Here is a 288,358-nt window from a genome sequence, read left to right as displayed (position 1 = left end):
CATCTTCGCTGGTTTCTGGCTCTGTGGACTTCTTTTGTGAGCGTCAAGGCGATCTGTGAAATGTTTCTTTTCGGAGTACCCAGAAAGGGAGCTAAAGTTTTTCTTTTTTTTTTTTTTTTGTGTGGATTTATTTCCTGCAAAGGTTCAGGTGATGTCTGAACTACCTAAGGTCCCTCCTATCCCTGTCCAGGGAATTGATTTACCTAGGTCTGATTTTTAATTCTGACCAGCATGGTCCTTCCTATGGACAAATTTCATGAACCTCAGGCCATGATTCACCGGCTGCTGTCACACACAGTTCTCTCTCCCGATTTGCATACAGGTTCTGAGTCCACCTTCAAGACAGTTCTGTTTGCACAGTCATACATGCAGCTCCTTTTTTAGCAGGTTTGGCTCCACAGGAGGATACTGAAGTTCGTGACGAGGTCACGGGATCCTCTGACAGACTCCGCAGGCATCCAAGGGCCACGGTAAGGAATCAAGAGCGAGGATCTTCCAATCATCCCGGTGGCCGTAAACGTCCCTTGGGGGCTTCCTCTCAGAGAAGACCAGTTGTCCCAAGGGCTAATCTACCATCCTGCTTTACAGTCACTGGTTTTAATGGCTTGGCTATTGAAAGCCAGGTACTGAGGGATAGGGGTTTGTCTGGATCAGGGATCCCTACTATGGTGAAGTCGTCTTCCAGCAAGATATACAATTGGACGTGGAAAGCGTACATTTCTTGGTGTGAGTCAGTTGGCACTCATATTCGATTCTTTTCTGTGGCTCGAACCTTAACCTTTCTTCAATTGATCAAAAGTTTACCTTGAGTACCATCAAGGGCCAGGTGTCGGGAGCTACATAACTCCTGGTCTAAGACCAAAATCCTGTGTCCTGTAATGTATTTCAAGATGAGGATTTTACAGGTAAGGCCCCATGCACACTGGGCATTTAGCCTGGTGCATGAGTCTCCAGTGTTAATATTCAGCCCAGACTCTGTAGCTCTGGAGGGGGTCATATGTGCTTCTTGATATTTCAGATGGGTGTTACTGAAGTACAAGATCCTCAGGATTGTTTTGTTTTTTTCTGCCAGCCTAGAATATGAGCTTCATACCTCGTTCACACCATGTACAGAAATGTCAGTTTTACTGCATGTGTTCTATAAGGGCACAAAAAAAAAAACAGTTCTCTGTGCCCTGTTCATACCACAACACTGGTATCCTATGCAGATTTTTTTTCTGCCCAGGAATCTGCAACATGTATGCAGTTTTCTGCGCGTAAAAAAGACTGATGCGACAAACACTGTGGTGTGAACCCCTAAATTAACTGATGTCAGCGTGTATAAAAATTCACTGAAACACGCATGAAAACTGATGTCTCTGCAAGTGAAATCTGTGCGGTTTTCCCATCCGTTTTCATGCACGTATGGTGTGAATGAACCCTAAAAGTTTGACTGGGATTGTTGCTAAAGTAATTCTCTTGTGTCCTGAGAGTTGGTTTGTTTATAGAACTCTATATGGGCAAACTTGTTCTGGAAGTGTCATAAACCATTTAACATTGTAATGCTTTTGCATTTTTGGTACATCATATTCATTTCTAATATACAGTATTTGATCTTTAGCTCCAAACACTTTCCAGTATCCTTAGAGAAGTTAATCGGCTTTAATAAGATTAATTATGGTCTTGTTCTGTCTGTTGGGTAATCTGGCTTTCAGGACCTGGCCTCTTCCTTTCCTGCAGTGAAACAGACATCATCCCGGTACATAAGTCTAATCTACAGTAGCCATTACATATATTGTAGCTAGAGGTGCACCGAATAGAAATTTTGGTGCCGAAACTGAAAATGCAGGATGCACTTGGCCGAAAATGACAGGTTTAAAAAAAAAAAAAAAAAATTTATATTTTTTTTTATATAGAATATAAAATATAGATATATATATATATATATATATATATATATATATATATATATATATATATATATATATATATATATTTCAACTTTTTAAATAATGTGAACTTAAATGAATATTCATTTTATTGTCGGCCATTAAGCGCAAGAAAAATGCATCCCTTTCAATTCTATGTATGTCTTCACACTGGTCTGTTGCATTCCGTTGTGGTGTTAAAAATCCTGCTTGCTGCATTTTTAATTTCAGTTTAAAAAAAAAAACACACCAAACACACCTCCCCGTTGAAATGCATTGAAAACGCAGGAAGAATGCATCAATAACGTACCTGTTAAGTTTTTGATGCGATTTTTAAATCAAATTACCTATTTAAAAAAAAAAAAAAAAACCCCACAAGAGCACAGTAAAATCTTGTGCGTTTTCAGCACCATTATCGGCAACTTTTTTGGCCAATAGGTTTCTTCTGCTGAAACTTCAGTGCATCGCTAATTGTAGCAAATTCTGCTTATTATACGCATGGTGGGACTTAGTAACCCATTGTAAGTCTCTTCCTGTAAACCCAAGTTGTATTTGTATTGTGTGAATGGAGTGTGTTTTATTCCTTTGAATTCTATTATGCCTGATAATTCTCACATCAGCACATTGCTCCCCATAGACAAGTGTCAGAAGTGCTGTGCTAGATTTATATGAAAGACTGTCCAATTAAGGCCTGTGCTTTAGAAGCAATTAAAAAGGCCTGTGAACACATGAAGGACTGAAGATAATCTTCATCAGTATTTATAATGAAATATATTTTGTACAGTATACTACAGTGCAGCTGTTGATCTGTAAGCTTCCATGACCTCTTTATTTTAAGCTGGAATCGCACTTCTGCATTTTCCAGCTATTTAAACTATGAAAGGCATCCGTTGGAGGATGTCTTTCTCTGCAGTGTGTGCATAACAACTTTAGGACGTCAGTGTGTGTACTGTGACACACTGTAGGGGGTTGACATGATCTAAATAGCTCTATTGTCATACTGTGTCCTAAAATAAATGCACACATAGGTGTGATGTGACCATGTCACCACCACATTAAAGCTGAATTCCAGGAATGTGACACAAACTCTTAGGCCGGCCATAGACCGTTCAGCAGGAACTGGCCGAGATTCAAGCAGTGTGTGGGCAGGCTGAATGTATCAAGTTGATCAATCAGCTGGGGTACAACCAGCCTGCCAGATCCAGTTGCAATTATTGCTAGCAATAGCTATGTCCCATAGCACTAATCCCTGTCTTCTCCCGATGGGGGCGCCTTTGCCCACTCACCCTAGCTTTGAGCAGACAATTGCTCAGCAGGAGGGATTGATGGGGGAACTGTGCAAATTTCCATGGGTTGCAGGAAAGAAATTTGCACCATCTATGGCCTGCCTTAGTAGGCTTCACCTGCATTGCAAGGGTTAAATGCTAATTTAGTCTAGTGGTACACAGACAAGAAAAAAAAAAAAACTCATTGAGTGTTTGTTTTTTTTTGTGTTTTTTTTTTTTCCCATTTAACCATGGATCCTGTGGATGAAGGAATCCTCCCTGCTGACATCAGGGAGACTTCCTTGCCATCAAAATACACTGATCAGCACTGCCAGCTACAGTCTGCAGCACCGATCGAGCGGGAAAAATCCACCAGGGCAGTTTTACAGAAGTTGATTGGTAGAATGACTTCTCCACAACCTCCCTGCCCACACAGGGATTGAAATGTGGCTGACCCCCCCCCCCCCCCCCCCACTGAACTGTCTGGATTTTGATCCATGTATGGCCAGCTTTACTCCTTTAAGGAGTACCTTATTTACATGCTCCCCTCCACCACCGCTGGGTTAATATTCCTGCACTACGCATAATGACCCAGAAGCCCCATACCATACAGTAATGATGCCTGTTCAGACTCCCTAGACTAAGGCAGTCCATAAATGAATAATTTCTCGGTTAACCAGCTGGTTGAAGGACAAAAATTGACTCGATCTCCCACCGTTTACAAATTCAATGTGAGTGGGGAATCCTCCTGTATCCTTCCTGCCATCAGAATACAGCGATCAGCACTGCCAGCTATAGCTGGTGGCACTGATTAAGTGGAAATTTTCCCACTGAACAGAAGGGGGGGGGGGCAGGGACAGCCACTGCAAGGGTTGCTTTTTCAACATTCCTGGGGTTCAGTGAGCAAAAATAAATAGATTTTGGCTTGGAGTTGGGATTTCTGAACAAAACTAGTAAATGTACACAGACAAGTCATCCTAATATCGCTCCCCTGTTGTCCATACACTATATTTTGAGGTAATAATTGTAAAAGCAATCTATTTCTTTTGAATTGAGTATGGAGAAGATACAGGTTATATTTTTCCCTTCTCAGTCCTGCTGGTGAGACTACTTTCATTTTTCTATCCTGGAGATGCAAAGTTAAGTGGGGGGGGGGGGAGAAGGAAGGTCTCAAGTTGTAGGAAACTCCAGGCTTGATTGCCTCCAGAATGTTTACCATTAGGCCCCTTTCACACTTGTGCGACTTGTCATGCGATTTGGGACTGCAAAATCGCATGACAAGTCGTTCTCCATTATATCCAATGAGTACCATTCATATCAGTGCGACTTGAAGTCGCACCAACTTCAAAGTAGTCCCTGCACTACTTTGGCACGATTTTGAGGCCAAAGACATTCAAGCCCAGTCAAAATCGCGTGACTTTGAAGTCACACAAGTGTGAAAGGGGCCTTACCCTTTTTGTTCTAATAACCTTTCTGAAATCTAGGAATACCCCTAACTGTCTGTCTCAATGACAATGGTCAACCGGAACCATTAGAAGTTGAGCAGACCTCAAAAAACATGGCCTAGGGTAGACTTTATTGGCCTCTGACACTTTTGGGATTGTCAGATGCTTTGCATGCTAGAGTGCTGAAGCCACCTGACCCTGACATCAATCTAAGTCCTGGCAGTAGCCCAGATATCCTTGACCGAATTTAAAGCTGATCTCCAGGATTTCCTCCCTACAACAGATGCATGTAGTGTATGTAAACTGAATCCCAGCTACACGGTCAGTTTGTGTGTAACTTGCCTCCTTTTAGCTTCATACAACTAGCTGCTGTCTGATGTTACCACTCCTCCCGACTGAACTTCTAAGTGATCTGATTTCCTTTGCCAGTCCTGATACATCTCCCATGACCACTTGATTCTTTGCAGTTTCAGGATGGACTATGGGAGTCCCTGGTACCGGTTCTGTGAGTTGGTGTGGGTGGGTCTTGGGGTTATTGTGGTAATTTCCAGGCATTCATGTGGGTAGTGAAAGAGGAGTAAATGGAAATCTGTTATCACTGCCCACACTCCATTCACTACTCTGTGCTTTTCGCCAGATATGAAACAATAAGAGCTGCAACCTTACAAATGTATCATCGCAGTGCACACAAATAGGACGGCTCATTTGATCATGTGTTTTTTTTTTTTTTTTTTTTCCTGGTCTGATTTTTGTCTATTTATTTATTTTAACAGCAGAACAGCAAATTGTTTTATTTTTTTTTAATTCTTGAAGGCATGATTTGTAATGTGTGCCTCTGTACATTGCTGTTCAGTCTCCTTTTTTTATTTTAGCTGTGGAGTTCCCATTTTTATTAATATCAGACTCTAATGCTGGTTGAGTGGCATGATTATTAAAGGGGAACTCCCCACATATATATATATATATATATATATATATATATATATATATATATATATATTTTTAAAAGCAGTTCCAGAGTCCAGCATTTAGTGGGTTAAAACAGAGGCAGTTTGAGGGGGGGGGGTGATGCAACTCCTTTTCACTGCCTGTCGAATACTGTCTGAGCAAGCCACATGCGTAAAGATCTTCAGAGAGCATAAATGAAGCATCCTTTAGTATGCCTGTACTAGGGATGTTTACACCCTGTACAGGTGTTCTGAGCATTCCCATGCAGGTGTTTCTGTTCATGTCAGTTGGGATGCAGCGGCTGCACAGACATGGCTCCTGTGTCCCAATATGACCTTTTATGTCGGGTGAAGGTCCCCAGATGTGTCTGTGGAACCATATGCAATGCAGAGGATTGCAGCACATCCTCACCACCTGTGAAATGCTCTCTGAAAAGTCTTCTGAATGCAGATCACTCTAAAGAAAGCAAAGCTAGTGCGGGTGGCCCAAAAAAGAACGAACGCATACATAATGTGTGCCATACCAGTCTTGCAGCATGCTAAGGGGGTTTTGGCATGCTGCAAGAATACACAATCGGAGCTCAGGAATGTCTTCAATGAAGGGGTTTCTTTCATAGAGTGCAGGGCTCTGTGGGGCTGGACATTTTGGGGGGTGGGACTCAGGATGGCCTGGCTATGCATCTAGGAGTGAGTGGGCGGCATTGATGGATTTAATCCTGTCCAGGGTCTGTGCTGATTACGATCTGTAGAGTCGTACTATAAGTGGGAGTGTACTGACTGTGGCTCAGCCGGAAGTCGCTATATGAGGAATAGTCGCAGCAGAAATTTAAGCTGTTCCACAGGAATGGAAGCCAGACTAAAGAGGGGATATCAAGGAATCTGCAGACATGTCGGCAACCTTGCTATAAAGGTACTGCCCATGCTTGCATTTATAATTTGCATTCCATTTTATGTGCATTCAAAATTGGAATTTAGCTTTAATAGAGAATTCTGAAACTTTTGCCAGTTGTGGTATCAATGACCAGTATTCCAAAGCTACATTTGTTCTGCCGATCATGTCCCCTCCTTTCTTGTTGATGTCATTGTGTATTGTTGATGTCATTGTGTACAGGGCAGAACCAACAGCCACAGCTTGTATTGTAAAGTTGGTTTGATAAAACGGATTCATCCAAATGTTTTTTTTTTTTTTGTAGCTTTGAGCTGAATCCAGGGCTATGTTCTTATTTCATCTATGCTCCAGTTTAGTGTGTGTGTGTGAGATAGAGAGATAGATAGGTGTGTGTGTGTGTGTGTATGTATATATATATATATATATATGTATGTATGTATGTATATATATATGTATATGATATACAGTATTTCACAAAAGTGAGTACACCCCTCACATTTTTGTAAATATTTTATTGTCACATGAAAAGATATAACACTGAAGAAATGACACTTTGCTACAATGTAGTAGTGAGTGTACAGCTTGTATAACAGTGTAAATTTGCTGTCCCCTCAAAATTACCCCATACACAGCCATTTCATGTTTAAACCACTGGCAACAAAAGTAAGTACACCCCTAAGGTAAAATGTCCAAATTGGGCCCAATTAGCCATTTTCCCTCCCCGGTGTCTATGTAAAGATGGCATAGGCTATAAGAAGATTGCCAAGACCCTGAAACTGAGCTACGATTTAACAGGACCGGTTCCACTCAGAACAGGCCTTGCCATGGTCGACCAAAGAAGTTGCGTGCACATGCTCAGCATCATATCCTGAGGTTGTCCTTGGGAAATAGACGTATGGGTGCTGCCAGCATTGCTGCAAAGGTTGAAGGGGTGAGGGGTCAGCCTGTCAGTGCCCAGACCATATGCTGCACACTGCATCATATTGGTCTGCATGGCTGTTGTCACAGAAGGAAGCCACTTCTAAAGCTGATGCATAAGAAAGGCCGCAAACAGTTTGCTGAAGACAAGCAGACTAAGGACATGAATTACTGGAACCATCTCCTGTGGTCTGATGAGATCAAGATAAACTTATTTGGTTCAGATGGTTTTAAGGGTGTGTGGCGGCAAACAGGTGAGGAGTACAAAGACAAGTGTAATTTGCCCACTGTCAAGCATGGTGGTGGGAGTGTCATGGTCTGGGGCTGCATAAGTGCTGCTGGCACTGAGCTACAGTTCATTGAAGGAACCATGAATGCCAACATATACTGTGACATACTGAAGCAGAGCATGATCCCCTCCCTTCGGAGACTGGGCCGCAGGACAGTATTCCAACATAACGACCCCAAACACACCCCCAAGACAGCCACTGCCTTGCTAAAGAAGCTGTGGGTAAAGGTGATGGACGGGCCAAGCATGTCTCCAGACCTAAACCCTATTTAGCATCTGTGGGGCGTCCTCAAATGGAGGGTGGAGGAGCGAAAGGTCTCGAACATCCACAGCTCCGTGATGTCCTCATGGAGGAGTGGAAGAGGACTCCAGTGGCAACCTGTGAAGCTCTGGTGAACTCCATGCCCAAGAGGGTTTAGGCAGTACTGGAAAATAATGGTGGCCGCACAAAATATTGACACTTTGGGCCCAATTTGGACATTTTAACCACTTGCCGACCGCCGCACGACTATCTACGTCGGCGGTCAGCCCCTCACAGGCAAACTAACGTAGGGCTACGTTGCTTGCTTGTGAGGGTCTAGGGAGCGAGCGCGCGCCCCCCGGGGCGCGCTCCCGCGTGGTCACGGACCCCCCCGCGCGTGTGACCAGCGGACCCGATGTCCGCCGGTCACTCGGCGATCGGCGGGGGAGAGGGAGAATGTCAGGCAGCTTGTGTAAACAAACTGCCTGTCATTCTCTTCGCTGCAAAGACACTGATAAAACGGATCTGGTATGTAGATCCGTTGATCAGTGTCTTTACAGCTAGAGCCACAGCCAATCACAGTAGAAACCACGCCCCTAGGGACACACACAGCCCCTCCCTTCCAAATAAAGTTAACCCCTTCACTACCAGTGTATTTTTACAGTAACAGTGCATATATATAGCACTGATTACTGTAGAAATGTCACTGGTAACCCCAAAAGTGTCAAAAATGTCAGTCAAGGGTCCGATCTGTCCGCCGCAATGTCGCAGTACCGCAAAAAAAATCGCAGATCGCCGCCATTACGCGTTAAAAAAAAAAACAACAAAAATGACAAAAATCTTTCCCTTTGTTAGTAAACGCGATAACTTTTGCGCAAACCAATCAAAATACGCTTTTTGCGATTTTTTTTTTACCAAACATAGGTAGCATAAAATAAATTGGCCGAAAATTTTAAAAAATTTTGATTTTTACATTTTTTTTGGGGGGAATTTCATATAAAAAAATGTGAAAAATATTGCTATTTTTGCAAAATTGACGCTCTTTTTTTGTTTATAGCGCGTGATCAAAAAATCGCACAGGTGATCAAATACCACCAAAAGAAAGCTCTGTTTGTGGGAAAAAAAGGACGTCAAATTCGTTTAGGTACAGCGTCGCACGACCGCGCAATTGTGCGTTAAATTCACGCAGTGCCGAATCGCAAAATACCCCCTGGTCGGAATGGGGGTAAAATCTTCCGGGGCTTAAGTGGTTATCTTAGGGGTGTACTCATTTTTGTTGCCAGCGGTTTAGACATTAATGGCTGTGTTGAGTTATTTTGAGGGGACAGCAAATTTACACTGTTATACAAGCTGTACACTCACTACTTTTACATTGTAGCAAAGTGTCATTTCTTCAGTGTTGTCACATGAAGATATAATATATTTACAAAAATGTGAGGGGTGTACTCACTTTTGTGAGATACTGTGTGTATGTGTGTGTGTGTGTATGTATGTGTATATGTGTGTGTGTGTGTGTATATATATATATATATATATATATATATATATATATATATATATATATATATATATATATATATATATATATATATATATATATATGTATATGTATATGTATATGTATATGTGTGTTTGTTTGTTTGTTTGTTTGTTTGTTTTTTTTTCCCTCATTATCATCAGTGCGAATACATCAAAACATATGCTAACACAAGTTGCTATGCACTTGACATTGCACGTCGGTGGGTATTGCGTAAATGTGGCTCATGACAGTCATAGTAGGATTTCCGTTAAAGATCCACTTGGTAAACTTAGAAAGGCACCTGTATGTACCTGGCATCTCCCCTGTCTCTTCTGACTGTCCATATCACTGCATATTCATGTTCTTAGAGGGCACTTCAGATTCTACCTATTCTCTCCCACACTTTCTGCAAATTGTGTCTACCTAGTTTTAGACCAAATACATATGAATGTTTGTGCTCCTGTCTTTTATTAGTGGTTTTGGAAATTTTATTTACCAAAAGCCCCTTAAAAAATATTGTGCTAAAACCTGTCCTTTTTCATTCAAATTTTGAGTTGTGCAAGTCAGTACTTGTCTTGTTAGCCTTCTGTGTTTTCTGCTTGTTCAAATTGATATGAAGGTCTTGTATAACAGCCATTCTTTTTTTATTCTGTTGTTTCTATACACAGACAGTATGTGTACTTCTGTAGCCTGGCTCATCGGGCACATCTGGAAAGTTTCACCAGCAGAATAGCCTCTTTCAGACGCATCAGGTTTCTGTTTAATTTTGGCACTTTAGAGCACAGGCCTTCTAGTCTTCTGCGCCTCTGGAAAATAAAGATCTTTGTGTGTGAAGTGAGCCAGTCACTACTGAAATGGCCATATCCCTGACATTATCACTTGTTACTGCTATTTAGACTGCATTTATTTATTGGGCACAACCGTGCTAAGTGCTTAGCCCTCTTGCAGATTTGAGTGCCATGTTCATATCTTACTAGGGACCCAGGCCGCATGGAGTCTATAGATTCTCCCTAAGTGGGTGGGTTTTTTTTTACATGTATCGCGTTCCTCCTACAATCCAAACATACTTGGCAACATCCTTAACGGCTACATATTGTATTTTTTGTTAACTATATTGACCCATTTTTCGTTATTTACCACAACTACATTTTACCACTTTTGTATTTACATGCATGTTCATCTGTAATTTAAATACATTCCCATTACCATTGGGTGTGTTTGTCACAGCCAAGAAAATTTGGGCTTCAGTGCACAGGGTGTGTAGCACATCCTGTACTTCTCCCTCACTAAACCCCCAGCCCCCCCCCCCCCCCCCATGCCATATTTTTCATCAATTCCCATTTAAATACAGAAGCTATTGCAACAACTGCTGTCAATGCCCTTTCTGACAGTGTTTATAAGCACTGTTCGTCCCCATTCACACTAGCGCGACTTGTCAGGCGACTTGGTCACCTGACAAGTCGCAGTGGGTCACCTGCCATTGATTAGCACAGGACCCGTTCTAATAGGAGTGACACAAGTCGCTCCGACTTAGAAAAAGGGTCCTGTACTACTTTGGGGCGACCTGGAAGCGACCTGCATTGACTTCAATGATATGAAGTCCGTGCATGTCGCGCCGAGGTCGCGGTGTGCACCGCGACTTCACAGGTCGCCCCAGCAAGTAGCGTCGCCCCTGTGTGAACGGGGTCTTCAGATGGGAGGCAGAGAGTTACAAAGTAACATTATTATTTTTGTATTCTGTTTATTTCACCTGCAGATCAAAGGGATGAGCTTCAATCTACATATGTCGAGCTCACAGGTTAAAAATGAATAAAAGTTCCCAATTAACTCCTTTATTAACCCTTTGGGCCCATTCACAATTAAGTACTTTGCTGTGGCGCATTAACACACATGAATTGAATTTGTATCACATTAAAGTGGAACTTTAGGCTAGGACTAGAAATTGACACAGGCAGATTTTTTAAATAACGTACTTGGCTGCTCTGTGTAATGGTTTTGCACAGAGCAGCCCCAATCCTCAGATCTTCTCAGATCCCCTGCCGACACTCCTGGCTTCTCCCCCCCTGCCGAGTGCCCACAGCAGAAGCAGCTTGCTGTGGGGGCACCCAAGCAGGCTCACTCCCAAACTGCTGCTCTGCATGTCTATTCACACAGTGCCATGGCTTGGCTCCACCCCCTCTCTCCTCATTGGCTCACTGGCTGCAATTACCAGCCCCGCTGCTGCCTCTAACAGTGAGGAAGGAGAGTCGAGGTTCTCGTACACATCGCTGGATCCCGATGGGGCTCAGATAAGTATTAGGGGGACTGCTGCAGATTGAAGGTTTTCTACCTTCATGCATAGAATGCATGAAGGTAACAATTCTTCAGCCTTTACAACCACTTAAATGCAGAAGACATGCTTTGTGTCTTCTGCAATAAAGCTACTTCCCTGCCTGCCCGCTTACTGCACCAATTCGGTAATGTCGAATCTGCCGGAACTACCGTACATGCGTGGGAGTGACATCTCTGTCCGACCAATGACTGCAGTTGGGACATGAAACCTACCGCCCGAAGATGTCACTAGCCGGTGGGGAGTTCCAGGGATGATGCATTTCTGTATTCAAGGTGAGTACAGTTCCGCTTTAAGGCAGCCCATTCATTATCAGTTAATGGCACTGTAACATGCCACACATAGTGCAGGTGCATCACCATGTGTTGTGGAAACGCAAGTGTTTAGTGCACATTGCCATAACACAACACGTGTTTAGCGCACATTGCCATAACACAACACAAGTGTTTATTAGTGCACATTGCCATAACACAACACAAGTGTTTAGTGCACATTGCCATAACACAACACAAGTGTTTATTAGTGCACATTGCCATAACACAACACAAGCGTTTGTGCACATTGCCATAACGCAACACAAGCGTTTGTGCACATTGCCATAACGCAACACAAGCGTTTGTGCACATTGCCATAACGCAATACAAGCGTTTGTGCACATAACGCAACACAAGCGTTAATCAGCCCGACGTTTATGAAATCAGCCCTAAATAACTCCTACCTTTCCCGCTTAGCTATTTTCCTGCTGATTTTTTTTTTTTTTTGTCTTCTTACCATTAAAAGGTGTAATCATTTTTAAATCCGTTTTAAATCAGACCCAATATAATATAATATTTATAAAAATTAACACTTTTTTTTGTTTACAGTAACACTAAAAAAAAAACCCCTAAAAAAAAAAACCCCTAAGGGCTCTTTCAGACGGCCGCTCCGTGTGAAAGCTCCGCTGCGGGACTTTTTTTTTTTTTTTTTTTTTTTTCACGGAGCGGATGACATTTCTGTCATCCGCTCCGTGTGTCCGCATATCATCCCATCCGTTTGCGGATGATATGCGGACAGAATGTAAGTCTATGGACATTGCGGATGTCAGCGGATGACACCGCTGACATCCGATTTTCCTTCCTTTCCGTTTTTTACACGGATGAAAAAATGGGGTTCTGTTCCGTTCCAAAAAACGGAACAGAACTGAAAGGAGGAAAATCGGATGTCAGCGGATGGTCATCCGCTGACATCCGCAATGCCATAGACTTACATTATGTCCGCAAATCATCCGCAAAAAAATAGGATGATTTGCGGACAAGCGGAGCGGCCGTGTGAAAGAGCCCTACACCGTTTTTTTGGCTATCATTGCATTAAAGTAACTATTATTTTGTTAGGTAATTACAAAGTTGTTGTCGAAATAAACTGACAAATATCAGAAATATAAGAATTGTTCTGGTCCAGAGAGGGTGTACACCTTCCTGTGAAAAGTTCCCTGTGTCTTAGCTGAAGCTTTTTCCTGCATGGCAGGTAATATAAATTCATGTTGACTGTCTTCATCCTGACAAGTGTATTGCCCATCCTTCATAAGTTGGTATGAAAAGGATTAACCCCAGCTATAGAGTATATCTTTGCATAAATGTGGTAGAGACATTGGCTTCTTTGGGGCAGGTATCAATTTGAATCGTTCTCTGATATCTATAAAGTGCTGTATAATGTATCCAGGTAACAAATGAATCCCTGTTCTTTAATTTACTTTGAGCGATGTTTAATATAGACCTCTATTTTATTAGCTATACTATAGGACTCAAGGCTTTTTGTCAAAGATAGTAGGATAGAGGATGATGTAAGAATAGGTTATACTCTTCTGGAAGCAGAATGTGAAAAGATTGTGCAGTGCCCTGCTATAACTGGCTGACTCTGGAAAAGTGGAATAGATAAAGGCTTGGTGATGTGTAATGAAGCTTGGGTCTGGTAAACAGAAGGGGATTTCCATCTCCTATTGTGTTTTGTAAATCATTTAGTCCTGGTTCACACACATGCGATGCAGGAGCCCTGCAAATCCACTGTGGGTTCCTGCATCGCACTCAACTCGCAGGCAGTTCACACTGCCATATGCGAATCGTTGGGGGTGTCAATACAAAGTTAACGACACCCCCAGATCAGTTTGTATATCGCAGTGCGAACTGTCAGTTTAGACATTAATTGGATCGTATAGGTGTGAACACCCATGGGATCAGATTCTGGTGCGGACCCAAAAAAGTGTCCTGTGCGACTTTGGTCTGAATGCGATGCAAATTCAGCCATACAATCTGTATGGCTGAATTCGCATCGCACAGACATTGCTGGTGATTTTCAGAGCAGTGTGCATGTGATGTCATTGTGAACCGGCTCTTAAGTGCCAAGCATCTTCTTTCTAATGTAAAACCAGGTCTTTTTCTGTTACTTTTTGTTTACAAGTCAAAATCTGTTTTTTATGCTAGAAAATTACTTAGAACCTCCAAACATTTATATATATATATATATATATATATATATATATATATATATATATATATATATATATATATATATATATATATATATATATATAATATAATATAATTTTTTTTTTTTAAAGCAGAATAAAATGGTGGGTGTTGCAAATTTTTTATGTCGAACTGTATTTGGGCAGCAGCTTTTCGAATGCAAAAATTTACATATGCTTGCGGGACCAACACGTGTGAGCATGGGGGGACGGGGTCGCTTTAAAAAAAAAAAAAAAAAAAATTTAATGTTTGTTTTTCATAATTTTTTTTTTATTTTTTACACTTTTTTTTTTTTTTTTTTTTCCCCCTTCTATTACTTTTATTGCTGTCTCAACAATGTAAACATACTTTGTGACAGCAATGGGCAGTAGTGGAAGCAGGTACTCTTTATGGAGAGATCTGTAGTCTATTAGATCCCAGATGTTTTATCTGCCCTTTAAATGCATCTGATCACTCCAAGATTGGTGTGATCAGATACTTTCCAAATTTTAAAATGGAGCTATTTAAATCTGGGAAACCAGAAGTGATGAAAATGCTCATTGCTTCTAATTTCCTATGCCTTAAAGCTCATAGGAAACTCTCCTCTCCTCAACTAGCTCTGTGGTAAGCCGGGGTTCATTCCAGGCTCCCAGGTGAGACTGTAGAGGCCCGGAGTGGCAGTGTGGGGGGGGCGACTCCTCCCACTGCCTGTAAAAGCCACCCAGCAGGTAATTGGCAACTAGGATGGCTTTTATATAAGTCAGTAGCCAGCTGTAAAAAAAAAAAAAAAAATACCGGGATGATGCCTGTTGCTGCAGGCACCACTTGAAGTCAAATGACGTACATGTACCTGATTTGGTGGCAAGATTTTGAAAGTCAGGCTCTTAAAATATTTAACAGGTTATTGGCAACAGTTTTCAATCTATCTGTTTTTCCCTTTAAAGAATAGTGGTTGTTGGGGCTGGTTGTAGAAAAGCAGAAGATGCACTGTAATTAGGCTTCCTACTTAAAGCCGAGTTGTGGCCGAAAATCCCTTTTTTAATTAACAATACCCCTTTAATAATAATACATAGTGATGTACATGACCACTATTTTCATATCTATAACTAGTACAGTGTTATGGTATACAAATTCTTACTTTTAAAAACATTAGCAGAGCGCGGCCATCTACGTTGTGGGCATCTGAAGCTGCTGTGGAAGCCGCTGTGTCCTTCTTCCTGATTCCAGTGCAAGCTGGCTACCCAGAATGCACCTGGCAATCTTGCGCATGCACTGTAGATTGCTATCGTCAATAGAGAGGAGCAGCCGGCGATGCCCATTGCTTCCTGGGATTGATGACAAACCTCTCCCAGGACGCAATGCAAAGCTGGAAGTGACGTCCGGGGCCGCGGCCGCAGAAGGAGGAAGTATTACCATCTATACTCAAAAATAAGGGAAGGGACCCCCCAAAAAAAAGAAAAAAATCTTCTTGCCCAATTCTTATTTAACATACCTATCACTGCTGGAATAACAAGTTCAAAATTAGGGTGGGACTTCGCTTTAAAGTGTTACCCTAAAAAAAAAAAAAAAAAAAAAAGCAGCTCCTGTTCCTTTTTAAGCATGTTATACAGCCCAGTGCTTGTGCTGTGTAATTTGGCCCTTTATATCACATGAAATACCTGGCTGATCCTTACTGGTTCTGCCCTCCCCCCTGTAAACTGACCAGTTTATAATGGCTGCTGAGCCCTGACACCGTGGTCAGTTTATGTGCCTCCGTCATCCGCAGCTCTCCTCTGACCTCCATTTTTTACAGTGGCTTGCCTCATTTAAATTCCCACGACCAGTGCTATTTTATTTGTATATACAGTAAGGGATGGAGGCATGCTGCAGTCTGTGCTTCAGGTCACATTCTTTTTCTTATAAAATAAATATTAATAAAGCACAGTGCACCTATCATTCTCAAACAGAGAGGATTGAATGAAGAGATCACAGTGGTTTGATAACCACTTTAACTCCAGGAACTGAAACCTATAAATTTTGATACCTTTTATAGAATACTATTTTCCTCTTGCCATTTCTCTACTCCTGGTCAGAAAATGAAAACAAACCCCTGATTGGCAAATCTTGCTTTAGGTTGTCCACCTATTTTGCTGAAGAAACCTAAACTTCACGACTTATGTGTAATAACATTTCTTACAAATCTATTGACAATCTCTATACCAAAAGCCTCTGCTTAGTCTATCCATGTATCTTGCCATACTTGTGGGATTCCAAGGGTTGGTAGGCCACTAAGAATTTAGTTTTCCCTACTGCTGTTGTCCAAAACAAATGTTACCTGAAAACTAGCAATAGTCTGGGAGAAAATCTATTGCAGCTTACCAGTCATTAGATGGTTTTCTTTCCGTTTTTCCTCGGTTTTCACGCCTCCTGTATTAGTCTTCATGCGCACTGGGCATTAAAAACCCACATTTAAGGGGCATTTGACCGGCCCCAACCCCCCCTTGCATTGATGTTAGACAAATCATTCATTGAGTGATCATTCATTTCAAGGGACCTAATTAAATTATTATTCTAGCCATTGAAATTAACGAACACCTAAGACCTTGATGCACCTAAATGCGTTTAAAAAAAACCCACGGCTTTAGGCGCTTGTCACCGCTTTTCTCCTTCCAGGAGAAAGGTGTTTAGAAAAGCTGTCCATGAGGCCTTAGAGTGCCTGCACTCTGAAAGAAAGTGCACAAGGGCACCTGTGGACAGCAGTATTTGTATTCCTGAGGGAGAGAAATGTCAGATGTACTAGCAAATTGAAGCCAAATTCCAGCTAACACCATAAAAGCATTTTTAGCAACAGTTTTTTTTTTTTTTCCCCCTTCTGGGATAAAGGTTTTACATAAATGAATAATAGCTGGAAATTGTAACCATTCCTGTCAATAGTTTGTCCCAACCCTGATACTGGTATATCTGCAGCACAGCTTGTTCTTATGAAAAACCAGGCTTACTGGCTCGAGAGCCTAAAAAAGAAAACAAATGCAGCTTTTAAAGCACTTGTTTAAAAGTAAACACGCGCACAAACACACACATCTAAGTCCACTGGGACGTGATCCTTGTCTGCCCCTCTTCTGGGAGTTGAGACTGGTGATTCAGCACTAAAATCTGAATCCCCCCCCCCCCCCCATACCTCCTTAAGTGACCACACCAATGCACAGTTAGTAGGGATCAGTAGGAAGTGTACACACATTTATTTCAGGTACTTCTATAGTGCTGTCAATTTACGCAGCGCTTTGCATATACATTACACTTTCACATCAGTCCCTGCCCTCAAGGAGCTTACAATCTAAGGTCCCTAACTCACATTCATACATACATAGTAGGGCCAATTTTATACAGGATCCAATTAACCTACCAACATGTCTTTGGAGTGTGGGAGGAAACAGGAGTACCCGGAGGAAACCCACGCAGGCACAGAGAGAACATGCAAACTCCAGGCAGGTAGTGTCATGGTTGGGATTCGAACCAGCGACCCTCTTGCTGCTAGATAGTGACGTGGGCACTTGAAAAAAGGATCCCTTCCACTTTGCAGTCCAGAAAAGAGATGACTCGTGCCCAGTGTGTTATGTCACTGCAAATTTAGGTAAGTAAAAGGTTGTGCTTTTAGATTGTGAGTTTTTAAACCAGTACAGAAATTAGTGTGGGATTAGTTCCCTGAGATCCTTTTTAAATGATAAAGCAAGTATGTGGATGGCACAAGAGTATTCAGTTATGTAATCCATGAGAAAACACAAATCTCCTTGTACTGAAGCATTATCTTTTGTCTTTCTGTGTGCAGTGACTTTATTAATTCGGTTTGCATACTGCAATGACACAGTGAATTTCTTTCTTTCTAGGCTGGCAGTGATGGGGAGAGCATTGGAAACTGCCCATTCTCCCAGAGACTTTTTATGATCTTGTGGCTGAAGGGAGTGGTGTTCAATGTAACAACTGTTGACTTAAAGAGGTAAGAGAGAAGGTAAAATTCAAAGTTAATGTGCTGACAGTATCTTGTGGTGATCCTTTGTTGTAGTGACTTTAGGAACAGAGTTTTTGTAAATTGTTAGCTTTTTAGTCATCTGAAAACTGATAGCGGTCAATGGCCCAGTAAAATGACAAAGCACTTACCCCTAAGAAAGTTATTGATCCTTCAATTTACCTCAGACATAAGAATTTGGAGTAAAGGCTGAAGGTTTTTGCCTGTGTGCTGCTGCCCCCTCTCGAACCAGCGATGAGCAATGGAGCCTCGGCTGTCCTGGGTCTCTCTCTCTTTAGCTGAGACACAGCAGCAGAATTCATTGACTCCCACTGCTGTCAATCGCAGCCCATGAGCAAATGAGGAGAGGGTGGGGCCAAGTTGGGCTCCTTCTCTTATGGACGCATAGAGTGGGGCTCAGAAGCAAGCACACATCCGTGCCCCCATAGCAAGCTGGGACTAGGGAAGATCCTTTGGCCATAGCAGGTATAACCTGTTTTTTGTGTTTGTTTTTGTTTTTTTTTTTAATGCTAATTTAGCCTTTTAACAGCTTCAAGGACAGGCAGATGTCTGTTTTATTTAGGTTTCTCCCTTGTCCTAAAGTTCCACCTTCATTTTATGCCTTATGGTTATCTACCACTGTTTTTTCTAACCCCCAGAACTTGCACTATTCTTAGATTTTGAGGAGAGGTTTGGAAAACAGTGGATTACTGAAACGCATAGAAAAAGGGCAACCAGTGCAGAAAAAACTGGCAACAGTGAAAGTTGCTGTTAATACCCAGAATCTCTCTAACAATATACTGTTTTGTGTGTGTGTATACTGTATGTATCCATAAGGCACATTCATTTCCACACTTTCTTTGGAAAACCGCGTTAAAGTCTTCATAACACTTACATCTCTGTTAAATAAAAGCTAAATATAGTCAAGTAAAAACAGGAAAGCTTGATAAGTGTTTAACTGAATCTATGAACTGGAACAGAGAGTGCATTAATACAGTTCATACAAATCCATAATAAATGCATGTGTTAGAGTCAACTCACACATAAGCACTTGTTTTATACAACTCACCACACAACGGTTTCTTGGAAACTCTTACTGGTATTCAGTTATCTATGCTGAATTACATTTAGGGGTTGATTTACTAAAACTGGAGGGTGCAAAATCTGGTGCAGCGATGCATGGTAGCACGTTCTGGCTTCTTAGGCCCCCCTCGTCTCGAACGGTGCACGCCATGGAGAACAAGCCTGCCAGCCAGCCACTCAGCCACAGCCCCTGTGCCAGCCACCTGCAGCAGCAGGGTGCCAGCTGCCCGCAGCAGGATGCCAGACAGCCGCCTGCAGCAAGTAAACTCTCTTTAAAATTGCGATGGAGATGAATGCAGACAGAAAAAGTTTGTGTGGTCTGGGACTATTTCTCATCTCAACCATCCCCAGGAAAAGCAGCAGTGTACAATACACATGCACAAACAATGTGAGCATGGAATCCGAAACTGCACAAAACAAATACGTCAAATCTTTGGGCCCATCTAAGAGTTCATTATGTTGAATTACTATATAATACAGCACAGAAAAAACAAACTGGATCACAAAGTGAAAAATAAAGGGACACATTGAAGAGTGAAAAGTATTATAGAACCGAAATGCTGGGAAAGATTCACCAAAAGGTAGTTGAGAAAGTAAAGACTATGTTGTAACCAGAGAATGCTGGCAACTCCCTCTCATTCACGACTGACTGCTGGTCAGGACAAACAGTCACTGAGTCTTACATACCACTGCATTGACAGCAGATGAACAAAAAGCCAATTGGTGTTTAAATGCAAAAGTGATGCAAGGATCCAACACTGGGGAGTATATTAGAGAAATGTTTCTAGGCATGCTTGAAGACTGGGGAATAAACAAAGACCGTGTGATCATCTTCGAGACAGCGGAGCAAACATGGTGAAAGGAATGAGGCTTCAGTGTCAGACCTCAGTTGCATGGCACACACCCTGCAACTTGTGGTAAATGATGGTCTGTCAACCAAGAGAGCTTTGATTGATCTAATTGGCATGCTGAAGAGGTGCGCAGGCCATTTCCACCATTCAATTCTTGGCAAGCAGCGACTGAGGTGCATTCAGGAAGACCTTTGGCTTATCCAAAAACAACCAAATTCAGGCTGTTCCAACACTATGGAACTCAACACTTCACATGCTGCAAAGAATGCTGGAACAGAAGTGAGCTCTTACTATCTATTTTGGTGAATATGGAGGATGTTCTTGTCCTACTGCTGATCAGTGGGACATTGTAAATGTTATTGAGACCCTCCTCCTCATTGAGGAAGTGTTACTAGAGGCAAGTCATTATGACTCATCTATCATCCTATGTGTGAGAGTCCTGAAGATGCTTCTTCAAGAGAATGAAGGACCCAACACACGTGGCATTTAAAACATGCAGACAGGTCATGAGAAACAGCCTTGCCAAACGTTTTGAGAAGCATGAAGAGAATAAAAATGTTGTGCTGGCATGTCTTTTGGATCCTTGATACAAGAATCATGCTTTCTCTTACGTCCTCCGACAGTCGCCGCCATCTTCATATTCGTCACAATGGGGTATTAGACTTTTCTCCGTAGGAGTAGCTAGGCAACAGAATATGTCAATATTAAAGCTTTTAACATATCCCCACCCCAGGGGGTGGTCCCCTCAGTCTATACCCTCCTGCTTCCTGTTTCCTGCTTCAGTTTCAATGTCTAGCTTGTCAGGAGTAGCTGGATCTCTCTATGCTGGGGCATTTTGTCTCAGCCTTTATCTTCTTTTTTGATTTTTGTTTGAGTTTTTTCTCTCTCTTTACTTAGCCGTTCTTTTTGTCAGCATTAGTTAGTTCTTCTGATGAAGAGGATTCATGCGGGCTGGGTCTCGGGCTGATCCCCCTGGTCGCAGGTTGTGGGTCAGTGGCTTCCCAGCCTGCCATCGAGCGTTCAGCCAGGTAACGCTCCTGGCACAGTGAACGACCCATCCCTGTTCGGTGCAGGGATGATTGGTGAGGTGGCTACCTCACTGGACGCTGTGCGGTTTCTTAACCCCGATTTTTTGCGTCCTGGATGCGACTCTCCCTGCCTCATGCGCAGCGGCTTGTTCGCCTGTGCGGGTTCCCCACGCCATTAGGAGGTAAGTGTATCTATGTGGGGACCTGTCTGTTGGGGGGGGGTGTCAGTCTGGGACTGTTACCCTGCCTGTGTTTCACACTATTGAAATCCCTGTCTCTCTGGCTGCATGCTGTGGGCTGCAAGGAGGGGTTGCTGTGCTGCACTGTCTGTGTCAGTTTGTGTATGTGTGAACGGCTGTGTGCTGTGGGGCATGATTATTATCATGTTTGGGGCACTTTCAGCGGTCCGCCATGTTTTTACATGCTATGCTGTGTTTAGTCCACCTCGCTGAGGTGGAGGAGCGGCGGTTTCGGTGCCAAACGGCGCCATTTTGGCAGCGCTCGCTCCGGCCGCATGGTATCACTGCGGGCGGCCATTTTCTTGTAGCCTTCCATAGGCTTTCATGGAGCGCCCTGTGTTGCATCGCTTCCTCTCCCTGGGTGCACCGATCGAGGCAGCAGCAGCGATGGTCTCTACAGGTTTTTACCTCCCTATCCCTTTATCCTTGCCTGTGTTGAGCCTTTTTCTCCCGGTGGGGGTAAAAATTGTGCCAGTGTGTGTGTGCGGTGGGCAGCGCTCGCCACGCTTGTTTAAGGGGCAGTTAACAGTTTACTTTCCGGCTTATCATTGGGGCAATGGATTCTCAGGGAAGCGGATTTCCTACCACTTGGTGGGTGACCAAGGGCTGTTTTCCCCCCCAAGGGGGGATTTGGCTGCGGTTGTGTCTAATCTTGCTGCTCGGGTGCTAATGCTTGTGGCTGCTCAATCCACACAACAAACCAGAGTTTTCAATCTCCTCTGATCAGAGGGTGCTGGTGATGGGGCTGCTATAGCTGGGGTCTCCTTATCGGGGTCCCGTTCCTCCCTGGGTCTTGTGGGGTCCGGGGTGGAGTCTGAGGTAGAAGGGGTGGATAATTCTCCCCCTGGCTCGCCTGAAGAGCTTGCACTCATGGATGAATTGGTTGCTTCTATCAAGCAAACACTGCGTTTACGGGTTGAACCATGTCCTCCTGCTGCCCTGGCAGCTTATGGGACGCAGAAAGACGCAAGACATCGCAGGTCTTTCCCTGCACTGATGATTTTCAGCGCACTGTTAAGAAACAATGGTGCAATATACGCAAGCCTTTTGCTGTACCAAGTAGGTTCAAGCTGCGTTGTCCTGTCACGCCCGCTTCTGATGAGCGCGGTGTGTGCCACCTCAGGTGGATCACGCGGTGGCGGTTTTGTATAGGTCCACTGCGATTCCTGCAGAGGATACCCCGGTGTTCCGGGATGCTACGGGCAGGAGGCTGGAGTCTCTTGCCCGTCATTCTTACTCTATTACGGGTTCTATGCTAAAGGCTCTATTTGCTTCGCTTATGGCAGCCCAGGCTGTTGCGAATTGGACGCATGTACTCAGGCCCTTCCTGGTGGCTGATTCAGCCTCACCGGCGACATTGGATTTGGTGGATCAAATCCATCAGGGTGTCATGTATTTGTGTGATGCGGACCTGGATATAGTACCGTTGGCTGCACGTGTACACAGTGTGGCGGTATTGTCTCGCCGCCTGGTTTGGTTGAAGTGTTGGTCTGTGGACCAATCTTCGCGCAAGACCTTAGCCAATCTGCCCTATGATGGCTCTCGCCTTTTTGGCGAATCCTTGGATGCACTGATAAAGGGGGTCACGGGTGGTGAGAGCACGCTCCTGCCCCAATCTCACCAGGCTAAGGCTGCTCATGGTATGAAGCATGCTTTTTTTTTCGGCCCTCTCAGGGGTCCTTTCGTGCCTTTCGGTCGCCCTATAGGGGCAAACCATTCATAGGCCAAGGCTCCCAAAAGAAGCCGTGGTCAGGTAAGCATAAGTCCGGCCAGTCCGGATCCGCTGCCCATAACAATGCGGCCTGAAGGGGCACCCTCACCCAGTTCTGGGGTGGGGGGACGCTTGCTCGTTTTTTCTTCAACCCTGGTTGGCCCGTGTTCGGGACAGGTGGGTTCAGGAAATCGTTCGTTCTGGTTACAAGATCGAGTTTTCTCTCCCGGCCGGAGAGCAGATTTTTTCCCTCAGGTGGTTCCGGGGGCCTCATCGGGACAGATTTCGGGGGTTCTCTTCCAATCTGTTCACTGTGCCCAAGGAGAAGGGCAGGGTACGTCCAATTCCGGACTTACAGGCTCTGAACCGCTTGTGCGGGTTCGCAAGTTCCGCATGGAATCCCTACGGTCGGTGGAGGCTGCCCTGGTTCCGGGGGAATTCATGGCTTCCATCGACTTGAAGGATGCGTGCCTTCACATCCCGTTTTTCGAGGGTCACCAGAGGTGACTTCGATTTGCCATTGCGGAGGATCATTGCCAATTCGTGGCGTTACCTTTTGGTCTCGCTTCGGCTCCACGGGTTTTTTCGCCAAGGTGCTTGCACCGGTTTCTGGCTTTGTTGAGAGCCCAGGGCATCTCTGTCCTGGGGTATCTGGAAGTTATTCTGGTTCGGTCTGTGACCAGCCAGGGTCTGGAGGAGGACCTGTCCTTCACGATGCTGACTCTCAGGAGTTTGATTGGGCGATTGATTTTCCATAGTTGACGCTGTGTCCGTTGATTCGTCTTCCCTACCTGGGAATGATTCTGGACTCGGTCCAGGCGAAGGTCTTCCTACCGGATGACAAACTCAGGATTCTTCAGGAGAAGTCAGGTCCCTCAGGGACGTTCCGTGCTCGTCACTCCGGAACTCTGGACTTGATTAGGAAAGCCACACACCTGTCTATACAAGACCTTCCAGATCACAATGCATGTCAGAGCAAATGAGAAAACCAGGCACTGCTCATCACCTGTCCAATACAGTCCCAACAGTGAAGCATGGTGGTGGCAGCATCATGCTGTGGGGGTGTTTTTCAGCTGCAGGGACAGGACGACTGGTTGCAATCGAGGGAAAGATGAATGCGGCCAAGTACAGGGATATCCTGGACAAAAACCTTCTCCAGAGTGCTCTGGACCTCAGACTGGGCCGAAGGTTTACCTTCCAACAAGACAATGACCCTAAGCACACAGCTAAAATAACGAAGGAGTGGCTTCACAACAACTCCGTGACTGTTCTTGATTGGCCCAGCCAGAGCCCTGACTTAAACCCAATTGAGCATCTCTGGAGAGACCTAAAAATGGCTGTCCACCAACGTTTACCATCCAACCTGACAGAACTGGAGAGGATCTGCAAGGAGGAATGGCAGAGGATCCCCAAATCCAGGTGTGAAAGACTTGTTGCATCTTTCCCAAAAAGACTCCTGGCTGTATTAGATCAAAAGGGGGCTTCTACTAAATACTGAGCAAAGGGTCTGAATACTTAGGACCGTGTGATATTTCAGTTTTTCTTTTTTAATAAATCTGCAACAATGTCAACAATTCTGTGTTTTTCTGTCAGTATGGGGTGCTATGTGTACATTCATGAGGAAGAAGAATGAACTTAAATGATTTTAGCAAATGGCTGCAATATAACAAAGAGTGAAAAATTTAAGGGGGTCTGAATACTTTCCGTACCCACTGTACCTCTCTACTCCTCTTCCCTCTGTACTGAGCGAGTGTGTAGTGAAGTAGCAGCGATACATGAAAAAAACAGAAGCCGTTTAACAGGTGAACATGCTGAAATGTTATGCTTTCTGCATTAGAATATTGTTCTACTTAACTGGGAGTATTAAGTTAGTGTAGTTTCCACTGTCTAGCTTTTGCACTGCAGTAGTGATTTAAATGTAATCATTACAGTGAGTGCACTACTACAGCAGTTTATGCCATTTTTATATGTTTTGGGAAGCCTTTAGTTGTTGTTTTTCAAGCACTTAATTTTTCACAATTGTCTTGTTTTAGGCCTCGTTCTTTCAGTCACACCATGGTATAGACATAGACCTCAGTTTTGCTGCACACGTTCTGTAAGTGCACAAAAAAAACACAATGGTTCCCCTTACTCAATGTGCCCTGTTCACACCACTATGTGCAGATTTTTTTTTCTGTGCAGGAATGTGCAATGTGTTGTCGTTGTCTCCATGTCGTGTATGCAGTTTTCTGCATAGGAAAAAAAAATTACATCGGAGTGACGATAGGGCACATAACTTGCATGCATTGGAAAACTGATGTCATGTCAATGTGCATGAAAACTGTGTGAAACTGATGGCTTTGCAAGTCAAAGCTGTGCGGTTTTCATGCAGGTAAGGTGTGAAGAACGAGTCCTTTTTAATGTTAAAAATTAAACATGAACATGTTCAGTACCAGATTTGTGTCGACAATTGTGTTGATTTTTCAAAATTTTAAATAGCAGGTGTTGATATTCTGTATATCGGCCTGAAGGGTAATCTGAAAATGGCAATATCAGTCGATCCCTTTTAATATGAAAAGTGCAGATTATTACATTGAAATGAACTTGAGAAGATTGGGTTTTGCAGGGCATAGTATAGCTGGTCAGATGGATAAGAGCGACTTCAATGCAGTTATTTGGGGGAGTTTTAAGCACCACTTAAAAGTTAAAATATAATTTTAAATTTAACCCATTGCCTGCCAGCCAGTCTTAAAGTTCGGATGTTGGTATACAGTAATGTGACCTCCAGTGTACCAGCAGTGTGGTAGGGATGTTCTGCAAATACATGATTATAAAAGTACCCAGTGTTTAAAAATATATAAAATCAGTTTGTACCTTTTTTTTAAAAAAAAAAAAAAAAATTTGAAAAGCAATTGTAGTTCCTCTTAACGCGGGGAAAAAAAATTAAGTTAGCGGCTGACTTTTAATATATAGACCCTTACCTGTCCAGGGAGCCCACGATGTCGGCACCCCAGCCGATTTTCGAATCCGCTGTAAGGTACTGCTGCCGCCGCCAGTTGTCATAAAAGAAACCGGCAGTTAAGCCTTTCGGCTTCACAGCCAGTTCCCTACTGTGCATGCCCAGCAGTGGAGGACGGGGGGGCCAACTTTCAAATGGCGGCCCAGTGGTGTTGTCTCCCAGAAGTGGGGAAGGGTACCTCCCCCTGAAAGGTGCCAAATATGTCACTGGAGGGGAGGAGGGGAAGCAGATCAGCGGAATTTCCACTTTTGGGTGGAACTCCTCTTTAAGTTGATTCTAAGCTTTTTTTGTCATAGCTTTTATTCTGGCTTAAACTTTTACTGAATCATATCAAAAATGTATGCAGAAAAAACATATATATTTAGTTTTTGTTTGGGTATTTCCCATACCAGCACACATTCAGTCCTTAAGATTCTGGATGTTCTAAATAGCCTAATTATGAAACCTTGCTTAGAATTATTTGCATACACCAACCACATAGAATAAACCCTGTACTGTTTTAGAGAATAGAGAAAAAATGTGTTTTATGGTGGTTTCATCATGTCCTTGGCAGATTAAAAAAAACTGAAATACCCCTGTTTACCTTTTTATAATTCCTAAATGTGCAAATATAAACATATAAACTGTGCTGCCGCCAGAATCTAAGTGTACCAAACACTTTAAAAAATACTAGAAAACAACAGATTGATTCAAATCCGCACCATAAGTGACGATCTACTGTGAAATTCCAATGTAAAGTCCAATAATGAGACTAAAACCTAAATATAAACTAAAATTACGGTAAGTAAGAGTCCATGTGTTGCCATTCAGTGAGAATCTTCAACATCTTAGTGTCTGTGTCTCAGAAGATTTTTCCAGGAGATCCCAAAAATGTCAGACTAAGGCCCCTTTCACACAGGCGGACCGACCGTTCAGATCCGCCTGTCAGTTTTTTGGGTGGATCTGAACGGGGTCCCCCCCCCATGCATTCCTACGGGGCATCGGATGTCAGCGGAGATATGTCTGCTGACATCTGATCTGATCCGATCCGTCAAATCTGGACGGATGGAAACCCTACCGTTCCCATCCGATTTCCCCCATAGAGATGCATGGGGAACTGACAGCTGTGTCTCCGCACACAGCGCGGAGACACAGCTGTCATCCTCCTTCTTAGCGGGGAATCGGCGGATCGATCCCCCGCTGAAAAAAACTGACTCTGTCCAACAGACGGACAGTGTGAAAGGAGCCTTAGGCTTAGGAAGGCCATAAGTATACCACATCGAATGACAAATGTCTCTTTTCTTTCTTTCAGTTATTATTTAGGTTTTATTATCATTATTGGACTTTACATTGGAATTTCACAGTAGATCGTCACTTATAGCTCATCGCTAAATTACTCTGTTTTCATGATCTTAGCAGTCATTCTATATATGGAAAACTTCAAAACTCTTAGAACTTGTGTAACCACACTTCCCTATCAGCATGCTTAAAGTAGTAAATGCACATTTTTGCTGGTAAAAAAAAAGAGCATTTATTATTTATTTTTTTATTTTATTTTATTGTTTTTACTAGGAGCCTGTAAAGCATTGCCCTCGTAATCCGCATATCATGGGTTCAATGCAGGACTCCTGCAGACTCTCAGTGTAAGCTGTCTCCTCATACAGGCAGGCAGTTGCACACTGATAGGAAGCACCAATGCACTACGTAGAGCGCTCAACATCACCCTGGTAGTTCATTGAAAACTACAAATACTGAGAGCCTTTTCGGCTGTTGACTTGTAGCTCTCAATGAACCACCAGGGCCCCCCCTCCTGTGAATGAATTTCGTGGCCAGGTGCGCCTTTTTTATTTTTTTTTTTAAATTGTGACAGAGTTCCGAGAGATCCCCAGCTCACGATCACTGGAGGCGGCGGGTCGAGGAGAGGCTGCAGCAGTGGAAACATGTTACATGTTCCCAAATGTCAACTTATCCTTTAACAAATGACCAGAAAAGCTCTGCTTCTAGAACCAAGAGTTTATTCCCCTTCAAACTTCAGTCCTGTTGAAGCAGTGCTGTGGGGTAGGCAGAGGTTCAACCTGTTTTCCACTAATTCCTAGTACTTTTAAGGTAACATGGGGAAAGACACAACACCTATACTTGGTGTCTAGCAAGAAGACCAGCAGTTTTGTGCATTAAAATTTTGCAGCTTTAGACTCAAAAAAAAAAAATTAAACTTTTTTCAGAATGCTGTTTTTTCTTTCTTTAACCTAAAGCGGAACCTTATCTATAATTTGATGGAAAAAAAATAAGGAACATACGTATATTCCACATTAATAATTATGCTACTAAAATTAGTGTGTACAGTAAATTGCCTCCAGCATCGTTCCTGTTTCTTCTTGCTGGAGGCTGCCATTTTGTTGAAGCCCAGAGCACCTGAACAGCAGTAAATCAAAAAGCTGAATTAGACCCTATCGATTTGCGGTTTCAAAAAAGTTACATTCCTGGAATGCCAGGATTGCAAACTGTCCCTTTTTTGCTTGTGTCCTCAACCAAACTGTCAGACCATCAAATGTCTGGTGTCATAACGGATCACATGTGCAGCAATATGGCAGTTGTAGATCAAACAGAAGCAGCTTCCTTGGCTGTAAAGGATAGGACTGTTTAACCACTTTCATACAGGGCACTTTCACCCCCTTCCTGCCCAGACGAGTTTTCAGCTTTCAGCGCTCTCACACTTTGAATAATTACTCAGTCATGCAAAGCTGTACCCAATCAAATTTTTATCTTCTTTTTTTTTTTTTTTTTTTCACACAAATAGAGCTTTCTTTTGGTAGTATTTAATCACAACTGGGTTTTTTTTTTTTTTTGCGATTAGAAGTCCAAAAAGAGCGAAAAGTTAAGAAAATATATTTTTTTTTCTAAAAGTTTTCATTATAAAATTTATATAAAATAAGTTAATTTTTTCATAAATTTTGTGTCAAAATTTATACTGCTACATATCTTTGATAAAAAATAACCCAAATTAGTGGATATTATTTAGTCTGTGTGAAAATTAGTCTACAAGCTATGGTGCCAATCATTGAAAATTGGTTGCAGCTGATGTACCGACGGTCTATCACTTCTTGAGGCCCTGAAATGTAGGGACAGTACAAATACCCCCCAAATTACCCATTTTTGGAAAGTAGACAGTCCAGGGTATTTAACCACTTTAAGACTGGAAGGATTTGCCCCCTTAATGACCAGGCCCTATTTTGCGATTCGGCACTGCGTTACGCAACTGGCAATTGCGCGGTCGTGCGACGCTATACCAAAATAAAATGGACTTCCTTTTTTTCCCCCAAATAGAGCTTTCTTTTGGGGTTATTTGATCAACGGTGCAATTTTTTTTTTTTTTTGCGCTATTAACAAAAAAAGAGCGACAATTTTGAAAAATAAAACAGTATTTTTCACATTCTGCTATGACATTCGCAAAAAAAAAAAAATAACATTTAAAAATTTAAATTTTTTTTTTTAACATTTTAGGCCAATTTTTTTCTGCTACATATTTTTGGTAAAAAAAAAATCGCAATAACTGTATTTTGATTGGTTTGAGCAAAAGTTATCGCGTCTACTAACTACGGGAAAGATTTGTCATTTATAATTTTTTTTTTTTTTATAGTTTTCTAATGACCTATCTCACTTTTGAAGGCCCTGGGTCACCAGGACAATGGAATTACCCACAAAATGACCCCTTTTTGGAACTCGAACACCCCAATGTATATTCTATAAGCACGGCAGCCATCAGAAATTTTGGGGCCCCTTACACAGCTTTAGGCCTGGACCCCCCCCCCCCCCCCCCGGGTGGCACCACCAACTTTCTCTAGGGCATGCCCACTGTTCCCCCGAATCTGCTCACTGACCATCCCAATGATTCCACCTCCTTCTTCCCATGTCCTTTTTCTCTTTCAGTCCCATCTCCCTATCTCATGTCCTCCCCTTACATTCTCATCTACCCCATCCCATGTTATCCTCCTCCTTCCCATGTCCTCTTACTTCAGTCCCATCTCCCCCTTCCCTTGGCCTCCTCTTCCTCCTCCAGTCCCATCTCCTCCATCCCATATACTCCTCCTCCTTCAGTCCCATCTCCCCATCTTATGTCCTCCTCCTCCATCCCATGTCCTTGTCCTCCAGTTCTATGCCATGTCCTTGTCCTCCTCCAGTTCCATCTCCACCATCCCATGTCCTCCTCCAGTTCCATCTCCACCATCCCATGTCCTCCTCCTCCTCCATCCCATGTCCTCGTCCAGTCCCATCTCCTCCATCCCATGTCCCCATTCTCCTCCAGTCCCTTCTCTTCCATCCCATGTTCTACTCCTCCTCCATCCCATGTCCTCGTCGTCGTCCAGTCATATCTCCTGCATCCAATGTCCTCCTCCTTCTCTATCCCACGTCCTCTTCCTCCTCCAGTCCCATCTCCTCCATCCCATATACTCCTCCTTCAGTCCCATCTCCCTATCCCATGTCCTCCTCTATTCCATGTCCCCCTCATCCCTCCAATGTTCCCCTCTTCCTCCATCCCATGTTCTCCTCCCCCTCCTCTATCCCATGTCAGTAGAGCAGTGAACGGTGTCAGTAGTCATTTTATTAATATTTTTTGGGCCCAGGCAGCAGCGATAGAAGTGATAAATTATCAGAAAGTTATAGTAGCAAAAGCTGATATCCAGAGTGACATAGATTGCTGAATTTTACCAATTTTCTATACAATTGTAAGAGCCACAGTCCCTCCACTAGACATGAGGCAATCAGTGATGTCATCCATACTTGATATTAGGGATTCTGTATCCTTAATGGAATATTTGTGCAGCACTCTGTAGTGGCCAAAAGACTGAAAAATGCTTACATAGATTAATAAGTATAGCAGCAAGCATAGTGAAGGGAGATTACAGTAGATGGGAGCATGAAGACAACAGACACAAAGCAATGACTGGACAGATTTTATAATTAGCAGACCCATGTGTAAAGTTACTTGGGGGGAGAGACATTGATTGTGAGATATCAAAGATATCCAGCCACTACCTGTAACATAAAATTCCACTTAGTACATGTGCCTAAACACAGTCGCTCACCAGCAACTGCAGGGGGAGGATCCAGGGCATCCATGCAGAAAAGAGGTAGAAGGGAGCCCTGTAATTGCATGCTGATGACTGGAGGGGTATGTCAGGGAGAGCTCTTGCGGCCAATCACCTCTGATCACTCCCCAGCACACCGCTCCGCGCTCCCCACTTCCTCCTTTTGGCTCCCGGGATGAGCTGCGTGATATGTGGTTGGTGACCACGCTGCTATCTCATATCCACTCCATGCACCTGAGAGGTCCACTTCTCCCATTGACCAGCTGACCACACCCCCTGCCCGAGTGCTGCCCAATTAGATGATTAGTAACTATCCTTGCAGCAGCAGGCTCCGCCTCAGCAGGAAATGAAGTGGAGCGAGCCCGGGGGGGGTCGGGGGGTTAGTGTGCGATCTAGTGAAAGGAATCGTGGATCATCTCTTTTTACCAGCAAACCATCCCCCCCCCCGCCTCACGCGACGGGGGGCATGCTGCTGGTGAAATGAATAACAGCGGGTCAGTACTGAAATTTTCAAATTCTGTAGGGGGTGCAGGCCGGGCCCCTTTAGAAGATCGGGCCCCTTACAGGTGTACTGCCTGTACCCCCCTGATAGCAGCCCGGTCTATGAGGCATAATGAGTCTTCTGAACATGTAATTTTCTTTTCCTCAAGTTTTGGAAAATGTGGAAAGCAAATGAAAACTTATTTTTTTTTTTTTTTAGATATTTCTAACACAGAGCATGTACATAGCAAAAGTTACACCCCAAAATACATTCTGCTACTCGTCCTGAGTCTGGCGATACCACATGTGTAAGACTTTTTCACAGCGTGGCCACCTACAGAGGCCCAACATGCAAGGAGCACCGTCAGGTGCTCTAGGCGCATAAATTACATATAATTTACGAACTACCTATCACACTTTTGAAGGTCCTGGAGCACCTGGACAATCGAATTACCCACAAAATGACCCCATTTTAGAAAGCAAACACCCCAACACATCTATGAGACATGGGCTGCAGATAGGTACTCAGGTACTTTGATGAGCTGCAGATAGGTACTCAGGTTCTCTGATGGGCTGCAGACAGGTACTTTAGTTACACTGATCTGCTTCAGAAAAGTACTCTGATGGGCTTCAGAGAGTTACTTAGGTACTCTAATGGGCGACATGTACAGGTACTCGGGTAATCTGATGGGCTGCAGGTAGGTACTCTTGCACAATGGGCTGCAGATAGGTACTCGGGCACTCTGGGCTGAAGACGGGCACTCTGGGCTGAAGACGGGCACTCTGGGCTAGAGACAGGTACTCTGGGCTGGAGACAGGTACTCTGGGCTGCAGATAGATACTATGATGGGCTACAGAGAGGTTCTCTGGTACTACAATGGGCTGCAGATTGGTATTCGGGTACTCTGATGGGCAGGAGACAGGTACTCTGGTACTCTGATGGGCAGGAGACAGATACTTGGGTACTCTGATGGGCAGGAGACAGATACTCGGGTACTCTGATGGGCAGGAGACAGGTACTCGGGTACTCTGATGGGCTGGTGACAGGTACTTGGGGATGCTGATGACATGTATTTGGGTACTCTGATGGGCTGCAGAGAGGTACTTGGGTATTCTGATGAGCTGGAGACGGGCACTCTGGGCTGGAGTCGGGTACTCGAGTACCCGAGTACCCATCACCAGCCCATTAGAGTACCCGAGTACCCATCACCAGCCCATTAGAGTACCCGAGTACCTGTCATTGGAGTACCTGATGGGCTGGTCACAGGTACTGGGATGGGTTAGTGACAGGTACTCTTTATTGGGAGGGGCAGCAATCGGTGTGTTTTAGCGTGGATTGTAATTGGTAACTAGCTGTTACTGCAATCTCCTCCTGATACAGGATTGGTGTGAGCAGGAGAACACGGTAACAGCTAGTTAACGTGGTTTTGTTGACATTCTGTGACTGGCAGTGATTGGACACAGCCGTTCACGTGTTAAAGAGCCAATTTCATTGGCTCTTTACCCTGATCGGGGATGGACTGTGTCAGAGTGACACTCTCCATCCCCGACCGCCGTTCTGCGCCCCCCTGGGGGCACGCACAAGCGGCGTGCACAAGGACAGTGCATGTGGCCGGCTGTGATTGGACACAGCTGGTCACATGGTGAAGAGACATTTTTTTTAATTTAATTTAATTACACAGATCAGGGATGGGCTGTGTCCCGAGGGACACGTCATGCTGCGCGCCCCTGGGGGGCACAGGAGAGTGGCGTGAACGGGCAGACGTCATATAATGTCCTCCCAGAGGTAGGAAGCATCCCTGTCGGCTTAATTTTACAATGCGTCGGTAGGGAAGTGGTTAATTCCACTTGTGCCTAAAAATAGAGAGCAACAGAGCACGTGCCAAAGAGGGGGAGACAGTGGATTGCTAGATTTTAAACAGTACAGGCACTTATTTATGTTTTACATAGCTATACCTGCACAATGGGCCAGCCTGAAGGGATCTAGCAGGACCTCATTTTCTGACTAAAGTTTCTCTTTAAAGTACCCTATTAACTCCTACCACTTAAAGAGGAAGTTAACTCTTCCTTTTTCTTTCCTGCAAATTAAATGCATAATGTGCTAGTATCGCATACTGTATTATTATGTGACACTTGCCTCCAAACAAAGCCCTCGTCGTCCCCACTGGCGGCCACATCCATTTTCTGCCATCTTCCTTCGTGGTCTGCGGACTCTGGCTTTACGACTGGCCGGGAGCCGACTGGCGTCACTCCTGCGCATGCACGCAGGAGCCACCAGTCACGGCAACAGGGCTCTGAAGATACGGCGAGGGCGACCGTTTCTTCAGAGCGCATGCGCCGATGACGTCATCAGCTGCATGAAATTTAAATATCGCCTAAACGGTGCTATGTAAATATATATATATGTGCGTGTATGTATGTATATGTGTGTATGTATGTATGTATGTATATATATATATATATATATATATATATATATATATATATATATATATATATATATATATATATATATATATATATATATATATATATATATATATATATATATATATATATATATATATATATATATATATATATATATATATGTGTGTGTGTGTGTATATGTGTGTATATATATATATATATATATATATATATCTCTTACGTCCTCCGACAGCCGCCGCCCACTCATACAGTCTTCACCAATGGGGTATTGACTTCCTCTCCATAGGAGTAGCTAGGCATAAGACTTGTTAAAACAAAAGCATTTACATAGACACACCCATGGGGGCTGTCCCACTGGTCCAATACCCCCCTGCAATTAGCCATCCCAGCTCAGTTTGTCTTCTGCCTAGTCAAGGAGTAGATAGGCTTCCCTGTGCTGGGGCTACAGTCGCAGCCTTCTTCTATTTTATTATCTATTTTCTGCAAATTACATTTTTTATTTGCATTACTAGCTGTTTATTTTGTCAGTGTTAGTTGCATCTTCGGATGAAGACGGCTTTTGCGGAGCTGGGAATCGGACTGATCGTCCTGTTTCTCCAGGACAGAGGGTCAGATGGAATCCCAGCCCGCCATCGAGCGTTTAGCATAGCAGGCTATGTGTTCGCCCTAGCCTCGCAAACGACCCATCCCTGTCCTCAGGGATGCAGCCTGTGAGGTGGCTACCTCACCGGACACATCCACGGTTCGTCCGTGCACTACTGGTGTCCTGAGTTTTTGGCTGACGGCACTCCCCTGCCATCTTAGGGTGGGCGGTTTCACGTTTGATATGAGGCACCCCACGCCATTGGGTACAGGTATGTACACTCTGTGTGGGGCATCTGTCTGGGGCTGGCAGTCCTGTGTGTCCCCTATGTCTGTGCGTTTTGGGCTCCCTGATCCCGGTCCCTGGGGTTTTTTTTTTTCTCTCACAGCCAGCGCTGTGTGGGGCTTTGGGGGATCCCTCTCCTGTGTCACTTTAGGGTGCATGGAGGTACAGACACATGCGGCGACCACTGCAGGGTTAAAAACCGCCGCTCTGCCATTTTAGGTGTGGGCAGCATGTCTGGCTTCACTATGGGCGCTTATACAGCATTGTATATAGTGTATTTTGGCACCTTACGTCGCCATCTTGTGTGTGGCAAACTATCGTTACGAGCACATGTTGGCAGCCATTTTACCGAAGCCTCCCATTACTCTCTATATGCAACCATTTTTCCTTAGCCTGCAGCCTCAGTTCAGTCTCTGGCGGTGACATCACTTCCTTCCTTCACTCAGGAGCGACCGACTGCGGTGGTAACACACTTGTGGGGCTCTGTTCTGCTGTCCTTCTTTTCCTCCCTTGTGCAATCTTCCTGGCTTTCAGTTTGTCCCTGCGGGGGGTCTGTGTTCCACAGGCATTGTAGCGGTGTGCTGCGGGGGTCCACGGCGCGCTTAAAGGGCCAGTACCTTACAAAAAAAGAAAGAAAAAGCTTTTTTTGCAATGGAATCCCAGGACAGCAAATTCCCTCCAGCTTTGCTGGGGGATTCAAGTTCCTCTGAATCCTCTGCCCTGACAAATTTGGCTGCTGTAGTGGCGACTTTGGTGTCCAAAATTGATGTGCTGATGACTGAACGTGCTGCTAGAAAAAGGCCTAGGATTTCTTTTTCTTCTGATTCTGAATGTGATATGGTTGCTGTAGGTAGCGTGCCCCTTTCAGGGTCTCGCTCTTCTCAGGACCCGCAAGAGTCTTAGGGGGAGGCGGAGGTTGCAGGGGTGGATGATTTCCCCCCCTGGGACGCCCGAGGAACGCGCAGCTATGGATGCGCTGATTCTTTCCGTTTAAAGAAACACTACATTTTAGAGGATGAGCCCAATCCTCCGGGCATTGTGTCCTCCTTTGGTACACACAGGACCTGCAAGACGGCGCAGGTTTTTCCTTGCCCCGCTGAGTTTCATCACACAGTGAATGAGCAATGGTGCAGTTTAAAACACACCTTCACGGTGCCCAAAAGGTTTCAACTTCTCTACCCTTTTGCGTCTACTACGGTTTCGCACTGGTGTGTGGCTCCTCAAGTGGATCACACTGTAGCCAGATTGAACAAGGCTACTCTGGTTCCCACCAAAGACTCTCTGGTATTTAGGGATCCTACGGATAGGAGACTGGAATCACTTGCCCGCCATACTTACATGGTGGCGGGTTCCATGCTAAGACCTATTTTTGCCTCTGTCATGGTGGCTCAGGCTGTGGCGGATTGGACCAAGGTGCTCAAACGCACCCTCGTGACTGATTCTGCCCCCCCCTGCTACCTTGGAGATGGTGGACCAGATTTATCAAGGGGTCATGTATTTGTGCGATGCGGCCTTAAATGAGGCCCCGTTAGCTGCGTGCCTGTCCAGTGTCGCAGTGATTAACCGTCGACTGATCTGGTTGAAAAGCTGGTCGGCTGACCAAAAATCCAGAAAAACGGTGGCTGACATTCCCTATGCGGGGTCTCGCCTTTTTGGGGACTCTCTGAATGAATTGGTTAAAGGAGTCACTGGGGGCAAGAGCACTCTGCTTCCCCAGAATCCTAAGGGTACGTTTTTCCGCGGTAGGCGGGCCCTTCCTTTTTTAAAGCGAATCAGGGGTCCTTTCGTGCCTTCAAGACACAGAACAAGGGGAAACCTTTCAAGGGCCAAAGTGGCCAGAGAAAGCCCTGGGCGGGCAAACCTAAATCCGGCCACGCTGGAGCGGCGGCTCAGTCTGCCTCTGCCTGAAGGGGCGCCCTCACCCATTTCAGGGGTGGGGGGACGTTTGCGCGGTTTCCTACAACCTTGGCTGCTCCGAATTCCGGACAGGTGGGTTCAGGATATCATTCCATCAGGGTACAAGATCGAATTCCTTTCACGACCGGCAGACAGATTCTTTCCCTCAAATCTTCATTTGACCCCAGGGCGGTTACAGGACTTGCATCAAGCGGTGCAGGATCTTCTCGCAAAGGGGGTAATCGTCCTGGTGCCTCATCGGGACAGATGTCGGGGATTCTACTCGAATCTGTTCACTGTGCCCAGAAAGAAGGGCAAGGTGCGTCCGATTCTGGACTTAAAAGCTCTGAACCGCTTTGTGCGCGTTCGGAAGTTCCGCATGGAATTGCTCCGCTCAGTGGTGGCATCCCTGAGTCCGGGAGAATTCCTGGCCTCTGTCGATCTGAAGGATGCGTAATTACACATCTCCATTTTCGAGGGCCATCAGAGGTACCTCCGATTCGCTATCGCGGAGGAACATTATCAGTTTGTGGTGTTAACTTTTGGTCTCGCTTCAGCTCCAAGGGTCTTTACCAAAGTGTTGGTACCTGTTCTGGGCCTGTTGCAGGCACAGGGCATTGCAGTCTTGGGTTATCTAGACTATCTCCTGTTAAGATCGAGTGCCAGTCAGAGCCTGTTGCGCGATCTGCCCACTACGGTCCAGACGCTCCAGGAGTTCGGATGGACCATCAACGTTCAGAAGTCGACCTTGTCTCCTTCGGTTCGTCTCCCGTATTTGGGAATGGTTCTGGACTCTGCTCAAGCAAAGGTGTTCTTACCGGAGGACAAGCTCCGGACCCTGCAGTCCGAGGTCAGGTCCCTCAGGGACAACGAATCCGCGTCACTCAGGACCTGTATGCGGTCCCTGGGGTTGATGGTATCGGCCTTCGAGGCGATACCATTTGCACAGTTTCACACGCGATTTCTCCAAGCGGAGATCCTGGCCAGGTGGGACAGACTACCTCAGTCCTTGGACCTAAGAGTGTCTCTGAGTCGACAAACCAGAATGGATCCCTTGTGGTGGCTTCAGTCCCCGGCTGTGTCAGAAGGAAAATCCTTCCGACCGTTTCTGTGGACGGTGATTACCACAGATGCCAGCCTGTCGGGCTGGGGTGGCGTCCTGGGCAACCTGTCTGCCCAGGGCACTTGGTCGGAGGAGGAATCCTCCCTTCCGATAAACCTATTGGAGTTGAGAGCAATCAGGCTGTGCCTGCTCCATTGGTTGAATCGTCTTCAGGGCTGTCCTGTACAGGTGCAGACGGACAATGCCACTGTGGTGGCTTACATCAACCATCAAGGGGGCACCAGGAGTGCCCGGGCAGCCCAGGAGGTGACCAGTATTCTGACTTGGGCCGAGACCCATGTCCCGGCGATATCGGCAGTTCACATTCCGGGTGTAGAGAATTGGCAGGCCGATTATCTGAGCCGCCAGACCCTGGACCAGGGGGAATGGTCCCTGCACCCGGAGGTATTTTCAATGCTGTGTGCGAAGTGGGGATCCCCGGATGTTGATCTGTTCGCGTCTCGGCTAAACCACAAGGTGGAAAGGTTTGTGGCAAGAACGCACGATCTTCTGGCAGATGCCACGGATGCGCTGGTGGTGCCTTGGCATCAGTATCATCTGATATATGCCTTTCCTCCAATTCAGTTGTCCAGGTTCCTTCGCAGGTTGGCTTCGGAACCAACACTAGTGATACTGGTGGCGCCGGACTGGCCACGCCGGTCCTGGTACGCGGACGTCGTTCACCTGGCCGTCGAGCCTCCATGGTGGCTACCGATGCGAGAAGATCTTTCTCAGGGACCGATCTTCCATCCTGCTTTACAGAAGCTGGCTTTAACGGCATGGCTGTTGAAAGCCAGGTCCTTGGAGACAGGGGTCTCTCCTCAGAGGTCATTCCTACTCTAATCAAGGCTAGAAAAGCCTCGTCTAGTAAGATTTATTACCGTACATGGAAAGCCTATTTTGCCTGGTGTGAGTCCAGGGCTTTCTCTCCTCGTTCATACTCTGTGTTGGCGAGAGTGTTGGCTTTCCTCCAGTCTGGTGTGGACCAGCGCCTTGCATTGGCCACGATTAAGGGCCAGGTATCTGCACTGGCTGTTCTTTTCCAGCGCCCTGTGGCGTCTCATTCCTTGATTTGCACCTTTATTCAAGGTGTGCGTCACTTTGCCCCTCCTCGAAGGGAGCCCTTACCTCCATGGAACTTTAACTTGGTTCTGTCCGTGTTACAACGTTCTCTGTTTGAATACTTCAGGGAAATTTTGTTACCTCTGCTGTCTAAAAAGGTTGCCTTTCTGGTAGCGATCACTTCTGCTCGCAGAGTGTCGGAGTTGGCGGCGTTGTCTTGCCGCTCTCCTTACCTGGTGGTTCATAGGGATAAGGTGGTCTTGCGACCTAACCCGTCCTTTCTTCCAAAGGTGGTTTCGGATTTTCACCTCAATGAGGACATTGTTTTACCTTCGCTCTGTGCGAATCCTAAGGAGATTGCCTTGCATTCTTTGGATGTTGTCAGGGCAATCAGGGTTCACCTGTCGTCGACTGAATCCTTTCGAAAATCGGATTCTTTGTCCTTCCTGAGGGACCTCGGAAGGGTATGGCTGCGTCTGCGGCAACCATTGCAAAATGGATCAGACAGACCATTGTTCAAGCCTATTCATTGAAGGAACATGTACCACCCTTCCCTGTCAAGGCGCACTCTACCAGATCGGTGAAGTGCGTCCTGGGCTTTCCGGCATCATGTCTCGGTGGCCCAGGTGTGCAAGGCTGCGACTTGGTCGTCAGTGCACACCTTTTCCAAATTCTACAAAATTGATGTTCTGGCCTCAGCTGATGCCTCCTTTGGCCGCAAAGTTCTCTGTGCGCCAGTACCGTAGGGGACCCTGGTTTTGTGTGGGTTCCTGGCTGTTGGGGTTGTTTACCCCCTTGGTTATTTGCTTTCCTGGGTTGTTGCTCCTGTTGAGCTTTTTTGTTGCCCAGCAGGTTCCCTTGCTGTTCACGTAAGGTTCCTTTCTCTGATGTGGGTACTGCGTTGCCTTTTCTGACGGTTGCGTTTTCCCACCCCTCATGTCTACACTGCTTTGGGACATCCCCATTGGTGAAGACTGTATGAGTGGGCGGCGACTGTCGGGAGGACGTAAGGGAAAACAAATTTTTTTTAAATCTTACCGTAAAATTCCTTTCTCTGAGTCCTCCGACAGTCCCCGCCCCCGTCCCTCTTTTGGGGTTCTTATACACTTAACTGCTTGCTACCGAACGGAGTTGGGATGGCTAATTGCAGGGGGGTATTGGACCAGTGGGACAGCCCCCATGGGTGTGTCTATGTAAATGCTTTTGTTTTAACAAGTCTTATGCCTAGCTACTCCTATGGAGAGGAAGTCAATACCCCATTGGTGAAGACTGTATGAATGGGCGGCGACTGTCGGAGGACTCAGAGAAAGGAATTTTACGGTAAGATTTTACAAAAATTCAGTTTATATAGTAGAGTTACCCTTTAAGTTGTAGTACATTAAACTTGTCTATTTGTGATATATGTAGTCATAGGTTTCTTTTGCTTCAAGTTTAGGCTTCAGCCTTCTTATTTCATTTTTTTTGTTTTTTGTTTTTTTTTTTTTTTGTTTTTTTACAAGTTAAGTAGGAGATGTATATTAGTACATTCATTTGTTGCTTTCAGCCCTGTTACTGGTTAGTTCAGTTGAGAACATTGACCAAAGTGGGAACTACTTGCTACAAGCAGAAGTATACACTTAAGTGGAAAGGAATGCGGGTTATGAGTGTATCAGGGGCAGGGACAAACACTCTGGCATCCAAGTGATTTCCTGCAGTTGTTCTGAGTGAAGCTGTGAATTTTAGTTTCATAAAAAAATCCCCTAATACGACTTTTGGGATAAACTTGTTGAACTTTAACGGGCATTTCCAAACAGTTTTACATAAAAAGCATGTGGAGTTAGTTTGATGGGTCACACAAAGCATTCTATTTTGGCTTCAGCAATGCAGCTATTTAGCAGGAAAAAGGATTATTCTATAGTTACTCTGTAATGAAGGGGAATTTAAAGGGGTTTCCTCTAACTAATTCAAGTTTGTGCTTTAAGTGAAATTACAGACACTTGCTGTAGATTTGGGTGAAGTGGGAGCGTTAGGTTAGGCTATTTGCATTCACATTGAAGAGACTTCCCCTCACTTGTTGCCCTGATAGCTGGTGCCATCTGGACAGAAAATTGGGGAAGATCTCTACAACTTGCAGCAATGCAAAACCCTTTCTCTTTCATTCATTGACGGACACAGCCCCTTATCTTCCTGACCATTGGGTTATACTGCCCCCTACAGGAGTAGGACACTAGGCAGGAAAAAGCTTGACTACTCCTATGGGGCAGTCCCAGTGGGTATGCTCCCACTCTCAGCTATAGGCACTCAGTTTTTTTTCTGCCTAGTCAATAGTAAGGACCTAGTTTCTTGCTGGGATCTCTGGTCCTGGCAATGTTTTCCTTTTTTAAATTGAACTTTTTCCTATCTTTGTTGTTTTTGTTCCTGTGAGAATCTCTACAATCAACTGCTGAACTGGGCGACGGACTGGACAATCTTGATCCAGAGGGTCCCCCCAGTCTGGCCAGCGAACGCAGGCCTGAGCTTCGCGCTAGGTCGGCCGCGACGTATAGGCCAACTGAACAGGGGCTGGCCTGTAAGTTAAGTCTCACGAGGGCGCATACAACCTGGCCTCTGCCTGAGTCGCAGCGTTCCTCCTGGCTGACAGCCCCCACATTCTGATGGAGCGGTGGTCTGTCAGGAGCTGTGCCCACCTTGTTTCTGGTATGGTAAGTAGCTGTCCCTCCTCTTCCCCTGGAGGGTTTTGGGGTGGACGTGGGCCTCCCTTGGGATGGTGGGGCCCACAGGTTCCCCTCCTTCGCCCCAGCCCCTCTACAATTTTGGTGGTCACTGTGGGTCTTCCGGATTACCACCCTCCCTCCTTGGGTGAGGTTATGAGCTAGCTTTTGCCACAGGCTCTTAAGAAGGGGAGCTTGTTGGAGTTGCTGCTGGCCGGGATTTTCCTGGTGCGTAACCGGGGATGGGGGGGGGGGGGTTTGAGCAGGGTTTCTCGCCACCCTCGGGGTTGGTGAATTGGGCAGGAATGTCCTCCCGGATCCCTGCTGCAGTTGTTGGGCTGGTGAAGCGGATGGTTTAGCATCCGCGGGTCTGCGCCTCACGCGGCCAGATCCGGCCAAAAATGTAGGAAGCAGCTTTGCAGCCTACTGGTTGGGAGCTATGTGGGGCAGCCCCAGTGAGGGTGGCTAAAGCCACTGCCCCTGGTTGGTTTGCTCCGCTGGTGCTCACAACCAAGCAGCTGGGCGTCCACAAAAGTTTAGGCCGCATCTTGCGGCCTACTAGGCCATGCAGCAGAGTTGGACACCTCCTTTGGGTTGGGGGTGGCCCCAGTGAGGTTGCTGAATTCCCCTGCCTGGCTGGGATCCATGCGCTTGAGGCTGGGCAAGCCATGCGGCCAGCTTGGCGTCCCCTTTAGAAGGGGTGGCGCTGGGGGGGGGGGCGGTTTATTTTTTGATGGCAGCCATGCCACCATTGTTATGTAGGGCACCTGCCCTTTTTTAGCTCTGCGGGACCATCAAGGTACCCTGCCTGTGTGTCTGCTTCACGGCGGGTGGCCCCCTTTTTAAGGGGGCTACTTCCTATTATGTGGGCCTCTATGGAGGGGCCCGCAGGGTGACTCCCTTTGTCCTTCTTTTTTTTTTTTTTTTATCGCGTGGTCCAGTAGGTGGTCAATTCGTGGGCACTTGGTCGGCATTCCCTTCGCGGGAACGCAGTCGGCGGCCCTCCCCTGATTTTTATGCTTTCTGGAGATCTTGGGAGCTTAGGGGAACACTTGCATAGCACCCCTGCCTCATCAGATCCTGAATCTGTTTAGGCCGTCGCGGGTCTCGGTCCACGCACCTGAGTGCTCAGATAGTGAGGAGGATTCCTCTGCTCCTCTAGCCGTGCATAAAAAGGTGCTGGTGGATGCACTGATTGTGTCAGGGTGTGAAACTTTAAAAATGGAGGATGCTGCATCGGAGGCGCCAGCACCCACAGGCCCTCTAAAGCGGCAAGAGTGTTTCCCTTTTCCACTTACTTTGACAACAATTGTCACAAAACAGTGGGGCTGTCCAAAACACACTCTTGTGGTCCCTAAGCGTTTTGCTATGCGGTATCCTTATGAGGAATCCCTGCTTAAAAAGTGGATGATTCCACCTGTAGTAACCTCGCCGGTTTCCAGGTTAAATAAAGCTACATTCATGCCAGTTGAGGAGTCCCCAGCCTTCTGAAGATCCGGCTGATAGGAGGGCGGAGGCTCTGGCCCACCATATGTTGACTGTGGCTGGTTCGGCACTTAGGCGGGTATTTACTATTGCCCTGGTGTTTCGAATTCTGACCGAGTGGGCTGTATCGGTTTTGACCGCCGCAGACACGAGCCACCCTACTGAGTCTCCGTCCACACACCCGGAGTGCTCAGATAGCGAGGATGATTCCTCTGCTCCTCTAGCCACACATTGGAAAGGTGCTGGTGGATGAACTGTGTCAGTGCGTGAAACGTTAAAAATGGAGGATGCTGCGTCGGAGGCGCAGGTCCCTTTTGGCACCCACAGGCCCTCCAAAGCGGCGAGGGTGTTCCCCTTTTCCGCTTACTTTGACAACAATTGTCACAAAACAGTGGGGTTGTCCAAAACACACCTCTGTGGCCCCTAAGCATTTTGCAATCTGGCATCCCTATGAGGATTTACTACTTAAAAAGTGGATGGTCCCACCTGTAGTGGACTCTCCGGTTTCCAGGTTAAATAAAGCTACCTTCATGCCAGTTGAGGAGTCCCCAGCCTTTTGAAGATCTGGCTGATAGGAGGGCAGAGGCTCTGGCCCACCATATGTTCACTGTGGTTGGTTCGGCACTTAGGCTAGTATTTACTATTGCCCTGGTGTCACAAATTTTGACTGAGTGGGCTAAACTTTTTACACCGGGACCTGGAGGGGAAACCACCGGTGCAAACCTGCAGGGCTGGCGGATCAGTTGGTCCAGGGGCTACAGTTTCTGTGATGCCTCTTTGGATGTGGCTCCTTTTGATTCTAGGCTGTTTGTATCAACAGTGTTCCTTCGGCGTATTCTCTGGTTGAAATGCTGGTCTGCAGACCAGACTTCTTCTAAGAAAAAAACTTTGAAACAAACGGCTGCAAATACTCTTCTTAGAGCTGACAGTTTACACCCTACCGCCCTGAAGAGAGGTATCCCTGTTGGTCAATTCATAAGACTAAAACGCAACTGCACCAAATACAGTGAATACGTTGAAGAGGCAAAAAAACTTTACCAACGCTTTAGAGAATGTGGATTTTCCCACCGTACCCTTCGGAGAGCCAAAAAACAAGCTGGCCAAAGAACACGTGACCAACTCCTTACACCCAACCCCAGAACTAATGATCAAACTTTGACACCACCGAGACTAATTACCACATACGGTACCCAATGGGATGAAGTACGTAACATCTTAGAATGACACTGGCACGTGCTACAAAATACTGCGAGACTGAAGAATATCGTGGGTCCAAGACCACTTTTGGTGGCCAGGAGAGCTAAAAACCTGAGTGACCATTTGGTATACTCAGAGTTCACTAAAACTCAATCTCATGATAACTGGTTATCAGATCTACCCAAATTTAAGGGTATGTACCCTTGTGGACACTGCCACATATGCAAATATGTGGAAAAAAGCTCAGTCTTTTTTGACTCAACAGGAAAGAAAAAATTCAGGATAACCTCCTTCATCAACTGCAGTACCTCGAAACTCCTATACCAGATCACATGCCCTTGTGGCAAACATTATATAGGCAAAACCAAGAGGACATTAAGAATCAGGATAGGGGAACACCTAAAAAGCATAAGGCTGAAGGAGGACACCCCACTTGCACAACATTTCCTGGAATTTCACGGAGGTAACCCTAGAGGCCTGAAAGTCAAGGGGTTTTGGGCCCTCAATATTTCACCCCGGAGGGGGGACTTTGACAAGGCACTCCTTAGAGAGGAAAAAGCCTGGATCTTTCGGCTTTCCACACTTACACCATATGTACTCAACAATGAGCTAAGCCTTAAGATCTTCTTGGACCCCTAAATACGGCCTCCACCCTCTATATTCTCATTATCTGGTCAAAGGTCCCTTAACAGCTCTGACTAAAAATCTTCCTCTATACTAGGGTTTGACTGCTCACTATCCCCCTTAGTAAAGGGATATGCTCAAATTCCCATTTAATTTTCATGATTCCTGTGCCTTTTGAAATATACTTATCATATAACTGTATATCCATTTCCTAACAAGCCATAGAGCAGAATGCACAATATTACATTCTGCAAGGATGACCACGCTCTGCACCAGAGTTGTAACCCAGTACATGCCGGTTTACTTATGGGATTATGTATCTACTTATTATTCCACCCTATTTGTACATTGAAGGGTCCCTCTTTATCTCTGTTATTGCTAAGCAAGAGCTAAAGCTACATAGACCTTGGCCCCGTGACATGAGAGACTTGTGTGCCCCTCCTGCATGGAAGGGGGAGGCTTTTTATTACTTTCTACCGCCAGGCTTTTACATGGTCCGATCTGGCCGACATCGGGAACAGAACTTGCAATGCATTACAATGGTAATGTAGTGGTAGTACCACATCTTTACCACCAGATGGCCTCAGTCTGAACGTCTTCGGGAGCACTTAATTGCTGATTATGGTTTCCACGGACACAGCCTATAAAACTGTACCCCGGAGAACGTGATGACGTCCTGAGGAAGTGTGCGCAAGCACACGAAACGTGTCGACATCACACGTTGACGCCCCGCCCATCCTTCGTCCCTGCAGGAGATCGAAACTGACTGGCTGAATATCTGCACCGCGATCCGGAAGCAGTACCGGGACTTCACCCGGACACGGAATCGAGTCTGCCCCTTTGACGGTGAAGGCTCCAACGCCACTGGCAGCAACAAGTCCAACGGACTACTGGACAACCCATCACCAGCTTCTGCTACCCCTGACTATGACCTAAGTGCGGAGTTCGGCACCAACATCCCTGAATCCACGGATGAGTACGGGTGATTCCTGGTAAGACCTATACATTCCTTTACACACATCCATAATTGGATCTTCTACTAAGTATGGTCGCTACACCACATCCCCGGAACCCCTAGCAACTCCAGCCAATGGTCTGATCGGGACTCTCCCTATGCAGATTGACTCTTACATATCCCTTTATTGCTCCAGTACTGCCATGCCCTGGATAGTCAGTCAGTAAGTACAGATCTTTGGCGATCAGCCACCACTTGGGGCTAGTTTATAGTTCCCTTTTTTCTAACACGGGGGATCTTACCTTGGAGACATTTCTTCCTCTCACTGCTGTTTAAGCTATATGGCTGTTTAAACCAGGATCCCTCCAACACACTTTACCATACACTGCAATTTGCTGTTTAAGCAATTTGGCTGGTTAAGCCACGATCCCTCCAGCACAGGAAGCCGTGCACTGCCCCATGGGGCCAGGTTTCTCTGGAGGCTTCTAGCCAGGAAATGAGACTCGCATTATAGGAAGTTTGCCCTTGCTGTTTTACACTCCATGAGATCATGTTGCCATATTTTGCCCTTCTTTTGTGATGTACTGTTAACACCTGATGACATTCTGTCACATATTGAGTGATTTTCCCAGCATCCCTCACACTCTCCATGGGCATACCCTTGCGCCTTCTCCACAGGTCTTCTTCCTGGCCACAAGCACAGTTGCTCGGGCTTTCAGAGTGATTTTCAGGTCGTTCTTTCTCGACTAATCACACCAAGCCCGTCCTCAACAGTGCTATCTTGGGACTGGATGGGTGGGGACCTCCATGTGTTCTATTTGCTGTCTGTATGATCTTGACACCCCAGGGGTCTACAGAGTCAATCAGTTCACCTGATGAGTTTCCACACTTGTTCTATTGATTGAAAAATTGTTTTGTCCATGTGTGTACATCTTCACCAATAAAGTTATTTTGTTTGCACCGTAATCCCAGTGAGCCCCTCATTGCAACCATTCCCGGGGGGATCTCCCCGTCCCTCCACCTCCAACCCATTTTTGCCTATGTCTTTCAGGTTGCGTAGGGTTCCCGGTCCTACTTGACCGTGTGGTACGTGTCGTATTTGATTCTCGCCAACCAATTTAGTCTGGCTTGAGAACACCTCCTCGGCCACTCAGTCTTTTATGTCTTTTTTGCTTCTTCTAAGAAGGCCTTATCTGATCTCCCCTTTGTAAGGGATCACCTGTTTGGAGCTTCCTTGGATGACATCATTAAGGGTCTCACAGGGGGAAAGAGTACTCTTCTTCAGCAGGCTAACAAGGGCGAAGAGCCGTGTCGTAGACGTGGGCCATTCTTCTCTACTCATAAGAGGCCTTTTCATCTCTCTGGGTTTTCAAGACAAGAGATCAAAGCCCTTCAGGGCTTCCATTGGAGGTTCCAAGAGGAACTGGTCTGGCAAGCCACGAGTGGGCTCTTGCAGACCTGTGGACACGGCTTCCTCTGCATGAAGGGGGGCCCTCATCTGTATCTGGGGTGGGGAGATTTCTTTGCTGGTTTGCGGATCGAAGTTATTCGGTCCGACTACAATATCGAGTTTTGGTCTTCTCCAGAAAGGTTCTTCCCTTCCAACCTGCACTTGTCCCCAGGTCGCTTATGGGGTCTCTTTGGGGCAGTGCAAGACTTGTAACTTTTAAGGCAGGGCTCGACAGGCGCCAGGTCGCATTGGCGACTTGAATTAGCGGGCTGGTGCCAGGGCTACACTGCCGCAGGTGTCTTGCCGCCAGACATCCCAAGTCTCCCAGGAGGTGCGGGGTGTCTCCCATTGTCCCGGCTGTTTGTGTCCGCTGTGGGCAGAACCGAGCCGATGCTTCCTGTATAGTTCCAGCTCCGTTCTGTCACAGGCAGAGTGATATCAAATGTACTCCACCTGTGAGGAGACCGAGAGATACAGGAAGCATCGGCTCTACATGCTTCCTCCATTGCTGCTCCTCAGTCTCCGCCAGCATTTACTGCAAGCATTACCCACAGCAGTACCAGCCAGCATTACCCACAGCAGTACCCACCAGCAGTACCCGCCACCAGTAAGTCACATGTTCTAGGGGTGCAACTAGCCCCCAGCACATAATTGTACATATCCCAGCTAGACATATGCCGGTTTTCGGTAATTTGATATATCGCGGTATTGCATAGCCACGGTATTGTTGTTGTGGCATTTTTAAAATACCGTGTTTATCTGCTCCTGGGTCTGACTTGTGAATTGATACATTTCAGTGAGCTGGAGGACTCATTCACTCACACAGCTAAGGCCTTTCAGCATTAAGTCTCCTAACTATAAACAAAAATGATTACATTGTATCTTTTCCTTCCCTCTGCCAGGGAGAAAGGAAGTTTAACCTCTTAAAGACTGGACCTTTTTCTGACACTTGTTGCTTGCAAGTTAAAATCAGTTTTTTTTTTTTTTGCTAGAAAAGTACTTAGAACCCCCAAACATTTTATATATTTTTTTAGCAGAGATCCTACAGAAAAAAATGGTGATTGTTGTAATATTTTATGGCACACTGTATTTGCGCAGCAGTCTTTCAAACGCAATTAATAGACTTTAATGAATAAAAAAAAAAAAGTAACAGTAAAGTTATCCCAATTTTTTTTTTTTTTTGTTACACGTGATCTTTATTCCAAGCTAAAAAATCGTGATTCTCATTTTGGCCAGAATCGTGCAGCTCTAATATATATATATATATATACACACACACACACACACACACACACACGCATAGCAGCCCACATTACATTATTATATAGCCATCAAGCAGTGTCTGGCCTAGCATGAAGGGGAGACAGCAGGGGTGAACTTTGAAATGCGGTCAGGGGTCATATACCAGAGGGACAGCATTTTGTAGGCCTTTTCTTGAGCAAAGATATTATATGAGCACTTGGAGGTGGAGAGCCAAATCTTGTTCCACACACCTTGATCCGGACAGGTAGCGAGGTCCCTTTCCCAATTTGCGATGTGGGGAAGGTTGTGGGAGCTGATAAGTCTCTAGGAGAGGAATAAAGGTCGGAGAAACCCTTTAATTGTGGGTTCTTTCTACATCGATTTCCAAATGCCGTTAGGCATTTGGGTGGCCCTGTTTGGCAGCGAAGACGGCTGCAAACATGGGGGCTTACTTTGGTGTATTCGAAAGCCTCATTGGCTGGTAGGTGCTAGTGTTGAAGGTACTGAAAGCAAAACCCTCAAAGTCAGAAGGGCTGGGGCTCCAGTCAGGTTCTTCATTGTTGTATTTGTCCACATGAAGCAAAATAATTCTACAGGTATTGATCATGAACTTTATAGGTACATACATTTCAATCCAAATTTTTTAAAAAAAGGGTATTCTTTATTAACAAAGTCTTAAAACACATTGGGACATCAAATCAATCAATTGTTATAAAAGGCGATGCAGTCTAAATGTGGAGTATGGTGTGGTCCCCCTAAGGAGCACATATGGGAGCTGCGTTTATTACTTGATATAATACGCCAAGTATCTAACTCCTCCAGGTGCAGGGGTTCTACCTTCCACAATATGGCTCTACATGTTTTGCGACATCTACAAGTTCGCTTCCTCGGGAGCTTGCACTGCATCTATTCAAGGAAGAAATACATATATTGAATATTCCACATAAATAGACCTTTCTGATATCAAATATTATAGCACTTATTAGATATAGAATGCAAATGTATGTACACACTTTCAGAGTCGGGTGAGAACTGCATGGGCTGGCAGCAGCACCAGTCCCGCTGCGGAGGCACACCAGCAACTACAAGGGGCAGCTAGGAGAACAACTGGGTCATTCGATATCTAAATAATATTAATACACACTATTTCATGGGGGACATTGTAAGCTATTTACAATATATGATGGATCCTAGTGTCCTCTGGACCACAAAAAGAACTTGACAAGTTTAAACCGTATTCTGAGCTTGAATTTTGTTGCTGTTGGCACCACCATTTTTTCCTTTCTTGCACTTTAAGTAGTTAAGCCTTACTTTTTCCCTGAAAGGTAACATAACATTTTGTTTTTGTTAGAAAACCAGCAGACCTCCAAAACCTTGCCCCAGGAACACATCCTCCCTTTATAACCTACAACCATGAAGTGAAGACTGATGTAAACAAGATAGAAGAGTTTCTGGAAGAAGTACTATGCCCTCCCAAGTAAGTGAATTCATTTCTATGGTACTGTTAACAGCTGTTTGAAATACGTAAACTTGCAAAATAAACCAATTTTTTGTTATCTTTAAATAGTAAAAGTAAAATTTCTCTCTTGTTCCTTGACGGACACAGCCCTTATCTTCTTGACCATTGGGTTATACTGCCCCCTACAAGAGTAGGACACTAGGCAGGAAAAAGCTTGACTACGCCAATGAGGCAGTTCCAAGGCGTATACTCCCACTCTCAGCTATAGGCACTCAGTTTTTCTCTGCCTGGTCAGGAGTAAGGACCTAGTTCCTTCCTGGGATCTCTGGTCCTTGCAATTTGTTTTCCTTTTAAGTGGAACTTTTTCTATCTTTGTTGTTTTGTTCCTGTGAGAATCTACAATCAACTGCCGGACTGGGCGACGGACTGCATAATCTACCAGTGAGTGTGCACAGGCCTCCGCTCTACGATAGGTCAGCCGTGACATAGCCCCATGGGACGTGAGTTAAACGTCTTGCGAGGGCGCATACGACCTGGCCTCGCGCATACGACCTGGCCTCGTCCTGAGTCGCAGCATTCCTCCTGGTCGACAGCCACCCACATTCTGATGGAGTGGTGGTCTGTCAGGAGCAGTGCCCACCCTGTTCCTGGTATGGTAAGTAGCTGTCTCCCCCCCCCCCCCCCCTCTTTCCCTGGAGGGTTTTGGGGCAGACGTGGCCCTCCCTGGGACGGTGGGTCCCCCAGGTTCCCCTCCTTTCCCCCAAGCTCCTCTAAAAATGTTGGTGGTCATTGTCGGTCTTCCGGCCCAAATGTCAAATTTATGATGGCCTTGCTGCCATTATTGTGTAGGGCACTTGCTCCTTTTTTTTTTTTTTAGCGCTGCAGGCCCATCAGGGTACCCTGCCTGTGCATTTGCACTGCGGCGGGCGGCCCCCTTTTTAATGGAGCTATTTCCTATTATACGGGCCTCTATGGAGGGCCTCGAACGGGGACCCCCTTGTTTTTTTTTTGTGGGGTCCAGTAGATGGTCCATTTGTGGGCCCTTGGTCGGCGTCCCCTTTACGGGATCGCCTTCGGCGGCCCTCCCCTGATTGTTAGGTTATTCGGGTGAGCTTAGTATATACCGAACCCCCACCTCATCTGTTTTATCAGATCCTGAATCTGTTTCGGCCGCCGCAGACGCAAGTCACTCTACAGAGTCTGCGTCCATGCACCCTGAGTGCTCCGATAGTGAGGATGATTCCTCTGCTCCTCTAGCCGCGCATGGAAAGGCGCTGGTGGATGCACGGATTGTGTCAGTGCTTGAAACTTTAAATATGGAGGATGCTGTGTCAGAGGCGCCGGCACCCACAGGCCCTCCAAAGCGGTGAGGGTGTTTCCCTTTTCTGCTTACTTTTGGACAACCCCACTGTTTTGTGACAATTGATGTCAAACACACCCTTGTGGCCCCTAAGCGTTTTGCTATGCAGTATCCTTATGAGGATTCCCTGCTTCAATATTGGACAGCCAGTTTCCAGGGTAAATAAAGCTAAAGCTTTAATTCTGGTTGAGGAGTCCCTGGCCTTTAAAGATCCGGCTGATAGGCAGGGACTCTGGCCCGCCATATGTTCACTGTGCCTGCTTCGGCACTCAGGCCAGTATTTACTATTGCCCTGGTGTCGCAAACTCTGACCGAGTGGGCTAAACTTTTACCCTGAGACCTGAAGGGGAAAAAACTACCCCCCCCCCCGCCTTTGCGGAACTGGCAGATCAATTGGTCCAGCGGCTACATTTATCTGTAATGCTTCTTTGGATGCAGTTCTTTTGATTTATAGGCTGTATCAGCAGTGGTCATTTAGTGTATTATCTGGCTGAAAGGCGTGTCTGTGGATCAGACTTCTAAGAAGGCCTTATCTGATTTCCCCCCCAAGCCCCCCCCCCCCCATGTAGGGGATCGTCTGTTTGGGGCTTCCTTGGATGACATCATTAAGGGTCTCACATGATGGAAGAGTACCAAGGGCAAGGAGCCCTGTCATAGATGTGGGCCATTCTTCTCGGCTCATAAGAGCCTTTTCGTCCCTCATGGTCTCAAGACAAGCAATCAAAGCCCTTCAGGACCTCGTCTGGCAAGCCATGACCTGCAGACAAGGCTTCCTCTGCATGGAGGGGCACCCTCACCCGTATCTGGGGTGGGGGGATGTCTTCGCTGGTTTCCTGATCTTGGGACCTACCTGGGTCCCCAAAGTGCTTCAGTCTGGCTGCAAGATCGAGTTTCGGTCTTATCCTCCAAAAAGGTTCTTCCCTTCCAACCTGCACTTGTCCCGAGATCGCTTACGTGGTCTCTTTGGGGCAGTGCAAGACTTGTTACTTTAAGGGGTGATTGTTCTGGTTCCGACTTTGGAACATTTTTAGGGGTTTTACCCAAACCTCTTTACAGTTCCCAGGAAGGAAGGCAAGGTACGTCCAATTCTGGACCTCAAGGCGCTAAACTGCTTCGTGCGGATACAGAAGTTCCGTATGGAGACCATTCACACGGCAGTGGCGTCCCTAATTCAGGGGAATTTCCTCCGCTTTGCCGTGGGGGAGGAGCATTATCAGTTTGTGGCATTACCCCTTGGTCTTCCTTCCGCACCTCGGGTCTTCACAAAGTGTTGGCCCTGGTGCTAGCATTATTGCATCAGCGGGGAATCACGGGGACTCTCCGACTGCTCTCATGGACAACCTGGAGATTACTCTGCGAACTGAGGGAGTTTGGTTGGTTTATGAACATTCAGAAATCTGCTCTGGTTCTGTCTACAAAACTGGACTATCTGGGTCTGACTCTGGACCTCAGCCAGAGTGTTTCACCCTCTGGAAAAACTCCAGACGTTGTAGGAGGCAATTCAGCTTCTGTTGTCCAGCAGACGGTCATTCCCTCCAGGCTTGCATGTGGGTGCTGGACCTGATGGTTTCTACTTTCGAGGTAGATCAGTTTTGCACAGTTCCACACGAAATTTCTGCAAAAAGATTGTGGTGAAATGGGACAAGAATCTACGGTCTCTAGAGGTGGCTTCGTTCTCCGGCACTTTGACAGGGAAAATCCTTCTCCCCGCTGTGCTGGACAGTTGTCACCACAGATGCCAGCCTGTCCATGTGGGGTGGCATCCTTGGCAAAGACTGTGCTCAGGGGGTCTGGACTCTGTACACATTCCAAGGAAGGTACAGAGGTTTGTGGCATGGTCTCTTGATCCTCTGGCCCACACCACAGATGCATTAGTGGCTCCTTGGAGTCAGTATCGTCTGATTTACGCCTTGCATCCCCCCCCCCCCCCTTAAACTTCTGCCAAGACTCCTGTGCAGGATTGAGGCAGAAGGGATTCCAGTCATTCTAGTGGCTACAGACTGGCCTCACCGGTCTTGGTATGCATATCCGGTACAGCTGGTTGCTGATGCTGGTTGGAGACTTCCTCCCAGGGAAGATCTGCTGGCCCAAGCTTCAATCCTGCTTTACAGTTGCTGGCTTTAATGGCTTGGCTGTTGAAGGTCAAGTGCTGAAGGATGGAGGTTTGTCTGAATTGGTGATTACTACGCTGTTAAAGGCTAGAAAACCTACATCTAGGAAGATCTACTATCGTACTTGGAAGACGTACATTGCATGGGGTGGGTCTCTTGGGGTTCTCCCTCGCTCCTTTTCGGTGGCTCTTCTTGGCTTTCCTCCAATGGGGGGGTTTTGCAGCACCTGGCCTTGAGTACCATCAATGGCCAGGTTTCAGCCTTGGCAGTTTTTTTTTTTTTTTTCTTTCAACGTCCATTGGCCCCCCTTTACTTGGTGCGTACCTTTTTATCCAGGGAGTGCGACGCTTAGCTCCTCCAGTGGGACCTCAATTTGGTTGTCTGTTATCCAGAAACCTCCCTTCGGAAATATTCGTGAGGTTACCCTGCTTACGTTGCCCCAGAAGGTGGCCTTTTTTGGTAGATATTACTACTGCGCACAGGGTGTCGGAGCTGGCGGCGCTGTCTTGCCGTTAACCTTACCTGGTGGTTCACAGAGATAAGGTTGTTCTTCGTCTGTCTGTCGTTCCTTCCAAAGGTCGTCTCGGATTTACATTTGAATGAAGACATTGTGTTGCCTTTCCTATGTCCCAGGCCTAAACATCCTAATGAAATTGCCTTGCGTGCCCTGGATGTGGGTCGGGTAATCAGTGTGTACCCCCGCAGCTACAGAGTCTTTTAGGAAGTCAGACTCACTGTTTGCACTCACAGATGGACCTCGGAAAGGGTTGACTGCTTCTGCTGCGACCATTTCCAGATGGCTCAGACAGGGATTCAGGCCTATTCAATTAGGGGTCAGGCTCTTCCTTTCTCTGGTAAGGAGCACTCTACTCGGGCGCTTAGTGCCTCCTGGGCCTTCAGTCATCAGGCGTCAGTGATGCAGGATTGCAAGGAAGCCACCTGGTCGTCTGTACACACTTTTACAAAGTTTTATAAGGTGGATGTGTTGGCATCTGCAGATGCTTCTTTTGGCCACAAGGTTTTGCAGGCTGCTGTTTAGAGGACCTGGTCCTCTTTGAGGGTGTATTGTTTGTTTCAGGTGAGCTCCAGTTGTTTATGGTTGAGCTCCATGTTAACTGGTTGGCTACGGCTTAGCCATGGGAATTTTTTCTTGCTGTTCCTATCCCTCATGTTTGACACTGCTTTGGGACTTTCCAATGGTAAAGAAGATAAGGAGCTGTGTTCGTCATTGAACGAAAGAGAAAATTGGATTTTTGGCTTACCGTAAAATCCATTTCTCTGATGTTCATTGACGGACACAGCACCCACCCCTCTGTGGAGTTGACTTTCTTCTGACACTGCTTGTAACAAAACTGAGTGCTTATAGCTGAGAGTGGGAGTATACTCCCTGGGACTGCCCCATGGGTGTAGTCAAGCTTTTTCCTGCCTAGTGTCCTACTCCCTGTAGGGGGTAGTATAGCCCAATGGTCAAGAAGATACGGAGCTGTGTCCATCAATGAACATCGGAGAAATGGATTTTACATTAAGTCAAAAATCCAATTTTTCTATGGTTCATCCAATGGCAGCCTTTTCCCAATGTTTCGGATTCAGAAAGGCCAAAAAAAAAAACCTGTTTTAATAAAAAATATGCAAACATTTTTTTTTCCTAGGTACCGTAAGTTGGCAGCTAAGCACCCAGAATCCAACACTGCTGGCATGGACATATTTGCTAAGTTTTCAGCATTTATCAAGAATTCCAAACCAGACGCCAACGAAGGTAACTGCTGGACTGCTCTGTGTCAATTAGGATGTGTTTCAGTGAAGGCTGTGTCTTTGTGGTACAAGTTGCATTAGCAAAAGGCCATGGATTACAGAGGCCGCTTTATGTCTTTGTGCCCACTGTATCTAGAGTGATGATGTCTTGCTGAGGTCACAGAGTGCACTTGTTTCTGTAGTATGATCAGTAGATTGAGTCCGCAGCAGCAGTTCTGCTTATTGTGTTTTTTCTTTCTGTAACCGCTTAATAATGTAAGCACAGTTTCTCCAGGCTTGCTCTTGACTACAGAGTGCATGTCAATGCCAGACAGACTTGGATGGTGACCAGAAAGAAAGAAGGTCACAAAAGCAAGTAGTGGATGTTTGGTATATTTGGAGGGATTTTATTCTGATGGCCTAAAACTTTAAGGATATTGCTCATTTAGTGTGACCCAAAAGGGCCCCATGCTTACTGGAATTTTAATACAGGGGTGTTTGGAGCTAATTTCTAAATCCACCTGGAAGAATGTACCGTATATACTCTAGTTTAAGCCGAACTGAATATAAGCCAAGGCACCTAATTTTACAACAAAAAAGTGGGAAAACTTATTGACTCGAGTATAAGCCTAGGGTGGGATATGCAGCAGCTACTGAACCCAACTGGACCACCACGAGACTCAAAACAGTGGCTGCGGGCATGTTACAGGGGATGGTACAGGAGATGGTACGGGCATTTCACAGGAGATGGTACGGGCATGGCACAAGAGATGGTACAGGAGATGGCACAGGTGATAGTACAGGAGATGGCACAGGTGATAGTACAGGAGATGGCACAGGTGATAGTACAGGAGATGGCACAGGTGATAGTACAGGAGATGGCACAGGTGATAGTACAGGAGATGGCACAGGTGATAGTACAGGAGATGGCACAGGTGATAGTACAGGAGATGGCACAGGTGATAGTACAGGAGATGGCACAGGTGATAGTACAGGAGATGGCACAGGTGATAGTACAGGAGATGGCACAGGTGATAGTACAGGAGATGGCACAGGTGATAGTACAGGAGATGGCACAGGTGATAGTACAGGAGATGGCACAGGTGATAGTACAGGAGATGGCACAGGTGATGATGCAGGCATGGAACAGATGGTACAGGAGATACAGTGCTGCGGGCATGGTACAGGAGAATGTCCTGTACCATGCCCGCAGCACTGCATGAGGAAATGCAGGGGCTGCGGAGGAGTCTCACTCACCTGCGAACTGACATTCGGATATGAATCGGATCGCAGAAGTGTAAACCACCATGCGATCCGATTCTGGTATTTAGAAACCTGTGCGCGCCAAATCAGATGCAAATTCAGCCATACCATCTGTATGGCTGAATTCGCATCGCACAGACATCGCATGTGATTTTCAGAGCAGTGCGCTCCGAATCACATGCAATGTCTGCCATCGCACTAATGTGAACCGAGCCTGAAAGCCCACTCTGCAGTGACCAAACCTCACATTATCAGAAAGAATCAAAAGACTAGACTAACTTTTGCTGAGGAGCAAGTTGTGTGGACAGAGGAGAAATGGTACAAAGTTCACTTTAGTGATGAAAGCAAGTTTAATTTATTTGGGTCTGATGGGAAACATGTTTGTCCTCCAAACTGGGAAAAGACTGAACCAAAAGTGTGTAAAGCAGTCAGTAAAAGGTGGAGGGGGAAGCGTCATGGTTTTTGCGGGATGTTTTCTGCAGCAGGAGTTGGGCCTCTCGTACAGCTACATGAAAGACTGAATGCAAATGTTTATCAGAACCTTCTTCGACAACATGCGGTTCCTGCGTTGCCAGCAATTTTCATGCACGACAATGCCCCGTCAGGCTTTTTTTTTTTTTTTTTTTTGCGGTTTATTGTTTTTATCATGTGCAAGCTTTCTTTTCTGATTTTTCTTGTATGAAAATCGTATGAAAATGGTGCACATTAAACTAAAATTGTTATGAAAACAATTTTGGAGTTTGTGCCTTCGGGAGTTTTCGTACGAAAAGTTGCAATTGGCTGTCGAAAGTTGTGTACACACTATACGAAAATCGTACAAAAGTTCTTTGGACAAAAATACTTGCCCAATTTTCTTCTAGTGTGTATGAGCATTTAGGCCCCTTGTACACTGCTGCCTAAAAACTCTGTTTTTAGGCATGGAGGCATTTTTCTTCCTAATCTAAAGGCAGCCCATTGTTTTAAATTTGGCTGCACAAGCGCATAAACCTACTCTGCGTATAGATGAGCAAAAAAAAGGGAAAAAAAACAAATCGGAGTTGCCAGTCGTTTTACGTGCCTAAGCATGTATGAGTGCAAATACATGTGTAAAATGTGGAAGAGCTCAGCTGGGTGCTTCCTGAAAACATACCAGCACCCTTCATCTGTGCTCCCCTCAAATGCCCTCAGCCCTAATGCAAGCAGTGTGCTGAGTCTTGGAAGGAGTTATGTAGATATCAAAATGCCTTGATGGGGGATATCAATATCGGAGTGGGATTCTAGTTGAATTGCATTTGCATACAGATTGCTCTAGGTGATGCCTACATGGGATACTGAACCTCCATGACTTGAAAGAGCTGAAATCCAATAAAGGGGACAGGCCAGGAACAGTAAAGGAGAGTGCTAAATATGGCTGTAGCTGACTCGCTGCAGCTTCTAATGCAAACTCTTAAGAAGCTCAAAGTTCGAGATGGGCTTGGGCATGTTCGAGTTCCCACATGCCTGATCCCTCCAGGAAGTCGACACTGCACACCGCTAATCACAGGCACTGAGACATTTACCGATCTGTGCAGCTGCAGATCGGGAAATGTCTCACTGCCTATGATTAGCGGAGTGCAGTGTCCGCTTCCTGGTGGTATCGGGCACGTTGGAACTCGAACACTCTCGAGCCCATCTCTACTCAGTGTGCAGTTAAATCTGATTAAATCGATTTCTGTATAAGAGAGGAGCCTTTATAACTGTGCAAGACTAAAGGAAAGGCTAGAATTCAACTTTAAATCTAAAGATATTAATTTTTTAAGTCAACAGTGTCTTCATTTGAAATAGGAAAGAGTTTTAGAACCTAAAAAAAGATTAATATAATGGCACTTTTCCACTGCAAGTACCGGCTCGGCCCGGTTTGTTTTTCCACTGCTGGTATCGCATGGTACGGTGTTGGAACGGTTCGGTACGGTTTGGTATGGTTTGCTTTTCCACTAAAGTAGTACTAAAGTTAAGTGGGTGGGATAACAACGATTCTCTGACCAATCAGTGGCTAGTAGTGACTGCATGCAAAGGATTGTGGAATATGGTACCTCTTGGAACCACAATCGAGGTGGTACTGTTTTAGAGAGCCGTACCGTTCGGTTCCATGCAGTGGAAAAGCGCTGCTGTACCGCACCGAACCGTTCCTACACCGTACCATGTGGTACCAGCAGTGGACAAGCACAAAAGCGAGCCGAATCGTTCGGTTCCATGCAGTGGAAAAGCGCCATAATACAGTAGGTCCTCTGCTTCAGAAAATATATGGTTTAAGGCATTTTTATTGACCTTTTAAGTCCATAAAGTGCATATCATTGTGTATACGAAGCATGCATATTTAGCTGTAGCCCAATTAGGTCACAAAAATAGATATGCAGTCAGATGTTCGATAGACATTGACCTAACAACTTTACTTCAACTGTGTTGAGAGGATGTTTGTGATGAGGAGGTGGATATTACTCTGCTATGCTTCCATAGCGCACTGAAACATTAGTACCCAAATTGTTTTTTGTTTTGTTTTTTTCTATTTGGTGGAGAAGAGTAAAAGAAAATCACTTTCTATACCTGTGACACCCATAAAAGTAACGAGGGGTGATTTTTCAACTCAACAAGACAGGACTGACTGCAATTTATACATTGACAGAAGTTCTAACTTCCTCACTCTACAAAAATGTTTGTGTATTTTCTTGTTTGAAAGATTTTTAATTTCTCGTCCTGGACGCAGAAGAGGAAATCTCTCTACTAAAGGACACAGACAATAATGAAAACTTTAGAGAGGCTCTAACCCTTTCTTCTTTGTCCAAACTTAAATTAAATGTTTTGATGGGAGTTGAGCTTTAATGAAAAGTGGCTGATTTGTGCATCTTAAATGGACCTCTTCTAGGAGATGGGGTTATAGGGGTAGACTTTAGAATTTCAACCGATGAGGGGAAATTTTGAACTCCCCTGGAAATGTATGTTTGTGGTTTTGCAAAAGGAAGAGGCTGTCATGCTCTGTGGTATGGTTATCGTGACATGATTAAGCTTTTATAAAGAGCGAACGTGAGCAAACATTTAATTTAATACACAATAATTTTCTGACAGACAGCACAAGCATTGATGTACCCCTGAGCTTTCATTTTAGGACTAGTTGACTACTTGATTCCGGTATTGGTCATGACTTATTTATGTGGTTAGGGTAAAAAAAAAAGAAATTACAAGTTTATGCCTTCTAATTTTCAATAAATATTTTGTGGCCAAGCACCAATGTGGCGTTATGAGAAAGCTCTGATTCTAATAATGTTGTATGCATATTTGTTTTTTATTTCTGGATACAAGGATAATTATAGGATACATTTATTTAGAAATTGACTTGAGGGTGAGTATTGTGAGTGCAGATTGGGCAGTCTCTTAATCTTTCTTATTTCTTGCAACCAGGTGTTTTTTTTTTTTTTAAAGTGATGAGAAACACCAATACTTTTGCAGATAGAGGTTATGTGCGGAATGTACAAGTCAAAATTTCCTTAAACCGGAAGTACAGCCTAATACCTCAAATTCTCCCCTGCAATCATTAATGTGAGCTGAAATCAGCCTTGTGTCAAAATAAAAAAATCACAGTTTTCTCTTTTGCTCATTAACAGACACAGCTCCTGGTATTCATAATCATTTGGTTATACTGCCCTCTACAGGAGTTGGACACTAGGCTGAAAAGAATTCTGGCTACACCCATGGGCAGTCCCAGGGGGTATACTCCCTCTCTCTGCTATAGACACTCATGTTTTCTGCCTAGCCAGGAGTAAGGACCTAGTTCCTTGCTGGGATCTTTGGTCCTGGCAAATTTTTTTTCTTTTAGATGGAATTTTTTTTTCTCCTGGCCTTTTCCTGTGAGATCTACAGTCAACTGCCGGACAGGGGGACAGGCTGGATAATCTAGATCCAGTGGTCACCCCAGTCTGGCCAGCGAGAGCGTGCAGACCTCAACTCTGTGGTAGGTAGGCTGCGACATAGCCCCACTGGACAGGGGATGCCCTGCGAGTTAAATGCCTCGCGAGGTCGCATACGACCGGGTCTCGGCCTGAGTCGCAGCATTCCTCCTGGCTGACAGCCACCCCATTTTGATTGCGAGGGGTTCTGGAGCATTCTGCCTGGTTCCTGGTACGGTGAATAGCTTTCCCCCCGTTTACTTCGGAGGGTTATGGGGTGGACGTGGGCCCCTCTTTGGGACGATCAGACCCCTGGGTTCCTCTCCTTCCCGCTGGCAACTCCACTTGCCGAGTCCCTCACCTGCCCCCCGTCCCCTCCACATATGCTGGGGCTGTTTGGGTGGTCTGGCCACTGTTCCTGGGGTGGGGGCAGGGCGCTTACTAGCAATGGGGGCCAAGAAGGGGGGGGTGCGCCGCCAGCGACTGGATGATCGACGGGGAGAGGTGTACCTTGCGGGGGCTACTGCCAGGGCCCCCCATCCTGCCTGGATCTGTCTTTGAGGCCTGGTCTAACTCCTGGGTCCCTTAATGCCTTGTGCCGCCATTTTATTGTAGCCTGTGTATTTCTATACACGGCGGCCAGGTTTGTGTAGCCTGGTGGCCATTTTGCTGTGGTTTGCCATTGGAAATAGTGGGCGGCGGTGGGAGTCCCTCCTCATCCTCTGGTCCTGACTTCAGGAAGTAAAATGTTCCAGATCGCCGCAGGTGTAGTGCAATACCCTGGTGGCTGCAGGCGCTTGTTTCTGCGGGTGGTGAGTCTGGTGGGGTCCTCTCCCTCTCTGCTAAGGATCGCTTGGCGCTTTGATCCTGGCTACTGGAAGGTGCTGCCAGTGCGGTGGGAGTTGTCCCTTAGCAGTGTTTTACACCTTTTTGTGGGGTCCCCCTGGTGACTCATGGAGCACATTTCCCCACCTGTTCCCCTCTCTCTAAAGCTGCGGGTTCCAACCATCCATCCATGCACTGACAGCGGTCCTGGAGTCCGTGGTGTCCTGGGTGGAGGTGGCTTTTGGATGACTTGCTAGCTAAAAGCCCCCCCTGCCTCATCTGTCTCATCAGATGCTGAATCTAATTTGGCCACTGTGGACATGGGTCACCCTGCTGGGTCTACAACCACGCGCCTGGAATTCTCTCATAGTGAGGATGATTCCTCCACGTCTGGGACTGTGCAAGAAAATGCGCTGGTGGATGCCCTGTATCTGTGCGTGAGACCCTAAAGATAGAGAACGCAGCTAAAGTTACGACGAAGGCGTAGGTACCCTTTGGCAGTCAAAGCCATCCAGAGCGGCAAAGAGGTTTCCTTTCCCTATCTATTTGACAGAATTGTCGCTAAAAAGTGGGGACAACCAAAGCTTCCCTGTGGGGATCCTAAGCGCTTTACTAGGCATTACCCCTATGAGGAGTCCCTTCTTAAGACGTGGAATGTGCCACCGGTGGTGGACCCTCCAGTTTCCAGCTTAAACCATGCAACCATGATTCAGGGTTAAGAGTCCCCGGCCTTTAGGGATCCGGCTGACCGGAAGCAGGAGGCTGTGGCCCGCAATATGTACACTCTGGCTGGTTCAGCAATGAGGCCGGTATTCACCATTGCCCTGGTTTCGCAAACTGACTGAGTGGGCTAAGCTCTTAAGCGGTGACCTGGAGGGGGAACAGCACCGCTCTGCCTTTGCCGAGTTGGCAGACCAGGGACTGCAGTTTATCTGTGATGCCTCTTTGGATGCGGCTCCCCTGATGGGTCGTCTCTCTGTTTTTACAGTGGTCCTTCGGCGTGTCTTTTGGCTCAAGTGCTGGTCTGTGGATTAGACTTCAAAAAAGGCCTTGACTGATCTTGCTTTCCAAGGACCTCGCCTGTTTGGGGCTACCCTGGATGACCTCATTAAACGTCACACAGGGAGGGAAGAGTACTTTTTCTTCCACAGGCTACTAAGGGCAAGGAACCTCGTTGCAGATGTGGGCCTTCCTTCTAAGCTCATAGTTTTTTTTCGTCCGGCAGGGTCGACTTACAAGGGCTCAAAGCCTTTCAGGGCCTCTTCTGGAGGATCTAAACGAACCTGTCCTGGCAAGCCAAGATTGGGCTTCTCCAGACCAATGGACAAGGCTCCTTAAGCATGAAGATGCGCCCTCACCCATATCGGGGGTGGTGGGGCGTCTTTGCTGGTTTACGGATCTGTGGACTTCCCTGTTGCAAGACAAGCGGGTCCGCGAAGTCATTCGGTCCGGCTACAAGAGCTAGTTTCGCGATTGTCCCCCGACAGTTTTTTCCTTCCAGCTTGCGCCTGTCCCCATACCGCTTACAGGGTCTGTTTGGGGCAGTACAAGACCTGTTCCTTTAAGGGGTGACTTTCTGGCTTCCGACTTCAGAACGTTTTTAGGGTTTTTACTCAAACCTGTTCATAGTCCCCAGGAAGGAAGGCAAAGTGCTTCCAATCCTGGACTTCAAAGCGCTCAACTGCTTTGTGCGGGTACTAAAGTTCAGAATGCGTCAGGAAGATTTCCTCGCCTCTATCGATATCAAGAATGCCTACCTTCACATTCCAATATGTGCCAGTCGCCAGCGTTTTCCTCGCTTTGCTGTGGGAGAGGAGCATTATCAGTTTGTGGCGTTACACTTCGGTCTCGCCTCTGCTCCTTGGATCTTCACAAAAGTGTTTGCCCCGGTGCCAGCTTTGCTACGCCAACGGGGGGTTGCAGTACTGGGCTACTTGGATGATCTCCTTCTGCAAGCAGAATCTTCCCTCTGCTCTGGTGGAAAACTTGGAGATCACAATATAAACTCTGCGGGAGTTCGGCAGAATTCTGAATTTTCAGAATTCTGCCGAACTCCACAAAGCTGAACTATCTGGGTCTGACTCTGGACTCGACCTTAGCCATAGTTCTCCTTCCCCTGGACAAACTCCAAAAATTGCAAGCTGCAATTCGCCTCCTACTTTTCAAAAAATGCTCATCCCTCCAGGACAACCGTACAAGTGCTGGGCCTGATGGTGTCTACCTTCAAGGCGGTTCCATTTGCACAGTTCCATACGAGGTCCCTGCAAAGGGAGATTCTGACCAAATGGGACAAGACTCTGCAGTCTGGACAATCAGATCCGGCTGAGTTTGGGAGCGAGGGAGTCCCTGATATGGTGGCTTCATGCTTTGGCTGGGAAAATCCTTCCTCCCCTTGTATTGGACAGTGTTCCCTACAGATGCCAGCCTGTTCGGCTGGGGAGGCGACTATGGCGAGCATTCTGCTTAGGGAATCCAGACTACTGGTTGATGTCTTGGAACTCTGAGTGAGAAGACTGTGCGCATTCAGTAGCACAATCCCATGGCTGTGGCCTATGTCAATCACCAAGGGGGCACAAGAAGTGTCCTGGTGGCTCTGGAGGGTAGCCTGCATTCTAAGGTGGGCAGAACAGTTTGTTACAGCCCTCTCCGCCGTGCACATTCCCGGGGCTGGAAAACTGGCAGGCGGATCACCTTAATCGGAAGACATTGGACAACGGGGAGTGGTCCCTTCATCCAGGAGGTATTTCGTTTGTTTTGTCTCTGGTGGGGCACCCCCGAGGTGGATCTGTTGGCGTCTTGGCTCAACAGAAAGGAGCAGAGGTTTGTGGCTCGGTCAAGGGATCCTCTGGCAGACACCCCAGATGTGCTGGTGGCCCCTTGAGGTCGGTATCGTATGATTTTACGCCTTCCCTTTTCTCAAGCTTCTGCCAGGACTTCTTCGCAGGATGGAGGCAGAAGGGATTTTGCTCATCTTAGTGGCTCTGGACTGGCCTCGTCGGGCTTGGTACGCCGATCTGGCGCTGCCTTTTCGCTGACGTTCCTTGAAAGCTTCCTCTCAGTGAGGACCTGCTGTCCCAAGGACCATTCTTCCATCCTGCTTTACAGTCGCTGGCTTTGACGGCTTGGCTGTTGAACACCAGATGCTTAAGGATAGAGGTTTATCTGAATCTGTGAACCTACACTGTTGAAAGCTAGGAAATCTACTTCTAGGAAGATCTACCATCGTACATGGAAGACGTACATTGCGTGGTTTGAGTAGCTTGGGGTTCATCCTCGCTCCTTCTCGGGGGGGCTCTGATCTTAACCTTCCATCAATGGGGCGTTGATCAGAAGTTGACCTTGAGTACCATCCAGGGGCAGGTATTGGCTTTAAAGGTCGTCTACCAACGACCTTTGGCCACACACTCCCTGGTGCGTACCTTTCTTCAGGGTGTCTGAGATCCCAAGGCGGCAACGAAGCCCGCACTGGAGGGACCAAAATGTCAATTTGGTGCTTTTTAGCCCTGCAAAAGCCTCTAATTGAAAATATTCGGGAGATTCCCCTGCGTACGCTGTCCCAGAAGGTGGCCTTTTTGCTGGCTATCACCTCTGCGCGCAGGGTGCTGAAACTAGCAAGCGTTATCCTGTCGTTCACCTTATCTGGTGATTCACGGGGATAAGGTGGTTTGTCTTTCTTTCCAAAGGTTGTCTCTGATTTTCATTTGAATGAAGACATTGTGTTGTCTTCCCTGTGTCCCAGGCCTAAACATCCGAAGGAAATTGCCTTGCATGCCTTGGATGTGGTCCAGGCAATTAGGGTATACCTGGCAGCTATGGAGTCTTTCAGGAAGTCCGCTTCCTCTGCGACGATTTCCAGATTGATCAGACAGACGGTGTTTCAGGCCTATTCCATCAGGAATCCAGATCCTCTCTGCCCTGTCAAGGCGCACTCTACTAGGGCGCTTAGCGCATCCTGGGACTTCTGTCATCAGGCGTCGGTGACAGATTTGCAAGGTGGCCACCTGGTCGTCGGTGCACACTTTTATAAAGTGGATGTGTTGGCATCTGCGAATGCTTCCTTTGGCCGCAAGGTTTTGCAGGCTGCTGTTTAAGAGGACCTGATCCTCTTTGAGGGTGTTTTTTTTTTTTTTTTTTTTTTTTCCTTTTCATGTGAGCTCCTGTTGTCTGTCTGGCTAATATTTAGCCTTGGTAAATTTTGTTTGTTCCCACCCCTCATGTTCAACACTACTTTGGGACGTCCCCATGGATATGAATACCAGGAGCTGTGTCGTCAATAAACAAGAGAAAATGGTAATTTTGACTTAACGTAAAATCCATTTCTCTGATGTTCATTGACTGACACAGCACCCACCCCTCTGTGGAGTTATTATTCTCCTGACACTGCTTGTAACAAAACTGAGTAGCTATAGCAGAGAGAGGGAGTATACCCCCTGGGACTGCCCATGGGTGTAGCCAGAGTTATTTTCTGCCTAGTGTCCTACTCCTGTAGGGGGCAGTATAACCCAATGGTTATAGTAATGTAATGATACATTGAATAATAATGGATATTGTAATGATAATGGGGGGGGCGTCTCCTCCGGGAGAAAACTGATCATCGCTGGCGGCTATAGCAGGGGGGGAGAGAAGAGAAGAGAGGGGAACTGTCAGTGTAGCTGGGTAGCTGGAAGTGCTCTGGGGTCTCAGCTCAGTCTACAATGATCATAGTACAGGCAACCACACTAATGCTGGCCATACACTAGCCGAAGAATCGTTCAAAAACCTGTCATTTGGTCCATTCAATTCTTTTTCCTCCAGTTAATGGGCGCAAATAGAAAATCGGTTTTAACTTTTTTAGAGCTGAAAAATCGAAGGAACAGTTTGTAAAATTCTGCCGAACAAATGATAAATTGAAAGGTTAATGTGTTTCTCTCCCGAACGGTTTGCACTAGGCATATTTGACAAAATGAACGAAAAACTGAATAATTTATGTCCATTGAACAATTTATCGTTCCAATTTCGGTCATTACATGATGGCACGATCATCTGCTCTCACGGCCGAGTGTTTCAAACTCATTTTCAATAAGCAAAGATTTTTTCGGCTAGCGTATGGCCAGCAAAAGTCTGCGGTTCTATTAGTGCAACTAATCAATGGCACCCGTTCCCATCTATACGACTTTGAAAAGGTAGCTGCACTACTTTGAGGCAACTTTTTGATGTGACTTTGATCCAGAGAGTGTAAAGTTGGATCAAAGTCGCACTGTAAATCACAGTAGTGGAAACTAGGACTAAAGGTTTTTTTCCATTATTGAGACTTGTCATGGGACTTTGGACTCAGTCGCATGACAAGTCACAGCCTGTTGATTTCAATGGCACCGTTCCCATCTATGCGTACTTTGAAAATCAGGGACTTTAAAAAAAGTCCCTGATTTACTTTGATGCAGAGAGTGTAAAGTTGGATCAAAGTCACACTCTAAATGGCAATAGTGGAAACGTAGACTAAAGCTCTATTTACACTAATGTGACTTGTCATGCAACCTTGGACACACAGTTGCATGACAAGTCACAGCCCATTGATTTCAAAAGCACCCGTTCCCATCTATGTGGCTTTGAATAGGTACCAGCACTACTTTCATCCAACGTTACTCTCTGGATCAAAGTTGCATAAAAAGTTGCATCAAAGTAGCGCTGGTACCTTTTCAAAGCTCCATATATGGGAATGCGTGCCATTGAAATCAGTGGGCTGTGACTTGTCATGCAACTTTGTTTCTCCAAAGTCGCATGACAACTCCCACTAGTGGAAATGGAGCTTTAGTCTACGTTTCCACTAGTATGACTTGTCATGTGACTTTGGACACAGTCACATGACAAGTCACAGCCCATTGATTTCCATGGCACCCGTTCCCATCTAAGCCACTTAGAAAATCAGCGACTTTGAAAAGGTGCCTGCACTACTTTTGATGCGACTTTGATCCAGAGAGTGTAAAGTTGGATCAAAGCTGCACTCAGTCGCACTCTTAATCGCACAACTGCGATGGAAATGTAGCCACTAGACTAGAGTGTGACTGAGTGCAGCTTTGATCCAACTTTACACTCTCTGGTTCAAAGTCAGGCACCTTTTTAAAGTTGCTGATTTTTTTTAAATGGCATCGATGGGAACGGGTTCCATTGAAATCATTGGGCTGTGACTTGTCATGTGACTGTGTCCAAAGTCGCAAAATGTTCCTTTGTACCTTATTACATATATTGCGCCGGTCACGTCCAAGACCCCAACTCTTACTACCTGCATGAAGTGGGCCCCTTGCCTGAAGTGCTCACTACTCTGGTCCTCAGAGATTCACATCCAAAGAAAGTGAGTGCAGTCCTCCTTCCTCAGCTCAACTCTGCACCACCAACAGGGTGGAAGAGCTGAGGAAAGATGGGCAGGAGGTGAGGGGATTTGTGGGAGAGGTGAGGTGAGGAGTGCATCATAATAACCCTAGCATAGGTTAAAAAAGGAAACCGAGCCATAGTGCATATGTGGCTGTATTTCTGGTTTTCGTTAATGTATGGGTGTAATAGAATTGTTTTATAATATTAATGGTAATACCGTATGTTTGTAGATTTCGGGAGCACTGTGCTGCCCTCTGCAGTTCTTTGACCATAATGTAAACTGTAATACTGATTGTGATTGTCTGCCTAACTTGTGAATGTAGCATTTGTTGATCATGTCTCTCACCCTGGATTTCTGCTCAGTACTTGTTTATTAACTAATGTCTGTCATTCTTTCTGCACAGCAATATTTTTGATTTGGCTCAAACATATTTCCCACTTGTGTTCTGCAGGATTGGAAAGAGGACTTCTAAAAACTTTGCAAAAGCTTGACGACTACCTGAATTCACCACTGCCTGATGAAATCGATGAGAACAGTATGGAAGACATTACAGTCTCTAGCCGTAAATTCTTGGATGGTGAGGAAATGACCTTGGCTGACTGCAACCTCTTGCCAAAGCTTCACATAGTCAAGGTATGAGAAGGAAAATATTGATAAATGATCAGTAATGCATAGAAGAAGTCGCAATGTTTTTGACCTTTCATCAATTTTGTTCTTGCCTCCTTTGTAGGTGGTTACCAAAAAGTACAGGAACTTTGACATTCCAAAATCCATGAGCGGGATTTGGAGATACCTGACGAATGCATACAGCAGAGATGAATTCAACAACACCTGTCCAGAGGATAGAGAGATAGAAATTGCGTACGCAGATGTAGCCAAAAGGCTCACCAAGTGAACTGTATTTTAAAAACCAGACGAGGCCTTAATTTACAACAGATACTTTTAGGACAGAATTCCATTTTTTTTTTTTTTTTTTTTTTTTTTTTTGTCCTCCCAAAAATGTATTTAGTTTTTTCCCATAAATTGAATCCAGTACAAAATGAGACCCACAATAAGCCCATAATGTTCTCGTATAAAGTTGTTTTGGAATCTATATATTGGATCACATAAGCAAACATGGTTGCTGAATACAGTGTTAGAATAATTTAAATAAAATTTAATTTTTTTTTTCTTCCCCTTTGAATTTGGTTTCCGTCCATCAGGGTGAGACACTGTGCCATAAGTTACTTTTTCATGATGTGCCATGCTCTGTATTGCTGCAGACATTTGTATATGGTACATAACTAAAGAAATAAGGCCCAATAATAGAAAAACATTTATTTAACTTTACCAATCATATTTTGTACCATTTTATAGTTATGGCATGCTTGCTGTTTTTTAGCCACAGCTTTTGCTGCCTAGTATGATTAGTCTAATTATCTGCAAAGTTTAACAACTCTCAGGGCTTCACTGATGCTTTTTATGCTTGTCTGGTGAAGAGAAAAAGAATTTGTGATTAATTTGACAGCTGTTTTGGGAACCACTACTTTTTTAGTTGGTTATCCTACCGAGAAGGCTAAGCTGCTGTTCAGGAGGTTATGTAGTTATTGTGCAACACGGGCAGCTAAAGGCTAAAGAATAATCTCATGTAAATGTAGGAGATGCCCTGATCTTATTAGATACAGTATTCAGCAGTTTGAGGAGAGAACCTTGTATTTGAAAGAGCTGTAGGCATTAAAAAAAACCTCTGGGATAAATTGGTGTTATGTGACACTTATCGTTAAGGGAACTATCCTCTTAAAATTTGGAGGAGATGGGGATTAGCCAGTTGGGAAAAAAGCAGCCCTGTTATTGCAATATCTCCAGCTTATAATTATGCTCATGCAGCTTTATATTGTATGAATATACATTAGTTGGTGGCAAGAAGACATTAACTTTTTAACATTGAGAGCAAGAGGCTGATGGCAAAATAAAATCCTACTAGGACAGTGCTGTATGTCAAACAATGATAACCTGCACATACTGAATTCCACAGATGGCTTGACTGTTATTGTTAAAATTGCAGGTGAATCTAGCCACGGATGCTTTTGGTGATAAAGCTATACATTTAACCTAAATCCATCATACATTGATATTTAGGTAATGCCTCTGTTACTAATAGGGTGTTACCTGTCACTTGGCTGATTTTGTGTGCATCAGTTTTAACAGCTTTGTATGACATATCCTGTCAAAATATGTGATCATTGTTGATCTATTTGGAAGTAAAAGCGTTGTGGTTGATTTACTAAAGGAGTATAGGCTGTTGATCTAGAAATGTGTGATACCACAATAATTTGGATTGTGGTAGCAATTTACATGGTAATGAAACGGACACTAAAGCAGTTTGTTAAATAAGAAACCTTTGTAACACTATTTTCAAAATGTCAATTTACAACTTTTACTTTGAAAAAAAAAGCCTCATCTTTTTCCTGTCCACATAGCAACTTGTAGCAGTACACATAATCTTTCACTACAATGTATGTGTTGTCAATGAACCAATCCTGTGTATCCTGTTTTAAAGTAAATGTAAAGACATTTTTTTTTTTTTTTTTAATAGACTAAAGAGAGGATGAAACCCCTGTCAGGTCTTTATCTGTGCCCCCGCTGTGGAGATAAACCTTTTTTCTATGTGCCCCGTTCACACCACATTGAGATGAGTGAGCAGCACAGCTTACCTCTCTGCAATGCACTGCAGTACACAGACTTGGATGAAGTCTTATTCTGCAACCATTATAGGGAGGTAAACAGTGTCTTGCGTTGTAACCATGCAAAACTCCCCTTACAATGGACCCCAGCCCAAACTAATTTTAACAAGGGGGCTGGTATGAACAAGCCCTTTTTTATTATCAGTGACAATGGTCACAAGAATGGAGCTGAGATTGTATGAATGACCCCAAAGTAATGGGAAATCCCACATTTTTAAATTGTCAAAGGAACAAAGGTGAATAGAAATTGTTTAATAGGCAAGCTTGTTCTGGTCTATCTAAGGGTGGTTATTGCCATGGTTTGGAGAGATCTCCTCCTTTTTCTACTTTCTCTTGGACAGAAATTTAAGATGAATCTCCCTGATGGGTCACAGACAGAAAATAAAACTGACAGAGGTCTCAAACGTTCCCTACTCCTATTAAAAAAAAAAAATTTTGGCTTTGCATACACTTTGATTACATGAGACTTGTTGCTGAGTTCTACAAGACAGGAACTCTTTAATGTTTGCCTCTAGTGCCAGAACTGTCCACTGAAACCGTAATGGAATTTGTATAGTAACATATTAGACATTACAAATCCTTTTTTTTTTTTTTTTTTTTCTTTAAATTTTTTTTCTCTATTTTCTTTTTAAGACTATGCAGGACATGCATAGGTTTCAATTGCAGTTTGTTTGCCATTTCAATGGGCATGTTTTAAGACGTAGAAATGTCTTCCATATTGTGGTTCTTTAACTTGTAGATTTACATTGTCCTTGTAGATATCTTTGTTTTCTACCTTGAGCATTACTCAGTTTAACATGTATTAAATGCAGTTTAGTATGCAAATTCTAAAATTAAAATCCAAGGGTTTGGCTTGTGTTTCTGCTCAGTTCTATAGTAATGACTATCACCAATTAGGTTATTTACATTATGCCAAATTCACCATTCTGTAAGTTAACAGTGTCATACACTATTCATTCTACTGAGGAACTTTTTTGAATGTTATAGTTTACCCAATTTTGCACATAATTCGCCAACATCTAATTAGTAGTTCCTACTTTTTTAAAGCTATGTTCATACTATTGTACCTTAAGGGCATATCCACTTAAGAACTCCCCTTTAAATATTGGTTTTGATATGTCAATATGAATCATTCACCAGAAAACCATTCATAAAGTTTCTTGACTGTCACCAGTTTTACCCTGTCTCGTGCAAACCTTTCCCATTTGTATCAGACCATCTGTACATCACTAGGAGTCCCCTTTTCCCTTTTATCAGTAGAGATTCCAAAGGCGTTTTTGGGATATTGCCTTAAAGTGGCCTTCACTCTGGTACTTAAAAAATCTGACTTCATTTGAACTGATGTTATTTTTACCAGTATGTTATTGTTCTTTCAAGTTACATTGAAATTTCTGTTTTCACGTCATTTTAACGATTAACACTTATAGTAATGTTTGATAAAACACTGTTTTCTAACCAATGTACATTTTTATGGTATAGTTAAAAAAATATGAACAGAGAAATGAATCACTTGTACATAGACGGAGTATTTTTTTCTACTTTTTTTTTTATTTCAGAAATGTTATTTTACAGGAACATTTCCTAATTTTAATTTGATGTTTCGTCACTTTTAATAAACGTTACTGTCCTTGCAACTGCTTTGAGGTTGCAGTCCAGATTTAGAAAAAAGTATTCGGTTTGTTGTGAAGAGTCTTTTCCAGGTTAACTTAAAATGCGACTAGAGCAGCAAGGGATTTTAGGGTACAGTTGTTTAGGACTGAAAATCAGAAACCCTTCCAAGATATGGAGCTGACCCTAAAATCGGGCATTTTTTTATACAACAGACCAGTTAGTGTCATCATTACTTTGGCTGAGCTGGGATTCGAGTAATCGCCTAGGCTCCATTTCCTAGTCTGTTGCTAGCTATACATAAGACCATTTCAATCACCAACTTGCAATTGCATAAATACTCAAATGTATCAAGGCAGCTTACAACTAAAATCAGACAATCTACATTGTTGCAGGTATGTCACCATGATCATTTTTGTGGTCGATTTGGCGTATAGCCATAAAAGGACAGCTCAAAAGTACTGGTCCAATGTTAATTTACTCTGGAAAATTTCTCAATCAATGTTCAAACTTGTTGTAATTATTGCTGGAAAGCTACAAGCTTATTATTGATTACATAGATTATATACATCTGGCATATTTTTTTGTTTAATTCTATGTTCACCAAGGCAGCAGAAGACATTTAATGCATGAAGGTGGCTGATCCAAGAATATAGAGTTACAATGTGTTTGGAATTTGCTATACATCGGAGATGGCACAGTTTAACCCCCATCATTATCTTTATCATCCACATTTCACAGTGCTTCCTGAGGGGTTATGTTTTATGCAAAAAGTGGCTTTTCCTCAGGTCAGCAATTGCGTATTAATGCATTTTTTTTTCTTTTCATAACCAGCAACCCAAAGTAGGTTTGATATGTAAAAAAAAAAAAAAAACTGTAAACACATTGCTTACATTTTTATGTCTGGCTGATTAATAAAGTTTTTTTGTTTTTAATTTTACTTGTGTGTGTCTTGAGAAAGCTCTGTTCGTTCTTTATATATGTCTGTTTAGATCAGGGGTGCTCAAACTTTTGAAGAGCGAGGGCCACTTAGTACTGTTAAGATAGACGTAAAGTGAAGTCATGGAAAGAGGCTGGAGAAGATTGGTGCTGAAGACAAATAAGAAACATAGACAATGTGAGCTATGTGGGACTTTAAGTGAGACACCGGCAGATATGCCCAGCGTCTCCATCCCTGTATCCGAAAAAAAAATTGAAAAGGATTAAAAGAGGTGCATGGAAGCCAGCCAGCCCCCAGTCTGATGTACTCACCCTCCAGTCTGCCACCAACCAAGTAGACCTGTCTCGATATAAATAAAGAACAGGGGTTTAGTTGACATGCATTTGCAAATGCATGTGTAAGCTGCAGAGCCACGACACGGCACCCTGTTTTATCTGCAGTCCCTAACACTTTTAAATTGGAAACACATGGCTGCTAATGGGTGGATAGGAGGCAGGTGGGAGGGAGCAGCCCAAATTTCCCCCAACCCACCTCCATCCACGACTGGTATAGTATCTCAATGCTCTAATAGCAATGTTCTTGAGATGGTACAAACTGAAAACGACCAGCTGAGAAGCATACACCCCCAATCCCAAATCTTCAATTTGTTTTTTTAGAAATAAGAAACATTTGAAAACCATATTGTATGAAAAACACAGCACTAACAAACAATATCCAGTTTTAAGGTTTAGCTGTACGTTAAATTGTATGTATTGACTTTTCTTTGTTTTTGGAATAGAGTAAGGTTAAAACCCTTCTAGGTTAGATTTTATTTTTTTTCCTGATTGCGTTTCATATGGGGAAATGTCCCTTCACTTTCTGCTCCATAAAGACACTTAGAATTTCTCTCTTAAACAGTTGTTTCTGGAATAAATGGATGACTTACCATACCCCAATTGTTTTGGGGATTCAAAATATTGAGTTTCCCCTCTTTCATTTGTTTTTCAACTCTTTTTCATTCGTTTTTCTGATCACCGGTACAAATCAAGAAGTCAATCTCCTCCATGGGGACTGATAACCACTTGAAGGCCAGGCCTTTTTCTGACACTTTTTGTTCAGAAGTAAAAAAAAATATATATATTTTTTGCTAGAAACATACTTGGCACCCCCAAGTATGTGTGTGTGTATGTATGTATGTATATGTATGTATGTATGTATATGTAATATAGTGTGTGTGTGTGTGTGTGTGTGTGTATATATATATATATATATATATATATATATATATATATATATATATATATATATAATGTGTATATATATATGTGTGTGTGTATTTGTATGAAATTTTTGTGTGTCACAGTATTTCAAATGCAAATTTGTGGGGAAAATGCACTTTAATGAATTTTAACCCCTTGGCGGTTTAAGTCTTTTTCTGACATATGTTGCTTGCAACTTAAAATCAGTATTTTTTTTTCAAGAAAATTACTTAGAACCCCCAAACATTTTATTTATTATATATATATATATATATATATATATATATATAAAAATACCCCAGAGAATAAAATGGCGATAATTGCAATATTTTATGTCACACGGTATTTGCGCAGTGGTCTTATAAATGCATTTTTTTAGGAATAAATACCCTTTCATGAACTAACAAAAACCATAAAGTTAGCCCACTTTTTTTGTATAATGGGAAAGATTACGGCGAGTAAATATACCTTACATGAGAAACTCTCCATAGGTGACACTTTAAAAACGGTTAGCCATTTAGAGTTACAGAGAAGGTCTTGTGCTAGAATTATTGTTCTCATTCTATGGATTGCAGCGATACCTCCCATGTGTGGTTTAAACTCCGTTTTCGTATGCAGGCGCGATTTGTGTATGCGTTCGCTTCTACGCGTGAGCGTGGAGGGGCGGGGTGCTTAAATTTTTTTTTGTTTTTTACACTATTCCTTTAAAAAAAAAAAAAACATTGAATCACTTTTATTGCTGTCTTAATGAATGTAAACCTCCCTTGTGCCTGTAATAGGCAGTGACAGGGATCTTGGGTCCGCTCTCATCCGATTCCCCCATAGAGATGCATGGGGCTCTGACCTCTCCCTCTCTGCTCACAGAGCGGAGAGGGAGCTGTCACCTGCCTGCTCAGCTGGGATCTGTGTTTACGATCCCCCTCTGAGCAGCACGGATCCGCCAATGAAGGCGACCGGGTGAAAGGACCCCTAGAAACCAGCCAAGCTAATATTCTTGTCAAAATGGTCATAAATTCCCACAAAACAATACATATAAATCCTTTATGTGATAATATGGGTTGCAATAAATTCCAGGTGTGCCATAACCTGTCCTCTACAAAACAGAGCACTTCCTGACTAGTAGCAAACATCAAGGTAAACCTGGAACATAGTGCACTGCTGCAGAACTTCCAGGTTCACTGTGATGTTTGTTTGCCACTGCCAGTCAACTCAAGTGAGTTGATGACTGCTAGAGGGGAGTTAAAAATATATAAGCTCTCGAGTTGTCACTGAGTCACTTTATAGAAAACGTTACCTGTCCTGAAGTCTATCACTATTAAACCCAACTGAAGCCAAGCCACCATTCGAGGAAGGAAAACCCTTGACAGAGTAAATCATCAACTAAAGCTTAAACCTTGAGTAAATCTTTATGGGATCACAAATTACACACGACAACACAATTGTCTGAATCGGAATCATGAGAAAGGTTTGGCACTGGTACAACTCAAGGCACATGAGGTTAGGTCAGGTTTGTGTGCATTTGTGATCCAGTAAAGATTTAATCAAGGTTTTAAGCTTCAATGTATGATTTAATCTTTCAAGGATGTTCCTTCCTGTACTGTGCTGGCTTGCCTTCAGTTGTCTAGATACACTTTTCTCTTACGTTCTCCGACAGTCGCTGCCCACTCATACAGTCTTCCCCAATGGGTATTAACCTCTTATCCATAGGAGCAAGCTAGGCAAAATACTTGTTAAAAACAAAGCATTTACATGGACACACCTATGGGGGCTGTCCCACTGGTCCAATACACCCCTGCAATCAGCGATCCCAACTCAGTTTGTCTTCTGCCTAGTTAAGGAGTGAGATAGGCTCTCCCTGTGCTGGGGCTACAGTCTCAGCCTTCTTCTTTTTTTCTTTATGATTTTATTTCAGGGAATGTGTTTTTCTTCACATTTACTAGCTATTTATTTCTCAGCTTTTAGTTAGTCACTTCTTCAAGATGATGATGGCGTTGCGGAGCTGGGAGTCAGGCTGGTCATCCTGGTTTTCCAGGACAGAGGGCCTGATGGAATCCCAGCCCGCCATCGAGCGTTTAGCAGGCTATGTGTTCGTCCTGGCCTCGCAAACGCCCCATCCCTGTCCTCAGGGATGCAAGCCTGCAAGGTGGCTACCTCGCCTGGACGTCTCCCCACGGTTCTCCGTGCACTGTTAGCGTCCTGCGTTTTTGGCTGACGGCACCCCTGCCATCTGAGGGTGGGCGGTTTCCCGTTGATGAGAGGCACCCCACTCCGTCGGGTACAGGTAAGTTCATTCTGTGTGGGGCCTCTGTCTGGGGCTTGCAGTCCTGTGTGTCTGTGTTATCCCCTCATGTCTGTGCGTTTTTGTGCTCCCTGATCCCAGTCCCTGCGGGGGTTTTGCTCACAGCCTGTGCGCTGTGTGGGTTTGTGGGGGTCCCTCTCCTGTGTCACTTTAGGGTGCTTTTTGGAGGTACAGACACGTGTGGTGACCGCTGCGGGGTTAAACACCGCCGGTCTGCCATTTTAGGTGTGGGCAGCATGTCTGGCTTCACTGTAGGCGCTTATACAGCATTGTATGTGGTGTGATTTGGTGCCTTGTGGCGCCATCTTGTGTGGCAAAACGTTCGTTCCGAGCACATGTCGGCGGCCATTTTCCCGAAGCCTCCCATTACTTTCTATAGGCAACCATTTTTCCCTGGCCTGCAGTCTCAGTTCCGTCTCTTGCGGTGACATCACTTCCTCCTTCTGCTCAGAAGAGATCGGCTGCGGTGGTAACACTTGTGGGGGTCTGTCTTCTGTCCTTTTTTTGTGTGCAAATACTTCTGGCTATCAGTTTATCCTGCTCAGGGGTCTGTTTGTCACAGTCTTGTAGCGGTGTGCTGCGGGTGTCAGCGGTGCGCTTAAAGGGCCAGTACCTTAAAAAAAAAACCTTTTTACTATGGAATCTCAGGACAGCAAATTTTCCCCCAGCCTTAGTGGGGGATTCAGGTTCCTCTGAATCTTCTGCTCTGTCTACTTTGTCTGCTGCAGTGGCGACTTTGGTGTCCAAAGTGGATATTCTGATGACTGAACGTGCTGCCAGAAAAAGGCCTAGTTTTTCCTTGTCTTCTGATTCTGAATCTGATATGGTTGCCGTAGGTGGCGTGCCCCTTGAAGGTTCTCGCTCTTCTCTGTCTGAGGGGGAGGCGGAGGTTGCAGGGGGTGATGATTCCCCCCCCTGGGACGGCCGAGGACCGCGCAGCTATGGATGCGCTAATTCTTGCCATTAAGGAAACACTACATTTAGAGGATGAGCCCAATCCTCCGGGCATTGTGTCCTCTTTTGGTACACACAGGACCCGCAAGGTGGCGCAGGTGTTCCCTTGCCCCGCTGAGTTTCACGCTACTGTGAATGATCAATGGCGTCATTTAAAACGCACCTATGTGGTGCCTAAGAGGTTTCAACTCCTTTATCCCTTTGCGTCTCCTACGGATTTGCGCTGGTGTGTGGCCAGATTAAACAAGGCCACTCTGGTACCCACCGAAGATTCTCCGGTGTTTAGGGATCCTACGGATAGGAGGATGGAATCCCTTGCCCGCCATGCCTACATGGTGGCGGGTTCCCTGCTAAAGCCTATTTTCGCCTCTGTCATGGCAGGTCAGGGGGTGGCGGATTGGACCAAGGTGCTAAGACGCACCCTCGTGGCTGATTCTGCTCCCCCTACTACCGTGGTGATGGTGGACCAGATCTATCAAGGAGTCATGTATTTGTGCGATACGGCCTTGAATGAGGCCCCATTAGCTGCGCATACAAAAAAGGGGTACCCAAAATAGAGACTGCTGTGTCCTGTGTACCTGGGCACAGACCCGTCAAGGGACCCAATGGTAATCCAAAAGGGTCTCAAATGGTAAGTGGGGAGCCAGCGCAGCCAAAATTGACTGTCTAGTGTCGCGGTGATTAACCGTCGCCTGATATGGTTGAAAAGCTGGTCGGCTGACCAGACTTCAAGGAAAACAGTGGCTGACATCCCCTATGCGGGGTCTTGCCTGTTTGGGGAATCCCTGGATGATTTGGTGAAAGGGGTCACTGGGGGCAAGAGCACTCTGCTGCCCCAGAACCCTAGGGCAAGTTTTTCCGCGGTAAGCGGGGCCCCTTTAAACCAAATCAGGGGTCCTTTTGTGCCTTCAAGGCACAGAACAAGGGGAAACCCTTCAAGGGCCAGGGTGGCCAGAGAAAGCCCTGGGCGGGCAAACCTAAATCCGGCCAAACTGGTGCGGCGGCCCAGTCCGCCTCTGCCTGATGGGGCGCCCTCACCCGTTTCAGGGGTGAGGGGACGTTTGTGCGGTTTCCTCCAATCTTGGCTGCTCCGAATTCCGGACAGGTGGGTTTAGGAAATCATTCGATCAAGTTACAAGATCGAATTCCTTTCGCGGCTGGCGGACAGATTCTTTCCCTCCAATCTTCATTTGACCCCAGGGCGGTGCAAGATCTCCCAGGGGGTGATCGTCCCGGTGCCTCATCGGGACAGGTTTCGGGGGTTTTACTCTAATCTGTTCACTGTGCCCAGAAAGGAGGGCAAGGTGCGTCCTATTCTGGACTTAAAAGCTCTGAACCGTTTTGTACGCGTTTGGAAGTTCCACATGGAATCGCTTCGCTCGGTGGTAGCCTCCCTGAGTCCAGGTGAATTCCTGGCCTCTATCGACCTGAAGGATGCGTATCTACACATCCCCATTTTCGAGGGTCATCAGAGGTACCGCCGATTCGCTATGGCGGAGGAACATGATCAGTTTGTGGCATTACCTTTCGGTCTCGCTTCGGCTCCAAGGATGTTTACCAAAGTGCTGGCTCCCGTTCTGGGCCTGTTACAGGCACAGGGCATTGCGGTCTTGGGATATCTGGACGATCTCCTGTTAAGATCGAGTGCAAGCCAGAGCCTGCTGCGCGATCTGTCCACTACAGTTCAGACGCTTCAGGAGTTCGGATAGACCATCAACGTGCAGAAGTCGACCTTGTCTCCTTCGGTTCGTCTCCCATATTTGGGAATGGTTCTGGACTCTGCTCAAGCGAAGGTGTTTCTGACGTAGGACAAGCTCTGGACCCTACAGAACGAGGTCAGGGCCCTCAGGGAAAACAAATCCTCGTCACTCAGGACCTGTATGCGGTCCCTGGGGTTGATGGTGTCAGTCTTCGAGGCGATACCATTTGCACAGTTTCACACGAGGTCTCTCCAAGCGGAGAGCCTGGCCAGATGGGACAGGCTCCCTCAGTCCTTGGACCTGAGAGTGTCTGAGTCACCAAACCAGAATAGATCTTCTATGGTGGCTTCAGTCCCCGGCTGTGGCGGACGGAAAATCCTTCCGGCCGTTACTGTGGACAGTACTTACCACAGATGCCAGCCTGTCGGGCTAGGGTCCTGGGCAACCTGTCTGCCCAGGGCACTTGGTCGGTGGAGGAATCCTCACACCCCATAAACATATTGGAATTGAGAGCGATCAGGCTGTGCCTGCTCCATTGGTCAAATCGTCTTCTGGGCCGCCCTGTATGGGTGCAGACGGACAATGCCACTGCGGTGGCTTACATCAATCACCAAGGGGGCACCAGGAGTGCCCAGGCGGCCCAGGAAGTGACCAGTATTCTGTCTTGGGCCGAGACTTGTGTCCCGGCAATATCGGCAGTTCACATTCTGGGTGTAGAGAATTGGCAGGCGGATTATCTGAGCCGCCAGACCCTGGACCAGGGGGAATGGTCCCTGCACCCAAAGGTATTTCAAATGCTGTGTGCGAAAAGGGGATCCCCGGATGTGGATCTGTTCGCGTCTCGGCTAAACCACAAGGTGGAAAGGTTCGTGGCAAGAATGCGCGATCCTCTGGCAGACACCTCGGATGCGCTGGTGGTGCCTTGGCATCGGTATCATCTGATATATGCCTTTCCTCCGATTCAGTTGTTGTCCAAGTTCCTTTTGCAGGTTGGCCTCGGAACCAACATTGGTGATTCTGGTGGTGCCGGACTGGCCACGCCGGTCCTGGTACGCCTGGCCGTCGAGCCTCCATGGCGGCTACCAATGCGAGAAGATCTACTGTCTCGGGGACCGATCTTCCATCCTGCTTTACAGTCGTTGGCTTTAACGGCATGGCTGTTGAAAGTGTTAAAACGAATTTAAAACAGCGCTAGCAATCCATGTGAAAATTATAAATAGTGATTAGTAAAAAAATTAATATTTTATGAATAAATATTCCAAATATAATAAAAACAGTCCTTCGTAGGGATGATCGAACTTTTGAAAAGTTCGGTTCGACCAGAACACCCGAATTTCAGGAAAGTTCGGTTCGGATTCCAGAACCCCATTGAAATCAATGGGACCCGAACTTCTGGAATAAAAAAAAAAAAACATTTTGAAGCCCTAAAACCCAATAAATTCCCCTAAAAAGTGCCTAGGGTTCTGGGTCATGCCCTAGGGACTATTAATCACACAAAAATAGTTCTTAACAATTGTCGTTTTTGATAGAGAGCCAATTATTGAAAAAAAAAAAAGAGATTTCTTTGGATTTAGTGCCTGGGGGGGGGGGGTCTAAAAGGTGTACCTGTGAAGTTTCAGCTCTGTAGCATGTCCAGAACCAGAATTATAGCATACCAAACCTTCAAAAATGACTTTTTTGCTTAACCGCACCTTTCTTTTGCTCCTAATCAACGGCACAGCCAATGTGTATGATGGGGACATAATGCAGTGCACTGGGAACAAGATTAGAGTTTTTTTTTGGAAAAAGGTGCTGTCTCTTTAAATGTGCATATAATTAACGGGTGGATTTCCACAATGGGGCTATTACCAAATGTTTTCAAGAAGTCCAAAGATGTATGTAATTGCACTTTATTTCATGTAAAATGGTGTTTGGTGCACTTTAACTTGAATTCTCACAAGAAACAGACATGTATGCACGGATACATTGAGGGTTAGGGTTAGGGGCCACAATGTAGTGCAGAGTGAACAAGATTAGAGATGTTTTGGATGAATACTGTTGTCTCTTGACTTTGAATAGAAGTAAAGGATGCTTAAAAATTGGGCCTTTGGTGGTGCCGATGATGCCTTGACACCATATCCCTATGAAAGTGCTGGTAATGAAGGCAATAATTGCCTTTGTAAGGAAAAAAATTACAATGATATGCATCTGTGTGACAGGTGCGCAAAAATTGTTGTTTGGGTGTTGGTGGAGCCATACCACTGTAAGCCCAAAGAGCTGGTGTTGAAGAAGGCGTAAAAATTATGAAGGTGTGCACATGTGGAACAGGTGCGCAAACATGGTAGTTTTGGTGTTGGCGGAGCCTCCCCACCATAACCCCAAAGAGCTGGTGTTGAAGGAGGCCCAAAAATTGTAAAGGTGTGCACCTGTGGAACTGGTTCGCAAACATGGTAGTTTTTGTTTTAGCATAGCCTCCCCACCTTAACCCCAAAGAGCTGGTGTTGAAGGAGGCCCAAAAATTGTAAAGGTGTGCACCTGTGGAACAGGTGCTCAAACATGGTAGTTTTTGTTATAACCAAAATGAGGTTCTGTGAACGTAAAGAGAATGAGAGGAGGGTTTGAGGGTGGCACCGTGGTCCAGGCTTAAACTGAGGCTCAGCTGCCACATCACAATGATAGCCTAGTCTACAAGGTCTGCATCAGGTGCATCAAAGCTTGATATCCACGACTGATTCATTTTAATGAATGTCAAACGGTCGACTGAGTCGGTGGAGAGTCTCGTTCGATGGTCTGTGACGAATCCTCCTGCTGCGCTGAATGCCCGTTCCGATAGGACACTGGAAGCAGGGCAGGCCAACAACTCCATGGCATACTGGGCCAGTTCTGGCCAGTGGTCTAATCTTAAGACCCAGTATGCCAGTGGATCGGCATCGTCACATGAAAAGCCCTCTGTGTCACTTTGTGCCCTCACGTAATCGTCCACTATGTGGCAGCTGAGAGGCCTGGGCGGTGAGGACTAAAAAAAGACCGAAAGGCATCCGTCAACTGCACGCCTTCTCCAACGCTCCTCTCGTGACCACCAGTAGAATCCATGGTAGGTTGTCCCCGCCCCTGCACCCTACGGGAGTCGGGGAACGTGTTCACCAGAATCCTCTTGAGACTGTCCTCAAGGGATTTGATCCTGTGGACTCTCTGGGTGGATGGGAAAAGCTCAGAGACTTTAGACTTGTACCGGGGGTCAAGTAGGGTGGCCAACCAATAGTGGTTAGTCTCTTTAATGGCCTTGATTCCTGGGGTCCTTTCGCAGGCTCTGAAGCATGATGTTTCCCAATGCGTCGCAAATTAGCGAAGGCCTGAGAAGCTGACTCCTCGGGGTCACTCAAAACGACATTATCTTGAACGGGCTCCTCCTCCTCCCAGCCACGCACTACTCCAAAGTGTCCCGAGGGAGTCAAACTAGGCCTTGCAGATTGCCACATGTCTTCCTCCTCCTCCTCCTCAAACCCTGCAAAAGTTCCCGCAGAATCGTCCTCCTCCTCTTCCACCCCTGGATCCTGCTCGGGCCTCTGGGAGCTAGGCATAATGGGGTCAGGATTCTCGGGATAAAGGGGGCCTTGAGAGGCAAGGAAGTCCTCCTCTTCCTCCTGCTGCTCTGCCTCCAGTGCCCTGTCCATAATGCAACGCAGAGTGTGCTCCAACAAAAACAGTACCGGTAGGGTGTCACCGATGCATGGGCTGTCCCGGCTGACCATCCTTGTGGCCTCCTCAAATGGCGAGAGGACAGCGCATGCATCCTTAATCAAAAGCCACTGCTGTGGTGAAAAGAAGCCCAGGCGCGCAGAGCCAGTGCTGGTGCCGTACTCGCATAGGTATTCTTTGAGGGCCCTCTGCTGCGTGTACAGGCGCTGCAGCATAGCCAAGGTGGAGTTCCAGCGGGTGGGCATGTCGCAGATGAGGCAGTGTACCGGCAGGTGAAACTCGCGCTGCACTTCGGCCAAACGTGCAGTGGCACTGTACGACCGCCTGAAGTGACTGCACACCCTTCTTGCCATTTCTTAGCACATCCTGCATTCCCGGGTACGAGTTCAAAAACCGCTGTACCACGAGATTCAGGACATGCGCCAGGCATGGCACATGGGTTAACATTCCCTGACGAAGGGCGGCCAGGAGGTTTGACCCATTATCAGTAACCACCATCCCTGGCTGTAGCTGGCGTCGTGTCAACCACCTCTGGGCCTGTGCCTGCAGAGCCCCAAGAATCTGAGGGGCAGTGTGCTGCCTGTCCCCTAGACACACAAGCTGCAGCACTGCGTGACACCTTTTGGCCTGAGACATAGAATAGCCCTTTGAACGTTTACGTGGTACCTCATCATATTCAAAGGACCATTCTGCAGAGGAGGGCATGGAGGAGGTAGAGGAGGAGGAGCAGGAGGGGGTAGAAGTGATCGATCTATCCGGATCAGCGACACCACCAGCTGTTTGCAGACGTGGGGGCAACACCGAGCCCTGGCTACAATCCCTTCCGCTGGCAAGCAGTGTCACCCAGTGAGCAGTGACAGAAATGTACCGTCCCTGCCCATGTTTGCTTGACCAAGTGTCAGCCGTCAAGTGTATCTTACGGCTGACTGACTTGGCCAGGGACGACACTACATTGCCTTCCACATGTTGGTATAGGGATGGCAGGGCCTTACGGGCAAAGTAATGCCGACTTGGCACCTGCCACTGTGGAACTGCACATTTTGCGAAGTCACGGAAGGGAGCAGACTCTACCAGGTTAAATGGTAATAGTTGCAGAGCCAGTAGTTTAGCCAAACTACTGTTTAGACGCTGGGCATGTGGGTGGCGGGGAGTATACATTTTTTTTCGTTCCAGCATGTGTGGAATCGAAATTTGGCGTCTAGATGTTACAGCTGGTGGTGTGCTGGAGGTAGATGCGACACTGCCTGCTATATCATCATCCCTGTCAGTGGAGGCTGCCAACAGGTGACGAGTGACTATAGCAGGGCCAGGAACAGACTGATGTGCAGGTGGAGCATGAGGAGGAGCGCGAGGACTAGGAGGCCGACTGACCGATCTTTGGCCCTTTTGTGGGTTCTTTAAATGCTCCTGCCAACGGGCCGAGTGGTGGGTTGTCAAATGCCTGTTTTAGGCAGCTTGTACCCAGGTGGTTGACATTTCTGCCACGTTTTATACCCTTCTTACAAATCTTGCAGATCGCAACTGTTGTGTCTGCATGGGATGTCTCAAAAAAGTCCCAGCAAGATGAGGTGTGTATAGTGGCCCGGGAGACAACAGGTGCGGCCTTAGATGGAGCGGGCCGTCTGCTCTCCCCTCTTGCTTGCTCTGCCTCCTCCTCAACCTCAGACCCAACATCTGACTCCATCAAAGACTGAGCATCAGGCTGGAGTAGATGGCCGACACTGTGGTCAAACAGCTCAGCTGACTCCTCTGTCATGTCTGAAGTTGGGTCTAAGGGAGGACATGAGGTGAACATGAACTCATCTGTATTTGTTCTGACAACTGCAGAAGACTGACCACTTTTCTCTGCCTGGGTCACTGTAGTTGCAGATGATGCCGATGATGAGGGTTTGGTCATATAGTCCACCACCTCCTGTACATACTGTGGACGTATAGCTTGGCCACTGCCGGAGAACAATCCAAATGGTGGCCTGGCTGAGGACTGACCACCACGTCCACCCCTGCCTCTAGACACCCTAGAAGCTGTGCCCCTTTCCGCAGCAGGGCCACGTATGCCTTTTCTTGGTCTACCAGGCATATTTGTCACTGATGCGTTGGCAACTGTGTGCGGTGAAAAACGCACACTGCAATGCGACCCACAGTTGTCGCTGGATACAGCACAGCAGATGCGTGTCACGCACAGTTGCAAAGGCTTTTGCACAGTGGACCTAACGCTTTGAACAACAGGCGTTAGGTTGTCACTGATGCGTTGGCAACTCTGTGCGGTGAAAAGCGCACACTGCTATGCGACCCACAGTTGTCGCTGGATACAGCACAGCAGATGCGTGTCACGCACAGTTGCAAAGGCTTTTGTACTGTGCACCTAACGCTTTGAACAACAGGTGTTAAGTTGTCACTGTATTTTGCTGCCTAGCAAGCACGTATACCTGCTGTGATACAGCAGCACTGTGCAACGTGCTCACTAAACAGAACCCTCACACTTTCCCTACAGAAACTCAATTATTAAATATAACTAATGTAGTACAAAGTTCCCTAACTACACTAGATATCCATTTCCACTAAATAGAAAGCTCCATACAGCAGAAGACTGACACTGTCCCTTAAGTTGTTTTTTTTTTTTGTAACTCTAAGAACCAGCACAATCGCTGTATCTAACTACACTGGCTGTAAGCTAAATACAATTCTGCTATATGGAGCTTTAGAACCACACGATATGTAGGAAATGTAGTGTAGCAAAGCAGGAGTCAGAGAACTGCTTCAACTCTCTTCAACAGGATCTGGATCACTGTGCTAGGGGTTAGGCGGGGCCATCTTATATAGTGTGGGGCGTATTCACTCCTGATTGGCCTCTGGTCCCCGTAGTCACTCCAATCACGTTCCTAGGAGACTCCTGCCCCCTCATTGGCTTTTGCAGACGTTTATGGGCCAATCACGGGTTTTTAAAGCCCAGTTCCTGTCCCAGTGCATTTTGGGCGGTTCTGGTGGCCGAATACTGAACTTTTACCGCAAAAAGTTTGGTATTCGGCCGAATATCGAACATCCAATGTTCGGGTCGAACCGATGGTCGACCCGAACCGTTCGATCATCCTTAGTCCTTAGTAGTGATAAGTCCAATAAAGTGCTCAGGTGCAGAAATGGTTATCCAAAGACTGTTTTTATTATATTTGGAATATTTATTCATAAAATATTTATTAATTTTTTCACTAATCACTATTTATAATTTTCACATGGATTGCTAGCGCTGTTTTAAATTCGTTTTAACACATTATCTAAGATTTACTTAGAGACCCAGCAGCTGCACATAATTTATTTCTGATTTTTATATTGTTATTTATAATTATAGCACCAATATTTTTACCATAAGTGCGGGTTTAAATTTAATATATACATGGCTGTTGAAAGCCAGGTCCTGAGAGACAGGGGTCTCTCCTCAGAGGTCATTCCTACCTTACTCAAAGCTAGAAAAGCCTCGTCTGGTAAGATTTATTACCGTACATGGAAAGCTTATTTCTCTGTCGCTCATTGACAGACGTAGTCCTCCTTGATTAATATCAACTCGGGTTATACTGCCCTCTACAGGAGTAGGACTAGACAGGAAAGAAAACGTTCTGGCCACACCTTAGGGGCAGTCCCAGAGGGTATATCCTCTCTCTCTCTGCTACAGCAAATCAGTTTTTTTCTGTCTAGTTAGGAGTAAGGACCTAAGTTCCTTGCTGGGATCTTTGGTCCTGGCAAGATTTTTTTAGAAATACTTTTTTAGGCAGTTTTTCTTCTCCAGTGTTCCTGTGAGATCTTCAAGCAAGTACGCTGAAACTGGGCGACGGGCTGGATGTTGAGATCCAGTGGTCACCCCAGTTCAGCCTACGAACGCGTGCAGGCCATAGCTCCGCGCTGGGTCGGCCGCGACATAGTCCCACTGGACGAGGACTGACCCTGCGAGTTAAACGTCTCGCCTGGACGCCAATGACCAGTTGCAAACTGAGTCACGGCGTCCGTATTGGTCGACAGCCCCCCCACCCCGGTGGAGAGGGGTTCTGTCAGGAGTTGGCGCCCGCCTGGTTCCGGTATGGTGAGTAGAATGTTCCCCCTCTCCCCCTGTCGGGTTTGTTGGTGGATGCGGGCCCCTCTCTGGGATGGTCTCTGGGTCCCCCCTCTATCCTATAACAGGTCACAGATCCCCCAATTTGAGTGTGATTTTGTGAATAAGAAACCAGGAGGCTTGTTTTGGGAGCTGACTATCTAAAGTCACTATATGACTGTAAGGGTGATTTCACACGGGCGGTCCGATCAGATCCGCCTATCAGTTTTTTAGGCGGATCTGATCGGATCCTCCATGCAGCTCTATAGGGCAGCGGGTGTCAGCGGAGGTCACCTCCGCTGACACCCGCTGCCATCCGCATCCGATCCTGTGCTGAAATCTGGACGGATGGAAACCCTATTTCTCTTACGTCCTCCGACAGTCGCTGCCTCTTCATATTAGTCACATATGGGGGGTATTAGACTTTGCTCCGAAGGAGTAGCTAGGCAACAGAATATGTTAACATTAAAGCTTTTAACATATCCCACCCTCAAGGGGTGGTCCCCTCAGTCAATACCCTCCTACTTCCTGCAACCATATCTCAGTTTCAATGTCTAGCTTGTCAGGAGTGGCTGGCTCTCTCTGTGCTGGGGCTTTGTGCCCCAGACTCTTTCTTCTTTTTTGATTTTTTGTTTGAGTTTTCTCTCTACCTTTACTTAGCTGTTCTTTTTGTCAGCGTTAGTTAGTTCTTCGGATGAAGAGGATCATGCGGGCTGGGTCTCGGGCTGATCCCCCTGGTCGCAGGTCGTGGGTCAGTGGCTTCCCAGCCTGCCATCGAGCGTTCAGCCAGTTAACGCTCCTGGCACAGTGAACGACCCATCCCTGTTCGGTGCAGGGATGATTGGTGAGGTGGCTATCTCACTGGACGCTGTGCGGTTTCTTAACCCCCATTCTGTGCGTCTTGTATGCGACTCTCCCTGCCTCATGTGCAGCGGCTTGTTCGCCTGTGCGGGTCCCCCACGCCATTGTGAGGTAAGTGTATCTATGTGGGGACCTGTCTGTCTGGGGGGGTGTCAGTCTGGGACTGTGTAACCTGCCTCTGTTCACACTGTTTGTCTCCCTATCACTCGGCTGCATGCTGTGGGCTGCAAGGGGGGGGGGGGGAGCTGTGTGACACTGTGTGTGTCAGCCTTGTCAGTGTGAGAAGCTGTGTGCTGTGGGGCATGTTTGGGCACTATACAGCGATCGCTGCGGCGATCTGACATGTTTTTTTATACATGGATGACATGTGTGCATTGCTGTACTGTGGAGCGGCGGTTACGGCGCCATTTTGCCTGCACTCGCTCCGGCCGCATGTTCTACATGCATGGCGGCCATTTTCTTGTAGCCTCCCATAGGCTTTCATAGAGCGCCCTGGCAGCATCACTTCCTCTTCTCCAGGAACACCGATCGAGGCAGCGGCGAGGGTCTCCTCAGGTTATATCCTTCTTATCCATTGCCTGTGTCAGTTTTATTGTCCCTGTGGGGGTCTCATTGTGCTTGTGTGTGGTGCGGTGGGCTGCGCTCGCCGCGCTTGTTAAAGGGGCAGTTAACCCTTTATTATCCGGCATTTGTAATAGGGGCAATGGATTCTCAGGAGGGCAAATTTCCTACCGCCTTGGTGGAAAGCCAGGGGACCGCTGTTTCCCCCCCAGGGGGGGATTTAGCCACTATTGTGGCTGGCCTTGCTGCTCAGGTGCAGATGCTGGTGGCTGCTCAATCTACTAAAAGACCCAGAGTTTCTCTTTCCTCTGATTCTGAGGGTGAAGGTGATGGGGCTGTTATGGCGGGGGCCTCCTTATCGGGGTCCCGCTCCTCCCTGGATCTAGTGGGGTCCGAGGTGGAGGCTGAAGTTGAAGGGGTTGATAATTCTCCCCCTGGCTCGCCTGAAGAGCTTGCAATCATGGATGAATTGATTGCTTCCATAAAACAAACGCTGCGTTTGCAGGATGAAGTGTGTCCCCCCGCTGCCTTGGCGGCTTATGGGACGCAGAGAAAATGCAGGACGCCGCAGGTTTTTCCCTGCAATGATGATTTTCAGCGCGCTGTTAAGGAACAATGGCGCAATCTGCGCAAACCTTTTGCTGTACCAAGTAGGTTCAAGCTGCGTTATCCTTTCTCGCCTTCCACTGATGAAAGGTGGTGTGTGCCACCCCCAGTGGATCACGCAATTGCGGTTTTAAACAAATCCACTGCGATTCCTGCAGAGGATTCCCCTGTGTTCCGTGATGCCACGGATAGGAGATTGGAGTCTCTTGCCCGTCATACTTATTCTGTTACGGGTTCTATGCTTAAGGCTCTGTTTGCCTCTCTCATGGCGGCCCAGGCGGTCGCAAGTTGGACGCAGATGCTTAGGCACGTCCTAGTGGCCGATTCGGCCTCGCCGGCGACCCTGGATATGGTGGATCAAATCCACCAGGGTGTCATGTATCTGTGTGATGCGGACTTGGACCTAGTCCCGTTGGCTGCATGTGTGCACAGCGTGGCGGTGTTGTCTCGCCACCTGGTTTGGTTGAAATGTTGGTCGGTGGACCAGTCTTCACGTAAGACCTTAGCCAATCTGCCTTATGATGGGTCTCGCCTTTTTGGGGAGTCCTTGGATGTGTTGATTAAGGGGATCACCGGAGGTAAGAGCACTCTCTTGCCCCATTTCCCCAAGGCTAAGGGAGCTTCTGGGAAGAAGCATGCTAATTTTCGGCCCCCTCAGGGGTCCTTTCGTGCCTTCCGGTCGCACTACAAGGGCAAACCGTTCAAAGGTCAAGGCTCTCAGAAGAAGCCCTGGTCTGGAAAACAGAAGTCCGGTCAATCCGGATCCGCAGCCCCTAACAGTGCGGCCTGAAGGGGCGCCCTCACCCAGTTTTGGGGTGGGGGGACGCTTGCTCGGTTTTCTTCAGCCCTGGTCGGCCCGCGTGCGGGACAGATGGGTTCAGGAGATCGTTCGATCTGGTTACAAGATCGAGTTTCTCTCTCGGCCGGAGAGCAGATTTTTTCCCTCAAATCTTCAACTGTCTCCAGAGCGTTTACGGGACCTGCACCTGGCGGTGCGGGACCTGAGGGCTCAGGGAGTGGTAGTTCCGGTGCCTCATCGGGACAGATTTCGGGGGTTTTATTCCAATCTGTTCACCGTGCCCAGAAAGGAGGGCAAGGTTCGTCCAATTCTGGACTTGAAGGCTCTGAACCGCTCTGTGCGGGTTCGCAAGTTCCGCATGGAATCCCTGCGGTCGGTGGTGGCTGCCCTGGTTCCGGGGAATTCATGGCCTCCATCGATTTGAAGGATGCGTATCTTCACATCCCCATTTTCGAGGGTCACCAGAGGTATCTTCGATTTGCCATTGCGGAGGATCACTACCAGTTCGTGGCGTTGCCTTTTGGTCTCGCCTCGGCTCCGCGGGTCTTCACCAAGGTGCTTGCACCGGTTCTGGCATTATTGAGGGCCCAGGGCATTTCTGTCCTGGGGTATCTGGACGACATTCTGGTTCGGTCTGCGACCAGCCAGGGTCTGGAGAAGGACCTGTCTGTCACGATGCAAACTCTGCAGGAGTTTGGTTGGACGATAAATTTTCCAAAGTCGACACTGAGTCCGTCGGTTCGTCTTCCCTACCTGGGAATGATTCTGGACTCGGTGCAGGCGAAGGTCTTCCTGCCGGAAGACAAACTCAGAACTCTTCAGGAGGAAGTCAGGTCCCTCAGGGACGTTCCGCACTCGTCTCTGCGGACGTGCATGAGATGTCTGGGATTGATGGTCTCGGCCTTCGAGGCGATTCCCTTCGCCCAGTTTCACACGCGGGGTCTCCAAGCGGAGATCCTGTCCATGTGGGACGGGCGACCTCAATCTCTGGATCTTCAAATCTCGTTGAGTCATCGCACCAGAAGAGACCTTCTGTGGTGGCTCCAGTCCCCGATGGTGTCCGGGGGCAAGTTGTTTCGTCCTATCTCGTGGACGGTAATCACCACGGATGCCAGCCTGTCGGGCTGGGGTGGTGTTCTGGGCGTTCTGTCCGCCCAGGGGACTTGGTCGGAGGGGGAGTCCTCCCTTCCGATCAACATTCTGGAATTGCGTGCGATAAATCTCTGTCTTCATCGCTGGACGGACCGGCTGCAGGGCCGCCCGGTTCGGGTGCAGACGGACAATGCCACGGCGGTGGCCTACATCAACCACCAAGGGGGCACCAGGAGTGCCCGAGCGGCTCGAGAAGTGGCCGACATTCTGTCTTGGGCCGAGACTCATGTCCCGGCGATAACGGCGGTGCACATTCCGGGGGTGGAGAACTGGCAGGCGGACTATCTGAGTCGCCAGACCCTGGGTCAGGGGGAATGGTCTCTCCACCCGGCTGTCTTCCAGATGTTGTGCGCGAAGTGGGGTCTTCCAGATGTGGACCTGTTCGCGTCTCGTCTCAACAACAAGGTGAGAAGGTTCGTGGCAAGGACGCGCGACCCTCGGGCAGACGCGTCGGACGCGTTAGTGGCCCCGTGGCATCAGTACAGGCTGATGTACGCGTTTCCACCGATTCAGTTGCTGTCCAGGTTCCTTCACAGGTTACACTCGGAACGCAGCACGGTGATTCTTGTGGCACCGGACTGGCCTCGCCGGTCCTGGTACGCAGACCTCGTGAATCTGGCAGTCGACGCCCCGTGGCGTCTGCCTCTTCGAGACGATCTCCTGTCTCAAGGACCGATATACCATCCTGCTTTACAGTCGCTGGCTTTGACGGCCTGGCTGTTGAGACCGAGGTCCTGAAGGAGAAGGGTCTCTCCCCAGAGGTCGTTCATACCTTGATCAATGCGAGGAAGTCTTCCTCGGGGAAGGTTTATTACCGTACTTGGAAGGCCTATTTTGCCTGGTGTGAGTCCAGGGGGTTTTCACCCCGCACGTACTCTGTTTCCCGAGTGCTGTCCTTCCTTCAAACGGGTGTCGAGCGTTTGGCGCTGGCTACGATAAAGGGTCAGGTGTCTGCGCTGGCCGTTCTGTTTCAACGTCCCGTGGCTTCCAACTCCTTGGTTGGCACTTTTGTTCAGGGAGTGCGGCATCTGGTTCCTCCTAGGAGGGATCCTCTGCCCCCTTGGGACTTGAATCTCGTTCTATCTGTGTTACAACGTGCTCCTTTTGAACAGATCAGGGAGGTCTCGTTGTCTCTGTTGTCCAAAAAGGTCGCCTTTTTGGTTGCGATCACTTCGGCTCGCAGAGTGTCGGAGCTGGCGGCTTTGTCCTGCAAGTCTCCGTATCTGGTTGTTCATTTGGATAAGGTGGTCTTGCGACCTAATCCTTCTTTTCTTCCGAAGCGAGTTTCGGAATTCCATCTTAATGAGGATATTGTCTTGCCTTCGCTTTGCGCGAAGCCTAAACATCCAAAGGGGGTGAGATTACATTCTTTGGATGTTGTTCGGGCGATAAGGGTTTACCTTAAATCGACTGAGTCTTTTCGAAAGACGGACTCCTTGTTTGTTCTTCCAGAGGGTCCTCGGAAGGGCATGGCGGCGTCGGCCTCTACCATCGCCAAATGGATCAGGCAGACAATTGAACAGGCCTATGCTTTGCAGGGGAAGGTTCCCCCTGTGCCTGTGAAGGCGCACTCTACTAGATCTCTGAGTACGTCTTGGGCCTGTCGTCATGGGGCTTCTGTAGCCCAGGTGTGTAAGGCGGCGACCTGGTCGACCGTGCACACTTTCACAAAATTCTACAAAGTAGATGTTCAGGCATCGGCGGATGCTTCCTTTGGCCGCAAGGTTCTTAGTGCGGCAATTCCCTAGGGTCCCTTGTTGGGGACCTCTGGCTGTTGGGATAAGTTTTTTATCCCCTGGTTATTTGTCTTTTCCTGGGTTGTTGCTCCTGTTGAGCACTTGTTTTTCCTGTAGCCCAGCTGGTTTCCTTCCTTTGGTAAGGTTCCTTTCTTTGATGCGGAGACTGCGTTGCCTTTCGGCGCGGATGCGTTTCCCACCCCTCATGTTTGCACTGCTTTGGGACGTCCCCATATGTGACGAATATGAAGAGGCGGCGACTGTCGGAGGACGTAAGAGAAAACGGAATTTTTGTAAAATCTTACCTGTAAAATTCCTTTCTCTGAGTCCTCCGACAGTCGCCGCCCCCGCCCCTCTTTTGGGGTTTGGTTGTATACTCTACTGCTATTCCACTGAAACTGAGATATGGTTGCAGGAAGTAGGAGGGTATTGACTGAGGGGACCACCCCTTGAGGGTGGGATATGTTAAAAGCTTTAATGTTAACATATTCTGTTGCCTAGCTACTCCTTCGGAGCAAAGTCTAATACCCCCCATATGTGACGAATATGAAGAGGCGGCGACTGTCGGAGGACTCAGAGAAAGGAATTTTACAGGTAAGATTTTACAAAAATTCTGTTTTTTCCATCCGTTCAGTAATCGGAGCGGAGCGGATCTGATGAGAGCGGACAAGCGGTCCGCTCTCATCCGATCCCTCATAGAGAGCAGCGGGTGCTGAGACACCTCCCTCTCCGCTCTGTAAGCGGAGACGGAGCTGTCATCCGCCCGGCTCAGCGGGGATCGCGGATCGATCCCCGCTGAGCAACACGGATCCGCCTGCGGAGGCGGACCGTTTGAAAGAAGCCTAAGGGTGACTGAAGTCAGTGGCAGACTACTAAAAGGCATTACTATTGAGGTATAGAGGTATCCTACCTGTCATAGTGTGTATACAGGCCGATGCCTATGCCTGAGTTACTGCATCCGCAGGTCGCCATCCCTCCAGAAAGCCGGTCACTTCCACAGGCTGCACAGCCTCCCGCAGGCCGCACAGGCCGAGCGCACACTCCCGCAGGCCGAGCGCGCACTCCCGCAGGCCGCACAGGCCGAGCGCGCACTCCCGCAGGCCGCACAGGCAGAGTGCACGCCTCCCGCAGGCCGCTGCTAGCTTGCAAGCCACCGCTATCCTACACAGGCCGCCGCCATTTTCCTGCAGATCGCACGGGGCCGCCATATTGGCGTAGCCTCGTGTCTCTAGCATGGGGGCGGCCATGTTTGAGGTGACCAAACACCACGAGGAGCTATGGGGAGGCGCCGGAAGGCATGTAAAGGGGCGGAGCCGCCTCCTTTTACCCGGGAAAGCAAGCCAAAGACTTCCTGTCTGTAACAGACAGTGCTGGAACAGATTGTATTGAAACTTCTGAGCATCAAGTGGTGAGCCTTGGGGTCTCTCTCTCTCTCTCTCTCTCTCTCTCTCTCTCTCTCTCTCTCTGTAGGGGTCCAAAAGCAGGTAACACTGAGGGGCGCTGCTGCGCTGGGGGACTAAAGAAAAAAAAATTTTTTTTTTGATTGCAATTATTTTTTTCTGCCAAGTGTCTTGTATAATCATGGACCCTGCCACACATGTATCCCCACCTGATCCCCTCGAGGTGGCCGCAGGACCCTCCCGTTCACAGAGCACTGATGCATTATCAGCAGTTTTGGAGTCTTTGGTATCCCGGGTGGAGAGGGCCTGTCAGGGACGGGGGTCAAGAAAGCGACCCCCGCCTACCCCTATTTCATCTGATACTTCAGAATCAGATTCTGAGATGGTCATTGCAGCTGCAGGTCCCTCTGAGCTGTTGTCTCAGGTAATGCTCCCTCAGATAGTGAGGAGGACAGTTCTACCTCTGCCATAGCACAAGAAGAAGCATTGGTGGACGCACTAGTTGTGTCTGTCCGGGAAACCTTGAGACTTGAGGTTACACCGGCAGAGGTAACCGAGATGGAAATTCCCTTTGGTACTAGTAAACCTACCGAGACGGCGAAGGTTTTTCCCTTACCCAAATGTTTTGGTAATAAAATTAAAGAGGAATGGGATCATCCGAAACAAATCCTTACTATTTCCAAACGCATTGCTAGACGCTATCCGTTTGAGGAATCCCTCATTAAAAAATGGACAGTACCACCAGTGGTGGATCCACCGATTTCCAGACTAAATAAAGCCACTGTTATTCCGTTGGAGGACGCTCCGTCCTTTAAGGATCCGGTGGATCGAAAAGTGGAAGCGGAATCCCGCACTGTTTTTTCCCTGATGGGGTCAACCTTTAGACCAGTGGTTGCCATTGGTTTAGTTTCACAAACATTGACAGAATGGGCAAAATTGTTGCGCCATGACTTAAAGGGGAGAAGTATTCCCCAGGCAGCGTCTGATTTGATGGAGCAAATTATACAGGGATTACAGTTCGTCTGTGACGCAGCCCTGGATGCCACTCCCTTGTTAGCGCATGCATCGATGTCAGCAGTAGTCCTCAGACGTGTGCTGTGGTTAAAGTGTTGGTCGGCGGATCAAGGTTCCAAGAAAGCTTTGGCTAATCTCCCTTTTCAGGGGGATCGCATATTTGGGGCCACCCTAGATGAGATCATAAAGGATGTCACTGGGGGCAAGAGCACTTTTTTGCCATAGACTGCTAAAGCTAAAGGACCTCGTAACAGGCGAAGACCTTTCTTTTCCGCTCATAAGAGGTTTGTTCGCTCCGCTGGGGCGAGCGTGAAGGGCAAAGCCCCTTCAGGAGGTTTCAAAAGGCGCTGGTCGGGTAAACAAAAGGCCGACTCAGCCAAACCTGAAGATAAGGCTAATACAGCCTGAAGGTGCGCCCCCACCCAGCTCAGGGGTGGGGGGACGTCTTCACCGGTGTTCAGATCCAGGGCTTTCCTGAATCCCGGACTAAGGGGTTCAGGAGATCATATGATCAGGATACTAAATCGAGTGTCGATCGCTTCTACCGGTGCGATTCTTCCCTTCCAACATTCATATGCTACAGGGAGCGGTAGTTCCCGTTCCTTGAGCAGAATGTTTTCTTTACCTTTTCCAAAGATCATTCCCAGTTCCCTCCAGGAATCGGATCCGGTTGAGCGAGCGGACCAAGGAGTCTCTGGTCCGGTGACTTCAGTCTAATGCTCAGCCAGGAGAAGTCATCACTTCCGATAGGAATTTAGTTTCTGATAAATGTGTGGGAACTGAGAGCGATCAGACTTTGTCTGATTGCCTGGACTAAGCAGCTCTAGGGCAGCCCGGTTCGGATCCAGTCAGACAATGTCATGGTGATGACTTAGGTCGATCACCAAGGATTTCACCACCTGTGTCTTCAGTAGGGCATCCCGCAGGTGGATCTGTTGGCATTTCGGCTCAACAGGAAGGCGCGGAGGCTGGTAACTCGCGCCCGCGATCCGCTAGCGGACGCAGCAGACGCGTTGAACGTCCCGTAGGGGCAGTATCAGCTACTATATGTCTTCCCCCCTCTCAAGTTACTGCTGAGATTTCTCCGCAGGATAGAGGTGGAGGGAACTCCAGTTATCCTGGAAATTCCGGGCTGGCCTCGTCAAGCCGGGTACGCCAACTTGGGCAGGCTAGTCGCAGACGCTCCTTGGAGACTTCTTCTCAGGGAGGATCTGCGGTCTCAAGGACCGATCTTCCATCGTGCTTTACAATCGCTGGTTTTAACGGCCTGGCCATTGAGACCCAGGTACTGAAGGACAGGGGATTGTCAGCTTCAGTTATTCCTACTCTAATTAAAGCAAGGAAAGCGACTTCTAGCAAAGTCTATTATCGCACATGGAAGACTTATATTGCGTGGTGTGAATCTTTGGGATTTCCCCCACGTACCTATTTGGTGACCCGAATTTTGGCTTTTCTGCAAAAGGGGGTTGAGCAGAAACTATCCTTGAGCACCATCAAGGGTCAAGTTTCAGCGTTAGCAATCTTCTTTCAGAAGCCTTTGGCTACTCATTCCTTGGTGCGGAATTTCATCCAGGGGGTACGACACTTGGCTCCGCCAGTGCGCGCGCCCTTACCGCCCTGGGATCTTAATTTGGTTTTGTCAGTTCTGCAGAAACCTCCATTTGAAAATATCAGGGAGATTCCCTTGCTTACATTATCCCAGAAGGTGGCCTTCTTGGTGGCCATTACTTCTGCACGCAGGGTGCCAGAACTGGCTGCATTATCATGCCATTCCCCATATCTAGTGGTTCATAGGGATAAGGTAGTTCTTCATCCGAAGCCATCCTTTCTTCCTAAGGTGGTTTCAGACTTTCATCTGAATGAAGATATTGTGCTACCTTCCTTGTGTCCTAAGCCCAATCATCCTCGGGAATGTGCGTTGCATTCCTTGGATGTAGTTCGGGCAATCAGGGTATACCTGAAGACTACGGAATCGTTCCGTAAAACGGATTCACTTTTTGTGATCATGGATGGCCCCAGAAAGGGGTTGCCTGCATCTGCCGCGACTATCTCCAAATGGATTAGACAGACGGTGGTACAGGCTTATTCTATTAAGGGTCGGAATCCTCCGTTCCCTGTTAAGGCGCACTCCACTCGAGCGCTCAGTACTTCCTGGGCCTACCGCCATCAGGCGTCAGTGGTCCAGGTGTGCAAGGCGGCTACCTGGTCGTCGGTTCATACCTTTACAAAATTTTATAAAGTTGATGTGATGGCATCGGCGGATGCCTCATTTGGCCGCAAGGTTTTGCAGGCCGCAATTTGAGGAGACCGGTGGTCTACCTCGAGGGTTTTTTTCCGTTGGATTTTCAGTTGAGTCTCATCCTTTGATTAATGAGCCTTTAAAACTTCTAGTTGGCACCGGTTGGGCCTTCTAGATTGGATTTTGATTCCCATTATCCCACCCCTCATTTGTGGCACTGCTTTGGGACGTCCTGAGTTGATATTAATCAAGGAGGACTACGTCTGTCAATGAGCGACAGAGAAAAATGGATTTTTGTAAGATCTTACCGTAAAATCCTTTTCTCTTAAGCTCATTGACAGACGTAGTACCTGCCCCTCTGTTTTCTGAGTTGGGTTGGGTTAAATTCTCTAAACACTGCTTTGTGACATAACTGATTTGCTGTAGCAGAGAGAGCGAGGATATACCCTCTGGGACTGCCCCTAAGGTGTGGCCAGAACGTTTTCTTTCCTGTCTAGTCCTACTCCTATAGAGGGCAGTATAACCCGAGTTGATATTAATCAAGGAGGACTACGTCTGTCAATGAGCTTAAGAGAAAAGGATTTTACGGTAAGATCTTACAAAAATCCATTTTTTGCCTGGTGTGAGTCCAGGGGCTTCTCTCCTCGTTCATACTCGGTGGCGAGAGTGTTGGCTTTCCTTCAGTCTGGTGTGGACCAGCGCCTTGCGTTGGCCACGATTAAGGGCCAGGTATCTGCACTGGCTGTTCTTTTCCAGCGCCCTGTGGCGTCTGATTCTTTGATTCGCACCTTCATTCAAGGAGTGCGTCACTTGGCCCCTCCTCGAAGGGAGCCCTTACCTCCATGGGACTTGAACTTGGTTCTGTCCATGTTACAACATTCCCCGTTTGAAAACATCAGGGAAATCTCGTTAACTCTGCTGTCTAAAAAGGTTGCCTTTCTTGGGGCGATCACTTCTGCTCGCAGAGTGTCGGAGTTAGCGGCCTTGTCTTGCCGCACCCTTTACCTGGTGGTTCATAGGGATAAGGTGGTCTTGCGACCTAACCCGTCCTTTCTTCCAAAGGTGGTTTCTGATTTTCACCTTAAATGAGGACATTGTTTTGCCTTCGCTCTGTGCGAATCCTAAGTATCCTAAGGAGGTTGCTTTGCATTCCTTGGATGTTGTCAGGGCGATCAGGGTTTACCTGTCGTCGACGGAATCCTTTCGGAAATCGGATTCTCTTTGTTCATTTCAAAATGGATCAGACAGACAATTGTACAGGCCTATTCGTTGAAGGAACGAGTACCGCCCTTCCCTGTCAAGGTGCACTCTACCAGAGCGGTGAGTGCGTCCTGGGCCTTCGGGCATCAGGCTTTGGTGGCCCAGGTGTGTAAGGCTGCGACTTGGTCGTCAGTGCACACCTTTTCAAAATTCTACAAAATTGATGTTCTGGCATCAGCTGATGCCTCCTTTGGCCGCAAAGTTCTCTGTGCAGCAGTACCGTAAGGGGACCCTGGTTTTATTGCGGGTCCCTGGCTGTTGGGGTTGTTTATCCCCTTGGTTATTTGCTTTCCTGGGTTGTTTGCTCCTGTTGAGCTTTTTTGCTACCCAGAGGGTCACCTTTCTGATCATGTAAGGTTCCTTTCTCTGTTGTGGGTACTGCGTTGCCTTTCTGACGGTTGCGTTTCCCACCCCTCATGTCTACACTGCTTTGGGACATCCCATTGGTGAAGACTGTATGAGTGGGCGGCGACTGTCGGAGGACGTAAGAGAAAATTGAATTTTTGTAAAATCTTACCGTAAAATTCCTTTCTCTGAGTCCTCCGACAGTCGCCGCCCCCGCCCCTCTTTTTGGGGTTCTTGGACTCTAACGGCTTGCTACCAAACTGAGTTGGGATGGCTGATTGCAGGGGGTATTGGACCAGTGGGACAGCCCCCATAGGTGTGTCTATGTAAATGCTTTGTTTTTAACAAGTCTTATGCCTAGCTTGCTCCTATGGATAAGAGGTCAATACCCATTGGTGAAGACTGTATGAGTGGGCGGCAACTGTCGGAGGACTCAGAGAAAGGAATTTTAAGGTAAGATTTTACAAAAATTCAGTTTTTTACATTTTAGTATTTGTTTGGTTGAGGGAACTGCTACACTTGGCTACAGACACTTAGTGTGTGAATGAACATTCAAAATGGATCATTTTTGAAAACAAGCCATTCTCCATCTCCAGTGCCAGAAAAGCTGTAAAAAAATATAAAATGTTACAAGTTCACTGTGATGATGATTGTGTTTGCCCCTGCCACTGCCAGTCAACTAAACAGTGTGTGTGTGTGTGTCGTGACAACTCAAGAGCTTATAACGCAGCTCTAGCATCAACTCAGTTGTGTTGAGTTGATGCTAGAGCTGCGTTGTAAGCTCTTAAGTTGTCATCACAGTCAGTCACGTTACAGAAAGAAAACGTTACCTGCACTCTACCATGTTGATTACACCTGTAACCCAAGCCAAGTCACCATTAGAGGAAGGAAAATCCTTGACAGAATAAATCGTCAACTGAAGCTTCACCTTGAGGAAATCCTTATGGGGTCACATTCACAAACTCACAAATATAGTAATATTACACATACAAGTAACATCCAATACCAAAAAATTGGTGTATTTTTTGTGGTCCAATAAGAGAAGATTTACTCAAGGTTTTAAGCTTTAATTTACAATTTATTTCCCTCAATGATTTTCCTTCCTATAATGGTGGCACCGTGGCTTGGTGTAAGTTGTCTAGAAGGAAATACACTTTAATATTTATTTGGTTGAGGGTTAAGTGAACCCCTAGACACTTTTATTGTGAAACAACGGAATATGGATTGGACAATCTTCAAAAACAAACCATCTCAGTGCTATAAAACAAGACTGGTGTGATTGGCCGACTGAATAAGAAATTACTGATTTGTTAAAAACATGAATTCGTAATGACTGCAGTGCTTAGCATTTGGGAACATGTAGCTTTTTCTGTAAGAACACTAGTTGATCCACATGCTCTGGTTAGATGGTGCTTCTTTTTGCAGTTATCACATCTCCTGCAGTAGAGAAAACCCGCTCTGCAGATACACTTGAACCTGGGATACACAAGTATTGCTTTGACAGCTGAGAGAGGAGGGGAAATATGACCTCATGCTCTAGCCACCATTTCAAAAGGTCCTCAGTGAGAGGCAGAGGTGGGACTTTACAATATTTTTCCATTTCCTCTTCTGCCTTGGCATAGGGGGGTCTTAGGTTCTATTGCACCTTCAGCATCAGTAAAAAACTGTCTCAGCAAAGCCATGAACAGCAGTGTGGCCTTTCTTTTGGGAGGAGAATGGCTGTCCTCAATGGGTGTTTCTTCTTCCAGAGTTACTTTTTCCCTAGGCACTTCATCCACATTTGTCCTTCTATTAGATGCAATCTGTGTTTGAACAAAAGATAATAGTATAAGAAAAGCACACACTGAACTGCCTTAGAGTGGGATTTATTCTGATGGGGTGTGGAAACAGCACAGTAGTACATACAGTTCCCACACCGCATCAGTGAAGCGGGGCTTACACAACACAATGTAGCTGAGCTACCAGCTGTCAGGGAGGAAACATGATGAAATTCTAATTAACTCCATAGATGCAGCCTCCTCAGTCACTCCTCCTGTATATCTCCAATCTCTCCTCTGTGAGAATAAAAGGCAGTCCCTTAAAGCGAGGATCCAGTGCAGAGGCTGTATGAAGGATCTTCTTCTCTGCCTCAGTGCTTTACTTCATCAGGAGATCTGTTTTGATGGCATTCTTGATCTCATGGGTGTGTCTCCCATGGTGTTTGTCATCCACTGGAGCAGTTGTGCATTTAGAGGGGCAATGAGAGACACTGTTGGGTTGTGCTCTTCTGACATCAGCAATGTTGCATCCTTTTATTGGCTTTAATGCACTCACAGCGTCCTCTGCATTTGACACATCTGTTTCATTGAGAGTGCAGAGATCAGCCTCTCCTTTTCTGACATCGGGAGACAGCAAGGTGGCACAAACTGCAGGTTGTTGTTCTAAGAACCTCTCGACCATGCCATATGCGCTGTTCCATCTAGTTGGCACATCCGGTATTCGCTTATGATTCTTCAGGCCCAGACATTTCTGTTTCTCTTTTAGACAGTGGCTTGCTCTAGTGCATCGGTGAAAGAATGTGGATATTCGTCGCACTCTGCCGAGAAGCCTGGAGAGCGTTGCCCCTTTCAGTGCCTGGTGACATGCAAGATTGAGTGTATGGGCGAAACATTTAACATGAGGAAATTTACCAACTTGAGCTGCAACTATCCTGTTCGCCGCGTTGTCGGTCACAAGCACTACAGATTTATCAGACAGCTGCCATTCTTCCACGACATGAGACAGTAGCTCTGCCAGATGAGCACCCGTGTGAGACTCAAATAGCTCTCGTTTGCAACACATGTGACAAGACCTGCCAGTCCTTAGTAACGTAATGTGCTGTTATTGTAAAATAGGACTCCATCATGACTGAAGTCCATTAATCGCACGTTATTGCGACTCGACCGGCTTGGTTCATTGACGCAAGTACCTGAGCTTTGGTTTCGTGGTAGAGTGCAGGTATAAAGTTTTCTGTAAAGTGACTGCGTGATGGGATCTTATAACGTGGCTCTAGTGTCTTCACAAGGTAGCGAAACCCGGGGTTGTCCAGTAAGGCCGTAGGTCCTTGGCGATGAAAGCTGCCACAGCTTTGGTCAGTTTCTTCCCTTTTTCAGAATTGGGTGGAAAAGTTGACAGTATGGCATCAATTCTTGGCTGACCTGGGTCTATTTTCTTGGCAGTGGCACTGGTGGTGGCGACAGGTGTTAGCATCTCAGAGTGAAAATGGCTAACATGGTTTCTCAAGTTCGTAGTATTCCCTAGGTATTTAATTTTTTTGTGACAGGCTTTACACACAGTGTGTGTCTTGTCCCACTCGCGCTTCCCTGTTTGTAAAATCCGAAATGTGCCCAGATGTTTGCTTTTAAAGCGCTAGGTGCATTTTTTTTTATCTCTCGCTCTTTTTCTCCTTCTGCCATTACCATACTACCACGTATTTGACGGAGACAGATGACGTAAGTTGCCAAACTCTGTCAGTGTTAAAAAAAAAAAAAAAAAACACTTTAAACTAAGCCGCAACAAGCAAGCAACATCTTTTATAAAATATTACTGTGTCTGACTCTGTCAGTCCCTTTTATGAATGCATTGAGCCAGAGACCCCCATTCCCCCACAGCTGACACTGACGGAGACCCCCCTTCCCCCACAGCTGACACTGACCCAGACCCCCCTTTCCCCACAGCTGACACAGATCCGCCCCTTCCCCCGCAGCTGAAGAAGAGACCCCTCCCTCCACCACTGTCATTGACAGAGAGACCCCTCCTTCCACCGCAGAACAGAGATACTAGTGTCCAGCGACCCCCCCCACCCCCCCCCTTTCCCCACAGCTGACACTGACAGAGACCCCCCTTTCCCCACAGCTGAAGAAGAGACCCCTCCCTCCACTGCTGTCAATAACGGAGAGACCCCCCCTTCCACCGCATCACAGAGATACTAATGTCCCCTGTCCCGGGTCCCCCATCACAGACACCCCCCCCCCTAGAGATACACTGAGACCCCCATAATAGCCCCTTGCCACCAAAGGCCTCAGGCCAGGCCACTAAATGTGCACTGCTCAAAAACTACTACATTACTCTGACTCTCTCTAATTATTTGTTATACATTCTATTTAGTTCGGACTTACACATACCTGCTGTGTGTGGGTTGTTGTGCACTGCATAGTTCCTCACTGAGGAGGACATTGCTCTCTGGGCTCCAGTGGCTGGCTGACATGGCGGCTGGGCCTGGGATGACCACAGTGAGGTGGTGCTGGTTGGCTGCGATGGGGACGCTTGGGGCTCCAGGTCCTGGCTGGCTGCAACACTCGGGGCTCCTGTGGACTGGCTGGCTGGCTGCAAGGCCACAGGTGGGACGCCGATACCACGCGGGGAATGTTCTTACCGCTGCGCCTTGTGTCAAAGTGGGAAAACAAAGGGGCGTAGCCTTTTTATTCAGCTCTCGCACTAATACACCAATTGGCTGTGTTCTTTGACTTTTTTTTGTCCCAGGCGCAGGAGGGCGTGGCGCGACTTGGATGACATCATTTCCTAATCGATGTTGACCCCCCCCCCCCCAATCAATGCAGGAGCCGGAAGGGTCGCATCGCGATGCATTCATTCGCCGATTATATTCCGCAGGCCTAGTCTATGGGCAGTCCTGGAGGGTACACTCTCTCTCTTCCTGCATAGGATGTCAGTTTTTAATCTGCCTAGTCAGGAGTAAGGACCTAGTTCCTTGCTGGGATCTTTGGTCCTGGCATAAAAGTATTTTTTTATGTTGATTTTTTTTTTTTTAGCTAGCCTTTTTCTCTGGAATTTTTTCCTGTGAGATCTTCAAGCAACTATGCCGGGCTGGGCGATGGGCTGGATCTCTATATCCAGTGGTCACCCCAGTCTGGCCAGCGAGCGCGTGCAGGCCTTAGCTCCGTGCTGGGTCGGCTGCGACATAGTCCCACTGGATGAGGACTGGCCCCGTGAGTTAAACATCTCACCAGGACGCACACGACAGGGTCTAGGGCTATGTCGCAGCGATCCTATTTGGCCGACAGCCCCCCCCCCCCCCACTTCGGTGTCAGGAGATGGCGCCCGCCTGTGTTCCTGGTATGGTGAGTAAACGTCCCCCCCTTCCCTGGCGGATTTTGGTGTGGACGCGGACCCCCTCCCTGGGATGGTCATACTCCTGGGTTTCCCTCTGTCCTGTAGTAACCCCCCCTCCACTCCCTGCCTCCACGTGGGGGACTGTTTGGGCCTACCTGGGGCTGGGACCTCGTTTTGCAGGCCGCACGGGGGCCAGGGAGTGCTCCGTCCGCGGTACTCGACTGATCGTGCAGGAGGGGCCTTGGTGAGGTACCTACAGCTTGATGGTGTAGATGGGCTGGCGTGGGGTCCCCCTGTGGGTCCCGATTACCGCCATTTTGTTGTAGCCTCTGTCTGCTTCTATGGCGGCGGCCATCTTGGTACACCCGTTTTCGGCCAATTTGTGGTGGATTTTTTTTACCCTTTTGAGGAGTCTCTTGTAAAGAAGTGGACGGTACCACCTAAAGTGGATCCACCAGTCTCCAGGCTGAAAAAGGCTACCATTATTCCAGTGGAGGAATACCCGTCCATTAAGTACTTGGGGGATAGGATGGCGTGGGCTCTTGCCCACGATCTGTACTCCCTGGCGGGGTCTGCACTGGGAACAGTGTTCATGATTGCCCTTGCCACGTAGACTCTGCTTGAGTTCCAACGCCATGACTTGGTGAGGGGCAAGTCCCTCCTGCCCTGGGGGAGCTGTTGGTCCAGCTGGCGCAGGGGCTGCCATTTGTTTGCAATGCTGCGCTGGGCGCGGCTCCTTTTGTATGGGTCACCTGTCGGTTTCGGCAGTGGTGGTCTGGCGTATACTTGACCGGAGTGTTCGTCTGCGGATCAAATTTCTAAGAAGGCTTTCATGGATCTCCCTTTTCAGGGGAATCGCCTGTTTGATGACATTATAAAATCTCACGGGGGGAAGAGTGCCTTTTCTTCCACAGGCTAACATAGTTACATAGTTAGTGAGGTTGAAAAAAGACATCAGTCCATCCAGTTCAACCTATGATGCGTGTGTGTGTTTGCTTTTAACCGTACATTGTATACCCCTGTATGTTGTGGTCTTTAAGGTGTCCATCTAATAGTTTTTTGAAACTATCAATGCTCCCTGCTGATATGACTGCTTGTGGAAGAGAATTCCACATCCTTACCGTTCTTACAGTGAAGAACCCCTTACGCACTTTAAGGTTAAACCGCCTTTCCTCTAGTTTTAGTGAGTGGCCACGTGTCTTATTGTATCTCCTTTCTCTGAATAGTTTGTTCCTTATGCTCGGGTCACCAGTACAGTATTTGTACATTGATATCATATCCCCCCTCAATCGTCTTTTCTCCAGAGAGAAAAGGTTCAGGGCTTGTAGTCTTTCCTCATAGCTGATGTCCTCCATTCCCCTAATTATTTTTGTTGCCCTTCTCTGGACTTTCTCCAGTTCCAGCACATCCTTCCTGAGGACCGGTGCCCAGAACTGGACAGCATACTCCAGATGTGGCCGGAGTCTTGTAGAGTGGGAGAATAATCTCTTTATTTCTGGAGTGAATCCCCTTTTTTATACATCCCAGTATTCTGTTGGCTTTGCTTGCGGCGGCTTGGCATTGCATGCCACTGCCAAGCTTGTTGTCTACCAGTACCCCCAAGTCCTTTTCCATCCTAGACTCACCCAGAGGTTCCCCCCCTAGTGAGTAGCTTGCTTTCTGGTTTCTGGCCCCCAAGTGCATTACTTTACATTTATCAACATTAAACCTCATCTGCCATGTAGTTGCCCACCCCGTTATTTTGTTCAGGTCTGCTTGCAAGGTTTCCACATCCTGCATAGAAGATATTGGCATGCCTAGTTTAGTATCATCTGCAAATACTGAGATTGTGCTAGATGTCCCCTCCTCTAGATCATTTATGAACAAATTAAACAGGATTGGTCCCAGGACAGAACCCTGGGGGACCCCACTTTCCACACCCGCCCAATCCGAGTACTCCCCATTAATCACCACCCTCTGTACTCTCCCCTGGAGCCAGTTCTCTATCCAGTTACTCACCTTCTGATCCATACCTACCTTCCTTAGTTTGTACAGTAATCGTTTGTGGGGAACGGTGTCAAAGGCCTTTGCAAAGTCCAGATACACCACATCCACAGGCTTACCTTTATCTAGGTGGCTGCTCATTTCATCGTAGAAGGTTAATAGATTGGTTTGGCACGAACGATTTTTCATGAATCCATGCTGATTACTACTTATAATACCGTTTTCATTACTAAAGTCTTGTATGTGGTCCCTTAACATCCCCTCCAAAATTTTGCAGACTACAGATGTTAGGCTGACCGGCCTATAGTTACCCGGGATATATCTCGGCCCCTTCTTAAATATTGGTACCACGTTGGCTTTTTTCCAATCAGCTGGCACCATACCCGTCTGTAAACTATCCTTAAAGATCAAGAATAATGGTCTGGCGATCACCTGGCTGAGCTCATTAAGAACCCTCGGGTGCAAGCCATCCGGTCCCGGGGATTTATTTATGTTAAGTTTCTCTAGTTTGGCTCTAAGTCTATCTTCTGTTAGCCATGGTGGCACTTCCTGAGGTGTATTATTTAGTTCGGCCTTACAAGCTGGGTTTGTGTAGCCCCCCGATTCTTTTGTGAAGACTGAAGAGAAGAAATGATTTAACACTTCCGCCTTTTCTCTGTCCTCAGTGGCCATATTTCCTTTATCATCTTTTATGGGGCCAATGTGTTCTGGTCTCGCTTTCTTACTGTTTATATACTTAAAAAACTTCTTGGGGTTCTTTTTGCTCTCCTCCGCTATATGTCTCTCGTGTTCTATTTTAGCCGCCCTGATTTCGTCTTTACATTTCTTATTACACTCTTTGTAGTGCTTAAATGCTGCCAATGAGCCCTCAGTCTTGTATTTTTTGAAGGCCTTTTCCTTAGCACTAATATGCATTTTTATGTTGGAGTTTAGCCATCCAGGGTTTATTTTTGCTCTTTTAAATTTATTTCCCTTTGGAATGCACTGGTCAATCCCCCTGTTTAGTATACTCTTGAAGCACTCCCATTTTTCCTCCGTGTTCTTTGTTCCCAGGGTTCTATCCCAATTGATATTTTCTAGCAGTGAGCGCAGTTTAGGGAAATTGGCTCTTTTGAAATTCAGTGTCCTTATATTACCCTTGTGTTTCCTATAACTGTAATTAATACTGAAACTTATTGACCTATGGTCACTGTTTCCCAAGTTGTCCCGTATTTCTATATCCGTGATCAGGTCTGTATCGTTGGTAATCAGTAGGTCAAGTACCGCATTGTTTCTTGTCGGTGCATTCACCATCTGACCCATGAAATTGTCCTGCAAAACATTTAGGAACTGCCTAGCCTTGGCTGAGTGCGCGGTTCCTTCTGCCCAGTCTATATCTGGATAATTAAAGTCCCCCATTATAATGACATTTCCCATCCTTGCTGCCAATCCTATCTGTAAAAGGAGGTCCGCCTCACCCTCCTCCCTCTGTTTGGGGGGCCTATAGCATACGCCCAATATTACCTTCCCCGCCGTGCCATCCCTTTGAAGCTCTACCCATAGGGATTCTGCCTCGTCCTTAGCTCCATTATTAATATCATCCCTCATATTTACCTGTATGCTGTTCTTAATATACAGACATACCCCTCCCCCTTTTTTACCTTCTCTATCTCTGCGATAAAGGGAATACCCCTGAATGGTCACCATCCAGTCATGAGAGCTGTCAAACCAAGTCTCAGTTATCCCCACAAAATCTAAGTCCTCCTCAAACATCAGTAGCTCCAGCTCTCCCATCTTGTTGGCCAGGCTTCTGGCATTGGTATACAAACCTCTTAATTTTGATCGGTTACAAATATCCTCATTTGATGTTTTTAGGCTGCTCTCTTGAATTTTCCCCATACCCACCCTGGGTATAGGAGCTCCGAACACCCTACCGCTAATGCCCCCATTTCTGCCCTCTGAAACTTGCTTTCCACTGGCTAATTCTACATCTGTACCCTCCCCCCCATTCCCTAGTTTAAAAGCCCCTCTAACTTTTTGGCCATCCTCTCACCCAGTACGGCTGCACCCACCCCATTTAGGTGCAATCCGTCCCTACCAAAGAGCCGGTGACCGACTGAGAAGTCGGCCCAGTTCTCCAGGAACCCGAAACCCTCCTTACTACACCAGCTCCTCAGCCACTCGTTAACTTCCCTAATCTCCCTCTGCCTCTCTGGTGTGGCTCGAGGTACAGGTAGTATTTCGGAAAATACTACCTTGGAGGTCCTAGTCCTCAACTTAGCGCCTAAGTCCCTGAAATCGTTTAGGACTCTCCGTCTTCCTCTGCCTATGTCATTGGTACCCACGTGTACCATGACAGCTGGGTCTTCCCCAGCCCCACCCAATAATCTGTCCATCCGATCCGCAATGTGCCGAACCCGAGCGCCCGGCAAACAACAGACTGTTCGGCACACACGGTCTATGTCACAGATTACACTGTCTGCCCTTCTAATAATTGAGTCCCCTACCACCAGCACCTGTCTTTCCTTTCCCTTTCTCCCGGCCTCACTGGAGGAGTTCTTCCCCTGGCAGCTAGGGGCGTCACTCTGCTCCAGCAATGCTGGTCCCTGACTGGTTTCCCCAACATCACACAACGGGGCGTATCTATTGGGGTGCTCCAGCCCAGGATCAGCCTCCTTGCCTTGTTCCCTTCTACCCCTCCTAACTGTCACCCCTCTAAACTGCTCTGATGCCTGCACCTCCAATACTCCGCCCACCTCTGTGCAGACCCCTGTCTGCACCTGACTGGTACGATCCTGGCTCTCCTCCGGTATGGACATTCGTCTCAGTGTTGCCAGCTGCTTCCCTAGATTCAGGACCTGAGCTTCCAGGGAAGCAACTTGCTTACATTTTGCGCATTCGTATTCGCCCTCGATCACATGTCCGAGGAACGCATACATATCACAAGATGTACACCGAGTCAGGGGTAAGGTAGTATCTGATTAAATCCGCGCTAAGGCTATCCAAGGATAAATTATGTGCACAGATAAGCTGCAGCCTCCCTTGAGCTATAGCCGCAAGGCTATATAAATAAGTATGTAGGAATGAAGGTGATGGCGCTGCTTAGTCTATAAAGTGCAAATAGGTGCTGAAATATATAAATATTGTGTGTTATACTCAAATGTGATTGAAGAATAAATATATAAATATATGATGTGAAGGTAAAACTCAATAATTGAAATGAAAAATAAAAAATATATATTGATTAAAAAATATGAAAAATGGCCACCAGAGGGTGTAGTGCAAAGTGCTACAATGAATGAATATGCCTTCGTATATATATATCCAATAATAAATATGTGACAATTTGGATAAATGGTCAACAAAATTAATACAGAATAAACAACCTTAAATAAATGTGGACTCAAATTGATAAATGAGTAAATAAGTGAATAAATATAAATGGTGATATATGAAACAATAAAATAGTGCTAGGTGAATCCAATATCTAAATGGTAGAAAGGTGCGGGAAACTTATATGCAAAATAGATAAATGTGCGGAAAAAAATGTGCAGGAGAATTTTATACAAAGTGCAGCAGGAGGTGGTATTTTATCAGTTCATATAATAAGATGAGTCCGTAAATGGTGGATGTGCGAGAAGTAAATGTGCGGGAAACTTTTATACAAAGTGCAGCAAAAGGTGATATTCGATTAGTTCATATGCTAGGATAAGTCCATAAATTGGTGAATGTGCCCAGAGAAATAAGTGAACGGTATCTTACGGTGACCCCCAAGGTGGGTGGCTGGTGAGTTGCGGGATGACCCCTATTAGAAAACCTACTCACCAGATGTACCCACCCCACACAGGGGTATAGAGCGGGTACTGTGGATGTGTCTTGTTGGTCCTTGCTCTGTGTGGTGGTTCCCTTCCTGGGGGAGATGTGATGTGGGGTCCGTGGGATTTCTCAGGTATCCCAAATTGGGGTCCGGTAGTTGGGTCCTGTCCCAATGGTAAAGTATCCAACGTTCCGTGGGGGGATCGGGTATGGCCACTCAAGGGTATGTGGATGGGAGGGTCATAAGGAGTGAAAGAAAACTCGATAGTGTGATATCGTTTAAGCTATTTTTTATTCCAGCAGCAAAAAAAATGGGTACTCACAATAAATCTGTCAGTATTCAGCGTGGTATTGGCGTCCCGGAACGCAATGCGTTCCAACTGGAGACCGGAACCGGAAATGACGTGACGGCGCTGTACGCGTTTCGTCATGTGACGTCTTCTGCAGCGTCGCATCATTTCCAGAGCAAGCCCTTTTGTATGTGGTGGTTGCTAGGCTACGGGACTCGTTGTGAAACAACAAATATTATATATAAACTGATGCCGTGGATCGTATTGAAATGTATATTAGTTAGCGTATGAAACAAAACTTTGGCGATCCAGTGAAGAATAAAAACGGGTAAATTTATATTATATAAAAATTGATAAATGGATATAATATAATAAATATAAAATAAGTATATACACCGTGCCAAAAAATAGTATGAACCACCATATATACATATAGGGAGAGAATACTATATATTTTAAAAACATGATACACAATTTTTATTAAACATATATTAAAAATACAAAAAAATAGAAAAATAAAAAATGAAAATAAAATTTTTTTCAGAAGAATAAAATCACATATAGTGCGCCATCTGGTGGATAGAGATATATATGGTATTTGCTGGTTATATGAAAGATATATGTTATTGTAATCATTGATATAAAAAATGTGTATAATTTGAAGCAATATCAAAAATTGAAGGTATTGTTGATGTTAAATATCAATATATAATAAATTTATGTTATATTTATTGGAAAACGGTGTGAATAAAAAAGGAGGACATCTAGTGGGTATTATGTGTACTACACTGAAAATATATATATATTTAATATATTATAAATGAATGGGATAAGAAGGATAATATAAATTTAAGTATTTAAATAGTATATTTGGCAAATGAATGAGATCTAATAATGGTAAAAGTGAATATTATATATGTAAAAATAGTAAATATACAAAATATGAGTTGATAATCGATAAAAGAAGACGGAGGTAATAATATAAAAGAATATATTATGGTGATGGAATATATACTAATATTAATAAAAGACAAAAGTATAAAATATAAAAAAGGAGAAGTGGAAGAAATTAAAAATTGGAAATAAAACAATTGAGGTCTATGTCCAGATTTAACCCCTTGGGCTGGAGGGTGTTGAGCCGGTATATCCAGCTGGTTTCATTTTTAGAAATTTTAATCTTTTTATTTTCGCCTCTCCAGTGCCCTGTAATGGAGTCTATGCCAACGAATGTGAGTCCCCTTGGATCCTTGTTATGTACCTCGGGAGGCTGTGTTTTGGAAATCCCTTTCTTATGTTCTTGATATGTTCTCTGATTCGTACAAAAAGAGGTCTAGTGGTCCTGCCGACATATTGGAGCCGACAGGGACACTCTATCAAATAGGTTACATGGGTGGTCTGACAGGTTATCAATTTGTTAATCTTGAACTCTTCTCCACTCCATCTAGATTTAAAATGTAATGTCTTCCTAGGTTGTTTATTCGTTGTTTTTCGTTGTAAGCATCTATTGCATCGAATAAACCCTTTTAGATCAGGGAACATTTTCACTGGTTTGGGGGGATCAATTGCATTATGAACCAGTTGGTTTCGTAGGTTGGGGGCTTTCCGATATATGAATTTCGGTTGTCTGGGTAGCAATCTGGACAAAGTTTTGTCGGACTTCAGTATAGGCCAGTATTTTTTCACGATCTTCTCTGTCTGTCTGAAGTTTTGATGGAATCCAGTGATGAATGCTATCTCGTTGGGTTTTTGATTAGGCGCATTTTTCTTGTGTAAAAATTCTTCTCTGTCTGTATTCAATATTTTGTTTCTGGCCGTAATTAACTTCTGTCTATCATATCCCTTTTCCTCAAATCTCGTTATTAAAATGTCTGTTTGTAGTATATAGTCTTCCAAGTTGTCACAGTTTCTTCTGATCCTAACGAATTGACTTTTTGGAATTCCTTCTTTCCATATAGGATGGTGGCAACTGGTGGTAGGTATGTATCCATTCCTGTCTGTAGGTTTAAAATAAGTCCTACTTTTGAGTGTGTTGTTTTCTTTAAAAATATTAAGATCCAAATAATTTATCTGGTTAAAACTCCAATCTCCTGTAAACTTAATGCCATATGTGTTCTCATTCATTTTTAAAAAGAAATTATTTAAAGATTCTTCTGTCCCCTCCCATAAAATGATGATATCATCTATGTATCGTCGGTAGAATTTTAATTCTGGTATATTTTGGGTGTAGATGGTCTTCTCCTCTAAAAGGTCCATAAACAGATTTGCTACGCTAGGTGCGTAGCGAGCTCCCATTGCAACTCCTTTTGTTTGTAAATAATATTCATTTTTATGCCAAAAGAAGTTGCTACTCATGGTGAGTTTTAAACCATCCAGAATATATTTGATTTGTGTTTGTTTTAACTGGGTGCGTTCATGTAAGGCAACGTCTACCGCTTTCAGTCCATCCGTTTGTTTGATGCTGGTATAGATGGAGTTGGCGTCTATTGTAGCCAGGATACATTCCTCTGGTAACTGTACTTCTTTAAGCGCTTTTATCAACTCTGAGCTGTCTTTGAGATAAGATTTTCCCATTTTTACAGCTGGTTGTAAATATCCATCCAGATATTCACCCAGTCTGGAGAACAGTGAGTCCACACCGCTCACGATGGGTCTCCCTGGAGGCTTGACAGGATCTTTATGTATTTTAGGCAAATAGTACAGTACTGGGATCTTACTTGAATCGGGTAATAAGTATTGTGCTTCCTTCTTATCCAATATTCCTAATTCTTTACCTTTATTAATAAAATCTTTTAGTTTCTTCCTATATATCTTGGTTGGATTGTTTCTCAGTTTTTCGTAGGTGTCTTCCACTCTTAATAAATTGTTAATTTCTTCTTCGTAATCAGTTTTATTTAGAATCACTAATCCCCCTCCTTTGTCTGCGGGTCGGATTATGATTCCTTTTCTGTCCTCTAATTGTTTGATTGCTGATTTTATCTTATTGAATTTTTTATGTGGTTTCTTAATCTTCCTCAGATCTTCCTCTACCATTTTCTTGAAGGCGCTAATACACTCCTCCAGGTACTTGTGGGTTAAAAACCGAGTTGTTCCTGAGACCTGAGTGTATGAAATTGGGGTCAGGGGTGGAAGATGTATGCCCTTTTAGTTTAAAAAATTCCTTAATATTCAATTTTCTTAAAAATTTATGAAGGTCAATAAAGATTTCAAAAGGGTCAGCATCTTTGGTGGGAGCGAATTTAAGGCCAAGGTCTAAAAGCTGAAGTTCTTCGTCATTAAAAACAATATCTGTGAGGTTAAAAATGTCTTGACCTAAAATTCTCGCCTTTGTTTTCTTCCTCCCACCTCTCTTCCCCCTCTTACGTCTTCTTCTTCCCAGTAATGATGTTGTTGTTGGGGTCCCCTCCATTGGTTCTGGTATTCTCCTCCTCTGTATGTGTTGGGTCTTCTGTCTTGAGGATAGTTGTGATTCCATATGGTCTGCTGGTCTTGTGGTCCTCTCCATCCTGCTCTTCCTTGTGGTCTGTACCATCCTTGTTGTCTGTATGGAGGTGGTGGTCTTCTTTGATGGCCTCCACGAAAAAAATCCCTTTGTGTATTATAGTTGGGTCTATCTCTGTAATCTCTGCCAGGAGTATGTGTTTCCGTCCTGGCTAACGGAGAAAATCTATTATACATTGGGAGGTTGAAGTTTCTTTGATTGGGTGTGTTGACTCTATTGTAATCCCTAGGGGGTGTACGTGGTCTATCTTGTATTCTGGGAGTATTCCTGGGTTGTAAAAACCTATTTTCTTGAGTAGATGGTCTGTTATCTTCTATATCTCTATTAGGTCTGAAGGTAAATACCTGTGGGGTTCTGGGAGCTGGAGTAGCTATGGATTCCTCATATTCATCTTCATCCACTGATGTCTCTCTAGACTCGAAGGCATTAGGAGTAGTAGGAATCTCCATTTCCTCCTCTGCCGTTTGCCATTTGTACACTTTGGAATTCTTGTATTCAGTAACATCTCTGCTGTACTTTTTTTGCTTTTTTTGTTGTATAGCCGAGTCATATTTGGCAATATAAGTTTGAAGCAGAGGCGTAACTAGAACCTTCAGGGCCCTGATGCAAGAAACCATGAAGGGCCCCCCAGACCCCTGGCCGGGGCCCTTACCTTCAAGCCCAGGGCTCTTCCCACTAATCCTGGGGCTCTTTACACTCGTTGCATGGCCTTTTATTACGGTCCCGCAGCAGGATTCTTTCACAAGTTCTGCAGTGGGCCCCCTTCCTGCAATCTTGGGGCCTCCCCACAGTGGTGCAATGCCAGGGTCCGGTTGCAAGTGTGACCTTTGCGATCCTGGAAGTTCACCCACTGGTTTGCTACCGGGCCCCCTGGAGCATGGGGCCCGGTAGCGATTGCAACCCCTGCAACCCCTGTAGTTACGCCCCTGGTTTGAAGTTCCTTTTCTTTGTCTTTATATTCCTTGTGTAGTGAAAATGGAATAAGTGCCGTCTTCAAATCTGTTATTTGTGTTTCTATATTCCTTAATTTAGTCTGTCTCCTTTTGATGATAAGTGTGAGAAGGTCTGTTTCACACCGATTAAAAAATATATACCATTCCTCTGTTAGGGTGATGTCATTGAGACCATCATTGGTAAGGGCCTTCGTCACAGACGGGGTCCCCCCTTTTCGGCTAGATGCCTACATTCACATCCCGTTATGTTCAGGACACCAACGGTTTTCCTGTTTTTGCTGTGGGGAAGGATCTCTATCGGATCTTCACAGGGGTGTTGGCTTCGGTCATGTCGCTGTTATGGCAGAGGGGCGTATCGGTCCTGGTTTCCTGGCCGATCTGCTTCTCCGTGTGGTGTCCCCTATGATCCTTTTGTCTTAAGTTCATTGACGGACGCTGTACCCACCCCTCTATTTTGAGTTGGGTTGGTGTTACTTCTGACACTGCTTTGATTCAAAACTGACATCCTATGCAGGAAGAGAGAGGGTGTACCCTCCGGGACTGCCCATAGGCGTAGCCAGAAATTTTTTTTTTGCCTAGTGTTCTACTCCTGTAGGGGGCAGTATAACCCTACTGATATGGATCGGAGAACTGCGTCAGCAAAAGAACTTAAGAGAAAAGGATTTTACGGTAAGTCAAAAATCCAGTTTTCTCTGTCGCTCGTTGACAGACGTAGTCCTCCTTGATTGATATTAACTCGGGTTATACTGCCCTCTACAGGAGTAGGACTAGACAGGAAAGAAAACGTTCTGGCCACACCCTAGGGGCAGTCCCAGAGGGTATATCCTCTCACTTCCTGCTACAGCAAATCAGTTTTTTTCTGTCTAGTTAGGAGTAAGGACCTAGATTCCTTGCTAGGATCTTCGGTCCTGGCAGGATTTTTTTAGAAATACTTTTTTAGACAGCTTTTTTTCTCCAGTGTTCCTGTGAGATCTTCAAGCAAGTACGCTGAAACTGGGCAACGGGCTGGATGTTGAGATCCAGTGGTCACCCCAGTTCAGCCTACGAGCGCTTGCAGGCCATAGCTCCGCGCTGGGTCGGCCGCGACATAGTCCCACTGGACGGGGACTGACCCTGTGAGTTAAACGTCTCGCCTGGACGCCAATGACCAACAGAGTCACGGCGTCCGTATTGGTCGACAGCCCCCCCACCCCGGTGGAGAGGGGTTCTGTCAGGAGTTGGTGCCCGCCTGGTTCCGGTATGGTGAGTAGAATGTTCCCCCTCTCCCCCTGTCGGGTTTGTTGGTGGACGCGGGCCCCTCTCTGGGATGGTCGGACACTCAGTTTCTGGGTCTCCCCTCTATCCTATAACAGGTCACAGATCCCCCAATTTGAGTGTGATTTTTGTGAATAGAAACCAGGAGGCTTGGTTTGGGAGCTGACTATCTAAAGTCACTATATGACTGTAAGGGTGACTGAAGTCAGTGGCAGACTACTAAAAGGCATTACTATTGAGGTATAGAGGTATCCTACCTGTCTAGTGTGTACACAGGCCGATGCCTATGCCTGAGTTACTGCAGCCACAGATCGCCATCCCTCCAGTAAGCCGGTAACTTCCACAGGCCGCACAGCCTCCCGCAGGCCGAGGACACCTCCCGCAGGCCAAGGCACTTCCGCAGGCCGCACAGGCCGAATGCACACATCCCGCAGGCCGCTGCTAGCTTGCAAGCCGCCGCTATCCTACACAGGCCGCCGCCATTTTCCTGCAGATCGCACGAGGCCGCCATATTGGCATAGCCTCGTGTCTCCAGCATGGGGGCGGCCATGTTTGAGGTGACCAAACACCTCGTGGAGTAATTGGGAGGCGCCGGAAGGCGTGTAAAGGGGCGGAGCCGCCTCCTTGGCCCAGGGAAAGCAAGCCAAAGACTTCCTGTCTGTAACAGACAGTGAAGGAAGCAGGTTGATAAGAAACTTCTGTGCATCAGGTGAGCCTTGGGGTCTCTCTCTCTCTTTGAGGGGTCCAAGCAGGTAGACTGAGGGGCGCTACTGCGCTGGGGGACTAAGTTAAAAAAAAAAAAAAATGTTTTTTTTTTTTTTCTTGCAATTAATTTTTTTGTGTTTGCTGGCAAGTGTCTTGTTACGTGAACCCTGCCACACATGTATCCCCACCTGATCCCCTCAGGGTGGCCGCAGGACCCTCCAGTACCCCACTTGTGATGATGCATTATCAGCAGTTTTGGAGTCTTTGGTATCCCAGGTGGAGGTAGCCTGTCAGGGACGGGGTCAAGAAGAGCGACCCCCGCCTACCCCTATGTCATCTGATACCTCAGATACGGATTCTGAGCTGGTCATTGCAGTCCCTTTTCTGGGGTTGTTGTCTCAGGTACGGTCTCCTCAGACAGTAAGGAGGACGCTTCTGCCTCCGCCATAGCAGAAGAAGCGTTGGTGGAAGCACTAGTTGTGTCTGTCCGGGAAACCTTAAATCTTGAGGTTACACCTGCAGAGGTAGCTGAGACTCATATTCCTTTTTTGGTACTAGCAAGCCTACCAAAATGGTGAAGGGTTTCCCTTGCCCAAATAGGGTCGTCCGTAAATGAGCCCTGCTATTTCCAAACGCATTGCTAGGCGCTATCATTTTGAGGAATCCCTCATTACAAAGATGGACGGTACCACCAATAGTGGATTCACCGATTTCCAGACTAAATAAAGCCACTGTTATCCCGTTGGATTGACAGAATGGGCCCCACCCATCTCTAGGGTGGGGGGACGTCTTCACCGGTTTCCGGATCCAGGGCTTTCCAGAATCCCGGATAAAGGGGTTCGCAAGGTCATATGGTCGGGATACAAGATCGAGTTTCGATCACTTCCACCGGTGCGATTCTTCCCTTTCAATATTCGACATCCCCGGGTCGCTTAAAAAGCTTTGCGGGGGACAGCTTGATACAACAAGCAGTAGTAGTTTCCATTCCTTGGAGGAGTTCTAGTCTAACTTGTTCACAATGCCCAGGAAAAAGTGCTAGGTGCGTCCAATTCTGGTCTTGGAAGAGATAGAGTCCATTCTATACAGTGGTGGCCTCCCTGCATCAGGGAAATTTCCTGGCGTCCATAGACATTTAGGATGCCTATCCTCATATCCCCATCTTCGCAGGACATCAGCGTTTTCGTTGCTTTTCCCAAAGATCATCCCTGGTTCCCACCAGGAGACTGAACTATCTGGGCCTAATTTTGGATACATCCTTGGCAAGAGTGTTTCTCCATGCGGAGAAACTCCAGAAAATTCAGTCAATGATTCGGATGCTGCTGTCCGTCAACTGGCTGGGATTGATGGTCGCCTCCTTAGAGGCAGTACCGTTTGCCCAGTCTCATACCCGAATTCTCCAAAGAGGAGATTCTTCTCATATGGAATCGGAATCCCGATTCCCTGGACAATCGGATCCGATTGAGTGAGCGGACCAGGGAGGCTCTGGTCTGGTGGCTTCGGTCTCCGATGCTCAGCCAGGGGAAGTCATTTCTTCTGATAAATTCCAGGTTACCGATAAATGTGTTGGAACTGAGAGCGATCAGACTTTGTCTGATTTACTGGACCGAGCAGCTCCAGGGCAGCCCGGTTCGGATCCAATCAGACTATGCCACGGTCATGACTTATGTCGATCACCAAGGGGCACCAAGAGTGCCCTGGCGGCCATAGAAGTGGCCAACATTCTGATTGGGGGAACAGTTGTTCCAGTTCTCTCCGCGATATTTATCACGGGGGTGGACAGGCAGATTATTTCAGCCGTCAGATTCTGAATCAAGAGGAATAGTCTCTTCATCCAGAGGTATTTCACCAGCTGTCCCTTCATTGGGGCACCCCGGATATGGATCTGTTGGTAGGTTGACTCAACAGGGCTCGCACCTGCGATCCTCTAGCGGACGCAGCAGACGCGCTGAACGGCCTGTAAAGGCAGTATCAGCTACTATATGTCTTCCCCCCTCTCAAATTGCTGCTGAGATTTCTCCGCAGGATAGAGGTGGAGGGAACTCCAGTTATCCTGGAAATTCCGAGCTGGCCTCGTCAAGCCGGGTACGGCGACTTGGACAGGCTATTCGCGGACGCTCCTTGGAGACTTCCTCTCAGGGAGGATCTTCGGTCTCAAGGACCAATCTTCCATCGTGCTTTACAGTCGCTGGTTTTAATGGCCTGGCTATTGAGACCCAGGTACTGAAGGACAGAGGGTTGTCAGCTTCAGTTATTCCTACTCTAATTAAAGCAAGGAAAGCGACTTCCAGCAAAGTCTATTATCGCACATGGAAGACTTATATCTCGTGGTGTGAATCTTTGGGATTTCCCCCACGTACCTATTCGGTGACCCGAATCTTGGCTTTTCTGCAAAAGGGGGTTGAGCAGAAACTATCCTTGAGCACTATCAAGGGTCAGGTTTCAGCATTAGCAATCTTCTTTCAGAAGCCTTGGGCTACTCATTCCTTGGTGCGGAATTTCATCCAGGGGGTGCGGCACTTGGCTCCGCCCCTCTGTTTTTGAGTTGGGTTGGGTTAAATTCTCTAAACACTGCTTTGTGACATAACTGATTTGCTGTAGCAGGAAGTGAGAGGATATACCCTCTGGGACTGCCCCTAGGGTGTGGCCAGAACGTTTTCTTTCCTGTCTAGTCCTACTCCTGTAGAGGGCAGTATAACCCGAGTTGATATTAATCAAGGAGGACTACGTCTGTCAATGAGCTTAAGAGAAAAGGATTTTACGGTAAGATTTTACAAAAATCCATTTTTCTCTTTCGTTCATTGATACAAAGTGCTCCATATTCAGAACCATAGGGCTATATCACCCCCACTAGGCAGAAAAAACACTTGGCTATGCCTATGGGCAGTCCTAGCTGGTCCATCCCCTTCTCTGCTACAGGCCTTCAGTTTTTTTTCTGCCTTGTCAGGAGTAAGGACCTAGTTCCCTGCCAGGATCTTTAGTTCTGACAATTTTTTCCTTTTTTAAAATGGCATTTTTTTCTCCTATTTTTTCTGTGAGAACTACAATCAACTAGTCTGACAGCGAGCGCACGCAGAGCTCCGCACTGGGATAGCTGCACAAGTTTAAATACCTTGAAAGGTCGCATATGACCATGTCCTGCAGCGTTTCTTCTGGCCAACAGCCCCCCATTTCAGTCTTGTGGGTTCTGTCTGGAGTGGTGCCCACTTGGTTCGGTGGTATGGGGAGGAAGATGTTCCTCCTGGATGCAGTGGGGGTTGGACTTGGGCACCCCCTGGGATGGTCGGACCTGCGGGTTTTCTTCCTTGCAGCGCGGAGGGACGGTGGTGGATGTGGGCTGGTGTGTGCAGCACAGTCCTTGTGGGGGGCGAGCAGACATGCCGCCAGGGGGACAAACTTTTCTGATGGGGCGGGTGCTGCCGGTGTCTTGCGGGCGCGGTCTCCCTCCCGCTGCAAAGTTGTGGCCTAGACCCTAGGGCTTTTTTCCTAGTCCCTGGGAGTCTCGTGAGTGCCAAGTGTGGAGGCCATTATGCTGTAGTTGACGATATTAATTTAGAGCCTGTGTTTCTCTCCTGGTGGCCATGTTTGTGTAGCCGGGCGGCCATTTTTGGTTGGTCCTGCATGCACAGGAGCGTCAGTCATGACATTGGAGCCTCTTGAGTGGGGAATATGGCTCTTGGGGCCCCTTCTTTTCCCCTGGTGTTGACTCCTGGGTTTCCTTTTTGCCTGGATGCCACATGTGGATCCCTGGCTATCTCTGGTGCAGACCACTGCTCCTCTAGTGGGGTGGTGAAGTCTTGATGGGGTTCCTGCCTCTCTGCTGCAGGTTGCGTGCTGCTTTGCCTCTGGGTGCCCCTGTGGTAGTGCGGATGTGGTGCCTCAGTTTGGGTGAGTCCCCTAGCAGGGCTGGGTACGTTTTTGCTGGTGAGTTCTCACTTGTCATTCATGGGGTTTTAGGAGCATGTTTCCCCACCTGACCCCCTATCGAAGGCAGCAGGTCCCTCAGGGTCCCAGCTTTTCATTGATGCACTGATGGCGGTTCTGGAGTCCTTTGTTTCCTGAGTCAAAGTGGCCTCCCCTGACTCCTCTGTCTCGTCAGATCCTGAATCTGGCTCTGCCGCCGCGGACATGGCCCGCCCTGCAGGGCTTGTAGCCAAAATCCCTGATCGATCAGTTAGTGAGGATGATTCCTCCATAACTGTAACTGCGCTGGTTGACGCACTGGTTACATCCTTGCAGGAAACTTTGAAGGTGGAGGATGCAACTGAGGCAGCTGTGGAGGTGGCCATTGCTTTTGGCACTCACAAGCCGTCTCGCACGGCAAAAGTGCTCCCTTTACCCTCCTATTTTGACAAGTTTGTCTACAAAGAATGGTAGCGTCCAAAGCTTCCCTTTGTGGTTCCTAAATGCTTTGTCGTGAGGTACCCCTTTGCAGAGTCACTTCTGAAGAAGTAGACTGTCCCACCAGTGGTGGACCCTCCTGTCTCCTGGTTAAACAAGGCAACCATGATTCCGGTCTTTAAAGACCCGGCTGACAGAAAGACGGAGTCTATTGCTGTTTCAACGCTACAGCCGGTTCTGGCCATTTCCCTGGTGTCACAAACACTGAGTGTGCTAAACTTTTGCGCCGTGAGCTGGGGGGGGGGGGCTGAGCAATTTCCCGCTACGTCAGTGGGGGATTGCTGTGCTGGGCTACTTGGTCAACCTCCTCTTGCGAGCGGTGTCCTCTGCATTGATGGACAAGTGGAGATCACGACCCAAAGCTTCTATACTACCAGAAGTCTGCCCTGATCCCGTCCAGGAAATTGGATTATCTGGGTCTGACTCTGGCTAAAGTGTTTTTTCTCTGGACAAACTCCAGAAGTTGCATGCTGTGATTCATCTGTTGCTGTCCCATAGGAGGTCCTCTCTCTGGACTTGCATGTGAGTGCTGTGCTTGATAGTGTCTACCTGCGAGGTGGTCCCCTTTGTACAGCTCCATATGAGGTCCCTCCAGAGGGAAAATTGGACAAGTATCCAAAGTCTCTAGACCAAGGGTCTTCAAACTATGGCTCTCCAGTTGTTCAAGAACTACAATTCCCATCCTGCTTAGTCATGTCAGAGTTTTACAATTCCTCATGGGATGTGTAGTTCTACAACAGCTGGAGGGCCGTAGTTTGAAGATCTCTGCTCTAGACAATCAGATTCAGCTGAGCTGGGAAACCAGGGGTTCCCTGTTCTGGTGGCTTTGCTCTCTGACTTTTCGGCAGGGCAAGTCTTTTCTCCCCAGATGCCAGTCTGTCCGGGTGGTGAGGCATCCTGGGGCTGAGCTCTGCTCAGGGATGTTGAATGCTTGAGGACAGACTACCAATCAATGTCTCGTAACTTCAGGTGATCAGGCTGTGCCTGGATCACTGGAGGGATCGGCTCCGGGGGCTCCCGGTACGGATCCAGTCGAGACAGAACAAAAGGTGCTGGCAGCTCTGGAGGTAGCTGGCATTCTCCGGTGGGCAGAAGGCATCGTTCTGGCCCTCTTCGTTGTACACATTCCAGGTGTGGAAAATTGGCAAGTGGACTATCTCAGTCGGCAGGCTTGGACCAAGGGGAGTGGTCCCTTCATCCGATGTGTTTCATCTGATATGTCTAAAGTGGGGCACCCCCGAGGTAGACCTGTTGGTGTCTCGGTTCAACAGGCAGGTACCGAGGTTGGTGGCAAGGTCTCCGGATCCTCTGAGGGATGCCACAGACACTCTGGTGGCCCTGTGGGGCCAGTATTGTCTAATTCATGCTTTCCCTCCTCTCAAGCTTCTTCTGCGACTTCTGCACAGGATCGAGGTGGGAGGGGTTACGGTCATTCTGGTGGCCCCGGACTGGCCTGGCAGGTCTTAGTACGCCGACCTAGTAAGCTCGGTCACCGCCGTTTCTTAGAGGCTGCCTCTTAGGGAGGACCTACTGTCCCAAGGGCCAATCTTCCATCCTGCTTTACAATTGCTGACTTTGATGGCCTGGCTGTTAAAAGCTGAAGGATAGAGGTTTGCCTGGGTCGGTGATTCTGCCTATGCTGAAGGCTAAGAAGTCTGCCCCTAGAAAGATTTACCATCATACATCCCGTGGTGTGAGTCGATTGGTGTTCACCTTTGTTCCTTTTCGGTGGCTTGGATTTTAACTTTCCTTCAACGAGGTGGTGGTCTTGAGTACCATCAAGGGCCAGGTGTCTGCCTTGGTGGTCTTCTTCCAGTGACCCTTGGCAAGACCAGAACTGCATACAAGACAAGAACAAGCCCAAGAATTTACAGGAACTGGAGGCTTTTTGCCAGGAAGAATGGGCAGCTTTACCATCTGAGAAGATAAAGAGCCTTATCAACAAATACCACAAAAGACTTTAAGCTGTCATTGATGTTAAAGAGGGCAATACATAGTATTAAGAACTGGAGTATGTAAACTTTTCATCAGGGTAATTTGGGTAGTTTCTGTTGTCATTATTTAAAAAGAGTAATTACAGTTGATTGATAATAAATGGCTTCAGCCAAACACTAACCATGAATGAAAGAAAACTTTTTGTGTTATTCATATTCTCTGAAAAATGGCCAAGAAATCATAAATCCTGCCAGGTATTTAAATTTATGAGCACGACTGTACATTCCTTGGATGTAGTAAGGGCGATTCCGGTGTACCTGGCGCTGACTGAACTGATTTGAAAATCCGATTCTTTGTTTGATCTTACGGATGTACCTCATAAGGGGCAGGCAGTGTCTGCTGCGACCATTTCCAGGTAGTGCTGGCCTATTCCATTAAGGGCCAGGTTCCTCCTTTCCCTGTTAAAACGCATTCTACGAGGGAGCTTAGTGCCTCCTGGGCCTTCCGTCATCAGGCATCAGTGGTTCAGGTGTGCAAGGCGGCTACATGGTCATCTGTACCCACATTCACAACGTTTTAAAGGTGGATGTACTTGCATCTTCGGATGCGGCGTTTGGCCACAAAGTTTTACAGGCTGTGGTTGCAGAGGCTTCCGCTTCTTGAGGGTGTAATTTTTTCCTGGTGATGAGCTCCTATTACTAGTTGAGCTTCTGTTTTTACCTGGTTGGCTATGTTTAGTCTTGTTGGGAATTCTGCGTATTGCTGTGTTTTTTCCCACCCCTCATATTGACACTGCTTTGGGACATCCTAATGGTCTGAAGACATGGAGCTGTTTCTGTCAGTGAACGAAAGAGAAAATTGGATTTATGTCTTACTGTAAAATCACTGATGGACACAGAACCCGCCCTTCTGTTGGGTTGTGTTATATCAGGGGTCTTCTAACTATGGCCCTCCAGTTGTTCTGGAACTACAATTCCCATCATGCCTAGTCATGTCTGTGAATGTCAGAGTTTTACAATGCCTCATGGGATGTGTAGTTCCATAACAGCTGGAGGGCTGTATTTTGAGGATCCCTGTGTTATATGTTCTTCTGACACTATTTGTTACAAACTGAAGTCCTATAGCAGTAAGTTATGGTATACCCTCTGGGATTGCCCCAGGGGTGTAACCAAAAAGGTAGTCCTGCTCCTGCCTAGTCCTGCTCCTGAAGAGCGCTGCATAAAGCCTAATGGTCTGAAGACATGGAGCTTAGGTCCATCAGTGAAGCTCAGAGATTTTACGGTAAGACAAAAATCCAATTTTATTTCTTGATTTCCCAAAAAAGTGGGACAAAAAAAAGCTTAAAACTCACCATGCCTCTTCCTAAATACTCTACACTCCCCACATCCTCACTGACTGTAAACTTCACACTGGCCCTCATGCAACTTGGATTCTGTGCCTTCTTATAGACTCTGGGACCTTGATTTCCAACTGAAATGCAAAATGTTCCAGTCAGTGATGATTTGGGCAGTCTTGTCATCTGCTGTTGTTGGTCCACTGTGGTTTATCAAGTCCAAAGTCAGCACAGCCCTACCTGGAAAATCTAGAGCACTTCATGTTTCCCTCTGCTGACCAGTCCTGGCAATCCCTTTGAAAAAGTCCTCTATGACAAAACGCATCAGGGACGTTTTTCCTGTCAGTAATCACTCTGGTTTTACATGCTGGTTATCTGCAGATATCTAAGCGTTTTTACCATATGAAATACATTTTATTGAAATTGTTTTACACTATGTATGTGCACTTTGGCTTGCTTTCTATATTGGTGTGCTGCCGTGGGACCAAGACACCATAACCCAGGAACATATGGATTAATTTGATTGACTACCATCCACGATCGAGCTACTATCCCTTGTGATGATTATCTAGCCTATTTGACCCATTTACTGTAAGGTACCTGGGTCCATATCTTCTGGTGAGCGCATTTGTCTTTTATATTGGTGTTGGGTCCTTTTTTCACTGATGAGTTTGGATATCAGAACACTTCAGCTTCACTTTGGTTTCCAGTATTTCTTCACCATGCCATATGAACTATGGACTCACTTTTTGTGATATATCTTCACTTTTTTGATTTATACCATCACAGTTACTGTATATGTACTTATCTTTTCATTTAGAGCTGCACTTTTTTTGTATGTGAATAGTGTACAAAATGCCTCTTACGATTGTAAGATGATAATTATTAGCTCCTGGCTGCATGTTGCAAAAGATTCCATAGAAAGGGATTCTATGGTAAGTGATATTCCAGAGTTATTTAGAATCGAATGTTGTACAAAGTCCATCAAGAGCCCTTCTCTTGGATATTTAGGAAGATACAAACCACATGTGGATAATGTCACCCCCTTGTGGTCCACACTGTTTGGACCATGATGTAGGATCTACCTAATTGAGATTGATACAATGGGCAACTGTATGTGGTTAGCAGCTTATGAAGATCATAAGGGCATCCTATGTGGAATCAGTCCTTATGTATCCAGTGGTGGCTTATATGGTAAGCATCGGCTGCTTCGGAGGCAGTTGTCACCTTTCCATGGTGACAACTGCCTCTGAAGCAGCTGGCAAAACCGGTTAGGTTTCCAGCTTGGTCTAATGCAGCCAGCTTTTGGGACGCCTCATCTCCTACCTCCTCTTTTCCTTCAAGGGACTGATACACCTTTACTACCACTCATGCAGCTTGAACTTCAAGATCCACATGAATAGCTAAGTACACTGCCTTTATTTGAGTGTTGAAATGATTTTGCTTTCTTTCTAAATCATACTGATGGCTCCCATACTGGGCATTGTTAAACCACATATCACACAGTTGGAGAAGTTTCAAATTTGAATTACCTGCCATTTGAGGGAGGACAGCAGATGCAGGCAAATGTACCAAAAAAACACTATTTCTCTATCGTTCATTGACGGACGCAGTCCTCTGATGCATATCAGTAGGATTATGCTGCCCCCTACAGGAGTAGGACACTAGGCAGAAAAAAGTTCTGGCTACACCTTTGGGCAGTCCCTGGGGGTATACCTTCTCTCTTCCTGCATAGGATGTCAGTTTTAATCTGCCTAGTCAGGAGGTTGGGGTACTCCGGACGTGGATCTGTTGGCATCTCGAATCAACAGGAAGGTACTGAGGTTTGTGGCCCACTCACGGGACCCTCTGGACTCACTGCAGACCCGCTGGTGGCCCCCTGGGGCCAGTACCGACTGATGTATGCCTTTCCTCCTCTCAAGTTGCTGCCAAGACTTCTACGCAGGATAGAGGTGGAAGGGATTCCAGTCATTCTTGTGGCTCCAGACTGGCCTTGTCGTGCTTGGTACGCCGACCTGGTCAGGCTTGTCGCAGGTGCCCCGTGGAGACTTCCTCTCAGGGAGGATCTACTGTCTCAGGGGCCAATATTCCATCCTGCTTTACAGTCGCTGGCTTTGACAGCTTGGCTGTTGAAAGCCAGGTGCTGAAGGACTGAGGATTGTCTGCTTCAGTGATTCCCACTCTGCTTAAAGCGAGAAAACCGACTTCTAGGAAGTTTTATAATCGCACGTGGAAGCCGTACATTGCGTGGTGTGAGTCCCTTGGGACCCACCCCCGCTCCTATTTAGGTGGTTCCGATCTTGGCTTTCCTTCAATGGGGAGTTGATCAAAAGTTGGCCTTGAGTACTATCAAGGGTCAGGTCTCGGCCTTGGCTATTTTCTTCCAGAGGCCATTGACCACCCATTCCCTGGTGGGCAACTTCATCCAGGGGGTGCGACACTTGGTAGTACCTCTGGTGCGACCTCCGCTACCATCTTGGGACCTTAATTTGGTGCTGTTGGTTCTCCAGACGCCTCCCTTTGAGAGTATGCGGGAGATTCCCCTGCTTACCTCATCTCTGAAGGTGGCCATCTTGGTGGCTATCACTTCTGTGCGCAGGGTGTCGGAACAGGTGGCGTTGTCCTGTCGTGCTCCCTACCTGGTGATTCACAGGGATAAGGTGATACTTCGTCCGCATCCGTCCTTCCTGCCGAAGGTGGTTTCCAGTTTTCACTTAAATGATGACAACGTGTTACCTTTTTTGTTTCCTAAGCCTGAACATCCTAAGGAATTTGCTCTGCATGCCTTGGATGTTGTTCGGGCGATCAAGGTGTATTTGGCGCCTGCTGAGTCTTTTCGCAAGTCTGACTCGCTCTTTGTGCTCACGGATGGCCCAAAGAAAGGGCTTCCTGCGTCTGTTGCGACTATTTCCAGATGGATGAGACAGACGGTGGTGCAGGCTTATTCCATTAAGGGTCAGGTTCCACCTTTCCCTGTCAAGGCGCATTCTACTTGGGCGCTTAGTGCTTCCTGGGCTTTTCGCCATCAGGCATCTGTGCTTCAGGTGTGCAAGGCGGCGACCTGGTCGTCTGTTCACACCGTTACCAAATTTTATAAGGTGAATGTGCTGGCATCTGCGGATTCTTCTTTTGGCCGCAAAGTTTTGCAGACTGCTGTTTAGGGGGCCCCTTGGCCTTCCTTGAGGGTGTTCCTGTTTGGTTTTCAGGTGGACCTCATCTTGTTGTTCTGATGAGTCCTGAGTTGCCTGGTTGGCCATGTTTGTCTTGGGGACTGTTTTTTTGTTCTGTTTTTCCCACCCTGCATTTGGGTACTGCTTTGGGACGTCCCTACTGATATGCATCAGAGGACTGCATCCGTCAATGAACGATAGAGAAAACTGGATTTTTGACTTACCGTAAAATCCTTTTCTCTTAGGTTCATTGACGGACGCAGTACCTGCCCCTCAATTTTTTGAGTGCGTTGGTGTGTTTTTCTCTAACACTGCTTTGATACAAAACTGACATCCTATGCAGGAAGAGAGAGGGTATACCCCCAGGAACTGCCCATAGGCGTAGCCAGACCTTTTTTCTGCCTCGTGTCCTACTCCTGTAGGGGGCAGTATAACCCTACTGATATGCATCAGAGGACTGCGTCCGTCAATGAACCTTAGAGCAGGGCCGATCCTAGGGTAACAGACGCCTGGGTGCAGAAATATTTATGGCGCCCCCTGTGTGGGCGTGGTCATCTTACTAACCCCTCCCCTTTCCTAATGGGACCTGGAGGGGGTCTCTCCAAGGAACACAGAGAGGGCCTCTGTTAGAGAGTCTGTTAGAAAGAGCCTCCACCAGGCCCCATTAGAGACTACAATGGGGTTGTATCATGGGACCTGGAGGGGGGTCTTTCGAACAGAGGTCATCTTTGTGTGCATTTTAAAGTCTATGTTAGAAAGACCCCCCACCAGGCCCCATTAGAGACTACAACGGAGTCTAATGGGACCTGGAGGGGGGTTTATCTTACAGAAGCCCTCTCTGTGACTATTGGAGAGTCTCTGATAGAAAGAGTCCCCTCCATCCCCGATGAGAGACTACATTAGAGTGTCACCGAACAATAGAAAAATAAACAATATTATATTAATAGCACTTTGATGCCCAGGCCCAAGACTAGAAGACTTCACTTATCTTAAATAATGGGTACTGGGGCTGGCTGCTGGTCCTGGGGCCTGGCTTCTGGGGCTTTGCTGCTGGTCCTAAGGTCTGGCTGCTGGGGCTGGCCTGCTGGTCCTGGGGTCTGGCTGCTGGTCCTCCTGATTCCTGGCTGCTGGTCCTGGTTTTTGGGGCTAGGCTGCTGGTCCTGTATTCCGGCTGCTGGTCCTGGGGTCTGGCTGCTGGGGCCTTGGGGCTGGCTTCTGGTCCTGATTCTTGGCTGCTGGTCCTGGGGTCTGGCTGCTGGTCCTGATTCTTGGCTGCCTGTCCTGATTCCTGGCTCCTCTGTGGTGTGCCGGGCTCTGTGGTGTAAAGCTCTTGTGTGACATCTCAGCGGGGCTGCGGATGTCACTGTGAGAACGGTGCCTCCATAGTCCTGGCTCACAGGCGGAGTGACATCAAATGCACTCCGCCTGTGAGAGGAGGAGCCGTACAGAGAAAGTAGGCGGCTGCAGTAGAGAGCAAAGCCATTGCTTCCTCTGTATGGCTCCTCCTCTCCAGGGCTGGTGCAAGGATTTTTGGCCCCTAGGCAAAATAAAAATTGCTGCCCCCCCATATGCTCGTGAATGTGCAGTACAATGCGCATTATTAGTACACATACACTTCCATAAGCCTAAAACGTTTTACTATGCATTAAACTTCAGTCTAAGTTACAGTCAGAGCATGTAATGTACACTACACATACACTTCCATAAAGGTAATGTGACATCACCGTCATGTTATGGAAGTGTATGTGTAGTGTACATTACATGGTCTGACTGTAACTTATCAAACCCAGTGATCACACTGTGATCAGCCCATACACAGGCAGGCACTTTAATTCATCTGTCAGTGTGGGACTGAGATATGTCCCCTGGTAAAGTCTGCCTCCCTCCCAGGCTCTGCTAATCAGTGTCACAAACTGCCAGCATACACTAAAACTTCAGCAGGCTCAGGCTGTGGGATGGCATGGCCGAGTCACACTCACACACATGCCATGAGACTTCTTCCTCCACAGCTCCGCATGGGAAAAAGGGGCTGGACTGGAACTCTCTGAGCAGCCCCCAGCCTGCTTGCAGTAACAGACAGAGGAAGATTGTAAGGAGAGGCAGCTGCTATACTACACTCAGCGATCCATCCGATCAATGTTTACACCTCCCACCTCACCTGATCATCTGTCATTGTCATGTGCTTGCCTTTTTAAAGCTGGAACTCTCACCTGGCATCTCCCTCTGTCCTGTCTTCCTCCCCCACTGTCGCCCCTTCCCTCAGCTCACAACTACAAACATAGGCGTGCGCAGCCTATGGCATTAGGGTGTGCACCTCAAACCAAAGCTCAAACACACACAGTACACAAACACACAGTATATACACGTATACACACACACACACACACAGTATACACACACACACACAGTATATACACACACAGTATATACACACACACAGTATACACACTGTATATACACAGTATACACACTGTATATACACAGTATACACACACACACAGTATACACACACACACACACACACACACACAGTATACACACAGTATACACACACACACAGTATACACACACAGTATACACACACACACACACAGTATACACACAGTATATACACACACATACACACAGTATACACACACACAGTATATACACACAGTATACATACACACACAGTATACACACAGTATACACACACACATACACACAGTATACACACACACAGTATACACACAGTATATACACACACATACACACAGTATACACACAATATATACACACAGTATACATACACACAGTATACACACAGTATATACACAGTATATACACACAGTATACATACACACACAGTATACACATGCACACACACACACACAGTATACACACAGTATATACACACACAGTATACATACACACAGTATACATATACACACACACAGTATATACACACACACTATACACAGTATACACACAGTATATACACACACACACACATACACACAGTATACACACACACAGTATATACACACACACTATACACAGTATACACACAGTATATACACACACACACACATACACACAGTATACACACACACAGTATATACACACAGTATACATACACACACAGTATACACACAGTATACACACACACATACACACAGTATACACACACACAGTATATACACACACATACACACAGTATACACACAATATATACACACAGTATACATACACACAGTATACACACAGTATATACACAGTATATACACACAGTATACATACACACACAGTATACACATGCACACACACACACACAGTATACACACAGTATATACACACACAGTATACATACACACAGTATACATATACACACACACAGTATATACACACACACTATACACAGTATACACACAGTATATACACACACACACACATACACACAGTATACACACAGTATACACACAGTATATACACACACAGTATACACACACACATACACACAGTATACACACACAGTATACACACACAGTATACACACACACACCAGCACTTTCCATCTAAATATCAGCCTGCCTGATTGAACACACTGCTGCTGCCTCCATTTCCTGGCATGCTGGTACTTGTAGTGCTCCAGCAGTTCACAGACATTGCATGTGGTAATGCAGAAGAGAGGGAGGTGGTCAGGTATGGAGTAGGGAGGTGCAGTAGAGATTGGAGAAGGTTAGAGCATATCCTCCCTCCAGAAGCAGTGCACTGCTACTCACGCAGAAAAAACAACAGACTCAGAGACAGGAAGAGAAAACACAGCCCTCCCCCCTCCTCAGCAGGGGAAGCACTGACAAGAATACATTTAGTTTATTTTCCCCAGCTCACCTTCTTCTATAAAGGCTGCAGCCCGTCCCACACTGCAGGCTGTGTACTCTCCTCTCCTCTCTTCTCCAGGTCGGCATCTCCTGCTGAGATATCAAACAAGGCGCGCTGGGGAAGGGGGCGTGTCCACTGTGTTCCCATTGGCTGAGGAGGCAGCAGAGAGGCGGAGCAGCTATAACCAATGTATTTTTTCAGTGAAAGGCGAGGCTGCAGTGAGAGACTTGCAGCCGGGAGAGGATAGTGCGCCCCCCACCTTGCGGCGCCTGGGCGCACTGCACCCTAAGCACCCGCCTCGGACCGGCCCTGCCTTAGAGAAAAAGGATTTTACGGTAAGTCAAAAATCCAGTTATGTGCTAATAAGTGCATTCCTCCCTGGGAGTTTTGTAGTTGTATCTGTACTTGACGCTTACCAAATAAGCCACCACTTCATTTTAACTTCAAGCTGCATACAAAAGAACTGATCCCACATAGGATACTTTTATGATCTTCATAAGCTGCTAACCACATACAGTGGCCCATTGTATCACCCTCAGTTGGGTAGATCTTACATCACAATCCAAACCATGTGGGTCACACAGGGGTGTCATTATCCACATGTGGTTTGTATCTTCAGAAATATCCATGAGAAGGTCTCTTTACGGCCTTTGTACAACACTCGATTCAAAATAACTTTGAAATTTAACTTACTAAAGAATCCCTTTCTAAGGAATTTTTTGCAACACTCAGACAGGAGCTAATAATTATCAACTTATAATCGGAGGAGGCATTACTAAAATTACCTCCAGCAGGCCACTGTTGTGAATGTCTCTGACCAAACAATCAGAAACGGATTTCATGAGGGTGTGCTGAGGACCCGATGTCCTCTAGTGCAGTGTTCCCCAACCCCCGGGCCGCGGACCGGTCCGTGGATAAAATGTACCGGGCTGCCCGAGGAACTTTAAATGATTTCACTGTGGCGGCCGAGGCGCAGAGCATTGCGCCCCCCCGAGCCCGCCCATTGTGTGACAATAGCGAATCAAAATTCGCTATTGTCACACTGATCCTCCTCCTGGCCAATCAGGGAGGGGGTCCTCCCGCTTCCTGATTGGCCGAAAGGCAAACCCCACGCCATTGGCCGAGGAAGAGGTGCCGCAGGAGGACTGAGGAGATGCGGGAAGCCAGGGACTGAACTGAAGAGAAGTGAGGTAAGTGCACGGACGGGTCTCGCGGGGGGGAATGCTGGCGCTCTGCATTGAAAGGTGGCACGCTGGCATCTCTACATTGAAAGGGGGCAATGCTGTGGCACTCTGCATTTATTGGGGACAATGCTGTGGCACTCTGCATTTATTGGGGGCAATGCTGTGGCACTCTGCATTTATTGGGGGCAATGCTGTGGCAATCTGCATTTATTGGGGGCATTACTGTGGCACTCTGCATTTATTGGGGGCATTGCTGTGGCACTCTGCATTTATTGGGGGCATTGCTGTGACACTCTGCATTTATTGGGGGCAATGCTGTGGCACTCTGCATTTATTGGGGGCATTGCTGTGGCACTCTGCATTTATTGGGGGCAATGCTGTGGCACTCTGCATTGATTGGGGGCAATGCTGTGGGCACTCTGCACTGATTGGGGGCAATGTTGTGGGCACTCTGCACTGATTGGGGGCAATGCTGTGGGCACTCTGCATTGATTGGGGGCAATACTGTGGGCACTCTGCATTAATTGGGGGCAATACTGTGGACACTCTGCATTGATTGGGGGCAATGCTGTGAGCACTCTGCATTGATTGGGGGCACACTGGTCACTCTGCATTGACGTACCCCCCAGCGGGCCACAGAAGAATTATCAAATGTTGACCGGTCCGCGGCGATAAAAAGGTTGGGGAGCACTGCAGGGTCCAGTACTCACTGCCTTGCACCATGGAACCAGTTCGGTTGCCAGTTCGCACCAGAATAGGCAGATCCACCACTGGTGCCCTGTGCTTTTCACAGATAAGAGCAGGTGCATCTTGAGCCCATGTGAAAGGGTCTGATGAAGCAGTGGAGAACATTATGCTGCCTGTAGCATTGTTCAGCACGACTGGTTTGGTGGTGGGTCAGTGATGGTCTGGGGAGTCATATCCATGGAGGGACGCTCAGACCTCTACAGGCTAAACAATGGCACCCTGACTGCCATTCGGTATCGTAATGAAATCCTTGGACTCCTTGTCAGACCTTACGCTGGTGCAGTGGGTCCTAGGTTTCTCCTGGTGCACGACTATGCCTGGCCTCATGTGGTGAGAGTATGCAGCCAGGAGGATGAAGGAATTTATAACATTGAATGGCCCCCACGCTCGCCTGACCTAATTCCAATTCGAACAACTTTAGGACATCATGTTTTAGTCCATCTGACGCCGCCAGGTTGCACCTCAGTCTATTTAGGAGCTCAGTTATGCCCTGGTCCAGATCTGGGAGGAAATACCCCAGGACATCATCCACCATCTCATTAGGAGCATGCCCCGATGTTGTCAGGCATGCATACAAGCACATGGGGGGCATACAAACTACTCAAAGTACCATCTTGAGTTGCTGCAATGAAATTTCAGCAAAATGGACTAGCCTGCTGCATCATTTTTTCACTTTGAATCTCTGTACGTTGATCATTTTCATTTCCATCAAATGATGTGGCATCCTTTCGTTCCTAACACATTACCCAGTCCATATCAGTATAGATATCCAACATGATATTTTTCCCCATTGAGATCTAATATGTTTTCCAAGTCTTCCTTTAATTTTTTTGAGCAGTGTGCATAAAAATCATGATAAACAGAATTTTATCAGGACAAAATTAACACTCGCAACACCATTTAGTCTGGAGTTTGGTGAAATCAAAAAGATTGTTAGACACCTACCTATTTTTGAGCATCAGACTTGTGCTCATCTCCTCAAAGATGGGATCAACATTGTTTCCAGAAGGCCTCCTACATTGGGAAATTCATTGTCCCCTAGGTTTTTTAATCCAACAAGACCACTGTCCACCACATGGCTCCATTGTAGGGACAATTATTGCTGTGACAGCTCTAGCTGTTCTTGTTGTAAACAAATAATTAGAGGTGACATAGTTTTCTCCTATCCTCATGAAACGGAGCATAAAATATTTTAAACTGCAATACAAGTTTCATGGTTTATGTCAGTACCTGCGAAGTGTGCCATGTGCAATATGGAGGATGCACAACTAGGCGATTAAGAGATCATTTTTATAAAAACTCCTACAGTATTGAGAAAAATCGATCTACTAATGTTGCATGCCATTTTATTATTAACCATGCAGGTGAAACTTCAGTGGTAGGAGTTCAGGTTTTAGAGAAGGTTCGTCCACCAAAAACAGGGGGAGATGTGTTCCGACTTCTCTGTAAATGGGAAGTCTTTTGGATTTCTTTTTATTTTAAAACCTATATCCCACATGGTTTGAACCATTAATGGGACATTACTCATTTTTAGTAATTGATGTTCCATCTCCTTCTCAGATGCACACCCTCTATCCCTGGGTCCCTGGTCCTCTGATGGATTAGATCTAAGCATGTGGCTGTCCACATATTCGGTTTGCCAAATAACATCTCTTTTGAGCCCTTCTATATACTTAGATATTTTCCTGGCCATTTTGTCTCCAAATGCCCATTCTTTCTTTTCTATTGCCGTTCTATTACAACAGCTCCTATATATAATTGTTCATATAGTGTTCACATCTACAGTATATGTTTACTGAATAAGACTGTTGCTTTTTGTTACTAATGCTTATGAATTGGAAATGGAATCTAGGCATTTGTTCGTGTATGTGTGAATTTTGGTTTAATATATTCTCTTTTTTTGGTGGTGACCCTACATGCCTTTGTCTTCCAATTTGGCACCACTGCTTCCCAGCTGTTGCTGATTCCTTCTCATTTTCACTATGATATGCTTCCTGAATCTGCAGATGCTTGTGCTCAACCTGTGTGCAAGCATTCTGCATCACATCGGGTCTGCACATCCATAGCATGCCAGAAGAACCCATCCTCTCTAACTCACCACAGGCACCCATGCCACTCCTTGTCCTGCTATGTACTTTTTCTATCAGAACACCGCTACCCATCAGAAAATGCAACGGAAGTGACATTGTGAACACAATTGCTTGTTGTGCATTCTCTATTCCAACATGGCTGCTATGCGTTTCAATGGGTTTTCTAATCTGACAGAACAGAAAGGCGGCAGCGGACATCTTCTTACACCCAGACAAGTCTTCAATGTCACACTTATTGTAGCAGGTAACTCGCCTTATATACTGAAATAGACTTTCACCGTGACCGAGTGAAATAGTCTATTTTGCGATATAATTACTTTGTCGCTGAGCAGTGCAGGGTGTACCAAGATGGCCGTCGCCACCTTCTGCCTGCAGGTTTCTGGCTATTGTTACTATAATACAATAATAATGCAAATGTCATACTGTGATTCAATATATTTGGTGAGTTTACTGCTAAAATAAGTATGAAATTGAAGACTTGTCTGGGTGTAAGAAGATGTCCACCGCTGCTTCGTGTTGTGTCAGATTAGGAAACCTATGGGAACGCATAGCGGCCATGGAACTACATGGCGCATGCGCATTAAGGAATTTTTTTCTCAGAACGTCACTTCTGTTACATTTTCTGATGAGTAGCGCTATTCTGACAGGACACCCTGTTATCAACTACAGGGAGTATTAGGAGGTGTTAGGGAAACCCTCTTGTCAACTTGGCCAAGAATTGCAGAAAAGGTTTTAACAAAGAAAACATTCACTGTAGCTCCTCTTTTATTATTTGGAAAGTTCGTAGCCTGGGTGGCCTCACATTTATGTGAATTTTATCCCTGGTGTTAAACAATGGTGATTTAGTTAAGAAAGTAGTGGATTAGATCATAATAATGCTATAATTTGTGTATGGGTTAACAGTTAGGCTTCTTTCACACGGTCCGCCTCCGTAGGCTGATCCGTGTTGCTCAGTGGGGATCGATCTGCGATCCCCGCTGAGCCGGGCGGATGACAGCTCCGTCTCCGCTTGCAGAACGGAGAGGGAGGTGTCTCAGCACCCGCTGCCCTCTATGGGGGATCGGAGGAGAGCGGACCGCTTGTCCGCTCTCATCAGATCCGCTCCGCTCCGATTACTGAACGGATGGAAAAATAGGGTTTCCATCCGTCCAGATTTCAGCACAGGATCGGATGCGGATGGCAGCCCCATAGAGCTGCATGGAGGATCCGATCAGATCCGCCTAAAAAACTGACAGGCGGATCTGATCGGACCGCCCGTGTGAAAGAGCCCTAAAGAAAAATATATCTTTTGAGAAAATTCTGTAACTATATCATTGTGAGTTATCTTTAATTTTTAAAATAGACATGTACATTTTTATAAATTTCTGATGTCTGAGTGAAGTTTCTGCCTCCTGTCCAGCCTGTGTTTTGGCCCGAACCATGCCCTTAACACCTTCAGATTTGTGATAGTAATAAAAATTATGAGAAGTAACCACACCTGTTTTTTTCTACTAAAACATAGCTCACTGTAACATAACCATGATATACTGTGGCAGGCTGGCTCGGCTGCACAAACCCCCCATTAGGAAGTGGAGAAGCCGATCCACGGGGCCGCCGGGCACCCTGATCGCTCCCCGTGGAGAGAGAATGACGGTCTGCTGTTATAAACACAGCAGACCGTTGTTCTCTCTGGAATGAACACAGAGCGCCTGTGATCCTCCTATTTAGGATCACAGGTCTCTGTGTTGATTCCACAAGTCCCTCCCCCATACAGTTAGAAAACACTCCCCTAGGCTCACACTTAACCCTTTAATCACCCCTGGGTTAACCCCTTCCCTGCCAGTGTCATTATTACAGTAACAGTGCATATTTTTAGCACTGATTACTATTGTAATGTCACTGGTCCCCCAAAAGTGTAAAAAAAACATAATTTAGGGGTCCGATCTGTCCGCCGCAATGTCGCAGTCCCGCTAAAAAGTGCAGATCGCCGCCATTACTAGTTAAAAAAATAAATAAAAATGACATAAATCTTTCCCCTAGTTTGTAGACGTGATAACTTTTGTGCAAATTAATCAAAATACGCTTATTGCGATTTTTATTTATTTTTTATTTTTTTACCAAAAATATGTAGCCAAATACAAATTTCCCTAAAAGGATGAAAAAATTAGATTTTTACATTTTTTTGGGGGGGAATGTTATATAGCAGAAAGTGAAAAATATAGTTTTTTTCCCGAATTGTCGCTCTTTTTTTGTTTATAGTTCATAAAAAAAAAATTGCACAGGGGATCAAATGCCACCAAAAGAACGCTCTATTTGTGAGAAAAAAGAGACATACATTTTTTAAGGGTACAACGTCGCACGACCGCGCAATTTTCAGTTAAAGTAACGCAGTGCAGAATCTCAAAAAATGGCCTGGTCATTAAGGGGGCAAAAACCTTCCGGTGCAAAAGTGGTTAAATAACATCCAATTCATAAATATGTAAATGGCTAAATCAAAATTTTTTTATATTCCCCCCAGGTGTTATTTACTATAGTTCAAGATAGTATCAGTATTTTTTATCATCCCTACTATCAATCCTTTCACTGCTGTGTGCTGTCAATCAAAGGTAAAGTGGACGTGATAGGGAACTAGTCTTTCAGTTCCCCATAAGGCTTTGCTCACAACAGTACAAAGCTCCTCAGCCATACACCTGTCAGTCAGCGCAATGGCTTCGGAGACAGGGTGGGAGTGAGTGCATACAGGAAGGAGTTCCCAGTGTGGATACTGAGAAATTATTTGCTCCGATAATTTTCTATCATTCTATATTCCCTTATTTCCCACCTCAGGTCATTGTATCATGCACGTTCCCTTGTTACTATTATTATTTTTATTCTATTTTATTTTATTATAATTAATAATCATTTTTTTTCTTAAGCATTGTTTTCTTACCATCCTAAATCTCCACGACATGATCTACAGTACGTGTATGACCATAACAGGCTGCACTCTTAGTGTTTCCCCCGCAACACAATCTCCACTCCACAGTCAATTAGCTACTGGGCGTTTACTCCTCCCCTTTCTCCTCCCACTCACTCCTCCCTTTCTCCTCCCACTCACTCCCTATAAGCTCACCCAGTTAATATGGGTGTAGGTCTGACGAAAGAGCCGCGAATGCTCCGAAACGCGTTATCACCCACTGCCCTCATCTGATGCCACATCGGCCGAGTGCGTTCCAGCGTGGTTCCCGGAACCTGGGCCACCTCCTTGCTACTGCATGTCCTCCGAGAATCTGACAGCTGCTGGACAGCTCTCTCCACTCTCCCTTGCAGATAAGACGAAGGACAAGCGCCTTGCATGAGGACTTCTCTATGATATGCCTTCTTTTAACCATGATCCTGTAAGTGTTTTTAAACCCTTGTGCTCTATAATAAACCTTTTAATATTGCACTTAGAGGCGCCCTTCTCATGATCTGTTAGAGTTGCTTCTCCTCTCATAGGGTGCTGCCTGAAGTGCCGTTCCCCCACCGCCACTCAGGACCGACCATCCACCCCCACCAGAGCGCCCTCATCTCTCTCTCTTCCTGCCCGGTATGAATACTCCATTCTCAATGTAGACACTGAGAGAGGTACGCTGGTACTCAAAGCAGGCCGTGCTTGTGCTGGGAAGCTGTCGTGTACTGTATATGACAGCTTCTCGAACAGAGCTACATTATTGGTCCCATTCAGCTATCGGCTGGGATATTCCCTGGCCAAAAGCTAAATGTAAATGGGGATACAGGTAATGTCATAAAAACAAACTCTTTATGAATTCCTCCAACTGTAATGAACCCTTTACCGCTTGTACGCATATCGGGCCTTAAGCTGTGCTGCCACATACTGTACATGAGCACCTGTGTTTGTGCGCTCCTCAGCACAGAGACTGAGCTGCTTGTAAGCAGATGCAGTTAGCTAGTCTGCCACTCGTTGGCTCTGTCCCAGAATAGTGTGTGGTGATCGAGAATAGTGTAATCAGGTGCTAGGTCCCTCCTGTAGTGATGTCATGGGTGAGTCAGTGCCCATATACAAGCCAGGTTGGGAGGGCCCTGAGTGCATTCAGAGCCTGGGATGGGGCTGGCAGGCAGGGTGTGATAGTTTTGCACCCAGAAGAGATGGCTGTAATCACCCAGTCACTTATGGTGGTGGAGACTATAGCCAGTTTGTAAAAGGCCTTTCATGCCAGGCCAAGTGTTCTTTGAAGTGAATCTTTCCACTTAGAGGACAAGGGAGAAGTGTACTGGAGCTAGAGAGATGCAGCAGCGTTCCTATCTCTGCAATGACAAGCAGGGAATTGTGAGTTGGACACAGATAGTCTAGGGTAAGGATATGCCACCTTTGAGAGGTGGAGATCTACCTGGACAACATGGAAGAGAACAAGAATCACCAGGGTCCAGCACTTTTTTTTTTTTTTTTAAAGCAATTACCTAGCAAGTCCCCAATACAAAGTAAAGCTGGCATGAAGAACACTTAGAAAAATCTTATAAAACTAATGTCACTGTAGCAGTGGCGTAGCGTGGGTTGTCAGCACCCGGGGCAAGGCAGGTAATTTGCGCCCCCTAACCCGAAGGATTTTAGCACTCGAGTCTCTTCCACTTTAGATTAGTTAAAGAAACCCTTACCCCCTAAGCACATGTATTGTTTGTTATGAAAATACTGATGTAATTAAAGTAAAATGCATCTAAATACAAGTTTGAATGACCAGCGTGCCCCCTTTCAATGCAGAGAGACCAGCGTAGCCCCTTTCAATGCAGAATGACCAGCGTGCCCCCTTTCGATGCAGAGAGACCAGCGTGCCCCCTTTCAATGCAGAATGACCAGCGTGCCCCCTTTCAATGCAGAGAGACTAGCGTGCCCCCTTTCAATGCAGAATGACCAGCGTGCCCCCTTTTAATGCAGAATGGCCAGCGTGCCCCCTTTCAATGCAGAATGACCAGCGTGCCCCCTTTCAATGCAGAGAGACCAGCGTGCCCCCTTTCAGTGCAGAATGACCAGCGTGCCCCCTTTCAATGCAGAGAGACCAGCGTGCCCCCTTTCAATGCACAGTGATCAGCGTGCCCACTTTCAATGCAGAATGACTAGCGTGCCCCCTTTCAATGCAGAATGACCAGCGTTCCCCCTTTCAATGCAGAGAGACTAGCGTGCCCCCTTTCAATGCAGAATGACCAGCGTGCCCCCTTTCAATGCAGAATGACCAGCGTGCCCCCTTTCAATGCAGAGAGACCAGCGTGCCCCCTTTCAATGCAGAATGACCAGCATGCCCCCTTTCAGTGCAGAATGACCAGCGTGCCCCCTTTCAATGCATCTGGCTCTAATCAGATGATTAAAAAAAAAAAAAAACACTCTGACAGCGGCAGGCTGCTGACTCACTCGCTGCTAAACTGACTGAGCAGTGAGGAGAGGTGGCATAGGCGGGAGTTGGCTTGCAACGCCACCCTACACCAATGGACAGGTGAGGCACAGTCCAGCCCCGCCCCGACCTGCCATTTTCAGCCATAGGGCGGCCGCGCTGGACATCTCCCATCGTATATATGGAGGCAGCCGCAGACAGTGTGTGAATTGTGTATGTCAGAGTCACACAGACAGAGTGACACTGCAGATGCGCCCCCCCAGATGTTGCGCCCGGTGCGGCCGGCCCCCCCTGCACCCCCCACGCTACGCCACTGCACTGTAGAAATATAAACTTAGCCAACCTTAAAATCTTGCTTCAGTGAGAAACTTGGAATTCACTTTCATTCACAATTTTTTCATGTCTGAGAAGTAATTGGTCACCCCCTCAATGCTTATACTGGAGTTCATCATGAAAGCAGAACATCTGCTACTGAAGGCTGATTTGTTAGACTAGTTTCAGACCTGGCTATTTGCCTTGATTTCTGTCCAGTGTAAGTAGTATGTAAAGCAGTGTACAGAGATCAGTAGGATGTAGGGCTATGTGCAGAGGTCATTAGGATGTAGGGCAGTGTACAGACGTCAGTAGAATGTAGGGCAGTGTATACAGGTCAATAGGATGTAGGGCAGTGTACAGGGGTCACTAGGATGTAGGCCAGTGTATACAGGTCAGTAGGATGTAGGGCAGTGTATAGAGATCTGTAGGATGTAGGGCAGTATACAGAGGTCAATAGGCTAATGAGAAGTGTACAGAGGTCAGTAGTAGGTAGGGCAGTGTACAGAGGTCATTAGTATGCAGGGCAGTGTAAAGAGGTCATTAGTATGCAGGGCAGTGTAATCAAGTCATTAGTATGCAGGGCAGTGTACAGAGGTCAGTAGTATATAGCACAGTGTACAGAGGTCAGTAGTATATAGCACAGTGTACAGAGGTCAGTAGTATGTAGGGCAGTATACAGAGGTCAGTAGTATGTAGGGTAGTGTACAGAGGTCAGTAGGATTTAGGGTAGTGTACAGAGGTCAGTAGTAGGTAGGAAAGTGTATAGAGGTCAGTATGATGGAGAGAAGTGTGCAGAGGTTAGCAGTATGAAGAACTGTGTAGGAATCAGTAGGGCAGAGAACAAGGAGGGGGTCAGGAGGGCCCACTACAGGGAGGTCAGAAGGGTATGGTACTGGGGGGGGGTCAGGAGGGCACAGTACTGAGGGGTAAGGAGGCTATGTTGCAGGAAGTTCAGGAGGACACGGAACTAAGAGAGTACAGTGCAGGAAGGTCAGAAGGGCACAGTGCTGAGAGAGCCAGGAGTGTATGGTGCAGGGGGTTTAGGAGGGCACGGTAGTGGTGGGTCAGGAGGGCACAGTACAGGGGGGTCTAGAGTGCTGGGGTATCAGGAGGGCACAGAAGTTCTTTTGCTTATGCAGAGGGGTGCATGGAAGCTGCTGTGGCACAGCTTCAAGTTCTGCCACTGATCCCCTCCGGCCCTCCTCTCATATGATATAACTTCCAAGCATGCATTACACTCTGTGGGGCAGGGTCAGTAATGCAGGGACATGTTCGCAATCTTCCTGTCACCTGCTTATGGTCAACGGGTAGATCGTGATTGAGGGGTTGCCGTTCCTATGTCTAAGGCAAGCCAGAGCCCTCTGAGTGAGAACTAATGACCCTGGGAAAGAGAGAGACTGTAAAAGGGAAGCTGGCTAAAGAGTGAACTGTTGTATGCTGCTTTTACATGTGACTACTGCAGACTGTCCACTATATGTGGTTGACAAAGTACTGTCAAGTGTCCCCAGAAAGCATGTCTATGTGATGTGACTGTAATTGCCATCTTTTGACGTAATCCCAGTAAAGTGCAACAACTATGCTTTTTTTTTGTGAACAATCCTTTCTTTGGAATATAAAAGCTAATGGCTGGGGATGTCATGGGAACACCTCTGACAAGGAATTGGGCACAAGATGACAGAGGTTTACGTCTTGAAGCAGGTGGGATTTTGTTCTAGAAAGAAGAAACGTGGCTGGAACTTGTACTCTTTGGCGCCAACATTTAGCCATTTACAAGCCCCCTTACATGCTGGTCTCAGAGAAACGATTGAGAGCCAATGGGACTGTCTCTCAACCATTAGTAAATAAAGCCTCCCTTCTGTGAGGAGAAAAAGATATATATAAATAAATATATATATATATATATATATATATATATATATATACATAACACACACACACTATATTGTCAAAAGTATTAATATGCCTACCTTTACACGCACATGAACTTTAATAGCATCCTAGTCTTAGTTCGTAGGATTCAATATTGAGTTGGCCCACCCTTTGCAGCTATAACAGCTTCAACCCTCCTGGGAAGACTGTCTACAAGGTTTAGGAGTGTGGTTATGGGAATGTTTGACCATTCTCCCAGAAGCGCATTTGTGAGGTCAGGCACTGATATTGGACAAAAAAGTCTCTGCTCTAACTCATTCCATCCCTATAGGGTTGAGGTCAGGACTCTGTGCAGGCCAGTCAAGATCCTCCACCCCAAACCCACTCATCCATGTCTTTAAGGACCTTTGGGATGAATTAGAGCAGAGACTAGGAGCCAGGCCTTCTCGTCTAACATCAGTGCCTGACCTCACAAATGTGCTTTTAGAAGAATGGTCAAACATTCCCATAGACACACTCCTAAACCTTGTGGACAGCATTCCCAGAAGAGTTGAAGTTGTTGTAGCTGCAAAGGGTGGGCCAACTCAATATTGAACCGTACGGACTAGGACTGGGATGCCATTAAAGTTCATGTTCATGTAAAGACAGGTATCCCAATACTTTTGACAATCTAGTGTCTATGTATATATATATATATATATATATATATATATATATATATATATATATATATATATATATATATATATATATATATGGTATCCCCATGCATGCCATAAGTAGGAGAATTTATTTTGGGCTGATTTTAAAAAATATTTTTTTTTACTATTTGGGGGCCAGTTTCATTTTGATATTATATAAAACAAGATATATTAATTACAATTTACCATCAAATGAAGGCCTAGTTTGTCCTGAACAAAGTAAAATTCAGTTGGATACTCAAATTGGTTGCAAAAATATGTGCAGTTTTACTAACACATTCCGCTGCAAAACAGGGTTCAGGCATCCAGGTAAATAATAGTAATACTAAAAAATAGCCACTAGATGTCATCACAAAGAAAGCAATGGAAGGGACTCTGCAAAAAAAAAAAATGTATATACGATATATATACACACATATATACATACAGTGCCTTGCAAAAGTATTCGGCCCCCTTGAACTTTGCGACCTATTGCCACATTTCAGGCTTCAAACATAAAGATATAAAACTGTAATTTTTTGTGAAGAATCAACAACAAGTGGGACACAATCATGAAGTGGAACTAAATTTATTGGATATTTCAAACTTCTTTAACAAATAAAAAACTTAAAAATTGGGCGTGCAAAATTATTCAGCCCCCTTAAGTTAATACAAGTTAATACTTTGTAGCGCCACCTTTTGCTGCGATTACAGCTGTAAGTCGCTTGGGGTATGTCTCTATCAGTTTTGCACATCGAGAGACTGAAATTTTTGCCCATTCCTCCTTGCAAAACAGCTAGAGCTCAGTGAGGTTGGATGGAGAGCGTTTGTGAACAGCAGTTTTCAGTTTTTCCCACACATTCTCGATTAGATTCAGGTCTGGACTTTGACTTGGCCATTCTAACACCTGGATATGTTTATTTGTGAACCATTTCATTGTAGATTTTGCTTTATGTTTTGGATCATTGTCTTGTTGGAAGACAAATCTCCGTCCTAGTCTCAGGTCTTTTGCAGACTCCATCAGGTTTTCTTCCAGAATGGTCCTGTATTTGGCTCCATCCATCTTCCCATCAATTTTAACCATCTTCCCTGTCCCTGCTGAAGAAAAGCAGGCCCAAACCATGATGCTGCCACCACCATGTTTGACAGTGGGGATGGTGTGTTCAGGGTGATGAGCTGTGTTGCTTTTACGCCAAACATAACGCTTTGCATTGTTGCCAAAAAGTTCGATTTTGGTTTCATCTGACCAGAGCACCTTCTTCCACATGTTTGGTGTGTCTCCCAGGTGGCTTGTGGCAAACTTTAAATTACACTTTTCATGGATATCTTTAAGAAATGGCTTTCTTCTTGCCACTCTTCCATAAAGGCCAGGTTTGTGCAGTATACGACTGATTGTTGTCCTATGGACAGAGTCTCCCACCTCAGCTGTAGATCTCTGCAGTTCATCCAGAGTGATCATGGGCCTCTTGGCTGCATCTCTGATCAGTCTTCTCCTTGTATGAGCTTAAAGTTTAGAGGGACGGCCAGGTCTTCGTAGATTTGCAGTGGTCTGATACTCCTTCCATTTCAATATTATCGCTTGCACAGTGCTCCTTGGGATGTTTAAAGCTTGGGAAATCTTTTTGTATCCAAATCCGTCTTTAAACTTCTCCACAACAGTATCTCGTACCTGCCTGGTGTGTTCCTTGTTCTTCATGATGCTCTCTGCACTTTAAAGGACCTCTGAGACTATCACAGTGCAGGTGCATTTATACGGAGACTTGATTACACACAGGTGGATTTTATTTATCATCATTAGTCATTTAGGTCAACATTGGATCATTCAGAGATCCTCACTGAACTTCTGGAGAGAGTTTGCTGCACTGAAAGTAAAGGGGTTGAATAATTTTGCACGCCCAATTTGTCAGTTTTTTATTCGTTAACAAAGTTTGAAATATCCAATAAATTTTGTTCCACTTCATGATTGTGTCCCACTTGTTGTTGATTCTTCACAAAAAATTAGTTTTATATCTTTATGTTTGAAGCCTGAAAAGTGGCAAAAGGTCGAAAAGTTCAAGGGGGCCGAAAACTTTCGCAAGGCACTGTACATACATACATACACAAGTGTGTGTGTGTCTGTGTAAATATATATATATATATATATATATATATATATATATATATATATATATATATATATATATATTTTAACTCTGTTCTGGCTAGGCTCTGAAGTAGGTGTAATATAAAGAAGAAGACAACGCAAAAAGGGCACACTAATAATCCTTGTTTTGCTCGGTGTAACAAAAGTATAACAGGAGAGATTCAATTAGGTTGATTGGACCTCATTTGGAAAGGCACACACCTGTCTATATAAGGTCCCACAGTTAACAGTGCATGTCAGAGCACAAACCAAGACATTAAGTCCAAGGAATTGTCTGTAGACCTCCGAGACAGGATTGTATCGAGGCACAGATCTGTGGAAGGGTACAGAACAATTTCTGCAGCATTGAAGGTCTCAATGAGCACAGTAGCCTCCATTATCCATAAATGGAAGAAGTTTGAAACAACCAGGACTTTTCCTGAGGCAGGCTACCAAGCCAAACTGAGCGATCAGGGGAGAAGGGCCTTATTCAGGTAAGTGATCAAGAACCCGATGGTCTGACAGAGCTCCAGTGTTTCTCTGTGGAGAGTGGAGAGCCTTCCAGAAGAACAACCTTCTCTGCAGCACTCCACCAATCAAGCCTGTGTGGTAGAGTGGCCAGACGGAAGCCACTCCTTAGTAAAAGGCACATGACAGCCTGCCTGGAGTTTGCCAAAAGGCATCTGAAGGGCTCTTAGACCATGAGAAACAATATTCTCTAGTCTGATGAAACAAAAATTAAACTCTTTGACCTGAACTGGCCAATACCATCCCTACAGTGAAACATGGTGGTGGCAGCATCATGCTGTGGGGATGTTTTTCAGCGTCAGGGAGTGGGAGACTAGTCAGGATCAAGGGAAAGGGGAATGCAGCAATGTAAAGAGACATCCTTGATGAGAACCTGCTCCAGAGCGCTCTGGACCCCAGAGTGGGGCGAAGCTTTATCTTCCAACAGGACAATGACCCTAAGCTTACAGCCAAGATAACAAAGGAGTGGCTACGGGACATTTCTGTCCTTGAGAGGCCCAGCCAGAGCCCAGACTTGAACTCGATTGACTGCACCGATGCTCCCCATCCAACCTGATGGAGCTTGAGAGGTCCTGCAAAGAAGAATGGGAGAAACTGCCCAAAAATAGGTGTGCCAAGCTTGTAGCATCATACTCAAAAATACTTGAGGCTGTAATTGGTACCGAAAGTGCTTCAACAAAGTATTGAGCAAAGGCTATGAATACTTATGTACTGTACATGTGATTTTTTTCCGTTTTTTATTTTTAATGAATTTGCAAAGATTTCAAACAAACTTTTTTCACATTGTCATTATGGGGTATTGTTTGTAGAACTTTGAGGGAAGTAAAGAATTTAATTAATTTTGGAATAAGGCTGTAACATAACAAAATGTGCAAAAAGTGAAGCGCTGTTTCTGGATGCACTGTATGTCAGGTACATTATTACAAAATGAAGGAAACCTTAATTCACAAAGCCTGGAAAAAAGGACAAGTACACTTTGAAAGAGCTGTCATACAGATCCCGCCTGGTATCTCACGGAACACACTACACAGATGTGACATTTTGAAACCACTCCTTGATATGCTATGGATAGCCAACGCTACATATTCAGTATATGGGGCTATCCACTTCACCTTGTGGCTTGGAAAAACAGGACTTCCTTCACAATCCCAGCCAATATCCCACAGGTACTAGAGAGCCTGGGAATTGAACCTTACCCTTTGGGAGTCTAGCTAGGAGTATTACTAAATATGGAGCACCCTCACAAAATTTAGGAATGCCTTATGCCCAATTGATCAGCCAGGACCGAATCGACTCCTACAAATGATGAAAACCATGCTTATTACAGTTAGTACATGGATCATGCTCATCAGGAACATGACATGCAGTCAGGGCCGGAATGGCCTGCCAGGATACCGGGAAATTTTCAAGTAGGCCTGCAGCGCCGCCTGCCCTGGGGCTGCTTTGAGAGCAGCAGCACCTGTAAAAAATATGTCTGCGGCCGGGCCCGGGCTGACGTGAACTGCACATGCGCTGCCGCCCCTCGGGAAAGCCCCTACATGCTCAGCTATTCTCGGGCAGGCGGGCGCATGCGCAGTGATGTAATGGGCGGGCGGTGCCATTTTTAAATATAAGACAGCAGTGGTGTTCCATCTGTGCCTCATCACAGCACGGTAAGACCCCTCTGCATAGCCTATGACGTCCTCCTATACCATGTCCACAGCCTCTAACACATCCTCCTGTACCATGTTCCAACAGCCTTTGACATGTTCTCCTGTACCATGTCTGCAGCCTCTGACAAGTTCTCCTGTACCATGTCCACAGCCTCTGACATCTCCCCCTGTATCATGTTCCCACAGCCTCTGACATGTTCTCCTGTACCATGTCCGCAGCCTCTGACATGTTCTACTGTAGCATGTCCGCAGCCTCTAACACGTCCTCCTGTAGCATGTCCGCACAGCCTCTGACATGTCCTCCTGTACCATGCCTGCAGCTTCTAACACGTCCTCCTGTACCATGTCCGCAGCCTCTAACCCATCCTCTTGTACCATGTCCGCACAGCCTCTGACATGTTCTCCTGTACCATATCCGCAGCCTCTGACATGTCCCCCTGTACCATTTCCGCAGCCTCCAACAAGTCATCCTGTAGCATGTCCGCACAGCCTCTGACATGTCCTCCTGTACTATGCCTGCAGCTTCTGACGTCCTCCTGTACCATGTCTGCACAGCCTCTGACCACCTCCTGTACCATGTCCGCAGCTTCTGACCACCTCCTGTACCATCTTCGCACTTTTACCACTTTTAACCAGCATTTGCTCTTATTATTATTATTATACAGGATTTATATAGCGCCGACAGTTTGCGCAGCGCTTTACAATATGAGGGAAGACAATACAGTTACAATACAATTCAATACAGGAGGATTTAGAGGGTCCTGCTCGTTAGAGCTTACAATTTAGAAGGGGGGTCAAGTGAAACAAAAGGCAATAGCTGTGGGGGATGTGCTAATGGAGAAAATGGAGGTACAGTTGTCAGGTGTGGGTAGGATAGGCTTCTCTGAAGAGGAGGGTTTTCAGAGATCATCTAAAAGCTAATAGAGTAGGAGATAATCGGACAAATAAGGGTAAGGAGTTCCATAGGATTGGTGAGGCTCTGTTAAAGTCCTGGAGGCGAGAATGGGAGGAGGTGATGAGGGAGCTAGAGAGCAGGAGGTTTTGAGAGGAACGAAGAGATGTTTTGAGACTAGGCTAGTGATGTAGCTGGGGGCTAAGCTGTGGATGGCTTTGTAAGATGTTGTTAGTATTTTGAATTTAATTTGTTGAGTGAGCGGAAGCCAGTGGAGGGCTTGACAGAGAGGAGCAGCGGACACTGAGTGATTGGTGAGGTGGATGAGCCTGGCAGCAGCATTCATGATGGATTGAAGGGGGGATAGCCTGTGTAGAGGTAAGCCAATGAGAAGGGAATTGCAGTAGTCGAGGAGCGAGATGACCAGGGAGTGAACTTATAAAGCCCCATATGTTTTCATATCTGTCTTATCTACTGTATCTATCATACACTCTTGAAATGTGCTTTAAAATGCATGGTTTGCCCTTTTATGAACAAGAAAATAATGATGTTATGCTGTTGGGCTGATATAATAATGCTATGGATTATTATTAATATTATTATGGTTTGGAAGGGTTCATAATCTGCACTTACTATATATGTTTTTTCTTTGATTAGAAGATATTTCATACTGAGCAGACAATGTTTCTTTAAGAGCAATTAGCGGTCACCTCCCCACAGGAACAATATAAATACAGACCTGTGGGGGGCGACACACTATCTTGAATAAGCTACACAAGCACATAGCGAAACGCGTTGACATCACCTATATGTCTCAGACCTTGTTGGCGGAAGCCTGTCACTGCATCCCGCCAGAAGGTGGATACACTGCATCTAGCACAAGCAAGGACGCTCGACACAGACCACCGAGTGTACTCCCCACAAAGAGCGGCTGCGAAGCAGCTTGAATTGGACAAGATCTAAGTGCAGATCCATGCTGAAGGAGCAGGCTGAATATCACCAGTGTGTGTCGAGTCCTGACAACTTTTTTTGCCATTACGGGGGAGTAAAGACAACGAGGTCACTGTGGACGGAGCAGAGGGGATAGAGTGACGACAACAGATAAGTACCGATGCTACCATTTATGTCCAGATTTAAGGAACTATATTATGGAATGGCAATAATAAGATCCACTCGCCCCCATACCAACATTCACTAACAGATTTGTAGAACTGCTTTATAACAATCATTACTTTGGAGAACTTTGTGCAGCAATATATGTGACCCCCACATTACTATATCCACATGCTGAGCAACAACTATCCTGCATTTCTATCCATCGCTGGTGTAGGTCACACCAATGATGACTATTAGGAAATATAGTTTATTTTGCTCAACACGGACTGTCTGCTGGTGAGGCCACACTGGTGGTCAGGCAAAGTTTATTTTGCCGTCACCAGTTGTCTGTATTCCTACACGGGCTATGTGCAATATGAATATACCATATTATTGGAGACTATTTAACATATACCATCACGTCTGGACGTTACCAGGTCACTTTACTCACTGTTTGTGTCTTGGTATCTATATATGTTATTTGATGTTTATGTGCAATTTAGGTGTTGGAATTACATTGCCTATATTTCCAATTAGCTTGGGATAAGCACTCTAGGCGAATTTTCAAATTAATAAATAATGCATTGCACTTTTTTCATCGCCACCTATATTCCTGCCTTTTGTCAACCACTTTTGTGCACAATTGAAGGGTTACCTCCTGTAGTGCACACTCCTTTCCATTTGTTTCAATATATTAATGCTATGGGGCTGATATGAAAATATTTCCAGGGCTGGTTTTCATTCCCAGTCCGGCCCTGAATGCAGTTCTTGACGTGCTACAAATCAGGGGCGTAACTACAGGGGTTGCAGGGGTTGCGGTCGCAACCGGGCCCCATGCTCCAGGGGGCCCTGTGCGGCTCCCCTGTACACCTGGATAGGAGGGGCAGCAGGGGCCACATGTAGAGAAATCACTGCCCTCCTTTTTCCTCCTGTAGCTGCAGGGGGAAAATGGAGGAGATTGGTTCCTCTGTATGCTGCCCCCGCCCCTCCTCCTATCCATCCAGTTCACTTGTGTTCTGCTGTCTCTGGGCCCCTGTGTGCTCCCCTGGTCCCCCCCCCTACTGAGCTTCCCCCCCCCCCACTGTGCTGCCCCCCCCCCCTACTGTGCTCCCTACCCTCTCCTGCCGGCTGCTGCAGGGGATGTGTCACAATAGAGAACCAGGAAGGGGTCGGTAAATAGGTAATTTACCAGCCAGCTCCTTCCTTTTCTCAATGGACAGAGTCATAGTGAGTGACATTGTAAAAAAATAAAATAAAATGATAAAAAATAATACAATTAAAATACCAAAAAAATAAAAACAACTGACACCAGTGGGTGAACTTCCAGGATCGTAAAGGTCACACTTGCAACCGGGCCCTGGCATTCCGTCACTGTGGGGAGGCCCCAACATCGCAGGAAGGTGGCCCACTGCAGAACCCACTGCAGAACTTGTGAAAGGGTCCCGCAACGAGAGTAAAGGGCCCCAGGATCAGTGGGAAGAGTCCCAGGCTTGAAGGGAAGGGCCCCGGCCAGGGGTCCAGGGGGCCCTTCATGGTTTCCTGCACCGGGGCCCTGAAGGTTCTAGTTACGCCTCTGCTACAAATCCTCTATACCTGCAAACATTTTTATAATTGCCTTCCTGTCACAGTTCTAAAAAATCAATCTGATCACCTGGGAATATACAGTACGTGCTTAACTTTCCTTCCACAGTGGGCAGCCACATTTCCAACATAGAAAACATACCTTAAAGCAGGGATTTCCAAACTACGGCCCTGCAGTTGTTCAGGAACTACAATTCCCATCATGCCTAGTCATGTATGTGAATGTCAGAGTTTTACAATGCCTCATGGGATGTGTAGTTCTGCAACAGCTGCAGGGTCGTAGTTTGAGGATCACTGCATTAAAGTTCATCTGGGCTTTGCATGTTGTCTCCCCATAAGAATACTTGTACCTCACAACTGTTCTTATTAGTGCATACTACACTTGCACTGCACCACAAAGCTCTGTGTACAAGTATACAAAAAAAAGAAATTGTTAAGAAAAAAATGAATTGTGAAGGAAAAAAAAATGTAATAAAAAATATGAATATTACAAAATTAGTGATGCTGCCTCTTTAAGAATCAACCTTAACAAAGCCATGTCCTAAACTATAACCAAAATACATAAACATTAGGTAGTGATGCACATCCCCATACCTGTATTGATTCAAATTAGATAAATGTGTAATAAATTCTTTAGGAATTAACCCTTTCCCTTCATGCCGGGGAACAGCTATCCAACCTGCTTACAGGCAGACCTTATTAGAACGGCCGTCTGAAATGGGCATAACACGTACAGTATACTGTATAGGTAAATAAGTGCAGTCAATTTAATAAAGGGGTTAACAGTTTACTTGGCACTGTGGAGCTGTGCTCAAATGAATTACTAGGGGATTAAAAAAATGAATAGCAATTTCCCTTAAACATGGGTGAGTGAAGCAACCAGAGCTTGTCTGGGCCAAATGAACATTCTAATCCCTTAGTAAATCAACAATTCACAATAGTATACAATGCAAAAACATACTGCCTGACACTCCCCTCTTAGCTAAAAAAAAGAGGTTCCTTCTAATCTGTTACTATTTATAATAAAAACAGAAGTTGATTGCATACATCTTCAAATATACACTATCTTGTCAAAGGTATTGGGACGCCTGCCTTTACACGCACATGAACTTTAATGGCATCCCAGTCTTAGTCTGTAGGGTTCAATATTAAAATTGCCCATCCTTTGCAGCTATTACAGCTTCAAGTCTTCTAGTAAGGCTGTCCTCAAGGTTTAGGAGTGTGTCTATGGAAATGTTTGACCATTCTTCCAGAAGCGCATTTGTGAGGTCAGGCACTGATGTGGACAAGAAGGAATGGCTTGCAGTCTCCACTCTAATTCATCCCAAAGGTGTTCTATTGGGTTGAGGGGCAGGCCAGTCAAGTTCCTCCACCCCAAACTCGCTCATCCATGTCCTAATGGAACTTGCATTGTGCACTGGTGCACAGTCCCATTGGAACAGGAAGGGACCATCCCCAAAATGTTCCCACAAAGTTGGAAGCATGAAATTGTCCAAAATGTCTTGGTATGCTGATGTCTTAAGAGTTCCCGTCAATGGAACTAAGGGGCCTAACCCAACCCTGAAAAACAACCCCACACCATAATCCCCTCTCCATTTGGACCAGTGCACAAAGCAAGGCCCATAAAGACATGGATGAGTAAGTTTGGGGTGGAGGAAGTTGACTGGTCTGCACAAGGTCCTGACCTCAACCCGATAGAAACACTGTTGGGATGAATTAGAGCAGAGACTGCGAGCCAGGCCTTGTCGTCCAACATCATTGCCTGACCTCACAAATCTGCTTCTGGAAGAATGGTCAAAGGGTGGGCCAACTCAATATTTAACCCTACGGACTAAAACTGGGATGCCATTAAAATTCATGTGCTGTAAAGGCAGGCATCCTAATACTTTTGGTAATATAGTAAATGTTACAACTCTGTACAGTGGGAAGTAAATTTCATATTACAATGACGGAATGGGATGGGTATGGGATTAAAGTTCATCATCGTGTAAAGGCAGGTTTCCCAATTTTTTTGGTAATATAGTGTATTTTTTCCTTTACAATTGAAACTAGAGAAACACATTGTACATTTCACAACTACATCAACTGTAAAGCCTACTAATCCCTAATATACATGGAAAGGGCAGCCAGGTATCTAGGCCTTTGTGTTTATGGGCACACTTATTGTGAAGACAGACAAAAACATGGCTCTGATGAGAATTGAACCATGAACAGAGAATCTGTAACCTTCGCTGTATAGGCATGATGTTGTCTCAGTGGTAATAAAAACAATATGAATGTGTCCTTAACTGTTCTACTTCTATACTTTTATTATTATCAGTAGTACAGATCTAGATATGGAAAACAATCTTACTTCCTTTTATGTGCTCCATGAGAACTTCCTCTCTTTTCACAGTGATTGCATTGTCCTGATTGTAATATAATCCTCCTAATTATCTAACAGTCCAAACACAATGTACATGGTACTATAAGGTTACATGGCTCTAAAAAGGCCAGTTCCTTGATGAATTAAAGAATGCAAATAGAAAGGCATGGGTTAGTGGAAATGTTCCTGTGTAAATGTTCTGAAATATTTAGGCTAGAAAAATGTAGTGAAGCTGGCAAAAGGGATTCCCCCAGGGTTTTTTTTTTTAGCAGCAGTGTATTTTATTAACAATTCATAAAAAAATGAGTTCCACATAGAATAAAAATTCTATTCTGCTTACATCAGAAGTCATCCAACAGTAAGAAACATTTGTGCATGGTAGCAAAATGGACTACCTGAACACTAGAATACTCCGACACGTTTCGACCCATTTAAAGTTGCGTTCTTCTTCAGGGCTTTTTTTTCGCTAAAGGATGAAAAAACGACTTGCCACCAGAAATGTCGATCCGAAAATTCCCTAAAAGATCCCCAGATTCCCACCGTGTCCTGTAATGAGGGTCTTTAAAATCTGCTCTCCCCCCATCTCCTGGCCAAAAAAACAACATTCCCCCCCTTAACTGCTTGACCTCTGGAAGGTTTTACCTGCTTCATGACCAGGCCATTTTTTGCTTTTCAGCACTGTGCTACATTACCTGGCAATTGAACATGCAACACTGTACACAATAAAATTTTATCATTTTTTTCCCACACAAATAGAGCTTTCTTTTGTTGGTATTTGATAGACACTGGATTTTTTATTTTTTGTCATAGAAATGAAAAAAAAAAACCAAACAAAACCAGGCCGCCAAACCCAGAAGGATCAGCCGGCATGCAGGTACATGATTGTTTATATAGAGAGAATTCCGCGTGAATGGATGTGATTTATTGGTTGGCTGCAGCCTACCCCAAAAATATAGTAAAACTATATCAAGATAGTAGGGAATAGGTAGGGTAAATTGGCGCTGCCAATATTTATATTAAATGTATGTATACATTTAATATAAATATTGGCAGCGCCAAGGTACATGATTGTGCCTGCATCTTCTGCCCACTCATAGTATATTTACTGTGAACGAGTGGTTAAGGATGAATTCCGGGTATGGGTATTTTTGAATAGTTACATTGGTTCAGCTTGGACCAATGTAAATGTGCGCAATTCCTTCCTAACCAATTCATCAATCGACTTGGTACATTCAGCCTGCCCATTAACTGCTCAAATCTCAGGTGGTTCCTGCTGAACCAGCCGAGATTCTAACCATGTATGGCTGGCTTAAGTGAGCCACCCCTGTGGCTGCTATGCATTAGACTAGCCACTTGGCACAGGAAGGGTGCAAGAATCACTGTAGCAGTGATGGCTACTACAGTTATTCTCTGCTACCACAGGGGCGCTGGCAAGAGACAAGGGGAGAGGGGAGGTTAATAAAAATAAACTGTTATAGAAGCATTATATTTTAAACAATTGCTAAATAATAGAAGCAGGGGAGAATAAATGTACCTGGAGATGGGCTTTAAAGCGTTTGTAACATATTCTTGATATGTGTCTGCTGTAGCATGTACTGGTATGAAGAAGTCTCCTGTTCTCTTTGTATTGCTTCCTTTGCGTGAAATCCCTGATGTTTCTGAAAGTCCCTCTGCTTTTACTAATAAAAACTGACCACACTAAGTAGGAGAGAACACAATGGTCAGTTCTCTAGATATGTTGGGAACTCAGTGTGCTCTCCTCCAATGATCAGACTTGTCCTGACATGCCCCCACTGCACAGCCATTCACTGGGAAGCTCATAGTGTTGCTGCTTCTCCTCCTCCCAGCTCTAATGCAGCTGAGAACAGTGGGAATGTGATCACTTAAAAAAGAGAAAAAAAGTACCGTATTTATAATGTATTTTTATATCTATACAAAAATGTTTTGCCTTTCATTTCTATTTTGACCACTTGCCGACTGCCTGCCATGTATATACTGCGGCAGTGTGGCTCTATTACGTGAAACGACAAACCTGCATGTGGTTTCTTTCAAAAGCCACTAGATGCCACAATCGCGTTGTGATTGGCTAGCGGGGATGTCAATCAACGGGCTTGGTGGACCCGATGTCCACCGGCCAACTGCGATCATCCCCGGGAGAGGCAGGATGGCAATCTGCTTACATAAACAAGGCAGATTGCCATTCTGTCAGGGATGAGCACAGTGATCTTGTGTTCCAAGAACACAAATATCTGTGTTCATCCAGTGAGTCCATCCCCCACACAGTTAGCAAGCATGCCCTAGGGACACACTTAACCCTTTGATCGCCCCTGATGTTAAGCCTGTGTCAGGTCATTAGTGCAGTGATTTAGCACTGATCACTGTAATAATGTCACTGGTCCCCAAAAAGTGTCAGATGTCTGATTTGTTTGCCGCAATGTCGCAGTCCTGCTAAAAATCACAGTAAAAAAACAATAAATAAATAAAAATGTTATAAAAATATTGCGTCATTTGTAGATGCTATAACGTTTGCGCAAATCAATCAATGTACACTTATTGGGATTTAAAAAAAATATATATATATATATGTAGCAGAATACATATTGACCTAAATTGATGAAGAAATTTGATTTTTTTAATTTTTGTATTGCCTGTGTTATAAAGCAGAACGTAATATACTGTATATATATATATATATATATATATATATATATATATATATATATACATATACATATACATATATATTATTATTTATTTATTTATTTTTTCAAAATTGTCACTCTTTTTCTGTTTTTAGCGCAAAAAATAAAAAAACAACAGAGGTGATCAAATACCACCAAAAGAAGGCTCTATTTGTGGGAAAAAAGGACAAAAATTGTATTTGGGTACAGCGTCGCACGACTTAACTGAGGAATTGTCAGTTAAAGTAACGCAGTGCCATTTTGAAAAAAATGGGCTGGTCATTAAGGGGGTAAAACCTTCTGGTCCAGAAATGATTAAACTGAATGGGTTGTTTTGCAAGGTGATCGTTTACAATTATCTGGGTTCTCTACGACTTTTTCTATTTGCCATTTCAAATATGAGCATGTCTAATAATAATTTGAGGTGTATGTGCGGAAAAAGGAGCCTTTGAAAAATTAAAATTTTGTAGCATTTTCCAGAGTGCTGGGAGTTTTCTGCATTCACTGCATAAACACAGGGAAACATAGAAGGACTGTACAATACACAATCATAACAAGAAGCTGCAACCTAGCCCAAAATACCTCTGAGAAACTTGCCAAATATAGCCAACCTGTACCCTATGAAACATTAAAAGAAAAAAAACATAGCTCCCAACTGTCCCTGCTTTTGAGGCCCTGTCCCTGATTTTGAAGGACTGTCCCTGATTTGGAACAAAATCCCTCTGTCTCTCTTTCCTCCTCATTTGTCCCTCATTTTGGTCTGATCTATATAGCTGTATAAAAAAAAGCACTTTTTATCTTTCAAAGGGTGTTTCACAGTGCCAAACCTTTCATCCAATTTCTAACTGGCTGAATTTGTAAATTTCAGAAGCCAATATAAAGAAATGTAAGTGGTAAAAAAAAAGCACTTTTGGGTTTGACTAATTAAATTTCCTTTCAGGGGGCGTGGCAGGGGGTGTGTCCTATGCCTACATACTTTTGCTAATAGGTGTCCCTCATTCCCATCTCAAAAAAGTTTGGAGGTATATATAAACTGTGTATACTTTCTTGTAATGTGTAGCATTAGCATTCTCTTATTTACTGATTACATGTCAAAGAACTTTGAGAACAGTTCATTGAGTGATAAGGGGACATGGCACTCACTGCAGCAAAACCTTGAAATGGCTAAATTGGTCCGAAGCAATGGTAAGAATCATTTTTATATTGCAAGAGAAGTGGTTCAGTGCAGTGTCCAATAATGCAGAATGAGGCTAAGTTCACATATATTTGGGTCGGGAATTCATGCATAAGCATACGCATTTCTGACCGCGCAGGCAAAAAGCATTACTTTTTAGCATACTCACGAGAGTGCAACTATTTTTTAACTGCTGCATGTACAAGTGTGAACCTAACCTAAATGTAATAGAGATGGAGACATATATAGGTGTCTCATTTAAAGTCCCAAAACTTCCCCTTATTGTATTAAAATAAGAGTTGCAGAAACTTACACCCAGCATACGGGACTAGAGAAACTGTAGTCTACAACATCCAAATACAGAATAAAAACAGATACATCAAATTACACCCAGCATACAGGACAAGAGAAGTGCTACTGTACAGTGTCCATATCATAAAAGCATACTGAGAATTACATCCAGCATACAAGACTAGGAAAGGCAAATAGTGCAATATCCATAGCTACAGGGGCATACCTAGAGCATTTGGCACCCGGGGCGGATCCTATATCTGGCACCCCCCCTCCCCCGGCGTGCAGGCGACGAACCGCACATTGACCCGGCGAACAGGCCCCTCCTCCTCTGCAAAAACGGCGCCGATTGACCTGAGGCGCCAGACAGAAATACATGTAACTGGCAGTGGCATACTTACTGTGTGCTACTGCCAGTGGTGTCACTAGGGTTGGTGTCACCTGGTGCAGTAAACCATGGTGTCACTCCCCCCAAAAAAAAATGTTTTCCTGTTTTCTGAAAGCGTGCCAAAGATGCAGCATGCAAGACTTTTGGTGCGCTTTCAGAAAATGCAGAAAAAAAATCTATAGGGCTGCACAGCCCCCCCCCATTGGAACCCTTTACATTACACAGCCCCCCATTGGAACCCTTTACATTACACAGCCCCACCCCCCTCATGGAACCCTTTATGTTACACAGCCCCCGCCCCCCATAGAAACTTTTACATTATACAGCCCCCGTCCCCCAATAGAACCCCTTACATTACACAGCCCCCACCCCCCATGGAACCCTTCACATTACACAGCCCCCACCCCCCCATAGAACCCTTTACATTACACAGTTTCCGCAATCCCCCCTATAGAACCCTTTACATGACAAAGCCCTCGCCCCCTCAATAGAACCCTTTACATTATACAGCCCCCCCAATAGAACCCCTTTACAATACAAAGCCCCCGTCAATAGAACCCCTTTACAATACAAACCCCCGCCAATAGAACCCCTTTACAATACAACCCTCCCAATAGAACCCCTCTACAATGCAAACCCCCCAATAGAACCCCTTTACAATGCAGACCCCCCCAATAGAACCCCTTTACAATACAAACCCCCCCAATAGAACCCCTTTACAATACAACCCCCCCTCAATAGAGCCCCTTTACAATACAAACCCCCCAATAGTACCCCTTTACAATACAGACCCCCCCCAATAGAACCCTTTACAATACAAACCCCCCCCATAGAACCCCTCTAAAATGCAGACCCCCCCAATAGAACCCCTTTACAATGCAGACCCCCCCAATAAAACCCCTCTACAATGCAGACCCCCCCCCAATAGAACCCCTTTACAATGCAGACAACCCTCCCCCTCCAATAAAACCCCTTTACAATGCAGACCCCCCCCTCGAATAAAACCCCTCTACAATGCAGACCCCCTCCCCCCCAATAGAACGACTTTACAATACAATTACCCCTCCCCCTCCTACCTTATTAGGAGGAGAGCAGAGAGGGAGGAACTGTTCAAAGCAGAGAATGGGAGAGAGACTCACTTCGCTCACGAGCCCTGCATACACAGCGGGAAATGCAGAAGTTAACTGTGCTAGTTAATGAGCCGGTGATTGGTTGCTAGGCGGTCCTAGCAACCAATCGCCTTCTCATTATCTAGCACAGTTAACTCCGGCATTTCCCGCTGTGTATGCAGGGCTCGTGAGCGAAGTGAGTCTCTCTCCCATTCTCTGCTTTATACAGTTTCTCCTCCTCTGCGCTCCTGTGTCAGCGAGCGGCGGAGGCAGTCTGGTGGCTGGCCCCGGGTGTCACCCTGGTGCTCCCTGACACCCCCCTAATGTGTGGCACCCGGGCGGACCGCCCCCGCCCCCCCATTGGTACGCCACTGCATAGCTACAAAACGTGAGAAGTAGTACTGTGCAGCATCCAGGTATACAAAATCGGAACAAATATTAAGAGTTACCTCCCACATAAAGGACAAGATAAGTAATACTGTGCAGGATGCATACATACAGAAAAAAAACTGATACTGAGAATTACACCCAGCATATAGAACAAGAGAAGTAGTACTGTACCGCATACATGTGTAGCACCCTCCTAGTCAGGTGCTAGATAGACAGAATAGTTTTTGGCTCTGTCTACTTAACAGGAGAGCAGCAGGCTAAATCTATGGGTTCCCTGCTTCACAGGGAGCAGGATCTGTTAGTTAGGCCTGTTGCATGTGTCCCTGTGTGATTCATCTGGTCTGAGAGAGTGTCCCCACTGTGTCCAATAGGGAGGCCTGTTGGACAGTGGAGGAAACCCAGCCAGTGACACACAGGCTTTTGTAGCTGTCTCAGTGGGTTGGCACAGACAAGTGGTGCATCCTGGGATATGATATAAAGCAAAGGGCACATGTGGAAGGGGGACTTTGGGCAGGAAGCTAAGTCCCAGAAGGAGGGTGACAGCTGTCTCTGCTTCTGAAGCTGTGGAAGGTGGTCACAGGCAGTCGGCCTGGTGAACCAGAAAGTGTGGCTGAACCCAGAGGTCCAGTGGAGGCTGACTGGTAGAATTTGGAGGCAACGGTGACTCTGGAAAAACAGTGTCCGTGAGTAAAGAGGAACTTGCCCAGGGGTCTGCCAGGAAGGGGACCACTGCAGAGGCTAGAGTCAGCGGACGTGTGTCAGCACACAGGCAGTGAGAGTAAAGGGGGTGCCAAGTTTAGAACCCCGAAGAGAATATCCAATTAGGAACATTTAAAGCATCTTCACTTCAGTGGCAGAGTGAAGCAGCGGCCTTGCCGCATTCTACGGTTAGCTGTCCTCAAGACTGTGAATAGTTAATAGTTGGAGTATCTCACTCATCCCTTCTCCTATTAATTAAAGTTAACAATAAAAACACAAAAACAACATCCCCTGGATTGATTATTGACTGAGCCAAGTACTTTCATTGCTATTTATCTGCTGTCAGTTGCTATGGGTAACCCACAGGAATCAAGAAAGTGTCCTTCTCAGCAGTCCTCTAGGGGGCAGTGCTACATATTCATAGGTAATGGTAGCATATAGTAAAAATGAAATCTCACATACAAGACAAGACAAGTGATACTGTGCAGCATCCATGTATACAAAATTGGAACAGATGTTGAGAATTACATGGCAAATACAGAACAAGAGAAGTGATACCGTGTAGCATCCATGTATACAAAATTGGAACAGATTTTGGGATTAACATGGCACATACAGAACAAGAGAAGTGATACTGTGTAGCACCCATACATACAGAAAAAGAACAGATACTGAGAATTACATCCAGCATACAGAACAGAAAAAGAACAGATACTGAGAAATACATCCAGCATACAAAACAACAGAAAAAGAACAGTTACTGAGAATTACATCCAGCATACAGAACAACAGAAAAAGAACAGTTACTGAGAATTACATCCAGCATACAGAACAACAGAAAAAGAACAGGTACTGAGAATTACATCCAGCATACAGAACAACAGAAAAAGAACAGATACTGAGAAATACATCCAGCATACAGAACAAGAGAAGTAGTACTGTGCAGCATCCATGCGCACGTAATGGGAACATATAGTCAGGGGCTGACTGGCAACTTTTGGCTCAGGGGACAAGAACAAAACAGAGGCCCATGATGCAGTGACTCTGCCCCCCTCCCACTCTCCCTCTTCCCGTCCTCCTCCTGACCCCCATTCCAGGCTGAAGCTGTGCTCCAGGTACTCTCTACTCACTGGCCAAATCCGGGTTCCCGACCTGGCCAGCAGGGGGCAGTTGGGGGGAGCTGGGACAGCTCGGTTGGGGCTGTCTGGGGGAGGAGAGTCTCCAGTAGGACATGGAACCGGCCTCTGCTCAGACACAGTTTACACCATTCATGCTGGGGGAGGGGGCTGCGTTCTGTCCTTGTCTTCATCCCACACTCAGTAAGTCAGCAGTGGGGACTTTTTACTTCTCTTCACCAGGAATCCTTTAGGCATGTCTGTTAAAGAAGCTGTGCAGCCTTTTTACGGAGCATCAGAGTGGCCCAGGGGGCAATTGCCCCCCTGCCCCCTGGCCCAGTCCTCCCCTGCATATAGTGAACATTATATCTCACATACAGAACAAGAGAAGTGATACTTCTGCACATATAATAAGAACAGATACTGAGAATTACAATTGGGATGTAAAACAAGAGCAGTAATACCGTGCAGCATCCATACATACACAATGGGAATAGTGAGAATCAAACCCTGTGTATAGGACAAGAGAAGTAATACTGTGCAGTTCATACATACAGTATTAAAATACTAGAGAACTAACTCAGACATACAGAATAATAGAAGTAGTACTCTGCAGTCAGCATAACAGCCATGTAACTAGCATTTTTCAAAGATGTCAGGAATTGGCAGTTTCTTTCTTTCAGTAAAGGTTTCCTTTAAAAAAAAAAAAAATGCTTTTTGCTCAACAGGCACACCACATCCAGTAATATCGCAATGCTGTTACACTGACCGTAAGTTACCCATTTTTGGCAGCAGCGTATGCAACTCAGCAATAAACAGTTCGTTTGAGAGTGAAGAAGCAAGAATTGAGGTCCAATTTTCCTGCAAACGTATTAGGCATTGTTCTTTTTTCCACATGGATAGGGACTGATTTTATTACACATTTTAGATGTATAAATAAATCTCTCATCATTCTTCAAAAGACGAGAGGCAACGTGCACAGAGTTTATGATGGAACGTCTTTAACTGAGACTGTGAAACATTAACGGAAATATTTTAAACTAAAATACATGAGAAAATGGCCAAAAGCTTTATTTTATGCTTTGAAACATGTTCACACTTGTTCATATTTATAGCACATACTGGAAAGTTTACATAGACTTTTTTTAACATTAGTTTTTATCAGGACTTTTTCCATCCCGTTCTTTTTAAAGCCATCTATCAACACTTGGACATGCAGAGGTTTTCTCATAAGATTAATAAACTTTTTTTCCATTAATGCTAAAATCTAGGAAGATATTAAGGTATCATTTAACTCATATATTCATTAAAATCATTATGTGTATATTTTATTGAACTGGCAGAAATATCTAAATTTGTCCTGAATTATCCAGAAATATCTGTTCCTCTGTGCACAGACTAAACCTGGCCATATACTAATAGTTTTCTTTTGTTCATCTTGTAGGCTAAACAAATGAAAAAAAAAAAGAGAAAGTTCTGATAGCCCCGGCTGTCAGAATACCTGAACAATGCCTAGGCTGGTTGTGCCAAAAATATAGCGTGGTCCTAACTTCCTCCTTGACTGACAACACTGTTCTGAATTCCTAAGCAGGTGGTTTCAGCCCTGCCTACTTCATTTCTGATGGATTACAAAGAACACAGAACTTTCCACACCTCGTCCCCCCTCCTCATCTCCATAACTCCTCCTTGTGCATTGATGAGAGCACAGGATCTTTTTAGCTGACAAGGTTTCTGTCAGGATCAACAGGTATTTCTCTTTCGTTCATTGACGGACACAGCTTCAGATCGTCATAACCGTTATACTGCCCCCTACAGGAGTAGTAGGACACTAGGCAGAAAAAAAGTTTGGCTACGCCCATGGGCAGTCCCAGGGGGTATACTCCCTCTCTCTGCTATAGGCAGTTTTTTTCTGCCTAGTCAGGAGTAAGGACCTAGTTCCTTGCTAGGATCTTTGGTCCTGGCAATTTTTTCTTCTTAGATAGACATTTTTTTCTCTTGGATTTTTCCTGTGAGATCTACAATCAACTGCCAGACTGGGCGACGGGCTGGATAATCTAGATCCAGTGGTCACCTTAGTCTGGCCAGCGGGCTCGCGCAGACCTCAGCTCCGCTTTAGGTCGGCCACTATATAGCCCCACTGGACGGGGGCTGGCCTGTTAAACCTGGCCAACAGCCCCCCCATTTGGTGGAGAGGGGTTCTGTCTGGATTGATGCCTGCCTGGTTCCTGGTATGGTGAGTAGCTGTCCCCCCTCTTCCCCTGCAGGGTTTTGGGGTGAACACAGACCCCTCCTTGGGACAGTCAGACCCCCGGGTTCCCCTCCTTCCCGTCAGGCACCCCACCTTTTCACCTGTCCCCCATCCTACCCCCCTCCCCCTCCACATATGTTGTGGCTGTTTGGGTGGTCTGGGGTGGGGGCAGGGAGCTATGCTGGCGATGGGGGCTGGGGGGGATGATTGACTGTGCAGGGGGGTTGTACCTGGTGGGGCCCCCTGTCTTACCTGGGTCTGTCCTTGAGGCCTAGGGTTCTCTCCCAGGGTCCCTGTAAGCTTTGTTGTGCCGTGCAGGGCCACCATTTTGTTGTAGCCTGTGTGTTTCGATACACGACTTGGCAATGTTTCTGTAGTCCGGCACGCATTTTGCAGTGGTTTGCCATTGAAAATAGCAGCGGCTATGAAAGTGGAGCCCTGTGGGTGGCGAATTTGGCAGTGGGAGCCCCTCCTCATTCCCTGGCGCTGACTTCTGGATCCTTTAATTTCCTGATCGCCGCGAGTGGAGTGCAGATTATACTGGTGGGTGCAGGTGCCTGTTTCTTCTGGGTGGTGAGTCTGGTGGGGTTCTCTCCCTCTCTGCTGAGGATCGGTTGGTGCTTGTGCCTGGCCACCGGGTAGTGCTGCCTCTGACAGTGAGGATGATTCCTCCACATCTGCAACCGCACACAAAAAGGTGCTGGTGGAAGCACTGATTGTATCTTTGAGTGAAACCTTGAAGATGGAGAATGCAGCTGCAACGGAAGTGTAGGTTCCCGTTGGTACTCACAAGCCATCCAGAGCAGTAAAGGTGTTTCCTTTCCCCGCCTATTTTGACAGAATTTTCGCTAAAGAATGGGGACGACCAGTGTCCCCATGGGTTCCCTAAGCGCTTTACTAGGCGTTACCCCTATGAGGAGTCCCTTCTTAAGAAGTGGACTGTTCCACCGGTGGTGGACCCTCTGGTTTGCAGATTGAACAAGGCAACCATGATTCCGGTTGAAGAGTCCCCGGCCTTTAAGGATCCAGTTGACAGGAAGGCAGAGGCTGTGCCCCGCAATGTGTACACTCTGGCTGGTTCGGCACTAAGGCCGGTATTCACCATTGCCCTGGTGTCACAAACTCTGACCGAGTTGGCTAAGCTTTTACACCATGACCTGGAGGGAGAACAGCTCCCCACTGCCTTTACTGAGCTGGCGGACCAGCTGGCCCAGGGGCTGCAGGTTATCTGTGATGCTTCTTTGGATGCTGCTCCCCTAGTGACTCGGCCCTCTGTTTTGGCAGTGGTCCTTTGGCATGTCTTTTGGCTCAAATGCTGGTCTGCGGATCAGACTTCTAAAAAGGCTTTGACCGATCTTCCTTTCAAGGTGATCGCCTGTTTGAAGCTACCCTGGATGACTGTATAAAAGGTCTCACAGGGGGGAAGAATACCTTTCTTCTGCAGGCTACTAAGGGCAAGGAACCTCATCATGGGCCTTCCTTTTCACCTTATAAGAAGTTTTTTCGTCCCTCAAAGTCGACTGACAAGGGCTCAGAGCCTTTCAGGGCTTCCTCTCGAACCTTGTCTAGCAAGCCGAGAGTGGGCTTCTCCAGACCCACGGACAAGGCTCCTTCAGCATGAAGGTGCGCCCTCATCCGTGTCAGGGGTGGGGGGACATCTTCGCTGGTTTCCTGACCTGTGGACTTCACTGGTGCAAGACAAGTGTGTCCACAAAGTCATTCGCTCTGGCTAGAAGATCGAGTTTCGCTCTTGTCCTTCTAACTTGCGCCTCTCCCCGGACTGCTTACAGGGTTACATCAGGGAGTGATTGTCCTGGTTCCGACTTTGGAACGTTTTCAGGGTTTTTCCTCAAACCTGTTTACAGTTCCCAGGATGGAAGACAAAGCGCAACCAATCCTAGACTTTAGGGCACCGAACTGCTTTGTGCGGGTGCAGAAGTTCAGAGTGGAGTCCATTTGCATGGTGGAGGCATCCCTGGGTCAGGGGGATTTCCTCGCCTCTATTGACATCAAGGATGCTTACCTTCACATTCCAATATGTGCTAGTCACCAGCGCTTCCTCCATTTTGCCGTGGGAGAGGAGCATTATCAATTTAAGGCGTTACCCTTTGGTCTCGCTTCCGCTCCTCGTGTCTTCACAAAAATGTTAGCCCCAGTGCTAGCTTTGCGGTACTAGACTACTTGGATGATCTCCTGCTGTAAACGGAGTCTACTTCTGCTCTGGTGGAAAACCTTGAGATCACAATACAAACTCTGCGGGAGTTTGGTTGGATTTAGAATTTTCAGAAGTCTGCCCTGGTTCCATCCACAAAGCTGCAGGCTGCAATTCGTCTCCAACAGATGGTCATCCCTCCGGATTTGAATGCGGGTGCTGGGCCTAATGTTGTCTACCTTTGAGGAGGTTCCATTTGCACAGTTCCATATGAGGTCCCTGAGAAGGGAGATTCTGACCAAATGGTACAAGACTCTGCAGTCTCTGGACAATCAGATTCGGCTGAGTCAGGGAACAAAGGAGTCCCTGATATAGTGGCTTTGTTCTCCGGTGCTTGGGCTGGGCAAATCCTTCCTCCCCTTGTATTGGACAGTGGTCACCATGGATGCCAGGCTGTCCAGACTACCGATTGATGTCTTGGAACTCCGAGCGAGCAGACTGTGTCTGGACCATTGGACGGATTGTCTTCAGGGTTGTCCAGTGCGCATTCAGTAGGACAATGCCACGGCTGTGGCTTATGTCAATCACCAAGGGGGCACAAGAAGTGTCCTGGCCGCTCTGGAGGTAGCCGGCATTCTAAGGCGGGCAGAACAGTTAGTTCCAGTCCTCTCTGCTGTACACATTCCCGGGGCTGGAAAACTGGCAGGCGTATTACCTTAATCGCCAGGCGTTGGACCACAGGGTGTGGTCCCTTCATCCGGAGGTATTTCATTAGTTGTGTCTCCGGTGGGGCACCCCCGAGGTGGATCTGTTGGCGTCTCATCTCAACAGAAAGGTGCTGAGGTTTGTAGCTCGATCAAGGGATCCTCTGGCATACGCAAGAGACATGCTGGTGGCCCCGTGGGGATCAGTATCGACTGATTTATGCCTTCCCTTCTCTCAAGCTTCTGCCAAGACTTCTACGCAGGATCGAGGCAGAAGGGATTCCGGTTATCTTAGTGGCTCCGGACTGGCCTCACCGGGCTTGGTACGCCAATGCGGCTGGTTACCGACATTTCTTGGAAGCTTCCTCTCAGGGGGGATCTGCTGTCCCAAGGACTGATCTTCCATCCTGCTTTACAGTTGCTTTGACGGCTTGGCTGTTGAACGCCAGGTGCTAAAGGATAGAGGTTTATCTGTGTCGCTGATTCCTACACTGTTTAAAGCTAGGAAATCTACTTCTAGGAGGATCTACCATTTACATTGCATGGTGTGAGTCTCTTGGGGTTCATCCTCGCTCCTTCTCGGTGGCTTGGATCTTGACCTTCCTTCAACGGAGAGTTGAACAGAAATTGGCCTTGAGTACTATCAAGGGCCGGGTGTCGGCTTTGGCAGTCTTCTTCCAACGACCTTTAGCCACACACTCCCTGGTGCTTATCTTTCTTCAGGTTGTCTGCCATTTTTTTCCTCCAACGCGGGCTTCATTGCCGCCGTGGGAGCTTGGTTTGGTGCTTTCAGTCCTACAGAAACCTCCCTTTGGGAATCTCGTTCCTCCCAAAGTTGTCTCTGATATTCATTTGAATGAAGACATTGTGTTGCCTTCACTGTGTCTCAGGCCTAAACATCCGAAGGAAATTGCCTTGCATGCCTTGGATGTGGTCTGGGCAATTAGGGTGTACCTGGCAGCTATGGAGTCTTTCAGGAAGTCAGAATCTCTTTGTGCTCACGGATGGGCCTTGTGAAGGGATGTCTGCTTCCTCTGCGACCATTTCCAGATGTATCAGACAGACAGGGATTCAAGCCTATTCCATCAAGGGTCAGGTTCCTCCTCTCCCTGTTAAGGCGCACTCTACTCGGGCGCTTAGTGCTTCCTGGGCTTTCCATTATCAGGCGTCAGTGATGCAGGTTTGCAAGGCGGCTACTTGGCTGTCGGTGCACACTTTCACAAAGTTTTATAAAGTGGATGTGTTGGCATCTGCGGATGCTTCTTTTGGCAGGAAGGTTTTGAAGGCTGCTGTTGAGAGGACCTGATCCTTTTCCATTTGAAATCATTTTTTAAGACAAATATAGCTTTCTTTTGGTGGTATTAAATGACCACTGGGTTTTAAAATTTTTGCTCAATAAAAAGTTTTTCATAGTTTGTTAATACATTTTGCAAACAGGTAATTTTAATCCATCACTGATGTGCGCTTAATGGCCACCGATGAGTCGGCACTAATGAGCACTGATAGGCAGCACTCGTGGGCACTGATGAGGAGTCACTGATGAGACTGCACAGATAGGTGGCACTGATGGAAACCAATAGGTGGCACTGATAGGCATAGGCGGCACTGATTGGCAGCACTGATGGATACTGATTGGCAGAACTGGTAGGCACTGATTGACAGCACTAGTGGGCACTGTGGGGACTGCACTGACAATCAGGATACTGATAATCAGTGCCCAGATTATCAGTTTAGATGTCCCTTTCACACAAACCTTCTGGTTCCCGCTGCTGTCCAACAAAAGATGTGATGCGGAGCAGGGGGCAGGTTCAAGCAGCCGGTCTGTGTTAATGGATGCAGATAAGGCAGCTCTGGAGTAAGCCCGCACGAGTGCTTCCTATGGGGGCATTTGCCAAAGAGGAGGAGCCAGGAGTGGCGGTGGGGACCCCAGAAAAAGAGTATCAGGGCTGCTCCCTGCCAAACTATTGCACAGAGCAGGCAAGTGTGAAATGTTTGTCATTTCCTTTAAAAAAAGTAACCTTTAGTATTGCTGTAAGATTATACCTCATCATATATACTGTACAGCATAGAGAAGAGACCCTAGAAAGGGGTCATGGAAGTCTAATGAGTTTTCAGGTGTGCAGGTGGATGTAGGCTGCCTCATATCCTTCTGTCTCTTCATGTATTACCACACAGACTCAATGATGTTGAGATCAGGGCTTTGTGGGGGCCAAACCATCACTTCCAGGACCCCTTGTTCTTTACACTGAAGATAGTTCTTAATGACATTGGCTGTATGCTTGGGGTCCTTGTCCTGCTACAGAAATATATTTGGGGCTAATACCACGCCTCACAAATGCATGATGCATAAGTATCTGCCTGTATTTCTCAGCATTGAGGACACCGTTGATCAACTACATTTGCAGAAATGCAGCCCCAAACTTGCAAGGAACCTCAAACACGCTTCACTGTTGCCTGTGAACAAACTGCCTCCTTCTACAGCCAAATATTTCACATTTTGACTCTTCAGTTCAGAGCACCTGCGGCCATTTTTCTACACCCCATTTCCTATGTTTTTGTGCATAGTTGAGTTGCTTAGCCTTGCTTCCACTTTGAAGATATGACTTTTTAGCCACAATTCTTCCATGAAGACCACTTCTGACCAGGCTTCTCCACACAGTAGATGGGTGTACCTGGGTCCCTTTGGATTACACCAGTTCTGTGCTCATGGCACTGCTGTACATCTTCCAATGTTGAAGGGAATGCATAAGCATAATGTGTTAAGTTTCCTTGGCAGACCACTGTGTCTACCGTCCTCTACATTGCCCATTTCTTTGAGCTTCAAAAGAGTTTGAACAGCATATCTACCCCAATCTGCTTGAATTTTTTGCCTGTGAGAGACCTTGCTGATGCAGTTTAACTGCAAATTTACCTTGTGTCTTGCTGCTGTTCTCTGTCATACCAACCTCCCCTTAGTAGCAGAGTTTGGCTCTTCCTTTCCCAGTTTTAAGCCTTCTACATAGCTGGTTCTGATTTAGTTAATTACTTTGTTTCAATCTACATATGAAATTGATGATTATTAGCACCTGTTAGGTATAATTGATTACCCACACACCTGACTCTAATCCTACACAATCCCTGACTTTGTGCAAGTGTACAAAGTGTACAAATGTAAGAACTGATGCTGGTTTGAAGCCAGAGGCTAGTCACACAAAATATTGATTTGATTTACATTTTTTCTTCTGTTCGCTCACATTGCATTTTGCAAATTGATAAAAAATAAACAATTAAAATATAGTATTAAAAGCATCCTTGCATTTCTTCACACCTGCCTAAGGCTGGCCATACACTATACAATTTTCTTATTCAATTTCCTTTAGATTTACCTTAAACTATGTAGTGCAAGGGCCTGCCTGACTGCATACAAATTGAAAGTGTTTAGGCTTGACCCTATATTACATGGTTTTGGTAAATCTAAAGGAAAGTTGAACAATAAAATTGTATAGTGTATGGCCAGCCTAAACGTTTGCCCAATACTGGGTAGGCATTAATATTTTGGTGCGCAAAATGAATAATTAATGAATGATTAATGAATAATGAAAATTCATTAATTATTCATTAATTTATCATTTTGCGCAGCACTTTATAGTATACATTTTTTATTTACACTCAAGTAATGGGAGTAATTAGTGAAAGCAGCAAATTCATTGATCACCTTGTCTATATAGAATAGTAGCTCGCAGAAACATTCACTTTATTAATATTTTGGACACTCTAGGGTGTTTTTAATACAGCAGCTAAGGGTTTATGAAATTGTCCTAGCGTGGATTAATGAGAGCAAATTGACTCTATTATTTGTTTACAATAGAACCCCTGATCTATATACTTGTCCCAGGTTAGAGCCTTCAAAATGATAAAGCCAGGCAAGTAGCATTTTGAGCCAGAGAGCAATGACAGCCTCTGTATTTCATTCATTGCAGGTTTTCTTTTAACATAGGAGAACTAAACCTGATGAATTTCTACGGCTGATTTCCTAGCAACAGCAGCAAAAATGCAAAAATGAAAAGCATTTTCTTCACTGTTTCCTCTTCTTGTACAGCGCTGTGATCTTGCTTAACAAGTGACAGACGTTTTTTTTAAGTTTGTAATCCTAGTAAAGGGGCTTTCATTTGAAATTCAGAGATAACATGCTCTTTGTTCAGCTACTGATCTGGAGTCTTGTATAGAAATATGCTATATATATTAGTTTTAAGGGATCAAGGAATCTTTTTATAGTTCCACCTTATATAGCAACTGAGGATTTGAGTGTTTAAAAGGCATAAACGGTGGACTGCGGAGCAAGTATACTACAGAAAGTTAAACCATGACAGTTGAGCAGTGATACTGTAAGCGGCATGGGGTGGGTCTGTGGTTCATGGCAATTACCCAGAGGGAGGTGGGAGTAGAATCAGCCGTCTGTCTGCAACTACTGATTTACAGAATACACACTGGACAGGAGTGAAGGAGGAGGAGAGAGAGATTAATAAACAGCAAAAAAAAAAAAAAAGAAAAAGTCACAGTACACCTGAACAGGGAGTGGTTGAGCCTGAAAAACAGGATCACCTTATAGTTTCAATATGGCGTTCTAGCAAACTCTTGTGAAAAGGGATTTAGTATATTTTCTACTGAAATTGAGAGACTGCCATCACTGTGTTCCGTAAGGCTTAAAATCAGGGGACCATCATGGTGAAAAGGAAGAAGTGGTATTGATCTAAGGAGAAAAAAAAAAAATCTCACTACCTAAAGGGCGAAGAAGACCAATACGTCTGCTTGCTGGAAGTGGAGGTGAGTAACCTTATTCATGCTGTGTTACATTTTTGATGGCCTTTACCTTTCATTACACAAGAAATGAACATTTAACTGAAGTTAATCAGACATATTTATTGAATATTTTCAAGTTGTAATTTTCTGACTTAGACTTTTTCTAAGGGAATGTAGTGATTGCTGTTTTTTGTTACAGCACTTTTCTGCTGTACGATAAAAGTTTTTACTTCCCTGATAAAATGAGTTGATTAATTATTCAATTATTTTCTAAAATTACGAACATTGTTAAGGCAATGTGTCCAGGCTTTATCAATGTCTAGATTACCCCTAATGTTTATGACTGAACAGCAATATACAATTTTTTTTAATGTGTCTAAGTATCAAAACTTACATTAAGATGGACATACACAGAAGACAGTGTCTGATAACTTTACATTTCTTTTAATGAGAAAAAAATAGAGCAACTGGATAGTTGAGATTTTACAACTTCTTGCCCACTGTAAAACCCTTTCCATGATGAGGTGAAACTAATGTTATGATGCCAAGCTATGTTATGTGGACAATAGTGTGGGCATGTATGGTCGTTGTGTGGTCAAAACATCGTCAATCTGTAGTTATCATCCATATTTACAGCTGCTTCAAGATAGAATGGGCTCTTGTTAAAGACCACAATTTTGGACCATCGGCTTCTCAAATAATGATTGATTACAATTTCATACCTTTTATGCATGTAAATTAGGTTATATGAGTTTATTTTATTATGTTTTATATTCATTTTGGTGTGGCCAAGTACTACATACCTTATCATAATTACAGTAATTTAAAAAAAATCAGCATGGGGCATTTGACTTGGTAAAGACTAACGAAGTATGGTTGGCTGTGCCCTGTGAGATGCCTCCATCCCCATTATTGAGTGTGTTGCGCCTCATCTAAAGTCCCACGGGCTTTATACGAGTTTATTTTATTATGTTTTATATTAATTTTTCATTTGGCCAAGTACTACATAGCTTATCATGATCACAGTGATTTCATAAAATCAGCATGGGGTATTTGACTTGGTAACGACTAACGAAGTATGGTTGGCTGTGCCCCGTGAGACCTTCTTCCCCTTTATTGAGTGTGTTGTGCCTCATCTAAAGTCCCACAGGAAATTCATGTTTCTTTGGACTTTGTAAAGATCCAAAAGGTTGAGGTATGGGATCATTTACAACCTCTTCATATCAGTTTCTATTACCTGCTTCTTTTTTGTGGGCCCCCTGCACTGGTTGGCCTGGGGCAGATGCTCATAATTTAAAAGCCTTGCATGAGTTATAATTGATAGTTTAAATGCTATAGGGAAAAGGTCCTAATATGTTTAATAAATACTGTTGTATAATATACTTACGTTTCATCTAATAATTATATCATAATTCTATTCATAATACTACCTTTTTGCAAATAAAATAAATACAAAAAATAAAAGTAAGAAAACAATATTTTAATTGATTAAAGCTGATTCATCTAATAAAAATTGTTGCACATATAGTGACTGATAATTAGTCCTTTAAAAATATTTACATAAATTAAAAAGGCGAAACCTGATTGGTTGATGTTGACAACAATTCTGAGCTCATTTTCTTTTTGCCAGTTTTAATGAGTACGTCCCTGGGAGGTCTGAAATGTAAGGGGTCTGTTAAAGGGCTATGCCATAGAAGAATATTTAGGTAAGGGCTATGCTACATAGTTAGCGAGGTTGAAAAAAGACACCAGTCCATCCAGTTCAACCTTTGATGTGCGCGTGTGTTTGTGTGTATGTGTTTGCTGTTAACCGTACATTGTATACCCCTTTATTTTGTGGTCTTTAAGGTGCCTATCTAATAGTTTTTTGAAACTATTGATGCTCCCTGCGGATACCACTGCTTGTAGAAGAGAATTCCAAATCCTTACTGCTCTGACAGTAAAGAACCCCTTACGTAGTTTAAGGTTAAACTGTTTTTCCTCTAGTTTTAGTGAGTGGCCCCGTGTCTAACTGTATTCACTTTCTCTGAAAAGTTTGTTCCTTATGCTAGGGTCACCAGTACAGTATTTGTACATTGATATCATATACCCCTTAAGCGTCTCTTATCCAGAGAGAATAAGTTCAAAGCTTGCAGTCTTTCCTCATAGCTGATGTCCTCCATTCCCCTAATTATTTTTGTTGCTCTTCTCTGGACTCTTTCCAGTTCCAGCACATCCTTTCTGAGGACCGGTGCCCAGAACTGGACAACATACTCCAGATGTGGCCGGACCAGAGTCTTGTAAAGTGGGAGAATAATCTCTTTATTTCTGGAGTGAATCCCCTTTTTTATACATGCTAATATTCTGTTGGCTTTGCTTGCAGCGGCCTGGCATTGCATGCCACTGCCAAGCCTGTTGTCCACTAGAACCCCCAGGTCCTTTTCCATCTTATATTCACCCAGAGGTTCCCCCCTAGCGAGTAGCTTGCCTTCATGTTTCTGACGCCCAAGTGCATTACCTTACATTTTTCAACATTAAACCTCATCTGCCATGTAGTTGCCCACCCCATTATTTTGTTCAGGTCTGCTTGTAAGGTTTCCAAAACCTGCATAGAAGTTATTTCCCTGCTTAGTTTAGTATCATCTGCAAATACCGAGATTGTGCTGGATATCCCCTCCTCTAGATCAGTTATGAAAAATTGGAAAAGGATTGGTTCCAGGACAGAACATTGGGGGGACCCCACTTTCCACACCCACCCAATCCTAATACTCCCCATTTATCACTACCCTCTGGACTCGCCCTTGGAGCCAGTTCTCTATCCAGGTACTCACCCTATCGTCCATACCTCTGTACCTTAGTTTGTACATTAAGCGTTTGTGGGGAACTGTGTCGAATGCCTTTGCAAAGTCCAGATACACCACTTCTACAGGTCTTCCTTTATCTAGATGGCAACTCACTTCATCGTAGAAGGTTAATAGCTTGGTCTGGCAAGAACGATTTTTTATGAATCCATGCTGATTACTACTAATAATACCGTTTTAATTACTAAAGTCTTGTATATAGTCCCTTAACATCCCCTCCAGAATCTTGCATACTACAGATGTTAGGCTGACAGGTCTATAGTTACCCGGGATATATCTCGGCCCTTTTTTAAATAAACCCTGTTTGCTTTTCTCCAATCAGCTGGCACCATACCCGTCTGTAAACTATCCGTAAAGATCAAGAATAACGGCCTGGCTATCACCTGGCTGAGTTATTTAAGAACCCTCGGGTGCAAGCCATCCGGTCCCGGTGATTTATTTATGTTGAGTTTCTCTAGTTTAGTTCTAAGTCTATCTTCTCTTAACCATTGAGGCACTTCCTGAGGTGTATTATTTAATTTAGCATTACAAGCTGGGTTAGTGTAGCCCCCAATTCTTTTGTGAAGACTGAAGAGAAGAAATTATTTAGCACTTTCGCCTTCACTCTGTCCTCTGTGGCCAGATTTCCTTTGTTGTCTTTTATGGGGGCCAATGTGTTCTGGCCTCGCTTTCTTACTATTTATAAACTTAAAGAATTTATTGGGGGTTTTTTTACTCTGTTCTGCTATATGTCTCTCGTGTTCTATTTTAGCCGCTTTGATTTCGCCTTTACATTTCTTATTGCGCTCTTTGTAATTTTGGAAAGCTGACAATGACCCCTCAGCCTTGTATTTTTGAAGGCCTTTTCTTTAGTATTAATATGCATTTTTATGTTGGAGTTTACAATGCTGTGTCATTGTAACTTGATAAAGGCTATGCTATGCTATGCAAAATATTATACTATCCTCATAGTGATCCAACAATGGTAATTTCAGATTGCAGAACTTTATTGCAGATTTTTTTTCAATAGTTTTTTTCAAAATTCAAACAAAAGAAAAGGGGGGGGTCTTTATGTATGATAAAGAGTTTGGTATTGGCCTGGCTTAGTGTTAGTAAACTTAGCTATAGAGGGCCACACATAATGTTCAGTGTATTTGCACAGAAAGTTGTCAGAGATTAGACATATAGCAGTAGATAGTTAGATACTGTGGGCATACTACAGGAGGTGGTCAAGGACTGCAGACATGCTACAGGCCTGTTTAGAGACTACAGATATGCTGCAGGAGACAGTCAGGATCTGGGGACAACTTACACGGGACTGTTAGAGATCGCTACCATTATGGTCCCTTTACAGATCCGTGAGTCTTACAATCCCCTCATAAAATGACTGACTTTACATTTGATATTCTGCTCAGACAGATCAATTATAGAGAAAAAAAAAAGGACAACTAAGAATAAGAAAAAGTAAGCAAGTGTGAAAGAATTAACCAAATAATTTAGCTAGTAGAAACCAATTTAGTGAATATTTTTCTTTACTGTCCCTGAGTAAAACATTGAAGACTAGCTGCTGGGGTCCAAGGGCCACATATACCTGCCAAATTGCTGCATAGTGGGGACCAAGGGGCCCATTTTCATTGTTTCAATCAGTTAACACATACACTTCAGTGCATGTTATCATAAGCTGTGTTAAGGCAGTCAATTTATTTTCAGTGGGCTGTCAAAAAATGTAAATGCACATGAAAACCACGTTTGCACCATTATTTTCAACACAGCTCATCAAAGAACACAGAGTGTTCACATGTGTGCAATATGGTGCACTTTAACACAGGTCACTTGTGGTATACTGCAATACAGGTGCATTTTAATGTCTTTTATATGGGTTTGGCGTACTATTAAAAATTAATAGCAGTGCGCTGCAACGCACATACACTATATTGTCAAAAGTATTGGGACACCTGCCTTTACACGCACATAAACATCAATGTTATTCCAGTCTTAGTCCGTAGGGTTCAATATTTAGTTGGCTCACCCTTTGCAGCTATAACAGCTTCAACACTTCTGGGAAGGCTGTCCACAAGGTTTAGGAGTGTGTCTATGGGATTGTTTGACCATTCTTCCATAAGTGCATTTGTGAGGTCAGGCACTGATGGGGATGAGAAGGCCTGGTTCGCAGTCTCCGCTCTAATTCATCCCAAAGGTGTTCTATCGGGTTGAGGTCAGGACTCTGTGTAGGCCAGTCAAGTTCCTCCATGCCAAACTCACTCATCCTTGTTCTTATGGTCCTTGCTTTGTGCACTGGTGCACAGTCATGTAGGAACAGGAAGGGGCCAGCCCCAAACGGTTCCCACAAAGTTGGGAGCATGAAATTGTTCAAAATATCTTAGTATGTTGACACCTTAAAAGTTCCCTTCACTGGAACTAAGGGCCCAAGCCCAAACCCTGAAAAGCAACCCCACACCATAATCCCCCCTCCACCAAATTATTTGGGCCAGTGCACAAAGCAAGGTCCATAAAGACATAGATGAACGAGTTTGGGGTGGAGGAATTGACTGGCCTGCATAGAGTCCTGACCTCAACCTGAAAGAACACCTTTGGGATGAATTAGAGAGGAGACTGTGAGCCAAGCCTTCTTGTCCAACATTATTGCCTGACCTCCCAAATGCGCTTCTGGAAGAATGGTCAGACATTTCCACAGACACACTCCTAAACCTTCTGGACAGCCTCCCCAGAAGAGTTGAAGCTACTATAGCTGCAAACGGTGGGCCAACTCAATATTCAACCCTACGGACAAAGACTGGGATGCCAATAAAATGTATGTGTGTATAAAAGGCAGATACCCCATTATTTTTGGTAATATAGTGTATAATCATGCATTAACAAATGTTGCAGTAATGTTACTGTAGTGGACATATGTGAACACACACACGCCTTTTCTTTCACCTTATCAGATGAAAGATCTGTTGGTGTATGTGATTAGGCAATGACCATTGTTTGTGATGGTACTGATATGTGAAATTACACTATTTCATCATAACTGTTGAGTGAAATTAGTCACAGTAATTTTCCCCCAAACAACAAAGCATCGATTGGACTGGCTTGGCATTGCCCTATGATACATTATCAAATATAAGTCAGGACCACTTGTTAAATTCTATGGAATGTTCCCATGTCATGCACAGTCCAATAAACATGTGTTCCAGAACCACAGGACTTCTTCCAGTATGTGAAGTTTCCCCACCGGAATCTAAGTGTCCATATAGATTTCTCCATTATTTCCAGCTCAAACATTATTACAACCACCTTAAAACATTGAGCATGCTCTACAGAGACATGACTTCTTTTGGGTCTCTCTGCCTCAAGAAATCTGACTGCCCTCTGCAATATCTACAATTGATGGCATACTGTTCCAACTATGAAATATTGAACAGGTGGTATAGGTGCCCTTCCAGATTACACAAAATGTTACCAACGTATCCTGACCATTGCTTATGATGTGAAGGAGATACGCTCACCTTGCTATATTGTGGGCATGCCCCCGGATAAATCCATTCTGGGAAACAATGTTCCAACTGTATCCTCATATTACAGGCAGGGGCCATCCGGTGTTACCAGAACTGGCCATACTTTATGTTTTCCCAGGTTCCCCATTAGCACTCAAAAAAAGGCTTGCTCCACTCCGCACAACAGCAAGGTCTTTAATACCTAGACAGATACCTAGGAACTCAACAACTGTACCAAGTATTAGAGAATGGGTGGCTGAACTCAACCACACTAGGAGAATGGAATAGCTCACCGTAAGTCTACAAGAAAGATACTCCAAATTCATGGCTATGTGTTATGCTTGGATTGAGTTTTTGCACTCTGACATCCTGAGATCATACCTGTGACTAATGACCTGGTAAAAAACTGAATGCAGTTGGATGGCACTGGCAAGCTCGACCGGACTGGGCCCCCCTTCTCACTTCTTCTCTCCTTTTCTACTTTTCTCTTTCTTCTTCTACTCTGCCTTTTTGCAGAAAAATAAATGCTGGAATGCTAGTCAGTACCAGTGTGCAAAATGGTATTTGCTTTCAAAGAATAAATCACCTCTAATGTTGGGTGTCCTATGTATTTGGATGCTGTTGCAATGCGTACAACTATTAGATTCATTTTATGACATTTTAGAATAGGGTGCCTCGAGACTGTGGAGAATTTTAAAGGGTGCCTTGACTGGAAAATACGTTTAGAAACCCTGGTCTAGGGACTATGGACTATGGACTATGGATAATGGACTATGAGATTTGTAGTGTGCATTGAGTAGTTCACGTGTCTGCAACAACTATGGGATGGGGAAAAAAAGAGGATTGGGAGCTCATTGAGGATGTTAGAAGATGCCAGAAAGGCACAGTAAAAAAATATTTCACAAAAAAAGATTACAGGGCCGTTAAGTAGTAAATGTGTATTGGAGAATAAGGATGTCTTTTTGGAAAATAGGCACATTAAAAGATCCAGTGGAAACTGGATCAAGAACTTCAAAACTAAAGGTTTGTTTATCTTGTCATGCTCCAAGATGAAAGATGTATCATAAAAAGCTCTTTCTAGGGCAAAGGTTTTATATCTCCATTTCTCCAGACTACTATCTTACACCTATAGAGAGTGATGGGGAAATAAACTTTACACACCACTGTGATTCTGCTATTAAACACCAATTTGATCAATAAAGTGCAAAGGACAAGCAAACTGTCATTTTCTGTCTCAGATTTTGTTCATTTTAGAATGTGGTCATTTCATGTCCAACAAAATAAAATCACACACACATTAAGAGCCTCAATGATCATTGTTATCACCCCTTTTGAGACGATTCTATGTTAAATGCTTGTTAATAAAGAGTGACCACGCAAATGTACATTTGCTGCAATTAACTAAAAGTACACATCTATATAGCTTTTTACCAATGCAAAATAACCTATTCAATTTCTATGCTAATTTCACTTACAAAAAAGCATAGACCACCTTTCAGTCCATGTTTCATCTGTATTTGAGGCGTAACATTAAACATAGTCACATTTCACAGTTCTTTACTGTCCAACCATTCATCCACTTATCCGAATCACAGGGTTCTACTCCCAAAACACACTTGTTTTATTTTGAATTCGGTACGGCTGTAAGGGACTCCAATCAATACCCAAGTCATCTATTCACAAAGATGTTTGAATGGAAAGAGTACAAGTCTTATCTGCCACCATGGCAGTGGAAATGGTAGATCTCAATGGAGCACAAGTGCAGTGACATCACCACACTTACATAGTTACATAGTAGTTGAGGTTGAATAAAGACAATAGTCCAGTTCAACCTGTGTAGGGGTGGGTGGACGTAATTATTTCCCATACCCCTGAATGTTTTGATCCTTGAGATGTACGCCCAAGAGTCTTTTAAAAGAAGCCATACTCCCTGCAGTTACTACCACTTGTGGTAGAGAATTCCACAATCTTGTAAAAAAAAAACCTGCGTAGCCTAAGGTTAAATCTCTTCTCCTCTAATCGCATTGTATGGGCTCGTGTCCTCATGAATTCATTGCGACTGAACAGTTGTTTTTCTATGTTGAGATCACCATTTAGGTACTTGTAAATTGCTATTATGTCCCCTCTCAGGTGTCTCCTTTCCAGGGAGAATAAATCAAGCGCTTGTAAGCGCTCTTCATAATTAAGGTCCTTCAATCCCCTAATCAGTTTAGTTGCTCTTCTCTGGACTCTCTCCAGCTCCTTCACATCCCTTCTGAGGACTGGTGACCAGAACTGGACAGAATACTCCAGATGTGGTCGGACCAGAGTTTTATAAAGTGGTAGGATTATAGTTTTATCTTTGAAATACACCCCCTTCCTTATGCATGCTAATATTCTGCCGGCTTTGGCAGCTGCAGCTTGACATTGCATGCTATTGCCAAGTCTATCTTCCACTAAGACTCCCAGATCTTTCTCCATCTTTGATTCCCCCCCCCCCCCAAGTGTATTGGGCGTTTATGTTTTTTAGTCCCCAAGTGCAATACCTTACACTTCTAAACATTAAACCTCATTTACCATGTAGTTGCCCACTCTGTTATTTTGTTAAGGTGATTCTTTAAGATTTCTGCCTCACAATGTAAAGTTATTGCCCTACCTAATTTTGTGTCATCTGCAAAAACTGAGATTGAGCTAATGATCACATCCTCAATGCTATTTATGAATAAATTTAACAAAAATGGTCCCAGGACTGAGCCTTGGGGGACCCCACTTACCACCCCAGACCAGTCTGAGTATGCGTTATTTATTACCACCCTTTGTAGTCCATTGTTTATTTCCACAAACCCCATAACCTTCTTATTGATCTGGGACTGGAGAAAGATTCTGCAGGAGCCTGTGCATTACTCCCATGATGCACAGTGATCGTGGTTGCAATGTTCTGCAGGCTTCCTGAAACAAATCGTTTCCCTATTCTGTGTTCTGCACTGTTACATTGTGTAGCGGTGACCATCATGGTAAAGGAGAAGAACTTTGCTTTCATGTCAGAGCGGCCCTCTGATGACTGCTGATCTGATAGCTTGTAATGGTAATGAGCAAAAAGCAGCATAGGGGGTGCAGGAAGTATATATCCACATAAATTAAGCATAAGCAGGGAGATTCTTATACTGTGGGTTGTCAGGTAAAGCTTTCACTTTTTTAGGCCCTCAGGACAACAGTGAGCAGCACAGTAGTGACCTCACAAAATGTCTCTCCAAATTACAATTTAAAACAAAAAGGTACCTTTTTTAGGGTACTGCTTGGGAACAATTAACATTTTTGAGATGTTTCCTATAAGACAGAAAATTATCTGGTGAGCTTAAACCACATAAAATGAACGTTAGAGCTGCTGCTTCCTATTTCAGCTAGTATTAAATGGTTGTACCAAATACTTACCCCTCACCTGTAATGGGATTGTCCAGCATCTCCAGTTCCACTAAGCTCTATTAACACGTCATTGCATAAACATCGTGAATGGTACCCCAATGCAGCTTCCTGAAGCACATGCGTTTCAAAATTGTGCAAATGTGTTGCAGTTGTAATGCCCTACTGTTTGCTGTGAACACCAGGTCTTGCTTCTGTGGACAGGTGTCTTTTGTACAGGTGGCAAGCTGAGATTAGGAGCACTCCCTTTAAGAGAGTGTTTCTAATCTCAGCTCGTTACCTGTATAGAAGATTAATAGGGGATCAAATACTTATTTCACTCATTAAAATGCAAATCAATTTGTAACTTTTTTGAAATGCATTTTTCTGGATATCTTTGTTGTTATTCCATCTCTCACTGTTATAATAAACCTACCATTAAAATTATAGACAGATCATTTCTTTGTCAGTAGGCAAACGTACAAAATCAGCAGAGGATCAAATACTTTTCTCCCTCGCTGTAGCCAGGACGTAGATGCCATTTTCTTTCCTTCCCTGCTGAACCAACCAAGATTTGAACCATCTATGGCTGACTTTACTGCCTACCTTTGTATGAACAACTCATCCATCCTAGCAAATTGAGCCTTAAATTAAAAATTCTACATTCAAGTCCTGTGGTTTCATTTTTGTTTGGATGATGTGCATCACTTGGGCCTTAATGTCAAGTGTCTATTGCATCACTGGCATGGGCAGACATACTTCACTGAATTTTCTATTCTTTGATCAACAAGTTGTAATTATAATTAGAAAACCACTTGTTTTTTTTAATATTGCTTTGTCTTTATTTCTGAACAGAGATCTGTTCTTAGGCAAATGAGATAGTTCAGGAATCCAACTATCGTCATTCAGAAATCATTTGATTCTCAGAAGTCTGGACAAATCTGCGTGTAAATCACTCGATTTGCTCAACACTAATGAAAAGGTCACCTCCCCTAGTGCAGTCCTGTCTAGACCTTCCTACTGAAAGCTAAAGAAGAAAGGCTGGCATTACATTTGCTCTAATCAATTTACCATTTGTATTTGCAGTTTCATTTCTACATTAGCTAGCCTTTTTTAATTACCTTCAGTGTTGCACAACACTGGAGACATGGGATCAAAGTACGCTAATAGTTACAGCGGGAAACAAAACATCGCCCTTACCACAAGAAACTTTCAATTCTATAGTTGTTGCTTCTAAAACTGAAATGAAGAACATTATGGATCATTTATCTAAATGGCTTGAAGTTTATTGTTACTACTAGCGTTGCAGCACGAGAGTTTAGTTACTGTAACTACTTCATTTACCATTTATAGAGTAGAAAACTGTCAGCTGGCAATGATTTTGATTGCACCCAAAAGACTTCTCCTTAACCCATAGAACCTCCCAATTCATCTGAAGATATTTAGCATGCAACATGTTTCCTATTAAGTAGACCTATTGAGAGGGAAATTACATGAGGGAAAACAACTTTTATAGCATGGAATACGAATCTGAACATTTTGATTCCCTTGAAAACCACTTCCCTCCTAAAACTCCTTTGTAGAATTGAAAGCCACCTTTTATGGGATACTCGCTACCAGTGAAGCATTACCAGGGTTGTATTTGACTTTTAAAAATCTTTACTGTTAAAACATCCTTCTCTCTTGTTAAAGGGTCACGGAAGCCTGGTGTGACCATTATTCTGGTTTTCCCTGGTAGTAGTTAAACTTATTGTAAACGATCACTTTATATAACAACACATTCCGTTTTAAAACAAATAAAGGCAAAACATTTTTGTATAGATATAAAACAACATTGTAAATAAATTTTTTCCCTTTTTTATAAGTGATCCCATTCCCTCTGTTCTCAGCTGCATATGAGCTGGGGGGAGGAGAAGCAAAAGCACATTGAGCTTCCCAGTGAATGACTGTGCAGCGAGTAGGGGGTCAGGACAAGTCTGATGATTGGAGGAGAGCAGGCTGAGTTCCCTGCACAGCTAGAGAAAGGACCATTTTGTGTTCTCCTTCTTGGTGTGGTCAGTTTTTAATAGGAAAGCAGAGGGACTGGGGGCGTGGCCTGGCACAGCATGCTGTGAGTCGTGGGTGAACAAAGCTCCGCCGGACTGATCTAGTTACTATAAGATCCTGAACCCCCACGGGCATATTACCTACCGAGCTGCCACTCTGCGGTCCCCGAATTCGGATGCGCCATGTCTCCACCTAAAAAAGCTTCAGACTCGGCGGCCAAGCTTGAGAAATATCGCAGGATGGAAGAGAAGGCCTCTTCCCAAGATGGCGCTGAGCAGTGCCTGGAGGCGGGGATGGCTGCGGGAGCAGAAACGGCCAAGGTGTTAGAGGCTATATCAACTTGTCAGACCACGCTGACCACCAAAATAGAAGAGGTTAAGGTAGATCTGATCTCTTTAATCAGGCAAGGAAAGCAGAGGGTCTGACAGCAACACCAAGGATTTAACATAAAGGAAGCAATACAAAGAGAGCAGGATACTTTCTTATACAAGTACATGGTATAGCAGCCACATATAAGGAATATGAAGTATTGGAGTAACAAATGCTTTAAGATCCTTGTGAGAGTATGTGGTATAGAAACAGGTAAGTGCCTGTATCTCTGCACCACCATATAAGCAAACTCTTAGCAAGCGCTTTCTCTTTTGGAGAATGGGACACTTACAGTATATTTGATGCCAGGTATCATGTATTTCTTCTGTGTATGCCAAATGGTATACTGCAATGCTGTTGACCTTGTTAAGGAATAATACCACTGTGTTGGATTTGTATCAGACTTTCTCTAAGTAAAGAATATCATGGTTGACCCTTTTCCCTGGTCTGGACGTTCCTGTTATTCAGAATATTTTCTAGATGCAAGAACCTGTAAAATGTGGAGAGTGAGGTTGTTTCCTTATAGCGTAGGTTTGGTATGGTGGTGTAGACTAGTCTGACTTTGCTATGCTGAGGCTTCTCATGTTCCTATAGAGCAGTGGTCTCCAAACTGTGACCCTTTGCTTGCCTTTATCCAGCCTCTGGGGCACTATTCCTCTCACTGATACAAGACACTATTCTGCCATCTGACACCAACAGTGGGGCACCATTTCTCCCACTGACACCAATAATGGTACACTATTCCTCCCACTGACACCAATAATGGGACACTATTCCCCTATATGATGCCAATGATCAGACACTATTTCCCCCTATGATACAAATGTTAGGACACTATTCTCCCCTATGATGCCAATGATGGGACACTATTACCCCCCCCCATAGGATGCCAAGAATGGGACACTATTCCCCCCTATGATGGAAATGATGGGGACACTATTCCCTCCTATGATGCCAATGATGGGCACTATTCCCCCCTATGATGCCAATGATGGGACACTATTACCCCCTAGGATGCCAAGAATGGGACACTATTCCCCCCTATGATGGAAATGATGGGGACACTATTCCCTCCTATGATGCCAATGATGGGCACTATTCCCCCCTATGATGCCAATGATGGAACACTATTACCCCCTATTATTCCAATGATGGGACACTATTCCTCCCTTATGGTGCCAATGATGGGACACTATTCCCCCCCTATGATGCCAATGATCAGACACTATTCCCCCCTATGATGCCAATGATGGGACACTATTACCCCCTATGATGCCAATGATGGGACACTATTCTTCCTTTATGATGCCAATGATGGGACACTATCCCCCCCCCCCTTATGATGCTAATGATGGGACACTATTCCCCCCTATGACACCAATAATAGGACACTATTCCCTATTATGATGCCAATGATGAGACACTATTCCCCCCTAGGATGCCAATGATGGGACACTATTACCCCCTATGATGCCAATGATGGGACACTATTCCCCCCTAGGATGCCAATGATGGGACACTATTCTCGCCTATGAAGCTAGTGATGTGATACTATTCCCCCCTTATGATGCCAATGATGGGGCACTATTCCTCCTCCTAATACCAAATGTTGCAATAATTACTTCCACTGATGTCAAGAATATTTCCGCTCAAACGAGCCACAGTCCGGCCCTCTGAAACTTTGAAGTACAATAAAGTGGCCCTTTGTTAAGCAGGTTTGGAGACCCCTGCTATAGAGTGAAGGCATTGAAGGGACACTATGAGTGTGTGGGAAATTTTATCCCTGGTTTTGGGGAATGAAGGGCTCCAGCTACTGTACATTGGTCAGGAGGCTGTTGTTTGGCCCGGGGGTTTGAGCTTTCCTCAGAGACCTCTAGAGTAAAGTCCTGAGTTTGGAGAAATTATTTTGGATAGCCCTGGATATAACTGCACCAATCTGCTCTGGTGATGTTTGTTCTCAAGAACCCCATGCTACAAGCTGAGTTTTGCTTGTAAATTCTACAAAATAATGTGTGTTCAATAGTTCAACTAGGTAATATTGCTTTTAGTGAATTAAAAAATAAAAGTGATTGTAAATGCTCTTTTTTTCCCCTTAAAACAACAAGCATGTCATATTTACCTGCTCTGTGCAATGGTTTTGCACAGAACAGCCACGATCCTCCTCTTCTTAGGTCCCCTGCCGGAACTCCTGGCTCCTCCCACTGAGTGCCCCCATAGCAAGATGCTTCTTATGAGGGCACTTGTGCGTGCTCACTACCGAGCACTGCTCTGAAAGTCCATTGACACGCAGAGTCCTCGCTCCCCCCTTACTAGCTATGATGGACAGCAGCGGGAGCCAATGAGCAGGGAGCGCGCCGAGAGAGCCTCAGTACTATGCATTCATATGACCAGATACAGATTTTATTAATTTGTCCTTCAAAGACCACTATGCTCATGCAGGACCATGGATCATTGTAGCTGCACATTATCATACGTCTTGTATCTGTATAATTGAGGTATAATCACAAATCAGATCTGAATGTGACAGAGAAGACCAACGCATTTCATGGAAAGGAAAGAAGTTGATTCCAAGTAGAATAATTTGTAAAATGCTTACACTGCTCTGATTTGGTTCATTCCAGAAAGTATGAAAACCGCAGCTTAGTTCCTATTTAATAATTATTATACACAAAGGCCTTGTATAATGCATTAGCTGTGCTGGTTGCAGCTTCATTTCATGTACTGTGAGTGTTAAGATTCTGTGATTTATTTGTAACATTACATTGCACTCATTTCTGTCCAAGGCAACCTGAATTCCTTCTGGCGGGGACTCAGAAAGCATTCCACACCAATACAAGCCCCTTCTGGCTTATAATATTTCCACTGTAACATTGATCTGGCTGAAAGTGACTACTTTCCCTATACAGCTTTTTTCATCCTAGCCCAAAGACCTCAAAGGGGCAACTGGACAGGGTGTTGCATTTTAAGTTGTCCAGTTTGTAAAATCATTCTTGGATTCATAAAAATATAGGTGTGAAAGAACACTTCTAGCCAAAACCGTTTACTTTTAGTTTTGGATTGAGTAGGGAACAGTTAGGACCCTAGTCAAGGTTTTTATTGCTGTCTGTGTCCTTGTCTAGGAGATTTACCCTATGCAACTATGCCAGCGTTGTCACAGGACACTAAAGCAGGCCATACAATTTTCATTTTTTTTTTTTAGAATCCCTCTATCTATACATTCAGTAGCTGCCGACTGTTAATTTTTTTTTTTTTTATAAATAACCTAAGTTCCTCTTTAACCACTTCTACTTTGAGCATTTTTTTTTATTTTTGGCACACATGCTGAGATCTGTATAGTAGACACCCTTTAGAATTCCATCGGGCTGCTGAACTGAAATTGCTGGTGCCTGTGCTTTATTTTTGTACCTGTAAGAGACAAGTACATGAATGTATCAGAAACTGGCATTGATGTAAGAGTGTCCATACTGAACACTTCCTCATTGTGCTCCCTGGCCACTGTGCCCATCACACAGACAGGCAAATGGCTTAAGAGTCTTGTAGTTGGGTGGGCAGAGCCTGTTGGGGAACTGAGAGACCAGTTCGCTATCAGGTCCACCTTGCTGTTGATTGAAAGCATACAGCAGTGGGTGGATCTATAGTCGCAGTTCAGTCCAATAGCAGCTTTCTAATCCACCGACTGCCACCGGCAGTAAATCAAAAGTGAGATATACTTAAAGGAGTTGTAAAGGCAGAAGGTTTTTTATTTTAGTACTTTCTATGCATTAAGATAAAAAGCCTTCTGTGTGCAGCAGCCTCCCCAGCAACCCCTAATACTTACCTGAGTCCCCTCTCTGTCCAGCCATGTCCATGAGTCCTTCAGCCATCCAGGACTCTTTCTCCTGATTAGCTGAGATATAGCCACGGCACTATTGGCTCCCGAAGCTGTCAATCAAAGTCATTAAGCCAATCAGGAGAGAAAGGGGGCGGGGCTGAACAGCAGCTCCATGTCTGAATGGACACACGGAGCTGCAGCTCGGCTCGGATGCCCCCATAGCAAGCTGCTTTGTGGGGAAACTTGTTCGGAAGGAGGGGCCGGAGCAGGGACGAGGGTGGCGAGAAGAAGAGGATCCACCAGGATTCCCTGTGCAAAACCAACTAGTATAACATGTTTGTTTTAAAAAAACAAGACTTTACAATCACTTTATTGTGGGACTTGTTTTTCGGTTCCCCTTAAAGTGATATTAAAGTCTTGTTCTTTTTTATTTAAAAACAACAAACATTGTATACTTACCTGTTCTGTGCAGGTCCCTCCTCTTCTTAGGTCCCTCGCTTGCCCTCCTAGCCCCTCCTTTCTGCCGAGTGCTCTGGTCTGTGTGTCCATTCAAACACGGAGCCGCAGCTCGGCCCTGCCCCTCTCTCTCCTCATTGGCTCACTGGCTGTGACTGACAGCAGCCGGAGCCAATGGCCCCCGCTGCTATCTCAGCCAATGAGGTGGGGAGAGGAGGAGAGTCCCGGACAACTGAGGTAAGTATTAGGGGGGCTGAGGGAGACTGCTGCACACAGAAGGTTTTATTTCTTAATGCATAGAATGCATTAAGATAAAAAAAAACTTCTGCCTTCATAACCTATTTAAGGCTCTGCTTAGCCAACAGTTGTGGCAACTGTAAAGACTAGTTACCTATCATTTTTTAAATATAGGCATTGCTATGTTTGAGTAATGACATCCCCTGTATCCACAGCCCCTTTGTTTACATTCAGCTTTGGTCTGGCGAATCTCCCAACCTACAGCTGAATAAAGAAAGATACAGTACTGTGTGGGAAGCTATTACAGAAATGACAGCTTTTTAGCACAGCTCTGGCCCACTCTGAATGCTGTATGCCAGCTCGGAGCTGGTTTTAATTATCACATTTCCTAATTTGTAAACCATAGTATGGCTGCCATAGTAGTTAGAACCACCTGAATTCTGCGCACTTGTTGATAATGTTACCAAAACTGGTGCAAATGCTTGCCTATGCTAGCCCCTATGTGATGGCATTGGGCAGATAACAGGTATTCTTTATGGAGACATCAGGGGCCTATTAGACCCCTAATGTCTTCCCTTTCCTCTGCTCCAGCCGATCAACCACAGAGTGTACTTGATTCAATGTTTACCCAGCTTTTTCGCCAGGATTTTGACAGCTCTAAGCAGCTCTGTTGCAGTCCCGGACTCCCAGTAGGAGTGGAAGTGAACAGGAACCTCCAGAAGGGTAGGAGAGTGCTGGGGGGGGAACCACATGGGCTTATTTTGCCCCTTAAATGCCTGAACATATGGGACACACCAAGGTAACCAAAAGTGAATGTCCACTTTTGTAGTCAAAGTTGAGAAAACCCCTTTATATGCTCGTATGTTCACAATCACACATGATATCTAACAAGGTCGAACAGACTGCAAGCAGTTATGAACAATTTGAAATGAGAGCAAACTCAATCTGTCCCCACTGACAATAAGGAACCCACTGAGTTTCCCATATCCACATACAATGAAAAAGCCCATTTTCTGGATCTTTAACCCTTCATTAGGACAGTGTTCAAATCTAGTTTACAGCTGATAATGAGATCTGCAGGATAGTACAGACAGGGTTAGTTATTGTAAAAATTAAAGCCCAGCTCCCGGAAAAGTAAAAGTCCTTTATTGCAGAAGGACTGCAAGGACTAAATGCTTGTTTTGTCTAGGGGACAATAAAAGCACTTACCTGATCAAGGCAAACAGCCCTCCCCTAGACTCCTGCAGTAGACTCTCCCTCAGCATCCTCACATCCAATGCAGGGCTTTGTTCCCTGCACCGGTCTTGATGAAGTGCAAGGTGTCGGACCACCAGAGTCAAGGAGAAAAGAGGTTGCAGGAACTGGTCTAGCAGCACAAAAGTAGCCTGCGGTAGTGGGAAATCAAATAAGTAATACTGTGTTACCTGGTCTGCTAGACATAAACAAGCAGATAACCCTTGCAGCCCCACTGCCAGGGAAGAGTTTTGCTTTTCCCAGAGTTCAGCTTTAATTCCCCAGCCCCCTCTACATAGCCAAGGAATACTGCAATTTGGCAGGCATGCATGCGCGGGTGCATAGCCCCAAAAGCAGACAGTGTGCCATCAAGTGCACCCATTCCTATACATGGTTGTATCCATACAATGCAGTTAACAAAATATGTCCTTAAAGACAAAAGGCAAGGAAACAAAGTATTTTAAGTCCACCGGCTCACCTTAAATAAAGGTGTGGATCTAGCACCTAAAAATAAGCTAAGGGAAATGCCTCGGAATCAAGTTCCTAAAACAGATGGTGCTAATTAAGGACCAAGCAGTATGACTATGTACAAAAATCTTTATTAATTGCTGTAATTATCCAACAAGTAAAGAACAATTCCAATTTTACACCAACCCACACAATTAAAAGGATTGACAATGTTGTCAAATACATTTAAAAACAATTTCTTGTAGTCATGCTCTAGTATTCATCCAGGACATCCCTTTAGTCAGATCTGGGTTTCTCAGAGAACCCACTGGGTAAAGTATCAATAATGGGAATCAAACAGTATGTGTCCATGCATCCTCTGCCATAGGCTGCCTCCATGCAGCTTGGGGATTATGCAGGCGCAAAAACAAATGCCTCAGTGCCTGTCTGAATGAGTCCCACAGTGTGTAGAATGTAAGCAATGATTTTTATCAAGGGCGGATTCACATATGTGCGGCCGCAGGTTTGTGCCTGGGGTCCGGTCCATGTCTGTTCACCGGTTCAGGTGCGATTCAGGCCCCAATTTTGCCTAAATTTGTACCTGAACCATACCCTAACACGCACAGGACCCTTTTTCAATCTGCTCCGTGGCCGCCCTGAACCTGTGTGAACCGGCTCCATTGAGAGCCCGTCACACTCTCATGTCATGCAAATTGGATGTGGGGGAACCTGCATCAAATTCACATATATGTGAACCCGGCCTTAAAGTAGAACTATAGGCAAAATATTTTTGTCATTTTGGATAGAGGAAGAGAGGGTCATAACCTCTGTCAGTTCGTTTTTTGCCATCTGTGCCCCATTGGGGAGATATCCTGTCATTTCCTGTCCCATAGTCAAATAGGAAGTGAAAGAAAATCCCTGCAAATTAAGGGAACCCTTGGAGACCACCAGGTCACCTGAACTATTGTCGCAATTGGAGGATTTCCCCTTTGTAGCTTTTCTGGGAACAACCCATAATTTGAGATTTTCTGTCACTTTCAATGATAATGATAAACAGGAAAAATAGAGAGGGTGAATCTCCCTAACAGGGGTACAGACAGCAATAAAAACTGACAGGCATTCTAATCCCTCTCCAATTTATCCAAAAAGAATGCACACTGGCTATTTTTACAGCTGCTGTTTTTGGCATCAGATGTTTTTTTCTACAGCCAATAAACTCCCCAGCATGTTATCCTATGTGTCCATGCACACATAGGCTGTAAGCAGCATTTTTTGGCAGGGCCGTTTTCTGGCTGCAAAAAAAAACGCAGAACTAGTCAGTTTTAAGTAGAGTTTTTGAGCTTTTTTAAAAAAAATTTGCCACTTTATACCTTATTTCATAGTGCCACTCGGCAATCACATGACTGCCCGCTGCTCTCCTCTCCTGATCTGATAACTACAGTAGGAGAGGCTGAGAAACAGCTGGGAGGAGAGGAGGAGAGCAGCGGGTGGTCATGCTATGAAATAAGGTAAAAAGCGGCATATATTATAAAAATCACATACACTGGGGCACATAATTTATTGTAACACAGTGGATTGCAGGAATAAAATGTAGTTATTTTAGCAGTAGGAGGGGAGGGGAGGGGAGGGGCGTGGAGCAGATCAGCACTGTCACTAGCTGACAGGCAGGGAGGGAGAGGGAGAGAGGGAGCAAGGAAAGACAGAGGATGACGGAGGTATGTAAACTGACCACGGTGTCAGGGCTCAGCAGCCATGATAAATGTGGTCGGTTTACAGAGAGGAGGGCAGAACCAGGCATGATCAACCAGGTATTTTAAGTTATACAAAGGGACAAATTACACAGCACAAGCACTGTGCTGTTATTCATGCTTTAAAAGAAGAGGATTTTTTAAGGGGTTACAACCACATTAGGTTATTCTATGAGAATGAGAACATGTAACAAATACAACATAGGTGCTATCCCAACTTTGCTTCAACAAAAATCCACCTTAAAGTAATGTTAAAGTCTAAAATTGAAAAAAAAAGAGGTAAAACATACCTGCTTTGTGCAACAATATTGCGCAAAAACATTGTTTTCTTCTTTTCCTGGCAGTCCCATCACCTCTGTGGGCTCCTCCCTCCTTTGTGTGCCTCCTGTAGCAAGTCAGGTGCTAAGGAGGCACCCATGTGTTCCCATCGGGTCCTGTGCAGAGTTGTGTGTATCCATACACACACACAGCTTCAGTAAGCTTTTCCTCCCGCTCCCTCTTCACAGGAGCTTGACTGATGGCAGTAAGAGCCTTCTACTCTCCCTCGCTGCACTCAGTTTTTTCTGTGAAGGCAGGAATTGAAGCCAGAGACAGCGCTGGAGAGGTGACAGGAGCCAAGTAAGTGTTTAGGGACGAAGGGGGTGAGGGTTGTAGGATCAGTGGTGGGTCACCTATTACCTAATTACAGAGCATGCATTAGGGTAAATACCATTTAGGGAATGTTCACATAGTGTGCGGTGCAGATCAGCGCAGTGCTGATGCGTTGATTTAGACACATTGCACAAACTTTATTGAAATGTTAAACAGATATCTCATAAAGTTCACTTGCCCACCGCGCAGTGCAAGGCAGTGCAAGGCAGTGGATTTCCTCACACTGCGCTATGCTTAAAAAAAAAAGCACTACATGCAGGGCTTCTGTTCAAAATCATGGGGCCCTGTACAGCCTTCCTGACAGGCCCTCCCAAAGTGCAGCCTTTTTTCAGCCGACTTTATCCACCTATGCCCCAAAAATGAAAAAAAAAAGTCTCTCTTCTGCTCCCACCTTCTTGGTCCCTCTGTTGACATGATGGGGTGCAGGGAAATTAAATTTAAGCCCTGGTAAGTAAGAAGGACTGGGGGTGTGGTCTTGTAAAATCCATGTATTTATTTAGGCAGAAATGAACAGTAAAGCTTCCCTGGTCCCCCCTCAGGGCCATCTTACCGAATGGGCACACTGGGCAGTTGCTCGGGGGCCCCCACCTGCCCAGCGACCCAGCCCCAGTAAAGCATTATTCCTGATTCCCGACTGAATCCCGCCGCCAAACTTAGCAGGTGGCAAGCGCCTATCTGCCCTGCACTGCTGTCAGGCAACTTGGGCCGTGCAGGGGGAGCCCACAACTGCAGGAATGCCTGTCTGCCTCCACAGGAACAGGCACACACAGGACAGTCGAGTCTGACTCCCATCCGTGTGTGTGTTCACCGGACCCAGCCACTGAACTTGGAAGCTGTCATTAGCCTGGCACTGCTGTACCAAAAACTATTGCCCGATCGATAATTTGCATTTTTATTCACGTGGGTGATTGTGTAGGCGGGGCCCCAGTGCACTGCATTGCCCGGGGCCCTTTAATGCTCTTAAGATGGCACTGTCCCCCCCTGTTGAGCTGATGAGGCCTGGGCCCAGTACAACAGGACCAGTTGTACTGCCTTATCAAAGGCCTTGACTGCACGCAGGGTGAATCTACCCTTAGTAGTGGTTAAACAGAAGCAGAGAGTAAATCTTCCAAAGGGGACACCTGTTTCAGTGACAACTGTCTAAGAGTGTCATTTTACTCACTGTAAAGACATTTCTTCTAATGTCTTGACGTATCTCCAGGACAATTACCATAAATATTGTCATGGACAAAGGATAACTGCCACACAATATGGCAAACATTAATCAGATGATCACTAAGATACTGATGTAGCACTGCCCCTGCAGGGACTGCTGGATATTAACTCTTTGGGCTCCCCTGGTTGCCAACACACGGTTATAGGTAGATAGAGTTCTTGAATCCATTCTTGCTCCTGTTGGCACTTCACAGAAATAAACAGTCTAGGGGTGTTGTTTTTTGTTGTTTATTTTGTAATAGGAGAAGGGAATAATGGGATACTCCAACTGAACTATTTACATAAATGAGGACTTCTATCTTCAGAACTTCTTTAATGATCAGGAATAGCCAGGCTGTTAATCCACACTGCCACAAGTGTAGATCGGGTTAAGTCTCTTGCTCTCTTTACCCTCTGACAAGACGACTTGGTGATTGATATCTTCAGGACATTACTCTCACTAGCATCCCCTCTCAGTTGACACCCTTCCATTGACTATCCTAGAAGCAGGGGTGGCCCCCCTCAGGTCAGGCCCCTTGACACAAGTTTCTGTACTAACTGTACTGCAGAGACAGATTCTCCAGTGTCTCCCCTCTCAGTCAGCTTCCCTGGACCTCTGGGTTCAGCTCCTCTCCGCTACTCTTCCGGCCCCCAGGACGACCCCCTGAGGCTGCATGGCACCTCTACAGAGGAGGAGGCAGCTGCCCCCTCCCTCCGGGACTCCCCAACGAAAGACCTCAAGCACATGTGCTCCTGGCTTTTATACAGTATCCCAACATTCACCGAAGCGACTTTCCCTTTGCCAATCATCAGGACTGTATCAAAAGCCCATGTACCCATTCATCGGGTTTCCTCCCACTGTCAAACATGCCTCCCTACTTGACCAGAGTGAAACACTCTCTAGACTAAATGAGTTGCACTCTGAGCACAATGAGCAGGCCTCACTAACAGATCCTGCTCTCTGATAGGCAGAGAACAATATAGATTTACCTGCAGCTCTTCTGGTAAGCAGACAAAGCTCAAACAATACTTTCTCTCTGGCACCTACCTAGGAGGGTGCTACGCTGAGATAAAGCCATAGCTGAGTGTAATACTTGACTATAAGAATATTTATGCAGGAACATTCACTTATTAGTTGGATATTAATATAGTGCCAACAGTTTGCGCAGCACTTTACAATATAAAGGGAGACAGTACAATTAAAGTACAGTTCAATACAGAAGGAATAGAAGGGCCCTGCACATGGAGCTTGCAATTGATTACTATCATCTTATGTCAGTAGGTACCTTAAAACGTAATTCCACTTTTGCAGTAAAATTTGAGAAAACCTAACTATATGTTTGTTATGTGTTCCCATTCACACAGCATGCTCAAAAAAATATCTTTTTTAGACATTTTTCTTACCTTTTAAATGTCTCTAAGGAGAAGGTGTCATGGCTGACTGCAAGGTATTTTGAACAATGTTAGAGTGAGTCTGTCCTAAAGCTGGCCATAGTTGGGTAGAATTTCAAACTAAATTTCTTAGGAAAAGAAAATTCTAAGAAAGTTTGTTCCCTTTTCTAAATATTAGTGGAACAAATTGACAGTCCATTCATACCAAAACCTATTTATTTTTGAAGTTATGTTATATAAATAGGGACGTGTAACAAATGTAAAATAAATGTTATCCTAATGTGGCTGCAGGAGTGGAAAATAACTTTTAGCCTAGGTTCACACTGATCCGATGCGGAATTCGCAGCGATTCCAGTGTGTTTCCCACACCGCATCACAATTGCTAATTCATGGTAATGGATTTCGATAGGCCGCCATGTGACCCACTGCCTCTCTCCTCTCCCGGCCTGACAGCTTCACCGGGCGGGGCCAAGATTCCCCCGCTGACGTCAGTCAGGATGGGAGGAGGAGAGAGCTGGCTGGTCACTTGACGGCTGAGCGGCGCTCCAAAAACAGGTAGAAATTGCATTTTTTTAATAAAACAGGGACAGGAGCACCTATTATTGGGAAAGAAAGAGGATTATTTAAGATATAAAAAGGTTTTTCAGCAGCAGGAGGGGAGGGGGTGGGTACCTGACGCAGGAGCAGAAAGCAGGGAGGGGAGGCGGGAGGAGGACAGAGGAAGACAGAAGAGGACAGTAGGGCTCCAGGTGACGGAGGCACGTACACTGTCAGGGCTCAGCAGCCATGGTACACCGTGGTCATTTTACAGGAGAAGGGTAGAAACTGGCAGGATCAGCCAGGTTTTTTAGGTGATACAGGGTGCCAAATTACACAGCATAAGCACTGTGCTGTATAACATGCTTTAAAGGAACAGGATCTTTTTTTTTGGGATAACAAACACTTTAATGACACACCAAAAACAGTTCACAAAATGCAGTGCAATTGGCAGAATCAGATTGCATAGGTGTGAACACCCATTTGATCTGATTCTAGTGGGCGAAAAAAAAAGCGCATGCACCTTTTTTATGCTGGTACGATGCGCTTTGAGCCATACAAAATGAATGGGCTCAAATCGTACTGCAAAGAATCGCATGTGATTTGAACAGGAATGCAGTGCGATTCCTGTCTGAATCACATGCAGTTCGCCACACCGCACCAGTGAGAACCTAGGCTAAAGTAAACCTGTGGCCAAACTATGGAAATTCAAGAATTTACATATCGTTGCCAAACAGTAAATGAGCTTTCGTACAAGTTCTTTGGCTGATTTTAGAGCTTCTGCTGTGAACTATGAGAAATACTTTCTCCTCAGTGCCTGTAGTTACAGATGTCAGTGGGGGTTTGTTTAAAGTTAACTTACTTTGTTAAGAATTTGTAAATACTTGAATGTTCATAATTTGGCCACAGATTTACTTTTACGTATTAAGTCTAATGAAGAAAGTTGCTGTTATGCTGTCTAAGGAAATGGTTAGGTTCGCTGTACTTCAACATCCTAAGACACTGTTATCTTATGTAAGGCTGCACATTTCATTGAAGGGCAAAGATCAGAAGATCATAGTACATGAACTCTGCAAAACGAGTTGATTAGCACAATTTTCTGCTGTCCTGTGCAAGGCTAAAAGCTTGTATACATTGATCATCCCACATTGGCTAAGAACTAGCTTCTCCGACTTAGGTGTCACACCTGACTGCAGAAAACCAGTCCCTACTTTTCATTGTCCTTTACCAAACAGACCTGACATCTGGGTTCCCTACGCGTTCTATGGTGCTCATAGCAGGATAGACGCCAAGTTTTTCTTTTCCAATCATTTTTATTGCAAAGATTCGTACATAATACAAAAGCATGAACAATGTTAAAGAGGCCCTATCTATTATAGCAACCTTATATCCAAGGGTATGAGCCCATAACTATTAGAAACAGATTTTAAAAGCGAAAAAAAAAATGAAAATGGTTGTAAAGTAACATTGCAAGGAACTACAGGTCCTGCTTAGCTCAAATACATGGAGAGGTGCAGGGTACATTTTTTCCATGGATTAAGCCTGGTGTTTCACAACCCAAAAACCTTGCTCCTGAGGGAGTATAAAGATTAGGGAATTTTTATTGTCCCCATCAGCATCCTCACCTAAAATTATTAAAGCATAACAAAAACAATAATAAAAAGAAAGAGGGTAGAAGAAGGAGAGAGGGAAAGAAAGGGAAAAAGTCAGGGTTGGTCCCATTGGCTCGGGCTCCCATCCAGGTGATTTAGCATCTAGGGGGCTTTGAGGTACGCAATCCACAGGTTCCACACCTTTTCAAACTTAAGCCTCGTACACACGCAACTAATTTCCGCCGACCGGCCATCTGTCTTTTGTCCAGAGTGGTGTCTGTTGGTTGGAATGTGCTCTAGACTGCACACGAATTTTCCCGCACGACAGAATTCTACTTCAGAAGTGATGTCATGTGTTGGATTGCTTTGTATGTGTTCTTTCATCTCTGAGCATGCCTAGTCTTGCTCATAAGATTTTTCCCCATCGAAATCTGTACTAATGAGACGAAAATCATACGTGTTTTGATGGTCGACAAAAAATATATAGCCTGCACACCATGATTTTTTCGGCCGAAAAGTCGGAGTCAGTTGTCGGAAGCATCATACTAACAAGCCGAAAATTGGCAGATCGGTCGTCGGACGAAAATTCCCGGCCGAATTTCGACTCGTGTGTACGGGTCTTTAGCTTGTTTGTCTTGATAGATATTGGTCTGTTTTTCTAATGAACTATAATCCAGTTTCACCAACATGACATTGATCCTGGGCAATTTCCATGTTCGGGCTATCGTTATTTTAGCTGCTAGAAAAATAAAAAATATAAGAGTTCGAAGATGTCTGGGAATCTCCTCTGACAGATCAGCATGTAGACAAGACTGAATATCCTTATCCAGAAAGGTAGGACTCGATAGATACCAAGTTTTATTGTGATTGCTGAAGCCACTTTAATCCTTTTTGCTATACTAATAATAACCTATCTCTAAAGAAAGACATTTTTATTGGATAAGTAATAAATGGCCAATATTGACATTGTTCGACCATCTTTGTTTGTTCACATTTAGGTCTAAGGACGTTATCAGTTAGCACAGGTTACAGAATAGTTAAGTAATTAGTGTGAAGAAAGAATAAACAATTATACATGTAGAAGATTATCATTGCATTATAGGTTTTGCAACATAAAATGCCATTACCCCATCGTCTTGGCTTACATTATCAGAGTTTGAATTTACAATTCAAAGAAATTTGAAGGGAACATTGTAGTGAGTTAATATACAAGCTGGATAGCTGGAGATATCGCATAAGAGCCATTACTAAAGAGCTCTACAAGTTAAATCTGATTACAGTGAATAATTAACAGGTTAGGATTGTGTGCTGAGTCCAATATTCCAAATGAAATAAAATCATAACAATTTGTAGTGCAGGTTGTCCACATACTGTTTACAAGTATTAGAAACTTGATCATTTTTTTTAGGCTCGGGTCACACTATTGCGATGCGGGAAGGCTGCGAATTCGCAGCCTTTTCCCGCATCGCACACGCACCCCCGGCAGTTCACACTGCCATATGCGATACGCTGGGGGTGTCAATGTAATCTTAACGACACCCCCAGTTTGATCGCATATCGCAGTGCGATCGTGCAGTTCGCACAGGATGGGATCGCACAAGTGTGAACCGCTGTGCGATCCGATCCTGATGCGGCTGCAAAAATGCCTCCTGTGCGTGTTTGCACCGGGTGCGATGCGAATTTAGCCATACAAACTGTATGGCTAAACTCGCACCGCACAGCTGATCGCATGTAATGTCGGAGCAGTGCGCTCCGACATTACATGCGAACCCGGCACTCGCATGAGTGTGAGCCGGGTCTAAATGTGTACGTCTAGAACGAGTCAGAATTTTACAGAATGGGGAAAGATTTGAACCCTTGTCAGATTTTTTCAACCCTAGAAAAATATTACAGATCAAATACCCCAAATATATCCAACCGGCAGATTCAAGTTCCTGCTGCCAGGTGCTGGTCTAGCTAGTAAATGCTTGTCAGGCCAAATGTTAAGCCCACAACAAAATGGTGCAACTCTATACACTGTTGATGTATATACCACAGTGATAAACATCAATCAATTGGCTTTAGCTTAATCTCCACTCGTGGGAGAACCCTTTCTAACATATTTTACCCCTGTGAGGAGTTAATCTGCTTTGTCACGGTGGTGTACATTAACAGTATGTATAGTCGGCACATTTTGTTGTTGACCTGTTGGATTTTTAGTGCAATCCTGAGATCAGAGTGAGATTTACACTGATTTAACAGTGACAATGGTTTCATCAGACTAACAGTAATATAGACATAAAACTTCTTCTTTGAGTACAGTCATAGAAAGCTAGCACTCCATTCAACTTATATTGTTATCTTTATTCCTGTTGCTGCTTTTGCCTCACTTCCTGTCTGGTGTCAACATTGTCACTGTGGCAGTAGGGGCCATGTTACACAAGCAACTTTGTGGAGGACATTTGAAGCAACTGCAAATCACTCTGGTCATTTTCTGTGGTAATTTGTAGCTGGGAACACTCACTGGCTACAGTGCTCATTTATGCGACTATCAATTGCTGGTGTGGCATGACTATTAGCAGCTGCACTAGAAAACATGTGATTCTGCTGCTAGCTCCAACCTCTGCAGAAAGTCAATCTCTCAGCCATGTACGTTGAACTCCAGCCAAGGTTTATTGCAATGACAGCACACCACTCACTAACACCCAAAGCCATGACCTTAGCATGTTTCAAACGCAGCATGGTCTAATCCATCATTATTAAGTCCTGCTGTGCATGAAACGTGTTGGGGCGTGGCTTTGAACAGGAGTAAGAGCCCTATAGGCCTACTCCTGCCTGACTTCCCTTGAGTGAAAAATGAAAGGAGCCCATGAGAAATTATTGGTCAAACAGCAGCTACATCTGGTCAGATGTAGTTTCCATTTGCATACAGTGGGGAAAATAATTATTTGATCCCCTGCAGATTTTGTACGTTTGCCCATTTACAAAGGAATGAAGGGTCTATAATTTTTATCAGAGGTGTAATTATTTGATCCTCAAGCAAAACATGTCTTAATACTTGGTGGAGAAACCCTTGTTGGCAAGCACAGAGGTAAGATGTTTCTTGTAGTCACCATTTTTCTTCCTCCAAACACGACGAGTCCTCCTCCTTAAGAAGGCACATGTACATTCATGCCAATAAACATCTAAATGAATCAGAGATGGATTAGGAGAAAGTTCTGTGGCCAGATGAGACCAAAATTATGCTCTTTGCCATTAACTCAACTTGCAGTGTTTGGAGGAAGAAAAATGCTGACTATGACCCTAAGAACATCATCCCTATAGTTAAGCACGGAGGTGGAAACATTATGCTTTGGGGCTGTTTCTCTGCTAAAGGTACAGACCAACTTTGCCGCATTGACGGGCCAATGAACTGGGCCATGTATTGTAAAATCTTCGATGAGAACCTTCTTCCCTCAGCCAGAACACCGGAGATGGGTTGTGAATGGGTCCTCCAGCATGACAATGACACAAAACATACCACCAAGGCAACAAAGGAGTGTCTCAAGAAGAAGCACATTAAGGTCATGGAGTGGCCTAGACAGTCTCCAGACCTTAATCCTATAGAAAATGTATTGAGGGAACTGAAACTTCGAGTGACAGCCAAGAAACCTTAAGAATTTAGAGTAGATCTGTAAAGAAGAGTGGACCTAAATCCAGGGCCGGTGCAAGGATTTTTGGCGCCCCAGGCAAAATAAAAATTGCCGCCCCCCCATATGCTCGGCCCACGATGTGAAAAGAGAATTACAATATGAAGGGAAATTTTTCTTTCTTTAATCATATATTGTGTGTTGTTATTAGGGGGAAAAAATATTGTTACCTCTTGGATAAGAAAAATAGACTTTTCACTTTGCAATAGCCTTTTCCCTTAGTTTAGTGAATGTGGGGAAAAATCCTGTGCTCCCTGTTTGTATTCGGCAGCAAGATTGTCTTAGGCCTTTATCCTTCATCAGAGGCTCTCCTCCCCACCGCTATCCATCAGAGGCTCTCCTCCCCCACCTCTATCCTTCATCATAGGCTCTCCTCCAGCACCACTATCCATAGGAGAGCCTATTAATGAAGAATAGAGGTGGTGGAGAAGAGTCTATGGGGAAAAATAGTGGTGGTGGAGGAGAGCCTATGATGGATAGCGGTGCTGGAGGAGAGCCTATGATGGAGGATAGCGGTGCTGGAGGAGAGCCTATGATCAAGGATAGCGGTGCTGGAGGAGAGCCTATGATCAAGGATAGCGGTGCTGGAGGAGAGCCTATGATGAAGGATAGCAGTGCAGGAGGAGAGCCTATGATGAAGGATAGCGGTGCTGGAGGAGAGCCTATGATGAAGGATAGCGGTGCTGGAGGAGAGCCTATGATGAAGGATAGCGGTGCTGGAGGAGAGCCTATGATGGAGGATAGCGGTGCTGGAGGAGAGCCTATGATGGAGGATAGCGGTGCTGGAGGAGAGCCTATGATGAAGGATAGCGGTGCTGGAGGAGAGCCTATGATGGAGGATAGTGGTTATGGAGGAGAGCCTATGATGGAGGATAGTGGTGCTGGAGGAGAGCCTATGATGGAGGATAGCGGTGCTGGAGGAGAGCCTATGATGGAGGATAGCGGTGCTGGAGGAGAGCCTATGATGGAGGATAGCGGTGCTGGAGGAGAGCCTATGATGGAGGATAGCGGTGCTGGAGGAGAGCCTATGATGAAGGATAGCGGTGCTGGAGGAGAGCCTATGATGGAGGATAGTGGTTATGGAGGAGAGCCTATGATGGAGGATAGTGGTGCTGGAGGAGAGCCTATGATGAAGGATAGTGGTGCTGGAGGAGAGCCTATGATGGAGGATAGCGGTGCTGGAGGAGAGCCTATGATGGAGGATAGCGGTGCTGGAGGAGAGCCTATGATGAAGGATAGCGGTGCTGGAGGAGAGCCTATGATGGATAGTGGTGCTGGAGGAGAGCTTATGATGGATAGTGGTGCTGGAGGAGAGCCTATGATGGAGGATAGTGGTGCTGGAGGAGAGCGTATGATGGAGGATAGCGGTGCTGGAGGAGAGCCTATGATGGAGGATAGCGGTGCTGGAGGAGAGCCTATGATGAAGGATAGCGGTGCTGGAGGAGAGCCTATGATGGATAGTGGTGCTGGAGGAGAGCTTATGATGGATAGTGGTGCTGGAGGAGAGCCTATGATGGAGGATAGTGGTGCTAGAGGAGAGCCTATGATGGAGGATAGTGGTGCTGGAGGAGAGCCTATGATGGAGGATAGTGGTGCTGGAGGAGAGCCTATGATGAAGGATAGTGGTGCTGGAGGAGAGCCTATGATGGAGGATAGCAGTGGTGCAGGAAAACCTAAGATGGATAGCGGTGGTGGAGGGGTTAAAACCCCTTTAGACAGTGATTAAGTCTCCTATAACTATTTATAATAGTGAAGTCTTTATTGGACCCCCCCCCCGAGGTGTGTGCTGTACTTGGGGCTCGCTGAGAGTTGTAGTTCTATGTCAGTCATGTGACCCCCCCAGCCCCCTCACCTGGATGATCTGGAACACCTGGTGCTCCTCCACATACACAGCCATGTGTGGGGGGATTCTCAGGGGCTTGTTGCTGGCGTCCATGTCTCCTCAGATCTTCGAGTTGCAGGCCTCAGATTCCCCGGACAGGCGGCAGCAGTACTCCTTGGCAGCACAAGCAGCTCCCTCTATCAGATTTCCCTACCCCGGCGCTGAGTCAAACTTCCTGACTCGCTCATTAGTTCTCCCCCCGCCCTATCTCGTCCGCCGGCTGACGTCATCTGCAGGGGAAACCTAATGCGCCTGCGCGGCATCGCCGCTACGAAGATTTCCGACGCTGGAGCCCAGTGTCAGCCCTGAGACTCGCACACATCTCAAAAGCGCCCAGGCAGCCGCGGGCGCCGCCGCGCAGGTGCAGCACAACAGGAGGGGCGCCGCCTGCAACCACCGGTCCATACTGATTCCGGGACCGCGGTGCAGCAGGTAGGATGCTGGCGCCCCCTGCTGAGTTGGCGCCCTAGGCGACTGCCTGGTTCGCCTTACAGGTAGCGCCGGCCCTGCCTAAATCCCTCCTGAGATGTGTGCAAACCTGGTCACCAATTACAAGAAATGTCTTACCTCTGTGCTTGCCAATAAGGGTTTCTCCACCAAGTACTAAGTCATGTTTTGCTTGGGAATAAAATACTTATTTTACTCACTGAATTGCAACTAAATTTATAACATTTGTATCATGTGTTTTTTCTGGATTTTTGGTTGATATCCTGTCTTTATCATTTAAAATACACCTATGATAAAAGTTATAGACCCTTCATTTCTTTGTAAATGGGCAAACTTACAAAATCTGCAAGGGATCAAATAATTATTTTCCCTACTGTAGTTACCAACTGTTACGGGTTTTAATAAGCTGCCCCTACATGTCTTTCTCCCGGGCTGCGTCCTGGAAATCAGAGCGGCAAATGGACAATTGAACCCTGCACACATTGCATGATTTGTTCTGACAGTGCTGCTGGGGGGGGGGGGGGTGCCATCTTGCAAAGACATGCACATTTAGAATTAATCTTCTCCCCCTGCCTCCACCCCAGCAGCTTCAGGCACTCTTTTGCAGGACTGCAGGAACATCCCTGAGGCAGAGCCTGCCTCCTCCTTGCTTTCTCCTGCAGTATGAGTGGGTGGAAAATGGATGCGACCAGCTTCAGAGATTATGCCCACCCCTCCTTATTTTGATGGTGACCGTATATCATGTGTTTGCTGAGCATAGAAGAAGTGAGAGCAAGTGTGTGCGGAGATAAGCTCTGTGGTGTGATCTGGTAATCTAGTTTTTCAGGATACTTAAATATACCTGCAGTTTAGACAGAAGTCTAAAAAAAAGTCAGCAAGTCACTATACTGCCCTAGCCTGTCATTACTGCCCTTGCCTGATACTATACTATCCTAGCTTGACACTTTCCTGTCCTAGCCTGGTATTGTATTTCCCTAGCCCAACATTATACTGTCCTAGCCTGCCACTATACTGCCCAAGCAGTATAATCGACCAGGGTGTCAACCATGCTTGGTACACCACTGCCATTGTATACTTATTAAGCATATTATGTTGTACAGGACAACTTCATTACCTAATTTGTATGCATATAGTGATTTTTCACCTTATTTTCTTTATTGTGCATAAAGATTGTTTATGTAATTATTGTCTGCAGTCCTCCTTTAGGCTAGGTTCACATTCACTGCAAGCCACATTTGCACAGGGTTGGCGGCCTATGTATTTGAATGGGCTGCTTTCCCTGCACTTCATGCAGGAAAAAGGTACCTGCACCTTTTTAAAACGCAGCTGGAAGGAAACCACATGTGCTTAAGGATGAATAGCAGCCCAGTGCATCGGTTTAATATTCAATTTTTTAACCACTTGACCTCCAGAAGATTTAACCCCCCCCATGACCGGGCCATTTTTTGCGATATGGCACTGCATTAATTTAACTGACAATTGCGCGGTCAAGCAACACTGTACACAAATAAAATTGATGTCCTTTTTTTTCCCCCCACAAATAGATATTTCTTTTGGTGTTATTTGATCACCTCTGTTTTTTTTATTTTTTGCGCTATAAACACTTACTTTCTGCTATAAAACACATCCAATAAAAAATTGAAAAAAATCAAATTTCTACATAAATTTAGGCCAGTATATATTCTGCTACATATTTTTGCTAGAAAAAATCCCAAAGAGCCTATATTGTTTGGTTTGTGCAAAAGTTATAGCGTTTATAAACTAAGGGATATTTTTTTTTATTTTTATTTTATTTATTTATTTACTAAAAATAGTGGCGGTCAGCAAGTTATAGCTGACTGTGGTATTGTGGCAGACATTCTCACACTAACTGACACTTTTTGGGAACCAGGGACACTAATACAGTACTTAGCGCTAAAAATATGCTCTGTCACTGTACTAATGACACTGGCTGGGAAGGGGTTAAACATCAGGGGCAATCAAAGGGTTAAATGTGTTCCTAGCCAGTGTTTATGAGTACAGTGTGAGGTGCTTTTACTAGGGGAAATAATCAATTTCATTCACTGCTTTGCGGGTAAAGTAAATCCATGACTTCCCTGCTGACAGGACAGAGCTCTGCCTTGTTTACATAGGTAGAGCCATGTCCCGTATGTGCTCCGGATGATCGACGGGTGCCAGCGGTAATCTATTGGCCAGCACCTGCTGATCGGCATCTGCTGTGTAAAATCGCAGAAGAGCCGGGTCGCTCTGATCTGGTGCAGCATAGCCGCCTTGCTGCCATATATCTATGTTATATGGTCAGCAAGCAGGTAATGAATATATTTTTCCACACAAAAAAACGACATATACTATTAGAAATTTGTTTGTTCAAGAATAATCTCCTAACTTGCTCATTCAAATGTTTTTGTCAATACTGTCGAAAATAAAAAAAAATTGATTTAGCTACACTAAGCATTCCAAAAATGGAATGAATGTTCCAAAGACTAACATTTTCAAATGAAATCCCACTATTTTATGTCCATCCTTAAGTGGTTATAAAGGCCGAAGGTTTTTTTTTTTTACCTTAAAGCGGTAGTAAACCACAGTTGGAGAAAAAAAAAATTCCCTGCAAGGCAATGACATAATGTGCTAGTATGCATTGCATTCTAGCACATTACGAGAGACTTACGGTACCTGAAAACGAAGCCCTTCGGTGCTGTGCTGTCCCCTCTGAAAAGGCTGACTTCTGCCCTGGTCTTCCTTTCAGATTTGCAGCCTCCGGCTACATGAGTTTATGGCATGGGCCACTGTATGCCGGACCTTCACAGTGCATGCGTTGGTGACTCCATCAGCTGCATGCACTCTGAATATCTCCTAAACAGTGCAAGTTTAGGAGATATTCACAGTACCCACAGTACCTACAGGTAAGCCTTGTTATAGCCTTACCTGTAGGTATAGGTGATGTAACAGAGTTTACTATCACTTTAATGCATTTTCAGAATTTAGGTTAAAACCTTTCACATGAAGCCCCCCACAAATACTTACTGAGCCCAAACTCGATCCAGGGCTTTGCCCAAGAGCAGAGGCTCTGCTCACCCACCCTCCTCACTGAACTCAGTGAGAGCAGTGGGATCCATTGGCTCCTGCCACTCTCAATCAAATCCAGTGACAAGGGGGTGGGGTGAGCAGCACTTTATGTGCCAATAGACACACAGAGCACAGATCACGATCCAGCCCAAACGTGTGCCACCAAAGGAAGCGGCTTCCTATGGTGGCACACAGAGAAGCTTGACTTTACACTTACTTTAGGCAAAATGTAAAAGTATGAGAATACCACCTGTTAGTACAAGTCCAATAAAAGTGTATTAGTCTTGGTAAAAGGTCAGAAGTCAAAGCCAATGGGTTTTGGGGGTTCAAGGCTCTTCCTTCATTAGGGCTGAGCAACAAGATGATTAAGAATTATATAAACCAGATCAAAAATCTGTGAGTACATAATAATTACAGTGTACTAAAAATGGTATATCTAACCTTTTAAAAACTCTATTTGCATGTGTTAAAAAATGTTGTATCGCTAAACTACATGTGTGTCACTAAAAAGTATAAATACATAGATAAACCATGAATGCTTTTACGCCACCAATATTGTGTATATGGATTAGTAAACCTATATTTAGGTGATCTGGTCACTATTAGTGTTGAGCGAACACGGACTGTATTATTCGTGTTCGTACCGAATAATTGGATTTTTTTTACCCGAACACGGACACGGACACTTTACTGTATGTTCGGGTAAAAATCCGTGTTCGGTCGTTTTATTTCCGGGTTTTGCATGCTTTGGCGCTCTTTTCATGGCGGGCTTTCAACAGCCAATCAACAATCGTTTAACTGGTGTGCCTTAAGCCATCCCAGCCATGCCTGCAAATGTCTTAGTAGCTGTGATTGGCCGTCTGAAGCATGTGACCAAGTCTTTATAAGTTTGAGGCAGCCGCCGCAGCAGCGTCATTCTGCTGCTTAGCTAAGGGACAGAGCACACATCAATGTGCTGGCTGCTGATTAGGGAAAGATAGGCAGGAAAAAACCATTTGTGTCCGGATAGAATTGAGGGACAGGTCGGAGTGTTTAGGCAGGGCGAGTTGTAGGCATTTTAGGGATAGAGTCTGCTGAATTATAGGGTCAGTGTCTTCTACAAACTACAATCGATATTGCTGTGTGGGGGGTGGGGTGAATCTGCACTCAATCCTGATCTACGATCTCTTCTCAATCCTGTTAGGGACAGAGTCTGCTGAATTTTAGGGAAACTGTGTTCTACAAACTACAATCGATATTGCTGTGTGGTGTGGGATTGGAGATAGGCAGGTGTCAGTGATCCACATCCATTTTTCTGTGTGTGAGCTGCAGTGAACACAATCTTTTTGGGCTGCAGTGAACACAATCTTTTTGGGCTGCAGTGAACACAATCTTTTTGGGCTGCAGTGAACACAATCTTTTTGGGCTGCAGTGAACACAATCTTTTTGGGGTGCAGTGAACAAAATCTTTTTGGGGTGCAATGAACACAATCCTTTTTGGTGTGCAGTGAACACAATCTTTGTGGGGTGCAGTGAACAAAATCCTTTGTGGGGTGCAGTGAACACAATCTTTTTGGGGTGCAGTGAACAAAATCCTTTTTGGGGTGCAGTGAACAACATCCTTTTTGGGGTGCAGTGAACACAATCTTTTTGGGGTGCAGTGAACAAAATCCTTTGTGGGGTGCAGTGAACACAATCTTTTTGGGGTGCAGTGAACACAATCTTTTTGGGGTGGAGTGAACAACATCCTTTTTGGGGTGCAGTGAACAAAATCCTTTTTGGGGTGCAGTGAACAAAATCATTTTTGGGGTGCAGTGAACACAATCTTTTTGGGGTGCAGTGAACACAATCTTTGTGGGGTGCAGTGAACACAATCTTTTTGGGGTGGAGTGAACAACATCCTTTTTGGGGTGCAGTGAACAACATCCTTTTTGGGGTGCAGTGAACACAATCTTTTTGGGGTGCAGTGAACACAATCTTTGTGGGGTACAGTGAACAGAATCTTTGTGGGGTGCAGTGAACACAATCTTTGGGGGGTACAGTGAACACAATCTTTTTGGGGTGCAGTGAACACAATCTTTGTGGGGTGCAGTGAACACAATCTTTTTGGGGTGGAGTGAACAAAATCATTTTTGGGGTGCAGTGAACAACATCCTTTTTGGGGTGCAGTGATCAAAATCCTTTTTGGGGTGCAGTGAACACAATCTTTTTGGGGTGCAGTGAACAAAATCCTTTGTGGGGTGCAGTGAACAGAATCTTTGTGGGGTGCAGTGAACACAATCTTTGGGGGGGTACAGTGAACACAATCTTTTTGGGGTGCAGTGAACACAATCTTTGTGGGGTACAGTGAACAGAATCTTTGTGGGGTGCAGTGAACACAATCTTTGGGGGGTACAGTGAACACAATCTTTTTGGGGTGCAGTGAACACAATCTTTGGGGGGTACAGTGAACACAATCTTTTTGGGGTGCAGTGAACACAATCTTTGTGGGGTGCAGTGAACACAATCTTTGGGGGGGTACAGTGAACACAATCTTTTTGGGGTGCAGTGAACAACATCCTTTTAGGGTGCAGTGAACACAATCTTTGTGGGGTGCAGTGAACAACATCCTTTTAGGGTGCAGTGAACACAATCTTTGTGGGGTACAGTGAACAGAATCTTTGTGGGGTGCAGTGAACACAATCTTTGGGGGGTACAGTGAACACAATCTTTGTGAGGTGCAGTGAACACAATCTTTGTGGGGTGCAGTGAACACAATCATTGTGGGGTGCAGTGAACTCAATCTTTGTGGGGTACAGTGAACACAATCTCATACTTCTGAAGATTTGAGGGTGCTGCCTGTTCCATACTCCCCCTACTCCTCATCTAGCCTTTTAGGGGTACAAACAATAGTAATTGGGGCCTAGTGTGGTTGTGTACGTGTGATATACATACACTTTTTTTGGATCATATTTTCTATTCCGCTATTTAATCAAAAACCTTTGGGGATCAGTTAAATTGGGGGATAGTCTGTGTTGGTACGTGTGAGAGAGATCCACCTTTCCAAGTTGTTGGGGTTCATCTCATACTTCTGAAGGTTTGAGGGTGCTGCCTGTTCCATACCCCCCCTACTCCTCATCTAGCCTTTTAGGGGTACAAACAATAGTAATTGGGGCCTAGTGTGGTTGTGTACGTGTGATATACATACACTTTTTTTGGATCATATTTTCTATTCCGCTATTTAATCAAAAACCTTTGGGGATCAGTTAAATTGGGGGATAGTCTGTGTTGGTACGTGTGAGAGAGATCCACCTTTCCAAGTTGTTGGGGTTCATCTCATACTTCTGAAGGTTTGAGGGTGCTGCCTGTTCCATACTCCCCCTACTCCTCATCTAGCCTTTTAGGGGTACAAACAATAGTAATTGGGGCCCAGTGTGGTTGTGTACGTGTGATATACATACACTTTTTTTGGATCATATTTTCTATTCCGCTATTTAATCAAAAACCTTTGGGGATCAGTTAAATTGGGGGATAGTCTGTGTTGGTACGTGTGAGAGAGATCCACCTTTCCAAGTTGTTGGGGTTCATCTCATACTTCTGAAGGTTTGAGGGTGCTGCCTGTTCCATACTCCCCCTACTCCTCATCTAGCCTTTTAGGGGTACAAACAATAGTAATTGGGGCCCAGTGTGGTTGTGTACGTGTGATATACATACACTTTTTTTGGATCATATTTTCTATTCCGCTATTTAATCAAAAACCTTTGGGGATCAGTTAAATTGGGGGATAGTCTGTGTTGGTACGTGTGAGAGAGATCCACCTTTCCAAGTTGTTGGGGTTCATCTCATACTTCTGAAGGTTTGAGGGTGCTGCCTGTTCCATACCCCCCCTACTCCTCATCTAGCCTTTTAGGGGTACAAACAATAGTAATTGGGGCCCAGTGTGGTTGTGTACGTGTGATATACATACACTTTTTTTGGATCATATTTTCTATTCCGCTATTTAATCAAAAACCTTTGGGGATCAGTTAAATTGGGGGATAGTCTGTGTTGGTACGTGTGAGAGAGATCCACCTTTCCAAGTTGTTGGGGTTCATCTCATACTTCTGAAGGTTTGAGGGTGCTGCCTGTTCCATACTCCCCCTACTCCTCATCTAGCCTTTTAGGGGTACAAACAATAGTAATTGGGGCCCAGTGTGGTTGTGTACGTGTGATATACATACACTTTTTTTGGATCATATTTTCTATTCCGCTATTTAATCAAAAACCTTTGGGGATCAGTTAAATTGGGGGATAGTCTGTGTTGGTACGTGTGAGAGAGATCCACCTTTCCAAGTTGTTGGGGTTCATCTCATACTTCTGAAGGTTTGAGGGTGCTGCCTGTTCCATACTCCCCCTACTCCTCATCTAGCCTTTTAGGGGTACAAACAATAGTAATTGGGGCCCAGTGTGGTTGTGTACGTGTGATATACAGTGGGTACGGAAAGTATTCAGACCCCCTTAAATTTTTCACTCTTTGTTATATTGCAGCCATTTGCTAAAATCATTTAAGTTCATTCTTCTTCCTCATGAATGTACACATAGCACCCCATACTGACAGAAAAACACAGAATTGTTGACATTGTTGCAGATTTATTAAAAAAGAAAAACTGAAATATCACATGGTCCTAAGTATTCAGACCCTTTGCTCAGTATTTAGTAGAAGCCCCCTTTTGATCTAATACAGCCAGGAGTCTTTTTGGGAAAGATGCAACAAGTCTTTCACACCTGGATTTGGGGATCCTCTGCCATTCCTCCTTGCAGATCCTCTCCAGTTCTGTCAGGTTGGATGGTAAACGTTGGTGGACAGCCATTTTTAGGTCTCTCCAGAGATGCTCAATTGGGTTTAAGTCAGGGCTCTGGCTGGGCCATTCAAGAACAGTCACGGAGTTGTTGTGAAGCCACTCCTTCGTTATTTTAGCTGTGTGCTTAGGGTCATTGTCTTGTTGGAAGGTAAACCTTCGGCCCAGTCTGAGGTCCAAAGCACTCTGGAGAAGGTTTTTGTCCAGGATATCCCTGTACTTGGCCGCATTCATCTTTCCCTCGATTGCAACCAGTCGTCCTGTCCCTGCAGCTGAAAAACACCCCCACAGCATGATGCTGCCACCACCATGCTTCACTGTTGGGACTGTATTGGACAGGTGATGAGCAGTGCCTGGTTTTCTCCACACATACCGCTTAGAATTAAGGCCAAAAAGTTCTATTTTGGTCTCATCAGACCAGAGAATCTTATTTCTCACCATCTTGGAGTCCTTCAGGTGTTTTTTTAGCAAACTCCATGCGGGCTTTCATGTGTCTTACACTGAGGAGAGGCTTCCGTCGGGCCACTCTGCCATAAAGCCCCGACTGGTGGAGGGCTGCAGTGATGGTTGACTTTCTACAACTTTCTCCCATCTCCTGACTGCATCTCTGGAGCTCAGCCACAGTGATCTTTGGGTTCTTCTTTACCTCTCTCACCAAGGCTCTTCTCCCCCGATAGCTCAGTTTGGCCGGACGGCCAGCTCTAGGAAGGGTTCTGGTCGTCCCAAAGGTCTTCCATTTGAGGATTATGGAGGCCACTGTGCTCTTAGGAACCTTAAGTGCAGCAGAAATCTTTTTGTAATCTTGGCCAGATCTGTGCCTTGCCACAATTCTGTCTCTGAGCTCTTCAGGCAGTTCCTTTGACCTCATGATTCTCATTTGCTCTGACATGCATTGTGATCTGGAAGGTCTTATATAGACAGGTGTGTGGCTTTCCTAATCAAGTCCAATCAGTATAATCAAACACAGCTGGACTCAAATGAAGGTGTAGAACCATCTCAAGGATGATCAGAAGAAATGGAAAGCACCTGAGTTAAATATATGAGTGTCACAGCAAAGGGTCTGAATACTTAGGACCATGTGATATTTCAGTTTTTCTTTTTTAATAAATCTGCAACAATGTCAACAATTCTGTGTTTTTCTGTCAGTATGGGGTGCTATGTGTACATTCATGAGGAAGAAGAATGAACTTAAATGATTTTAGCAAATGGCTGCAATATAACAAAGAATGAAAAATTTAAGGGGGTCTGAATACTTTCCGTACCCACTGTACATACACTTTTTTTGGATCATATTTTCTATTCCGCTATTTAATCAAAAACCTTTGGGGATCAGTTAAATTGGGGGATAGTCTGTGTTGGTACGTGTGAGAGAGATCCACCTTTCCAAGTTGTTGGGGTTCATCTCATACTTCTGAAGGTTTGAGGGTGCTGCCTGTTCCATACCCCCCCTACTCCTCATCTAGCCTTTTAGGGGTACAAACAATAGTAATTGGGGCCTAGTGTGGTTGTGTACGTGTGATATACATACACTTTTTTTGGATCATATTTTCTATTCCGCTATTTAATCAAAAACCTTTGGGGATCAGTTAAATTGGGGGATAGTCTGTGTTGGTACGTGTGAGAGAGATCCACCTTTCCAAGTTGTTGGGGTTCATCTCATACTTCTGAAGGTTTGAGGGTGCTGCCTGTTCCATACTCCCCCTACTCCTCATCTAGCCTTTTAGGGGTACAAACAATAGTAATTGGGGCCCAGTGTGGTTGTGTACGTGTGATATACATACACTTTTTTTGGATCATATTTTCTATTCCGCTATTTAATCAAAAACCTTTGGGGATCAGTTAAATTGGGGGATAGTCTGTGTTGGTACGTGTGAGAGAGATCCACCTTTCCAAGTTGTTGGGGTTCATCTCATACTTCTGAAGGTTTGAGGGTGCTGCCTGTTCCATACCCCCCCTACTCCTCATCTAGCCTTTTAGGGGTACAAACAATAGTAATTGGGGCCTAGTGTGGTTGTGTACGTGTGATATACATACACTTTTTTTGGATCATATTTTCTATTCCGCTATTTAATCAAAAACCTTTGGGGATCAGTTAAATTGGGGGATAGTCTGTGTTGGTACGTGTGAGAGAGATCCACCTTTCCAAGTTGTTGGGGTTCATCTCATACTTCTGAAGGTTTGAGGGTGCTGCCTGTTCCATACCCCCCTACTCCTCATCTAGCCTTTTAGGGGTACAAACAATAGTAATTGGGGCCTAGTGTGGTTGTGTACGTGTGATATACATACACTTTTTTTGGATCATATTTTCTATTCCGCTATTTAATCAAAAACCTTTGGGGATCAGTTAAATTGGGGGATAGTCTGTGTTGGTACGTGTGAGAGAGATCCACCTTTCCAAGTTTTTGGGGTTCATCTCATACTTCTGAAGATTTGAGGGTGCTGCCTGTTCCATACCCCCCCTACTCCTCATCTAGCCTTTTAGGGGTACAAACAATAGTAATTGGGGCCTAGTGTGGTTGTGTACGTGTGATATACATACACTTTTTTTGGATCATATTTTCTATTCCGCTATTTAATCAAAAACCTTTGGGGATCAGTTAAATTGGGGGATAGTCTGTGTTGGTACGTGTGAGAGAGATCCACCTTTCCAAGTTGTTGGGGTTCATCTCATACTTCTGAAGGTTTGAGGGTGCTGCCTGTTCCATACCCCCCCTACTCCTCATCTAGCCTTTTAGGGGTACAAACAATAGTAATTGGGGCCTAGTGTGGTTGTGTACGTGTGATATACATACACTTTTTTTGGATCATATTTTCTATTCCGCTATTTAATCAAAAACCTTTGGGGATCAGTTAAATTGGGGGATAGTCTGTGTTGGTACGTGTGAGAGATATCCACCTTTCCAAGTTGTTGGGGTTCATCTCATACTTCTGAAGGTTTGAGGGTGCTGCCTGTTCCATACTCCCCCTACTCCTCATCTAGCCTTTTAGGGGTACAAACAATAGTAATTGGGGCCCAGTGTGGTTGTGTACGTGTGATATACATACACTTTTTTTGGATCATATTTTCTATTCCGCTATTTAATCAAAAACCTTTGGGGATCAGTTAAATTGGGGGATAGTCTGTGTTGGTACGTGTGAGAGAGATCCACCTTTCCAAGTTGTTGGGGTTCATCTCATACTTCTGAAGGTTTGAGGGTGCTGCCTGTTCCATACCCCCCCTACTCCTCATCTAGCCTTTTAGGGGTACAAACAATAGTAATTGGGGCCTAGTGTGGTTGTGTACGTGTGATATACATACACTTTTTTTGGATCATATTTTCTATTCCGCTATTTAATCAAAAACCTTTGGGGATCAGTTAAATTGGGGGATAGTCTGTGTTGGTACGTGTGAGAGAGATCCACCTTTCCAAGTTGTTGGGGTTCATCTCATACTTCTGAAGGTTTGAGGGTGCTGCCTGTTCCATACCCCCCCTACTCCTCATCTAGCCTTTTAGGGGTACAAACAATAGTAATTGGGGCCTAGTGTGGTTGTGTACGTGTGATATACATACACTTTTTTTGGATCATATTTTCTATTCCGCTATTTAATCAAAAACCTTTGGGGATCAGTTAAATTGGGGGATAGTCTGTGTTGGTACGTGTGAGAGAGATCCACCTTTCCAAGTTGTTGGGGTTCATCTCATACTTCTGAAGGTTTGAGGGTGCTGCCTGTTCCATACTCCCCCTACTCCTCATCTAGCCTTTTAGGGGTACAAACAATAGTAATTGGGGCCCAGTGTGGTTGTGTACGTGTGATATACATACACTTTTTTTGGATCATATTTTCTATTCCGCTATTTAATCAAAAACCTTTGGGGATCAGTTAAATTGGGGGATAGTCTGTGTTGGTACGTGTGAGAGAGATCCACCTTTCCAAGTTGTTGGGGTTCATCTCATACTTCTGAAGGTTTGAGGGTGCTGCCTGTTCCATACTCCCCCTACTCCTCATCTAGCCTTTTAGGGGTACAAACAATAGTAATTGGGGCCCAGTGTGGTTGTGTACGTGTGATATACATACACTTTTTTTGGATCATATTTTCTATTCCGCTATTTAATCAAAAACCTTTGGGGATCAGTTAAATTGGGGGATAGTCTGTGTTGGTACGTGTGAGAGAGATCCACCTTTCCAAGTTGTTGGGGTTCATCTCATACTTCTGAAGGTTTGAGGGTGCTGCCTGTTCCATACCCCCCCTACTCCTCATCTAGCCTTTTAGGGGTACAAACAATAGTAATTGGGGCCTAGTGTGGTTGTGTACGTGTGATATACATACACTTTTTTTGGATCATATTTTCTATTCCGCTATTTAATCAAAAACCTTTGGGGATCAGTTAAATTGGGGGATAGTCTGTGTTGGTACGTGTGAGAGAGATCCACCTTTCCAAGTTTTTGGGGTTCATCTCATACTTCTGAAGATTTGAGGGTGCTGCCTGTTCCATACTCCTCCTCCTACTGCTCAACCATCCTTTTAGGGGTACAAACAATAGTAGTTGGGGCCTAGTGTGGTGGTGTATGTGCGAGATACATACACTTTCTTTTTGATCATATTTTCTATTCCGCTATTCAATTAAAACCTTTGAGGATCAATTGAATTGCGGGATAGTCTGTGTCGGTACGTGTGAGATCCACCTTTCCAAGTTTTTGGGGTTCATCTCATACTTCTGAAGATTTGAGGGTGCTGCCTGTTCCATACTCTTCCTCCTACTCCTCATCCATCCTTTTAGGGGTACAAACAATAGTAATTGGGGCCTAGTGTGGTTGTGTACGTGCGAGATACATACACTTTTTTTCATCATATTTCCTATTCCGCTATTCAATAAAAACCTTTGAGGATCAATTGAATTGCGGGATAGTCTGTGTCGGTACGTGTGAGATCCACCTTTCCAAGTTTTTGGGGTTCATCTCATACTTCTGAAGATTTGAGGGTGCTGTCTGTTCCATACTCCTCCTACTCCTCATCCATCCTTTTAGGGGTAGAAACAATAGTAATTGGGGCCTAGTGTGGTTTTGTACGTGCGAGATACATACACTTTTTTGGATCATATTTCCTATTCCGCTATTCAATAAAAACCTTTCTAGGGCAAGATCTTAAATTACAGAAATATGAGGAGACCGTCAAATAAGGGCCGTGGCCTGGGTCGTGGTGCTGCTGGTAGAGCTCCTGTTGCAAGGAGAGGACGTGGTCGATCTGTGCCAGCTACACGCACAAGTGAAACACCTTCCTCAAGTGTGAGTAGGCGACAGAACCTGCATCAGTATTTGGTAGGGCATCAAACGCCCCTAGAAGTGATGAGGCCAGAACAAGTTGAGGCGATAGTAGATTGGTTTGCTGCTGACAGTGCCTCCAGTTCCTTCACATTGTCTCCCACCCAGTCTACTGCAGAAAGGTCAGAGTTGGCACCTGCAGCCAATGTCCAACCGTCTTTCACCTCACCCCCTTGCAAATCAGGCCAGCAGTCTGAGCCCCAAGCCATACAGCAGTCTCTTATTCTTTTTGAGGACTCTGTCAGCAGGGTTTCCCAGGGCCATCCACCTAGCCCTGCCCCAGAAGTGGAAGAGATTGAGTGCAGCGATGCCCAACCACTTATTTCTCAAGATGAGTACATGCAAGGATCATCGCAGCACGTCTCCGATGATGACGAAACGCAGGTGCCAACTGCTGCGGCGTTCAGCATTGTGGAGACCGACAAGGAGGGCAGGGGTGAAGACTGGGTGGAAGATGATGTGGAGGACGATGAGGTCCTCGACCCCACATGGAATGAACGTCATGCAGGTGACCTGAGTAGTTTGGAGGAAGAGGCGGTGGTCGCACAGAGCCACCAGCACAGCAGAAGAGGGAGCAGGGTGCAGAAGCGGAGCGGCCGTGCCCTAGACACTACGCCCGCTACTGCCCAACGCAGCAAGGGAACGAGCGCACCAAAGTCAGCTCAAAGGAGTTCTCTAGCGTGGAAGTTCTTTAGAAAATGTGCCGATGACAGGACACGAGTGGTTTGCACCCTGTGCAATCAGAGCTTGAAGCGAGGCATAAACCTTCTCAACCTGAGCACAACCTGCATGATCAGGCATCTAAGTGCAAAGCACGAGCTGCAGTGGAGTACACACCTTCAAAACCAAGAAACGTCTCTGGCTCATCCTGCTTCCTCTTCTGCTGCAGTCTCGGCCGCTCCAGCCACATCTGTAGTGATACCGGCACCTGCCACCCCGCAAACAGACGATCTGTCAGCAACACCACCACCTGGGTCACCAACAACCATCTCCACAATGTCCCGTGGAAGCGTTCAGCTTTCCATCTCCCAAACACTTGAGAGGAAGAGGAAGTACCCCCCTACCCACCCGCGATCCCTGGCCCTGAATGCCAGCATTTCAAAATTATTGGCCTTTGAAATGCTGTCATTCCGTCTGGTGGAGACGCACAGTTTTAAAAACCTTATGTCGGTGGCTGTCCCACAGTACGTCGTGCCCAGCCGCCACTACTTTTCCAGGCAAGCCATCCCTTCCCTGCACAACCAAGTGGGGGAAAATATCAGGTGTGCACTGCGCAACGCCATCTGTGCCAAGGTCCACCTAACTACGGATACGTGGACCAGTAAGCACGGTCAGGGGCGTTATATCTCCCTAACGGCACACTGGGTAAATGCAGTGGCGGATGGGCCTGAGGCGGATAGCAATTTGGCGCATGTCCTTCCACCACCGAGGATTGCAGGGCGCTTCAGTTTGCCTCCTGTTCCTAACTCCTCCTACTCCGCTTCCTCATCCTCTACCGCCTCCTCATCCGGACAGCGTAACACCTTCACCACCAACTTCAGCACGGCCAGGGGTAAACGACAGCAGGCAGTTTTACAACTTGCCTGTTTGGGGGACAAACCACACACCGCGCAGGAGTTGTGGAGGAGCATGGAACAGCAGACAAATGAGTGGTTGCTGCCAGCGAGCCTCAAGCCCGGCCTGGTGGTGTGCGATAACGGGCGAAATCTCATAGCAGCTCTGGGCCTAGCCGGTTTGACGCACATCCCTTGCCTGGCGCATGTGCTGAATTTGGTGGTGCAGAGGTTCCTTAAAAACTACCCCGATATGTCAGAGCTGCTGCAGAAAGTGCGGGCCGTTTGTGCGCACTTTCGGCGTTCTCACCCTGCTGCTGCTCGCCTGGCAGCGCTGCAGCGTAACTTCGGCCTTCCCGCTCACCGCCTCATATGTGACGTGCCCACAAGGTGGAACTCCACCTTGCACATGCTGGAAAGACTGTGCGAGCAGCAGCAGGCCATAGTGGAGTTTCAGCTGCAGCACGCACGCGTGAGTCGCTCTGCGGAACAGCACCACTTCACCACCAATAACTGGGCCTCCATGCGAGACCTGTGTGCCTTGTTGCGCTGTTTTGAGTACTCCACCAACATGGCCAGTGGCAATGACGCCGTTCTCAGCTTAACTATCCCACTTCTATGCCTCCTTGAAAAAACAATTCGGGCGATGATGGAAGAGGATGTGGCACAGGATGAGGAGGAGGAGGAGGATGAAGAGGTAACATTTCCAAGGCTTTCAGGGCAGTCATTCGCAAGGGGCTCCGAGGGTGGGTTCCTGCACACGCAAACGCCAGGGACGCAATTGTCCAGCAGGGGCACAGTTCTGGAGGATGAGGAGGATGAGGAGGAGGAGGAGCTGGAGGAGGAGATGGAACCATGTTCACAGCAGGGTGGCACCCAGGCCAGCTCATGGCCATCACTGGTGCGTGGCTGGGGGGATACAGAGGACACGGACGATACACCTCCCACAGAGGACAGCCTTTCGTTGCCTCTGGGCAGCCTGGCACACATGAGCGATTACATGCTGCAGTGTCTCCACAACGACCGCCGAGTTGCCCACATTCTAACTTGTGCTGATTACTGGGTGGCCACGCTGCTGGATCCCCGTTACAAGGACAACGTACCGTCCTTAATTCACTCACTGGAGCGCGATCGCAAGATGCGCGAGTACAAGCGCACGCTGGTAGACGCCATGCTGCTGGCATTCCCATCTGACAGCGGGGCCACAGTGGAAGCACAAGGCAGAGGAGGAGGAGGAGGAGGTCGCCAACGCAACCAGGGCACCGCCAGCACCTCAGAAGGCAGGGTTAGCATGGCCGAAATGTGGAAAAGCTTTGTCAGCACGCCACAACAAACAGCAGCACCAGCAGCTCAGATGGAACGTCTTAGCAGGAGGCAGCATTTTACCAACATGGTGGAGCAGTATGTGTGCACACGCCTACATGTAGTGAATGACGGGTCTGCCCCCTTCAACTTCTGGGTCTCCAAATTGGGCACATGGCCTGAGCTTGCCCTTTACGCCTTGGATGTGCTGGCGTGCCCTGCAGCCAGTGTATTATCTGAACGGGTATTTAGCACGGCTGGGGGCGTTATAACAGACAAGCGCAGCCGCCTGTCCAGAGACAATGTGGACAAGCTCACGTTCATTAAAATGAACCAGGCATGGATCCCACGGGACTTTTCCGTACCTTATGCAGAATAGCAATGGATACCGACCTTACCCACCCATTGTTCCATTTTTGCTCTTTCTCACTCTTTTGGGGTGTACCCTCATTTAAAATTTTTGAAAAGAAGCAGTGTTGGCTACCTCGTCCTCCTCCTCAGGGCCAGATTAATGTAGGGGCTATTGGAGCTGCAGCTCCAGGCCCCTACCTTTTATATAGGCCCCGGGTTGGCCATATTCACTGTTACCGCTCTTCTGTCACTTGTAAACACAGAAGTCTGGCTTCTATGCTCGCTTCCCCAGGCAGCACCCTCAGAACCTCCCCACACAGCGTGAAGGCCGGACAAGGAGGGACAGTTGGCGATGCATGGATGTGTTTATGGGCTTCAGAGACAGCATCCCATGTTGAATTAGGCATGCATGGCTGCACCCTTCCTCCTCTGGGTGCATGGCAAGGCACGGCCCTTAAGGCCCTTCAAAATCCTCAGCACCAAGCCCATGATGCTGTTAATCCGGCCCTGGTCCTCCTCCACCGCCGCTTCCACCTACACCGCCCATAGGTGTGCGCAGCCTATTGCATTAAGGTGTGCACCCCAAAGTTGAAATACACATGCATGTGTTTGCCAGCAGGGAGAGTAATGTATCGGGGCCATGTACCTGTAGGCAAGGAGAAATAGAGCAGAGCAGGTCCCAGGGAGATCTTTCCCATCTCCTCACTGGCAATGCTATGTGCCCTAGGTGATTAGGGTGTGCCCAGGCACACCCAGCACACCCTGTGCGCACGCCTATGTCACCGCCACATCCACCACCACCTCAACCTCCCTCCTACTCCATATGGGCCTCGTCCTTCAGAGATGAAGAAGAACATTGTTTTATTTTTCTGTTTTTTTTTGTTGTTTTAAGTTATTTCCCTATCCACATTTGTTTGCAGAGCACTTGCCATGCTCTTAATTACGTTTTGCTGCCATTTGCAGCACTCTAGCCCTTTCCTTTGGTGTTTTAGAGCCATTTTAGTGCCTTAAAGTTCGGGTCCCCATTGACTTCAATGGGGTTCGGTGTCCGGGAAAAGTTCGGTAAAAGTCCGGGACACGGACCCGGACTTTTTTTTAAAGTTCGGCCGAACCCGTCGAACACGGACATCTAGGTGTCCGCTCAACCCTAGTCACTATATATTATTATTACATTGAATATATATAGATATTATATATATATATATATATATATATATATATATATATATATATATATATATATATATATATAGATATTTTTTTTTCTTATGATACTCTTACTGCTGTAGCGAATAATACATTTGTTCATTACATTGGAAGCTGGTTGTAGTAGAGGCTAAGGCAGGCCATACAAGGTTTGAATCTTAGGTGTTCGATCAGATTATCGTTACCCATTAGATTGTGTAATGGAAGTGACGTTCCGACCAAACTACTTACTGCTACTTACTGCGCATGCGCTATGCGTTCCAAACACTTCATAATCTGATTAATAGCGGTAATCGGCGGCAGCGGACATCTTACTACACCCCACCCAGTTACGTCTTCAATTTCAGAGTAATTTTAGCAATAAAATGAGCGTATATAAATAAATAAATATGGTATATTGACATCTGTGATGCTGTTTTGATGTTACATTTTGTAATAAGCAGTAGGAAGGTGGTGGAGGCCATGTTGGTACACCCCCCACTGCTCAGCGCTTCAGGCTTTCAAAATTAAACATCCAAACAGCATCACAGTTGTCAATATACCATATTTATTTATATATGCTCACTTTATTGCTAAAATTGCTATGAAATTCAAGACGTAGCTGGGTGTAGTAAGATGCCCGCTGCCGCTGTTGTCGAACAGTCTGATGGGGTCTGTTGATATTGAAGTGGAGAAGTTTGTGGAATGCATAGCTCGTCGTTGAACGCATGTTGAAACATATAGCACATGCGCAGTAGTGTTTTTTGGTCAGAACGTTACTTCCGTTACACAATCTGATGGGTAGCGGTAATCTGATGGAACACCGGTTCAGCAAGAACAGGCCGAGATTTGATCTGTGTATGGGCAGGTTGAATGTACCAAGTTGATTGATCGATCAAATTGGGTACAGCCAGCATGCCAGGTTTTACCTATGATTATCGCTAGTCCCTGCTATAGCTGCTAGCAATAATCACTGTCTTCCCCCGATGGAGACGGCTTCCCCCACCCTCCCCCACCGGGAGAAGACAATGGGCCAGCAGGAGGGATTCCCCTGTCAGCACTGTCTGTGTTGATGGGGAAATTGAGCAAATATATCTTTCCTGCAGGAAAGAAATTTGCTCTGTGTGTGGTCGCCCATATACTGGACAAAGAAATGTAAAGTAACGCAAGTTCCAATAAGAGAAGTGTCTACGAGGACAGTAGCACAATTGACTGGATTCATTTGTACTGTGAATAAACACCAATCTTTCTTAAATGGGGCACACAATATTGGAGAATCAGAAGAAAAATTCTGTACAAGGAACGATCGTTCGATTTTCGTACAGTGTGTACACAACTTTCAACATCTGATTCAGACTTTCCAAGCTTCTGAAGGGACAAACTCCAAAGTTTTCCCGTACGTGGACAGAACTAACGATTTTCGTTTAGTTTGTACTGTTTTCGTATGGTTTTCAGAAAAGTCGGATACAAAAGACTGCGCATGATCAGAAACAATAAAAAACAAAACAAGCCTTTGTCGTTCAAGAATTTTTATACAATTAATACCATCCTCGTTGTCAACCTGCTGTGAAACCCTGAGGAAAACCACACAATCGTTAGTTTGATTTTCTTAAAGTGTGTACTGGAATTTAGGCCCGTTATACATGGGGGTAATGATTTACTGATTTTTATACTCAGGATCTTGTTGACAGAAAGATGCTGAGTAAAATATTCTAGAAAAACCTTTTATAAGCACACATATAGGTATGTAAAGGCACGTAAATAGACGAGTAAACTTCTTCATTGCCAGTGTAGCGCCCCCCCAGTGTTGTAATATACTCATTTATACTCGCGTAAACATGCTTATAGGTGTGTAAACGCGTGTATGTGATTAAACTACTGCACTCAAATGTAACATTTTCTCTTTTTGTTTTACTGCTCTGTACTCATCACTCTATTACTGATCTTTACTCAGCTGTGTTCCATAGACAGAAATGCATCTTATTTCAAATCAGTAAAAAACATGGTGTTTTTACTCCTATGTGCCTTATGGCAGATACAAGAGCAATGAGTGCCGTAAAGTGGACAGTTCATATGGAACATTGTGTCAGAATAAAACATTGCAATGACTGGTATGCATAAAATGGCAAACTGCCAAGAGAGTATAGACATGAATATTACATAATGATGGCAGTGTAATTACCAACTGACAGCACCCCTGCAGGGGAATGGTGTTGGGCATAGGAGGCAATGTCAGAACTTGCCTTACGATTGTGCAGGGGAGGACTGGGCCAGGGGGCAGGGAGGCAATTGCCCCCTGGGCCACTCTGATGCCCGATAAGAAGGCTGCACTGCTTTTGCCAAAGACATGCCTAAAGGATTCCTGGTGAAGAGAAGTAAAAAGTCCCTGCCGCTTACCCACTTAGTGTGGGTTGAAGACAAGGACAGAGCGCAGCCCTCCCCCTCAGCATGGATGGTGTAAACTTTGTCTGAGCAAAGGCCGGTTCCTTGTTCCACTGGAGACTCTCCTCCCTCAGCCAGCCCCAGCCAAGCTGTCCCAGCTCCCTCAACCGCCCCCTGCTGGCCAGGTCGGGAACCCAAATTTGGCCGGTGAGTAGAGAGTACCTGAAGCAGAGCTTCAGCCTGGAATGGGGGACAGGAGAAGGCCGGGAAGAGAGAGAGTTGGAGGGGGGACAGAGTCACTGCACCATGGGCCTCTGGTTTGTACTTTCCCCCTGGGCGTAAAGTTACCAGTCAGCCCCTGCGATTGTGTGTCCAGTTATGGGGGTTATTAGAAATATGCATACCACTGGTGTTTGGTTATCGTCTGTTGAAAGTGGTTGTAAAGGATTTTTTTAAAAAATAACAAACATCTCTATACTTAACTGCTCTGCGCAATGGAATTGCACAGAGCGGCCCTGAACCTCCTCTTCTCGGGTCTCCCTGCCGGAGCTGCTGTCTCCTCCTCTGTGTCCAGTGCATGCTTGCTCCTGAGCCCTGCTGCTGTATCCATTGGCACAGACAGCGGGATTCAGCCCCACTCCCTTGTCACTGGCTTTGATTGACAGCACCGGGAGCCAATGGCTCTCGGCGCACCAGCAAAGCCAGCGAGATCCGGAAGTGAGGGGAGAGAAGAGATGCAGGCATGCACAGCACTGGATTAAATTAGGGCTCAGGTAAGTAAGGAATGCATTAGGGTAAAAAAAAATGTAGGCTTTAGAACCACATTAATGTTGTCAATGAAATATTATGGGGATAAACTAATTTACTCATTACTTACTACTATAGCTCCACTCATTCTATCCTCAGTCCTCAGTGAATGTGTTACTGATTACAATGTAATATATATATATATATATATATATATATACCAAATTGGATACATACAAGTTGACTATTCTGTGTATACTATGTTAGTGGCTTCCTAGCATTCTGGATCAGTTTTGTATATGGAACATTTTGTGACTTTCCAGTACGGGGGTGAACCTTCACTAATATGGTTTTTGATCATCCTATAGCTCTGCATACAATACAGAGGTTACTCCCAAATGTACTGACTTTTTCTACAATATTTTGAAGAATAATGTTATCTATGTATTTATACATTGTTTTTTTTATTTCCCAATGATAAAAAACATTCCTAGGTAGGTGCTAAGCAAAGCATATATGTGACCCTGTTCTGCTTATCAGGAGGGTCTGATCTGTTAGTTAGACTGTCACATGCTTCCAGGTGTGACCTGTTGAGTCTGGGGTTTCTCCCCACTGTATCCAATGAGGGACCTTGTTGGACAGTGGAGGAAACCTAGCCAATAGCACACCAGAGTTTATGACTGTCCCAGTGGGTGGGCATTGCTGCAATGCATCCTGGGATTGGGAATAAATCCGGAGGTAGCATGTGACAGGGTGTCTTTGGGCGGGAAGCCAGGTCCCAGGAGTAGGGTGACGGCTGTCTCTCCTCCTGCTGCTGAGGAAGGTGGTCCAGACGGTCGGCCTAGGGACCAGGGGTTGAGCTGTGCTGCAGAACGATCCAGTGTGCTGACCAAGTGGAGCTGCTGGGCAGAATACTTCTGGAAAAACAATATCGTGAGTACTCAAGCATCTGCCCAGGGGTCTTCCTAAGAGAGGGGACCACTCCAGAAGGGGTCAAGGGGATCCAGAAGACAGCTAACCCAGAATAATACGGTAAGGGGGGTGCCAAGTTGTCAAGCCCTGAAAATTAGAGGGTAAAGGGGCGCTGGGAAGGGCCCTGAAGTTGCTCAGCAGTGCAGTCTTCTATAAAGGACAGCTACCTCAGGAAAGGAGTGCCTTAGGAAGCTAAAAGGACTCTTTCACAGTTAAAGGCAAAGTAAAGCAACCGGCCTAGCCATGACTAGAGTCAGTCAGCATTAACCAGCGTCAATCAGCATTTTCTATTACGTCCCAGCATATTGTGCATAGTTCAGTTTAATTGGAGTATCCCACTCATCCCTTCTTCTATCCAAGTTCCTAATAAAACATTAGAAAAACAAAGAAACTGGACTGCTCCTTGTCGGAGGTGAAAACACTTGGAAATATGTCAGAATGGTCTACTGTTGCTAATGGTAACCCAGGGGAACCCACACACAGCAGCTCCCATGGGAGTAGAGCTACATATGGTATTATATCTTCCTGATTTTTAGCCCTGATGAAGGAGGGGGCCTTCAACCCTCAAAACACATTGCGGGGAATTCAATAAAGCTGCTGCTTTATCCCACTTTTAATTTGTTGCGCCAGATTCATGAAGCATCTGTGACAGTGACTCGTGCACCAAATTCAGGTAGTTCTGAAATGCGCCACTTTACATCGTGGCGCAATGCCCGTGTCAAATTTAACATAAAATACCGACATTTCATATTTTACGACAGTGGAGCTAATTAAGATCAACTCTCCCTTGGCATGCAGAGAGTTTAAAACAGGTACATGAATTTGGTGCACGCTGCACTTCTTTTAGAATGCACGTGAGACACTTTTGCAAAATCTGTCTGTTCCAGTCTTTATGAATTCCTTATGAAATTTTACCAAGATTTTTAAACTTTTACTGAATCTGCACTTATCTTAGGGAGGAACAATAGTGATCAGGACAGGCTGCCAGTAGCCAGGCATGAGATCTTTACTCAATTCTATCACTTCAGTACAACCAGCCTACCCATGGATGGATTGATTAACACTTAGATATATCAGTCTTTCTATATGTGAAAGATAAGGCACCTACTATGGGTGCATTTTGGAATATCTCTCCTACTTTACAAACAGATAAGCAAAAGAAGTTCCCAAATCACTAGATTGCCAATAAAAGTAACAGTGGTGGATTGGTACAGCCCAGCTATCCATAACTGAACCACTGAACCCCCAACCTGCTAATCTGTGTGCTTTGCCCTGCAAGTGTAGCTTTCAGTGCTGGTTTACATTAATGCGATGCGGGAACCCTACAAATTCACTGCGTATCACACCAACTCACAGGCAGTTCACACTGCCATATGCGAACTACTGGGAGTGTCAATACAAAGTTAACGACACCCCCAGATTAGTTTGTATATCGCAGTGCAGGAATCGGATCGTATAGGTATGAACACCCATGCGATCCGTTTCTGGTACGGACCAAAAAAATGGTCCTGCACGACTTTGGTCTGAATGCGATGCAAATTCAGCCATATAATCTGTATGGCTGAATTCGCATCACACAGACATCTCATGTGATTTGCAGAGCAGTGCGCTCCGAATCACATGCGATGTCTGACATCGTTACAGTGTGAACTGGCACTCAATTTCCTGGGGTGCACTTAAAACGGTAGAAAACCGCCGGCTTTTGTTTTTTTTTTTTTTTAAACCTGCAAGACAAAGTTATAATGTGCACATTATGTGAAACCTACCTTAAAATTAAGCCCCCCAGTGGTGCGCTGTCACCGCTGACAGGGCTTCTACCCCTTCTACCTTCCCCCAGTCTTCCTTCTGGGTTGGTGGGCACCGGTCCTTTAATTGGACAAGCCGCAATGAGTGCATGTGTGTGGGGGCGCTGTTACGGCACGGGACTCTGAAGGAATGACACGGGTATGCCGCTCCTTCAGAGCGCATGCAATGTCATCGGCAAGTAAATATCTCCTAAACGGTGCACATTTAGGAGATATTTACTGTACCTCTAGGTAAGCCTTATTATAGGCTTACCTATAGATAAAAATCTAGCAAGGGAGTTTACTCCCACTTTAAAGCCTGGTACACATGATGAGATTATCGGACAAATGACTGTCCTTTTTTTTTGTTCATGCTAGTCTCATATCGAAAATGAAGAGGTTACTAAAGTATGAAAATTCTCGTACGACAGAATAAAATTTGAAAATGATGTAATGTGTTGTATTGTAATGGTACTATATTTTCGGACGAAACCTGTACTTAAATAAATGAAAATCTGGTATTGTACAGGAAAGATTTTGTGTTTGTTCCTTCGGATAATTTCTGACAAAAGCTGTGTACTAACCATCAGATTATCGTATGATCACTTCGAAATCGGTATGTACGGGCCTTACGCCTCTCCATATTAGGTTTCAAATGTTGATAGCCTTTCACACCTATCTGTGCCTTCAGTGTGCTTTATTTCATCAATGTACACTTTTTTTTTTCAGGCTAACACTGTGCAGACAATGTTTGTCAGGATTAGATTTGGTATTACAAGATTTCATGTCAAATTACAGGAGGAACCGAAAATACAAACAACTTTAGCATTTTTTAGTGCCTTTCTAAAGAGAGACTTGTATTTTTTGTCAAAATATTACAGGGAGGCAATTCTTTGCCAAATCAGAGAGAGTATTCATTATTTAAGCCGGGCTCCACAGCTGTATTCAATTGCTGTGTGTCTTTCTCAACCCACTTGTAAAAAAATCCAAGAAATTTGATACAAACATAATACAAAAATGTTTTCCTGCCCTGCGAACAAACTTGCGTTTTCTCAGTTCAGTAGCAAATCTTTTACTTCCTTGGTTAGGAAGTGTAACAGAGTTCCTATTCATTGGGCAAAATCATTTTATATCTTGACTTGTTTGGGCCGATGAGAGATAAGACTTGAGGGACTGCAAATGCAGTACTGAGATGTTTACGTAGAATTGCAGATTACTGACTTCAGAAGCAGCGTTATATCTATCATGATTGCAAAGAGGGGCCTCACTTATATAATTTGCAAATATGATGTGAATGTTGTTTTGTATAACTTGCTAATGTACGTATGGTAACCAAAGATCATTAAAGAGAAAATAAGAAAACTGCCATTGCCAATTTGTTTCAGCCTTTTTGCCAAATTACTTAGTAAAGGCCTGTATACACGATCAGAAAATCGTCCAAAAAATGCCGTTTTCAGAGCGATCATACAAAAATCTGATCTTTAGTACCCTGGTTTCGTCCAAAATTTTGTCCGAAAAGGGATAAGCACGAAAATGTTGCTTGTACGATACCAGATCGTACAATTTTGGCTTATTCAGTAAAGTTTTCTTTGAAAATAGAATACATCTACAATATTAAACATTACAGCACTTCCAAATTTTTATTCTGTTATATGAGAATTTTCAGAGTTTAGCAACTTCTTCATTTTCAAAATCAAAACTAGCATGCAAAAAAAAAAAAAAACAGACGCTCATTCGTCTGATAAATTTCATCATATGTACTAGGCTTAAAGTGTTACTAAACTCAGATCCTGCATTTACTATATCTGATCTCTTGCAGTACACAGAACATGGAAATGCAATTATTTTAATAAATATAAACTGATAAATACCTTTTCTCATCAGCTGTAAATAGCAATTAGAGCAATCTTGTGACTTGTATCAGGGAGTGCTTTGTAGGAGGAGTTTTAATTTCTCCCACGATTGTCCTATCAGGCTTCAAGACCCTTTATTCTTTTTCTGAACATGTCTGGACAATGCTGATTGGCCCTGTACTGATCACATGTACCTTCCCAAGAAAAAAAAAATCATCCATCAATCAAGATGTGACATCCCACCCACTGTGTTCTTTTTTAGTTACTGAACATGGAGGAGGATGGAGGGATTGGGCTGTCATTTAGGATCTGTATACACGCCCATATGTGTGATGTTAATGCCATGTGACCTGAATAGCTCAGCTAAAACCAGGAAGTGTCCTATCCAGCAATTGAGACCAAACTAAGCATGTGCAGCTGAACTACATTTACTGTGTCTTATCTGGACTTGTTCAGAGTGAACGTGCAGGAGGGGGAGGATCTGTGCATAAAGGATCATACAGCCTTTTTAAATTTGCCCCAGAGGTCAGTCATTTGCATGTGTATGCAAATAATCATGCGTTAACCACATGTACACATATACATTTAATGCAATAGAACAAGGGGCTCCAAACTTTTTAAGCAATGGGCCAGTGTCTTGTCCTAAAGATTTAGGGGGGGGGGGGCAGACTATTTCTAATGGGAGTAGAAAATGCCCTAATATTAGTGGAAATAAACATTATTGGTTATAGCATGAAGAATAGTGCCCCATTGTTGGTATCAATGGGAAGAATATTGGTGCAACAATGGTGTCAATGGGATGAATAGTGCCCCATCAATGGTGTCCAGTGGGAGGAATAGTGTTCCATCATTGGTGCCCCATCGATGGTTTTAGTAGGAGGAAGAGTGCCCCATCAATGTTGGCAGGGGGGGGGGGGGATTAGTATCTCATCAATTGTGTCAGTTCAAAGACTAGTGCCCCATTGATGGTGTCAGTGGGAGGAATAGTACCCCATCATTGGTGTCAATAGGAGAAATAATGCCTCATCATTGGTGTCAATGGGAGGCTTAGAGTTCCTTCGATGGTGTTAGTGGGAAGAACGGCACCCCATCATTGCTGTCAGTTGGAGGAATAGTGCCCTAAGGGTCAAATAAAGGCAAGAAAAGGACCTCATCCAGCTCCCGGGCCGCAGTTTGGGGACCAATGGGGTATAACAATGATACATGTGTAAAAACTGTATGGCATCTACACACTTATATGCGTGTAAACACTGCAAGCACTTTACAGATCGTTTCATGCATTTTTTAATGCAAGACTCTTTCTGCCAGCAAGCTTTTATGTAGATGATCAGTAATTTCATTACAGTCATGTACATGTACCCTAAAGATACAATGTCATCTGCCAATTCGGGGCAGATGGACAGGGTCCCCTAATAGCCATACCCACAGTAAGGTATACTCATTGATCCACACTCCTTAGCCAGAGACCTACCTTGCTGTAGTGCCGGCCCTAAGTGCCGCTGCCCTCAAAGCGGCCCCAGGGCAGTCGGCCTACCGGGAAATTTCCCGGTATCCTGGTAAGCCAGTCCGGCCCTGGCCACCTCCCTTCTGTAGGAGTCCACCCTGAGTAAGCCCCAAAGTAGTACAGGGTTGAAGCATACCTGGGAGGGTGACGTCACTGCCCTCTCTATGCGACAAGTGTTCAGGCCTAGGAATGAATCATTCAGACAGACCTGAATACACTCACATGGGGGGTGGGGGTTCATTCTCTCCCTTACCAAGAAACATTGGTGCATTAAAGGAATGTGGTAAGGTGACAAAAGAGTGTGGTTGGCTGTGTATACCCTGCCGGTGATATATGGGCAGGTAGCAGTGTCTTATTAATTAGCCTTCAAAATGTAGCTTCAACTAATTTAGCCAGATTTGCTTTCCAATGTTTAGGCTATGAAGGGCTTATCTAGGATTGCTTATTTATTGGTACTGAACATCATTGACTTCCCAATTAGTATGTTAAATAAAAATTATGTTTTATTACAATCGGCGTTCAAGCAATGTATAGTAAATGACACTGCTCTTGTGAAGAGAAACCTAGTTTCTCTGAACAATGACATGATCTTTTTTGATGGATGCCAGATCACCTAATTAGTTCAGGAAGAGGAGAGTAGATTTCTTCTGCCCACTCAGTGCGATGGTTCTTTGTTCTCAGCCTTGGCTGTTTGCTTACAGTGAGGAAGAATGCGGCAGAAAGACGTCAGAGGAAAAAATACCTGTCCACCTATATACATTCCGCCGAAAAGAAACAAAATATTGACTAAGACATAATCCCTCAACTTTTCATTCACTGTCTCTTAATGCAGCTCATAGAACCTCAGTACACATAGCTAAATAGTATATGATACAAACATAAAGCCCTTTTTTAAATATTATATAGGCTCATTAATATTACTTGTCTCGAAATGGAAGTGGTATACTCTAGAATTTTCTATTTATTGTACTACTAAGAAGAAAAAAAAAAAAAAAGGTTGATTTACGAAAGAGCAATGAATACAATTTAGAATTGCCGAAGTATAAGCCCAGGGACGGATTCCCGTCACTAGAGCCTATAGGTACACAACCTTTGGCACCCAGTCTTATACAAAGGAGTTTCTGGTCTAACTAGTCCTGATCTATCATAAAATATTGCAACAAAGTGTAATTAAGCTTGTAAGAAATCACCATTTCTTGTAAAGATAAAGGGAATACGGATAGCCAAAAACTTTATGGAGAAAAGCAACCAAATTCCATGGCAAAAATCAGGTTCCCTTCCTTGCCAGGCAGGAATGTGCTGTGTGGCAGAGTTATGAAAATCTCAGGATTGGATGGAAATAAAGATAAATACTTTGACAGGTAAAACAGCTGACCTATGTATTTAATTTGTGTATTAAGATATTTGCCTGGAGTTCAGCTTTAATGTGCAGTACACACCAGGCACATACCATGTACATCAGGGTATTGCCTATCCTACGGTTTGGAGTTGATAACTAAGGGGTAGCACAGACCATGTCAGAAGCCATATATAAAGGGCATTTTGTCAGAAGACGATCTTGCAGCAGTTTTATTGTTTTCTAAAGTCAAATACAAATTGGTAGCTATAAATATACTTGAGAAAAACTATGGGGCTGCCTTTGCTGACCTGAAAATAATAGTTGCCTGACTACTATCCTGATCCAGTTGCCTGACTACTATCCTGATCCTATGGCTTCAATACTTTTGAGCCAGTAATCCGGAACAAGTATGCAAAGACAAAAAGTATTAAAGTCGGAAGGTGAGCATGGCAGCCAGACAACATTATTTCAGTACGAGACACCAGCAATGGCAACTTCCATGTTCCTTTCAGAAAAGGAACGCTCCTGGGAGTTTGCTTTTGATGAACAGGACCATGACTATAAGAATGCAGTGTGATGTCTTACATTTTCTGGTGTAAAAAGGTCAGTCCACAGAAATCTGTAGTTCAACTATAGAAAAAGTATGGTGGGGTAAATGACTGCTGCCACCTTATGTCCCCTGGGGTACCAGCAGGGAACTCTTAAATAGCTGTTGAATTTGTTCCCACCTAACTTGGAGTCTCATGCTCCCGCTTTGAGAAAATGGTTCTCAATCCTCCTTCTGCATTTTGGAAGTTCAAAAGTGGCAGTAGGGTACCCAATAATCACTATGAAAGTGTACAAACCTGGGAACTCAATGAAAGTACATAAATTTTACTTTAGTATACAGTGCAGACCTATAATGCCATTGTATTTGGCAATATATATAGACATGTGATGAATGGATAGTAATTCTTTAAAAAACTGCATTCTTATTCACTAACAGTGGACAAATATAGAATAATATTAAAGATTATACAAACATGTTACAGACACATTACTAACACATTTCACTGGCATTAATGTCACTAGGGGAGATTTACTAAATCTGGAGCACTCAGAATCTGGTGCAGCTGTGCATGGTAGCCAATCAGCTTCTAACTTCAGCTTGTTCAATTAAGTCTTGACAATAAAACATGGAAGCTGATTGGTTGCTATGCACAGGTCAGCTGCACCGGATTTTTCACTCTCCAGTTTTAGTAAATCAACACCACTGTTTAATTGTTATGGGGGACTTAAAGCGACATTAACCACTTGCCCCCTGTCATATAGCAAAATGACAGTGGCAAACTGGTTTCACTATCCTGATTGGGCGTCATATGATGTCCAGCAGGATAGACCGCTCTGCACGCGCCCGGGGGGCGATCAGTGGTGCGGTGTGTCACTCTGACAAACCGCATCTCTGATCCCGGTAAAGAGCCTATGACGTAGGCTCTTTACCATGTGACCAGCTGTGTCCAATCACAGCTGGTCACATAGTAAATAGGAAGTGCCGTTGATCGGCTTTCCTCAGCTCACGCCTGTTTACACTCACTCTCACTCTCACTCGTCAGCTGGAGAGCCACTCACGATCTCCCGCAGCTATGAAAGAAGGATGTAAACACAGCCGTCTGTCTGAATCTCCCTGAAGTGATCACAGAGGCTATGTGATCCTGCTATATAGGATCGCATGTCTCTGTGATTACTTCACAAGCCACGCCCCCTGACAGTTAGAATCATACCTCTAGGGACACATTTAACCTCTTGATCACCAGTACAGTTAACCCCTTCCCTGCCAGTGTCATTTTTACAGTAACAGTGCATATTTTTAGCACTGATTACGGTAGTAATGTCACTGATACCCCCAAAAGTGTAAAAAAATGTCAGTTAGGGGTCTGATCTGTCCACCGCAATGTCGCGGTCATGCAAAAAAAATTGCAGATCGCTGCCATTACTATAAAAAAAATAAATAAAAATGACATAAATCTTTCCCGTAGTTAGTAAGCGCAATAACTTTTGCGCAAACCAATCAAAATATGCTTATTGCTATTTTTTTTACCAAAAATATGTAGCAGAAAACAAATTGGCCTAAAATGTTAAAAAATTTCGATTTTTACATTTTTTTTTGAGAATTTCATATAAAAAAATGTGAAAAATATAATTTTTTCAAAATTGTCAAAATTTTTTTGTTTATAGCGGAAAAAAAAATTGCACAGGTGATCAAATACCACCAAAAGAAAGCTCTGTTTGTGGGGAAAAAAGGACATCAATTTCGTTTGGGTACAGCGTCGCACGATCGCACAATTGTCCGTTAAATTCACACAGTGCTGAATCGCAAAATAGGGCCTGGTCATTGAGCAGCCAAATCCTCCGGTCTGAAAGTGGTTAAAGAGGTTTTAAATCCACATATTTTTTTTTCTTCACCCTGAAAGAGAAACACATAATGGGCTAGTATGCATCGCATACTAGCTCATTATGAAATACTTACCTTAGAACGAGCCCCCGCCGTGCCGCCTGATTACCTCTATGACGGGCGACATGTCCAGTCGCCCGTCTTCCGGGATCGCGGCATCCGGCCATCTGATTGGTCGGAGCCGCGGTGCGCGGGAGCTGACGGTCACGGCACAGGGCTCTGAAGGAACGGCACGAGCGGCCGTTCCTTCAGAGCGCATGCGCCAGTGACATCACTGGCTGCATGTAAGGTAAATATCTCCTAAATGGTACATGTTTAGGAGATATTTACAGTACCTATAGGTAAGTCTTATCATAGGCTTACCTATAGGCAGTGCTTTAAGTGGGCCGGTACGCACCGGTACTCAGTACCGCCACTTCTGCAAAAAGCTCTTGAGAGTACCGCCACCTCTCCCTGCGCCCAGAACGTGATTTTAGCGTACCGGTACGCAGGGCCGATCCACTGTTGCAAAGGGGGGGCGCTGCTCTGCAGACAGAACAGTAAATCCATCGATGCCGGCCGCACCGCTGACCGCTCTGCCTCTGCTGTGCTTCCTTTCCTCTGTATCACTGGTGGTTGCTAGATAGCCTACCGCTTGGCGTCTAGCAACCAGTGACCAGAGATGTATAGTAACGAAGTAGAACTACTTAAGTACTGTACTTAAGTACCGAAATGCGGTATCTGTACTTTCCTAGAGTAGAATTTTTTTCTCCTACTTCTACTTTTACTTCACTACATTTTTTCGATGATTTCGATACTTCTACTCAAGTATTTTTTTTTGTGCTGCATAGTTACTCGTTACTTTTAAAAAAATTACCACTGCCAGAACAGTAGATGGCAGGTTGCATAAAGCTCAAAAAAATGTGTATAATGTCATTTGTAAATCAGCGCATACGAAAATAAAGGCTGTGTATAATAAAAGCTGCTATACCAAATCTTTCCAATAAAAAGAAAATATGAAACAAACAAATAAATGGTGCTACAGCGCTTAAAGTGCATCAAGAAACTACTAACAAACACAGGTTAATCATTTGAATAAATCATTTGAAATAATAAAAAACAATATGATGTTCAAACTTTTGACTTCTTTCTTTAATAACTACATAACACAGTACTTGTACTTCTACTTTCAGTACTTGAGTAGAATTTTTTTTTCAAAACTACTGGTACTTTTTACTTTTAGTACTTAAGTAGCAAATTTTTTGAAAAAACTACTTGCAATACTTAAGTAAAAAAAATGTTGAATACTTTAGTACTTCTACTTAAGTAACTTTTTCTGTGAGCACTTCCACTTCTACTCAAGTCACTTTTTGATCGAGCACTTGTACTTTTACTCAAGTAGAAATTTCGAGTACTTTATACAAGTCTGCCAGTGACGTCATACGCCCGGCCCGCCGCCCCAGCATTCACAGCGGCGAAGGAACTTATTCCTCCGCGCGCGCGCCTAAACAGTGCTCCATCCCCCACCCCCTCCAGCAGTGCCCTGCCCGGTGTGGTGTCCTGACTCCTGCGTCTGCCAACTCCAAAGAGAAAGTAAAGCCTGGCTGCCGCTGCTTATCACCCCACAGTGCCCTAGATGCCTGCCACCTGCCACCACAGCACCTGCCTGGCCTGCCAGTGCCACCACAGTCAGTGCCCTGCTGTGCCATCCTTCCTTCCACCAGCACAGCACATTAGATGAGTTACCAGGCCCAAAACCAACCTGGCTTCATCTTAGTTCCTGCCTGACATTTGGCCTCTCAAAGCTATCTAGAGCTTGTAATGTATGATACATTACAAGCTCTAGATAGCTTTTAGAGGCCAAATGCCAGGCAGGAACTAAGATGAAGCCAGGTTGATACATTATGTATCCCTAATATTTGCCAATGCTTTGTGAAGGTCAGAATTTAGTGATAATGATAACCTGCACCTGATGGACACTTGACTGATTATATGGACTAATATTTATGAATTTAATACATATGAATTTGGAGTATATTTAGTACATGATTTTGCGAGATTTGCACAGTATTATTCTGCACATGTTTGCACATTTGCACTATTTTTCAAAGTTTAGGATATTTTTACTTTATTTAATATTTTAAGCAGCGCTGCAACATTGGGTTCACAATGATAACCTCAGTCATGTCAGAATCCAGTGATGGATCTATATCAGAATATGGTGATGATGAGTGACCCCATGTAAGAATATAGTGTAGGCCCTATATGACAGCATGATGGCCTTATATCAGAATAGAGTGAGGACTGAATGGTGAACCTGATATTAGAATAGTCTCATGTCATATGGTGATATGGTCCATGTCGGAATAAGGTGATGGCCCAATGTTAGAATACCTCAGGGGATGAGGGGAGTCATCAAAAAAAAAATATAGGCTATAAAATAGAGTACCGGCACCTCTTTTGGGCCACTTAAAGCACTGCCTATAGGTACAACTTGCAGAGGAGGGTTTACTTCCTCTTTAATGGAAAATGGAAAAAAAAGGGAGGGGCCAGAAAAGTGGAGGGAAGGGAAGAGGCCGCGCACCACGGCCTATATATATTATAGTTTAAATTATATCTGAAATGCCATTAAAATAAAATACATAGGTTGCCGTTGATGACTTCCTTCTGAAAATGCTAATTCTGTGACTGCCTTGCTGGTTCTCTGACAATTGCTCAGCATACATGTTCCTGGCCAGTGACTCAGAAGGTATTTTCAGAAGGGTTCAACAATGGTAGCTTACATATCTCTCATGACAGGTTTCTTTGAAGGGCAGGAGGTGAATGCAAGAAAAGGCCATACCATAAAGCTAAACAGTTTCTCTCTGTTTAAATATATTTGTTCTGTACTGTAATGGCTCCCTAAAAGTGAATGAGTTGGCTGTTACCCACATACATGACTTAAGTTTCTCTGTTGACCCTTTCACAGATCACAGATTAATTATACAATTTCAGGGTAACGGCCAAAATAAAATAATAACGAGAGGGATGATATTTCAAGTTGGATTCATTGTATGATTAGAGAAAGGAATTTAATATCCCTGGGTAAGGGATTAAAGAGGGGTCTGTAAGTAGGCATGATAAAAGCCCTTTTATGTGCTTGGCAAGAACATAGACTCTTTATGCCAGAGTTACATCACACAACAGGCATCACTTAACATATGAAAGGATCTGGTAGCAGAGAAATTCTCAAAAAACAAAGGTATCAGCTGGGAGATGAATTCACTTATCTTCAGGAGAGTGCAGGTGATTCTAGGACTCAGAGTTCATCCACTAATTTCCTTGTAATCTTAGCAAAGCCCATAATTTAGTTATGACTCATGCAGGAGTGATAAAGGTACAAATTCCTAAACGAAATTTGAGGAAAATGTCACTAATACCCACAGACCAACAAATAATCTCTAAAGTATGTAATGTAATTGGTGTGGCTGGTCCAAGCATGACGCTATCAGAGCTATTGCACTCAATCAACAATTGGAGCAATTACTGGAATGCCCACAAGACATCTTACTAATTACCTCCTAATAATTAAATCTTCTATCATTTAGTTTTCTGATGCAGAAAACAGATAGCAATACATTATGCTCAAGTACTTTCAAATTATTTGTAATTGCTCCCTAATTATAAGTCACTTTAAAGTGAACTGATGATATATTAGCATCCTCTTTATCCTGACCATCGTTACGCAGTATTCAGATATATATTAAAAGAAGTACTTAAAGCCCAAGTCTGGCTTTTTGTCTCTCTGTAAATCCCCCTTCCAGTATTTCTGTTTAAAAAAATAAATAAAATCTTTGTACATTCAGTTTTCCCTGAAGTCGTCACCCAGTCTGCTGATGTCACAGATTCTTCCTCGGCAGCGGTGGTGGTGGGCGGTTCTTCATCTTGGTACTTGCATCTACGTTGCTCAGTTAAGGAGTACGGTGAGCCCAAACTGCAGGATGAGGCATTTCCAGGTGACATGTCCATGACAGCTTGTCATTGAAGTGGGTTGAATGACTCTGGCCATCATTTAATCTGGAAGAGCAGTGGCAGGATAGAGAGGGCTATGTCAGATTGAAGGTGAGTACTAAAGCAAAACCTGCTTTTTTTACTTTTAAATGTGAAGAGCAAGAAGTCTTAATAAGAAATACAAAAACTGGAGCTCCACTTTTACATGTGATCTCATCCAAATGTACGCAGTAGTTGGCTGAGGTCACATGATTTCAGGAAAGGGAAGTATATAAACACCTAGTTTATCAGATATTAATATTGTCCAGGAAATCGGTCAGCATGGGTCGGGGGGAATTGAATTTAAAACAGGTCTGCCTTAGTGGCAACTAAGGTATAGCCACACACCCAGATAATATTTTCTTTCATTAAGCCCCTTTTCAGGGAAAATGTATCAGAAGGTTCTCAATAAAAATGCTAATAAGCAATATTTGGCGTGTGGCTTCAGTCCAAAGCAACAGCATCCAAATACAGACATATGTTGTATTTACTGAGCCATTGAGCGCAGTATAATTTTTTTTAACTTGCCAGTTGGGGGTGCTTGACAGGCATAATAAACACTACTTAGTGTCTCAGATTATGCTACAAAGTGAGACTGTGTGGGGTTCAGACTCAGAAGACAGGCTTTCCTTTATACTAAAAGGTGGCTACAGTGAGCATGTGTTGAATTGATCCCACTCTAAAGAATTAGGCAGATTTCAAGAAGGAAGCTCTGGGCAGGGTACACTTTAGATCAGCCTTTTTCAACTTTTGTTTTTTTTTTACCTTGGAGGAATCCTTGGCAAAAAGTTTGAGATCTCAGGGAACCCCTTGAAATAATTTTCAGATCTTTAGCTAATGGAACATTAGGGTGGTCAGTGATGCATAAATAGTCAGTGGCAGTGCTGTTTAAAACATCCATCCCCATTGGTGGTCAGTGGCAGTGTTAATTAACCCCTTTGTGCTGCATTAGTGGCCAGTGGCAGTGTTGATTAAACCCCTTTGTGCTGCATTAGTGGCCAGTGGCAGTGTTGATTAAACCCCTTATAATGCAGTATGAATAGGTTTATAACACTGCCACTGGCCACTGCATCATGACAAGGTTAATTAATGCAGCCACTGGCCACTAATGCAGCATGGCAGGGTTAGTTAACACTGCCACAGGCCACTAATGTAGAAGTGGCCAGTGGCAGTGTTATTTAGCTCCTCTATGCTGCATTAGTGGCCTCTCGCAGTGTTATTAACCTCTTTGAAATGCAGCATGGCAGGGTTAATTAACACTGCCACAGGCCACTAATGTAGAAGTGGCCAGTGGCTTTGTTATTTAGCTCCTCTATGCTGCATTAGTGGCCTCTGGCACTGTTATTAACCTCTTTGAAATGCAGCATGAAGGGGTTAATTAACACTGCCACTGGCCACTAATGCAGCATGATGGGATTAATAAATACTGCCACTAGCCTTTATTGCAGCATAATGGGATAATAAATACTGGAACTGACCGCTAATGCCGCATGATGGGGTTAATAAATTCTATTGCAGCATGATGGGGTAACTATACAGTGCCACTGGTCACTAAATGCAGCACAAAAACGATTAAGTAACGCTGCCACTGGCCAATAATGCAGCAGAGGTCAGCTCAGTTAATTAACCCTCATGTTGCATTTCTGGCCACTGGCAGTGTGAATTGCCCCATCCAATTAGAAAGCCTCCCCCCCCCAAGGAGTTAATCAGTTCACTGTAATCAGGAAATTACACTCTGAGTCTGATGGCATCAATGCCTATTTACAGCCTGCTGCCATTAACTAGTCTTGTTTTGGTTCATTTAATTATCGTTCATCCAACTTGCTGCATAGCTCTGTCATCCTGGCCTCTGAATGATGTCATGTCAGAGGCCAGGACCAACAGTAATCACTTTGCCTAACAAAAGTTTGACTTCTTCTTGTGTCAGGGGCAGGAGCGTTGAGCGCTCTTCAGCCCTTGTGACCCTGCGGCCACTCTGCAATGTGTTCTGCTGCTCTGGACTCTGGTGATGGCATCATCTGTGCTGGGCAGCATTGGATGCTCCGGCTCCTTCTGTCCCCCTTGTCCCGACCTTAACCTTGCCAGCTTGCATTGAAACGCAAAGACTTTCGTACAGCCAGCCTGATGGGCTTTTCCATACGATTACTGCCACCGGCTATAGCCATCAGCAGTAATCGATGTATTCAGGGATTCAGGGTATACAGGGAAACCTCCCACTGTCAGAATACTTGGCTGTCCATGTAGGTATCATTATATGTTTTAGGTACAGCATATGCGTGGACTGTGTGGAGATAAATATATGTACTGACATATATATAGTGACTTAGTATAGGTCTCTGTCAGATTCCAACTGATTAAATCACGTCATTGTGTCAGTATTATTCTCTAAAAGCTGTGTTCAGGAAACAATTAAAAGGATACAGCAGAAAGAGTGCAGGTATCAGTAAGAGGTATCAGTAAACCTCCATGGGAGATAGCTGGCCCTACCAAAGGAGGACAGCTATGGCTGTCCTCCATGCACAGCAAAGCAAAACAACCCAACATGAGCACAGTGGGTGGCCAGCAATGCTTTTCAGAAGCCCTGCCAAAGGGGCGGGGGGGGAATGTGGCACCAATGGCTGTCATCCTTTGGCAGGTTCAGCTCTCTCCCATAGGGGCTTACTGATCCAGTTCTCTGACATCCCTCTGGCACTGGTTGCATGGTTCTCTTCTGCATCCTGAACCCGTTCTACATTTTCTTCAATAAATTGATACCACTTACTGATACCTGCACTCTTGCTGCCCGTTCCATTTACATATTTACTAACTGGATCGGTCCCATATCTGATGTAGGAGCTGCAGGATATATCTTCCCTTCTGAGCCAAGAGGCCATTCCACAAAGACCTTCTTTGGACTTTGCTTCATAGGAGCATTTGAGATTGAGTGCTTATTCGTCTTTGTATGCATTCGCTGTATATAAATCAGTGTTTTCAGGAAACAATTGAGTGAAGAAATCTATATGGAGGACATGGTCAATAACACATAAATCAATTACTCGGAGTATAAAACATGCTTGACATGACATCAGTATTGAGTTTCCATTATACTGCAGCTGAAACCAACTTGCGTAAAATGACAAACAGATACATGGTATTAGCAGGAGCGCAGAGCCCAGCGGCCGGATGTTTAATCAAACATTTGCATCCTCAGAGTAATTGAGCAAGACAGCAAGAAAAATCAACCCTTTGCTTGCCCTGAAATTCATGGTTTCCTGGGTATAATGAGAAATCAGGACAATATTCACTTTAATGTACTGCTTATATAAACTAATACAAGAAACAAATATATTTGATTGGGTTTGGCTATCCATACACTGGAAGCTTAGGATTTGGAAACCATTGTATATCCCTTCTAGACCCCTAGTCTACTGATTTTTCGAGTAAGAAGAATTTTTTTAACCTGAATTTAAAGATCTGCTTGCTTCGTTGACATATGGCCATTGTCAGGGGTGTCTGCCGGTCAAGGTCCTCTAGCATTCAAAGCAAAGCTACCAAGTCTGTTCCCAACCCCTCTAAACTAATATGGCTGAAGCCTGCATATCCGCACATACAGTAGCTGGCACAGGGTGCAGTAATAATAGCCACTGTCCTTGGATTTCCACCTTTTGGGCCTAAGAAAACCAAACAGAATTAAGAAGTCTTGTCACATGTGTTAATCAGTGTGATTTAGTCATAATCAGCATGTTAAAATAGAGCCAGCTTTCTATTAACATTGTCATAACCAAACTCTCTCTTCGATCTGGGAAATAAGTAGTTTCTAACTCCTCAAAAGTTCAATTTTTGTTTCTGCAATTTGTCACATTTATTAAAGCACTAGAATTATGTTTTAGGAAAAAGCATTGTGTTAATTTGGCACTACAAAAATGAGCAAATGCTCGTTTTTAAAAAAATGTTTTTATACTAACAAAAAAAGAATCAGCAAAAAAAAAGGGAAAAATTGGAAAAGAGTGGCCAAAGAAGTAAAAAATGATGGGGCTACATATAAAAAAAAAAATATTAATGTTTTAACACTTTACACATTAAACAATGATTTGTGAATGAAGGTTGCTACAGATGTCAGATGCTGTCAGATGTCACACTGACATCTCAGTTCTGCAGATTACACTGGTAGCAGGGCCGGCCCTACCATGGGTCCCACTGGGTTTATTGGACCCAGGCGGCACTTTGAGAGGGGTGGCAAATTGAAGGCAAAGATTTTTTTTCCAGCAGTTTTGTGTATCATCAGTTTGTGGCACGTGTACGGGCAGCATTTCCCCATCTCATACTGCCGCTAGTGCAAACTGATGAGTATGAGGAGGCGGAGCATCTCCTCTGGGGAACGACCTTCACGTGATCGTGGTGTGCGCAATGACATCAGACATTCAGACAAACAAAATAATACTGGAGTTTGTGGTGTAGAATTGAATATAATGGTATGTCATATGATTTTTCATATAGACAAGGAGCTGTTGCGTGTAAATCTGACTTCCTGATTATTTTAAAGGAGAGGTAGAAGAAGGAAAGCTCGTTTGGCTGTACATCTCCTATGGATCACAGGAGTGCAGTTCATCTTGCACTCCTGTGACCCGTTTTCAGCAGACAGGGGGCTGCAGTCCGTTCTCTGCTGACGTCACAGATGTCGTTCCAGGCTCCGCATTATCACGACCACAGAGTTGTGATCTACCAGGTGCTCGATTTTCAGTGCAGTGCAGTGGTCCCAACTGCCTTGAGATCATTCACAAACTGCTCCCATGTAGTTCTGGGTGGATCCCTCACTTTTCTCATGATTATTCTTACCCCATAAGGCAAAATCTTGATTGATAGCTATTTTGTATTTCTTCCATTTGCGAAAAATTGCTCCAACAGTTGTCTCTTTCTCACCAAGCTTCTTGCTGATGGTATTTGTATCATTTGTTGTTTCTGGATTTTTTGTTATTTTGTTTTTTACATTTCATTTCTTTGTAAGTGGGCAAACGTACTAAATCTGCAGTGGATCAAATAATTATTTTCCCCACTGTAGATGGAGAATGTGTAGCTCCTGGGTTTTCCTTTTATATCAGTCTCAGTTGTCCTTAAAGTAGAACTATAAGAAAAACTTTTTTCTATTTTGGATAGAGCATGGGAGGGTTATAACCCGTGTCAGATCTTTTTCACCATCTGTATCCCCTTGTCGTTGCTCCTAACTCCTCCGTCCCATTGAATGCCCCCAAAGCATGCAGCTTGCTATGGGGGCACCCGAGCCAAGCTGCAGCTCCTGCCCCCTCTCTCTCCTGATTGGCTCACTGATTTTGATTGACAGCTATGGGAGCCAATGGTGCCGCGGTTGTGTCTCAGCCTATCAGGAGAGAGAGTCCCGGATGACCGAGGGACTAATAGACATCGCTGGAGAGACGGGGGTTCAGGTAAGTATTAGGGGGTGCTGGGGAGGGTTCTACACCCAGAAGGTTTTTTTATCTTACTGCATTAAGACAAAAAGCCTTCTGACTTTACAACTCCTTTAAGTGTGATACATTTGAATTTATCAGACACCCATAATGGAAACAAATGACATATCAATAACAGAATGTTCCGAAGAAGAATTTTTAGTATGTCTGCTGTTCCACTGTTACTGAACAACATCTATCAGTGTCCCTCAGGCACATTTTCTTACACATCCTTTTTTGCAGCATATACTTTATACACATTTGACATGTCTTAAGGTGTGACTTAGCTTTATTCATCATCATCAGTGGTTTATTAGTTTTTGCATGTGAACCTGTTTTATTCACACCCTCTTACCTCACTGGCTTAACAATCTATTAAAACCATATAGATTTTTGAAGCAGAAACTGCTTTATTCAAATGTCCCTGCCCTAAAGGTTTCATTTGAACCTTTGTAGAAAACTAATTCGTCAGAAGATTCTTTCTTGTCATCATTAAGTCAACCAGTTTTTCTTTGAAAGCCCCTAAAATTTCATCCAGACCTTTTATTTGAAAAGAATCATAGACATAATAAACATTTCATTTCAATAAAAATCACATTAAGACCCCATTCAGACTAGCGCGACTTGTCAGGCGACTTGTCAGCCTGACAAGTCGCGGTCGGTCGCAGTCCATTGAGTAGTACAGGACCCATTCTAATAGGAGCGACACAAGTCACTCCGACTTAGAAAAAGGGTCCTGAGCTACTTTGGGGTGACCTGGGAGCGACTTGCATAGACTTCCATTATGTGAAGTCTCTGCAAGTCGCGCCGAAGTCGTGGTGCACGCGACTTCACAGGTCGCCCCTCGAAGTCGGATCGCCTCAGTGTGAACCGGCTCTTATAGTTCGAATTTTATTTATTCAAGAAAAATATTACATTCTTCGCTGCATCATGAGAAAACAAACATCGATTTGACCCCACTAACCATTAGAAAATTCAACAGAAGTTCCAAAAACAAAAAAAGTAAAATTCTGCTGGTGTATGGCCAGTTTTACAAAAATTATGCACTGGCTTCTTTAAAAAATAAAAAAAAAAACCAGCTAGAAATGAACAGTGAAGGCCTATTTCTACCATCCAAATTGTTCAAAAGTTTATTCATGTAAATTTTAAAACAAAAGCTAATATGTTAGGGTCGATTCACATCTGTATGAGGTGTGCTGCGTTATAAGCGCATTTTACTTTTATTTTAGGGGCATTGTTATTGAACTCTATATAAAGTGCGTTTTCATTAAAGTGCATCAAAGATGTGGCAAGCCGGATTATTTTGTAATGCGCGGCATCTTAAGTGCTTGCCTACCGCCTACCACACTTGTACTGCGGCAGGTTGGCTCTATTGGGAAAAATGATGTACATGTACGTCATTTAATTCAATAGGCACTGGGGGTGCACATGCGCCGCTGGAGGCACGATCGTGTGCTGACTGGACACAGGGTATGCCAATCAGCGGGTCCGGCAAACCCGATGTCTGCTGGCCACCCACAGTCATTCCCAGGAGAGGCAGGATGGCGATCTCCATATGTAAACAAGGCAGATCGCCATTCTGACAGGGGAGAAGATATAGATCTTGTGTTCCTGCTAAGCAGGAAAACCAATCCTTGTATTTACTCATTCAGAGCCCCCCTCCCCCCACAGTTAGAAAGCACCAGCTAGGCACACAGATAACCCTTTGATCGCCCCTAATGTTAACCCCTTCCCTGCAATTGTCATTAGTACAGTGACAGTGCATATTTGTAGCACTGATCACTGTAATAATGTCACTGGTTCCCAAAAAAGTGTCAAAAGTGACAGTTAGGTGTCCAATTTGTCCGCCGCAATGTTGCAGTCCCCCTCAAAATCGCTGATCACTGCCATTACTAGTAAAAAATAAATAAATAAATTAAAATGCTATAAAAATATCCTATAGTTTGTACACACGATAACTTTTGCGCAAACCAATCAATATATGCCTATTGGGATTTTTTTTTTTTTTACCAAAAATATGTAGCAGAATACATATTGGCCTAAATTGATGAAAATATTAGATTTTTTAAAATTTTTTATTGGATGTGTTTTATAGCAGAAAGTTTTCAAAATTGACAGTCAAATTTTTTTTGTTTACAGTGCAAAAATTAAAAACTGCAGAGGTGATCAAATACCACCCAAAAAAAGCTATATTTGTGGGGAAATAAGGACGTATATTTTTTTTTTTGGGTATAACGTCGCACGACCGCGCAATTGTCAGTTAGGGAAACGCAATGCCGTATCACAAAAAATGGCCTGGTCATTAAGGGGGGTAAAACCTTCCAGGGATGAAGTAGGTTAAACACGTCTAGGCAGGGCCAGGGGATGGGTACCCAGTTGGAAGGGAGCACACACACACACTCACACAGACCGAGATATGATATGAAGTCTTGTATTGAGTGATATGATTAACAAAACCAGCTGCAGTTAGCGATTGCAGGCACTAGAATCCAGTTAAAACACATATTAAGGTAACACAATAGAATAGTCATTAATGGCACTGTGAGTCAGAGGCAGATAACTTGGCAATGCCATAGTATGGTATCAGCATTTCACTCAGTATGGCAGTAAGGCACTATCCAAGCCAAACCTGCTTTTCCCAAGGATTTCTGCTGGACTCAGTGTTGACAACCTAGCAGGTTGAAATTTACTGACGTGACACCCAAAATGTACTGGCTCAGCCAAGTTTTTACTGGCATTTCCAAAGGTTACAAAATTACAGTTTAAAGTGTAAATTTCAGTATTTAGGCTACAAACAAGTAGATTATGCAGTTAGCAATGTGATGAGAGATAGATATTAAGGCAAAAAACATATTTCTTATATGATTTTCCATATAGTAAGTAAGTAGTTCAGTGACAGCAGTGTACAGTAGCACAGATGATGATGACACCAAATCGACACGACACGTCCCTTCCTAAGTCACAGTGACAGTCTCTCTCCACACCAGGTGGTCCCTTCAGTCCACTCCAGTCCAAACTGCACTGACAGTCCTGCTCCCGGCTTGCCTTGCTCCCACCCTGCAGACCCGCACATGAGGCTCCTGCAGCTCCGCTCAGCTCCCTTGCACCATGACATCACACAATATGCTCAAGAAGCCCCTCCACCAGACCCGCCCCCCACCGGCGCTGCCTGAACACACTGTAGCAGGCACTCGGATGATCTCAACTGACTCTGGACCGGAACTGCGCATGTGCAGTTCCGAGCTGAGAGTCACAGCCATATTTGTTACTGGCAACCTTTTACTGTCACTGCCATTTAATGGCAGTGCCCATTTTTTACTGGCTGCCAGTAAAAATACTGACGGTTGGCAACACTGGCTGGAGGGGTGATGTGTTACATGATAATGTAGCAGCACTTTTGTCCTGTGAAGGGGGTTTCCAGAAGCTTCTGCGGTGACTAGAATGTTGGCTGAGCAGCAGCAATGTCCCTGCAAGAGTCATCTTTACACAGTACGGAAACATAGTTCCAAACTGTCCCTCTTTTGGAACCAACTCTCTCAGCTCCTTGTTCTTCCACAAATCTCTCTCTGTGTCTTGGCTCGAGTATAGATATCTGTAAAAAATGTTTGTTTATATGGTACTAAACTTTTCACTGTTCCCTTATATTACTGCATTGGTTATTTTTAACATGGTAATGTGATGGAAAGGAACTTCATTCTCTCAATAAGCATTGACTATTTTTAGCCCCCGTTCACATCGGCGCGATTTAACATGTGATCTGACAGGTCAAATCGCATGTCAAATCACGGCCTATTGCCGGCAATGGGAGCTTCCCAATTGGTGCAATGCCAGATTTTCGCACCGATTTCCAAATGTAGTTCCTGCACTACTTTTGGCAACTTCGGGGCGACTTCAATAGACATCTGTGCATGAACCCTCACTGAAGTCAGACTGAAATGGGTCTTTTAAATTGTATGAGCTCAGATGAAGTCGCACGATTTCAAAGCCGTGTTCAGTGTGAACGAGGGCTTAATCCTTATGCTGCTAGCATTAGTAAATAGATATATATATACTGTATTATATATAACATATTATATATATTATCTAAGCTTTTTTTATCCATTAGTTACTTCCCAGTTTTTATGCCTAGGCAAATGGAGTCATACATCCCAGGAGTCTTCAGGAGGGGAGGAGGAGCTTTCTCAGCTAAGCACACCCTCATGCCTTCATGCCTGAGCTATGGGCAGGTGGATTCCAGGAAGTAACTGCCAGGGCCGAGACAAGGAGTGGGCGGTAAGGTCGGTTGCCCTGGGTGCCATAGGCTTACTGTAGGGATGGGGGCAGTGCTGTATTTTGGCCTAGGCCAACAAGGCCCAGGCCTAGGGCGGCACTTTGCAGGGGGGCAGCAAAAAAACTGCCCCCCTCAACCTGAGACTCTATTGGCCACTGGTTGCTAGAGCCGCCTCTCTCACCCCTCCTCTCTCACCCCCCTCTCTCTCTCATCTCCCCTCTCTCTCTAACTCTTTGATCCCCCCTTCTCTCTCACCCCCTATCTATCTTCCCCCCTCTCTCTCATCCCCTCTCTCCCACCCCTCTCACCCCCCCTCTCGTGAGATCTCAGAGGTTCATGCTGGGACTTGTAGTCCTTCAATTTTGGAGGAGACACATCCGTTTAAAAAAGGAGTGGGGCAAATTTACATGGGGGGGGGGGGGCGCCCAATTTTAGTCTTGCCTTGGGCAGCACAAAACCAAAATACACCGCTGGATGGGGGTGCCTTGGTGCTTTCCTTCTGTTACAAGGCTGACAGGAGTAATGACAGTGCCAGTAAATTTGACAAGCAAGAAACTGCTGGCCGTAGGATCCCCCAAGCTTGCACATCATGAATGGGTGGGGGTGCAGTTTGGTATCTTTGCCCTAGGCACTGGATGACCCTGTCCTGCCACTGGTAACTGCTGCATGAATCATCAGCCCTTACTCAGGAGGGCACGGGCAGGGAGTGTTTTTTAAAGTGATTTCTCAGCAAAAAAAGCATGGAGACATGGATGGATGGATGGGGGAGTTTGCTTTGAATACTAAACCTTCATTAAATAGTTTTTTGTTTTGTGGTGCTCAGATACAGTATAGATCCACTTTAAAGCAAACCTGTATGCCAGCTGTATGGCTGCCTTTGGCTTTAATACGTCTGGGTCACTAAACAATTAAGCAATAAGTGAAGTAAAAACTGCTCTTCTTTCTCCATACTGGTTCTGCTCAGTAACAAGTAGTATTGAAGCCATTGGATCAGCATTAGGCTTCCAGGCCCAGCTACTACAGTGATCTGTAGGCAACTAGACAACATAACAAAAGCAATGGCACATTTCCTTAATATAAGGATAGAAGTGGGCAACACAGTGGTATGGTGGTTAGCACTTTCACCTAGCAGTTAAAGGGTCACTGGTTCGAATCCCAACCACGACACTACCTGCCTGGAGTTTACATGTTCTCCCTGTGCCTGTGCAGGTTTTCATTCCAAAGACATGCTGGTAGGTTAATTGGATCCGGTCTAAATTGGCCCTATTATGTGTATGTACAAATGTCAGTTAGGGACCTTAGATTGTAAGCTCCTTGAGGGTAGGGACTGATATGAATGAACAATGTAAATGTAAAGCTCTGTGTAAATTGACAGCTCTATATACAGTAAGTACCTGAAAAAAAAAAAAAAATATATATATATTGAGAGAGAATTTCCATTATTTTGTCTAGCTCTTAATCATGACATTTTATCAGTATTTAACAATGGGCAGGAATTCTGAGTAAAGTTTGACATTCCAGCTGATTTTACAATGTCAAGCAGTTTGTGAACAAGGAAGACTCACCAAAATAATTTCCCTAGTCTAACATTATTTACAATTATAAAAACACCCTCAATGTCATCACTGATTTAAATTAACGCATTGCACGATAAGGAAATGTTCAATGCAATCTGCCCTTGGGAGCTTTTGGATATATAGCAGCTCAATTCAATAAAGTATTAAATCACTTCTAAGTTTGCCAGTGGTAGAGCTAAAATTACGGGCTCTGATGAAGAGGTGCTGCCTTGAAACACTTTTGCCAGGATATTAGAGGTCAGTCTTTGAATGAAACCCTAATGGACGGATGAGATGTTCCTTATGAAAATTATTTAGGAAGCATGTCTTTATACCACTTTAATGGGTACAATATGTTTATTTTAACATATCTTTATACCATTTTAATGGGTACAATATGTTTATTTTATCCAATTAAAGCTTTTTTTCAAGATCTTACACTATGCCAGCGCACTCTCTGTTTCATTTACAGCTAAATTAAAATGTATCTAAAGCCAATTTTTTTATTTTATCATTTTTTCCTTTTGGATAAACTAGGGAAGGGTTAGACCCTTGTCAAGTTTTTCTTGCTTACTGTTTAACTATTATCACTGAGACCCAAAGTTTTATTAGAACAGGGATAGCAGTGAAATCTTTCAATGGGAAAACTTGTTTGAGTGACAGCTGTCTAACAGCAGATTTCTCTCTCCTATATTAGAGAGTCTTACTTTTTGTTGTGCCTCCATAAAAGGATGTGAAGAAAATTCTCCAGTGGGACACAGAAAGAATTGCCTAGATTTACTTTAAGTGCCGGTTCACACTGCCACGACCTCTAAGTCGCCTCATAAGGGGCGACTTCTAGCGCGACTTCAGCGCGACTTAGAGAGACTTCAGCGCGACTTGTGATTTTTTTTACGTGACTTATATGATAGACGACTTTGTACGACTTTGTATTTGGCCAATCAGAATATGATGTTCTGGGGGGGTCTAAAAAGTGTCCCTGTGAAGTTTCATCTCTGTAGCATGTCCAGAACCAGAAAAAAAAAACATTTTTCTTATAATTTTTTATTAGCACATGAATATGTCTTCTCTCCACCTGGCCATTTTTCTTGCAGGCATTTATCGGGCATTTTTGGAGGTAGGCATGACTTTTTTTGGATTTAGTGTTTGGGGGGTCTAAAAAATGTCCCTGTGAAGTTTCATCTCTGTAGCATGTCCAGAACCAGAAAAAAAAGAGCATTTTTCTTATAATTATTAATACAGTAGTGTGGCGGCTTCTCTACACCTTGCATTTTTTATTGTTGGCATTTATCGGGCATTTTTTGGGCGTCTCTGGAGGCAGGCATGTCTTTTTTGGATTTAGTGTCTGGGGTGTCTAAAAAGTGTACCTGTGAAGTTTTAGCTCTGTAGCATGTCCAGAACCCACACCGAATCCACACTGCTGTATTAATACCGTATTTATCGGCGTATAACACGCACTTTTTCCTCCTAAAAATGGAGGAAAAAGTAGCTGTGCGTGTTATACGCCGATATTAAAAAAAAAATGTCCAGAAAGCAGCAGCGAGAGGTAGAAGGGGGCGGGCGGCGCTGAGAGTTAGAAGGAAGGACGCGCTGTCATCGGAAGTCCCGCCTCCTATGCCGACGTCAATCACAGGCATCGGGACTTCCGATGAGAGCGCGTCCTTCCTTCTCCTCGGTGCCGCCCGCCCCCTTCTACCTCTCGGCACTGCTTTCTGGAGATTTTTAGTGATGTGTATAGTGGAGATTTTAAGTGATGTGTATAGTGGCGCTGGCGAGGCTGCAATTATGGGCGCTGGCGAAGGCTGCATGTATGGGCACTGGCAAAGGCTACATGTATGGGCACTGGCAAAGGCTACATGTATGGGCACTGGCAAAGGCTGCATGTATGGGCACTGACAAAGGCTGCATGTATGGGCACTGGCAAAGGCTGCTTGTATGGGCACTGACAAAGGCTGCATGTATGGGCACTGGCAAAGGCTGCATGTATGGGCACTGGCAAAGGCTGCATGTATGGGCACTGACAAAGGCTGCATGTATGGGCACTGGCGAAGGCTGCAATTATGGGCACTGGCGATGGCGAGGCTGCAATTATGGGCGCTGGCGAGGCTGCATGTATGGGCAATGCACTGGCGAGGCTGCATTTAAGGACACTGCGCTGATGAGGCTGCATTCGTGGGCACTGGTAAGACTACATTTAATTAAAAAAAAATGTTCTGAGTTTAAAGCTGTTTATTTTAAATTTCAGCTTTTTTTCCTGAAATTTCTGCCCTAAAATTTAGGTGCGTGTTATACGCCGACGCGTGTTATACGCAGATAAATACGGTAATTATAAGAAAAATGCTTTTTTTTCTGGTTCTGGACATGCTACAGAGATGAAACTTCACAGGGACATTTTTTAGACCCCCCAGACACTAAATCCAAAAAAAGTCATGCCTGCCTCCAAAAATGCCCGATAAATGCCTGCAAGAAAAACGGCCAGGTGGAGAGAAGACATATTCAGGTGCTAATAAAAATTATAAGTATAATGCTTTTTTTTTGCTGGTTCTGGACATGCTACAGTGATGAGACTTCACAGGGACACTTTTTAGACCCCCCAGACACTAAATCCAAAAAAAGTCATGCCTGCCTCCAAAAATGCCGATAAATGCCTGCAAGAAAAACGGCCAGGTGGAGAGAAGACATATTCATGTGCTAATAAAAATTATAAGAAAAATGCTCTTTTTTTCTTGTTCAGGACCATTTTTATGGAAAGTCGGATCACAAGTCGGATCACAAGTCGCTTCAAATAAGACAAGGAGGCGACTCCCATTGAAGTATATGGGACAAGTCGGAGCGACTTCAGTAGTGCCAATTAAGACGGCACTCATTGATTAACATTGCTTTTGTTATGTCAAGCGACTTGGGGCGACTTGAGGGCACACAAGTCGCCTCACAAGTCGCGCTAGTGTGAATGGGCTCTAAAGCTGGCGCTTTGTTGTGGCAATTTTTATAAAGTTACATTGGTCCACCTTTGACCAATGTAAGTATCTACAGTATGTGCCATACCCATGGGATCCCCATGGAATATGGAAATCACTATAGTAGGCATGGCTCCACTAACATCCAGGCCTGGCTACTACAGTGATCTCCACTAACATCCAGGCCTGGCTACTACAATGATCTCCACTAGCTTCCAGGCCTGGCTACTACAGTGATCTCCACTAGCTTCCAGGCCTGGCTACTACAATGATCTCCACTAGCTTCCAGACCTGGCTACTACAGTGATCTCCACTAGCTTCCAGACCTGGCTACTACAGTGATCTCCACTAACTTCCAGGCCTGGCTACTACAGTGATCTCCACTAGCTTCCAGACCTGGCTACTACAGTGATCTCCACTAGCTTCCAGACCTGGCTACTACAGTGATCTCCACTAGCCTCCAGGCCTGGCTACTACATTGATCTCCACTAACTTCCAGGCCTGGCTACTACAGTGATCTCCACTAGCTTCCAGGCTTGGCTACTGCAGTGATCTCCACTAGCTTCCAGACCTGGCTACTACAGTGATCTCCACTAGCTTCCAGGCCTGGCTACTACATTGATCTCCACTAACTTCCAGACCTGGCTACTACAGTGATCTCCACTAGCTTCCAGGCTTGGCTACTGCAGTGATCTCCACTAGCTTCCAGACCTGGCTACTACAGTGATCTCCACTAGCTTCCAGGCCTGGCTACTACATTGATCTCCACTAACTTCCAGACCTGGCTACTACAGTGATCTCCACTAGCTTCCAGGCTTGGCTACTGCAGTGATCTCCACTAACATCCAGGCCTGGCTATTACAGTGATCTCCACTAGCTTCCAGGCTTGGCTACTGCAGTGATCTCCACTAGCTTCCAGGCACGGCTACTACAGTGATCTCCACTCGCTTCCAGACCTGGCTACTACAGTGATCTCCACTAGCTTCCAGGTCCCTGCCCAGCAGCTGCCCTGCTGCTTACTGATCACAAGAGGTCTACCAGCCTGACACTTCCCATTTTCTCAATGAATGTAAAGTGTTTGGAAGAAGTGACATCACTGCCTGAAAGCTAGTGAATATTATGGTAGTAGCAGTTATTTCTATGGTGATTTCCAGCCTCCAGGGGATTCCACAGGTAGAGCACATACATATTCTAAGGTTGACCAGTGTAACTATGTAAAAATTGTTATACCTGAAATTCAGCTTTAACCATTTTTGGACCAGCCACCGCAGATATACTGCGGCGAGGCGGCCCGACTGTGCAAAATCACGTATATGTACGTAATTTTGTGCAGGAGATGATGGCGGCGCGTGCGCACCGCTGGATTGGACACAGCAGGAGCCAATCAGCAGGTCAGGCGGCCGAGATGGCCGCCGGGACCCGTCAATCGTTCTGAGGAATGACAGAACAGAGGTCTGCCCATGTAAACAAGGCAGACCGCTGTTCTGTCAGGGAGGAAAAGAGATCTTGTTCTTCAGCTAAGCTAAGCTGAAACACAGATCTCTCTTTTTTTCCAGTGCATCCACTCCCCCTACAATTAGAAAGCACTCTCTAGGAGCACACTTAACCCCCTGATCGTCCCTGGTGTTAACCCCTTCCCTGCCAGTGTCATTTATACAGTAACAGTGCATTTTTGTTAGCACTGATCACTGTATTAGTGTCACTGGTTCCCAAAAAGTGTCACGGGGGGCCTAATTCCCTATAAGTTTGGACTAGAGCTGCTCACTTCTCCAAAACGAACTCCAAGCTAAACTCATTAGTGTCAGATTTGTCCGCCGCAATGTCGCAGTCCCACTAAAAATGGTTGCAAAAAACAATAAAAAAATAAAAAGTCCATAAATGTATCCCATAGTTTGTAGACGCTATAACATTTGTGCAAACCAATATACACTTATTAGGATTCTTTTTAACCAATAATATATAGCAGAATACATATTGGCCTAAATTGATGAAAAAATTAGATTTTTAAAAAAACATTTGGGTATGTTTTATAGCAAAAAGTAAAAATATTGTTTTTTTAAAAAAATTATGGTTCTTTTTTTGTTTATAGCGCAAAAAATAAAAACCGCAGAGGTGATCACATACCAGCAAAAGAAAGCTCTATTTTTGGGGAAAAATACATCAATTTTATTTGGGTACAGCGTCGCACGACCGTGCAATTGTCAGTTAAAGCATTGCAGTGCCGTATCGCAAAAAATAGCCTGGTTAGGAAGGGGGTAAATCCTTCCGGAGCTGAAGTGGTTTATTATGATTGCAGCTATGATATAAGTTATCTGCAGTGTTCAAGCAAAGCTGGAAATTTGAACAGCAGCTGCTGAAGTGCGTATTTCTATTTATAGAAAAAAAAATTTTTTTTTTGTTTCACCTTATTGATATGCTTTAAATCCAGCCTTTAGTCTGCTTTCTTGTATGCAAAGAACAAATATCAAATAGTAAAAATAATGTACCTATTTATTTAAACAGGAACATTTTTAATTTAAATTTAACGGTGTCATTCAGGAAATTGTATATTATTTATTGGAAGTAGAAAATACCTCCCCGCAAATCATATTTGCACAAGAGACACTCAGATATGAAGTGTTTTATAGCCGCTGTTTCTTGACTGGTGTGTGCTTTAATACAGAGCCTCATTGTATGTTATTGAGCAAATATAATGAGCTATTCATAGACGCCAGCATTGCATTATGGACCCGCAAGTAGCACAGCAGTCAGTTTTGTGAAAGTGTACTTTCCTTAAAAAAACTATGGCTTATTAGGGCTCTCCCCGCAAAGGGCTCCCTTGCTGTGCTGTATGTTATAAAAGTGTGGAAGCGGTTGGTAAAAAAATATTTCGTGATAGAAGGTGCCTGTAGATGGATAAACGGGCAATTTTTTACAAACATCAAACATTGCAGAACAGGTACGGCATTTGTCCTAGCAAAATGCAGTGCTAATTTGTGATTTAAAGCATATCTTAACCCAAGAACAACATTTTAATCTATTGCAATTTACCAGTTGTTAGATGTGGTGTCTGCATTTGTTTTCTTTTTTAGGTTTCTTTCCTTTATTCTTAACTGGTGATTTTATCCATAATACACTTCCTGAGCCAGGGTGACAACGTTCGCTCAGTGTACTGTATCTGTAGAGGGGCAGCATTGTTACCCTTGGCTGCTCCCTCGATTTGATCTCTAAATGCCTCCTCCTCTTATTTCCGTTATATAGGCATGAAATGTTCTGTAGATTAGCTGGGAAAGCTGATAGAAATGTTTAATAGTTTTGTTTAGTGCACAGGAAGTTACAACGATACTAAAATTCTGCAATGATCAAATGGTCCCTTTCTGTACTTCCATAAAATGTCGTTGTGCCGAAAAAAAAGAAAACAAATAAAATAAATAAATATATAAATAAAATAATATAAAATATAAATAAAATAATAGAAATAAATAAATAAAATAAAATAAATAAATAAAATAATAAATAAAAAGAAAACAACTACATAAAATGTAGTTGTCCCGAAAAAAAGAAAAAAAAAAAAAAAGAAAACAAAAGAAAAAAAAAAAAGAAAAGACTGGCAAGCTGAAATATATTACTTATTGTTCGTTGGTTTAAATATGATTCAAAGCCCAACTTCGGGCAAAAAAAAAGGTTTTCCATGCAGTGGAGCTGTGCCTGTACTGCATGGGTCAACAGCTTGTTTTTGTCTAGGGGATTAAAGAAAGCTTATACTCACCCGACACTCCACTTCACCTGCAAATGGTGCTCCCCCATGATCCAGCGGTGGACTGTTCTTAACGTTCTCACATCCATTGCAGGTCTATGGGCATGATGATGTAAGGAACAGTCCATTGCACAAGACCACTAGATCGTGGGGTGGGGGAAGGAGTCACAGGGGCGGGTCTTGTGCAGGTAGGATCGGAGGATTAAGTAAGTATATCTCCAACCCCCTAGCAAAAACAGGAGGTTGGCCCATGCAGTGCAGGCACAGCTCCACTGTATGGGAAAACTTTTTTTTTTGCCTGGAGTTGTGCTTTAAGAATCTGTAGGTTACTAATTTAGCTGATATACTGTAGATCCCAAACTCATTTGGAAGGAAATGCATGGTGACGTGCTTTTTTTTTCTGGAGTATATCGTTACTGCAGAAAAAAAAATGAAAAGGAGGGGGGAACTAATAATGTGAGGGCACATAAGCAACATAATCGTTTATACCTTGTTTTATTAATCAACAAACAAGCAATTCTGCTAAAACTTTCTACAAAAATTACCATTCAGGGCTCATTCAGATGGGCACAGAGACCCATCCTCTGTGCTTAGACACTTCTTTTTAGCACAATGGGGTAGGAGCGGATGCACGGATCAGAAAGCACTGTAATCAGATCTGTGCATGCACTCCTGCCCGCTTGGCAAACTTTGACACGTGTTTTCATAGCCACTGCGTCTGCATCCACTTCTATGGGCTGCCTGCACGCAGCTCCGAGGTGGAAGCAGATGCAGCAAAAAGTGGATCAGCACAAAGAAAGGGTCTAATGCATGCAATGATAACATAGTGATCTGTTAGTGGGATGTATAGTATATAGTATAGTATAAAATATATTTATTTACCACCTAACCCCCAGAATATTTACCCCCCTTCATTAAGGGCCATTTTTTGTGATACGACACTGTGTTACTTTAACCACTTCAGCCCCAGAAGGTTTTACCCCCCTAACGACCAGGCCATTTTTTGCGATTCAATTGATGTCCTTTTTTTTTCACAAATAGAGCTTTCTTTTGGTGGTATTTGGTCACAAAAAAAGAGCGACAATTTTGAAAAAAATATTTTTTACTTTCTGCTATAAAACATTCCCAATAAAAACAATTTAAAAGGCCAATTAGTATTCTGCTACATATTTTTGGTAAAAAAAAATCCCAAAAAGCGTATTTTAATTGGTTTGCGCAAAAGTTATAGCGTTTACAAACTATGAAATAGATTTTTGGACTTTTTATTTATTTATTTATTTATTTTTATTAGTAATGGCGGCGATCTGCGATTTTTAGCGGGACTGCGACATTGCAGTGGACACATCGGACCCCTAACTGACATTTTTGACACTTTTTGGGGACCAGTGACACTAATACAGTAATCAGTGCTAAATAATGTGCACTGTTACTGTATAAATGACACTGGCAGGGAGGGGGCTAATACTGGGGGGTGATCAAAGGGGTTAAATGTATACCTAATATGCTTACTAACTGTGTGTGTGTGTGTGGGGGGGGGGGGGGGTTCTGTGACAGGCACAGAGAGATCGCAGTTTCAGCTGAAACTGCTGTTCTCTCCCGGTCTGTCTGACAGAAGATCCGCCTGCTTTGTTTACATAAGCAGGCAGGTCTTCTCTCGGTTTCTCGGACGATCGCGGGAGGGCAGCGGCAATCGCTGCCGCTCCTCCGGCGGGCCCGCCTCCCGCTGTGTTTAAACAAACTTTTTTTCCACAGAAATAGAACTTTCTTTTGGTGGGATTTGATCACCACTGAATTTTTATTTTTTTCACTATAAAACATCCAAAAAAAAATTAAAATCAAATTTCTTTATAAATTTAGGCCAATATGTAATTTTGCTACATATTGTTGGTAAAAAAAAATCCTAATAAGCGAATATTGATTGGTTTGCGCAAAAGTTATAGCGTCTACAAACTATGGTATATACACTGGAATTTTTTTTTTTTTTTTTTTTATAGTAGTAATGGCAGCGATCAGCGACTGATAGCGGGACTGTGATATTGCAGTGGACATTTTGACACTAACTGACACTTTTGGGGGAACCAGTGACACTAATACAGTAATCAGTGCTAAAAATATGCACTGTCACTGTACTAATGACACTGGCTGGGAAGGGGTTAAATATCTAGGGTGATGAAAGGGTTAATGGGTGTTTTACTGTACTGTATGTGTGCTTCTTTTACTCAGGGAAGTGATGAATTTTATTCCCTGTTTTGTAGAGACACAAAATCCACCCCTTACCCTCTGTCAGAACGGAGATCTGCCTCTGTTTACATAGGCAGAGCTCCATTCTGTGTCTCTGTCTGATGATTGGTGGGTGCCGATGGACATCCACTGCCCCGCACCCGCAGATCGACTTTTGCTGTGAGTAATCACAGCAAAAGTGGGCTGCCGGTAGCGCATGCACGTGAGCCCCCCCTAGGTGGAAGTGCAGAATCACATACAGTATATACATGATTCTGCACAGAAAGGCCACCATGTAGCAGTGTACAGTGAGGGAAAAAAGGATTTGATCTCCTGCTGATTTTGTATGTTTGCCCACTGACAAAGAAATTATCACCATCCCCAACGTCAAACATGGAGGTGGAAACATTATGCCTTAGGGCTGTTTTCTGCTAAGAGGTCAGGACAACTTCACTGCATCAAAGGGATGATGGGTCATGAACCATCAAATCTTGGGTGAGGACCTCCTTCCCTCAGCCAGGGAATTGAAAATGGGTCGTGGATGGGTATTCCAACATGAAAATGACCCAAAACACACATCCAAGGCAAAAAAGGAGTGGCTCAAGAAGAAGCATATTAAGGTCCTGAAGTGGCCTAGTGGTCTCCAGACCTTAATCACATAGAAAATATGTAGAGGGAGCTGAAGGTTGAGTTGCCAAACGTCAGCCTCAAAACCTTAACCACTTAAGCCCCGGAGGATTTGGCTGCTGAAAGACCAGGGCCTATTTTGCGATTTATACTGCGTGACTTTAACGGACAATTCCGCGGTCGTGCGATGCTGTACCCAAATGAAATTGACATTCTTTTTTTCCCCACAAACAGAGCTTTCTTTTGGTGGTATTTGATCACCTGTGCGATTTTTATTCTTTGCGCTATAAACAAAAAAAGAATGACAATTCTAAAAAAAAAAAAACAAAAAAAAAAAACAATAGTTTTCACTATATAACATTCCCCCTAAAAAATTTAACAATCAAAATTTTCCATCATTTTATGCCAATTTGTTTTCTGCTACATATTTCTGGTAAAAAAAAAAAAAAATCCCAATAACAGTATATTGATTGGTTTGCGCAAAAGTTATCATGTCTACAAACTAGGGGAAAGATTTATGTCATTTTTATTTATTTATTTATTTTTTTACTAGTAATGGCGGCGATCAGCGATTTTTAGTGGGACAGCGACATTGCGACGGACAGATCGGACACCTAAAGCCCCGTACACACTACAATCGGCCGTCTTTTGTCCCCGGGCTGTCGGTGTCTGTTGAAAAGTGCAAAGACAGCACAAGAATTTTGTCCGCCGACTACAGCCGACTGCAGAAGTGATGTCATGTAATGGTTAACTTTCCCTGTGTTTTTTCTTTTCTGAGCATGCCCAGTCTTGCAAATCTGCGGTCTGTCGGCCGAATTCTGTACTGACTGGCGAACAATCGGCCGCTCTGGTGTCGGCATACAAAAATGTTAATGCTTGCATGACAGATTATTGTCGGCAGAATGTGCGCTGACGGCTGTCGGAGGCATCATACTAACAAGCGTACAATCGGCAGATCGTTCGTCGGCCGACGCTTGTCTGCCGACGATCGGTACGTGTGTACGGGCCTTAACTGACATTTTTGACACTGTTAAAAAATGCACTGTTGCTGTACTTTATGGCACTGGCAGGGAAAGGGTTAACCCAGGGGCGATCAAAGGGTGTGAGCCTAAGGGGTGTTTTCTAACTGTGAGGGCGGTGGGCTTATGGAATCAAAACAAAGACCTGTGTTCCTAAATAAGAGGAACACAGGAGCTCTGCATTGATTCCTGAGAGAACAGTCTGATGTGTTTACAACAGCAGACCGCTGTTCTCTCTTCATGGGAAGCGATCGCGGGTGCCCGGTGGCAATTGTGGCCACCGGCCCTGTAAATCATCTTCTCTGCTGGCAAAAAGGGGCGCCCCCAGGATCGCTCCCGCAAACCGCCGTACAGGTACGGTGATTTGCGGGAACCTGCCGACCTTCTGCCGTATATGGACGGCCGCTTCTCAGCAAGTTGTTAATACATTTTGATTCTTGCTCATTCATTGTCCTTGAAGACAGGGAAGATGTAGTATTAATTAGAAGTTCATTTAAGCTTGATTATATTTAAAGGCCAGGGTATTTTTTTTAACTGCTCCCCCTAGTGGTGGCTGCTGAACAGAAGACTCACTGCAGCTCAACTAATAGTCAACTCCTCTCCTTTCTGTGAAGCAAGACTGGGATGCCAGGCAGTGATATATAGAGAGTCTGTATAAAATGTAGGTTGAATGCAGTTCCACCTGTGTGTTATTCAAATTTGTCCTGGTATCAGCCTCTTACAATCCCTGTACAGCAGAGCTCAGACTGATGAAAGGAGAAGCAGCACAAAAAGCCAATCAATTGTGTTGCAGTGCTCGTGTTTTAACAAGGGGCATGTTGATGGGAGGAAAGTGGAGAATGAAAGAGAGATGAGTTCATTAGTCTGCTTTTTTTTTCATTCACTGTCCAGTCACTGGCTGTACGTAGGATAAGACCTGTAGGGCCCACTTCACATGGGGCGGACTCTGCAAGGAGCAGGTGAATGGCTGGACCGTGTATTGTCCACTTATGCAGAGTTGACACAGATACAACCCGCTCTCCTCTATGGGAGGTTGGATGTAAATGGACCACCTGTCTGTTTACACCCGACTGCCATCCAATCCGATCCATTGGATGGAGAACAGATTCCTATTTATCTGTTTTTAGTGGATCAGATGTTGGCGGGTGTAAATGGAGGGTCCACATTGCGGACATCCAGCGCTCACATCCTTGACTCCCCTTCCTGATAAGCTTGTTTTACTCCACTCCATGATGTGAGTTGGCCCTTATATTTTATTGCACCTAATAAACCTGTAAACTGTCTGTACTTAGAGACACTTTTTCTTCTTAATTCTGCCTGTCATTTAAAGCCTGTTTCTGCTCCTTCGAACAAGCCTGCCCTAGTGCTTGGACACCATGTCTCAGGATCTCCCCATTCTTGTTGGATCACTTCCTCCTGTCCAGTGGTGGGATTCAAAAATGTTAGTAACCAGTTCCGACTTTCAATGCACAGTGACCAGCGTGCCCCCTTTCAATGCAGAATGACCAGCGTGCCTCCTTTCAATGCACAGTGACAAGTGTGTCCCCTTTCAATGCACAGTGACCAGCGTGCCCCCTTTCAATGCACAGTGACCAGCATGCCCCCTTTCAATGCACAGTGACCAGCGTGCCCCCCTTTCAATGCACAGTGACCAGCATGCCCCCTTTCAATGCACAGTGACAAGTGTGCCCCCTTTCAATGCACAGTGACCAGCGTGCCCCCTTTCAATGCACAGTGACCATCGTGTCCCCCTTTCAAAGTACAGTGACCAGCGTGCCCCCTTTCAATGCAGAGAGACCAGTGTGCCCCCTTTCAATGCACAATGACCAGCGTGCCCCCTTTCAAAGCACAGTGATCAGCGTGCCCCCTTTCAATGCAGAGAGACCAGCGTGCCCCTTTCAATGCAGAGAGACCAGCGTGCCCCCTTTCAATGCACAGTGACCAGCGTGCCCCCTTTCAATGCACAGTGACCAGCATGCCCCCTTTCAATGCACAGTGACCAGCATGCCCCCTTTCAATGCACAGTGACCAGCGTGCCCCCTTTCAATGCAGAGAGACCAGCGTGCCCCCTTTCAATGCACAGTGACCAGCATGCCCCCCTTTCAATGCACAGTGACCAGCGTGCCCCCTTTCAATGCAGAGAGACCAACGTGCCCCCTTTCAATGCACAGAGATCATCGTGCCCCCTTCAATGCAGAGTCAACAGTGTGCCAACTTGCCAAGCCCCCAAGACCAGTGTACTTGACTTACCTGTTGTAATGGCGGCTTCTTCTCTTCAGTCCCCGCGTCTCCTCAAGTCCTCCCGCGTCCCGCCTCCTCCTCGGCCAATGGCATTGGCCGAGGAGGAGGAGGATCCGTGTGACAATAGCGAATTTTCATTCGCTATTGTCATACAATGGGTGGGCTCGGGGTGCACTGCTCTGCGCCCCGGGTCCACCCTTTCCTACTAGAGCCAAATTGTAATAGGCGGGGAGTCAGGGACTGTCTGGGAGGTGGCGGCCTGGAGGAGAAAGGGGTGACGTCACTGGTTGCTAGACGCTAGCCGGCTCTAGCCTAGCAACCAGTGCAGTGGGTGGGCTCCGGCCACCTCCCTGCAGAGAGACAGCGAGGACAGAGAAAGCAGCAGACCAGTCAGCTGATCAGGAGGATGATATACATATGGTCAAACTCACAAGGCGGTTCTGCGAACTTGCAAAAATTTAGTAACCGGTTCTATGGAACCGGTGCGAACCGGCTGAATCCAACTACTGCTCCTGTCCCATAAACTTTATACTTATATGGACTTCTTATGAACCATTTATACAGAGACTGCACCCCTCACACAGGGTCTGGTTACCTATTGGTGCCTTCTATTCTTGGTGTGTTTATGTAAATGGACAAATGTCCATTTACATGCGTGGCTCCAAAGGGGTCAATGGAGGGTCCAATGGGGTCCGCCTGAAAAACTGACAAGTAGACATGATTGGTCTGCCCATGTGAAAGGGGCCTAAGGGTTACCTATCTGCGGCAAAGAATAATCAGGTATCCTGCCCCGCCAGACAGGGGTGTTCTGTGTGGCAAAGCTGTGTAAATCTCAGGACTGGGTGCACAGAAATTCAATTTCGTCGGTGGGTAAAATAGCTCCCTTCTGTGTAGTTCAGCTTTCAGTGCAATGTATCTATGAAAGCATTTTTGTTGCCTCACCCAAACAATGGATATCACTTTGTATGGTGTATACAGTAACACTCTGCAGTTTTACATCTCAGTGCTGGAACTTTCGTGTTCAATATATGCATACCTCACAAACTTTTTGAGATGAGAAAGAAGGACACCTATTAGCAAATGTTTGTAGGCATAGGACACGCCCCCTTTTCACACCCCCTTAAAGGAGAATTATACAAAAAATATGATTAGTTAAACCCACAAGTGCTTTCTTTTTTTTTACCACTACTATTCCTTTATACCGGCTTTTGAAATTTACAAATGCAGCAATTTAGAAATTGGAAGAAAGGTTTAGCACTGGGAAACACTTTTTGAAAGATAAAAAGTGCATTTTATATACAACTGTATAGATCAGATCAAAATTAGTGACAAATGAGGAGGAAAGAGGGACAGAGGGACTTTCCAAATCAGGGACAGTCCCTCAAAATCAGGGACAGTCCCTCAAAATCAGGGACAGTTGGGAGCTATGTATATGACACCGTATGTTCAATATATGACAATATATGACACTGTATGTTCAATATATGACAATGTATGTTCAATATATGACAATATAAGACACTGTATGTTCAATATATGACAACATATGACACTGTATGTTCAATATATGACAATGTATGTTCAATATATGACAACATATGACACTGTATGTTCAATATATGACACTGTATGTTCAATATATGACATTGTATGTTCAATATATGACACTGTATGTTCAATATATGACATTGTATGTTCAATATATGACACTGTATGTTCAATATATAACAAAATATGTCACTGTATGTTCAATAAATGGCAATGTATGTTTAATATATGACAAAGAGATATTGTTAATACAATATCAACTCTCTAAGTAGACAAATTATCAAATGAATCACTATTGGCAAGTCCAATATAATTATGGTGATAAACATGTAGACATTTCCTTTTTCTGGCCAGCTATTAAATAAAAAACTGACAGCTACACTCTGCAGGTGTTTGATTAATGGCCCAGTGTGATTTCTAGATACACAATAGGCTTGTTCAGCCAAAGAAGAGACGACTGGGCATAGCCTATAGCAAGGAGTCAAGAATCTGTCCTCCTGACATATGACTCAGATCTGATTACAACACTTGCTTCTTGCCTGCTTTATCGTAGAAACCTATTCAGACTTAGGTTGGCATTTGCAACATATCCGAATGTTAATGTTTGTGGTATTATGAAAGAGATGACTACAAAGGGAGTGAAGTGCCTGTACATAGGGTTATCATCATTCTCATGTGACTAACAGCCTCTTATTACTAGGGCCAAACTGGGAATAAAAACCATCCCTGAAAATACCTTCACACCAGCCCCATAGCATTATTATACCAGCCCAACAGCATAACGTCATTATTTTCTTGTTCATAAAAGGGAAAACCATGCATTTTAAAGCACATTTAAGAAGTGTATTATACAGTATCTCACAAAAGTGAGTACACCCCTCACATTTTTGTAAATATTTTATAGTATATTTTCATGTGACAACACTGAAGAAATTACACTTTGCTACAATGTAAAGTAGTGAGTGTACAGCTTTTGTAACAGTGTACATTTGCTGTCCCCTCAAAATAACTCAACACACAGCCATTAATGTCTAAACCGCTGGCAACAAAAGTGAGTACGCCCCTAAGTGACAATGTCCAAATTGGGCCCAAAGTGTTAATATTTTGTGTGGCCACCATTATTTTTCAGCACTGCCTTAACCCTCTTGGACATGGAGTTCACCAGAACTTCACAGGTTGCCAATAAAGGCCTCTTCCACTCCTCCATGACAACATCACAGATCTGGTGGATGTTAGAGACCTTGCCCTACTCCACCTTCCATTTGAGGATGCCCCACAGATGCTCAATAGGGTTTAGGTCTGGAGACATGCTTGGCCAGTCCATCAGATTTACCCTCAGCTTCTTTAGCAAGGCAGTGGTCGTCTTGGAGGTGTGTTTGGGGTCATTATCACATTTGAATTCTGCTCTGCGGTCCCAGTCTCTGAAGGGAGGGGATCATGCACTGCTTCAGTATGTCACAGTACATGTTGATCCTGATCACTTCTTATGATTGGGAGTTTTCTGACCATGTCACTGCCGTGACAGCCAATCACGGCGGTCACATGATCACAAGCCCCACCCCACCTCCAGGAATGCCCAACCCAGTGAAGGGCCATGGGAGTCGGCGCCAAGGGGTTAAGGCTGAACTCCAGGTCTGGATTTTATAGCTTAGTATTGGTTCAGATTGGCCCAATTTAAGTATACATAGGTCCTACCTGTGGGACCTCTGTAGAACAGGAGAATCACTGAAATAATCTCCACTGTCACCCTGGTCTCGTGTCGAGTAGCTGTCCTGCTGCATATCAACCCCTTTGGGTCAGTCAGTAAACGGCTGGGCATTCTGTGAATGGCGCATTTTTCTCAATGCAAAGTGTTCTCTGATTAGAGAAGGTGGAAAGGTAGGGTGTTACCACCTCGTCGCCTCATCCAATCAGAAAACACTTTGTACTAATTAAAAAAAACGCAAGGTGTTGTGTGAATAGTGCTCTAGCAGGGCAGTCACTCAGGATGGGGCCTAGAAGACAGTGGCAATCAGTGTAGCAGTGACTACTACAATGATTCCCCCGTTTTCACAGCGGTTTCACAGGTAGGGCGTATGCATATTTACATTGGTTCAAGCTGAACCAATACCATGCAATAACATTTATACCTGGAGGTCAGCATTAAAAAAAAAACTATTGCTGAAAAACAAATATAAAAGAGAAGCTTCTAGAAAAGAAAGAGGTCTTTACATCCAACATACTTTGGTTTGTCAGATGTCCGTGTCCCCAGTCTATGGCTCCTCTCCAACTGGCCCCTACATCCCTACAGGACACAGCAGTGATGTAGGGGCTGATAGTAGAGATCAAAAAGCAGCAGGGAACACAGGCATCTGACACTTCCAGAAGTATGTTGGATGGAAAGATTCTTTGGGTAGCCTATCTCTCCAGCAGAGTGAAGTTTCCATGAATGGGTGCTGGACATGGCAAGTATAAACTCTTCCTAGTTTACAGCAACATTGTGTTTGAATGATTTTTTTTTTCAGTGACAAAGTCACTTTAGGATTAATTGCATTAACACGTATATTTAAAAAATAAGATGATGGTTTATTTTAAAAGAAAATAACTTTTTTAAGGTTGAATGTATATGGTCACATTAACAGTACAAGCTGGTGGTCTCATTTTAGAGTACAAGTGTATGTAGCCCTCTAGTGGATAAGGATATCTCTGCATTCAGACTAAACATTTCTGGCATTTTTGTTAAAGGGAAACAAACTATATGGCTTGTTGCACAAGGGAGTAAAAAAATGCTGAGTTTTCCTACTGATTTGAAATGAGATGCATTGCTGTCTATGGGTCATTGCACACAGCTGAGTAAAGATCAGTAATACAGCATTAAGTACAGAGGAGTAAATCAAAAATAGAACATTTTACATTTGAGTGCAGTAATTTATGTGTTTACTCGTTTAAAGGGTAACTCCACTTTCGTGGGAAAAAAAATTAGCAAATAAAAATAAATAAATAAATAAATAAATAAATAAAAAAAAAAATATATATATATATATATATATTTATATATATATATATTTATATATATATATATATATATATATATATATATATATATATATATATACAGTGGGTACGGAAAGTATTCAGACCCCCTTAAATTTTTCACTCTTTGTTATATTGCAGCCATTTGCTAAAATCATTTAGGTTCATTCTTCTTCCTCATGAATGTACACATAGCACCCCATACTGACAGAAAAACACAGAATTGTTGACATTGTTGCAGATTTATTAAAAAAGAAAAACTGAAATATCACATGGTCCTAAGTATTCAGACCCTTTGCTCGGTATTTAGTAGAAGCCCCCTTTTGATCTAATACAGCCAGGAGTCTTTTTGGGAAAGATGCAACAAGTCTTTCACACCTGGATTTGGGGATCCTCTGCCATTCCTCCTTGCAGATCCTCTCCAGTTCTGTCAGGTTGGATGGTAAACGTTGGTGGACAGCCATTTTTAGGTCTCTCCAGAGATGCTCAATTGGGTTTAAGTCAGGGCTCTGGCTGGGCCATTCAAGAACAGTCACGGAGTTGTTGTGAAGCCACTCCTTCGTTATTTTAGCTGTGTGCTTAGGGTCATTGTCTTGTTGGAAGGTAAACCTTCGGCCCAGTCTGAGGTCCAGAGCACTCTGGAGAAGGTTTTTGTCCAGGATATCCCTGTACTTGGCCGCATTCATCTTTCCCTCGATTGCAACCAGTCGTCCTGTCCCTGCAGCTGAAAAACACCCCCACAGCATGATGCTGCCACTACCATGCTTCACTGTTGGGACTGTATTGGACAGGTGATGAGCAGTGCCTGGTTTTCTCCACACATACCGCTTAGAATTAAGGCCAAAAAGTTCTATTTTGGTCTCATCAGACCAGAGAATCTTATTTCTCACCATCTTGGAGTCCTTCAGGTGTTTTTTTAGCAAACTCCATGCGGGCTTTCATGTGTCTTACACTGAGGAGAGGCTTCCGTCGGGCCACTCTGCCATAAAGCCCCGACTGGTGGAGGGCTGCAGTGATGGTTGACTTTCTACAACTTTCTCCCATCTCCTGACTGCATCTCTGGAGCTCAGCCACAGTGATCTTTGGGTTCTTCTTTACCTCTCTCACCAAGGCTCTTCTCCCCCGATAGCTCAGTTTGGCCGGACGGCCAGCTCTAGGAAGGGTTCTGGTCGTCCCAAACGTCTTCCATTTGAGGATTATGGAGGCCCCTGTGCTCTTAGGAACCTTAAGTGCAGCAGAAATCTTTTTGTAACCTTGGCCAGATCTGTGCCTTGCCACAATTCTGTCTCTGAGCTCTTCAGGCAGTTCCTTTGACCTCATGATTCTCATTTGCTCTGCCATGCATTGTGATCTGGAAGGTCTTATATAGACAGGTGTGTGGCTTTCCTAATCAAGTCCAATCAGTATAATCAAACACAGCTGGACTCAAATGAAGGTGTAGAACCATCTCAAGGATGATCAGAAGAAATGGAAAGCACCTGAGTTAAATATATGAGTGTCACAGCAAAGGGTCTGAATACTTAGGACCATGTGATATTTCAGTTTTTCTTTTTTAATAAATCTGCAACAATGTCAACAATTCTGTGTTTTTCTGCCAGTATGGGGTGCTATGTGTACATTCATGAGGAAGAAGAATGAACTTAAATGATTTTAGCAAATGGCTGCAATATAACAAAGAGTGAAAAATTTAAGGGGGTCTGAATACTTTCCGTACCCACTGTATATATATATATATATATATATATATATATATATATATATATATATATATATAGTATATACAATTGCGACGCAATTAATCTTGTAATTGAATGGCAATAAAAATGACCTATAATTTTCAAACCGCAGCACTGTAATTTGCTGTAAAATGCAATATAGCAACCTAGAGGAATTCTGTACACAGATGATGTACAGAACACCCCCATATACGTAATTGCCTGCTTGTGTGATTGGCTTACTGATTTTCCCAGAAGTCTGCACTGAAATACAAATTCAAATTTGTGCTTCCCCTGCAACTAAAATGTCATTTTTGGTGAGATACTCCCAAAGGGAAATCAGGTCTAAAGGGATGCAGACCCTGCCACTTTCCTCATTAGAACCTAGCAGGTACAGCAGCTAATGATAATTACGAAACCACTCCCATACAGATTCACTTAGCACATAGACACAGACAAACAAACCGCTATTTCTCCAGAATGATAAAAACAAAGTTTGTTACCATCCTTGCAATGTGGACTGGTCACCCAGATGGGACTATTTTTTTCTCCACAAAAGTGGAGTTACGCTTTAATGTTTACATGAGTATGAGTATATTACAATATTGGCAATGAAGAAGAAATGTATTCGCCTATACGCTTACACACCTCTGCTCGCCTATATTGGACAATACTCAGGCCTCTTGCATATGGGCGTCACAAGTTTCTGAGTAAACATCAGTAAATTATGAGCAAAGGGCAAGAGCAAGGGTGCAAAGGGCCCCATTGGTTTTGGGTACATTTTTGTTATAAAGCGGTACTGAACTGTGGTGGGGGAAGGGAGGGTGTGATAGTATTGGCATTGCAAAAAAGCACAAACGAGTGAGTTTGTGCTCTTCTATCAATGACCAGTCCTTTCTCTATCCACTGCCATTCTGCCACTGATTCAGTGGACCAGTTCCCTGTTTCTATACTCTCATTAGTTATTGGGCACTCAGTGATCATAAAACTCAGCAGAGATGAGCTGGGGTATACAGTACACTGCCCTTTGCATGAGCTTCAGGAAGCATACACTACATAAAACACTGCTAGAAATCAGAAGAAGCAGGTATTTTTTTTGGCATAGGAGACATTCTATGTCTATTCTACCAAAAATTCTACTTTCTAGCAGTTTTTTATTTTTTACCTTATTGTTTTGTATTATTTTTTTCCTAAAAACGTCATTATTTTGTATTGTTTTTTTTTCCCAAAAAAAGTTTATTTGAGGATAATACAGTTAACAAAGATATTTTGTATTATTTCAGAAGTAAAGGTTTGTTCTCATTTTCTTGTCCCAAGATTGCTTAGCAGCCAGTTTTTCTTGGAGTTTTTTCTCATGAGTTAGCGTTTTTTTAGTAAACAGAGATTGTGTGCATATAGCAAAAAAGAAAAAAAAAAGGGAAAATGTAGCGAGAGTTTTTTTATTGGTTGCTTTGGACATAAACTCTACATTTTGTTCTAATTTTTCTTCTCTCCAGCTTTTTCTTTTTCAGCCCATGGCACTAAATATACTCAAAGATTATCAGTACAGTAGTTGTTACTTAAATGCTGCTTTCTTGTGAAATGGAAAATAAAAATATCATGTATCTTTCTCATATTGTACTATCTCCTGGAATAGCCATTGATTGCTATTGTCATTTGATTCACTATATTGTTGTCCAAGATGGAAAGATGCTCCGCTTAGTGAATTGAGATCTTAATGTTTAAAGTGTATTAAACACAGAGGGGATGATTCATAAAAAATGTAAAGTAGCAGAAACAATAAATGCTTTTAACAAATGACCATAATTATTTTTAAATTTAAGGAAAATGAAAAAAAAAAAATCCCAATTGGCTGCTATGGTAAACAACTGCTTTTAATTTGCTAAAATTTTTACGTTTCAGACCTAGAGTGTGTAGTCCAGGTCTAAAAAATTAAGCAAGAATTCTGATTGGTTGTACTGGGCAATAAAAACAGTTACAACTGACAGGAGGAAGGGCAGTGTGACAGGAGGGGGGGCAGTATGACAGGAGGGGGGTCATGTGACAGGAGGGGGGCAGTGTGACAGGAGAGGGGGCGGTATGACAGGAGAGGGGGGCCAATGTGACAGAAAGGGGATTTGTGTGACAGGAGGGAGGGGTCAGTATGACAGAAGAGGGAGACCAGTATGACAGGAGGGGGGGGGCAGTGTGACAGGAGGGGGGGCCAATGTGACAGGAGGGGGGCCAATGTGACAGGAGGGGGGCAGTGTGACAGGAGGGGGCCAATGTGATATGAGAAGGGGCTGTATGACAGGAGAGGGGGCCAGTGTGACAGGAGGGGGGCAGTGTGACAGGGGGGGCAGTGTGACAGGAAGGTCGACAGTACTACAGGAGGGTGGACAGTGTGACAGGAGGGGGGCAGTATGACAGGAGAGGTGGGGCCAGTGTGACAGGAGGGGGCAGTGTGACAAGAGGGGGCAGTGTGACAGGAGGGGGCAGTATGACAGGAGAGGGTAGGCCAGTGTGACAGGAGAGGGGGCTGTGTGACAGGGGGGGAGTGTGACAAGAGGAGGGGCAGTGTGACAGGAAGGGGGGCAGTGTGACAGGAGAGTGGGGCCATGTGACAGGAGGGGGGCCATGTGACATGAGGGGGGCAGTATGACAAGAGAGGGGGGCCAGTGTGACAGGAGGGGGGCAATGTGACAGGAGGGGGGCCATGTTACATGAGGGGGGCCATGTGACGGGGCAGAAAATGCCTTTGAAGAGCAAGCAAGACTTACCCAGCAGGAGAAGCCTGGAAGGGAGGGAACCAGCATCAAGGGGGCTGAGCAGAGAGGCAGACCTATGACCCCTTGTCAACGTCAGTGGATCAGAGCTCTAGGCTGGATAGGAGGGGCAGTGTGGCTTATAGAAGAACCAATCCCCTCCATTATCCTCTTAGCTCCTGCAGCTGCTGAAAGCCTGCTTCTTCTCATCTCATTCTCACAGGCATTCAGCGGCTGCAGGAACCAGGAGGATAATAGAGGGGATTGGTTCTTCTAAAAAGTGCTCCACTCCTCCTATCCAGGAGTGGACAAACCTGACAGGGTAGCCGCAGGGGCCTCCTGAAGCATGGGGCCGGGTTACGCCCCTGCTAGCCACTTTTGCAGGCATAGCTATGTAAAACATTAGAAATAAGTGTTCATACTGTTTAAAATCTAGTAATACACTGTCTCAATCTGCTCTCTACATGCTCAGTTGCTCTCTATTTTTAGGCACTGTGCTCAATTTGTAAAGAGCGATCTGCTGACAGCCTACAGATTTACTGCTGTGCGGGGGCTCTGGGCTTCAACAAAATGGCAGCCTCCAGCAAAAATAAACGGGAACAGTGCTGGAGGCAATTTACTGCACACACTAATTTTGGTAGCATAATTATTAATGTGGAATGCACAGTATGTTTCTTGTGAAAGAACATTATTTTTATCATGTTGTTATGACTAAAGTTCCTCTTTAAGTTCAGTTACTAAAGGAGTACTAAATGTTACATTCTTTTTAACCACTTGCTGACCGCCCACCGTAATATACTGTGGCAGGGCGGCTCGGCTGCGTTCAGTCACGTATTACTATGCGACTGGAGTGCATGTGGTTTCGACACAGCGGGAGGCGGGCCCGGGGGAGGAGCGGCGGCGATTACCGCTGACCTCCCGCGATCGACGGAGAAACCGAGAGAAGACCCGCCTGCATATGTAAACAAAGCAGGCGGATCTTCTGTCAGACAGACAGGGAGAGATCAGCAGTTTCAGCTAAACTGAAACTGCGATCTCTCTGTGCCTGTCACAGAACCCTTCCCCCACACAGTGAGTAAGCATATTAGGCATACATTTAACCCCTTTGATCACCCCCAGTATTAACCCCTTCCCTGCCAGTGTCATTTATACAGTAACAGTGCATATTATTTAGCACTGATTACTGTATTAGTGTCACTGGTCCCCAAAAATGTCAGTTAGGGGTCCGATCTGTCCGCTGCAATGTGGCAGTCCTGATAAAAATCGCAGATCGCCGCCATAGCTAGTAAAAAATAAATAAATAAATAAATAAAAAGTAAAAAAATCTATCCCGTAGTTTGTAAACGCTCTAACTTTTGCGCAAACCAATTAAAATACGTTTTTTGGAATTTATTTTACCAAAAATATGTAGCAGCATACAAATTGGCCTAAACTGATAAAAAAATGTGATTTTTAAAATTTTTTATTGGGAATGTTTTATAGCAGAAAGTAAAAAATATGGCCTTTTTTTCAAAATTGTCGCTTTTTTTTTTGTTTATAGCGTAAAATCTAAAAACCACAGAGGTGATCAAATACCACCAAAAGAAAGCTCTGTTTGTGGGAAAAAAAAGGACATCAATTGTATTTGGGTACAGTGTCGCACGACTGCGCAATTTTCCGTTAAAGCAATGCAGTGCCGAAAAGGGGGCAAATCCTTCTGGGGCTGAAGTGGTTAAATACTCAATCAAATGCAAGGGAAACAAAAAAATAAGATTCGTGATGATTGATGTAAAAGCAGATTCATTTTTTATTTATTTTTTGGTGAATAAAACATTTTACAAATTGAACTTTATATTCTTTATTAAAACAACCCCATAGATATTCTATCTCTTAGAAGGTAACCATATTGATACAGTAAAGACAATGATAGGGTAAGCCTGGGCATTTCTCAATAAGGAATATTTGGAAAAATTTTTATATAGCACTGTGTAGAAGAAACCCCACAGCATATGTGTTCATCCTATGTTGGATATAACATTTGGGGCCCCAACAAATGAGTTTAATACCTAGACCATGCTTGGATTTTCCTTAGAACGAGGGCCAGGACAAGGGGTGGGCAAAAGGGGCGGGTGTGTGTGTGTGGGGGAAGGCACCTCAAGGAGATGGGGGGGGGGGGGATTTGTGTTGGGAGGGGGAATTTGGAGGGTGGCAGGGGCTAAGAATTGTTCTAGGATAGAAAATTAGCAGTGTGTGCTAGGAATGGTGATGGGGGGGGGGGATTTGTGTTGAGAAGGGGGATGGAGGAAGAGGGTTTGTGTTGGGAGAGGGGATTTGTGGGGTTTGTGCTAGAAGAGGTGATATGATAGCGGAGGGACGGTTTTTTTGCTAGGAGGGGATTTTTTTTCTTTTTTGGAGGGAGGGGTTTGTGCTAGTAGAGAAGATTTGGATTGTATTTATGCTGAAAGGGGACATTTTGGGGGGATTTGTGCTAGGAGCGGGGAAGAGAATTTGTGCTAGTAGAAATGTTCGGGGGGTATTTATGCTAAGAGAGGGGATTTGGAGACGGGGTGGAGGATTTGTGCTAGAAGGGATGATTTTTGGGGGGTGGATTTGAAGAGAGAGATGATTTGGGCTTGGAGGGGGGATAGGGGGCAGATTAGTATTGTGAGGAGGGGGAATTTATGCTTAGGGGTAAGCATACAGATTAGTGCTCGATTTTCTTTAAGGGGGGGGGGATTTTTGCTGACACATAATGTTCATACACGTACATCTTGGGGGGGGGGCGTAGTTTGGTATGTTCACCCTGAGCTCTAGATGACCTTGTCCCGGCACTGCCTAGAACCCTTGAAGTTTCCCACCGTTATCAGTTATTGCAATACAGATTTTATTCTGCCAAAAATGACAATAAATAAGCCCAATGACCTTTTTATCGATGAGCTAACACTTTTTTTATTTGCTGGTTAATTCACTGTTATCACTACTTTTCTTTTTAAACAGTTGTCATGGCAACGACACCTCAACTTCTGAATACAACGCTATCGCCGAGTAATATAACAACCAAGTCACAAGAACAGATTCTTTATCAGAGTGAGTATAATGAGCAATTGTTATTTTGGCATGCTGCCAGTTTTGTTCTTCCAATGTTTCAGACAGGTCTTGTGAAAATTCTTACTGGTAATGTAAAATAAACACTTAACCACTTCCCGCCAATGTAAAACATATATGCGGCCTCACTGCACTGGGCTTTTTTTTTTTTTTTTTTTTTTTACGTGGGGCCGCATATATGTGTTTCTCACTTTGTGCTGGGAGTGCACCACCCAGCTCAGAGACCGGGGTCTCACGAGAGCTTTCTCACTTTGTGCTGAGAGCACACCACCCAGCACAGAGACCGGGGTCTCACGAGAGCCGGCCGCATATATGTGTTTCTCACTTTGTGCTGGGAGTGCACCACCCAGCTCAGAGACCGGGGTCTCACCGAGAGCCGGCCGCATATATGTGTTTCTCACTTTGTGCTGGGCGTGCACCACCCAGCTCAGAGACCGGGGTCTCACCGAGAGCCGGCCGCATATATGTGTTTCTCACTTTGTGCTGGGAGTGCACCACCCAGCTCAGAGCCCGGGGTCTCACCGAGGGCCGGCCGCATATATGTGTTTCTCACTTTGTGCTGGGAGTGCACCACCCAGCTCAGAGACCGGGGGCTCACCGAGAGCTGGCCGCATATATGTGTTTCTCACTTTGTGCTGGGAGTGCACCACCCAGCTCAGAGACCGGGGTCTCACCGAGAGCCGGCCGCATATATGTGTTTCTCACTTTGTGCTGAGAGCACACCACCGAGCACAGAGACCGGGGATCACCGAGAGCCGGCCGCATATATGTGTTTCTCACTTTGTGCTGGGAGTGCACCACCCAGCTCAGAGACCGGGGTCTCACCGAGAGCCGGCCGCATATATGTGTTTCTCACTTTGTGCTGGGAGTGCACCACCCAGCTCAGAGACCGGGGTCTCACCGAGAGCCGGCCGCATATATGTGTTTCTCACTTTGTGCTGGGAGTGCACCACCCAGCTCAGAGACCGGGGTCTCACCGAGAGCTGGCCGCATATATGTTTCTCACTTTGTGCTGAGAGCACACCACTGAGCACAGAGACTGGGGATCACCGAGAGCCGGCCGCATATATGTGTTTCTCACTTTGTGCTGGGAGCGCACCACCCAGCTCAGAGACCGGGTCTCACCGAGAGCCCTAGGCCCCGTACTAATGATCGTGATTCGGATCTACCAATTTTGGGTCACCTGATCGCTGTAGTAGCCCTTGATTGGCTACTACAGTGATCAGTGACTGTGAAGCCCGCCCCTGTGTTTTTTTTCTTTCTGTGAATAGAGAATAAGGATACATTGTATCTTTCTTGTTCCTTGTAAAAAGTAAGAAAAAAAGGTGTCTGAAAAACATTTTTTTAAAATAAATTAATAATAAAAAATAAAGAATGTCAGTACAAGGGTTAGTGTTTGGGTCAAAGGTCAGGGCCAGTATTTTTAGGACAGGACTTTTTTTTTAGGCTGGGTTCACACTGGTGCGATCACATACATCGCATGTGATTCGCGCTGCATTGCTGTGCACATCACATGTGATGTCTGTGCAATGCAAATTCAGTCATACAGTTTGTATGGCTGAATTTGCATCGCATTCGGACCAAACTGGCGCAGGACCTTTTTTTTTGGTCTGCAGTGGAATTGTATTGCATGGGTGTTCACACCCATGTGATCTGGTTCCTGTATCATATCACAGTTCGCATTGCTATCTGCAAACCGATCTGAGGGTGTCATTAACTTTACACTGACACCCACAGTGGTTCGCAGATGTCAGTGTGAGTGTGAGCCACCTGGGATTCAGGTGCGATGTGGGAACCTGCACTGGAATGGCTTTGGTTCCCGCATTGCACAAGTGTGAACCCAGCCCTAAATTAGCATCAGTTAGTGTCAGGGTTTTTTAGGTAGGACAAAAAAAAAAGGAAAATGGGCACATCACCCTGAACTCACCATCCTTACCGTGAAACATGGTGGTGGCAGCATCATGTTGTCGGGATGCTTTTTTTCAGCAGGGACAGGGAAGCTGGTCAGAGTTGATTTGAAGACGAAAGGAGCCAAATACAGGGCAATCTTACAAGAAAACCTGTTATGCTGGCCGTACACTATACGAAAAATAGTTCGAACTAATTTTCAAAAAACGAACAGTCTGCTGTGAGAGCAGACAACCGTGCCATCATGTAATGACCGAATTATGATCGATAAATCGTTCCATGGACATAAACGAATCCGTTTTTTGTTCAGTCTGTCACATATGCCTACTAGTGCAAAGAGTTTGGGCGAGAAACACATTAACCTTTCAATTTATCGTTCATTCTGCAGAATTTTCCAAACTGTTCCTTTGATTTTTCAGCTCTGGAAACTTAAAACCGATTTTCTATTTGTGCCCATTACCTGGATGAAGAACGAACAAACGGAACAAATGACAGATTTTTGAATGATTTTCGGCTAGTGTATGGCCAGCATTAGAGTCTGCAAAAGACTTGAGACTGGGGCGGAGGTTCACCCTGTTAGCAGCCAGAGCTACAATGGAATGGTTTAGATCAAAACATATTCATGTGTTAGTATGGCCCAGTCAAAGTCCAGACCTAAATCCAACTGAGAATCTGCAGCAAGACTTGAAAATTGCTGTTCACAGACGCTCTCCATCCAATCTGACAGAGCCTGAGCTATTTTGTAAAGAAGAATTGGGCAAAAATGTCACTCTCTAGATGTGCAATGCTGGTAGAGACATACCCAAAAAGACTTGCAGCTGTAATTGCAGTGAAAGGTGGTTCTACAAAGTATTGACTCTGGGGGTGGGGGGTGAATACAAATGCACGCCACACTTTTCAGATATTTATTTGTAAAAAATTTTGAAAACCATTTATCATTTTCCTGCTACTTCACAATTATGTGCCACTTTGTGTTGGTCTATCACATAAAATCCCAATAAAATACATTTACGTTGTAACATGACAAAATGTGGAAAATTTCAAAGGGTATAAATACTTTTTCAAGGCACTGTAAGCACAGCGATCTATTACAACACATCAGTGCCATTGTTTGGCATGTAGTTTTGAGGAAAGCTGGGTAACTTGGATTGATACAAAAGCACTGGTTGACCACTCTTAATTGGGGGGTCATATAATTCTGGTAAGCCTCCCTCTGGTGCACACCGAGGTGCTGTGTGGTTTTTCATTAAGAACTTTGGTGGCATTTGGTATCCACATCTGTCATTTCCCTCATAACCGAAGAATCAATGAAGTCACAGTTTTTGGCTTCACATTTGGATTTCTTAGTTTAATTTGGGGTGACACATAATAGTTTGATATATTTGCATTGCACTATTGTATTGCACATACTATTTAATGTATCTTAGCACCTTACTATTGTTTTGGGATGTTTATTATGCTATGTATTATGGTATTGTGCTAGCTGCTATGTTTTTAATAGCCAATAGAGCCCTAGAGCGTTTTTTTTTTTTAGTTCTTATTTAATAAAGATGTGCTTACTTGGTTTGTTTCCATGTATTTTTCAGGTGCGGGGGCAATAGTTGCTGCTATTGTGGTTGGTGTAATTATAATATTTTCACTGGTGCTTGTTACCCTCAAGATGTATAACAGGTAATTATTTCACAGACAATCTTATCCACGGGTTTTAATAGTATTAATTATATATTGGAATATTACAGTTGTGAAATTTAATTAAAAGCTGCAGGCTGCCTTTTTGTGTTTATCTAAAAGTGGACCTCTTAGTAACTTTACAAGTCTGCATTCGTTCGTTACTGACATATCAGTACAGCAACAGTATTGTTTAAAAAAAAAAAAAAAACTAGCACTCGTTAGACTCTTTTTTAAAAGTTTTTCCTATGCTAAGATAGTGTTATCTGCTGCAGGCAGGGGGAAACATTTCCTTAGTCTCCTCCCAGCGATTGTAACTTTACAATGATCAGCCACAACTTCATGTCCACTGACAGGTCCTTGTTACAATGGCATCTGAAAGTTGGTTAGATATATTAGGCAGCAAGCAAGCAAAAACGGGTGCCACAATCTGTTGCATATGGGGCTGTGTAGCTGAAGACCAGTTACCCATGTACCCATGGTGAGCCTTGGGGCAGTGGCAGAAGGCGGCCTGATCTGATGAATCAGGTTTTCTTTTACTACAGTATATGTGGATGGCCAAGTGCATGTGTGTCACTTACCTGGGAAAAAGATGGCACCAGGAGGCAACCCGGCAGAGGCAGTATGATGCTTAGGGTGATGTTGTGCTGAGAAACCTTGGGTCCTGAAATTCATGTGGATGTTACTTGACATATACCACCTACCTAAACATTGTTGCTGACCAAGTACACCACTTCATGGAAATGGTATTTCCGGATTGCAATGGCCTCTTTCAGCAGGATAATGCACCCTGCCACACTGCAAAAATGGTTCAAGAATGGTTTGAGGAGCATAATGAGTTTGAGGTGCTGACATGCCTCCAAATTCTCTAGATCTCAATCCAATTTAGCGTCTGTGAAATGTGTTAGAAAAACAAGTTTGATCCATTGAGACCCCACCTTGCAACTTACAGGATCTGCTGCTGACAGCTTGATGCCAGATATCCCAACATACCTTCAGAGGTCTGGTCGGCAAAAGGGGGACCTACTCAAAATTAGGTGGGTGGCCATAAGGGTATGGCTGATCAGGATATACTGCAAATCGGTCCATGTATTTTCTGATCCTGGATGATGCTTAAACAAAGATGCCTATAATCCTTACAGAGAAAAAAAAGCTGAAGGCATTGTCAGTACTGTGATCCCTGAGAAGGAATAATACCATTAGGTATTATTTTTCACATCACTTAGAGTTGAATTAAAAAAAAAACAAAAATTGTATAGCTTTGATCCTCTAAAACTGCATGTACATTTGTCCCGTTTGAATCGGGTAAATGTTATTAGGCATTTTTCTTTCCAGGTCAAATCTGTGAATCAGGAAAATGCTGCATTATGGCCAATAGATGGAGCTGTGTTTATTTTCCTGATTCACACATTTGAGCTGGAGAGAAAATAGCCTAATAAAACTCAAGTTTGACCCTTATTTTAACTGAATGAATGTACATGCAGTTATAAAGGATGAATAACTGTTTTTTTTTTTTTTTTAATACATACACCCACTAGGTAAGTATACACTTAAAGTGACTCTGCCAGTTATAAAATTGTTCCTCTGTTCTAAATGGGCAAGGCTTTGGTACTTCTTGGGACCCAGAAGTCTAGGAACATTGCCTGTTTAGAATAACTGCTTCACCCCTTGGTGCCTACACTTTATTTCTTCTGGTAACTCTTTTTAAGTGACAGAATCTCTTTGACAAAGAAAAATATATCTTTCCTTCACACTAATTACACTTTAGATGGTGCATGTAATGCCCAGGGGACTTTCAATACTACGGGCCCTTTCACACTAGTGCGCTTTTGCCGTACAAAAACACTATTCTCCAGTGACAAAAGCGCATGAAATGTATTCCTCTTTAAATCCTTTGTAACAAATTACATTGCTGTGCTGCGTTTAGAAAAGTCCTGTATGCTGCATCTTTGGTGCGCTTTTTAAAGCGCACCGAAGGAAATGCACCCACATGACATCAAAAACATGCGTTTTTTTATGTCATGTGGGTGAATTTGCTATAGAAATTAATGGGAGGTGCGTTTTTAGGGCACATTTTCAAAGTTTTACTCAATAAATCGAAAAAACCTTTCACGCTCACCCCACAAAACTGTGAAACAGTATTGGAAATTAAAATCAACAATTAACATCAACCCATAAACAGGCTGCTGCATCAAAGGTGTCCAACCTCCACATAATATAGCTAATGCAAAACAATGCCGTGCTACATCAAAGAATTACATATCAAGAAAACATATTCCAAGTGATGGTGACCTTTTGTCCACCCAGGAGTGAAAAATTAGTACTATCTGTGAAAGTCCACTTTGATGAAGTCGAACTATAGACAAAATGAGTAGGGCAGGGCTCCTTAGAGGCATTAGGACAGAACAGGGTAGAGAGGTTCCCCCAGCCACAGCTTTGATCCATCTGAGCGCGTGAGCTGTGAGCCGGCAACGGCAAGGAGGGGTGAGCTGTAGGAATCAAACCCATTCTGCACACTGATATGCCTGTGTTTTCACTCCTAGGCGCCGACAGCACGCAAATATGCGGCCTCTCGGCGGGTGGGCCTTGGCACCAAACACAGTTACCGCCATGATAGCCAATAACATGAGCATTAAGGGCTGGGAGGCGCCGGGCAAAGGGGTTCACTAACATTGTTTTATCTGTGTGAATTTTGGTGTAATCTTAATTGGAACCATAGTTCACTTTGGATAACTGATCCTGGCTTTTAACAACTTTTACCCCCTTCCTGACCAGAGCACTTTTTGCAATTTGACACTGTGCTGCTTTAACTGGTAATTGCGCGGTCATGCAATGCTGTACCCAAACAAAATTTGCATCCTTTTTTTCCCCAAAAATTGAGGTTTTTTTGGTGATAATTGATCACCACTGGGATTTGCATTTATTTGCAATATAAATGAAAAAAGACCGCAATTTTTTAAAAAAAAAATTATATTTTCTACTTTTTGTTTTTAAAAAAAATCCAATAAACTCAATTTTTGTCATACATTTGGGCCAAAATGTATTCAGCCACATGTCTTGGGTAAAAAAAAATGCAAAAAGCGTATATTTATTGCTTTGCGCAAAAGTTATAGCGTCTACAAACTATGGTACATTTACTTGAATTTACGCAGCTTTTAGTTTATAACTGCCTATTTCTTTTCTTGAGGTGCTAAAATGTCAGGGCAGTACAACCTCCCCCCCCCCCAAATTACCCCTTTTTAGAAAGTAGACACCTCAAAGAATTTGCTGAGAGGCATGTTGAGCCCATTGAATATTTCATTTTTTTGTCACAAGTGATTGAAAAATGACAAAAAAACAAAAAATAATAATTTTACACAGTTATCACTGAAATATTGCTCACACTTGCTATGGGTATATGTGAAATTACACCCCAAAATACATTTTGCTGCTTCTCCTGAGTATGGGGATACCACGTGTGAGACTTTTTGGGTGCCTAGCCATATACAGGACCCCGAAAACCAATCAACACCGTCAAGCTTTCTAAGGGCGTAAATTGCTCATTTCACTTCCTCACTACCTATCACAGTTTTGGAGGCCATGGAATGTCAAGATAGCATAAAACTCCCCAAATGACCCCATTTAGGAAAGTAGACACCCCAAGCTGTTTGCTGAGAGACATGTTGAGTCCATGGAATTTTTTACATTTTGCCACAAGTTTTGTGAAAATTACAAAAAATTTATTTTTTTTACTCAAAGTTGTAATTTTAATTATATATTTCTCACACATGCCATGGGTATATGTGAAATTACATCCCAAAACACATTTTTCTGCTTCTCATGAGTATGGGGATACCACATGTTTGAGACTTTTTGGGGAGCCTAGCCATATACAGGACCCCGAATACCAATCACCGCCGTCACGCTTTCTAAGGGCGTAAATTGTTGATTTCACTCCTCCTGTCAAGATAGCACAAACCCCCCCCAAATTGCCCCTTTCGGAAAGTAGACATTACAATCTATTTGCTGAGAGGCATATTGAGTTCATGGAATATTTTATACTTTGCCATAAGTTTCAGTTTTGGGAAAATTACATTTTTTATTTTTTTACACAAAGTTGTCACTTAAATTCTATATTGCTCACACATGCCATGGGTATATGTGAAATTACACCCCAAAATACATTTTGCTGCTTCTCCTGAGTACAGGGATACCACATGTGTGAAACTTTTTGGCAGTCTAGATGTATCCACCTCTAGGACAAATGGCAAATCAGGGTTGGGATGACACTGAATGGGACCAAAAGCGAAAGCAGACTTGAGGGCCTCGAAATCTTGGATAGCAGCAGGCTTCTAACTGTGGGAATCGCTGCCCTTCTTAGTCAGATCTGAGATAGGTTTGGCCAAAGAGGAAAAGTTCCTGATAACTTTCTGATAGTAGTTGGGAAACCCAAGGATGGAACGGATACCACTGGGGCGAGGCCATTGTAGAACAGACAAAACTTTGAGGATCCATGGAAAACCCTTCAGCAGAAATGATGGAGCCCAAAAAGGTAACCTGAGACAAGTGGAATTCCCATTTCTCAAGCTGACAGAAAAGCCCATTCTCGCTTAACCGTTGCAGCACCAGTCTGACATCCAGGTATTGTGATTCAATGGAGTCTGAGTCAAGATGTCATCCAAATAGACTACCATGCATTGCTGCAGCATATCATGAAAGACATCATTGATGAACTCCTAGAGGATGGCAAGCGCATTGCACAAGCCACAGGGCATCACCAGAGATTTGAGATTCGTTATGACCGGTTCTGGTGTTAAACGCGGTCTTCCACAAGTCGCCCTCCTTGATCCTTATGAGGTTATAGGCGGCCCTTAGGTCAAGCTTGGTAAAGACCATTCTTCCTTTGAGGTGGACAAACAATTCAGTAATCAACTGAATCGGGTATGCATTCTTGACCGTGATGCGATTGAGGCCCTTATAATCAATGCAAGGTCTCAACTCACCCCCTTTTTCTCTACAAAGAAAAAATGGGCACCCGTTGGAGAAGTGGACTTGCGAATGTGCCCCCGGGCAAGTGCATCTGCAACGTACTCCTCCATTGCCTTATTCTCTGCAACCAAGAGAGGATAAATCCTACCGCGAGGGGGAATGGCACCAGGTTGCAAGTCTATGGCACAATCATACAGGCGATGAGGAGGAAGAGTACCAGCATGCACCTTGTTAAATACATCTTGATACTCATGATATTCAGTAGGTAACACTGAATCTGAGGAGGTACAAAGTATACAAATTGCTTTGGTTCACAATAGATCCGTACGGATCTTCTGTGAAAAACAGCTAAAAAAAATCAAGGGGAGTAAAATGGGCTGTTTTCACCTGAATTCCGGGTTGGCCAGTGATTAGGGGAAGTACGGACACTGCAGAATCTGTGGGCTGTCAATCAAGATTTGCAAGCGCATCAGGAAGGGCATTATGGGCTCTGTGGGCCTGCATTCAAATCCTTGGTGGCTGCAGGCCACTGCTTGTACTAGCCACCGCACCAGCTTAAACTGCACTTATGAGACTCGTCACCAAGTGATACTGCAGTGCTGGTTTGTCTACGACCAGGGTGTACTGGGCCGCTGGTGCTCACCAGTTTACCAGAAGGTTTAGCGGCACTTCAGCAACAGAGGAACGGGTCAGGTTCCCCTGACCTTCGCAGGGACCTCTACTCCGTCATCAGAGCTATCTGTCAGGGTGCCGCTGCTCTCTACAGGTTCGTATACTGATCCTGATTCTGACAGTGAGGACTCCCCACTGCTCTCATCTGTCATGCTCAGTATCATTTAGGCCTCTTCACTAGTGTACCTTATGTTTGACATTTTGGCCAATAGATTTACAGGTACCTAGTGTGACTCACAGGTAAAACCACCTGGTTGTCGAGGACTGTTTGAACCGCTACAAAAAAAAATAACTGCTAGTGCTAGCAGAGATCAGGCCTGACTCTGCTAATGCTGCGGTTTTGTCTGCTTTGTATTGGAAGTGACAGTGATCTATTGATACTGCACTTCTTGGGGGCTGGGCGCAGGGGCTAAACGCAGGTGCTGGCAGGTGTCGGGCTGATCCTGCTAACGCTGCGTTTTTTTGGGAACACTAAACTATTGGGGGCGCTAGTATAGTTCTGATCAGATCAAAGATATTGATCCGTTCAGATACTATACTTGTAATGGAGGTATATAGTGTGTGTGTGTGCTAGTGTTACTGGCAATCAAAGGGCAAAGGGTTAAAATCTGATGCCACCAGGGATTGACCCTAACTGACACTGACTAACTGGTGTCACCCATGACATCTGTATACTGTATATAGTGACACTTTGACATGGCAGTGAAGGGGTTAACTGGGGGTGATCAAGGGGTTAAACCTTTATTAGGGGATATATGGCAGGTACTCTAAACCTATCTGGGACTTCCGTTAGCGCTAACTGGCATCACCATTGACACTAATACAGTGATCAGTAAACCATCTGTATACTGTATATAGTGACACTGTGACAGGGAGTGAAGGGGTTAACTGGGGGTGATCTAGGGGGGTTAAATGTGCTCCTATGTGTACTGGTTTCAGTGTACTCACTGTGATGCTCTCTTCTTTCACGGGGGAACTGAAAAGGGCTCCAGGAGAGAAGATTACATAATTTCCTGTGCCTGCGTTTACATTACACAGGCACAGGACATTCTGCAATTGGTCAGAACTGATCACCGGATACAGGCCATAAATCGTTGGCCAGGATGACTGATCGGTTCTGAACTGAATCAGGTCACCGTGGGAATGGCGAGCGCACAGCCGGGCCACCCTGCCGCAGTATATATGTGGTGGGCGGTCCAGAACTGGGTAAATGAGAAAAGGCACATGTGACTTTTTTTAAGGTCCATACTGGAAGGTGAGCATTCATCTACAACCTATTGGTGGTGGAATTTCTCCTCTTTGCACCGTGGGATTCACTAAACATCGAATGAGCATTTTCCAATTTTGAGACATGATCCATATACAAACCAACTTTAAAAACGTTTTTTTTTGTTTTTGTTTTATCACAGATAATACTCATTAAAATGTTTCACTCCTGGGTGGACAGAAGGTCACCATTATTTGGAATATATTTGGGACTTAATGTTATTTTTATATACATGTCCAAGTTTCATAGATGCTGGGAGTCAGGAATCCAGAAAATTCACCAAAAAATGCATTGAAAATGCATAATGTATTTTTAAACGCACCAGTGTGAAGGGGCCCTTAAGTATCAATGAGTATTGACACCCGCATCATTGAAAGAGGTGGGCTATACTTTAGGTATACACTTCATCCATTGTAGCCAAAAGTGTATTGTCCTTAACCACTTTAATACAGGGCACTTCCCTCTCTTCCCGCCCAGGCCAATTTTCCCCTTTTAGCGCTGTTGCATTTTGAATGACAATTGCGCGGTCATGCAACACTGTACTTACACCAAATTTATATCATTTTCCCCCCACAAATAGAGCTTTCTTTTGGTGGTATTTGATCACCTGTGCGATTTTTACTTTTTGCTAAACAAATAAAAAAAGACAGAAAAGTTTGAAAAAAAAAAAAGTTTTTTTGTTTATGTTATACAATTTTGTAAATAAATAAGTTTTTTCCTGCACTGATGAGACTGCACTGACAGGCACTGATGAGGAGGCAATGATGGGGTGGCACTGATATGTGGCACTGATAGGTAGCACTCATATGCAGCATTGGTGGGCACTGATAGGCGGCACTGCTGGGCACTGATAGGCGGCATTGATGGGCACTGACGGGCACTGATAGGTGGCACTGACGGGCACTAATGGGCACTGATAGGCAGCACTGGTGGGCACTTATGGGCGGCACTGATGGGCACTAATAGGCGGCACTGGTGGGCAATAATGGGCACTGGTGGGCGACACTAAAGGATGGCAATGATGGGCACTTGTGGGCAGCACTGATAGGGAGGACACTGGTGGGCATCACTGATGGGGAGGGCAATGGGGGGCTCCCTGAGCCCTGATTGCCATCCCTGGTGGCCATAGTGGGCATCCCTGGGGTCATAGTGGGCATCCCTGGGGTCATAGTGGGCATCTCTGGTGGATCTAGTGGCATCCCCCCCCCGAGGGTCTGCACTGGTAATCAATGATCTGATTACCAGTGCCGACCCCCCCCCCTGTCAGGGGAGCCGCCGATCGGCGCTCCTTTACTCGTGCATGTCAGGCACGAACTAAGGAAAGCCGATCAACGGCTGTTCCTGTTTTACTATGTGACCAGCCGTGATTGGACACGGCTGATCACATGGTAAAGAGCCTCCGTCAGAGGCTCTTTACCGAGATTGGAGATGCAGGGTGTCAGACTGACACCTCGCATCACCGATCGCCGCTCTGCGCGCCCCCGGGGGGCGCCCAGAGCGGTGTTATCCTGCCGCCGTCATATGACGTCCGGTCAGGATAACTCAACCACATTCCCGCCGTCAATTTGTAATAGGGCGGGCGGGAAGTGGTTAATAGAAACACCTTTTTATGTATGGGACCTTAAATTGTTTATTTCTAGTACACGTCTTTTTATAAGTTATATTAAAGAAAAGAAAAAAGAAAGTAATGATTTGTAAACTGGATTGTAGTTTTTAAAATTCTCCATAAAGATTAGTAAAATGCATTTCTTTAATTGGAAAGTGTGAAAACATTATATATACTATCTTCTAAACATTCTGATGCATTTTTTTTTTTTACTCTATTAATAATGTTACAGACGTACAAGAACAGAGAGGGAATTTGGCATGAAAAGCACCAAAACTACGAACACACCAAGCACGCGGGTTGGCAGTTCCATTAGCCAGCCTACGTCCTTAACATCAGTCCCACCAGACATCCACCTTGAAAACAGATGATCGTAAATGAGCTCCCCGGCTTTGGAAATATGAAGTCATTCTTTGGTTGGTGATTACAGTTAATTTTAGGACATTGACCCGAACACGTGAATGTGCCTTGTTTTGAAATGAGAGAAAACTTGCTTATTTTAGAGACTATTAATCCCTGTGTGTAGAAAGCCTTCCTGGAAGAAGAGCAGTGAACAGTTACCCCACATGAGCAAGCAACCATTGTGTAGAATTCTAGTAATGCTTCTCCATGGACATTACAAAAGACATCCCTTCATTTCCTCTGACCCACGTCTATGCAAACCTATCAGAATGTATCACTTTTCTGAAGGCCACCAGGCCTTTGTGACTCACTGTGGTTGTTGCTGCATTTACTCACTGGACTGATCACTAACCTCATCATGGATTTTATATATGTGTGTGTATTTATATTTATATGTAGAAAAGATGCTATGTATAGAATGTTGAAACTTTTCTTTTTTTTTTTGTCTGTCATTCTGTAAATGGGAGATTGTATTTGTCCCTGGACTGTTCAAGGCTGTATGGACCAGAACTAGACAGAGATTGAGAATACTGGGGAAAGGGGGGGGGGGCTATTCTGTCCTGGAATACTGCCAACTAGGAGTATGATGCAGTTATGTCATAGTGGCTGAATGCGGCATGGCAACGCACAGACCAATGCAATGCAGTAATCCCTATCAGTCAATCAAATTTAAGTTTATGTTTAGTAAAAGGTTAGTTATTATTGGTTTCCATTGGATCATGGACTTTGTATTGCTTTTTGGAAAAAAAAGCTGCTAATGTCTTAATTTGCTCACCTCCCATAGTTCCCATTTACATTTCTGGATTGTTAATCCATTGAAATGAATGTGCTGCCAAGGCAGCCTAAAGTTCCAAAAATCAGGCATGCACCATTTTTTGTAACGCACTGCGCCATGTTACTTGCGCAGGTTTGTTGCCTTTGCAAAGTTTTTCAAAATGGATGGCACAGCTACCAATGGAACATGCATTGCTGTACGTAAAAAAAAGGCAAGAGTGTAAATGGGCCCTAAAGAAAACTTGTACTATAAAATACATTGCTGATCTCTGCATTTGAAAATACAAGATCACTGGTCGTTTTCTTGATCCAACGGCTTCAGTACTTTGAGAGTCGCTGTATGAAGAGTAGGAGTTGTGACTTCAGCCTGACTTTTCTAGCCTGAATGATTGTTCCAGGGCAGAGTTCCTGAATGTATTGAAGCCAGAGTCATTTTTCAGATGAAAGTCACCAATGGCACCTTCTGTACTGGTTTCCTTACATGGCTACCATAGACAGTGTTCTGTTATGAGCAAGTCCTACAAACAGGCCTTTTAGGGAACAAACATGAATAAGGCAGTTCACATTTTAATTTACAGTTTCTATACATTTCACTAGGTTAATAAACCAGATTCTTATCACTGCTCTGATATGTTTACATGGGTTGATACATTTAGGATGGGTAAGGCCTTTGATACTCCCACCGCTGAAGTACTTCATTTCCCAGGATCCTTAGCTAGCTACTGCTTCTAAGCAGCTACTACAGTGAAGATTAGAACTACTTTATTTTGGATAGATCTTTTAAGCAAAACTGAAGAGTTTGTTTTATTTTTTGGAATGCTACATTGATAATTATGGAATGAATAGAACTAAGCCTCTGTAGATACTGTAGCATAAAATACTATTGCTATAGTGGCTGTTCCCATTCGATCAAAGATGTGATGCTGTGTAATAAACAATGTATTCACAACCAGAAAATAAAAGGCTGTAAGCTCTAAACTCCATCCACACGGTGTTGCTTATTCTGTTGCTCTGTGCTTGTAAGTGGGGAAGCAGAAAGAAGACTGATAGGTGACACAAAGACAGTTTCTATACTTACCGCCCTTAAACGTTATGCACTGCACGTGCTATACATTCATCTGGAAACCATCCGTATATATTTTTAGAACAAGGGCGACTGGAGCCAGCAGTTCCAGTTTAGAAAATAGCTTTGTTGCCCGACTACTTAACTCATTCAGTGCTTGAGCAATTGTTCTCAAATGCTTCCGGGCCCAGGAAAGAGCTTAATTCAGGGATTTCTCAAAACCATGAATTAAACTCACGTTTTGATTGTTTGCTTTGACACCTGAATATCTCAAGTATGTTGGCAATTAAAAAGATTGCAAATGTTTTAGTGGTTAAATGACATGTCTGAGTGTCCTACTATGGTATAGGTAAGCAGTAAATGTAATAGAGCACAAGATAAACATGGATAGGGAGCAGGACAGAATGAGAAGAAAAAAGGATTGGTAGGAGAGAAAATATTGTTGGGTTTAATGCCTTCCTATTTTAATGAATATCACAGCAAAGTAATTATAACAAAATATATTATATTGATATTATAACCAAGAATATGTTGTTCTTTTATTAATAATAATAATAATAGTAATA

The 288,358-nt window shown here is 44.8% G+C and overlaps 2 protein-coding genes across 2 annotated transcripts in view; both read left to right on the top strand.

Annotated features, from left to right (window-relative positions):
• The window catches only part of CLIC4 (chloride intracellular channel 4), a 123,918-nt gene extending 55,271 nt beyond the window's left edge, over positions 1–68,647 (top strand). Inside the window, exons 2-6 of the mRNA XM_082245758.1 lie at positions 18,093–18,202; positions 50,020–50,145; positions 55,248–55,354; positions 68,117–68,298; positions 68,396–68,647. Of these exons, the coding sequence (XP_082101884.1) occupies positions 18,093–18,202; positions 50,020–50,145; positions 55,248–55,354; positions 68,117–68,298; positions 68,396–68,560 (690 nt within the window). The 3' untranslated portion in view covers positions 68,561–68,647. The remainder of the gene's footprint in view (positions 1–18,092; positions 18,203–50,019; positions 50,146–55,247; positions 55,355–68,116; positions 68,299–68,395) is intronic.
• A 102,341-nt stretch (positions 68,648–170,988) lies between these two features.
• Positions 170,989–286,721, top strand: NCMAP (non-compact myelin associated protein). The gene is made up of 4 exons (XM_082245759.1): positions 170,989–171,336; positions 273,357–273,446; positions 276,959–277,043; positions 285,786–286,721. Exons 2-4 carry the CDS (start codon positions 273,362–273,364, stop codon positions 285,922–285,924), a joined length of 309 nt encoding a protein of 102 aa, XP_082101885.1. The 5' UTR covers positions 170,989–171,336; positions 273,357–273,361; the 3' UTR covers positions 285,925–286,721.
• Positions 286,722–288,358: the final 1,637 nt, after the last annotated feature.

This window comes from Pelophylax lessonae (assembly GCF_965119305.1).
Source record: "Pelophylax lessonae genome assembly, chromosome: 2".
Taxonomy (NCBI): Eukaryota; Metazoa; Chordata; class Amphibia; order Anura; family Ranidae; genus Pelophylax; species Pelophylax lessonae.
The sequence above is the reverse complement of the archived record's forward strand: the minus strand, read 5'-3'. Positions and strand labels throughout refer to the sequence as shown.

What these genes read in the sequence shown, in the direction of transcription:
- NCMAP (XM_082245759.1), top strand. Translation starts at nt 273,362, where the DNA reads ATGGCAACGACACCTCAACTTCTGAATACAACGCTATCGCCGAGTAAT. An exon ending in AGAACAGATTCTTTATCAGA is followed by an intron (nt 273,447 to 276,958) that starts GTGAGTATAATG and finishes TGTATTTTTCAG; the next exon opens with GTGCGGGGGCAATAGTTGCT. An exon ending in ACCCTCAAGATGTATAACAG is followed by an intron (nt 277,044 to 285,785) that starts GTAATTATTTCA and finishes ATAATGTTACAG; the next exon opens with ACGTACAAGAACAGAGAGGG.